General features: G+C 52.4%; 10 protein-coding genes and 6 long non-coding RNA genes across 92 annotated transcripts; 10 read left to right on the top strand and 6 right to left on the bottom strand.

Annotated features, from left to right (window-relative positions):
- Nucleotides 1-13,894: 13,894 nt before the first annotated feature.
- On the bottom strand, nt 13,895-22,701 carry ZNF467 (zinc finger protein 467). 9 transcript variants are annotated; one of them, XM_074036318.1, is made up of 6 exons: nt 22,469-22,701; nt 20,464-20,538; nt 19,900-20,016; nt 19,634-19,705; nt 18,613-18,723; nt 13,895-15,774 (listed from the first exon to the last, which is right to left on the bottom strand). In XM_074036318.1, the coding sequence occupies exons 4-6, from the start codon at nt 19,659-19,661 to the stop codon at nt 14,249-14,251; spliced, it is 1,665 nt and encodes a 554-aa protein (XP_073892419.1). In that variant the 5' UTR covers nt 19,662-19,705; nt 19,900-20,016; nt 20,464-20,538; nt 22,469-22,701; the 3' UTR covers nt 13,895-14,248. The 9 variants fall into 9 exon arrangements, with proteins under 9 accessions (XP_073892419.1, XP_045244100.2, XP_045244099.2 ...); XM_045388165.2 differs by lacking the exon at nt 19,634-19,705 and adding an exon at nt 20,776-20,974 and having other exon boundaries at nt 22,469-22,568; XM_045388164.2 differs by lacking the exon at nt 19,634-19,705 and having other exon boundaries at nt 22,569-22,701.
- Nucleotides 22,702-23,160: 459 nt separating this feature from the next.
- SSPOP (SCO-spondin) lies at nt 23,161-83,227 on the top strand. Of its 3 annotated transcripts, XM_065542729.1 has the most exons (103): nt 23,161-24,147; nt 25,743-25,925; nt 26,328-26,410; nt 26,577-26,756; nt 26,999-27,243; nt 27,337-27,436; nt 28,173-28,331; nt 28,420-28,499; nt 28,927-29,079; nt 29,352-29,523; nt 29,630-29,870; nt 30,179-30,323; nt 31,541-31,658; nt 32,200-32,375; nt 32,460-32,687; nt 32,864-33,029; nt 33,254-33,488; nt 34,229-34,418; nt 34,533-34,627; nt 34,884-35,140; nt 35,491-35,625; nt 36,772-36,968; nt 37,070-37,197; nt 37,286-37,395; nt 37,746-37,895; nt 37,991-38,084; nt 38,176-38,345; nt 38,589-38,822; nt 39,018-39,239; nt 39,675-39,911; nt 40,465-40,593; nt 40,693-40,784; nt 40,865-41,096; nt 41,207-41,359; nt 41,456-41,596; nt 41,689-41,871; nt 41,991-42,141; nt 42,720-42,873; nt 42,975-43,029; nt 44,143-44,247; nt 44,558-44,776; nt 44,884-45,011; nt 45,715-45,859; nt 45,939-46,089; nt 46,617-46,689; nt 47,436-47,493; nt 48,974-49,144; nt 50,990-51,160; nt 51,245-51,409; nt 52,142-52,321; nt 52,422-52,544; nt 52,670-52,799; nt 52,883-53,008; nt 53,192-53,283; nt 54,539-54,712; nt 55,024-55,188; nt 55,871-56,123; nt 57,365-57,411; nt 57,591-57,761; nt 58,150-58,281; nt 58,498-58,643; nt 60,575-60,669; nt 61,311-61,363; nt 61,557-61,763; nt 61,912-62,082; nt 62,207-62,286; nt 63,278-63,447; nt 64,003-64,049; nt 64,141-64,332; nt 64,452-64,622; nt 64,853-65,053; nt 65,384-65,480; nt 65,584-65,783; nt 66,067-66,233; nt 67,316-67,446; nt 67,571-67,794; nt 68,126-68,167; nt 68,317-68,472; nt 68,993-69,202; nt 69,402-69,569; nt 70,340-70,471; nt 70,566-70,812; nt 71,082-71,234; nt 71,310-71,356; nt 71,547-71,891; nt 72,204-72,371; nt 73,052-73,182; nt 73,424-73,548; nt 74,261-74,307; nt 74,558-74,836; nt 75,127-75,285; nt 75,437-75,553; nt 75,961-76,099; nt 76,236-76,438; nt 76,610-76,737; nt 76,839-76,981; nt 77,073-77,119; nt 78,068-78,285; nt 78,944-79,039; nt 79,214-79,274; nt 80,393-80,523; nt 82,034-82,184; nt 83,053-83,227. In XM_065542729.1, the coding sequence occupies exons 1-103, from the start codon at nt 24,050-24,052 to the stop codon at nt 83,073-83,075; spliced, it is 15,468 nt and encodes a 5,155-aa protein (XP_065398801.1). In that variant the 5' UTR covers nt 23,161-24,049; the 3' UTR covers nt 83,076-83,227. The 3 variants fall into 3 exon arrangements, with proteins under 3 accessions (XP_065398801.1, XP_073892391.1, XP_073892392.1); XM_074036290.1 differs by lacking the exons at nt 23,161-24,147; nt 25,743-25,925; nt 26,328-26,410; ... (28 more) ...; nt 40,693-40,784; nt 40,865-41,096 and having other exon boundaries at nt 41,220-41,359; nt 41,966-42,141; XM_074036291.1 differs by lacking the exons at nt 23,161-24,147; nt 25,743-25,925; nt 26,328-26,410; ... (42 more) ...; nt 47,436-47,493; nt 48,974-49,144 and adding an exon at nt 49,157-49,571.
- Nucleotides 83,228-87,902: 4,675 nt separating this feature from the next.
- ZNF862 (zinc finger protein 862) lies at nt 87,903-117,332 on the top strand. 19 transcript variants are annotated; one of them, XR_012433017.1, is made up of 11 exons: nt 87,962-88,187; nt 94,120-94,231; nt 95,635-95,739; nt 97,187-97,884; nt 99,623-99,800; nt 106,315-106,407; nt 109,350-109,454; nt 110,309-112,423; nt 114,029-114,455; nt 115,023-115,180; nt 116,330-117,332. XR_012433017.1 is itself a non-coding variant. In XM_065542757.1 (9 exons), exons 1-9 carry the CDS (start codon nt 87,906-87,908, stop codon nt 114,199-114,201), a joined length of 3,687 nt encoding a protein of 1,228 aa, XP_065398829.1. In that variant the 5' UTR covers nt 87,903-87,905; the 3' UTR covers nt 114,202-117,332. The 19 variants fall into 19 exon arrangements, 9 of the variants coding, with proteins under 9 accessions (XP_065398829.1, XP_073892423.1, XP_065398826.1 ...); XR_012433019.1 differs by having other exon boundaries at nt 114,029-114,428; XR_012433018.1 differs by having other exon boundaries at nt 114,029-114,360.
- A 5,971-nt stretch (nt 117,333-123,303) lies between these two features.
- Nucleotides 123,304-130,261, top strand: ATP6V0E2 (ATPase H+ transporting V0 subunit e2). 5 transcript variants are annotated; one of them, XM_045388154.3, is made up of 4 exons: nt 123,304-123,504; nt 124,874-124,975; nt 128,311-128,422; nt 128,877-130,261. In XM_045388154.3, the coding sequence occupies exons 1-3, from the start codon at nt 123,311-123,313 to the stop codon at nt 128,402-128,404; spliced, it is 390 nt and encodes a 129-aa protein (XP_045244089.1). In that variant the 5' UTR covers nt 123,304-123,310; the 3' UTR covers nt 128,405-128,422; nt 128,877-130,261. The 5 variants fall into 5 exon arrangements, with proteins under 5 accessions (XP_045244089.1, XP_045244090.1, XP_045244091.2 ...); XM_045388155.2 differs by having other exon boundaries at nt 124,928-124,975; XM_045388156.3 differs by having other exon boundaries at nt 124,928-124,975; nt 128,311-128,379.
- LOC141409956 (uncharacterized) lies at nt 128,568-135,330 on the bottom strand. Its single transcript, XR_012433033.1, has 2 exons — nt 135,199-135,330; nt 128,568-132,201 (listed from the first exon to the last, which is right to left on the bottom strand). It is a non-coding gene; the product is annotated as an uncharacterized lncRNA (long non-coding RNA).
- LOC135970273 (uncharacterized) lies at nt 132,001-137,672 on the top strand. Its single transcript, XR_010585921.2, has 2 exons — nt 132,001-132,208; nt 135,417-137,672. It is a non-coding gene; the product is annotated as an uncharacterized lncRNA (long non-coding RNA).
- On the bottom strand, nt 136,735-156,490 carry LOC123572283 (uncharacterized). 2 transcript variants are annotated; one of them, XR_006696693.2, is made up of 4 exons: nt 156,292-156,490; nt 151,332-151,420; nt 148,920-149,038; nt 136,735-137,174 (listed from the first exon to the last, which is right to left on the bottom strand). It is a non-coding gene; the product is annotated as an uncharacterized lncRNA (long non-coding RNA). The 2 variants fall into 2 exon arrangements; XR_012433031.1 differs by lacking the exon at nt 151,332-151,420 and having other exon boundaries at nt 156,292-156,384.
- LRRC61 (leucine rich repeat containing 61) lies at nt 156,010-170,300 on the top strand. 4 transcript variants are annotated; one of them, XM_074036335.1, is made up of 4 exons: nt 156,010-156,383; nt 157,435-157,495; nt 158,922-159,074; nt 168,857-170,300. In XM_074036335.1, exon 4 carries the CDS (start codon nt 169,016-169,018, stop codon nt 169,793-169,795), a length of 780 nt encoding a protein of 259 aa, XP_073892436.1. In that variant the 5' UTR covers nt 156,010-156,383; nt 157,435-157,495; nt 158,922-159,074; nt 168,857-169,015; the 3' UTR covers nt 169,796-170,300. The 4 variants fall into 4 exon arrangements, with proteins under 4 accessions (XP_073892436.1, XP_045244084.1, XP_045244087.1 ...); XM_045388149.2 differs by lacking the exon at nt 157,435-157,495; XM_045388152.2 differs by lacking the exons at nt 157,435-157,495; nt 158,922-159,074.
- Nucleotides 158,921-226,781, top strand: ZNF775 (zinc finger protein 775). Of its 5 annotated transcripts, none has more exons than XM_065542769.2 (3): nt 158,921-159,074; nt 215,939-216,018; nt 224,657-226,781. In XM_065542769.2, the coding sequence occupies exons 2-3, from the start codon at nt 215,988-215,990 to the stop codon at nt 226,237-226,239; spliced, it is 1,614 nt and encodes a 537-aa protein (XP_065398841.1). In that variant the 5' UTR covers nt 158,921-159,074; nt 215,939-215,987; the 3' UTR covers nt 226,240-226,781. The 5 variants fall into 5 exon arrangements, with proteins under 5 accessions (XP_065398841.1, XP_015303752.3, XP_015303754.3 ...); XM_015448266.4 differs by lacking the exon at nt 158,921-159,074 and adding an exon at nt 207,505-207,586; XM_015448268.4 differs by lacking the exon at nt 158,921-159,074 and adding an exon at nt 207,890-208,054.
- On the top strand, nt 162,259-163,402 carry LOC141409955 (putative protein ZBED10P). The gene is given in 3 exon segments (XM_074036345.1): nt 162,259-162,989; nt 162,992-163,148; nt 163,150-163,402. Coding segments are annotated over 3 exon segments (702 nt in total). The 5' UTR covers nt 162,259-162,556; the 3' UTR covers nt 163,262-163,402.
- LOC141409958 (uncharacterized) lies at nt 164,820-167,787 on the bottom strand. The gene is made up of 2 exons (XR_012433035.1): nt 166,341-167,787; nt 164,820-165,964 (listed from the first exon to the last, which is right to left on the bottom strand). It is a non-coding gene; the product is annotated as an uncharacterized lncRNA (long non-coding RNA).
- RARRES2 (retinoic acid receptor responder 2) lies at nt 170,447-174,263 on the bottom strand. Of its 5 annotated transcripts, none has more exons than XM_045388153.2 (6): nt 174,021-174,263; nt 172,570-172,763; nt 172,237-172,341; nt 171,117-171,212; nt 170,744-170,870; nt 170,447-170,568 (listed from the first exon to the last, which is right to left on the bottom strand). In XM_045388153.2, exons 2-5 carry the CDS (start codon nt 172,741-172,743, stop codon nt 170,754-170,756), a joined length of 492 nt encoding a protein of 163 aa, XP_045244088.1. In that variant the 5' UTR covers nt 172,744-172,763; nt 174,021-174,263; the 3' UTR covers nt 170,447-170,568; nt 170,744-170,753. The 5 variants fall into 5 exon arrangements, with proteins under 5 accessions (XP_045244088.1, XP_005595735.1, XP_005595737.1 ...); XM_005595678.4 differs by lacking the exon at nt 174,021-174,263 and adding an exon at nt 173,750-173,801; XM_005595680.4 differs by lacking the exon at nt 174,021-174,263 and adding an exon at nt 173,718-173,801.
- On the top strand, nt 196,964-202,178 carry REPIN1 (replication initiator 1). Of its 26 annotated transcripts, none has more exons than XM_065542762.1 (4): nt 196,964-197,176; nt 197,812-198,009; nt 198,899-199,043; nt 199,387-202,178. In XM_065542762.1, the coding sequence occupies exon 4, from the start codon at nt 199,401-199,403 to the stop codon at nt 201,102-201,104; it is 1,704 nt and encodes a 567-aa protein (XP_065398834.1). In that variant the 5' UTR covers nt 196,964-197,176; nt 197,812-198,009; nt 198,899-199,043; nt 199,387-199,400; the 3' UTR covers nt 201,105-202,178. The 26 variants fall into 26 exon arrangements, with proteins under 26 accessions (XP_065398834.1, XP_065398837.1, XP_073892430.1 ...); XM_065542765.1 differs by having other exon boundaries at nt 199,390-202,178; XM_074036329.1 differs by having other exon boundaries at nt 196,964-197,156; nt 198,853-199,043; nt 199,390-202,178.
- Nucleotides 226,782-230,223: 3,442 nt separating the features above from the next.
- On the bottom strand, nt 230,224-233,441 carry LOC141409957 (uncharacterized). The gene is made up of 2 exons (XR_012433034.1): nt 231,523-233,441; nt 230,224-231,215 (listed from the first exon to the last, which is right to left on the bottom strand). It is a non-coding gene; the product is annotated as an uncharacterized lncRNA (long non-coding RNA).
- LOC102130591 (uncharacterized) lies at nt 233,378-240,828 on the top strand. Of its 8 annotated transcripts, none has more exons than XM_074036339.1 (5): nt 233,378-233,407; nt 235,655-236,559; nt 236,713-236,856; nt 238,215-240,594; nt 240,698-240,828. In XM_074036339.1, exon 2 carries the CDS (start codon nt 235,683-235,685, stop codon nt 236,292-236,294), a length of 612 nt encoding a protein of 203 aa, XP_073892440.1. In that variant the 5' UTR covers nt 233,378-233,407; nt 235,655-235,682; the 3' UTR covers nt 236,295-236,559; nt 236,713-236,856; nt 238,215-240,594; nt 240,698-240,828. The 8 variants fall into 8 exon arrangements, with proteins under 8 accessions (XP_073892440.1, XP_065398850.1, XP_073892441.1 ...); XM_074036338.1 differs by having other exon boundaries at nt 233,384-233,568; XM_065542778.1 differs by having other exon boundaries at nt 238,215-240,828.
- A 12,893-nt stretch (nt 240,829-253,721) lies between these two features.
- Nucleotides 253,722-258,371, top strand: LOC123572280 (uncharacterized). The gene is made up of 3 exons (XR_006696688.2): nt 253,722-254,338; nt 255,235-255,327; nt 257,789-258,371. It is a non-coding gene; the product is annotated as an uncharacterized lncRNA (long non-coding RNA).
- The last annotated feature ends 17,693 nt before the right edge of the window (nt 258,372-276,064 follow it).

The following is a 276,064-nucleotide window of genomic DNA, read 5'->3' on the forward strand; positions in this document are numbered from 1 at the left end:
GCAATATTTGCAAAAGGCAGATGCCTGCAGCAATATGAGATTTTTCCCCTGGGTATTCTCAAGTGCCTAAATACCTACTTGTTTTAAAATAGATAATTTTCAGCTGGGCACAGTGGCTCAGGCCTGTAATCTCAGCACTTTGGGAGGCCAAGGCAGACAGATCACTTGAGGTCAAGAGGTCAAGACCAGCCTGGCCAACATGGTAAAACCCTGTCTCTACTAAAAATACGAAAAAAAAAAAAAAAAAAAGCTAGGCATGGCAGCAGGTGCCTGTAATCCCAGCTACCCAGGAGGCTGAGGCAGGAGAATCACTTGAACCCAGGAGGCAGAGGTTGCAGTGAGCCAAGATTGTGCCATTGCACTCCAGTTTGGGCGACAGAGTGTGACTCTATCTCAAAAAATAATAATAATAATAGATAATTGTCATCTCTGGACTCTCCCCTTGTTCGACTCTGCAATGTTTCCCTTCGGACATCTCCTCACAGAGCTGCGGAAAGCTCAGAAGGCCCCTCTCTGAAGCCTTACTGCTGATCACCAGCATTGGCCATCAGAAGGCTGCTGCCAATCAGGGCTGAGGAGAAGCTGTGACCTTGACTGAGAATAGAAGTGGGGGTGAGGGGTGAGCTAGCTCTGCTTTGTTTCTTTCCTGAAACAGCAAAATGAGACAAGTGTGTGCACGCTGTGCTGCTGCAGCTGCAAAATGAAAAGCTTCTTATTAGCATCGTTTGCACAGGGGGTGGGGGCGGGGGATAACTCAGGAACAGCTCTCAGAGTGCAGAGCTGGGGCTTCTGCTCCCAACCCAGGCCCCAGTCAGGCCCCTAGGTGTGTCATCTGCCTCCAGCCCAGCTAGGTGAGTGTGCTTCCATCTGGGTTGGGGAGGGGGACTGGTGGAAGGCTCCTGTGGGGTAATTGTGAGTCCTGATCTGGTCCCAGAATGTGAGCCCACCTTAGCTGTGGGACCCTGGGACCCCCACCGTCCCCAGCCCGCTGAGCAGGGAGGGGCATGCAGAGCTGGGTGGAGGGGAAGCAGGTTCCTCTGGCCACATAGGCTTTTCCTGTGCCAGGGGTAGCCCAGCACAGGATGACAAGGAGAACCGGAAACCAGCCAGCAGGGCCTGCCCTGTGAAATCATGGATTTCCTCTTTCCCTCCCTCCCACCCTTCAGGCCCCAGCAGAATCTCTCTCCTCCAGGCCTCTGTCCTCTCATGCAGGATGAGAGCAGAGGTTCTTAAACCAGCTCTGGGGACTACGGGGACCCATGGAGGGACTTAAAGAGGGTGTCCACCACATACCCTCTAAAATTATGTGAAAATTATTATTTTTGTGCACATTACTCTGAAGGGAGTTTTAAACAACTAAGTACTTGGTGGTTTGCTAAAGGTTAGGAACCATCGATCTAGAAAATTCTCAGGCCTCTCCAACACTAACATTCCCGCTTTCCCCTTTCTGTCTGCTTTCCTGAGTGTGGTTCTCAGCTCTCTTAGTTCGTGTAGCTCTGTTCTCATCTAATACATCTACTTTGCAGTAACGGCCAACAAAGGTGGTATATTACAGTGAGGCTTTAAATGGGAGATGCAGAGTACGTGAAACATACCAGATATCTAACTCACATGATTGCATTTGAGCAGTAAGTTTAGCTTTAACCATCTCAGCAGCCACATGAAAAAATAGATAGCTGAATTTATTAACTTTGGGATTTGTATTTGCTGTCACCCTGTCTTAGTCCACAGCTATAACTCGGCAGGGGTGGATTTTAGGCACTCAGATTACCTGGTAGGGGAGAGATTTTGAGATGGGTAGGCCTTGTAAATGCTCCTCTTCCAACTGTACAATTCAACATACGTGTTGTGATTGCTCAAATGTGCCAGGCCCTGGAAATACCAAGACAAAAAAACACAACTTTTGCCCTCAAGATGTTCCCAGTGGGTCTGGAGATATGAGGCTCCTACAAGGGCGTAACCTTTCTAAACCCATTTGTGAGGACAGCAACCCCGTACCAAAGGGAGCTTAGGAGAATTAAGTAGTAGCCTCAGTCACAGGAGGCACTCACACATTTTAGGCACACACAGACACCTCACACATTTTAGGCACACACAGACACACCCAACAACTGCAGGTGACATCTGGTAAGGTGGGAAGCAGAGGAGCCATGGCAGCTTAAAGGAGGAGATTGTTGTGTGCTGGGATTACTGGGGAAGGACACCCCCAGGAGGTGGTTCCCATCTGTGCTCGAAAAATAGGTAGGATTTAAAAGGGAAGTCAGGGCAGTGGGCACTTCATGATGGTGAAGCCCAGGGAGGCCAGGGCAGGAGGCAGGAAGGACCACAGCGCCTGGAGACAGGAACAAGACTGCTTGGTGTAAGGGAGGATGTGTACCCAGGAGGTTTGGAAAATAAGTTTCAAAAGTTTGTTAGGGCCAACTGTACAGAGCCTTGAGTTAGAACAGACATATATTGCACACTGGCTAGGTGGGCACCGTGCTCTGTGCCAGGGAAGCTTGCCACCCCCAGAGGTACACACAGCACAATGTGGCACAATGTGTCAACCACTAAGGCCTCTGGATATTCAGATGAGCAGAAGTTTCCAAGCTGGGGCGTAATAAGATACAAGGAAGATCAGCCTGACAGTTGGAGGATAGACGGGGAAGCGGGAGTTGGGGAGAAGTCAGAGCGGGACCCGATAGGAGAAGGTTGCCCACTGGCCTGGGCTTGGGTGGACGATACCGGAAGGGTCAGGGGCAGCGGGGGCAGCAGGGCAGGCATCTGCAAAGGATGAGCATGCTAAGAGGCAAGCTCCATCATTCTGGAGAAAGGATCCTGAGGACACAGCCTACTCTGAAGAGAGCCTCATCCACCCAAAATACAGCCCTTCCGGGGAGAAGCTGAGGCGGACAAGGGTGAGGCCTTTGTAGGTCTCCTGGAAGTCCCACAGTGAAACCTCAAGAGAGAAAATCCCAGCGAGGAAAGGGGCACTGGGCCTGCGAGAATCCTGTCTTGCTGGGCCAGAGGGGAGCCCTGGGTCTGGCTCCTGTAGAGCCTGAAATAGAATCCAATTTGCGATGCCCCTAATGATGTTATGTAATGACATTGCATAAGCCCGTTACATAAATCAAAGTCCTGCTATTGACCAAGAACGTCCCCTGCCCCGAGGCTGACCTAATCCCACGCCTGAAGGCTCAGTCCTTTGTTGCAGTTGGATAAATCTGTTTCCTAAAGCCTCTGTCAAACCCTCCCGATCTCAATGTCTCTGTCTTTAGGGTTCCTGGGACCTCCTTCTCCGTTGCTGCTTCTCCACTGTGTGAGGCCTCAGTGCGACACTCACTCATCCTTTTCCCTAGGTGAGGGCTCCCAGGAGAGGACAGGATTCTGGTCCTTCCACCAGCGTGGAACTGTGGCTGTGCGCCCTCTTCTGGGGGTCTTACATACTCCTTCTGACGTGAAATTCAAGACTTGTCTCTGGTTAAAAGACATTTCAAGGATCAATAAGTGAGTGAAGAGGTTTTCTTCCCTGTGGGGCATGGGTAGCCTCCCCAGGACCCTGGAGTTAACAACTACAAGAAGGTTCTTGAGTCCCAGAGACAGAAAAATTCTTTCACTACTGGAAACCAGCATGTTCCCTGAATGCACTCACCAACCTGTCTCGCTTCAGTCAGCCCATCTGTCTCCCTGAACATACCAGCAGAAGCCCTCCCACCCTCAACCCACCTCTCCAATCCCCACCCCAGCTTCCCTTGAAGCCCTCTCCCCAACACAGGCAACATCTTCCCCGGGAGGCTGTCTCCTTCCTTCATCTATGTCTCTCCACAAGTAAATCCTGGTGTGCACACCACCCACTCCCGACACATAAACACAATTTACAGAAACACTAAACAAAACAGTCATGTTTGATGGAAAAAGGCTGAGTTCCCAGTTGCTCCTATAGTCTCCTAAACATCAACTGTTTACTGTCATATCAAAGCTATTTTACTGTTATAGGAGTAGGAAAGATTTACATTTAAAAATCACCTAACATGAAGCAAAATTTTTTATGTTTTATCTTTTTTTTTTTTTTTTGAGACAAACAAGGTCTTGCTCTGTCACCTGGGCTGGAGTGCAGTGACACAATCTTGGTTCACTGTAACCTTGAACTCCTGAGCTCAAGGGATCCTTCTACCTCAGTGTCCTAAGTAGCTAGGACCACAGGCCTGCTACCATGCCTGGGTAATTAAAAAATTTTTTTTGTAGAAATGAAGTCTCCCTGTGTTGCCCAGCCTGGCCTTGAACTCTTGGCCTCAAGTGAGTCTCCCACTTTGGCCTCCCAAAGTGCTGGGATTCCAGGTGTGAGCCACAGTGCCCGGCCTCTTTTGGCTTTTTTGTATGATATGACACATCTCCAAAACATAGCACAGGGTGGATCCAAGAGCTCCTGGGGTGAGAGCTGCCCAGACCCACAGGTCCACTCTCATGGGCTCTGATTACAGCTGCACTGCCCCATTCCCTCCCAATACCAGGAGCCCTTATTTCAGCCTCTGCTCCCCCAACTGTGACACAGTATTTTACTCAAGATCTCTGTTATGAATTGAATTGTGTCCCCCAAGAAGTCCAAAAAGTTGTGTTGAAGTCCCAGCCCTGGCCGCAACCTATGAATATAGCCTCTTGAAAATAGGGTCTTTGCAGATATAATCAGGATGAGGTCGTTAAGGTGGGCCATACTCCAATATGACTGTTGTCCTCATAGGAAGAGAATGGACACAGACATGCCCAGAGTGGAGGAGACCCAGGAAGAAGATCATGGGAGGATGGAGGTAGAGATTGAAGTGATGTGTCTGTAAGTCAAGAAATGGCCAGGAGAAAGGCCTGGAACAGAGCCTCTCCTTGAGCCTTCAGAGGGAGTGTAACACCTGATTTCACACTCACAGCCTCCAGACTGTGAAGAAATAGGTTTCTGCTGTTTTGAACTATGCAGTGTGTGGCACTTCGTAAAGGAGGCCTCAGGAAGCGAACACAGGGGCTTCGGTGAACACAGTGACACATGGCACAGCTCTCCACTTGTCTGCGTGCAGGGGACGGCAATGTCAGCAGGACAACTTTCAGGCAATTCTCAGAGACTGAGGCTTAGAGTTGGGCCCAGGCTGGCCAGTGTCATGGGAGTCTGTGAGGCCTTGACCCTCTTCCCAGGTTGCTATCTGCTTACCCCATAAACACATCCTGAGACTTTGCTACCTTCCTTTCCCCTTTCCTTCCTTGTGTTTTCTCAGAGCTGTACCTGTCTGTACCACCTGGTCTCCTTGGTACATCACCTGCTTGGACATCAGCCACCCTTTCTCAGTGCCTCGATTCAGGATACCATAATATATTTTTTCTATGAAAACGAAGCTTCATTCTGCCTGCCAATTCCTACCTATTTTAAATCACGGCTGACATTCATGCCTCAACAAAGATTCCCTTAGCTGTGGCTCCATGATTCACTATCAAGTCTGGAAAGGGAACATTTTCCAACAGATGGCCAAGCCCAACTTCCATGGCTTCATGCTTCTTCCCAGGTCTCTGCCACTCAGCACTGTCCTCTCCCAGGAGACAGATGTGTGTTAATGCCACCTGTGCGTGTAACAGGTTTCCTGGCTGGCTGGAAGCCTGGTCCCCAGTTGCTTACAGTCTTTGCAAGTTAATTTGCCTCCTCAGAGACGCCCACCTGACCTCCAGGTGTGGGTCCCTGCTCCTTGCTCTTTGTTCCACAATCCTTTGCACATACTTCTCTTACTCACCAACCCACTAGGTCCAACCATGAGTCTGTGAGTGCCCGGAAGACCTTGAATATGTGCCCTGAAGACCCCTCTCTGCAGGGGACCGTGGAGCTTGGTATTTAAAAGCCCAGGGCCTAGGGAAATGCAAATCAAAATCACTCTGAGATGCCACCTCAAAGCCATGAGGATGGCCACTATCAAAAACCAGAAAATAACAATTGTTGGCAAGGATGTAGCATCACTGGAAGCCTCATGCACAGCCGGTGAGAATGTGAAATGGTGCAGATGCTGTGGAAGACAGTATGACAGCTCCTCAAGAAATTAAAAATAGGATGACCATATGATCCAGCAATTCCATATGTGGGTATATACCCAAAAGAGCTGAAAGCAGGCACTCAAACAGATATATGTACACTCCTGCTCACAGCAGCATGATTCACAGTACCATAAGGTGGAGGCAACCAATTGTTCATTGACAGATGATTGGATAAACAATGTAGTGTAGACATGCAATGGAATATTCAGCCTTAAGAAGGAAGGAAATTCTAAGACCTGCTACAGCATGGATGAACCTTGAGAACATTATGCTAAGTGAAATAAGCCAGTCACAAAAGACAAATGCTATGTTATTCCACTTACAGGAGGTCCCTAGAGTAGTCAGATTCATAGAGATAAAAAGTAGAATGGTGGTTGCCAGGGATTGGGAGAGGGAAGAATAGGGTTTAATAGGCACAGAGTTTCAGCTTTGCAAGGTGTATTAGTCAAGATTCTCTAGAGAAAGACAACCATGGGGTGTGTGTATATGTACATAGAAAGAGATTTGTTTTAAGGAATGGGTTCATGTGATTACAGGGGCTGGCAAGTCCAAAATCTGTAGGGTGGCTTGGCTGGCTGGAGACCCAGGGAAGAGTCAATGCTTCTGCTGGCTGAATTCCCTCTTCCTTGGGGGAGGTCAGTCTTCTGTTCAATTGATTGGGTGAGGCCTACCCACATTATGGAGGGTAATCTGTTTACTCCAAGTCCACCAATTTAAATGCTAATATCATCCACAAACACCCTCAAATAAACATATAAAGATAATGTTTGATCACATATCTGGGCACCATGGTCTAGCCAAGTTGACACAGAAAATTAACCATCACACAAGATGAAAAGAGTTCTGGAGATGGATGGTGGTGATGGTCACATAACGTGAATGTACTATATGCCACTAAACTGCAAACTTAAAGATGGTAAAGATGTTACATTTTATGTTATGTGTATTTTGCCACAATTTAAAATAATGTAATTTTTTAAAAAGAAGAAGCTCTAGAGTCAGACCACCAGGTTGCTTTCTTTCGTTACGTACGGTCTCGTGTCTGTGCACAGGTCATGGAGACCCTCTGAGCTTCGTTCACCTCCTCAGAATAACTGGACCGGGGATGGGCATGGTGGCTCATGCCTGTAATCCAAGCACTGTGGGAGGCAGGCAGATCCACTTGAGGCCAGGAGTTCAAGACCAGCTTGGCCAACATGGCGAAACCCCGTCTCTACTAAAATACAGAAAAATTAGCTGGACATGGTGGCATGTGCCTGTAGTCCCAGCTTCTCCAGAGGCTGAGGCACGACAGTTCCTTGAATGCAGGAGGCAGAGGTTGCAGTGAGCCGAGATCATGCCACTGCACTGGGCAACAGAGCAAGACATCTAAAAAAAAAATAATAATAATTGGATCCGTGACAATGATGTCCTATAATAGGGAGGTGGTCAAAATAAACAAAGCAACACTTGTAAATCCTTAATTTGTATAGTATCTAGCACAAAGTAGGTGTTTGATATATTTTAGATGATGATGATGATGATGATTATTATTATTATTTGAGGCAGAGTCTCCCTCTGTTGCCCAGGTTGGAGAGCAGTGGCTCAATCTTGACTCACTGCAACCTTTGCCTCCCAGGTTCAAGCGATTTTCATACCTCAGCCACCTGAGTAGCCGGGATTACAGGCATGTGCCACCATGCTCAGCTAATTTTTTTGTATTTTTAGTAGAGACAGAGGTTCGCCATGTTGGCCAGGCTGGTCTCAAACTCCTGACCTCAAGTGATCCGCCCGTCTCATCCTCCCAAAGTGCTGGGATTACAGCCGTGAGCCACCGCGCCTGGCCTAGTTTATTAGTATTATTATTCCCAGCATCTAACAATGCCAGACACAGAGCAGGTACTCAGTGCATGTTTTTTGTTTTGTTTTGCTTTGTTTTTGAGACCAAGTCTCACTCTTGTCGCCCAGGCTGGAGTGCAATGGCGCGATCTTGGCTCACTGCAACCTCTACCTCCCAGGTTCAAGCGATTCTCCTGCCTCAGCCTCCTGAGTAGCTGGGATTACAGGCGCCTGCCACCATGCCTGGCTAATTTGTGTATTTTTAGTAGAGACGGGGTTTTACCATGTTGGCCAGGCTGGTCTCAAACTCCTGACCTCAGGCGATCTGCCCGCTTCGGCCTTCCAAAGTGCTGGGATTACAGGTGTGAATCACCGCGCCTGGCCCCAGTGCATGTTTGTTGAATAAGTGACTGAATAAATGACCTTGTTCAAATGACTTAATTGCTCTGTGCATTAGTTTCCTCATCTAAAAAAACTTGGGGATAATAATGATAACCATGAAGATTGGGGAAATATGCATGACATGTATATATATATATGTGTGTGTGTGTGTGTGTGTGCATGTGTGTGTGTGTGTGTGTGTGAAGAATTCAGGTTGGAAAGCCTGATACAGCAAGTATTAGACAAATATTGGCTACCATTATTATCAGTGGTAATAATGGCAAACACTTTTCCTATTGCCTGGCCCTTTCTTTGGAGCACTGACTGGCAGAGATGTCATGCAGCTGTGGCTCTGTGAAGGGCTATGGAAGAAGAAAGAGTTCTATTCATCCAGTGCCTCAATGGCACAGGAATTAGAGTAGGGGACAGGGCAGAGGTGGATTTTCCCTGCACTGACGTTAAGGAAGATGACCCCTTCTCACCACTAACTTAGTATTTCAAATAGCTGACCTCCTGCGACCAGCATAGTTGAGCACTTAGTTGCACTTTTGTCTTGCATTGTCTTGCATGGATCTCTTGTTCCTCCACCTCCTCTTTGTCTGTTCCAGTCCCAGCTCCAGTCAAAACTCAACCAGGACCCTCCTCCCTCAGAAACCCCCTGACTGCTCCAGCCCACGCCCTCTCATGAAGAATAGGATACTATACCTGGGTTGAGTTTTAGGCGTGTCATGAAACTCCAGCATTCTCTTCCAGCTACGGGTTAGGTTTGCGGGTCAGGAACCATGCGTGATATTTACTTCTCGTGAGTCTCCCAAAGCTCCCAGCTCCCAGGACCTTGAGTGATCCTTAAACTTGCCTTACATCTGACCTATCAACTCCACGAGGGCAAGAGCTGTCATTCTATTCCGACCATGTTTGCACAAGCCTGGGTAGATTTTAAAGCTCAGCCAATGTTTATGGGGGATTAAAATGCCGGACTCACCCTGGATGCCTGAGGCAGTCAAGCCTGGGGAACATCTCCAGATCTCTCTACTAGCAGCTCTTGTTGTCCAACCCTGCAGATGGAGAGGGAGAAGATACAGGAGGCCGGGCTGCACAAAAGATTCTCGTGTCTTACTCTAGTCCTGTGGTAGGCAGGCTTCGCTAAAGCCTGAATGAAGTATAAATGGCTTTAGTATCCTCACTTCACTTTGCTCTGACTCCACCCTGCCAAACCCAGTCTTGATGATTAATTTCATTTCCCCAGCATGGACAAGAGGAACAGTCCAGGCACCTGAGAATCTTCCAATATAAAGCAATACACTGGCTGTGTGGCACATTGGCTGTTTACTGACCATTTCCCCTGCTCCTCAAATTGAAAAGGCAGCAGCAACTTGGGAACTAAGCGCTTGGATGCACTGGGTACTTGTTAGTTGGTGCTCATGCTGTAAGGAGCTGAGTCTTGGGGTTAGGCTTGAAATCCTAAGCAGATGAGAAACCCTGCCCTCTAACCACTGTTCTGCTCTTCTCTTGGGCACCTAACCTCTCCTGCGGGAGGGCGGTCCTGTTCTTTGTCTTTCTCCACCTCCTCCCAGCAAAATTGTCATCAGAATGACTGTGGACTGGGTTCCATTTAAGATTCCCCAGGTCAGCTGGGCGTGGTGGCTCACGCCTATAATCCCAACATTTTGGGAGGCCGAGGCGGGTGGATCATGAGGTCAGGAGTTTGAGGCCAGCCTGACCAACATGGTGAAATCCTGTCTCTACTAAAAATACAAAATGTAGCCAGGTGTGGTGGTGTGCGCCTGTAATCCCAGCTATTTGGGAGGCTGAGGCAGGAGAATCACTTGAACCCGGGAGGCAGAAGTGGCAGTGAGCAGAGATCGTGCCACTCCAGCTTGGGTGACAGAGTGAGACTCCGTCTCAAAAAAAAAAAAAAGAAAAAAACCCAAACCAAACCAAACAAAACCAAACAAAAAACATTCTCCCGGTCTCAGGTATCTATCAGTTGGAGGTTCTAAGACTGGGATAGATTAGCAGTGGAGGGAGGAGATAGGAACCCACTGAAAGGACTGAGAGGAAGATGAAGCGTTAACTGGACACAAGCGTGTAAAGATCATCTGAGTCAACAGCTGCCGAAAATTCTGGAATGAGATAGTTTGAGCTCAAAAGCTCAAACTTTTGAGATGGGGTGGAGGTAGAGTGAGAACTGAGGGCTCTGATAAAGGGTAAGCCATGAAAAAGACAGAGGCATCGCTAGGTTGATGCCTGGTGGGGTTAAGGGCTCCACGGTGTTTCTTCTCTCTATTAACCATCACAATCCAGGGAACTTGGATATTATCATTCTTGTGACAAGTGAATATGTCCCATCTCCCTCACAAACAAGAATTCGGGTCTGTGACATGGAACAGAAATCTCCAATGTGTTGGGAATTCCAAGGATATGGAGGTCACTCTCTCAGCTATCAGGACCACCAGGTGTGGGGCTGGGGCAGCCCCAGCCACCGCCACAGGCCTTGAATGGGCTCCCCAGTGACCCTAACATTATCCTTACCTAAATGCCATCCCATTAAACAGACTGGGAACAGTTTCTGTTTGGGATGATGAAAAAGTCCTGGATATAGACAGTGGTGATGGTGACGCAATATTGTGAGGGTGCTTAAGCCACTGAACTGTACACTTAAACATGGTTAAAAGAGTAAATTTCATGTTGTTTATGTTTTTTATTTATGTTTTACCACAATAAAAAAAAATTTAAAGATTGGGAAGCACAGGCTCCATGGAGATTAGAGAAGGAGGAGGGGCCGCTGACTAGGGGTAGATAAGAGTTGGGAGGACAGAAAATCTAGGAAGAAATATGTTGTAAGAAGGGGAGGTTGAAGCCTTCTCTCTCCTCCTCCCCCGGCCATCCAAGAATCCTGTCCATGCAGCTCCATGTTCAGCCCCACCTCCTCTCCAGAGCTTTCTCTGTCCCCTCAGGTCTTAAGAGCCCGCAGAATGCCACCTAGCACTTAGCTTCTCTGCTTCATGAACATTGATGTCTCATCTCCAGTCAGACTGCAGGTTCCTCACGGACAGGTGGCATGTGCTTTACATCTCTGTGCTATTCACAGGGACTGGCACATTCTGGGCACATACTAGGTACTCAATACCCATTATACAGTAAGTCTCTTTTTTTGAACAGGATTGGGGAGAAGTAAGTAAATTTTAGCTAACTAATAAAACCTTTCTCTTCTAGATATAGAACTAGTAAATGAGTGCTTTACTTCTCTGAGCATTTTCACATACCAGGATGTGGTCCTAAAGTCAAAAGTCTGGTGCCTTATCAAGGTAGTTATACCTGGGGTAGCTCAGACCTGGGGTGACATAGGGGTTGTGATGGTAGACATTGATTTTAATGAGGCCATCACTTTCTGAGTCTAGAACTCTTCCTTGGGAAGAGCCTTTAGAAACCTCAGTCTTCCATCACAGTCACGGTGCATTTGTTGAGCAGACGTCTTCTGAGTTGGCTACTGCCAGACTGGATGCTAAACAAATTTTGACTATTTGCAAACAAGCTAAAAAATAAGGACAAAGATATTCATGCCTTGTAGAGAATCTTTAAAATAATGTGAAATCCTGAAAACGTCTGGCACATGGTAGGCCTCACCAAATATGCTGTAAGATCTAAAAGCTGTTCTTACACGAGAATTCCAGAATGTTTCAAGAAAGGAAAACATTGGTCTAACCAACACAAACATTGTTTTTATGTGTTTGATTTTAGAAGTCTGTGAAATGACTTTTTTTTAGCTGGAATCACAAGCTCTGTGCCTAAGAGGCCGGGTAAGGAACCTCAGAGAAGCCCAGTTGGGCTTTAGGATGAGGGGGAGTGCTGAGGACTCTGATCCCTTAGGCCAAAGAGGCCAACTTCCACTCAGCTTCAGCCACCAGTTGCTAAACCTTTTGCTTTTTTCACAACAGAAGCTGGAAGTCCAGATTTTTACGTGACCTTTCAAGATATTTAAAATAACTTGGAGTCACCGATTCATTGTGGCCATGAAACTCATAGACACATTTGCATTCATGCCTCCTCTGACAGGCTTCCCAGCCAACGCCCCTCCCTCACTTGCATCCAGGTCTCATTGTCTCCTACCTTCTCTGGGATTTTGCTTTTGTAGTTCACCATTGTGATCTGATTTCTGACCCAGCTGCTCCTGATGCTGCTCTCACCAAGATCTGGATTTGCCTTGCGGCGAAATCCAAAGGGTTTGGAAGTCCTTTGCCTAGGTGACCTCTCTCTAGCCTCCAGCGGCCTCCTCCTCTCTGAAGCACGTCTTTCCTCAACTCCTCTGTCACCTCCACCTGGGGCTTTCCTGTCCAGTTCTTGCACCTCCACTTTCCAATCTTGTTTACAGGCCTCTCTCAGTGCCATCCCCTAATGTTGGTGTCCCAGAGGCTTCTGTCCCAGACCCCCAATTTCTCACTCCACACTCAGTTCTTTGGGAAGATCATCCACTCCCCCATAGCTCCAGAAGCACATGTGGAAAATTCTCAGCTCTATGTCTGCATCCCGGCCCTCTTCTTAGCTCTCCACCCACACAGCCTCCTTCCTGCTGGGCAGGCACTGCTCGCAACTCAGCAGATGCAGGACTTCCCCAGCACGAACTGTCCCCAACACCGCGTCTCCCTTCTGGGAGTATGCCACTGTCATCCAGTCAGTGGCAAGCAGAAATCGGGCCAAGCTCATTGATTCCCCCACCCACACCAGTCAACAGGTCCTGTGTCCTCTGCCTATTAAGTGTCTCTTGAATCCATCACTTCTCTGTTTCCTCTGACACAACTATGGTCCCAGGTCACCACCACCTGTCACCAGGACAACTGATGCCCAGGCCTCCAGTCTCGCTCCTGAGTTGTCTTGCCAAACATCCTTCCAAAATGCAGGACTGTAAGCGTGGCCCTGTTCCTGCCCTGTCTAACCTTGCCATGGTTCCCCCTCTCTTGGACACAGTCTAAACTCCTTCGCAGGTGTGAAAGGCCCTTCCATCTCTCAGGCCTCTGCTCTGCCTCTCATCCCGCTCACTGGGAAATGAATAATGCTGCGCTCCAAGTCCGACGAGAGGCAGAGGACGGTCAAACCCAAGACTACTCACTGCAAGCCCCATAGGCTCCCCATTATCCTGCCCTCCCGCCTCATGGCCAGGCAGCCCTAGCTCTCATACCTGCCTAGGCTGAAGAAGGGCAATACAGAGACTTCTGGACCCAGCAGCCTCAAGAAAGGACTTGTTGCAAGTGCGATGTGAAAGCAACCTTCATCTGCAGTGGATGTGCCACCTCCTTCCTCAGGCCACCCAGCTCCGAATCCCCCCGGAGAGCTGCAGAGACCGCACAGAGCTCCCAAGCCCACGCCAAAGGACGGCCTGCCTCCTTCAGCTCCGGTCTGTGACACGTGGCGTGAGTGAAATGCACCCTAATGTTCCTTCCTTATACTTCCGAGCTAGAAGCAGGAGCCAGGGTGGTGGTTTGGTGAATAAATACGTTACATTTTGATTTGGGAGAACCAATTAACAGCAGCTAGCTAAATGTAACTCACCCAGGACAGAAGGGCAAGTGGAGAGGGGTGGTCTGCGCGTGGATGGAGTTGGGACAGTGGCTAAGGAGAGTCAGGGTTCCCTCCCCAACTCATTTAACAGCTTCAGAACTTTCTGATTTTAATTTTAATGAAACTTTAAGTACTTAAATAATCACTCTTTTCCCGCCCTGGTTGAGGCCGCGCTGGGTCCAGGAAATATCTGCTTTCCAGCGGGGCACCTGGGTGGGAGCCTTCCAAGAACTTCAGCCTCAACTGTTCCCAGCAAGGGTTCGCTCGCATTTCTGTCCTAGGAGGTCCAAGCTGGGTATCCTGTGCGGACGCAGACACTGCGGGAAGGAAACAGGGGTCCCGCGGAGGCCAAATCTTCGGACAGCTGCCCAGGCCACCGTGCTCACCCCAGGCGGTCTCATGGCACAGGCCTCTCGAAACTGTAGGCAAGAAAGGGTCCTGGTGAGAACTAGGCTCAGAAAAAGAGCGGGGGCGGCGCCACCTCTGGGGGAGGGGACCAGGCTGGGGCCGCGAGGGCGGCGTCCGGGGCCGCATGGGCGGCTTCGCCGTGAATGAGCTGGTGCCGCACCAGGTGGGTCTTGCGACTGAAGCTCTTTCCGCACTGTGGGCAGGAGAAGGGGCGGGAGCCTGTGTGGATCGCCTGGTGGCGGACTAGGTTGGTTTTGGAGCTGAAGCTGCGGGCGCAGACGGCGCAGGCGTGGGGGCGGCTGCCCGTGTGCACCGCCTGGTGGCGGCCCAGGTGCGACTTGCGGCTGAAGCGGCGGCCGCACTGAGCGCAGGCGAAAGGCCTGGCGCCGCTGTGGGCCCTGGAGTGGGCGACCAGATTGGGCCGCGAGCCGAAGCGGCGGTCACACTGCGTGCAGGCGAAGGGCCGTTCGCCCGTGTGCACGCGCCGGTGCCGCGCCAGGTGCTGCCCATGGGCGAAGCCGCGCCCGCAGTCCGGGCAGAAAAAGGACCGCTCGCCCGAGGGGGCGCGCTGGGGCGCCACAGGATCGGATCCTGGGCCGCAGTCCGGTCCGCCAGGCGCGCTGGCCAGGGGCTCGGCGGTGGGGGGATCCACGGTGGCGCCCAGTGCGCACTCGTTGCACCCATAGGGGCGACCCTCGCTGCGGTGCAGACACTGGTGCGTGGCGAGGTTCTTTTTCCAGCCGAAGCTCAAGCCGCAGTCGGAGCAGGCGAAAGGCTTTGGCCCGGGAGGGGATGGGGTGGGGGACGGGGCAGTGGAATGAGGAGAAGCGGACGCGTCGGGAGAGGGCCTGGCCGGGCCGGCCGCCTCGTGCACCCTTTGGTGCCGCACCAAGTGCTGCTTATGCGTGAAGCTGCGTGCGCACTGCGCGCACTGGTAGGGTCTCTCGCCAGTGTGGATGCGCTGGTGCCGAATCAAGTGCGTCTTCTTGCGAAAGCGCTTCTCGCATTCTGTGCAGGGGAAGGGCCGCTCGCCAGTGTGGGTCTTCTGGTGGGAGCCCAGGTGGATCTTCTGGCTGAAGCGCTTGCCGCACTCCGCGCACGGGTAGGGCCGCTCGCCCGTGTGCGTGCGCAGGTGGCGGGTCAGGTGGGCCTTCTTGCTGAAGCGCTTGTCGCACTCGGAGCACGGGAAAGGCCGCTCCCCGCGGTGGCTGCGCTGATGCAGCAGCATGTGGGCGCGCTGCGTGAAGCTGCGGCCGCAGTCCGGGCAGGCGCAGGGACCCTCGCCCCGGTGCAGCCGCTGGTGCAGTCGCAACGTCAGCTGATCCCGGAAGCGCCGCTCACACTCCCCACAGCCGTAGGGCTTCTCGGGCATCGGAGCCCACCCGGACAGCGCGAGCCCACTCAGTGCCCCCGGGGCCCCTGGCTCCAGTTTGTAAGCGGCAGCCAGATGCCCCAGGTCAGGCGCAGGAAAGGGGCTGGGAAGTAACGATAGATGCTGGGGCCATTCGACCACCTCTTCTGCCTCCTGATCCTCATCCTCTACCTTCACCTTCCGAATCATCCACTCGTCTCCTGAAAGATCAAAACAAGAATTGTCTATTGAGCTCCACGTGCGGCAACCTTTATTTAACCACAGGATCTCCACTTGCTGGAGCCCTGCGGTCTGGCTCTGCTCTCCACTCTACCTAACGGTTCCTGAGGGTGACCAAATCCGCAGCTTTTCTCAGGCCTCCTGCACTCTCGGAAGCCTGTGATGCGTGTGAACACCACACCCCTCCCGGGGGCTTCTTCCCCGGCCTGGATGTGCCCAGGAGCCCTCCGGCACCCCTGAAGAGGAAGGTTGCCCAAGCTTCAGTCCTCCTGCTTCGCTCCAGGTTCACATCCCTTTGGTGGCTGGCCCAGATCTTCCTGCTCCAGCAGTGCCTTTCTGGGACCTCAGTCTCCATCTCCGGTCCAGCAGCTCTCCTTGGTACTGCAAACTGGCCGCGGCTCAGCAGCTTTCTCACCACACACCTGACCTTCCCAAACTGAGCCCTGGCTGACTTTAACCTTAGGACTACAGCCTCCTTCCCTGGTGGCCTTGAAAACTTGATCTTTGACATCTCACCTGGGGTGATTCTCTTGCTCTTTAACCCCCACCCCCAGCCCACCTTACCTCTAGTGGCCAAGGAACCAGGGTGCCCTCGTACTCCTGCTACTCCCTTCTTTCCTGCTGGACAGCTGGAGGGGAAATCACCATTTAGGAAGACCAGGATGGAGTTTACAGGGTCTGGGGAACTAGTGAACACTGGCTCTGGAGAAGCAAGGAAGGCCCTCTGGGGGAGCCTCAGCCTAAGGGCAGGTTGCAGGGGATTCCACTGGAGTGTTGCCCCTCTCAGGTGCTGCAGTGGTCCAGCCAAGAGGAAGGAGCCCGGGGTCCAGACGAGAGGGTCCAATTTAGGTTCTCCTCTGTCACTAACTAGGAGTGTGACTTTGGTTCAGTCACTTAACCTCTTTGAGTTATGTTTCTTAGTCCGCTAAGAAAGTTTTCCCTTTGTCTAAGAGTTGGAGTAGTTTAAAGCTCTTACGCCTGTTTTGCATCATCAGCTCCTGGGGAACTTTGAGAAAATGCACAAATGGGGGCAAGGCCCACGAATGTGTTCCATCTTTAAAGCTCCCAAAGTGACTCTCATTTGTGAATCACTGAATCAGATAATTTGAGTTCCTGTCTGGCCTGAGCCTTGATTCTATCACACATGGACTTCCACAATCAGAGGTACTCCCAGTTTCTTCTATCAGTTCATTGACTCCACACTCCTGTCTACTTATCATACTGTGATACTGCTTTCACCTTCATTGTGGCACTCTTCACTTTTCTACTCAAGAACCATCAATAGCTCCTATTTATTTTTAATTGAGTCAGGGTCTTGCTCTGTCTCTCAGGCTGGAGTGCAATGGGATGATAATGTCTCACTGCAGCCTCAAACTCCTGGGCTCAAGCGATCCTCTTACCTCAGCCCCTCAAGCAGCTGCGACTACAGGTGTGCATCACCATGCCCAGCTGATATTTCTTATTTTTTCAGAGATGGAGTCTCACTGTGTTGCCCAGGCTGGTCTTGAAATCCTAGCCTCAAGCAATTCTCCCACCCCAGCTTCCTGAGTCGCTGGGATTACAGGCATGAGCCACAGTGCCCAGCCCAGCACCCTATTATTTGAAGATAAAACAGGTTCCAGCTGTATCTGAGGCTCACCCCACCCAAGTCCAACTTTCTTTCTCCCAGGCATGGACCTTCCACTTCAGCCAAGCTGCTCTCTTCCCCTTTCCTGCTTCAAGATCTTCTCACCCTAGAACGCCTTCCCATCCTCCACCCCAGCCCTTTCAGAACTGAAGTTTACACCTTTCTCAAAATGCAGCACAAATTAATGTTTTTTTTGACAAATTCCCAATGCATGTGGATCTTTTAGCATAAACTCCTATAGCACTTACTGTTAACACTTTTGTACTTATTTGTGACTTGCCTTTATGCTATTCTTTTAATTCTTTGTTCTGGCTCATATTAAGGTCATTTCAACCAGATTTTATCTTCTGGGGTGCAGACATTTTGTGTTCCATTTCTTTTGTGTCTAATAAGAAAGGTGTTTTTATGTGTCTGATAAAAATGGGGACTGCTGCCGCTTATTGAGGACCAACTGTAAATGAGGTGGTGTAAACACACTGTCACAAACCTTCACAAACCAAAGCTCCTGGAGTCAAGGTGGCCTATCCAAGGACACTCAGCTAGTAAATGCAGAGCAAAGATTCAAACCAGGCCCAGGTAACTCTACGGTTCATCTCTTTCCCCTATATTTAACACAGCCTGTATGTAGTAGGTGCTCAATAAATCCTTGCAGAATAAATGATATTCCCCAGGCAAAAGGTAATAAGGATGGTGGTAGTGGAAGGAAGTAATGGTGGGATTGTTGAGAGAGAATGAGCAGTTTGATCACCCTGGGTGTGAGGAGATGAGTTGAATACAGCAGATGTGGAGCATCTGGGTACCCTCACAATCAGAGGAAGCTGGGGAAGGCGGCATGTCAGGGGAGAGGCAGTGAAAAGGTTGACCAAAGCCATGTATCTTCATGGCAACTGTAATTAGACATAGACTGGGGGAAATAAAGAGGGGGAGGCAGGATTTCTAGAAGGCATTTGAGGGGAGGCTGTGTTTCTCTTTGGTGACCAGCCTGTCTGACTCCTGCCATCTACAGATGTGAAATTCCCTTTCAGCACCGAAGCTCCACAGCAGAAAGGTGCTGGACTCAACTTGGGTTGGAAGGGCCTGGACTGCCTGTCTCCGGGGATTACCTGCCTCATGAGATAGCAGCTCCAGAGCTTGCTGGGCCCCGTTCCCTTGGCCTGAGCCCATGGTGGGATGAAGTGACAGGAAGACTCACCTGGGCAGGCGCCCACAGGCTGAGCCTTCTGTGCTGTGCACGCCTGGCCTCTGCAGGGAGCCTCGGCTTGTTCTGTGCGGGCACCTTCCTCCGGTGTGGGGGCCTTGTGCCCTGGCAGAGAAAGGATACCTCAAGGACTCTGGAGACATCACAGATGGCCAAAGGGCCCCACTGGTGCTGGGAAGAAGGAACATTTGAAACCCTGGCTCTAGCAGGGCCCACAGGGTTCCTCCCACATCCTACCTGAATTCAGGGGCTGAGTTCCTGGCTTCCCAGGGGCTGCCTCAGACTCCTTCGAGCAGGGCAGCTGCTAAGGGTATGTATGAGATGGACCACAAGGTCACAAGAGCCACCACTGTGAGGAGCTTCCGGAATACGTGTATGTAAGACAGTGGAAGCAAGGAAGGCCCCTAGGAGAAGGGCTGGGGCTTTCCCAGCCCCCACATGGACCCTGGTTCCAAGCAAATCGCTGGGGAGAACCAGGATGTCAAAGGTCAGGCACATTCCTGCCTTAATGCTCTGTTCTGGCTGTACTCCTGCCTGAAGCACTTTTCCCCAATCTGCTGAGCTGTCTCAGCAGATTGTGGCATGATCATACCTCACTGCAGCCTGGGCTTCAAGGGATCCTACTGCCCCAGCCTCCCAAGTAGCTGGGAACACAGGCATGAGCCACCACATCTGGCTAATTTTTAATTTTTTTGTGGAGACAGGGTCGCGCCATGTTGCCCAGGCTAGTCTCGAACTAGGCTCAAGCAATCCTTCCACCTTGGCCTCCCAAAGGGCTGAGAATACAGGCATGAGCCACCATGCCCGGCTTCCCCCAGCTCCTTCAAATCCTACACAAATCTTACCTTCCCAAAGAAAGCCAGTCTCGCCACCCTATTTAATCCTATAACATGCCCCACCCACCCTCACCGGCAGCAGTCTTGGCCCCCACCCCCCCGTCAACCCACTTCACCAGACATTATCCTCTCTCCCAGAGCTCTTATCATCTTTGAACGTAGTCTATAAATTTCCTTACTTATTGTTTGCTGACTCGCTGCACTCATTAGGATTAAGCTCTTGCAGGTAGGGATCTTTGGCTATTTGGTCACTGAGGTATTCCAAATGTTTAGAATAGCATCCCGCACATAGTAGGTGCTCAATAAATATTTGATGAAGGGAAGGAAGGAAGGGAGGGTGGGAGGGAGGGAGGAAGGAGGGAGGGAAGAAGGGACGAAGGTAGGGAGGGCAGAAGGAAAGCAGGCAGGCTCCTCCCTGAGCCTCTCCATGGTTCCTGTTACCTACCTGAGCACACCCCTAGTGCTCTCTCTTCCCTAGAAGAGGACATCTGCTCCTGGACATTATGGGATCCTTCCCTGGGCTCACTTTGGGGGACCATCTCTGGCTGTCCCACAGAGAATCCTGTTACAGGCAGAAGGGTGGGTCCAAGTAAAGCATCCAGTACAGAACAAGTAATCAGAGGCGGGGGCTCTTCCCCTTCCCAGCCTGTCCAAGAGACTTTTCCCAACCTGCTCAGGAAGGACAGGGTCTCTCACCAGCATGGACATGGACAGGTATCAACCTCAGTCCCTTTGAGTTGAGTCAAAAAGGACAGAAGGAAGAGATAGCATAGATGTAAATATGACTGTGCTCTGTGAGTGCTCAAGTGTGCATATGGTCTGGAGCGCAGCCTCTACTATGTATGGTCCAGGCATTCAGACACCCCACGCTACAGGAAAGCAGGTTGCCCTACAGGCCCCTGGGGCCTCAGGGTTGCAGCCTCCTGAGGGTGGCTCTGCTGTCTGAGTTGTAGATGCTCCTGAATCCTCCTAAACTTTTCCCCAAGTCCCTTCATTTCTGCCAGCTCACCCAGGGAGCTGAGGGCCTCCAAGGTCTCTCTCATGGTAACCCAGAGTAGCTCCTCCTGGGGATCGGCCACAGACCCTATGGAGAAAAGACAACCTTGTTCAGATTTTTCCCACGCCAGCTTCCACCTGGGCCCTGGCTCTGCCCAACCTCTCCCTATGGGCTCTTCCAGGAGCTCCAAAGGTAACATCTCCAGGTACTGGGGGATGTTAGGGAAACTGGATTTCAGAAAGCCAAGAGATCTTTGAAGGTGGCCCAAGAAGGCCTTGAAACCATTTCTGTCAGCTCTGGAAACCAGCCACACCACCCCCTCACCTGGCAGGTCTCTCACCGCCAGCCCTGGCCCATCAGCACCGCAACTCCACGCCCCAGTGTCCTTGCCTGGGGAAGTGCAGTAAAGATTCGATTCTCTGGAGAGAGGCTTGAGGGTGGGAGCCCAGGGTAGGGGGTGGGAAACTGCATCTCCTAGGCCCTCCAGCTGTCACTGCCCGAGCTGGTGAAATAGGAGCCAGCCCTGGGACGGGAGCGAGTGTCACTTTAGGGGTGCTGCTTGGGAAGGTCCTCGAGAGGGTCCTCTTATAGGTAGAAAATGACTGCCTCTCCCTAAACCCCTACCACAAAACCACCTCTCACCCGCGCGGGGCTGCTGCCCAAGGCCCGGACACCGCCCCTGCTGCCCCTTCCCTGCTCCGCCTCCCGCGGCTCCCCCGCCCTTCCCCCAGCAGACTCCCCTCCCCCATCTCCCCGGCAGCCTTCCCTCTGCCCCGCCCCTCCCGCTCCCCCTGCCTTCCGCCCTCTCTCCCGGCGAATCGGGCCGGCGCCCCGGCTCCGCCTACGGCCCCGCCCCTCAGGCTCCGCCCGCCCGCGCCCGGCAGGGCCAACCCCTCGAGGCCCTCTCGGGGTCGGCCCTTCACTGCCACCGCCTCCCCTGACCCTCCGCTCTAGGCTGCCTCGGCGGCAGCGCTCCCCTCCCCCTCCCAGACTCCGGGCTGCCTTTCCCTGCCCTCCCGGTTCTCCCCCGCTCCATCTCCCTCCCTGGCTGCACACCCTCTCCCTTCCTTTCCCCCTCCTCTTTTCCTTCCTCCCCAACACCCGCCCTCCTCCTCTCAGCTCTTTTCCCCAACCCCGTTCTCTCCTCCCCTCCCTCCTCTCCTCCCCCACCGCGGTTTCCCTTCCTTCTCCTTTCCTCGCCTCACCTCGGTTCCCTTCCCCTCCCCCTTTCCAGCCCTCCCCCACGTCTCCCCACCGCCCTCCCCCTCTCTCCCTCCCTTCTGCAGCTCTCCTTCCCCTCCGAGGCCCCCGCCTCCCTTCCCCCTCTGTCTCCCCAGCAGGCTCCAGCTTCGCTTCCCTCCCCGTCCCCAGTCCCCAGAACCGCTCTTCCCCTCCCCCCTCCCAGGCCGCTCCCCAGCTCCCGGGTCCTCTGGCCCGCAAGCCTGGGGGTCTAGGGCTGACCCGCTCGATCGGGACCTTCCCGCGGGCCCTGCCCTCCCCACCCCGCCTCTCCTCGGAACACCCCTCCGCGCCTCTCCCTTCCTCCGCGGCACCCCCTCCCCATTTCTGCTCCCCTCGGACTTCTCCTCACCCCTCCCAAGTTTTCCTCCCGACGGGACCCTCAGCTCCACCTCCCTGCCCCAACGCCGTCCTAAGCAGCTCCGATCGCCGACTTCACTCCAGGTCCCGGCCCCCTCCCCAGCTCCGGGGCTCACCTGTCAGCGCCCTCCTCTCCCGCCCCTCCCGAGCGGCCCGGTCCCCTGCGCCCGCTTCTTCCTCCCCTTCCCCCTCGGCCCCCTCCCACACTCCCTCTCCCCTCCCCTCTGGGCCCGCCGGCCCCTTCCCACCTGCTTCCCGCCCGACCTACTCCCAGCCCCCGCCCTTCCCTCCAGCCCCCCGGTCCCCTCTACCCCCACAGCCCTCACCCGGCCCTCGCCGGCCTTGCCCTCCCTTTCCCCCAGCCCCCGACCTCCCCCGACCCCTGCCCCTCCCCCACGCCCTCCGTCCGCGCCCCTACCTCCGGGGCTGTCACCTGCGCGGAGCCGGCGGTGACCCGAGCGCGGCGCTGAGGGAGACGCGGGCGGGGCCGCCTGCAGCGGAGTCTCCCCGGCCTTTACCTGGCTGGCCAGCCACTCTGCCCGCGCCGCGGGGACCCAGGCGCCCGGGCCTCCTGCCCCGCCGGCTCTGCTCACAATGGCGCTCGCCGCCTGCAGCTCGGGTGCTGACGGCCCGAAAGACTGACAGACTGACAGCCCCGAAACTTCGCGGGGAGGAGAGGGATAGACGCGCGGGGAGCTGGAGCCGGGAAACGGTGCCCGCGAAGGAGGAGGGACCGACGGAGCGGGCGAAGAGACTCGGCGCACCGGGCTGGGGGAGGCAGGGGCAGGGGTTTTTAGGAGTGGGGTCCCAGGAGGGATCACTGCGGGCTTAGGTGGGCAGGTGATGGTCTTAAGGCTCCGAGCCCTGAGTAGGTGCTGGAAGTGGGAGCTCAGGACGGGGGAGGGGAGGGTTGGGGAGGGTGATGGGAGAGCGGGTGGAGGAGGGCGAGGAGGCTGGGGAGGAAGGGCACTCGGGCTGCGGGGAAGGGTGCCGAGGGAGGGTGCTCGCGGCCGCGGAGGGAGGAGACGGGGAAAGGTGGAGCGCCAACGGGTGGGGTGGGCGAGGAGGAGTTGGGGGAACGAGGAGGGGGCGTGTCGGGGGGGAGCCAGCGAGTCGTGCACTGCCGTCTCTAAGTCGCCGGTGCCAGCCGGGTGTGCAGCGCCGCGTTCCCGCGGGAGGACGGCACGGGGGGGTCGGCCTGCGAAACTCTGGCCCCGCCCCCGTTCTCCACCCGGATTCCGCCCGGATCCACCCAGACCCACAGCCCCTCGCCCGGAGCCCCGAGGACCGGATTCGAAACCAGCCGTGGGGGCAGACGGGAGAGAGGGCTGGGCCCCTGTGCCTGCGAGAACGGGTCCTTCGAAGTAGAAACTGGGAAGAGGACTTTGAGCCAGGTCCCCTGGGAGAAGGCCGGGCCGGGTCTGGAGCTCCAGGGGGCGAGGCTGGGACGAGGCTGGGCGGAGACTCTGAGGGCGGGGTCCGTGGGAGGGTCTGGGAGGGGGCTGCAGAGAGGGGAGGGCTCTCTGGGCGGGAGACGATTGCTGGGGTGCCTGCTGGCCCGGACACCACCTGGAGTTAGATGTGGAGGGCAGCCCTCAGCCCCAGCTCCTCAGGGGACTCCACTCGCCCTCCCTGCCCAGGTTACGAGGTTTCTCCTCGGCCTCGTTCCCACTGCGCCCACTCCTGAAAGCTCCGGAGGTGCTGAAGTCTGGACTGTTAGATCCCGGTCTCCTCTCCATGAACTTTCTCCAAACTCCCTTGGGTTCCAGCTTCCTCCCTCCTGCCCCTTTACTGGAAAGGGTGGCTCCAGCTCGGGTCTCTTCCCAATCTCAGTGCTGCCTGATCAGCCCCGGTTTGAATCCAGAGCTGAGAAAGAGGGTGGGAAGGGGAGGGTGTGAATGGTCCTTGAGCTCCTGCTACCACAGCCCACCACAAGGATGAGTGCCTGGAAGAGCGCCCATCCCTCGAGCTCAGCTGTGAAGGCTCCTCTGCCTCCAGGATGAAGGGAGCCCCTGGAGCAGCATGTGTCACTGTGCGTGCCGGGGTGTGGCCGAGCACCTGTGCCAGCGTTGTGAGACTTACAGTGAGAGTGTGCATGTGTGTAAAACAGGAAAGGAGGGTGACTGGGTTGCATGTGGCCCTTTCTAAGGACTCCAGAGCGGGAGTTGATCCCAGCCATCCGTGACCCCCTAAGAGACTCACTCTGGGCCCTTTTTTGGCCCCGGGACCAATGGTGAACCCAGGAGGAGAGTCCCGCCCAGCTCTGGTTCTCAGCAGCCGCCTTCCTCCCCCAGGTGGAATGACTACAGGATGCTGGGAGGGATATCAGGTTTAGGAGACCGAGGGGCGTGGAATTGGAGCCAGGCTGCATTCCAGCCCCGGTGTCCGGGTGTGCTTGGAGCTCTGCTGGGACCAGGATGGACCCCGGATTCCCCTGTGGAGCCTGTCACTGCCCCTCCCAGCCGGACTTTCGGATTATTTCATCCGGCTTAGCTCTCTACCCCAGGGCTGGGGGAGCTGGCTCCCCTGCCCACTCCTTCCAGAGGGTCCTCTCATTCCTCAGCATAGGCTTCCCAGTTCTAGACCCCAGAGATTCTAGGAGACCCTCCAAGAAGGAGACAGGGTGGGCCCAACCAGCCATACATAATCATTCTTATGGTCACAATAAGAAACTGAACTCTTACATTTTCCCCACCCATCTCCACACACTCAGGATCCCCAGCTACCCTGGAAGCGCTCCCGCTCACTGCCCCCTACTCCTGAGTTTGGGCAAGAGAGGGGCGGGAGGCAGGGGAGCACCATCCAGGCAGAAGTTCAAGGCTGGAAGACCCCATCGGTCATTTAGCCCAGGAGCTCTTAACCTTTTCATGGGGTCATGGCCCTCTTGAGAATCTAATAAAAGTTATAGAACTGTCTTCAGAAAAATGTGCACATACAATTTCAAAGATTACTGGAGTCTGAGTCCTATCTGTGCATCCCTGGGAAGTCCCTGAAATTTTTACTGGGAAGGAAATTGAGGCCCAGAAAGGGAGGGTGGCTTGCCCAGAGCCCCATGTTAATTTGTGGTAGTGCCTGAGAGTGTGAACACACACACACACACGGAAACAGATGCACTGGGAGGGGACAGGAAGGATACTGTTTCCAGGGAGAGCTGGCCTCTGAGGGGCTGGTGTGGCAGGTCCAATCCGGTTGTGGGCAGCTGGTGCCCTGGGGCATGAGACTGGAATAAAGCCTCCCCAGCCCCCAGGACTGGCCACTGGGCTGCGGGGAGGCGCGTGGGGCAGGAGAGAGCGCCGCTGGCCTCTCTGTGCCCCCTCTGCAGTATCGCCTCTTTTGAGCCCAAGCCTCACGTTCCCCAAAGGTGCCCTGGGGGTGAGGGTGCCATGCTGCTCCCTGCCCTCCTCTTTGGAATGGTGTGGGCCCTGGCTGATGGGTAAGCAGCCCACCCTGGACCCCTCTGACAAGGGTCCTCCTTCCGCCACATGCCCAGGGACCCTCTGGAGCATCAGACTCCATGCACCCCACCCCCGGGGTCCTCCCTCCACCCCTGCCACTTCCCATGAGTGTCTCTCCCTGCCTTAGCATCCTCTCCTCCTTACTTCGTTAACACCCCTCGGGAGTGGGGTCACAGGACAGGGCTTTTGGTGACAGAGGGAATGGTGGCGGCAGCTGTGGTTCCCCATCATGGGCAGGCGGTGGTGTGAGTGGACAGAGACCATCCGTGTGGAGGAGGAAGTAGTACCCCGTCAGGAGGACCTGGTACCCTGTGCCAGCCTCGACCATTACAGCCGCCTGGGCTGGCGGCTGGACCTGCCCTGGAGTGTCCGCGCAGGGCTCACCCGGTCCCCAGTGCCTGGGCTCTGTCCTATCTACAAGTGAGTAAGGGTGAGAGCCTGGGCTGTCTGCTGGGCCGGAAAGGAGTGACAGGCCGGACATCCTAAGAGTAGGGAGGCCCTGGAGAAAGCAGGGATTTGGGACGTAGGTTTGGAGTGGGCCTGGAGAAGGGTGGAGTGTGTGAGATTAGGTTGGGGGGTGAGTGAGCACTACGGTGGGCAGGACAGGGAGAGGCCCGAAGCCCACTCCCTCTATCTCCCGCCCCAATCCCCGTGGTCTGCCCTCCCAACATTATTCTCACTTTGCATGTGGAGAAATTAAGGCCAGGGGAAATGATGTGATTAGAGTAGCTGACAAAACTGAATGTCCCCAGCCCTCCCCAGGGTGGGACTGGGCTGAACGCTAACATCTCTTCCCCGTTTCCACCGGCTCGGTGGGCGCAGACCTCCAGAAACCCGGCCTGCCAAGCGGAACCGGACAGTGAGGGCTTGTTGCCCAGGCTGGGGGGGTGCCCACTGCGCTGAGGGTAAGCACCTGAGTGCGTTTGGGGAAGTGGTACCTTCTGGGAGTCCTGGGCAGGGGATGTTAGCTCAACTTTGTGGTTTCGGGCAGAGAACCAGGGCCGGGCTGAGAACTCCAGGCTACCCCATCTTCATTGCCTGGGTCTGCCCCATTCTCCCCACCTACTGCAGCCCTTGCCAAAGCCAGTCCTGGAGGCCACTGCTTTGCCATGTGGCAATGCCAGCTACAGGCAGGCTCAGCTAATGCCTCAGCAGGAAGCCTGGAGGAGTGCTGCGCCTGGCCCTGGGGACGAAGCTGGCGGGATGGCAGCTCCCAAGCCTGTCTCAGCTGCTCCAGCCGACACCTGCCAGGTGTGTCTGCAGACTCCAGCCTGCCAGACAGGCACAGTCCTGGCCATCACCCCTTCCGCCTCCCCAGGCACTCCCACGTGGAGTTCTTGTGCTGGGCCCTCTACAGGGCCCATACTGGCTCCCTGGCCCACTAGAGGGACCATGCCCTGTCTGCCTGCCTCCCGCTGTGCCGGGAGCCCTGTGTCCTCGCCCTCCACCTCTGCCTCACACTCAGAGGTTCACAGTTGGTGTGTCTCTCCCAGGTGGTGCCTCTTCTCCAGCCCTCCTGCAGCCCCTGGCAGGGGCCGTGGGCCAGCTCTGGAGCCAGCACCAGCGTCCCTCAGCCACCTGTGCCTCCTGGTCGGGTTTCCACTACCGCACCTTTGATGGACGCCACTATCACTTCCTGGGCCGCTGCACCTACCTGCTGGCAGGTGCTGCGGACTCCACCTGGGCTGTCCACCTAACACCCGGGGACCACTGTCCCCAGCCTGGACACTGTCAGCTGGTGAGGAAGAGAGATGGGGCAGCCACATGGGAGGAGGTTGGACAGGGGAGGAAGAGAGCCCCGGCCCCCTTTTCCACCATGCATCTCCCCAAGGTCCAGGTGACGATGGGACCTGAGGAGGTGCTGATCCAGGCTGGAAATGTGTCTGTGAAGGGGCAGCTGGTACCTGAAGGGCAGTCTTGGCTGCTCCACGGTGAGAGCACTGGGGGAGCAAGAGGCTGCCCGGGCCCCCACGTGCTCCTCTGGGACAGTCTCTCCACCCTCCAGGCAGGGTCAGAAAAGGAGCAGGGGGCAGTTTGGGAATGAGCCCACGGTGGGCCCCCAGCCATTGCTGTTGGGAGGCACTGAAGTGGGGAGCTAGTGAGGGGCCGGGAGGAACCAGGCCTGGTCCCGACCCTCTGCAACTACCGCCACCAAACTCTCGTGGCACCAGCTCAGACAAGTCCCTCTACCTAACTGTCCGAGTCCCAGTTTCCCCACCAGCCTCAGAGGAGTGCTGTGAGGTAGCACTTTGGTGCTAAGCAATGGGAAGCTCTCCTCACAGAACCTTTGTCTGGCTGGGCTGCAGGGTGAGGTGGGGGTGAGCTTCTTGCATGTATGCCTGTGTGTGCACGGGTGCAGTGTGTGCATGTATGTGTGCATGCGTGTGTGTGCACATGCACGTGTGTTTCATAGTTCACTCGAAGTTTACTCTCTCCAGAGAGCGTCTGCAGCTTTCATGAGCTCCTCAAAGAGAGTTGTGATGGAAATCAATCACTCTGCTGTAAAGCATGTACTTTTGGTATAAAGTGCAGAGCCCTCTAGAATGTGAGACTTGTGTGAGTTATTTCCCTTCTCCTTTCCATCCCTGCGCAGCTGAGCCCTGCTGTGGTAGTGGAAAGGGTGAGAATTGTGGCTGCAGGGGGCAAGTGACCTCTTTCTGTGCCCAGGGCTGAGCCTGCAGTGGCTAGGGGACTGGCTGGTGCTGTCAGGGGGCCTGGGAGTCGTGGTACGGCTGGACAGGGCTGGCTCCATCTCCATCTCTGTGGACCACGAGCTCTGGGGACAGACACAAGGCCTCTGTGGGCTCTACAATGGCCAACCAGAGGGTAAGTGGGGTGTGGTTGGTTGCTGGGGTAGCAGGGAAGGGAAGACCAGAGGCCCTAGACCCAGCACCCCTGCCTCACCCCTTCTCAGATGACTTCATGGAGCCAGGCGGAGGACTGGCCATGTTAGCAGCCACCTTTGGAAATTCCTGGAAGCTCCCTGACTCGGAGGTGAGGCTGCCCCTGGGGCCCCTCCCTCCCAGTTGTCTGCCCATTCCCAGCTTTTCAGCTTGGCTCCTGACTCCTGAACCTCCAAGCCCTTGTCCTGGTTTCATCGCTGGCCTGTTCCCTAGGACAGGGCCTGGCCCTCTTCCAGATCCTCAGGGGCGGAGGGCAGGCCTTGGGGTCCCACAGAAAGCCTGGCTGCCTGCCGTGAACTAGCCATCTGAGGCCAGTGTCGGTGAACCAGTCAGTCATTTATTCCCACCACTACAGCCCAGTGTGGGGCTGCCACCTCGCCTCTCTCCCCAGCCCCAGGATGTGGGCGGTGGGCCTGAAGGTGGGGCCCTGGTGCTGTGTGAGAGCAGGAGGCATTTTTCTGGGGTCCTGGTTAATGTCCCTCATCACTGCCGCCTGGTCTGATGTCCTTTTTCTGCAGCCTGGGTGTCTGGATGCGGTGGAGGTGGCCCAGGGCTGTGACGGCCCCCTGGGGCTCACACAGGCAGACGTAGAACCTGGCCACCTGCGGGCTGAAGCCCAGGACGTGTGCCATCAGCTGCTGGAAGGTCCATTCGGGCAGTGCCATGCCCAGGTATGAGTGGGGTGGGGGTGGTGTCTGGCACCCAAGGGAGGGTGCTAAAGAAGTGTCAGTAAGCTGGTCTGGCCCTGCCTGTGGGTTATTTTGGACCATCTGTCAAACCCCCACCTCTCCATCCTCGGCTTTATTTCTGGGAAATGATGGCTCATATGTGTGATCTCTGAGGTCCCTTCTGGGGCCTATCCGCTTGGTTATAAGTCATGGAGTGATGGAAGCAGGAGGCAGGAGGCGCTGGCTGTTTGCTGAGGGGCCGTCCTTTCCTGCAGGTCTCCCCTGCTGAGTACCACGAGGCCTGTCTCTTTGCCTACTGCGCAGCGGCCATGGTGGGCAGCAGGCAAGAGGGGCAGCGGCAGGCTGTGTGTGCCACCTTTGCCAGCTATGCCCAGGCCTGTGCCAGGCGGCACATCCACATTCGCTGGAGGAAACCTGGCTTCTGTGGTATTACTTGGGCCTCCCTGCGCTGTGGGATTGACTGAGGGCCTCCCCACCCAGCAGGATTGACTGGGGTCTGGCGGGGGACTACAGCTCACTCATGTGCCCACAGAGCGCCTGTGCCCCGGGGGCCAGCTCTACTCCGACTGCACCTCCCTCTGCCCACCCAGCTGCGAGGCGGTGGGTCAGGGAGAGGAGGAGTCCTGCAGGGAAGAGTGTGTGAGCGGCTGCGAGTGCCCGCGAGGCCTCTTCTGGAACGGCACCCTCTGTGTGCCTGCCGCCCACTGCCCCTGCTACTACCGCCGCCAGCGCTATGCACCCCGTGACACCGTGCGCCAGCTGTGTAACCCCTGGTGGGTTCTTGAGCCATGCTGGGGGTTGGTGGCCATGTGGTACCCTCGGATCCCTCCCTTTACACCCTCTCTTCAACCTGCTTCCCCTAAGCCTCCAGCCCATTCTGGGTCTTCCTCTCGGATACTGGGACTGCTGCTGGCGTGGCTGATGGCCTTGCCGGCTGGCCTCTACCCCTTCAGCAGGAGGGGCTTCCATGGGAGGGGAGGAGCAAGGGTTTTTGGGGGGTCACCTCCAGCTCAGGGGTCATCTCCACCCCCTCAGTGTGGACCTGATGCCAGAGCTCATTGTCTCATCTACGTGTCCACAGCGTGTGCAGGGATGGCCGCTGGCACTGTGCCCAGGCCCTATGCCCCGCCGAGTGTGCCGTGGGCGGGGATGGGCACTACCTCACCTTTGATGGGCGGAGCTACTCCTTCCGGGGCGGTCAAGGTTGCCGCTACAGCCTGGTGCAGGTGGGCAGAGGACGGTCTGCAGGGGTGGCACTCTGCCAGAGTAGGGGCCCTCCTAAAGGGCACAGTGGGGCTGACTGTAAGGAAACCCCTAAATAAATAAGGGAAACCCAGAGTCTTCCCAGGAAAGGCCAAGGGAGAACCAACACTGGGGGCATGGCTGTCACAGGCCTTCAGGCCTCCCGCTGGGTTCTCGCCTCCTCCCCGGCTTCCCTGTGAAAGTCCCTCTGTCATCACCACCCAGCCCAGGGCCACTAACCAAAACCCATCTTCAGTCGTGTCTCTCACAGATGGGACGGCTGGGCTTGTTACAGGCTACTTCATGCAGGGGAAATAAGAGGCCCTGCTCCCACCCTAAACCTCCCCCAATGAAGTGAGCTCACTTCTCAAGTTCAGGTGCAGGCCACGATTTTCCCAATCATCTGGGGCCCCCTGAGTGATCTCTCCATGGAACTATTGGACCATTCCCACTCCTCTCATAAGTAGTGATGGGGGTGACAAGGTCCTGGGAGCACAGTCCTCAGAGAGGCTGTGCCTGTCCATGGTGGGGGAAGAGGACAGCCATCTCCCCCAGCAAACACAGTCAAAGATGCATGTGTGTACATACACACACAGGCTGCACAGCAACACACAGAAATCTGCATGTGCAGAGACACACACACACACACACACAGAGGCTACAAACCAACACAGAGATCTGCATGTTTACACACACACATACAGGCTATACACCAACACACAGAGACTTGTATGCACACACACACACATACATGGATCCAGGTACACACAGAGAGACACAGACATACACACGACACACACTCATATATGTGCATGTAGATGTAGCACGTGTGTACATGTGCACACACATACGGGAGAACATACATGCCCATGAGGAGGAAAGAGAGGAGTCATCTCACCCTAACATGCGGACACGCACTTAACCTACGCACAGTCGTGCACACACAAACATGCACACACATACTTCCACATGACACCTGTGTGCACATCCATGGCCCTGCACATGCATACACACAAACATCCATGCATGCCGGCCCATGGTGAGGACGAAGCCCCTTACCTGGCAGACAGTCTGGCTGGCCGGAAGGTGAGCAGCTGCCTCCAGGTGCGCGCTGAAGGTGGTCTGTAGGGAAGGTCTCCAAAAGCCTCCCCAGAGAGAGTCGGCCCGCCTGGCCCCACTGAATTCCCCCTGCCTGCCCCAGGACTATGTGAAGGGACAGCTACTGATCCTACTGGAGCATGGGGCCTGTGACTCTGGGAGCTGCCTCCACGCCATCTCTGTCTCCCTGGAGGACACCCACATCCAGCTCAGGGACTCAGGTAGCCTCTGCTCTGCACTCTTGGCGCAGTCCCAGGCCTCCGGTCACTGCTCCCCCTCCACACTACCCTATGGCTTTGGAGTCCAGACACTCTTCCCCAGAGTCCTGCTCCTGAGCACACTGCCTCAACTTCCCTGGCCCTCTCATCTCTGAAGCAGACACACAGAGTCCTGAGGAGAGATTCCAAGGCATCTTCTGCCCCGTCCTGGGGTCAAATACAAGTCATGCAGCTATGAGAGCTTGAAAGGCCTCGAGGCATGACCAGACCGGGCAGGCCACTCTCAGCAGGGTCCCTCCAACCCTCCCCAACCAGCTCCTGGCTCGCTATCTAGCTCCTCCCACACACTGATCATGAGGGTGAGGGACTGGAAAATCTGTGTGCCAAGGGTAGTCCTTGGGCCACAGGGGTAGGGTGGACACTTTAGTTGTCCCCAGCAGCCCACCCTGACACGGGACCTCCTACTTCCCACCCAAGCTCCTTCCCTTCTCGCAGCCCTATCCTTCCACGTGCCCCACCCCCATCACCAGGTCCCCTGTTCCAGGAGCTGTGCTGGTCAATGGGCAGGACGTGGGCTTGCCCTGGATTGGCGCTGACGGCCTCAGTGTGCGCCGAACTTCCTCTGCCTTCCTGCTGCTGCGCTGGCCTGGGGCCCAGGTGCTCTGGGGACTGTCTGACCCTGCAGCCTACATCACTCTGGACCCCCGCCATGCCCACCAGGTGTGCCAGTGAGGCAGGTGGGTGGCTGAGCAAGGGTGGGGTGGGACTGCATTCGGCTGTCTTACACGCGTGCCTGTGGCCCAGGTGCAGGGTCTGTGTGGCACCTTCACCCAGAACCAGCAGGACGACTTCCTGACACCAGCCGGAGATGTGGAAACTAGCATTGCTGCCTTTGCTAGCAAGTTCCAGGTGGCCGGCAAGGGAAGATGCCCCTCTGGGGACAGTGCCCCGCTCTCCCCCTGCACCACCCACTCCCAGCGCCACACCTTTGCAGAGACAGCTTGTGCCATCCTGCACAGCTCTGTCTTCCAGGTAGCTGGGTTGGGCTCCTCCCACATCCGTAAGATGGGCCAACACCTTCCCTGCCCTCCGCCTGGGCTCTTGGGAGGGTCAAGGAAGACCACACAAGCCTAGGGGTGCTATTGGGGACCAAGGGGATGTAGACTCCATGGAGGAGAAGTTGACCCATTTCCCCATCTCCTCCCAAGGAATGCCACAGGCTGGTGGACAGGGAGCCATTCTATCTGCGCTGCCTGGCAGCCATGTGTGGCTGTGACCCTGGCAGGGACTGCCTGTGCCCGGTGCTGTCTGCCTATGCACGTCGCTGTGCCCAGGAAGGTGCCTCACATCCCTGGAGGAACCAGACCCTCTGTCGTGAGTTCGCTCAGCCCAGCCAGACCTACCCAGGCTCCTCCCCTCCTCCCTAGCCCTTCCCCCTTCCAGGAATGGCTGGGGGCCCGGGGTGCATCACTAGCCTTGGCAGACTGCTGGGCTTTTCTTCCTGCAGAGGCACAGGGGATGTGGGGTGTGGGGTTCAGAGGGGGTGGAGAGAGCCAGCGGTGGCTATGCCCCTGACCTGTGTGTGTCCCTGTGCCCAGCTGTTCTGTGTCCTGGTGGCCAGGAGTACCGAGAGTGTGCCCCAGCATGCGGTCAACACTGCGGGGAGCCAGAGGACTGTGGGGAGCTGGGCAGCTGTGTGGCCAGTTGTAACTGTCCTCTGGGGCTGCTGTGGGACCCTGAGGGCCAGTGTGTGCCCCCCAGCTTGTGCCCCTGCCAGCTCGGAGCCCGTCGCTATGCCCCTGGTAGTGCCACTATGAAGGAGTGCAACCGCTGGTGAGGGCAGCGACCTTTGGGGCAAGAGGAAGAATGTGGGGATGAAGAGCTAGCTTGGGAGATAACGGGTGGAGTGTGCAGCCTTGTTGGTGGCAGCATGCACGCTGGAGGTGACAGAGTACTGATCACTTCCCCTTGGTCGTGGGGCACTTTAGGGTCCATAAAGCACTTTCCTGTGCATCATTTTATCTAGTTTTACTTCCTACCATAACCTAATAAAGTAAGAAGTGGAAAAATTGTTCCCATTTTGCAGATGAGGAAACTGAGGCTCAGACAGACTAAACAGCTTGCAGAGTCACACAGCTTGTTCAAGAGAAGTGAAGGCAGATTATGGATCTGTGCAGGCAGGACCAGGATCCAGGGTTGATGAAGGTGGGGGCTGAGGATGCAGGCTTCAATGCAACCCCTCTCCTACCTGGGCTAGGAGTAGGGTGGTTCAATACCTCTGTCCTGCTCCAGAGCCTGGAGGATGGCCCTATTGGAGCTGGGACAGAAAGGGTGACAATGTCTATCCCAGGCATGTCAGGGTGCTGGAAACAGTCCAGCTCCCTGTGTTGGTGACTGGGTATTGGGAGCTGAGATGGACAGGTCTCCAGCATCAGGGCTGGTTTTCACTCAACATGATGGGATCTGGACACCTGGGAACCCAGCAAGCGTCTGGGTTCCTGAGATTCTCACCAGGTCAGATCAGGTCCCTGGAGGCTTAGACTTGCCTCTTACTCCTTCTCAACCTCCTGCAGTGTCTGCCAGGAAAGGGGCCTCTGGAATTGCACAGCTCACCGCTGCCCTCCACAGCAGGCATTCTGCCCCAGGGAGCTTGTCTATGCCCCTGGTGCCTGTCTCCTCACCTGTGACAGCCCTACCGCCAATCACTCCTGCCCTGCAGGCAGTGCTGATGGCTGTGTCTGTCCACCCGGCATGGTGCTGCTGGTGAGTCCAAGAAAGAGCTGCGTGGGAGAACAGGATGGCCTTCCTTAAGCCAGGGCACTGCCCTGCTCCCCTCATGCCCCTACATGGTGCCTTTTGTTCCTGCCCTCTGCCCAGGACGAGCGCTGTGTGCCTCCTGACCTCTGTCCCTGCCGTCACAGTGGGCAGTGGTACCCGCCCAACGCCACCATCCAGGAAGACTGCAACGTTTGGTATGCCCAGCTGCCGTGACCTCTAACCCTTTGGCCTTGTGGCCCATGGCTCCCCATACATCATCCTTCCCTCCACCGGAAGGGGTTGGGGTGGTGGGGGCTGGGGTATTCAGACTGGCCTGGGCCAGAGGGCCCTGCAGGACCCCTCCACCCCGAGGGCTGCTGAAACTGCCTGGAACCTGGACCAGCTGCCTCCCCTGGATCCAGCCCCAGGGCCCTGTCCTCAGTGACTCTGTCTCCCCCACCTTGCCCATAGCGTGTGCCGGGGCCGGCAGTGGCACTGCACAGGCCAGCGGTGCAGTGGGCGGTGCCAGGCATCAGGCGCCCCCCACTATATGACATTTGATGGACTGGCCTTCACCTTTCCTGGGGCCTGCGAGTATCTGCTGGTGCGAGAGGCCAGTGGCCTGTTTACAGTCTCTGCCCAGAACCTGCCCTGTGGGGCCAGCGGTCTCACCTGCACCAAAGCACTGGCCGTGCGTCTGGAGGGCATTGTTGTGCGCATGCTCAGAGGTGGCTGCAACATTGAAGGGTGACATTGCCAGGGAGGGGCACACCTGTATAGCTTCCCAGCTGTGCAAGGTGGGCGGGGATGGGGTTCCCTGTGTCTGCCCACTGCTGGCAGTCTCCTTACCAGGCATGGCTGCCCTCCATGCCATGGGGTTGGTGCCTCTCCTCTTGGGTGGGACTCATAATACCAGAAGGCTCCCAGAAATTAAGTCCCAGAGAAGTCTAATGACGTGCCCAAGGTCACATAGGTAGAGAAGCAAAAGAAGGGCTCAGTGGGGGAGCTAGAGAGCCTCATGAGGATCTGGAGGACCCTCTCCTCCAAGTAGGGCCTGAATGCCTCTCTTCCTCTACAGGCCGGGCAGTGACAGTGAATGGGCTGAGCGTGACGCCCCCCAAGGTCTACACAGGCCCCGGGCTGAGCCTGCGTCATGCTGGCCTCTTCCTGCTGCTCTCAACCCGCCTGGGCCTCACCCTGCTCTGGGACGGAGGTCAGGCCCCTGCCCTCCCTCAACCATCAGACCCGTGCCCCACCTTAGCACTATAGGGTTGGACTCACCCCAAGTTCTTTCTCCCAACGTCTGACCCTCCCTCCTCCTGGTCTCCCTCCACTGAGCCCCTGACACCTCCACAGGGCAGATTTCTAGGCTGAGAGCTAAGCCGACAGCCAGGCTAGGACTCTGAGCTCTCACTTTACCTCCCTGCCTGGCTGGCACTCGCCCTGCCCCATGCCCAGCCCAGTGCCACCCCTACCTTCCAGTCCATGCAAGAGGTCCGAGTTCCCAAATTAGGTTTTTTGCCAGGTGCAGTGGCTCATAACTGTAATCCCAGCACTTTGGGAGGCTGAGGCGAGCAGATCTCTTGAGTCCGGGGCTTCGGGACCAGACTGGGTTGAACATGGCAAGACTCCCTGTCTATAAAAAACACAAAAATTAGCCGGGCACAGTGGTGCGCGTCTGAAGTCTCAGCTACTTGGGAGGCTAAGGTGGGAGGATTGCTTGAGCCTGGGAGGTCGAGGCTGCAGTGAGCTGTGATCACCCCTCTGCACTCTGCCTGGGCAATAGAGCGAGAAAAAAACTTTTTTTAAAAATTAGGTTTTCATAATTATCTTTTTCATCATTATGAAAGCAATCCTTCCACACCAAGGGAAACATTGAGAAAATACCAAGTTTTAGAAAGGCGAAATGAAAATAAATATCCTAACTTCCCATCACCCATATAAGCAGTTGGTTTATATGTCATATCTAACTGCTTCTGCAGAACTGACGGAAACCCAGATAACCCCCATATAGACTTGGCTCTGAGCCGCTGGGCCGCCCTCCCAGCCTGCCGCCACCGAGGCTGGTGCTCCTGAGTCTCACAGTCCATCCTGGAGTGTGGTTTCCCGGAATCTGACCTGATGGAGAATTTCCCTCCCCCCAGCCCTTGGCTTGGTGTTAGGAAAATAGGCTCCTACTTCCCACCTTGAGCCCCCCAAATGTAGGTCTCTTCATTTATCATCGCCAATCATCCCCCCACAAAAGAGGTAACCACACCTCCTGGTGGGTTGGTACCTGGTGGTGGTAAAACAGACCCTGGGTCTTCTGGCCCAGATAAGGGCTTGTGGCATCACTTTTAACCATGCTGTCTGCCACCAGGGACTCGGGTCCTGGTGCAACTGTCCCCTCAGTTCCGTGGTCGCGTGGCTGGGCTGTGTGGTGACTTTGATGGAGATGCCAGTAATGATCTGCGGAGCCGCCAGGGCGTCCTGGAGCCCACAGCTGAACTGGCCGCCCACTCCTGGCGCCTCAGCACCCTCTGCCCTGAGCCAGGAGACCTGCCACATCCCTGCGTGGTGAGTGAGGGTGGGAAAGCAGGAAGGGAGGTTCCTGGAGGCAGGGCTGGGGAGGGTGTCCGCTAGTCCACTGTGCTGGAGACGCCACCCTGTGCCTGCAGGTGAACACACACCGGGCTGGCTGGGCTCGGGCCCGCTGCGGGGCGCTGCTGCAGCCCCTCTTCGCATCATGCCACGCAGAGGTCCCCCCGCAGCAGCACTATGAGTGGTGCCTGCATGACGCCTGCGGGTAAGGAGGGGACAACCTGGAGTGGGGTCGAGGTGGGGGTGCCAGGGCGTGCAGAGGGGGTGCCGGGACTGAATACTTCCTCCCACAGCTGCGACTCAGGGGGTGACTGTGAGTGCCTCTGCTCGGCCATTGCCACCTACGCAGATGAGTGTGCCCGGCATGGGTACCATGTGCGCTGGCGTAGCCAGGAGCTCTGCCGTGAGTGTGCCCTGCCCTCAGTCCCCAGTGCTCAATCCTGCCACTGCCACAGGCTCAGCGTCTTGAAAGAGCTTCTCCTGTCCCACAAGACGGCCGTTCATTCATTCAAGGGCAAGCTGTGCATTGAGTGCCTACTCTGTGCCAGACGCTTTTCTAGATGAGCCATGTATGCAAGAACGGCTGCTGAGTAGAGCTGACATGGCACACATAGGCCCAGGGGGGTCTTGCCCAAGGTCTACACCAGATGCCCCGTGCCCTCCATGGTGGTCACCTTGGGCAGCCAGCCTGGTGTGGTTGCATCCTGCTGCCCTTGTGCCTCGGTGATCCAAGGCTCTCTCTTCTCCTCCCAGCCCTGCAGTGTGAAGGGGGACAGGTGTATGAGGCCTGTGGCCCCACGTGTCCCCCTACCTGCCATGAGCAGCATCCTGAGCCCGGGTGGCACTGCCAGGTGGTGGCCTGTGTGGAGGGCTGCTTCTGCCCCGAGGGGACTCTGCTGCACGGTGTGTAGAGTGACAAAGGGCAGAGGGGAGGGGCACTGAGACTGGGAAGGGCCACTGTGCCCTTTTGCTCTGAGCCCTGTACTCTGTGGCCTCAGGAGGAGCCTGCCTGGAGCCAGCTTCCTGCCCCTGTGAGTGGGGCAGCAACTCCTTCCCGCCGGGGTCTGTGCTGCAGAAGGACTGCGGGAACTGGTGAGTGGGGAGGTCACCTTGGGGGGCACCTATTGAAGGAGCACTGGGCCAAGCCCAGCCTGTGGCTGATCCCAGGACGCTGTGTGCTCAGCACATGCCAGGAAGGTCAATGGCGTTGTGGGGGTGACGGTGGCCGCTGTGAGGAGCCGGCGCCTGGCTGTGCAGAGGGAGAGGTCCTGTGCCAAGAGAATGGGCACTGTGTGCCCCATGGGTGGCTTTGTGACAACCAGGACGACTGTGGCGATGGCTCTGATGAGGAGGGTGAGTGTCTTTGCTCATGTGTGGAAGCGACAGGGTTGGTCAGTCCTCGCACATGTAACTGAGTTTCCTGGGGCCAAGGCAGCTGTCCTGGAGTGGCTTCTTTAGCTGCTGCTCCCATTGCCAGGGACTATCTGTGGCTTGGAGGGATGAAGGGAAGAGAGGGTGTTCTGGTCCCTCTGGGGTTCAGGGCTTCTCTGGGCCCCTACAGCAGCATCCTGAGCCTGCCTGCTTGCCCCGTGCTAGGTTGTGCCGCCCCAGGCTGTGGGGAGGGGCAGATGACTTGCAGCTCCGGCCACTGCCTGCCCCTGGCCCTGCTCTGTGATGGCCAGGATGACTGTGGAGATGGCACAGATGAGCGGGGCTGCCCGTGCCCCCAGGGCTTGCTGGCCTGTGCCGATGGACGCTGCCTGCCCCCGGCCCTGCTCTGCGATGGGCATCCTGACTGTCCAGACGCCGCAGATGAGGAGTCCTGCCTGGGTGAGTTGTCCCCACCCTGGAAACCAGCCTACCCGGCACTCCCTCCCGCAAGGCCCATCTCAAGAGCCCCGACTTCGCCTCCCCCCTCCTTTGCCAGGTTCCTGCTATGAAGTTGGTCCTCAGGGTGTGGGAGTTGGGGCACCCCAAACAGTACAGGGCAGTGCCCCAGGGCCAGCTCTTCTTTTCTGGCTGCAGGGCAGGTGACCTGCGTCCCTGGGGAGGTGTCCTGTGTCGATGGCACCTGCCTGGGGGCCATCCAGCTGTGTGACGGAGTCTGGGACTGCCCAGATGGAGCCGATGAGGGGCCGGGACACTGCCCCCTACCTTCTCTGCCCACGCCTCCTGCTGGTACTTTGCCTGGCCCCTCCCCTGGCTCCCTGGACACTGCGCCAAGTTCCCTGGCCAGCGCTAGCCCTGGTGAGTCTCCTGGAGGGAAGAGGTGGGAAAGCTAGTGGCTTGGAAACCTCGGAGAGAGGCATTTGTGGCGCTGCTCTGGCATGGGAAGGAGCAAGGCACAGTGGGAGACTCCCGAAGGCACTGGAGTGAATGAAGTGGATGGCGTTTCAAAGAGTCTACACTCTTTCCTGGCGTTCAAGGCCTCCCTCCCAGCTGCAGGGAGTCTCATGGAAATTCTTGACCCAGGGGAGAGCTTTGGGAAAACCAACAGGGCAGCAAAATGCAGGAGGGATTGTTCTCGGGAATGGGTTGCAGGTGGGTTAGGGCCAGGCCCAGGAAATGGCCAAGGGACTTGGAGCAGGGAGGGGAGCGGCGGCGTGGAAGGACTGACCTATGTGCGGTTGGGATGGGAAGGGCGCTCGCCGGCGGAGGATGCAGCGCGGACGCTCCCCGCAGCGCCGCCCTGCGGCCCCTTCGAGTTTCGGTGCGGCAGCGGCGAGTGCATCCCGCGGGGCTGGCGCTGCGACCAGGAGGAGGACTGCCCCGACGGCAGCGACGAGCGCGGCTGTGAAGAGCCCTGCGCGCCGCACGACGCGCCCTGCGCCCGCGGCCCTCACTGCGTGTCCCCCGAGCAGCTGTGCGACGGCGTGCGGCAGTGTCCCGACGGCTCGGACGAGGGCCCCGACGCCTGCGGTGAGGCTCCCGCGCCCCCGGGCCGTGCGCGGCCCCCCGCTGGCCAAGCCGGCTGGCCCACCTCTTCCCGAGCACCACCCCCACCTTCGCCTCCTGAGGTACAGGTGGGCGCGGCAGCCAGAGCGATTTAGGTTTGGGGACATGCGCGGCTGGGCCGTGTTTGCGTTCCCATGATCTTTTTCGTGAAACTTTATTTGAAATGTTTTTGCCCTCCCACCTAGGCTCAGGGGAGAGAAGAAAGGGGCTTTTTCTTTGCCCACACTTGGCCAAGAAGGGATAAGAGGGTGGGCAAAGGCTCTGCAGGGCTGGGGAGTGTGTCTGTTTGGAGGGGTCCCGCCATCAGCGATTCCCCACCAGACCTGAGCACACGCTTTGTGTCACTGCAAGCCAACCTTTCAGGTCCTGCCTACCTCCCCCTAGAGGGAGCTGTCCACAGGCCCCAGCTCCTCCCAGGCTGGCCTGCCCTGCTGCCTCCCATCCACCTTCCTGCCCCTCTGCAGAGAGAGGGCAGGAAGGGATAGGAGCGGAGCAGGACATCTCATGGTGCCCGCAGGCTCCACCCAGCTGCCTCCGTGCCCTGGCCTCTTTCCCTGTGGTGTGGCTCCGGGGCTGTGCCTAACCCCTGAGCAGCTCTGTGATGGGATCCCAGACTGTCCCCAGGGCGAGGACGAGCTGGACTGTGGTGAGGACGCTTTGTTCCCTAAGGGAGGCCCTGCTGGCTGGGCCCGGGAAGCAGCTCACACCCCCTGCTCACTGTGTTTTCTCTCCTCTTCTTTCCCAGGGGGGCTGCCAGCCCCAGGAGGCCCCAACAGGACAGGGCTTCCCTGCCCAGAATACACCTGCCCCAATGGCACCTGCATAGGCTTCCAGCTGGTGAGGGTGGGAGTGGGTGGTGGAGGCGGCAGTGCCATGTTGCCCCCAGCACAGGAGCCCTGACCCCACTCCCTCCCCAGGTGTGCGATGGGCAACCTGACTGTGGAGGGTCAGGGCAGGCAGGCCCCTCTCCAGAAGAGCAGGGTTGTGGGGCCTGGGGCCCCTGGAGCCCGTGGGGACCTTGCAGCCGGACATGTGGGCCCGGGCGGCAGGGCCGGAGCCGCCGCTGCTCCCCACTCGGCCTCCTGGTGCTACAGCACTGCCCGGGGCCTGAGCACCAGTCTCAGACCTGCTTCACAGCAGCCTGCCCAGGTGAGGGGCTGGGGTGGTGGGGCCTGGATAGAGGAAGGGAGAAGAAGGCCACTAGGCCTTCAGCCCTCACCCATGGTCCCCACTGCTTGCCCTGTCCCCCTGCCTCGCAGTGGACGGTGAATGGAGCGCCTGGTCCCCCTGGTCTGTGTGCTCTGAGCCATGCAGGGGCACCATGACACGGCAACGGCAGTGCCACCCACCCCAGAACGGGGGCCGCACCTGCGCTGCACTGCCCGGAGGCCCGCACAGCACCCGCCAGACCAGTGAGTGGAAGAGAGGGTGGCACTGCTGGTGGGAGGCCGTCACCTCCGCAGAGCTCCCTTCCCTGACCTCTGACCTCTGCTTCCGGCTTCTCTCAGAGCCTTGCCCTCAGGACAGCTGCCCCAATGCCACCTGCTCTGGGGAGCTGATGTTCCAGCCCTGTGCCCCCTGCCCACTGACCTGTGATGACATCTCTGGCCAGGTCATGTGCCCACCTGATCGGCCCTGTGGCAGCCCAGGTAAGGGGGCTCTGGGCCCAGGCGCTGGCTCCAGGGTGTGCGTCTGTGGCGACAGCCCTCTGCATGGAAGCCTCATCCTGGGCCCCCTCTAGGCTGCTGGTGCCCAGAAGGGCAGGTGCTGGGCAGCGAGGGGTGGTGTGTGTGGCCCCGGCAGTGCCCCTGCCTGGTGGACGGCGCCCGCTACTGGCCCGGGCAACGCATCAAGGCCGACTGCCGGCTCTGCATCTGCCAAGACGGGAGGCCCCGACGCTGCCGACTCAACCCGGACTGTGCTGGTGAGGCCCTTCCCTCGGGGTCCCTAGTCCTCTCCCTGTGCACCCACCCTCCTTCAGGCCCACCTCCCAGCTGTGCATCCACCACCTCCTTTAGGCCCTGACTTTTGGCCCTCCCTCAGTGGACTGTGGCTGGTCCTCCTGGTCGCCCTGGGCTGAGTGTCTGGGCCCCTGTGGAAGTCAGAGCATCCAGTGGTCCTTCCGGAGCCCCAACAACCCCCGCCCCTCCGGCCGAGGTCGCCAGTGCCGTGGCATCCACCGCAAGGCACGCAGGTGCTCTATTCCCCACCCACTGGGGGACCTGCAGGGACCTTGACCCGCACCCCACCTCCCACTTTGGAAGCCTCCTGTGTGCCCCTTCCACATCCACCACACAGCCCCAGTTTGGAACCCCTGCCCTGTGTCCCTACCTGTCTAAACCCCAGGAATCCCAGAACCTCTTTGGGGACTGCTGGCCTCCCCCTTCTCTAGTTTTATGCTTTCTAGGTCTTGAAGGTGGGTAGACGGAGCCCGCAGATGCAGCTTCACAAACTCAGCTTGAATTCCTGGGCTGAGGCTTGCAGGGGGCTATTGCCATAGCTGCCTCCCAAGCCCCCTCTGGGACCTGCTGCGCTGGCTGCAGTGTTGGCACAAATTGCTTCCCTGACCTTCTTCTGGGCCAGTTGCAATGTCTCAGGTGCAGAGGCAGAGTGGGCTTATAGGGTGACCAAATGTCTGTTTTCCCAGGACTTTCTCAGGTTTATCACAGAAAGTCCCAAGTCCCAGGAATGTCCTCAATCCAGGCAAACCAGGAGAGTTGTTTACCCCGAGCAAGCCCCGCCACCAGGTCAGGGATATCCGTCCCTTCTCAGGTGCCAGACGGAGCCCTGTGAGGGGTGTGAGCACCAGGGCCAGGTCCACCGTGTCGGGGAACGCTGGCGTGGGGGCCCCTGCAGTGTGTGCCAGTGTCTGCACAACCTCACCGCACAATGCTCACCCTACTGCCCGCTCGGCAGCTGCCCCCAGGTGAGGGCATTGGAGTGTGTGGTGGGCAGAGCTGGAGGGGTGTGGAGGCTGGTGGAGTGGGTTGGAGATAGGCAGGCGGCCTGACCTCTGTGTCTCTTCAGGGCTGGGTCTTGGTGGAGGGAACGGGAGAATCATGCTGCCACTGTGCCCTACCTGGTGAGTGTGCCTGGGAAATGACAAGGAAGCCCCGGGGGAGGACAATTGGTGGGATCGCTGAGAGGGAACCGGGGCACTGAGCGGAGGTGGCTGGATACCCCAGCCTCAGGGTGGCGGGAAGCCTGAGTTCTGCATGCCAAGGGAAGGAGGGGCCTCACGGTGGGAAGGGTTCTCTCTGCCCTCCCTCTCCGTCCACCTTGCCTTCCTGTGCTTTGGGGGCTCCCCCATGGTGCCACCTTTGAGGTGTTCTGTTTCCTCTGGTTCTGTTCAGATCTGGTTGCTCTGGTTGCTTTTCTTTTCATCTTAGAACAGCCAAGACAAAGTTAAGTCGGACTTTTCAAAAGTATCTTTGCCTAGAAATGAGTTATAAATGAAATAAGAAAATACAAAGGCTTGAAATGGATGCATTTATGGGTCCAGGTCTCTCTCTCTCTCTCTCTCTCTCTCTCTCTCTCTCTCTCTCTCTCTCTCTCTCTCGGTCTCACTCTGGAGTGTAGTGGTGCGATCTCGGCTCACTGCAACCTCTGCCTCCTGGCTTCAAGTGATTCTCATGCCTCAGCCTCCTGAGTAGCTGGGTTTAGACATGCACCACCATGCCCAGCTAATTGTTGTATTTTTAGTAGAGACAGAGTTTTGCCATATTGGTCAGGCTGCAGCTTTCTTATCCTAAAAGTGCATCCACAAGTTGCTGAGGTTAAAACAGAGCCAGCATACTCAGTTGCACAGGTTGTTCACTGTGCAAGTTAGCTGGTGATTGGGGCCTAGACTCCAGCCCACAGAGCTGCTTTCATCCAGAGGCAACCCCTTTCTAATGCCCATGAAGGTGCCTTTTTGGTGTCAGCACCCCTGGGTTAGGAACTGCAGTTGCTGGGTCCTGGGCTGAAAATAGTTTCAGGCTGGCAGTTTTACTCTATGTTCTCTAAATACTCAGTGGACGTGAAAGCCCCTGATTCACACCAAGGGAAGGAGGAGGGACCTTTCCCAGCTAGGAAGTTGTTCCTGGGAAGTCAGCAGGGAGAAAGTGCTCAAGAAGTGGGGAGAGGCCTGAGTGCTGGGCCAGGAACTGTGAGCCTCTTGGTCTCTGTCTCCTGATCCTGAAGTCTCCTCCCACAGGAGAGAACCAGACAGTCCAGCCCATGGCCACTCCTGCTGCAGCTCCGGCTCCCAGTCCCCAGATCGGATTCCCTTTGGCCACTTACATTCTGCCTCCACCAGGAGGTAAGGGATGTGTGCAGTGCTGTGTAGTGCTGAGAGGGGCCATGCTGCCCAGGGATTGTCCAATCTGGGAGGGGAAACAGGCCCTCGGGGACATCCTCCTTGCCCTGCACGTAGTGGATGGTCATCCTAAGGATCTGGGAGTCATCCTATCTTAAGTTGCCTCTTTTGACTCTTCCCTCCCTGGGCCAAAGTCACCCGTGTGAGCCTTTCACATCCCCTAGCTCCCTGTGCAACTTCCTCACCGTGTCCCTGAAGACTCCTGCCACCCTCTGTCCTACCCTACTCCAGCCTGTCTCTCTTCTGCACCCAGACCCCTGCTATTCTCCCCTGGGGCTGGCAGGACTGGCTGAGGGGAGCCTGCATGCATCGTCCCAGCAGCTGGAACACCCCACCCAGGCTGCCCTCATGGGGGCTCCCACCCAGGAGCCCAGGCCTCACGGATGGCACGCTGGAGGGCATGCTTATGCCAAGTGGCACACTCGGCCCCATTACCTGCAGCTGGACCTGCTTCAGCCCCGGAACCTCACTGGTCAGTGAGGAGGGCAGTGCTTGAGGGGAGGCAGTGGTGATGGTCGGGGGCAGGTGTAGCTCCTTCAGCTCTGACCTCTGCTCTTACCCTGGCCCCTCCCTCCCCAGGCATCATAGTGCCAGAGACTGGCTCTTCCAACGCGTCTGCCACCAGCTTCTCACTCCAGTTCAGCAGCAATGGTCTACGCTGGCATGACTATCATGACATCCTGCCTGGCATCTTGCCCCTGCCCAAGGTACCACCCGCCCAAGGCCGATGGGGCCAGCGGCCCACCATGCCCTTTTGTGGGTTCCATAGTCTTTGTCCCCAAGGGCCTTCCAGTCTCCCTGAGGGGCACGGCCTGCATTCGATGCTTGTTGAATACCTGGTGAGTAGCAGGGACTGTGCTCTGTGGAGCTGAGGCTTGGGTGCCACTGTCACATGGATGCTGGAAACCATCCAAGTGGCTCAGACTCAGGGCAGGTATGTGAAACCTACGAGGGAGAGAGGGTGTGGAGACACCAAGTTCACTGAGGGCCTCTGGGAGCCCAGACCCCCGCAGGTCTTTGTGGAGAGCAGCCTGGGCACAGCCCTCCCCTCAGGGGGTTTGCATCCTTCCTGGAGACAAACCGCACGAAGCGGTAGGAATCAGTCCATGCTATGTGTTAAGTCTTAGCTGTTTCAGGAGCACCTGCTCTGTGCCAGGTGCCGAGCCAGGCCCTGGGGACACAGCAGTGAATGGGACCTGGCCTTTGCCCTCGGGGCACCTCCAGCTCAGCAGGAGGAGCTCAGTCCAGGACCAGCTCCCTCCAGCCTTGAGAGCCCAATTCCTACTGCCAGGGTTGGGGGCATGGCTCTGGGATGGCCGTGAAAACTGGGGAAAAAGTGGGGTCACTCAAAGTCATGAGGTCAGCCTGAGAAAGAGGTGAAGCTCAGTCAGCAGCATCCTCTGCCGGCAGCTTTTCCCCAGACACTGGGACGACCTGGACCCTGCCGTATGGACTTTTGGCCAGATGGTGCAGGCGAGGTTTGTCAGGGCGTGGCCCCGCGATGCCCACCACAGCGATGTCCCCCTGCGGGTGGAGCTGCTGGGCTGTGAGCCAGGTACAGGTTGCACCCGGGTGGCAGGGCAGGAGAGAGAGGGGCCATGGGAGGAGCCCTCAGCCATACGTCCTCCACACAGGGTCCCCACCGGCACCTCTGTGCCCAGGGGTTGGACTCCGCTGTGCCAGTGGTGAGTGTGCCCTGAGAGGGCGCCTGTGCGACGGTGTTCTGGACTGTAAGGATGGCTCGGACGAGGAGGGCTGTGTGCTGCTACCTGAGGGCACTGGCAGGTATACTGTGGCCGGCTGTGTGCAGCTCACGCCCTTGGCCTGGCCTTCGAGGGGACAGCCATGTGGGAGGGGCCCGACGCTGCCTTCACCCCCCAGGTGCCCAGACCCTGCATGCTGAGGAGCTGCAGCTGGGTGCCTTCAAGGCCCTTTCCCACCTGGATTCTAGGATTCCCTGCCTTTCTCATAGTTGATGCAGGGGTTCTCCAGGTGTGGGCCCTGGACCAGCAGCATTGGCAGCACCTGGAACTTGTTAGAAGGGCAGGTTCTCGGGCCCGCCCAGACCTGCAGGGGTGGGGCACAGTAATATGTGTCTTACAAGCCCCTCAGGTGATTCTAACCCACGGTCAAGTTGGAAGCTACTGTTGGGAACATCACCTTTGTCCACCCTCAGTGGGCAGAGTCCTTCCTGGATGCCCACCCCAGCAAAGACCCCAGGCCCAGCAAAAGCACACTGATGCCCCTGCCTGGAAGCGGGGCACTGGTGCTGGCAGGGCCCCTGGAGCCCTTTTGGCTATTTTTCTCCCCAGATTCCATTCCACAGCCAAGACCCTGGCCCTCTCCTCCGCCCAGCCGGGACAGCTGCTGCACTGGCCCGGGGAGGTGAGTGTGGAGCCTTGGGCCCAGAGGGTGGAGTGAGGGTACAGGGACCTTGCCTCAAGGTCTCACCAGCTCTGCTCCTGCACCAGCCGGCGGCATCTCCCCTCTCCGCAGCATTTCCTCCTGTGTGTTCCCTGGTACTGCTCTCAGGAGGCTTCCCGGTGCCTGGCAGAGGGCTGAGGGCTGGGGCAACACAGAGATGCAGAGATGTGCAGGGAGAGCGAGGGCCCAGAAGGGTTTGGGGACAAGAGAAGCCTGAACCTCTGATAGGGAGCTTATGCCCACGGGGCAGGCACCAGGGCATCTGGTGCTCAGAGCCGAAAAGAGCCCTGTGCCCGAGTCCCCAGGGGCTTCCGGGACAAGACTTGAGGGCTGGAGAGGGGTGTCTGTAGTGTGGAGAAGAAGGCGCGGAGCATCTTCCTACCTGGAATAGCCTGGTCAGGAACCCAGAGTGTGTGGGTGGAGTGGGGGGGACATGTGCATTGGATGGGGGAAGGGGAGTTTGAGGGGCAAGAGCTGAAATGGATCACCATGGTGGGTTCTGAGAATAAAGTCCCTGAGCTCCTTGAGGGCAGTGGGCTGGTACCTGGAAGCGCAGTTGCATCCTCAGCTCTGCCCTGGGCTGTGGGGGAGGAAGATGGACAGGAAGCAGTGCTGGGACTGTGAGCGCCCAGGCTGTATCCTCAGGGGATGGGAGCTGCCCTCAGGGCCTGGGACTGTGCAGGGTGCTCAGCCCTCTCCCTCTGCAGGGCCTGGCAGAGACTGAGCACTGGCCTCCCGGACAGGAGTCCCCCACGTCCCCAACAGGTGTGTGCACAGACTCCAGACCCCCCCAAACCCTTGTCCCACCTGTTCTTCCAGAGCCAGGGGCAGTTACATCTCAGGGGTTCAAATCCCCTTACCCCTGACTTCCCCACAACCGAGAGAGTCACAGGGTTGGCTCAGGGAGGAGACACTAGTCACTTTGGACATGACCAGGTCCTGCCCCTGCCCACCCCCTTGGATTCCAAGGTATGTGGGCTGCAGGTAGGCAGGGCGGGTGGCTCCAGGCCAGCTCCCAGGACGGAGCCTGTGCCCAGTAATGTGGCTGCCTCCCCAGATGCCTGGTCAGGACATGTCTCCCCCATGGGGGTGGGAGGCCACTTGACTGCACCCTGCACTCCCTCTGCTCACCATCCAGAGAGCCAGGCCCCCCTTTCTGAAGCATTTGCTGGCAGCAAATGTTTCTTAAGTGGGCACGGGGGTTGGATGTGGTCATGAAGTTGGCGTGCTCCTGTATAAGAAAGGAAAGGGCTCTGCCTGGTTGTGAACCGGCTTCCCTGGAGCTACCTGATTATTCACCTCCCTGCTAGCCAGCAGACAGCTGTCTCCTGGAGGGCCTGCTGTCCTGCGGGGATGGGGTGCGGTAAGAGGGCTTTTGGTGTGGGGGAGTTCCTGCCCTCATTTCTAGCCCCTATGGGAAGGACCTGGGTGGGGCTTGGGGCAGCAGGGGCTGGAGAGGAAGGAGGGTGAGGGCGCCGGGGCTGCTCTTTCATTCTGGCTCATCCTCCCCTGTGCCTCACCGTGCCACCTGCCTGGGCCTCAGCTTTTCCCCATCTGTGACACTAGAAGGCCTTATAGACAACTGTGGCCCCTCCCTGTGAGTTCTGATGGAAGTTATTCAGAACCTGGCCGGACTGTTTCTGTGTCTTTTGTGAAAAGCAGACAAAGCAATTGATTCTACCCCTCAGATCCATAACATGCAGACCCACGGGATACATTCTAATTTCATTCTCAGTCTGGTTCTAAAAAAAAAAAAAAAAAAGGCTGTCTTTGAATGCATCTCTTGCCAGAAAATGAGACTCTTAACTCTTTTCACTGTAGCTGCCAGGAAGCCCAAAATCAGTTTGTTGTTGTTTGTTTGTTTACAACAGAAACAATGAACTCACCCTGAGTCTATGGTAGTGTTTACTCCCTCTGCTGCTGTGTTAAAATGACCTCAGTTCTTTCTCTCCCTAAATATCTTATTTTATGGTGAGTTTGAACTTGGAAGTTGCCATGTGTTTCTTTTTGGGGAATAGAATAAAAATCTCAGATCAAAACAAGTCTTCTACTTTCAGCCAAAGCCCTTCTTGTGCTCCTTGGATTTTTTTGATCCAAGGCCTCTCAGAAGGTGGGGTGTGGTCTGCAGTACCTGTGATTACTTTGCACCACCCAGAAGCCTGGGATACCCTCTCAAGGGCCCCCATCTTCCTTTCCTGGGAAGGGGAGCTGGGTAAGCCTCACCTCCCTCCACTTCCACCCACAGAGACAAGGCCCGTGAGTCCTGGCCCAGCCTCTGGGGTACCTCACCATGGGGAATCCATGCAGATGGTGACCACCACCCCCATATCCCAGATGGAGGCTAGGACCCTGCCACCAGGTATGGCAGCTGTGACGGTGCTGCCCCCACACCCAGTGACTCCAGCAACCCCTGCTGGTAAGACACCAAGCCCTTCTACCTGTGTGCAAAGCCTCTGTGAGCCCACCTTCCTTGTGAGGGGGACAGAGGCCCTTTGTTCAAGATCACACAGCTCAAGGTCATTTTGGGGAGGACCCAAGCGTCCTAGCCCAGTTTACCCTTTTTCTATTATCCCAAGATAGGCAGAGTGAGGAATAGCAGATGCTAAGAGGAGGGAGGTTGGGGGCTTCAGGGAGGTGATGAAGGAGAAAGGATAGGGCAGGCCAAGTGACTGGTCAGCCAGCTGTGGTGGTGCCCACAGGCCAGAGTGTCGCCCCAGGGCCCTTCCCACCTGTGCGGTGTGGCCCCGGCCAGATGCCCTGTGAGGTGCTGGGCTGCGTGGAACAGGCGCAGGTGTGTGATGGCAGGGAGGATTGCCTCGACGGCTCCGACGAGAGGCACTGCGGTGAGCTGCTGGAGGGCCTGCCATCCTGTGGGTAGGGGGTGGCACTTATCCTTCAGTGTAGGAAAGTGTCTGCCCTCATTTGTAGCTCATATTGGAAAGGATTTTGGAGAGGCTTGGGCAGCAGGGAATGGAGAGAATGGGTAAAAACAGAAGTGTGCGTGTCTTTGGGTATGGTCAAGATGGGGAATAGAACAGGCCTTGGGTCTCAGCCTGTTTTATAAAACCTCATCTATTTACTCACCCATCCAACAGTCTACCTATCCCTCTATCCATCCATCCATCAGCCACCCATCTTTCCGTCTACCCACCCTCCCATCCACTAACCCACCCACTCACCCACCCATCCATCTATCCATGCATCCATCCACCCACCCACCCACCCACCTACCCCTCTATCCATGTATTCATCAGCCACCTATCATCCATCTGTCTACTCACAAATCCATCCCTCAATCCATCCACCCATCCAGCCAGCCACCATGCATCTATCTACCCATCCGTCCATCTATTCACCCATCCATCCATCCATCCATCCATCCATCTAAATCCACCTACCTACCCCTCTATTCATGTATTCATCAGCCATCCATCCAGTCAGCCACCCATTCATCCATCTACCCATCCAACCATCAGTCCACCCATCCATCCTTCAATTTATCCATCCATACATCAGCCACCCATCCATCCGTCCACCTACCCATCTATCCACCCATCCATCCATTCATCCATCCACTTACCCCTCTATCCATTCATCTGTCAGCTACCCATCCATCCACCCATCCATTCATCCATCCATCCATCTGACACCCACCCATGCATCTATCAGCCACCCATCCATCCACCCATGGATTCATCTACCCACCCCTGTATTCATCCATTCATTGGCTACCCATGCATTCACCTACTCACTCATCTACCCATCCATCCATCCACTCACTCATCCATCCATTCACTCACCTACCCATACACCCATCCATTCATCCATTCACCCACCCATCTATCCATCCATCTTTCCATCTACCCACCCATATATCCATCTATTCATTTATTCATCCATCCATCCATGCAAAGTAGATCACTGTGATCAAAGCTTAGTCTTCCAATCATCACCAAAGAAATCAAATGTTAATCACAAGAATGGCCACCCCAGGGAGTATACATTCAGAAAGAAGGTACCTAAGCATCTAGAATCTCTGTGTGAGAGCTTGTGTAGACCAAAGACTCCATGATCTTACCAACACATCATGAAAGGAAGCCTGCTCTGGGCATGGGATGCAGGAGGCATTAGTAGGAAGGGGAGGCCAGGGGCTCCAGTCAGCAAGCTCACTTCGGCTCTTGGCCTGAGTTAATGGGCTGAGTGTATCATCCTGCCAGGAATCTACTTATGTGGCTCCCTTCTCTCCCTGCCTTGTGAGCAGCAAGCACTGTGCCCTTCACGGTGCCTACCATGGCCCTGCCTGGGCTTCCAGCCTCAAGGGCCCTCTGTTCCCCAAGCCAGCTGAGCTGTGGCAGCGGGGAGTGTCTGTCTGCTGAGCGGCGCTGTGACCTGCGGCCTGACTGCCAGGACGGCTCGGACGAGGATGGCTGTGGTATGTGCCAGCAAGGGCAGGGGCAGCCCTGAGGGCCCCCTCCTGCATGAGCCCCTCTGAGCCCCAGCCCCTATTCCCCTGCAGTGGACTGCGTGCTGGCCCCCTGGTCTGTCTGGAGCAGCTGCAGCCGCAGCTGTGGCCTGGGCCTCACCTTCCAGCGCCAGGAGCTGCTGCGGCCTCCTCTGCCAGGGGGCAGCTGCCCACCTGACCGGTTCCGAAGCCAGTCCTGCTTTGTGCAGGCCTGCCCAGGTAACCCTGCACCCCAGCCTTCCCTCAGGAAAGCCCCTGCTCCCAGAGGGAAGTGGGGAAGCCCCCCATCCAGTCTCCTCAGGAACCTTCAGGTGGGAAACCTGGGGTGGGTTTCCATCTGGGACCCTCCCAGCCAGCCCTGCCCCGCTTTCCTGCCTGAGCCGAGACTCAGGTTCTTGTGTATAGCCGGAAATAATGGTCATTCCTGCCTCAGAAGGCACTGCAAGGATTAAGGGAGATGACGTGTGGGGGTGTTTAGAGCCGGGCCTCAGGTGTCAGCCAGCTGTGCCACTTGTCCCTGGGTGCCATGCTGAAGGCCTTGTCACTCTTTTATTCCGTCAATCCAAGGGAGTGGCCCTCACCCACTTCTATGCATGGCAGAGAGGGGCTCCCCATACAGGGGCCTCTTCAGCCCCACCCTGGCTCCTCCCTGGTTGTGATGGCCCTACAGCTGCCATCAGGGCAGCTCTCCCCAGGATTCCCGCAGTCCCAGCCCCTTCCCGGGAGCAGAGCTTTTGTCCTGGGAGGCACCTAGAGCCCTTTCTCCAGGCACCTGCCACCTAGGGGAGGTTTTCTGGGACAGAAGAGGAGCTGTGGAGTGCCCGGGGCAGGGCCCTTGGCTGCCTTGCTGGCCACTGCCCAGGCTGGGGAAGGAGGGGAGCCCTGGCTCCAGCTACTCTTTCATAGCCTGTGTCTCCTGGGCCCTTCCTGATGGTCTTCCTTCCCCAACAGTGGCTGGGGCATGGGCCATGTGGGAGGCCTGGGGGCCCTGCAGTGTCTCCTGTGGGGGTGGCCATCAGAGTCGCCGGAGAAGCTGTATGGACCCCCCACCAAAGAATAATGGTGCCCCCTGCCCCGGGCCCTCCCAAGAGAGGGTACCCTGCGGCTTGCAGCCCTGCTCAGGTGGCACAGGTAAGGGTGAGCTGGGCTGGGAGCAGGGAGAGAGCACTGTGGGCATGAGGTAGTTGGACCTCCGAGCACTCAGGCTCACCTAGTGCCCATCTCCCACCAGACTGCGAGCTGGGCCGTGTGTATGTGAGTGCTGATCTGTGCCAGAAGGGGCTAGTGCCCCCGTGCCCACCCTCCTGCCTGGATCCCAAGGCTAACAGAAGCTGCAGTGGGCATTGCGTGGAAGGTGAGGCAGACCTGGCCTGCAGGGAGACTGTGGGGTGCCCACCCAGGCCCACCAGCCCCCAGTCTCCAGCTTACCCTCACTGCTGTGCCCCTTGGGGCTGAGTGCCCTCTTCCACACACACCCAGGATGCCGCTGTCCCCCGGGACTCCTTCTGCATGACACTCGCTGCCTGCCCCTCTCTGAGTGCCCCTGCCTGGTGGGCGAAGAGCTGAAGTGGCCGGGGGTGTCCTTCGTCCTGGCCAACTGCAGCCAATGGTGAGGGCGGCCGCGCCAGGGAGGGCACTGTGCCGGGGTCTCCCCAGCCCTGACCAGTTCCTCAGCCTCTCCCTCCCCTGCAGTGTGTGTGAGAAGGGGGAGTTGGTGTGCCAACCAGGGGGCTGCCCCCTGCCCTGCGGCTGGTCAGCCTGGTCCTCCTGGGCTCCCTGCGACCGCTCCTGTGGCTCTGGAGTGAGGGCCAGGTTCAGGTGTGTGACAGCGGGTGGGCGGCAGTGTGAGAAGGAATGGTGGGGGCCAGGGAGGCAAGGAGCCAGGCTAGCCCTGAGGGGGCGGTAGGGGGAAGATGGTGGACAGGTGATGAAGGATGAAGAAGGCAGGAGTGAGGGCAGGGAGAGAGCAGAGCAGGTGCTGAGGGCTGCCTCTCTCCCCAGGTCTCCCTCCAACCCTCCGGCAGCCTGGGGAGGCGCCCCCTGTGAAGGTGACAGGCAGGAACTGCAGGGCTGCCACACAGAGTGTGGGACAGGTATGGCAGGGAGCCTGGATGCAGGAGCCCCCTCTTCCTCATCCCAATTCTGCACCCTGGGAACACACAGGATGAGACCCACTGGCCACTCTATGTGGGGGATCGGTAATGCCTCTGCAGTCTGAGAGGCAGCCCTTGAACTGGCCTTGGTGGAGGGGCTTTGATAGGGAGAGGCAGAGACTCCCGCCCAGACTGCCCGGGCGCCAGGAGCAGTCTGGCCTGGGTGGAGCAGGCGACCGCAGAGCTGGGTGAGAGAGGTGAGGCTGAGGGTTTGAGGGAGGCCAGCAGCAGCATTTAGAGGCCAGATGAAGGTGCCAGATGGTTTCTCTCTTTCCACCCACCGGGTGCCCCTCAGACAGTGCCTGTGTCAATGGAGGTCTCTGCAGAGCAAACCCAGCCTCACTGGTGTGCAGGGCAATGGGATGAGGTGGGCAAGGGGAAAGAAAGAGGAGTGGGGGAGGGGAGGGGGAAGAGAGGCAGGGCGCATCTGGGGTCTGGGCCAGGATCTTTGCAGTAGGAGGGAAAGAGGGGCCAGTGGGGAGTGGCTGGTGGGACATTGACAGTGTCCACAGGGACTCTTAATTAGTTTCTGGCATAGAAGGATCAGGAAGCGTTGATCTGGGGGAAACATGAGGATTTTTGGTGGTCCTTCCTGCTGAGGTGCTGTCCGAGTCCAGGAGAGAGATGTGGGAATGTAGTCGAGCCCAGGTTCACAGGAGGCTCCGTGCCTGGCTCTGAGGGTGAGAAGTGGGGCTGGAGGCCGGGTGCAGTGGCCCACGCCTGTAATTCCAGCACCTTGGGAGGCCAAGGTGGGAGGATTGCTTGAGGCCAGGAGTTCAAGACCAGCCTGGGTAACAGAGAGAGACCCCATCTCTAAAAAAAATAAAAAAATAAAAAATGTAACTGGCCGTGGTGGCGCACGTCTGTGGTCCCAGCTCCTCGGGAGGCTGAGATGGGAGATCACGTGAGCTTAGGAGGTAGAGGCTGCAGCAAGCGATAAGCATGCCCACTGCACTCCAGCTGACAGGTCCTGTCCTCAACCCCCCAAAACAGAAAAAAGGACTGGAGGGGGGGGGTCCCAGCAAGTGAGCTGAGAAGGGGCAGAGGCTGCACCCTGAGCCCAGAGCAGCCTCCCTCCTTGTGAGCCCTCTTCTGCCCACCTAGTTTCTCAGACCTAACCCAGGCTCCCCGACCCTCCCCAGCCCTGCCAGAAAAGGCCTTTGCACAAATGGCCTGTCCTGTTCACCCTCCGCAGAGGTGCTGGGCTGGACGCCCTGGACTTCCTGGTCCTCCTGCTCCCAGAGCTGCCTTGTCCCCGGAGGGGGCCCTGGCTGGCGCAGTCGTTCCCGACTCTGCCCCAGCCCTGGGGATTCATCCTGCCCAGGAGAGGCCACCCAGGAGGAGCCCTGCAGCCCCCCTGTATGCCCAGGTACTCCCCCTCAGGCTCAGGTGTGGCTCGGACACTGGGGTGGGATGAGAAGCAAAGAAGAATGCCCCCTTGAGCCGGTTCTAGACACCTGGAGGGGGGGCCAAGGGTTGGAGCAAACCTGGCTGTTGTCCTTAAGCCTCTCCCACCCCAGCCATCACCCAGGAAGCCAGCCTGAGTGGTAGATGTTGGTGGGAGCTAGAGGCTGCAGTTAAGACTCTGCAAGCTACACAGCTCCAGCCCCACAATGCCCTGCCCTGGACTGTCTTTGCCGTGCCGGTGTCTGTGACTCTGGATTGGGCTCTTCCTGGCAGTGCCAAGCATCTGGGGTCTGTGGGCTCCCTGGTCCACTTGCTCAGCCCCCTGTGACGGAGGCATCCAGACACGTGGGCGCAGCTGCTCCAGCTTGGCTCCTGGGGACACCTCGTGCCCAGGACCCCACAGTCAGACCAGGGACTGCAACACGCAGCCCTGCACAGGTACCAGACTCTCTGCCTGTTTTGCAGTGGGCCTCCCTGGCCCAGCTCTGGGGATTTTGACCTTTTCCCCACCCTCACCTTTGCCCATCACTGTCCTCTGACTCCAGGCCAGGTAATGCCTGGAGCTAACGGAGCCTGGGATTTCCTGTGTCTCTTCTAGCTCCCTGCCTCTCCCACCTGCCTGGGACCAGGTCCCAGCAGCTGTAGCCCCTCAGCCCTTTGCTCTTCTTTGGTGGAGGCAAGCCTCCTTCCCCAGAGAACAGGCTCCCCGAGGGAGTCAGACTGGCCTTCCTCTGGGCAGAACACACTCACGGCCAGAATCGTGGGGGAGCAGAGCTCGTACTTTGAAGCCCCTGGCCCCTTCCTTACTCTCTCTCGTCCTCTGAGCGCTCCTTCTATCCCAGATGACTAGAGTCCTCGTGGTCTGTTTTCAAGAATATTTGTATTAAAATGGAGCAAAGCCGTGACTGTGTACTGGTGCCATCCCAGACACTGGAGCAAAGCTGTGAGGGTAGGGGCAGGAGGTGTGGCTTCTTTAGCACACTATGGCCCGGCAGGCTGCTGCCCCATGCCCTGCTTGCAGGTTCCCTTCCGCCCCTCTGCCTCCTTTCCCTTCCCATCCCTTCCCATCCCTTCCCATCCCTCCTGCCCCTGCTGAGACCTGCTTTGTCTTCCTATCCAGCCCAGTGCCCAGAGAACATGGTGTTCCGCTCAGCAGAGCAGTGTCGCCAGGAGGGGGGTCCTTGCCCTCGGCTGTGCCTGACGCACGGCCCTGGGATAGAGTGTTCGGGCTTCTGCGCCCCTGGCTGCACCTGCCCCCCTGGTCTCTTCCTGCACAATGCTAGCTGCCTGCCCCGCAGTCAGTGCCCCTGCCAGCTGCACGGGCAGCTCTATGCACCAGGAGCAATGGCTCGCCTGGATTCCTGCAACAACTGGTGGGTCATAGCGTCGGGGCAGGGTGGGAGAGGGGCCGGGGATCTAGGGGTGGGCAGGCGTGGGCTCCCTCCCATGAACACACCCCGTGGTGGGGTGCTCTGTTCCCCAAACACAACACAGCAGCCACGGGTGCCAGGCAGGGTCCTGGGAATACTAGAGCGAGTGGTCATCCCCATTTGACTTATGGGAAGATTGGGTCTCAGATCAATGGAGCGATTTGTGATAGAACTAGAGATGGGAAGGGGTCTAACCTCTCATCACAGCTTTCTCTGGTTCTCTTTCCTGAATATAATTTCATACCTGGGATCCACTTGATTTCTGTTCAGAAACATTCAAGTGCCCACCAAGCTGACATCAGGACCTGCCAGCAGAGGGTGCTCAAGCCATTTCTCTCTTTTTTCTTTTTCTTTCACTTCGTTTCCTTTTTTTTTTTTTTTTGAGATGGAGTCTTGCTCTGTCGCCCAGGCTGGAGTGCAGTGGTGTGATCTCAGCTCATTGCAACCTCTGCCTCTCAGCTCACTGCAACCTCCACCTCCCGGGTTCAAGCAATTCTCCTGCCTCAGCCTCCCTAGTAGCTGGGATTACAGGCACCTACCGCCATGCCAGGCTAATTTTTGTATTTTCAGTAGAGACAGGGTTTCACCATTTGGCCAGGCTGGTCTCCAACTCCTGACCTCAAGTGATCCACCTGCCTCAGCCTCCCAAAGTGCTCGGATTACAGGCATGAGCCACTGCACCCGGGCCATTCTTCATTTCCCTCTTACTTTTTACTTTATATACCCTGCCCCTCCTTCGATTTCCTCCTCCTTCATTCTTCTTCCCTCCTGTCCTTTCTTTCTCACTTTTTGTCTCTCTGATCTTTTTCTGGGACCTCCAGTATTTGATAAATAGGCTTTAAAACATGTATTGGGGAGAACAGCAAGTGTGGAGAAGTACCCAGTTCTCCCTCCTAGAAGAACTCCAGCTCTCTCTAAATCCCTCCTCCCTGCCCCGGCCCTCGAGGTCATTTCCCAATAAATACAAATGGATGAGACCTTGGGACAAAGGACAGCACAGAGCTTGGGTGTTGTGGGGCTCACTGAGGGTGCATCGTGAACTTCACAGAGGGCGTGGGCAGCAGGCTTCGCACCCCAGACCCTCGGGTTTCTCTTCTGCAGTGGCCTCAGCTGCTTCCCCGGGGGTAAGGGCTGACTGTGGCCGTGATGGCCAGGTAGAGCCTTACTGCCGCCTGTCTCTGCAGCACCTGTGTCTCCGGGGAGATGGCATGCACCTCGGAGCACTGCCCAGGTACCCCCATGCTTGGGGCACAGGAATTGGGCAGTGGTGGGTCCTCAGGGACCATAGGGGAGTTAAGCCCCTTGTGAGATAAACGCCTGGGAGCTCGGTGGTCCCCAGGGAAGTTAGGGTATGAAAAGACTGACCTGGTTTCACACACACTGCCCTCTGCCCCCAACACGCCCTGGCAGTGGCCTGTGGCTGGAGTCCCTGGACCCCGTGGAGTCTCTGTAGCCGCAGCTGCAACGTGGGCATTCGGCGCCGTTTCCGGGCAGGCACTGCACCCCCAGCTGCCTTTGGGGGTGCTGAGTGCCAAGGCCCCACCATGGAGGCTGAATTCTGCAGCCTGCGGCCATGCCGAGGTGAGAGCTAGGACTGAGGTCCTGAGACCTCCTTAAAAAACCTTCCAGAGAGAAGCCAAGAAGACTCCCATCACCCCCCACCCTGAACCTCCACAGACGTGCAAGAGACTGCGTTAAGAGATGCCACTAAGAGGTTGTCCCCAGAGACTCCTTGAGGGTCTGTTCCCTAACAGGGCCCCTCCTCAGCGTAGCCCCAGCTTCTCTCTAGAGACCCGCCCAGTTCTAGGCTGAATACTGGAGCCCCTCAAGCAGGTGTGAGGCACCTTAGGTAGGATATGACACTACAGGTGAAGCGGAGGAGGGATCCCACGGGTGTCTGGGTGGGAGGAGGAGAAGGTGAGGTGGGCACGAGAGGCAGGGCCTGTGGTGACCTGGGTACCACCCCCAGGTCCTGGTGGGGAATGGGGCCCTTGGTCTCCGTGCTCCGTGCCCTGCGGTGGTGGCTACAGGAACCGCACCCGGGGCAGTGGCCTGCACAGCCCCATGGAGTTCTCCACCTGTGGCCTGCAGCCCTGCACAGGTGAGAGCTGCCCTGGGGACCCTCCAGTTCTCATTCTTACCAACCCAGGGCACTGTCAACCCCCTGTCCGCCACCCCAGCACAGCCCTGTCCCTCAGCCGTTGTGCAGCCCCCATGACTACCCCACCCATACCCAGAGCTGGTGCCTCTCCCAGGTTGGGAGCTCAGGGGAGAGCTGAGTGCTCTGGGGCTGGGCTGTCAACTTCTATGTCCCCAGGGCCAGTGCCTGGCGTGTGTCCCAGGGGCAAGCAGTGGCTGGACTGTGCCCAGGGCCCTGCCTCCTGTGCAGAGCTCAGCACTTCAAGAGGGACTAACAAGACCTGCCACCCTGGCTGCCACTGCCCCTCTGGGATGCTCCTGCTGGTGAGTGTCCCCGTGCCTGGCCCCAGCGAGGCCTCCGCACAGCTTGGGGACCGTGGGGTGGCAGGGAAGGGACAGGCAGGATCTGGACAGCGAAGAACAAAGGGTATGGGGCTGAAGACAGGGAGACCCTGCAAGGTTGAGGAAAGGGTACTGAACTCATGGGCCATAACTCAGCTCCGGCAGGAACCAGCAGGGGATCCTGGGCAGGTCTCATCCCTCTCCCATCTCCCTCCCCCTGTACGCCATCTGTCTTGACTCTCCCCACCTGTGTGAGCCTCCTGGGGCTGCTGTCACTGAGTGCCTGAGATCCTGGGCAGGTCTCATCCCTCTCCCCTCCCTCCCCCTGTCCCCCATCTGTCTTCCCTCTCCCCACCTGTGTGAGCCTCCTGGGGCTGCTGCCATCGAGTGCCATGCACTGGGGGGCTTGAGCAGCAGCCCCTGATGGTCTCACAGATCCTGGAAGCCCAGGACCATGGTGTTGGTGGGTAGGCTCCTTCTGAGGGCTGCAAGGGAGACTGTTCAAGGCCTCTCTCCTCTTCTGGGAGTTTGCCAGAAATCCTTGGCACTCCTTGACCTATAGGTGGCCTTCTCCCTGTCTCTTCACGTCATCTTCCCACATTTTCTCTTCTTATAAAGGACACAAGATGCATTAAAACTAGGGCTACCTCAGTGACCTCCTTTTAACCCAATCACCTCTGAACAGACCTCATCTCCAAATAAGCTCCCATTCCCAGCGACTGGGGCTAGGACTTGAACTTGAGGGTTTGGGGGGCCACAATGCAGCCCATGGACCACCCACCTCTGTTTCTTCACTGGTGAAAAATGGTAATAGGTCTAGAAGGTCTTTGTGAATTGTCCCTGCTCAAGTGCTCTGTGCACTATGTTATCACCAGTTATTTATCGAGCACCTACTGTATGTTTAGTCTCTGGCTGAGTGGTTCTGTGGGGAAGGAGTAGTCTCTGCCCTCAAGAAGCATCTAGTCTGGGGAAACCAGACCCAGAGCCCCTAAAATGAAGATGAAGCCATCAGATGGGCAGGAAGTGAGCTTTGCACATTGTGGAGTAGGCTAGGTCAGCCATGGAGGGCTCCCTGTAGGAGGTGGTCCTGACTTGAACATCAGAGATTGGAGGGTGTGGAGAGTAGGGAGGCATGGCAGCCTTCCTGGAGGAGGTGGTCCTGCACTTGAAGATCTGAGATTGGAGAGCAGAGAGGTGGCCACTCTAGTCAGAGGGTGGTGGCAATTGGGGCTAGGAAATGCTGGCTGCATGGTGGGATTGAACAAAGCCGTGGGGTGAGTCATAGGGTGTGGTTAAGGGACATGTTGTAATCATATCTGAGTTCAAATCAGGCTCTTTTACTAGTAGCCCAGCAAGCTTGGGGGTAGTATTCCCGTGCCTCAGTTCCTTCCTTTGTAAATTAGGGTAAAATTACAGCCAGTCATAGGAGTCAGTGAGATGGCGCAGGGAAAGTGCTTCCCAGGCCCTGGCCCGTAAACTTCAGTGAATCGTGTGCCACAAGGCGGCTGTTTATTTTAAATCTGAAGGACTTCTGTCCAGTCTGCCTGTGCACCACGTTTTTCTGTTTTTATTTTGTTGATGAAAGTGTGTCTTTTCCTACCATTGCTGTACAAATTGCACAGTTCATGTTTTCATGGCTGACTTCACAGGGATTCGACAGTTCAGTCTCATGTCCTGCAATTTGAGATGGTCTTTTTCTCCTAGAAATTGGAGGGTCCATCCTCCCATGGCCCCCAAGCCGATGGTCCGCATTTGCCTGGCAGGAGGGCAGTGGGGAGAGCTGCATGTCTGTGGAAGGAGGGTGGGTGGCTTTTAAGGGGGAGCTTGAGGATTGCATGCGGGCTCTGACCAGGGGTGGGGAGCCCAGGCCCAGCCCATTGGAGCCAGAAGATGATAGAGGGTTTCGATTCCAGAACAATGTGTGTGTGCCCACCCAGGACTGCCCTTGTGCCCACGAGGGGCACCTCTACCCTCCAGGCAGCACTGTGGTTCGTCCATGTGAAAACTGGTGAGACACCGCCCCCACCTCATTATGGCCCTGTGACTGTCCGTCCTCAGAGGCAGGGACTTTGGCTCCAGTTGGGGACAGAGACACACGTGCCCCCCACCCCCAGCCCCTCGGCACAGTTGTCCAGCCCTCTAAGGCTGCACCTGCCTGTACCCCTCCCTTCCCCTGTCCCCCATCTGTCTTCCCTCTCCCACCCTGTGTGAGCCTCCTGGGGCTGCTGCCACCGAGTGCCATGCACTGGGGGGCTTGAGCAGCAGCCCCTGATGGTCTCACAGATCCTGGAAGCCCAGGACCATGGTGTTGGCGGGTAGGCTCCTTCTGAGGGCTGCAAGGGAGACTGTTCAAGGCCTCTCTCCTCTTCTGGGAGTTTGCCGGAAATCCTTGGCACTCCTTGACCTATAGGTGGCCTTCTCCCTGTCTCTTCACGTCATCTTCCCACATTTTCTCTTCTTATAAAGGACACAAGATGCATTAAAACTAGGGCCACCTCAGTGACCTCCTTTTAACCCAATCACCTCTGAACAGACCTCATCTCCAAATAAGCTCCCATTCCCAGCGACTGGGGCTAGGACTTGAACTTGAGGGTTTGGGGGGCCACAATGCAGCCCATGGACCACCTGACCCTCTGCTGCTCCCCACAGCTCCTGTGTCTCCGGGCTTATCGCCAACTGCAGCTCCTGGCCTTGTGTGGAGGGTAAGGAAGCATCCCCACTTCTGACTTGCACCCCAGCTCCCCCATCCCTCGGCTGCAGGAGCAGGCCAGGGCTGAGACTGGGGGAGGAAAGCCATCAGGAGAGGTGGGGAGCAGGGGCACCATGCTCCATCTTCAGCCTGTCCAGCTTGTGCCTATCCCCCTCCTGCCTGCCTGCCTCCTGGGCATCCCCTAGGTGAACCCACGTGGTCACCCTGGACCCCTTGGAGCCAGTGTTCAGCCTCCTGTGGCCCTGCCCGACGCCATCGGCACCGGTTCTGTGCCAGGTCCCCCAGTGCAGCGCCATCCACCGTGGCTCCGCTGTCCCTGCCAGCCACCCACACACCTCTCTGCCCAGGCCCCGAGGCTGAGGAGGAGCCATGTCTCCTGCCAGGGTGTGATCGTGAGTGCCTGCCTGCCCTGCCTGCCTGGACCCTCCTGCGGAGCCCAGGGTGGTGCCCACTGTGCGCTGTGGATGCTGCTGCCTTGTACCAACTGCCCAATGGCCCCAGCTAAGCCCCTCCTCACTCCTTCCTGTGCTGTCCCCCCAGGAGCTGGGGGATGGGGTCCATGGGGAACATGGTCCCACTGTAGCCGGAGCTGTGGGGGAGGCCTGCGGAGCCGGACCCGGGCCTGTGACCAGCCCCCACCCCAGGGCCTGGGGGATTACTGCGAGGGGCCGCGGGCCCAGGGGGAGGCCTGCCAGGCTCTGCCCTGCCCAGGTACCTGCCAGGGATGGGGGTGGGGATCAGGGACGGAGGAAGGGGAGTTAGAGGAAGCATTCCAGGGAGACAGGCCAGGGTGGATGACCCCACACAGCTCTTAGCCCATCCTGTCTGCCCTCAGTGACCAACTGCACCGCCATTGAAGGGGCAGAGTATAGTCCCTGTGGCCCTCCATGCCCTCGCTCCTGTGATGACCTAGTGGTGAGTCCCAGCTCCCTTGGTACTGCCACCTGACCCAAGGCCCACTTTGCGGGAGGGCAGGGCATGGCTTTGGGCTCATGGCCTCTTTTGCTGGGGCCTGGACAGCCCAGCACAGGTGGGCATGGGTGGGGGCTCTGGCTTCAGTTCATGCCAGAGCATGCCAGCCCATCCCAGAGAGACACCAGCCTCGCCCCACAGAGAGCCAGCCTCACCCGACAGCCCTTGTCTATAGATCAGACAATTATGACAGAAATGGCATAAACACGAAGGAAGGGGGAAATCATCTCGAACCTCATGAGCACGTTGGTGTCTAGATCTGCATGTGTGCGTGGGTGGGGGAGTGGGTGTCCACTGTGTGCCCACCCAGGCACCCTGGACACAAAGGGAAGCAAACATAGGGTCACCACGGAGCCCACATTTTGGGCTGAGCAAGACGGACATGCAGGAAAGAATAGACACAGTAGGGGCCATGAAGAATGAGGTAGGGCTTCGAGGCCTTGGGTGTGGAGGGGCTAAGGGAGATGGGGACAGAGAGGAGAAGAGAAGGTCGTTGCAGGCAGTGCCTGCTCCCAGCCGCCCCAGGACCTCCCAGCTCCTTCCCAAACTGCCCCCTTGCCCAGCCAGCTCCCCAAGTTCTAGAGAGGTCTGGGACATGCCCCAGGTCCCAGGCCATCAGTCCAGGTCACCTGCTGGAATTGGGGTTTTACATTTGGGAACACCTAGCTCCAAATCCCTGCCCCAGGGAGCCAAAGGGAACCTGCTCAGCTGCTCCTCCCTCCCCTCCACCCCCAGGGAGGGGCCAACCCAGAGACTCCAGTGGAAACTGCAAGGCTGGGTCCCCTTCCTGCCTTTCTCATTGGCACCACAAGGTGTACTCTGTGTTTAAAATGTGAGGCCTCTGTCATACTTTCCTCCCCAGCCCCTTGTTCCGTTGTCTTCCCTGCATAGCTTTCCTTTTTCTGCTGATGGCCCCCCACTTACTGTCCCCCAGCACTGCGTGTGGCGCTGCCAGCCTGGCTGCTACTGCCCACCAGGCCAGGTACTGAGTTCCAACGGGGCCATCTGCGTGCAGCCGGGTCACTGTGACTGCCTGGACCTGCTGACCGGGCAGCGGCACCATCCGGGTGCTCAGCTGGCAAGGCCTGACGGCTGCAACCACTGGTAAGGGGCCCCCGCCGTGGCGGGAGGCAGGGATGCCAGCAGGAGTCGCCCCACTTCATCCCATGCTCTTGAGCTCTCCGGAGTCTCCGCGGATGGTCACATTTGCCCCCCACAATCCCTGAGCAGATGTGGGCAGGCACCATGACCCGTGTCTGATAGGCGAGGAAGCTGAAGCTAAGCCTGTGTGTCTGCAGGGGCTGGGCGTGTGCTCAGGGGCAAGAGGGGTCTGGGCAGGAGGAGCCTGGGCAGGAGGAGTGACAGATATGGCATTCACAACCCATCTGACCACACAGTTGGCTCCCGGGTACCTGTAGTCCTTCGTCAAGAGAAGGCATCGGCTGGTGACCCCGAGAGGGCCAACTAAGTGGGACAGGGAACAGGATGGGGAGGCACTGGAGAGCTGGGAGAACAATGGATGGGGCACTGTCTGGAAGAACACTGAGGATCAATCATAAGGATGAGGGAAGGGGAGAGGCAGTGGGGGGGTGCAGGGTTAGGGTTTGGGGTGGGACTGAGCTGCTGCCTCTTCCTTCTGTGTCTGCACCCCCTGCCTAGCACCTGCCTGGAGGGGAGGCTGAACTGCACAGACCTGCCCTGCCCAGGTATGTGCCCAGCTTGGAGGGAGGCAAAGAGGGGGGCCTGGGACCGGGGAAGGGACAGGTTGCACCCCAGTGCCTTCCGTTCTCCTCACAGTGCCCGGAGGCTGGTGCCCATGGTCGGAGTGGACACTGTGCTCCCAGCCCTGCAGGGGCCAGACCAGGAGCCGCTCCAGGGCCTGCACCTGCCCCACTCCTCAGCATGGGGGTGCCCCATGCACCGGGGAGACTGGGGAGGCAGGGGCCCAGCATCAGAGGGAGGCCTGCCCCAGCTCTGCCATGTGCCCAGGTGTGATGCCCCACGAGGCCTACGTCCCTCCCGCAAAAGGCCCTAAACCTCTGCTCCAACCCTGCTGACCTGGGGCCTCCTGGGCCTCCTAATGCCGGTGATCTGTCTTCCTGGCACAGTGGACGGAGCCTGGGGCCCGTGGGGGCCATGGTCTTCCTGCGACACGTGCTTGGGGCAGTCCCACCGGAGCCGGGCATGCAGCCAGCCCCCCACCCCTGAGGGAGGGAGGCCCTGCCCTGGGAGCCACACGCAGAGTCGCCCTTGCCAGGACAATTCCACCCGGTGCACAGGTCAGGCTTCAGTCAGGTCTGGGAGGGCGCCTCTAAGTCTAGGGAGATGCTGACTCTGGCCTCTGATCTCCACACATATCATGTTACTCTCTCAAGGGACAGTTCCCAGGCCATCAGTCATGGACCTGGTCTAGGCGGCGGGCCCGAGTGGGGGATAGGCATGGCAGGAGGTCTGCAGATCCCTCAGGATGCCCTTCCGTGACCACCCTCTCTGCTTTCTTCCTGCATAGACTGTGGGGGTGGCCAGAGCCTGCACCCCTGTGGGCAGCCCTGCCCCCGCTCCTGCCAGGACCTGTCCCCTGGGAGTGTGTGCCAGCCAGGCTCTGCGGGCTGCCAGCCCAGCTGTGGGTGCCCCTTGGGCCAGCTCTCCCAGGATGGGCTGTGCGTGCCCCTGGCCCGCTGCCGCTGCCAGTACCAGCCTGGAGCCATGGGTGAGTGCCTCCCCTCTCCCCCAGGCCCCAGCACTGCAGTGCCACCTGTCCAGCCCCTGTGCCACTTCCCCGGGGGCCCAGCCTGGGGCTGCAGGACAAAAATGAGCAATTACCAGCTCTCTAGGCTTTTGTGTCCCTCAACCCACCCCACCCCCCACCCCCAAACCCAGGGCTGTCTGGTTGGAGCGTCTACCTCCCTTGTTCAGGACATAGGGTGCCATGCGGTAGAGGCAAGAGGGTGGGGAGTAGAAGGCCATGGGGTGGGAGAAAGGATGGATGGGGGGAGCTGAGCTGTCTGGAGCCCCCACCCCCCACTCCTGTGCCCCTCAGGGATCCCTGAGAACCAGAGTCGGTCAGCAGGGTCTAGGTTTAGCTCCTGGGAGAGCCTGGAACCAGGAGAGGTGATCACTGGGCCGTGCGACAACTGGTAAGCCAAGAAAAGTGGGGACAGGGAGGTGCGTAGAGCCCAGGAGGGGAGCCCTCAGGGCACGGGGCTGGTCCTGTCTCTGAAGTCCCTCCCTTGTCCCCAGCACCTGTGTGGCAGGCATCCTGCAATGCCAGGAGGTGCCCGGCTGCCCGGACCCTGGGGAGTGGAGCTCTTGGGGCCCTTGGGAAGACTGCAGTGTTTCGTGTGGGGGTGGGGAGCAGCTGCGCTCCCGGCGCTGTGCCCGTCCTCCCTGCCCAGGGCCTGCCCGCCAGAGCCGCACATGCAGCACGCAGGTCTGCAGAGGTGAGCGCCAGCCCGGGACCTAACCCCCCTCTGACCTTGGAGTCCCATCCTGGCCTTTGACCCTGACTCATGGTTGCCTTTTGGCCTTTCCCTCCTCACTCCCACCTGTCCCCCAGTGCCCTCCCACCATCGATGGACAAGTGAAGGAGGACTCAGCCAGACTGTGGGAGCCTGTGGGAGGGGGCAGTGCCTATGGCAGGGGGATGGGCAGGTGAAAGGCGCTCCCTGAGGTGGGCAGTGAGGGCCGGGGCTGGAGCAGGTGCTGATGTGTCTGCTGCCTCAGAGGCAGGTTGCCCGGCTGGCCGCCTGTACCGCGAGTGCCAGCCCGGCGGGGGATGCCCCTTCTCCTGCACCCACATCACGCAGCAGGTGGGCTGCTTCTCCGAGGGCTGCGAGGAGGGCTGCCACTGCCCCGAGGGCACCTTCCAGCACCGCCTGGCCTGTGTGCAGGTCAGAACCTGTCCACCGCCCTCCCTGCCCTCCCTGCCCTTCCTTTACCTGTCCCCTCTGTCATGTCTGTCACTTTTGCAGACCCTGTCGCCCCTGGGCAGGCCCCTATGCAGAATACAGACTGGTGAGGCCACCTGAGGCCTCTGCTGACAGCGTCGGGGGCAGGCAGACTTAGACGCAGACTCCCGGGGTCCCTGGTTCCCCGGGAATGGGGGACACCTGCCGCCTCTGGACTTGCCTGGCCTCTGCTCCTGACCGGCACATCTCCCAACCCTGCCGGGGCTCTCACCCGCCCCTGTGTTTCCCACTGACCCCTCATCCTGGCAGGGAGGGGCAGTTTCCTGCCAGGTTCTCATGTCCTCCAACCTCACTGGCCCAGCCTCACCTTCCTGTCCTCCACTGTGGGGCATGGGTCTTCACCGCTCCTCTCTTGCCTATCACACACTTGTGGGAACAGTGCCCCTCACCTTCACTCCCCTTGGCCTCAGCTGGTCCCCCGCTGTGCATCCCAGCGGCAGCCGGGGCCAGCTCTGCTCTGCTGAGCCCAGCGGGCACACAGGGATCCCTTTCCTAATCCTAAGGCCGGCTGCCCAGTGGCCACCCCTGAGCCAGAGTTCCAGGATGCCATAGCCAGGAGGGACCAGAGCTGCTACTTACCTGGTCTCACCTCCTAGACCTAGAGATGGTGACAGTGAGACCCAGAGAGGGGAGGGGACACACCAAGGTCACACACAGCAGCAGAGCCAGACCCAAACCTAACATCTCGATTCCTGGCTGAGGCTCTTTCTGCCCCCCCACCACATCTGAGTCTGTGAGGGCCTGTGTTGGCGCCTCCTTGTGTCCTGCTGGGCACTCTGTGTGGGGAAGCCAGCTCAGGCCAAGCCCAGGCCATGCCCCTCTCATGGTGTGCTCATTTCCCTGACGTGGGTGAACAGCCCCTGCTCCTGGAAATGCTTTCCTGCAGCCTGAAGCCCTCTTCTGGGTCCTCACACTGACCCTCCCCAAGTCTCTCCAGGGGATGTGCCCGGCCCTGGGTGGGTGGCCTGTGCTGTAATGCTGTCTGCTCTGCCCCACTTCCCCAGGAGTGCCCTTGTGTGCTGACAGTCTGGCTACTGCAGGAGCTGGGAGCCGCCAGAGCTGACCCTGGTCAGTCCCTTGGGCCTGGAGATGAGCTCGGCTCGGGTCAGACACTTCATACAAGCTGCGGCAACTGGTGAGGGGGATGGTGAGGGTCAAGGAGATTTTCAGTGGAGGGAGGGGTTAGAGGGTAAGAGACCAGGAACCCCAGTCTGCCCTCTGACCCCACCTGGGCTGGGTTAACCTGGCTCTTCCCCCAGCTCCTGTGCACATGGGACGCTGTCTTGCTCCCTGGAGGACTGCTTCGAGGCCGGTGGTGGTTTCGGTCCCTGGAGCCCGTGGGGCCCATGCTCCCGCTCCTGTGGTGGGCTGGGCACCCGCACCCGCAGCCGCCAGTGTGTGCTCCCCATGCCCGTCCCCAGTGGTCAGGGCTGCCGTGGGCCCCGCCAGGGCCTTGAGTACTGCCCCAGCCCAGACTGCCCTGGTAAGGATAACAGGAAGGTGGTGGGCAGGGCTGGGGTCAGGATGGCACTGGACAAACATCTAGGAGGTCTTCTTGGAGGAGGCAGTATCTGAGGGGTTTTGAGGGAGGGAGGGAACTTTGACCAGTATTGGAAGGAAAGGAACGGCTTGAGCAAAGGCCTTGATCCTGCAGTGAAGTGCTGTGCTTGGGGCCTGGGTGTCCACAGGAGCTCAAGCTGAGGAGGGCTGGACTAGATAGCTGTGAGCCCACAGTGCCAGCTGCCAGCCTTAGGCGGGGTCCTGGTGCACTGTGGGTACAAAAACATTTCTGAGCGGGGTTTCCTTTGGCACAGGGGCTGAAGGGTCCACGGTGGAGCCAGTGACAGGCCTTCCAGGTAGCTCCAGACTCCCTGCACCTCTGCCTCATGGCCTCCCTGTGGGAAGAGCAAGCCCAGGGACCCTTTCCCCCTCCCCTGCTTCCTGGAGAGGCTGAAGCTCAGGGCCGACTCATCCCAGGAGGCGCCCTCCCCACTCCCTCCCCCAGGTGGCTGGGGCCCGTGGTCCTCCTGGTCCCCCTGCTCCGGAAGCTGCACGGACCCTGCTCGCCCTGCATGGCGCAGCCGCACCCGCCTCTGCCTGGCTAACTGCACCATGGGTGACCCATTACAGGAGCGCCCCTGCAACCTGCCCTCGTGCACAGGTGCACCTTCCAGCCTCAACCTCTGACCCCAGCCACCACCCTCAGACAACTCATTGTAACCCCCAAGTTCCAACATCTAATACCTCTCAAGTAATCATTGGTTTCTAGTGTTGACATCTCATTTCAAATCAGTGGCTGACTCCGGGCTCTGGGTCCTCTTTGCCAACCTCAGCAGCTGCTGGGGAGCCCAACTTCCAGCACATCCCTTGTTCTCTTGTGTGTGTGCTGAACTCTCCAGCCACCCCAAGGTCCCACCCAAATCTCTCTGCAGCCCTGTGAGTCTGGGATTACTGTCCCCGATGAGAAAAGGGGATACTGAGGCCCAGTTGTCAAAGCCGCACAGTAGTCAATGTCAGATCCAGACGGAGAGCCCAGAGCTCTGGACGAGGCTGGCCTGGGTGGTAGAGTTCTACCCTTAAGCCTGGGTGGTGGAGTTCTATCCTTAAGCTGGGAGCAGAGGGGAAAGGCTGGGCAGGTGTCGTGCAGCCGGGACTGGCTCCAGCTCCGCTTTGTGTCACAGAGCTGCCCCTGTGCCCTGGCCCTGGCTGTGAGGCTGGGAACTGTTCCTGGACCTCCTGGGCCCCGTGGGAACCTTGCTCCCGCAGCTGCGGGGTGGGTCAGCAGCGCCGCCTGCGGGCATATCGTCCCCCTGGGCCCAGCGGGCACTGGTGCCCCGACATCCTTACCGCCTACCAAGAGCGCCGCTTCTGTAACCTGCGAGCCTGCCCAGGTGAGGCAGCTGGGGGAGACCAGGGCGTACCCTAGGCTCTGCCCCTGGAAGGCCCCTGGCATCAGTGCCCCCTCCCAGGCACCCAGCCTACCTGCGTGCACTTCCGTCTCTCGCACCAGATCCTGACCTGGGCTCGTGGGAGAGGTGGGGGCCCCTGCCTGAGCCGACCCCTCAGGTGGCCATTCTCTTTCCCACACAGTGCCCGGGGGCTGGTCACGCTGGAGTCCCTGGTCCTGGTGTGACCGCAGCTGTGGGGGAGGCCAATCCCTGAGAAGCCGCAGCTGCTCGAGCCCCCCACCCAAGAACGGGGGTGCCCCCTGTGCTGGGGAGTGGCACCAGGCCCGGCTCTGCAATCCCACGCCTTGTGGTATGTCAGTGGTGACAGTCCTGTCCCACCCCTATTGGGCTCCACTCTGCATGGGGCCCGGCTGCTACCTCATGGGCCAGTTTGGAAACTGAGCCCTCTGGGTGGATGGCTGGGCCTGGCATTGGGCAAGGATACCCTGAGTGCGTCTGTTGTCTGTGCCAAGGCCCAAAGATCCACCCCGGCCACCCCAACCAACAGGAGCTCCTCCTCTCGGCTTTCCCACCCCCAAGGTGGGAAAGAGCCATCCAGTCCTGTCACGAGTTTTGGAGGCTTTGACAGTGGCCCTGTCAGGAGCGGGCGTGGCACTTGTGGGTGGTGGATGGAGCCAGTGACTGTAGCTGAACCTGCGCCACCTCCTGTCACCCCCAAGCTTCAGCTGCTTTAATTGGCCCTCCCCAGCTCACCAGGCCTGTGGCATGGGTTCCCCCAGGGCTCCCCTCCTCTGTCCCCACCCACCCTCTGGGGGGACACAAAAGAGGCTTCAGGTGACACTGTTGGCTTTTGAGACCCACAAATGTAGTCCACCTCCGCAAACGTTTACTGGGTACCAGGGTAGGTGCTGAGAACTCACAGGAGGTGAGAGGCACTCACTGTCTACCTAGAATGTCCCAATCCCAGAGTCTTCCTGAGTCTTCTGTGTTTCAGTGGGCACCAACGTGGGGGATGGGATGGGTCCTGTAGCTTCATGGATGTAGGGAGTCCCCAGCAGGGAAGAGGGAGGGTTTCTGAGCCCTGGGCCCTCCTGACTCTGGGCCCCCCCATCTGCTTAGAGGCCGGCTGCCCAGCAGGCATGGAGGTGGTCACCTGTGCCAACCGCTGCCCCCGCCGCTGCTCAGACCTCCAGGAGGGAATTGTGTGTCAGGACGACCAGGTCTGCCAGAAGGGCTGCCGCTGCCCAAAGGGTAGGTGCTGCCCTGTCCTTCAGGAGTATCAGGGTGGCTGAGTGGGAAGGTGTGGGTGGGGCCAGGGGTGCCAGCTCCAGCCCTTGCCCCACAGGGTCTCTGGAGCAGGATGGCGGCTGCGTGCCAATTGGGCACTGTGACTGCACCGATGCCCAGGGCCACATTTGGGCCCCGGGGAGCCAGCACCAGGATGCCTGCAACAACTGCTCATGCCAAGCTGGGCGGCTCTTCTGCACGGCTCAGCCCTGCCCGCCTCCCACCCATTGTGCCTGGAGCCGCTGGTCAGCCTGGAGTCCCTGCAGCCACTCATGTGGGCCCGGAGGGCAGCAGAGCCGCTTCCGGTATGGGGCTGGCAGGGCTAGAGGTCCCCTCTGCCACCCAGGGCCTCACTCTGCAAGGCGCAGTCTCCCTTCTGACAGAGAGTTCCTGGGTCCCGCTCTCACCAGCGACAGCACCACCCCAGACCCTGGGCCAGCTCTGTCCCTGGTTGCCCTGGCTTTTCCTTAGCTGTCTCCATGCACACCCTGAGGTGTCCCGTCAGGGTGTCTCACCAGAAGACAGACAAGTGATGAGGGGCCTGGGCCATCTCTCACCTCCTGGCCCCACCCAGGTCCTCCACGTCGGGCTCGTGGGCCCCAGAGTGTCGGGAGGAACAGTCCCAGAGCCAGCGCTGTCCTCAGCCCTCGTGCCCACCCCTGTGCCTGCAGGGCACTCGCCCCCGCGCCCTGGGGGACAGCTGGCTGCACGGGGAGTGCCAGCAGTGGTGAGTGCAGGGCAGGGAGCGGGGCTGGGACCACCCTGCTGGAGAGCAGCGTCCTGAGTCCTGGCTCTTTCCCAGCTCCTGCACCCCGGAGGGTGTGATCTGCGAAGACACGGAGTGTGCAGGTCTGGGCTGCCTCCGGATCCCCGCCTCAGCCATGCTTCTAGCCTCACGCCTTGTCTGCCATGTGCTCTGGGTCTCATTTTCTCCCACCTTACTTAACTGCCATTCCCTGGGCCACCATGCAGGTCCCCACCCAGTCCTCTGGCCTTGGCTCCCTCCACCTCCTCTGACCTCACCTGTGCCCTCCCACAGTGCCTGAGGCCTGGACGCTGTGGTCCTCCTGGTCTGACTGCCCTGTCTCCTGTGGAGGTGGAAACCAGGTCCGAACCCGGGCCTGCAGGGCCGCAGCCCCTCACCATGGGAGCCCACCCTGCCTGGGCCCTGACACCCAGACCCAGCCTTGTGGGCAGCAGCCTTGCCCAGGGCTGCTGGAGGCCTGCTCCTGGGGCCCGTGGGGGCCCTGTTCCCGCAGCTGTGGCCTGGGCCTGGCCTCTCGCTCTGGGTCCTGCCCCTGCCTGATAGCCAAGGCGGACCCCACCTGCAATGGCACCTTTCTCCACCTGGACACCCAGGGCTGCTACCCAGGGCCCTGCCCGGGTGAGTGTGCAGGGGAAGTGAAATCACCTCTCCACTTTTCCTACCTTGGGAGATTCAGAAAATAAATATTTTTCTAGTTCCCGGATGATCCCTTCAAATAAGCCTGCCCTGTCTGTGCCCCCATATTTTGCTCAGTTCCTTTCGTCTTCCCACCATCTCTTCCCTTGGGACCCTCCTTGTGGGGTGAGAGGGCGTCCAGCCAGCCCAGCCTTTCAGGCCCCTCTTGCCTGTTTCCTGTGGAGGGTGTCAGCAGGGCTGGGGTGAGAGGGCAGGCAGGGGAGAAGGGGGCTGACACACCCCTCTGGTCCCTAGAGGAGTGTGTGTGGAGCAGCTGGAGCAGCTGGACGCGCTGCTCTTGCCAGGTGCTGGTGCAGCAGCGCTACCGACACCAGGGCCCGGCGTCCCAAGGGGCCAGGGCAGGCGCCCCCTGCACGCGGCTGGATGGCCACTTCCGGCCTTGCCTTATCGGCAACTGTTCTGGTGAGGCTCCAGGAGCAAGAAAACAGGGAGCTGAGCAGGGCAGCAGCCACCAAGGGTCCCTGTTGGAACTCCCTGCTCCCCTCACAGCCAATGTAATGACCCCAAGACCTCAAAGTGGCTGCCTGCACCTGTGCCTGCACCCATGCCTGCCCTCGAACCCAGCCACTCCCCTGTTCTCCCCAGATACTCCGTCACAGCTGCACCCCCAATCCCTCACCACAATTTGTCCACCCTGCAGTTGCCAGCCCGCCTGTGACTTTGGCCCGTGTAGCTGCCCTCTAGGAGGGTGTCTTGCCCGCCTCCTGCTGCAGCTGCCCTCCTGCCCTCCATCTCTGCCCCTCTGTCTCCCATTTGCCAATCTCTGGAGCACCTGCCAGGCCCCTCACTCCTGCCAGGCCCCTCACTCCTGCAGCCCCCTCCTCAGCTGCCTCCTCCAGGCATCTTCCTGGCTCTCCAAGGCCCAACCCATCCTGATCTTCCCTGGAGATGCCCACAGGAGCTGAGTGGGTGCCAGATGGGGAACACTGGTTTGTTCTGACATGTGGAGGGTGGGCATCTTGTACTCTTGCCAGGTGACCCCAAGGGGCCTCAGTGGAACCATGCAGCATGTTCTCTGGGCTTTGGGAGTGGTGTCTCTGGGCTGTTCCCCCACCAGCCTGCCTCTCCCGCATCTCCCCCAGAGGACAGCTGCACGCCTCCCTTTGAGTTCCATGCCTGCGGCTCCCCCTGTGCTGGGCTCTGTGCCACACACCTGAGCCATCAGCTCTGCCAGGACCTGCCGCCCTGCCAGCCGGGCTGCTACTGCCCCAAGGTGAGAGCTGGGAGCTGGGGCAACTCCCAAGAAAAAGGGGGTTCTCTGCCCACACTCCCACTCCTCCTCCTCTCTGTGATGTCTATGGTGACCCCACCTCCTTCAAACTCCTTGGAACTTGGTGCCTCCTCCCAGCTTGCCGTTCGCTCGGCATCATACATCTGCACCTGCTGCAGGCAGGGCACAGTGCTGGGTGCTGGGATGACACGATGATCACTGTCCCGTCTCTCCTTCCACCCAGGGGCTGCTGGAGCAGGCTGGGGGCTGCATTCCCCTGGAGCAGTGTAACTGCTGGCATACCTCAGCAGCGGGAGCCAGGATAACCCTGGCCCCTGGGGACCGCCTGCAGCTGGGCTGTAAGGAGTGGTGAGTGATGGGGGAAGGAGTGGGGTGTAAGGAGTGGTGAGTGATGGGGGAAGGAGTGGGCTGTAAGGAGTGGTGAGTGATGGGGGAAGGAGTGGGCTGTAAGGAGTGGTGAGTGATGGGGGAAGGAGTGGGGTGTAAGGAGTGGTGAGTGATGGGGGAAGGAGTGGGGTGTAAGGAGTGGTGAGTGATGGGGGAAGGAGTGGGGTGTAAGGAGTGGTGAGTGATGGGGGAAGGAGTGGGCTGTAAGGAGTGGTGAGTGATGGGGGAAGGAGTGGGGTGTAAGGAGTGGTGAGTGATGGGGGAAGGAGTGGGGTGTAAGGAGTGGTGAGTGATGGGGGAAGGAGTGGGGTGTAAGGAGTGGTGAGTGATGGGGGAAGGAGTGGGGTGTAAGGAGTGGTGAGTGATGGGGGAAGGAGTGGGGTGTAAGGAGTGGTGAGTGATGGGGGAAGGAGTGGGGTGTAAGGAGTGGTGAGTGATGGGGGAAGGGAGACAGAGTGTTGGGGCCAGGGAATAGGGCAGGGAGGCCTGGGGGGCCCAGTCCAGCCTCAGGACACAGGACCATGAGATGCCAGAGTTTGCAGCTCCCTTATCTTGCCCCAAATGTGCCTAGGGCTCAGGTTACCCTTGCATGACCGCCCCCCCCTCCCCCACCCGGGAGGTCCTGGGCTGGCTCCTGCCTCCCTTAGTCTACCCTGACCACCCCCTCCCGCAGTGAATGCCGGCGTGGGGAGCTGCACTGCACCAGCCAGGGCTGTCAAGGTAACCCTGACCTATGGAGACAACTGTCCCCATTGCTTGGGACTAGGGGGCTTCTGGGATGCAGAACTTTCAGTGCTAAGACGGGGACAGTCCCAGGCAAACAGGGATGGTGGGTCACCCTACCCTGCACCCTCAGCCTTCCTGTTTCCAGCACTTCCTGGTCATGACCCTGAGCCCCGCCTGCCTGTCCCCAGGGTCTCTGGGCTGGGGGGCAGTCACTGGGAAGGGCACCCACACCCTGCCCTTCCAGGTCTTCTGCCTCTGAGTGAGTGGTCCGAGTGGTCGCCCTGTGGGCCCTGCCTGCCGCCCAGCACCCTGGCCTCTGCCTCCAGAACTGCCCTAGAGGAGCGCTGGCTCCAGGACACAACCAGCCTCTCTCCCACCTCGGCCCCGCTGCTGGCTTCAGAGCAGCACCGCCACCGGCTCTGTCTGGATCCTGTGACAGGGAGGCCCTGGACTGGAGCCCCTCACCTCTGCACTGCACCCCTCCGCCAGCAGCGCCTCTGCCCTGACCCTGGAGCCTGCCCTGGTAATGGGGAGAGGCAGAGGCCACAGGATAGGAGGGGCCTGGAGTGCGGGTTGGGGGAACCTTGTGGAAGGGGCTAGGCTATAGAGCGCATTGATCTGCTGCCCCTCCTGCTTGCCTCTAGGGCCTGCAGGATTTGAAGCTGGGGTGGGGTCCGGGCAGCAGCTAGAGAGAGGAGCGGGAGGGCCTAGAGGGCTTTAAGGCCAGCCGGAGCATTTGCAGCAACAAAGCTCAAGGCTTGAGGGGAAGGCTGGAGATGGGCCTGGGTACTGACTCCATTGTGCCTTCCCCAGACTCATGCCAGTGGAGTCTGTGGGGGCCATGGAGCCCCTGCCAGGTGCCCTGCAGTGGGGGGTTCAGGCTACGCTGGAGAGGGACAGAGGCCCCCACTGGAGGAGGCTGCCAGGGGCCATGGGCTCAGACAGAAAGCTGCAACAGAGGGCCCTGCCCAGGTAACTCCCATCCCCGCATTCAGAGGAGGGTCTGGGACGGGAACATCTGAGATCAAACCTGAGGGGAGAGTTGGCTCTACCCCAGAGCCGTGCAGTAGAAGCGGGGAGCCATAAGTGTCCCCAACACGTACTCCTATCATCTGGTCCTCAGGTGAGAGCTGCGAGGCCCGAAACACTGTATTCACCCTCGACTGTGCCAGCCAGTGCCCACGCAGCTGTGCCGACCTCTGGGACCGCGTTCAGTGTCTACAGGGACCCTGCCGCCCAGGTAGCCAGCAGGTCCCACCACCTGGCTGGGAGTTCCCGGAAAGCCTGGGCCTCCCTCAACTGCCTCCTGCTCCCAGAGAGTGTGTGATCTCGGGCAGGGGTGGGGGAAGTTCAGACTGCTGGGTCATGAGTGGCGGGGCAGGAAAGTGGTCACTTTCAGCAGCCAGCTCTGAGTCCTGCAAGGAGTGAGCGTCACTCAGGGCCACTGTTCCATGTGGATGCTCAGGTGGCTGTCAGGGTTACTGAGTGGTGCCCACACAGGCTAGAGCAGCCCTTTACTGTGCATGGGCAGTGGGAGGTACTGTGGAAACCAGGCTTTGGACTCGATCTGGTTGCCGGGGGAGGATCCATTGGGTAAGCCCTTCCTGAGCACCCAATTTTGTTCGGCCTCTTTACCCACATCCCTAGGCTGCCGCTGTCCCCCTGGCCAGCTGGTTCAGGATGGGCACTGTGTGCCGATCTCCTCTTGCCGCTGTGGCCTCCCTAGTGCCAATGCCTCTTGGGAGCTGGCCCCGGCCCAGGTGGTGCAGCTGGACTGCCAAAACTGGTATGGCTGCAGCCCCGCCAGGGCTAAGGGAGCTTTGGGTGGAGGCACGGGGCAGGTCAGCCTTCGTTGGCATTGCTGGGGAGCAAGGGTTCTGTTCACCCTGACTGGAGCCCTTTGTGCTTACCCCTGTCCACAGCACCTGTGTCAACGGGTCCCTGGTGTGCCCACACCAGGGGTGTCCAGTCCTTGGGCCTTGGTCAGCCTGGAGCAGTTGCTCGGCCCCCTGTGGTGGGGGCACTATGGAGCGACATCGGAGCTGCGAGGGAGGTCCTGGGATGGCACCATGCCAGGCCCAGGACACGGAGCAACGGCAGGAGTGTAACCTGCAGCCCTGCCCTGGTGAGTGCCCTGGGCGGCAGGTGACTGACCCCTCCATTGCTGCCGAGCCCAGGCCCTGCCCCAGCCGTGGGGGGTAGGTGTGGGGAGAGGAGGTCGGACTCAGGGCAGCCCCCTCCCTGGGACTGGAGTTGCTGGGTCCCTCCCATCTCCCTATCTGTGTGCACCCCACAGAGTGCCCCCCTGGCCAGGTGCTTAGCGCCTGTGCCACCTCATGCCCGCGCCTCTGCTGGCATCTGCAGCCTGATGCCATCTGTGTGCAGGAGCCCTGCCAGCCTGGCTGTGGCTGCCCTGGAGGGCAGGTGGGTATTGGGTGCTGTGTCCTGACTCCCTGTGGGGGAAGCCGGCAGGTGGGGAGGGAAGAGGCGGTGGTCTGAGTGTCACTGAACCTGCCTCGCTGCAGCTGCTGCACAATGGCACGTGCATGCCTCCCACTGCCTGCCCCTGCACCCAGCATTCTCTGCCCTGGGGCCTCACCCTGACCCTGGAAGAGCAGGCCCAGGAGCTGCCCCCAGGGACTGTGCTCACCCGGAACTGCACCCGCTGGTGAGGGCCTGGCCCTGGGGTGGGGAGCAGGGATGAGGAAGGGTGGGGAGGAGGGCATGGGAGGCATCTGAGTGTGCTTCTGTCTTCCCAGTGTCTGCCATGGTGGAGCCTTCAGCTGTTCCCTTATTGACTGTCAGGGTGAGATGTGGCCGTCCATGCCCTCTGCACCTTCAAAGTCAAGGCCCGGGACTGGCACTGAGGAGGAGAGGAGGGCCCTGCTCACAGCCTAGACAGAGCTTCAAGAAGCCCTCCCCTGTCTGTCCACACTGACCTCTCTCTAACCGGAGACCCAGCACCCCCTGCCCAGGGCTCCCTGGGTACTCAGTGTGGTCTGCCCCACTTGTGGAGCATTCCCCGGCACACGGTGTACACAGAGCCAGGGCTCCCTGGGCACTCAGTGTGGTCTGCCCCACTTGTGGAGCATTCCCCGGCACACGGTGTACACAGAGCCAGGGCTCCCTGGGCACTCAGTGTGGTCTGCCCCACTTGTGGAGCATTCCCCGGCACACGGTGTACACAGAGCCAGGGCTGCGAGTGACGCCAGGAAGTGGAAGGTTCTTTCCCTGCCAGTGAGGAAACTGAGGTCTGGAGGGGTGAGCAGAAATGAGGGGCCTGGCCTGGCAGCCCCTGGGCAGTAGCATTTGCCCTGTGCAGTGCAGTGTTGCCCCAGTCTGATCAAGACCAAGGGCCCACCCACCGTGTGCCCAGCTCTGCCGCGCTGGGCTCTGTGAATGCGGCGCAGCATGGCCGGCCTCCAGGCAGACCACCCCCTAGAACAGGCAGAGACGGGACAGTCTCCAGGCCTCTGACAAGCAGGCAGCGCCCCAGAGGGTGAGACGTCAGTGCCGAGAATAGAGGCTGGGTGGACAGGATTGGTCAGGGAGGCTTTTCTGAAGGAGGTGAGACCTGGCCTGGGTCCAGCTAGTGTTTGAGTGGGCGGATAAGAAAGATCAGGAGGTGTGGTTGGAGGCTACTGCGGCTCAGAAGGCAGGACGGGGACATGAGGGTGCTCAGCTTGGGAGGGGCGGAATCGAGGCTGGATCCAGGGCTGACTGGAAAGGTGGGTTGGATGGTCTTCCCTGGCAGAGTGCCCCCCTGGAGAAATGTGGCAGCAGGTGGCCCCGGGGGAGCTGGGGCTCTGCGAGCAGACATGCCAGGATATGAATGCCACAGAGACCCGGAGTAACTGCAGTTCGGCTCGAGCCTCGGGCTGTGTGTGCCAGCCTGGGCACTTCCGCAGCCAGGCAGGCCCCTGCGTCCCCGAAGACCTCTGCGAGTGCTGGCACCTCGGGCATCCCCACCTGGTGAGACACAGAACCCCCTCTGCTACCACCCACCCATTCCTGACCTCAAGCCTCCCCATCTGTCTGTAACTCCACTGGCTCCTCCCCCTGCTCCAGGCCCTGCAGCGGCCAGCAGGGCTCCCCTCTCCCTTTGGACTGTCTCTGGCCCCAACAATTCATCTCCCTCCGGGGTCTCTTGTTGCCTGACTCCATCCAAGCCCAGTGCCCCAGCTAGGCACTCACAGTCTGGGTTTGGGGATCAGGAATACTATTATAGAAAAGTCTACAAGTTGGAGCTGGGCGCGGTGGCTCACGCCTGTAATCCCAGCACTTTGGGAGGCCAAGGTAGGCGGATCATGAGGTCAAGAGATCAAGACCATTCTGGCCAACATGGTAAAACCCCATCTCTACTAAAAATACAAAAATTAGCTGGGAGTGGTGGTGCGTGCCTGTAGTCCCAGCTACTCAGGAGGCTGAGGCAGGAGAATCACTTGAACTGGGGTGGTGGAGCTTGCAGTGAGCTGAGATTACGCCACTGCACTCCAGCCTGGCGACAGAGCGAGACTCTGTCTCAAAAATAAATAAATAAATAAATAAAAATTAAAAATTAAAAAAAAAAAGAGAGAAAAAGCTACAAGTTGGCAGAGACCAAGAGGAGGCTCTCCCCTACTCTCCCCAGCCTGGATCTGAATGGCAGGAGGCCTGTGAGAGCTGCCTCTGCCTCAGTGGGAGGCCTGTCTGCACCCAGCGCTGCTCCCCGCTCACCTGTGCTCAGGTACTCCCTGCATCCCTGCTACTCTCCGGGGTGGTTCCCCCCTCACCTGTGCTCAGGTAGCCCCTGCAGCCCTACTACCCTCCTGGTTCCTCAAGCTCCTTGCTGGGACCCTCCTCTGGGGAGGGCAGGCCGGACTCCAGGTGTCAGGACCACCTTGGGGCTCTCTCTCTGCAGGGCGAGGAGATGGTGCTGGAGCCAGGGAGCTGCTGTCCCTCTTGCCGCAGGGAGGCTCTGGGTATGGAGGGAACCTGGGCACATTGTGGGGTGCCTCTCCCTAGTCTAGACCCTTCTCCTCTGCCGCCCCACACCTGGCCTTTTCAGCCTGGCAGGTGCCTGCCTGCTGCCTGCCTCCCCCAGGCCGACCCGCCATGGGGATTTGAGGAGTGAACACCCCAGCACATATCACAGCACCTGCTGCCCCACCCCGCGTGTTCCCCTCAGACCCAGGCCCTGCCCCTCTTCCCACAGTCCCCTCAGTCACCTCCTCCTCCTCCTGTGCCCTGTCCCCCCCACAGTCCCCTCGTCACCTCCTCCTCCTGTGCTCTGTCCCCACCAAGTCCCCTCAGTCACCTCCTCCTCCTCTCCCCTCTCCCCAAGTCCCCTCCTCCTTCTGTGCCCTCCCCCACAATCCCCTCTGCCACCTCCTCCTCCTGTGCCTTCCCCCACAGTCCCCTCATCCTCCTGTGCCTCCCCCTACAGTCCCCCAGTCACCTCCTCCCCCACAGTCCCCTCAGTCCCCTCCACCTCCTGTGCCTTCCCAACACGGTCCCCTCAGTCCCCTCTTCCTCCTGTGCCCTCCCCACAGTCCCCAGTCCCCTCCCCTCCTCCTCCTGTGTCCTCCCACAGTCCCCTCCTCCTCCTGTGCCCTCCCCACAGTCCCCTCATTCCCCTCCTCCTCCTGTGTCCTACCACAGTCTCCTCCTCCTCCTGTGCCCTCCCCACAGTCCCCTCATTCCCCTCCTCCTCCTGTGCCCTCCCCACAGTCCCCAGTCCCCTCCCCTCCTCCTCCTGTGTCCTCCCACAGTCTCCTCCTCCTCCTGTGCCCTCCCCACAGTCCCCAGTCCCCTCCCCTCCTCCTCCTGTGTCCTACCACAGTCTCCTCCTCCTCCTGTGCCCTCCCCACAGTCCCCTCATTCCCCTCCTCCTCCTGTGCCCTCCCCACAGTCCCCAGTCCCCTCCCCTCCTCCTCCTGTGTCCTACCACAGTCCCCTCTGTCACCTTCTCCTCCTGTGCCCTCCACACAGTCCCCTCAGTCACCTCCACCTTCTGTGCCTACCCCCCCCAGTCCCCTCAGTCCCCTCCGCCTCCTGTGCCCTGCCCCCACCTCCTGCCACTCAATGCCCCTCCCCACAGAGGAGCAGTTGCCCTCCTGCCAGCTCCTCACGGAGCTTCGAAACTTCACCAAAGGGACCTGCTACCTGGACAAGGTAGAAGTGAGCTACTGCAGTGGGTACTGCCCGTCCAGCACCCATGTCATGCCAGAGGTGAGCCAGGGACCTGCCGTCCAGGCCAGGGGAGTCGCATTGGCCAGTGGCTGTCGAGGGCTGCGCTGAGCCTGGGACCTGGGCACAGCCAGAGGCCATGAGGCACAAGGTGCTTCTCATGGAGATAACAGTGGAGTCGGGGAGGTGGATGGTCGGAGCTTTCCCCGAGGCAGTGGTGTGCACCTGCGGGTTGGCCCAGAGGTTTTACTAGGTGACTGACCCCCTCCCACAAAGGTCTTCTGTGGCCCCACACCATTCCCAGAGTGTGCCCACTGTGCCCCTCAAGGCAATGAGCCAGAAGCCCAGCAAAGAAAGGCATGGAGGAGCTAAGCTAACCTCTGAAATTAGAACTCATCACACGGTGCATGAGAGCATGAGGGCTCTGCCGGAACGCCCTTTCTACAGAGAGGATCACCGCACACATTTCCCACAAGCTGTCCGAGCCAGGCTGGCTCTGAGTCTTGGGCAGGCTCCACTCTGCTTTTGCCCTCTGTGGACCCAGAAGCCCTGATCCTTCTTAGGATCATCCGAGGGGCTCTGTGCCCACCCTGAGTCCCCTCAGCCCGAGCCTGATGAGCTGTGACCTGAGCTGCCTCCTGCCAGGGTCCTCTCTCCAGCTCCACTCCCATTATTGCCTGCCCCTGGGCCCACCTCGCAGTGCTCTGCGGCCGTCTCTCCCACCTCAGTCCACCTGGTTTACCTCATCCTGGAAGACAAGGATGCTTTCCTACCTGGTCCCCAAAGACACAGCCCCTTAACCCTCAGCCACTCTATGGCTCCCCCAGGTGCGTCCTGGACCTCCTGGAAATACCTTCCCAAATCACTTTTGAAATTTTTTTCACACTTTTAGAATTTTTAAAACATAGAGTAAGAAAAGAGAGAAAGTAATTAAGAGAGGCTTTTTTTTAAAATTTTTTATTTTTATTTTTTATTTTTCCTGAGGAAAGAAATTGATAGTGGGATAGAAATTGGAGGGATAATTTTTTGCTGAATAACCTCTGGCAGTTTTTGAACCTGGCATTGTATGAATGTACTACCCATTTCAAAGTAAAATTATAAATAGAATTATACATAAAATTAAATGATATGTTCATAGGACTCTGATAGAGGTGCTTTAACCACAGTGCACAGGGATCTGCTTTGGAGAACTCACTTTGCATTTGGGACCAGAACTATGCAGTTAGAACTGACTTATTTGTAGTTTCATATATAAGTCTCTGTCCAACTAGACTCAGCCCCTTGCGGTAGAAGTATGTCTTTCCCCCTGCAGCCAGGAGGCACTGATGGCCACGTTAAAAGTATTCGTTTAACCTGTAGGTTGTTGGATATTCAGACAGTGGGGGTGAAGGAGGTGGGCTTCTTGCAAAAGGGGCTTGCGTGGCCCAGCCACCCTGCTCAGGGAAGAGGGTGTGCTCTGGCCCTCCCGCCATCCCACCCCGCCTAAAATGGGAAAGGCCAAGAGGGGAGGAAACTCCATTTGGCCCTAGTTCACCCACTCCCTCTCGCCCAGGAGCCATACCTGCAGAGCCAGTGTGACTGCTGCAGCTACCGTCTAGACCCGGAGAGCCCCGTGCGGATCCTGAACCTGCGCTGTCTGGGTGGCCACACAGAGCCCGTGGTGCTGCCAGTCATCCACAGCTGCCAGTGCAGCTCCTGCCAGGGTGGGTCTAGGCAGGGCTCCAGGCAGGGAGGGGACGGGGAAGGAGCCTAGGCAAGGACCCAGTGTTGTGAACTAGACCCAGGAACACACACATAGCTCCTCATTCCATCATTCTTTGTTGAGTTCTTCTAGTCCATGTTTTTCCTTCTTCCCAGTGTTCTTGTTCATTTCATCTCCTATCATGTGTAAGTGTGGGTGTCTGGAGTAACTGTACCTTGTTCAAACCCCGGCTCATCTGTTTCCTTGCTCAGCCTCCCTGACCTCATCTTTTTTTTTTTTTTTTTTTTTTTTGAGAAGGGGGTCTCACTCTGTCACCCAGGCTGGAGTGCAGTTGCGTGGTCTTGGCTCACTGCAGCCTGGAACTCCTGGGCTCAAGTGATCCTTTCGCCTCAGCCTTCTGAGTAGCTGGGACCACAGGTCACAGGTGTGAGCCACCATGCCTGGCTAATTTTTCTTTGTAGAGACAGGGTTTCACCAAGTTGCCCAGGCTGATCTTGAATTCCTGGGCTCAAGTGATCCACCTGCCTTGGCCTCCAAAAGTGCTGGGGTTACAGGCAGGAGCCACTGCGGCCAGCCCCCTGACCTCATCTTTTAAGCAGGGCTAACACTGCTATGCAGGCTTGTTGGGTGGACCTGGCGAAGGCATGCATGTGAAGTGGCTGGCAGGTGCCTAGTTCTGTTAAGTACCTGCCATATGATAACCTGAGGTCCCACTGTGTGGCAGGTGAAGGGGAAACAGGTGGGAGGCACCAATGCCGCCTGGGTGGAGCACAGTAGGCGGCCTGGTGTTGGCTCTGGGCTTTCTCCTGGCACTAGCCTGACAAGTCTGCTTCTCTTACTAACCCATCTCCCCCTCATGTGTCCCCTAGGAGGTGACTTCTCAAAGCACTAACAGGCTCCGCTGGTTGAGTCTACAGCTGTCCCTCTTGTGATCATAGGACTCAGCAGCACTGACTGTGTCCTCCCACACTCTCCCACCTGCCCCCAACTGGGGGTCCATGACTTGGCATTAGCATGTTCCAAATAAAGTGACACTGGCAACAAGTCACTGTGCATCGTCTCTATCCTGGGGCTCAGAGGGAAGAGGGAGGGTGGGCCTGAGTCCTGGCCTGGACCCATGGAGGGTCTCCTGGAGACCTCTGCACATCTGCTATGGACTCAAGATGGCATTCCCCATGACTTGTGAACCTGGACAAATCATTCCCATATCTGAGCCTCAGTTCCATCTGTAGCAGGACAGGGTTGAATGGAGCCTGAAGACCTCCCGTATTAGATGTCACCAGTGTCCCAGGTCATATTCCTCCACCCAATGTGATTTCAGCTGTGGAGGACAGTCTGCTACATGCGGGCTGATGTCTGCTTCTCCCTCTCCTTTTTACAACCTCCTTTTTTACAACACCACTCTGCCCACCTCCCAGTTGCTTTCCTTGTTTTATTCACCCCAAAGTCCTATCCTACCCTGTGAAGCCAGAGATAGCAGCTAGCTAGAAGCCATACTATTGAGCTAAGTATTGGGGACAAAAATCGAAAGAGGCCCACTGTGCTGCAAGAGACTAGCTCATCCTGTTGCATGTCCCCATGGTCTCCATTCCTCTTCAGGAGACCAAGCCTCCCCATTTGTCCCTCGACACCACCACCTCTCATGACATCCCTCTTGTAAATCCCACAGTCTCACCTGATCCACCCCCACACTGCCTCTCCCTCCCAGATACCCACTGGGGTCTCTGAGACTCCGCATCTGTCTTCCATAGACTCTGCTCCATCATCGCCATCACCAAAGGCTTCTTCCACCATCATGTCATGACTGACACTAGCTTGCCCATCCCTTGAAGCCTTCACCTGGAAGCTGAGACTTCATCCCCCCTCCAGGCCAGGAAAAGAGATACTTGTCTTCTGTGATGTTCATGTTTATTGTTTCTGTTGGGCCAGTTCTCCCTGTTCCTCCTGCAAAGAGCCCTCTTCCTGGGTTGTCTGAGTCACTCTGTAGTGACACCACCCTCTCTAACTCCCAGCTGCCACCCTGGTCACACCCTATCATCCATAGAAGAATTTAACTCATGGCCCAGCATTCCTTTCCACCAATTTTCAGTGTCCATGTGGATACTCTACTTAAAATTCTGGTCTCACATTCTTTGCCTGCTCACCTACAATGAGCTTCTTCACTCTGTCTTGGGAATCCACTCCCACGACTAGACCATTTTCAAAACCTCGCAGATATTTACTTACCAATCATGACTTCCCATCCCTCCAGCTGACTTGCTCTAGTACTCCACTGCTATAATTTATGACTACTTTTGTGATTTCAATTTCATTGACCCTACCACTTTCTCACTTTTTCATTAGCCTCCTATCTTCCCTCGTGACGCAGCTTAGATTCATGGTCTATATAGTGATTCTCAACATCAACTGCATGTTAGAAGCACATGACATGAGGAGCTCTTAAAAAATATCAATGCCAGCTGGGCATGGTGGCTCATGCCTGTAATCCCAGCACTTTGGGAGGCAGGTGGATCACTTGAGCCCAGAAGTTTGAGGCCAGCCTGGGCAACATAGTGAGATCCCAGCCCTACAAAAAGTGAAAAAACAACTAGCCAGGTGTGGTGGCACACTCCTGTAGTCCTAGCTACTCGGAAGGGTGAGGCGGGAGGATCCCTTAAGCCCGGGAGGTCAAGACTGCAGTGAGCCAAGATCATGCAGCTGCACTCCAGTTTGGGTGACAGAGTGAGACCCTATCTCTTAAAAAAAAAAAAATTAAATTAAAAAAATAAGTGCCCATGCCCCATCGTAGGCCTATTAAATCAGGATGTTTGAAAGGTCCATGGGTGACTCTAATGTGCAGCTGGAATTGGGAATCACTTTCCTACCATTATAATTACTCCAGTGCAAGTACTGTTCACTCCCTTGCTTTTCTGTGCCTCCTTCATACCCACCTGGCATGGCCGGGCGCGGTGGCTCACGCCTGTTATCCCAACACTTTGGGAGGCTGAGGTGGGTGGATCATGAGGTCAGGAGATTGAGACCAACTTGGCTAACACGGTGAAACCCCGTCTCTACTAAAAATACAAAAAATTAGCCGGGCGTGGTGGCGGGCACGTGTAGTCCCAGCTAGTCAGGAGGCTGAGGCAGGAGAATGGCATGAACCCGGGAGGCGGAGCTTGCAGTGAGCCCAGATCGTGCCACTGCACTCCAGCCTGGGCAACAGAGCGAGACTCCGTCTCAAAACAAACAAACAAACAAACAAAATACCTGGCAATACTCCAAGCCAGGATGAAGCCAAATATCTGCCCAGCTTTCTGCTTCTAAACAGAATTTCACAGCTAGGCTTTTTTTAACCTTAAATTTGTGATCATAACCTTCAAATTGGCCTCTAATTCAAGGTTTGAGGTAAGCTCTATTTCCCATTCTCCAAGATGACTTGGTATACCTTCTATTCCCCCACTTCATTTTCATGAGGTGATCTTGTCTCAAAAAGACATCATCGGATGGAAATTCCGTCAGTAAATCTACAAACAAATGTACATCTACTCCATCTTCTTCTTCCCTCCTGGCATAATCAAGTGTTCCTACACGGGCCAGACACAGTGGTTCATGCCTGTAATTCCAGCACTTTGGGAGGCCAGTGCAGGTGAATCACTTGAGGTCAGGAGTTCAAGACCAGCCTGGCCAACATGGTGAAATCCTATCTCTACTGAAAATACAGAAATTAGCAGGGTGTGGTGGTGCACGCCTGTAGTTCCAGCTACTCAGGAGGCTGACGCAGGGGAATTGTTTGAACCTGGGAGGTGGAGGTTGCAGTGAGCCAAGATTGTGCCACTGCACTCCAACCTGGGCAACAGAGCGAGACTCCGTCTCAAAAAAAAAAAAAAAAAAAAGGAAAAAAAAGAAGTGTTCCTATCCCTAGGAAGGGTCCTTGATACTCTGTTTCTAGACCCTCCTGCTTTCTCAAGGACTTGGTCCTTGCACTATCCCCCTTTGAATCATCAGTTTCCTTCCTATCAACACAGAAATAAGATTTTGTGTCTCATATCTTAGTCTCACTGCTTTGATTCCCCATTTCCCCCTAGATACTGCTCCATTTTTCTTGGGAAGATGGAAAACCTTTTATGGAAAAACGTGTCAAAAGAATGATTTACCCTAGCTGTCCTCCAGTTTTTTAACCCCCAAAAGAGAATCTGTTATAAAGACATGGATAACTCAAGCTCTTCAAGGTAGTGATATAGCCGAGGTGGGGAGTGGCAGGCCACTTGGAATCCGTAGAGTCCTCACTGTCTGCCTTCTCCTCCACATTTCTTGTGTCTCATTCTTCTTTTTCAGTAATGCAGACTCCTCTACACTCCTCGAACAGAGTTTAGGTCTATTGTACCTTGGCCAGAAGAGCAGAGTTGGATAATGGAAAATGCTTACTTGAAGCCTGTGTAACATGGCGAAACTCTGTCTCTACTAAAAATACAAAAAACTTAGTTGGCCATTGTCTTAATCTGTGTGTGCTGCTATAACAAAATCCCTGGAACTAGGTAATTTATAAATTATGGATACTTATTTCTCATGGTTCTGGAGGCTGGGAAATCCAAGATCAAAGCACCAGTAGTGTCTGTGTCTGGTGAGAGCCTGGTCTGTGCTTCCAGGAGGGCACCTTGTTGCTGTGTCCTCACATGGCAAAAGGCAGAGGGGCACAAGGGCAAAGGGCCTAGCTAGTTCCCCCAGCATGCATGTGGTCACTAACACCTTCATGAAGGCACATCCCTGCCCTGGCCCCCTAAAAGTCTTTTTTTTTTTTTTTTTTTTTCGAGACATGGCCTTGCTCTGTCACCCAGGCTGGAGTGCAGAAGCATCATCCTGGCTCACTGCAGCCTCGGCCACCCAGGCTCAAGTGATACTTCCACCTCACAAGATTATTTTATTTTATTTTTATAGAGATGGGATCTCTCACTATGTTGCACAGGCTGGTCTCAAACTACTGGGCTCAAGTGATCCTCCTGTCTCAGCCTCCCAAAGAGTTGAGATTAGAGGTGTAAGCCACCACACTCAGACAAAACTTCTTACAAGGACACTAATCCCACCATAAGGGCCTTACCCTCACGACTTCATATAAACTTCCCAAACGCCCTATCTCCTGGGAGAGGAACACCAGTCAGTCCATTGCACCTCCCTTATCTGGCAGACCCCCACCTCTTGCTTTAATTCTGCTCAGGCATCACTTCCTCAGGAAATCCTTGACTAAGCACCTCATATCCCCCACCGCTTCACTCTAAGGTGACAAGGCGGGCTTTAATTCATGTTTTGTGCTTACCTCTTTCATGGCACTTGTCTCTGTTTTGTAATTATCTGTTTCCGGTCTGATTCCCTAACAGGTCGTGAGTCCCTTGAAGGCAAGGCCTTTGTCTCATTCAACTGTGTTCTCCCAAACCCTAGGACACGGCCTGACCCGTGGTAGGCAACCAATGATACTTTTTGAGTGAATAAAACAAAAAGTATTGCCCTCCTTAATAAAAGAAAACCTAGAACCTTCAAGGTTGACATTGGCCTTCGCGTAGCCCAATCACAGCGCTTTGCCCTTGCTGCAAGGACTAAAGGACGCCACGCGGCCGTTGCCTAGTAACTATCGCCGGAGGGAGGCGGGGAGGGCCGCAAGCGCGCCGCCGGCGTCCAATCAGGGCGTGCATTCCGGGAGCCAATAGCAGCTTCGAGAGCTGCTCACCTAGAGCCGACTACACTTCCCGTCATGCCCCGCCGCCCGGGCTGGGCAGTGGCCGTAAAGCTGTTCGCTCGGTACGACGCGAGTCCCAGCTCAGCGCCTATCCTGGGTCCACGGGCGCTACCGCCCCCCGACGTGAGAGAGCGAAGTTCTCGGGCCGCGCTCCCTCCCTGCCTGGGTGCCCTCCCTCTCCGGGAGCCTGGGTCCCCGGGGCGGTCGCGGCGGCTGCATCCTCAGGCCAGGCCGCGGGGGGAGGGGGCGGCACGGGCCTCCGAAAGCGGGGCCATGGAGCCCAGAGAGTCGGGGAAGGTAGGACTGGAAGGCCCGGGGGCCGCCCGCTCCCTCCCGAGGATCCCTGAGCCGGGCTCGAGCGAGGCGGGGCGGCTCGGGCGGAGGCCCCGCAGATGAGCCAGGCTTGCAGGGAAGGACTCGCCGACCCGCCCTCTGTTCCCGCACTTCGGCGGCCGACCCCGGGAGGGTGGCGGAGAGGAGCGGACGCGCCCGTTCGGTGTTCGCGCATCCTCCCGGAGCTGGCGAGTGGCCGCTGGGTCTATGCTGGGTTGTGTGACCCCCGAGTGTAGCGATGCGAAGGTGCTTCCTGTTTCGCCCACCACCTTCGGCATTTTGAAGAGGCCGGGCTAAGGCTTGGAGTCTGGATCTGACGCCAGTGGGAGCCGCAGGGTGGGACGCTTGAGGGCTTGGCCCTGCCTAGATCCTGCTTCCCAAGAAAGGGCTGAAAGGAGAGGGCATCTGGCATGCTTTTTGCCACTTCTGTTTCTAGGTTATGTACTTCATGGAATATCTGGGCATTGCTTAGAAACCTGTGTCATAAATGGGCTTTGGGCAAGAGGCTTTGAGTTGGAAGAAAAGGTGGAAAGAAAGTGCTTGGGGGTGGAGTTCAGGGATTTGACGGGATTGCCAGCGCTTCCAGGCCGTGTCAGCAAAGACCAGTGTGGTTGTGGGCACATTAGCTTGGAGACAGTGGCAGCCTCTTGGGACTAACATCTTTCTGGATGTTGTTTGCTGCCAGTTCTCGAGGATTGTTTCTTATTTGGCACAGAGGAGAATTCTCTCAACAAACGTTTTCCACTGTTTATTGAGTCCCTTAAAAAATTGTCCATTTAATAAACATTTGTAATCTGTGATTTGAATTGAACGAGATGCTGGAAGTATGAGAATAAATAGGAAATGATCACCTTTCTCAAGGAGCTCCCCTGCAGTTTTCACTTCAATAACTTGGACACGCCTGGAAGGGTTGTCCCACACCAAAAGAGAGAAAAGGATAATGTTCTTTTGATGCTGTAGTTTTTCCTGGGAAGACTAGGAAGGACTCTGAATTTCAAAAGAGGTGATTTCTCGCATGAGCATCTCTTCCATCCTCCCTTCCCTCCACAAGCTACAGTGATGCATTTTCCAGACACGGCACCTACAGAGTACAGGGTCCAAGACAAATACAGCTCAACAAGGCCCAAGAAAAGCTGGAGCTTATGGGCCTTACCCTTTAGAAATATCCCCGGATTGATTTAGATTGAACCTGAATTTGAATAAAGAGGAGCAAAATGTAGGGGGAAGAAGGATTATAAAATATTGGGATTGATATTGGAATCAGTGATTTGAGGTTGATTTCCAAGCTATTCTGTTTAGTCGTAGACTTTCTTAGCCTTTAATGGGAGAAGAGAGAAATACGGTCATGCGCTGTAGAACAAGGTTTCCATCAACACGGCTGTCATGTACATTCCCTGTGACTACAGTGGGGCTGAGAAATTCCTATCACCTGGTGACATCATGATCCCGACCCTGTGTAGGCTTAGGCTAATGTGTGTGTTTGTGTCTTAGTTTTTAACAAAACTTAAAAAGTAAAAAAAAAAAAAAAAATTTTTAAATAGAAAACCTCATAGAATATAAAGAAAAATACCTTTTGTTGACGGAATGGTTTGCTAGAAAATAAAAATACAAAAATATTTAAAGAAAAATATTGTACAGATGTACAATGTGTGTTTAGCTAAGCGTTATTACAAGAGTCGAAAGTTTAAAAAATTAAGTTTATAAAACAATTACAATAAGCTAGGGTTCATTTATTGAAGAAAAAAATTTTTAATAAATTTGGTGTAGCCTTAGTGTGCAGTGTTTATAAAGTCTACAGAAGTGTTCAGTCATATCCTAGGCCTTCACATTCACTCACTCACCCACCCACCCACCCACCCAGAGCAACTTCCAGTTCTGCAAGCTCCATTCATGGTAAGTACCCAATACAGATGTACCCTTTTTTTTTTTTGTCTTTTCTACCGTATTTTTACTGTACCTTTTCTATGTTTAGATACGCAAATACGTACCAGGTGTTACAGTTGCCTACAGTTTTCAGTACAGTAACATACTGTGCAGGATTGTAGCCTAAGGGCAAAAGGGTATACCATATAGCCTAGTTGTGTAGTAGGCTGTACCATGTAGGTTTGTGTAAGTACACTCTGTGATGTTCCACAATGACAGAATTGCCTAAGGACACATTTCCCAGAACTTATCCCCGTTGTTAAGCAATGCATGACTGTACAAACATTTTGGGAGGTAGAGGAGAAACCTGATTCCTTTTCTGGTCCAACCACTAAGTGAAACCTCAGAAACTGGAAATTTCACCCTTGATTCTAATCTTTATTTTAAGGTGTCTCAGAAAGATGCTCGCCCTTCCCAAATACAGTTGTTTTCTAATATGGGAAATGAGAACTTCATACAAGAATGAAATAAAGTAATTACAAAACCAACTGGCAGTGTAAGATGTATTGCAAATGAATGACAAGGAATAGCGGTGCTGTTCTACAGCTCCACTCTGAACAGCATTTTTATGGCTCGGAACTGGGAGACTACCTTGTGAGATAGTGATTTGGTCTGTTACTAGACTCTTGGGTGCTGTTTTGTGGTCTTTATTAACTAAAAGCCATCTGAGGCCATTGGATTGATATCCCACATTGAGTGTAGGACATCTTGCCTGTCATTTCCAGAATAATGGATATGGGTCAGACTTTTCCCCACCATGCTCTATCCCATGATCCTGTTTTATTTTCTTCCCAACCCTTATCACTCAACAAAATTCTCATGTTTATTTATTTATTTACATATTTGTTGACTGTTACATCCCCGGCTAGAACAGTGGAGCAGCTCCTGGCATTTAATAGGGTCTCATTCAATAGGAATGCTTATAAAATAGCATCACTACAGGAGCCCTTTTGCTGCAAGGTGTGGGTGCTCTGAAGAACACTGCAGCCCGCCCCCTCATGTGCCTCCTGGGAGACTGTGCTGTTGATGCCCCCAAAGAGAAGTCTATATGTGTACTTGTTTCTGTATGTATTTGTTGCCTCAATGTTTCTGTTTCCTGGCCCTCTCTTATCTTTCCTGTACAAGTGACTGATACTCCTTTCTCATTTTTTTCTGAACATGGTTCTATTATTGCACCTGCATCTTAGTTGTCTGTCACCTCCTGATAGATTTTAATCTCATATCTTTGAATTACCATGCACCAAGCACATAGAAACACTTAAGTAATAAATGTGTGTTGAATGAAAAAAATGAATTAAGTGCCTATAAAATACTTTCCATATAACATGGTTGTGGGGAGAAGGGTGGTGTTGATGAAGGAAGTTTTAAAATCAACCAAGCAGCATAGATTTCTTTAACACTGGACTCTAGGGGAGATACAAAGCCTTCCTTGCTCAGGAGAAGGATGAATGCTTGGGCCAGGTGGTTAGGAAATCCTTCCTGAAAGATAACGTGAATCGCAACTTTATGGGTGGGTGGATTCTAAGTCAGTGGGAGGAAGTGGGCAGTCAGGATCTAAAGATTGGGAGTGTAGAGAGAGGAAAGGTGCGAGATAAGCTGGGTGATTGCAGTGATATGAGTGGCTGGAGGAGACGTTCTGAGTGAGGCAATGCACAGAGCTGAAGTTAGAAAGTGGGTTAGATTCAGACTGAGGGGGCTTTGGTGCTAGACTGAGAATTCAGACAGCTTTACCCTGTAGAGAGTGGGAACCGCTAAAATAAAACATCGGGAGATATTCTTTGCATTACACATAGATGAGGAACTCCTCTTGTTCGTGCCGATTTGTGTTGTCTTTACATTGCTGTCACCTAGATCAGAAGGCTCTTGCCATAATATTGTTTAAGAGAGGCACCAGGCGTTAGTGTTATCACTCTTGCTGGGAAGACGCTATTGTCCAAATGGACAGTCCTAGCCATGCTCTTTCTCAGGTGGAGCTAACGTGATGGTTCCTTGGTCCTTATTATGCTCACCTGTGCATGCCCGGGAAGGATGGGCATGAAGAGGGACCGCGGCTGTCCTGAGTCACAAGTATTTTAACCTGCCCCAATCTGGACAGGCTGCCCTTCAGTCCTGGGATACAGCAGTCGTCCTGAATCTGCCTTCAGCCTAATTTTGGGGTTATCTTCAATGCTTCCCCACATTGTCTGTCCCTAGGCTGTATCTCATGGAGACTCCTTTCCTGTTTGACCACTTTCTTTTAGTGGAGCCTGTCTTCCAGTCGGTTTTTGGAAATATTTCATTTTGCTTTGGAAGACACTCTATAGCAAATAGTTATTTAAATGTATGCATTTGGCTGTACAATTCCATTTTTGTTTTTAAAACTGTTCATACATATTCATAGACTAAAGACTGGGAGGTTATATATAAAATGTTAACGGGTTCTCAGGAAAGAAGGGTAATGAAAAGTAATTCTTTTTCAATAAAGGGAATGTGCGTGATCTTAATACAGTTTTTTCTGCTTATTTCTATTGTCCAAATTTTTTGCAGTCACCATAAGAAAAATCTATTATGATAGTGACCGGTAAGAATGATCTATGTCATTTTCCTCAAGAAATGTCTACTGTCGAGGTTAAAATCGATATTTCACCTATTTTTAAATGGCATGCTGCTATTCCCAATGTTATTTTTCTTTGGACTGAGAAATTTGTTTTTTGTTGATAATTTGATTGATTTACTTCTTTTAAAAATTTCTTTAGGTAATGTTTTCATGGCACAAAACTTAAAATGATAAACATTTCTACTTCTTTTTCTGTTGATTTCTTTTATAACACTTTGTTGTATGGCAGCAGTACCTTACCTCTTTGATGACTGGATGATAGGTTTTTTGGTTTTTTTTTTTTAAGTTTTTTTCTCCATGCCTCCCTTACATTTTCTTAGCAACCCCCCCGCCACCCCAACACCTCCCATCTGTTTTGGTCTCTATAGTCCCTGTTAGATCCTTTCCCCAAGTGTCTGATAGTCCAGTCTGCTGACATTTAGCAGTGGAAGACCAAAACTCTAATAACTGTGCTTGTGAGAGGGAGGACGGGCTTATCAGCTGGAGCCTCGTGTAAAGAACCTGGGGAGGCATTTGTTGGGGCACAGCCCTCCCCTAGTTCTCATTCCATTGGGCTGCCTGCCTGCCCTCCTGTGCTAGAGGTTTCCCGTGCTGGAAGATACCAAGCTTTTGAGGATGCAGAGTGTACCTTGGGTGGTTCTCCGCTTTGCCTGCTGCCGGGCGAGGATTTGATTTTCTTCGATCTGCTGAGTGACTGCTTTTTCATCTGCTTCTCGGTTTCCAAGAGCATATTGCTGTCGTCTCCTTGTTGTGCCCCCTATTATAGTGGGGATTTTGTTTGGGGGATGGGCTTTTAAATTAACAGGGAATAAACCAAATTAAATGGGCTTGTTTAATCTGCCGTCTTAATCTGGAACTCCTCCAAGCACTTTCTGAACTCCCTGCCCCACAGAGCCCCTTTACAAGCCACACGGGATGTAGATCTCAGCCCCAAAGCATTGCCTGTTTTCATCATTCACAGACATAGTTCTAAATGACTTTCAGCTATTTCTAGAAATCGGACACATCTTCCTAAGTGAAGGTTTACCATGTTTAAGGTTCCATGAAAGAATGTGCCCTAAGTTGTTGCCCAGCCCCTGGCTGAGAAGGAACGGGCGTGTGGGAGGCGGGTGAAGAGCACGCAGGGAGGGGACGGAGAAGCTCCTAAGCCAGCTCCTTCATGGGTCAGTTTCGTTTCAGCGCATGGCACTTCCCGGAAGAAACGAGTCTCGTTCTCACTGTGATCTCTACCCAGGTGGGGAGATATGGGGTGTGGGCCTTGCATGTAAATTGACAGCACCGCTTCCCATGCAGGGTACCCTCAGGTGGCCAGGAACACTTTTGGAAGATAAATCTAAGGAAGAGGGTGGTACTTAGCAGCTGTCATTTTCCTTTCAGGCTCCTGTGACGTTTGATGACATCACTGTGTACTTACTCCAGGAGGAATGGGTGCTGCTGAGCCAGCAACAGAAGGAGCTCTGTGGTTCCGACAAGCTGGTGGCACCACTGGGTATGGGTGCCCATCCACATCCCTGCCACCATCAATCTAGATCAGCATTCCCAACCTCATCTGTGTCAGGAACACTGGAGAGAGTTTTCTGGAATCCAAGCATTTGTCTAGGCATCTTTATACCACCTATCTGCTCGATCCCGTATCTACCTTAATTGCATGCAAATTCACACATCACCGTTTCTCTTCTCCCCATAAAATGGTCAAGAGAAGTGGGGCAATCTGGCAGGCCTGGGCTAGACTCCTGGGTCTGTCTCCTGGTGCCTCAGAATGCCCCAAGGGGCCAGGAGGGAAACTCGGAAGCTAGGCCTGTGGATCTGTGGAGCCCGTAGGACGCTGGAGGTAGGAAGCAGTGGTGGCAAGAGCATCACATTTGCAATGTGGAAATCTGATCTCAATCCCAGCTCTCCACTGGATACTTGAGTGCCTTTGGCCTTTTTAAGCCTGAATTTCTATCTTAGGGTTATTGTAGAGATTTAGTGAGATAAAACAGTTTAAGAGTTTGCACAAGTGTATTTTTCATCTCGTCTATTTTTTGAATGCTCTTTCCTTTGATTCTTTGGGTAGACTTTCTGTGCCAAGGACAGAGGTAGTAGGTTGTATTTCAACATGTGTGTACAGATATGCACTGTTGACTGATTGCAAGTTGATGACTGTCTACCATGCTTTTCTTATTTCGTCTTGGCTGCTGTGTAAGGCATAGTAGAAGCCACAATCTCAGCATTTTGTGGGTGGAAGGACTGCAGCTGGGTTGAGTCTTCCTGTGCCAGCTAAAAGAGTTTGAAAACCACTGATTCTTCCAAACCAGAAGTTGCAAAGTAGCAGCTCATGGGCCAGATACGGCTCACTGCTTGGAGTTTTGATTTGCTTTGTTTTTTGACTTTTGTTTCTTTTGTTTGGCTTCTTTAAATTGCCAATATTTAGTTATTAGGAGTTTTCACATAAGAATATGGATTTTTGGCATCTCTTGACAAACAGGACGGTGTGGCAGGGCTGAGCCTGCATCCCGAGTGGCAGCCCTTCTGCAGCTGAGTAGCTACTGTTCCCTTACGTCTTGCAGGTTGCCACAGCCCCTGAACTTGGCCTGGTTTCCTCTGTTATATTACCAGGCTGGCCCCTCTCAGCATTTGGGTTTCTGACCCATAGTTTTTATACCTGTTTAGCCTCCTTTTGCCCTCATTCCTTTCTCCTAGTCTCCTATTCTATTAAGGGCCTCACAGATACGAGTTTCTAAACCACTGAACCACTGTGCGGAACCACCAAGACTCCTACTTTCCTCCTTGGCCGCTTATTTCACCATGCCGAGAGATGTCGCAGACAGATACCTCCTTCGTGCTGTGACCCAGAGCCAGGTCTTCATAGTGCTTCTCTCTCTCTCTCTCTCTTTTTTTTTTTTCACTCAGGACCAACTGTTGCCAACCCTGAGCTGTTTTGTAAGTTCGGACCAGGGCCAGAGCCATGGCTTGGCAGTGTCCAGGGCCAGAGGAGCCACCTGGAGCATCACCCAGGTGAGTGTGGACCTGCACTCAGGGGCAGGTGCTTGGCTGGAGAGGGAGCAGGGGCAGCTCCAGGACTCCAGGCTCATCCTCTGCCCTCCCTGTTCGCCACCAACTGACACTGCTGTTCTCCTCCCAGGTGTCATCTGATTAATATCTAAATATACACACTGCCCCTAATGTCCTTCTCCAACCTCTCATCTCCCATTGTCTTATTTCTACCCAGGAGAATATGTTTATTTATAATTATTATAAGTTCTATGAAGGCATGACTTTGTCTTATTTACTACCATATTCCTAGTGCTTAGAACAATACCTGGCACCCAGCTGTTGCACAATAGATAATCGCTGAATGAATGAATGAACAGCTGTCTGTTAAGTTCTAGGGATTTATCTTTTCTTCCCTCTTTCGATAAGACCCTCCTGTTCAAGGGTTGGCTTAGCCAGGCCAGATGACATCTTGTCATTACATAAAATAGCCGAGTTAACCCAACTCCTACTGTGGGAGAAGAGGGAGGTGGGGAGCAAGATCCTATGTGAATCAAATCACAGAAGTTTGTTTTCCCTTGTGATTTCTCTCAGACCACAAGGAGCTCTAGACACCTTTGTGACTCTGGAAAGTATCATAGAGACAGATTTGTTTTGTTTCATTTCTCCTTGCTTGGCTCTTATTTTGAGCCTTCTGACTCTTTATTAACAGCTTCATGCCCTTACAGTTTTGTAGACCAGTCTGTTGGCCTGGCACAAAAAATGTTGAGTCCTCAGCCACTGGGCATTGGAACTGATGTTGGTACATAAGAAATGGTTCCACAGGAGTTAGAGTCGTTTGAGTTGCATTTCATCTATGTGAATAAAGAAACTTCTAGTTCAGCTTGAAGAAAAAAGATGTGAGGTCATGAGAGTCCTCATCTGTTTGAAGGTTTGTGTTATAAGAGAGGAATTAGACTTGAGTTTCTCTTGAGGTCAGCATCCAGTATTTTGAGGTAAAAGTATCCGAAGATAGATTATAGCTCAAGGAAAACTACCTGGGGACGAAAACTGCCTGCCCAGGAGATAGGTAGCTGTCTTCCCCTGGAGTTGCGGTATGTGGCTTTAGTGATCTTTTTTAAATCCTATGTTCTATTATGTTAGTGTTCTTATCCATAAATAAATTTTGACTCCTGAAGATTGTACGTTTCATAGATCAGATTGCAAAGATCTCCTTTTGGCTGGTTGTATCTGTCCTTTAAATTAAAAAAACAAAAAGGACGGGGAGGGTTCCGTAAAGCCCATCCCTTTGGCTTTCTTCTGGATTAGGTGAGGGAAGGGCCTGCAGACTTGGCCAGGACTAGAAGAAAATTCAGGTGTGTGTGTTTGCTTTCCGCTTTTCATATTTGAGGTTCTTCAGAGCTGCTGTGAGTTGCAGTGGCTCTAACTACAGGATTTTAAAGCAAATCCCTTCCGTCCCTGTTCTCTAAAGGAAAAAAACAGATGGGCTACATGGAAGACATGGGCGTGCAAGGTCCCACCAGGGAGAGTGGACAGTCCCTGCCGCCTAAGAAGAAGGCCCGCCTTTCCCACCTCAGTACGTGCAGTGGACACATCGAGGGAGACTGGGCAGGAAGAAACAGGAAACTCCTGAAGCCCCGGTCCATCCAGAAGTCATGGTTTGTGCAGTTTCCGTGGCTGACCATGAATGAGGAGCAGACGGCTCTGTTCTGCTCTGCTTGCCGAGAATACCCCTCCATCAGGGACAAACGGTCAAGACTAATAGAAGGTTATACAGGACCATTCAAGGTGGAGACTCTCAAATACCACGCCAAGAGCAAGGCCCACATGTTCTGTGTCGATGCCTTGGCAGCAAGGGACCCCATCTGGGCAGCCCGGTTCCGGAGCATCAGAGACCCATCTGGAGATGTCCTGGCCAGCCCGGAGCCACTCTTCACGGCAGATTACCCCATATTCTACCCCCCAGGGCCTCTGGGAGGCTTTGATAGCATGGCTGAGCTCCTGCCAAGCTCAAGAGCTGAACTAGAGGACCCTGGGGGGAATGGAGCAATTCCTGCTATGTATCTGGACTGCATTTCAGATTTGAGGCAAAAAGAAGTCACTGATGGCATCCACAGCTCCTCAGACATTGATATTTTATGTAATGATGCAGTAGAATCCTGCATTCAGGTAATATGTTTATAATGATGGCTGTATCTTACAGAGAAGGATTCTATACTGAGAACAACGTATATCCAGGCTGATGATGGAAAAAAGAATACTAGCAATAACCCACTGCTGACATCATAATGTTAGCATATACTAACATGCTTATCATGGACTAGGCATTGTTTTAGATGCGTCACATGTATTATCTCATTTAATTTGGACAACAGCCCTATTATCTCCTTTTTGCAAATAACAAAACGTAATTAGTGAGACAGAACATTTCTACTTCCGGTATAAAGGAAACAATAATCTTTATTCAGAATCCAAAATAAACACAGATCTCAAGAAATAATCTACAACCACAGAACAATCACAGAGCCCTTAAATAGTTGATATTTAAATTTGTTTTGTTTAAGAGACAGGGTGTTGCTCTGTCACCCAGGCTGGACTGTGGTGTGATTATAGCTCACTGCAGCCTTTACTTCCAAGGCTCAAGCAGTGCTTCCCACTCAGCCTCCCAAGTAGCTGGGACCACAGGTGTGTGTCTCCACACCTGGATAATTTTTTATTTTTTGTAGAGATGGGAATCTCACTATACTGCCCAGGCTGGTCTTGAACTCCTGGGCTCAACCAGTCCTCCCCTCTCCGCCTCCCCAAATGCTAGGATTACAGATATGATCTACCACACCTGTCTAGTATTTTTTACAGTTTAACTTTGAAGTCATGTTGCACTTTTAAACATTGCAGTTTTTCACACGTGTTGTTTGACGTAATGTTTCTGATGTTGCTGTGAGGCCAGTAGAGCAAGTGCTATTAAACTCATCTTGTTGGAAGAAAACAGACTTTGGAGCAAGTGACATGTCCGGGGTTCTAGAGCTCTTATAGTCAGTGCCAGAGTCTGCCCAGAGTCCTGAGCTGCCAGTCCATGCTTTCCTTCCACTCCCCACAGCACTGCTGGGCACTAAGTACTCTAGCGCCCACCTTAGGTTTCCTTTGTAGTTAGCGAATGCTTTGGAAAGTTGTCCTGTAAGGAAACTGTGTTCATTGGAAGCTTCCCCATTTCTCACCTATTGCATAGAAGTAGAATTTTACAACAAATCATTTTTAACTCCCCTCCAGGAGTCTGGCGAGAATAACTCGGAGATTCCTCCTAGAGCTGGCATCATAAGGAATCCAGTTCAACTGCGTAAACTCTCATTTTTCCAAAATCCAGAAAAACAGCATAGCTCATTTCTTTTCCTATTCCTGACCTTTTTTAGTGTTAGAAGCTAATAAACAGATCTAACCTTTTATCATCTGAATTCCTTCAGCAGTGAGGCATGTGTAAACCAGTTACTGGTCGTAAGCATCTTTAACTATTTTGACCACCTCTTCGTTCCCATCCCATTGGGAAATCTTAGCAGGTGCTCTTAGAGGCACATGGTCACCTTTTAGTTGTAGGTGACCAGGAGGCGGCTCTCAGGACTCTGAGGACAGCATGCAGTGAGAGGCTCTGCCCAGCTGCCTCTTCTTTCCATATGCTTTCATTTCCGCCCAGGAGATCCTAGGATCTAGCCGAGTCTCACTTGGTTTTAACTTACTAATTATGGCCTCCTGAATTTGATTCTTTGACTTTCAATGGATAAATTCATTCCTCTGAGTGCATCTGGGCCTCTTGGTGAGCTTCCCAGGAGAAATAGGGCTTCCAAAGGCCCCAGAAGTGTTGCGCGGGCATCTGGCTTGGCAGGCGGTGCTGAGTGGCCGCTGCTGTTTGTTCCAGGACCCTTCTGCAGAGGGGTTGTCGGAGGAGGTTCCTGTGGTGTTTGAGGAGCTGCCGGTGGTGTTCGAGGATGTGGCAGTGTATTTCACCCGGAAGGAGTGGGGCATGCTAGACAGGCGGCAGAAGGAGTTGTACAGAGACGTGATGCGGATGAACTACGAGCTGCTGGCATCCTTAGGTAAAGACGCACCGAGCCTCTTATTCGCCACCCTCATTTGACTTGGGAAGCCCACAAGGGGAGCTGAGGCTTGTGGTTATCTTCCCATTCCTGCCCCCTCCCCGTGCGTAGGCAGAGACCAATCCTGGCTTTTGCACCTCAGAACTCCCCTGCTTGGCGTAACCGTGCTTTATCACCTTCTCATCCACCCATCTGTCCGTCCATTCATCCCCCACCAGACATTTTGGAGTACCTACTATGTGCCAGAGGAGCACAGCTGATCCGTGGTCTCTGCTTTCAAGGGCCTAGCACATTTGTGGGAGAGAGAGACATTTTAATAAGAAACTATAAAATAATACAGTCTCCCATAAAAGAGCTTCCAGAAGAGTACCCGGGGCTACTGAAGAAGAGGGATCTGATTTCCTGGGCATTGGTGGGAGGGATCAGGAAGCCTTTATAGAGTAGGAAATGTTTTAATTGAGTTCAAAACCAGGTGGACCAGGAGGCAGGGCATTGAACCATGATGGAGGGGACGGCCTGGCAGAGCCACCCCTATCTGTGCAGCCCAGGGCTGAGGCTCCTGCATCCTGGCCAGGTGCCGGCAAGGGCTGGCAGCCTTCAGCATGGGAGTCATGGGGTTTGGACCTTGGCAGATTAGGAAGACGGCAGTGCTTATTACTCCTCGGGATGGTGCTCTCCTCTCCTGCATCTGCTGTTTTATCCTCTCTTTGCCTCTTTCTGGCAGTTAGCAAGGTTAACTTCCATCAAGATGGAAAGACAACTTTTTTTGTTGGAGACAGTCTCCCTGTGTCGCCCAAGCTGGAGTGCAGTGGCGCGATCTTGGTTCACTGCAACCTCTGCCTCCCAGATTTAAGAAATTCTCTTGCCTCAGCCTCCTGAGTAGCTGGGATTACAAGTGTGTGCCACCATGCCTGCCTGGCTAATTTTTGTATTTTTAGTAGAGACGGGGTTTCACCACGTTGGCCAGGCTGGTCTCAAACTCCTGACCTCAGGTGATCCACCTGCCTTGGCCTCCCAAAGTGCTAGGATTACAGGTGTGAGCCAGCACACCTGGCCAACTCTTCATCTTCTACATCTTTTATGTATTTCTGTACTAACATACATGGTAACAGAAACCTTGTGGAACAGGCTATTGTATATAACTAAGGAGTTCCAGCAGCAACCTGTGTTGTGACTTCTGCAGAACAGGAAGTAAGAAGTCTGTGACTTGATTGATGTCATAGTCCCTTGTGTATACTGCACTTTTGGGCGCAGCTAAGATCTGGATTATTTTCTAAACATCCTTGACTTATATACATCTTTTTGTCATTGTTCATAATTTTTAAATGGCTCCCCAAACATTCAGAAGTGACTTAAATTAATTATTTTGTGGTGACAGAGGTTTTGTCATCATGCCCTAGGTTAGGAGTATCTCTTCAAAGAGCATCACTGCCTTTGCTGTGCTGAAGAGCAGTGAGAGTGAGGGCGAAATTCACACCTGTTTTAAAAATGCACACCCTCTCCAAAAAGTTGGGTTTTCCTTCAGAGTAATTGGCACTAGCGACTCAGTTTCACTGTGAAGCCCCCGGGCGATTGTGAAAGTACCGGGCAATGGTGTTGCCGGCCCAGGGCAGCTTCTCCGGCAGTGCAGGGAGGGCTGGCCAGGATTGTTTAGCCTGTGCCTGTTCCCTCACATTTTGTGTCTTGATAGAGCATGATCTAAACATTTTATCATTTTCTTTTTCATTTAGGGGAAATCTTAGCTAACTAAGGTCTTTAAGTTTTATTTGGATGAACAAAAAATGTAATCAGAGGGAAGGGAACTCATTTTCCTTGAGGGTCAGAGGCAGGAATCAGAAAGGCTTTCTAGGGGCTGGGCCTGGCCTCTCCAGTTGTCCATGAAATTGAGACAGGTGTGGGAGTCTAGAAACGGAGTTGCATGTGTGTGATTCCTTTCAGTTACTTTAACTGGATCTCTGGTTATCCTTTATCCCCCAATTTAAACAGTTCTTCATGTTTGAGATATAAAAGTATCTTAAGGAACCTGGAGACTATGGGCAGGGCCTGGCATAAGCTATTTGTATATTTAAAAGTGATATATAGTAGTATTAAATTGGGATATAAGGTAGTGTTAAAACATAGTGGAGATTCTGTAATTGTTGTTATTATTTTTACTTTGGCTCTTTTTTTAATTTCCCACACTTTAGCCTCCATAACAAATGCTTTAAGAGTTGAAAACCAAATATTCTTTTGCATTATCTTTTAAATATTTTTTGCAAATAGAACACAAAACTTCTTCTTGGGGTAAACTCAACTTTGTTTTGTGTGTGTGTGTGAGAGAGAGAGAGAGAGAGAGAGAGAGACAGGCTCTCACTGTGTCGCCCAGACTGGAGTACAGTGGTGCCATCATAGTTCACTGTAACCTTGAACTCCTGGGCTCAACCAATCCTCCTGCCTTAGCCTCCCAAGTAGCTGGGACTACAGGCGCATGCCACAACACCTAGCTAATTTTTAATTTTTTTTGTAGAGTTGGGGTCTCACTTTGCTGCCCAGTCTGGTCTCAAACTCCTGGACTCAAGTAATCCTGCTGACTAAGCCTCCCAATGTGTTGGATTACAGTGTGAGCCACTGCACCTGGCTTGCCATATCCGATGAAGTCTGTTGCTTCTTCCCAAAAAGAAGCCAGAAATCTCAATTACATCCCACTGTTAAGAAACTAATATTTGTCATTAACAGAAATAGGCCAACATAGGGACTATGTGGGTAGCCCTTGCTTTTATTTGTAAAGGTGTCATCGTATGCTGAGTGGCCAGTCACTCACTGCAGGCAGGCAATTTCTTGTCCACAGGAGAAGTCGGTAACTACAGCCAGGCCTTGCTGAACTGGGGGAAGGCATTGTGTCACTCATGGAAACCAACATTGAGTGGGAGGACCCTAAAGAAGATGAGCAAGGGAGTTCGAGTCCCCCAGCAGGTGGTGTCTGGGAAGCCAGCTTCTCCAAGGCAGGGCATGTGATGATGGCCTCCAAGTGGGGGCAGCCAGGAGCTAGACAGAGAAGAACCAAGGTGAGGGGCTAGAGTGGCAGCATCTATTTACTTATTTGTTTGTTTGAAATAGGGTCTCTCTATATTGCCCAGTCAGGACTGAAACTCCTGGGCCCGGGTGATCCTCCTGCCTCAGCCTCCTGAGTATCTGCAGAATGGATTCATGGGATAGGGCCTGCTGGCCTTTGGTGAAGTTGGCCTGGAAGGATGAGGAGTCCTTTGTAGGCCAAACCATTGTTATGGACTGTTAGGGAATGTGGGTGTTTGTGGGTGTGTGCATGTACTCGCGACAGTTATGTGCCCTCGTTCTTTTTCTATTACTAAGTCATAGAAAAGGCTGAAAATTCCCCTCTGTTTCATTTGTTTGGAAGGGAACAAAAAGAGAGGTTTTGATAAGATGTAGACTGCAGCTTCAGAGAGGTACCATCAGGGTACGGTATTCCTGGGGCCAGGGTGGTGGTGCCAGCGGCAGTCAAAGGTGCACAGTCCTCAAAGGGAATATAAATGGAGGCAAACAGATTTGGGAACATTTGGTCCCTGTTTGTTTTGAATTTTTCTTGTTAAATATTTCTGCCGGGTGTGGTGGCTCACACTTGTAATCTCAGCACTTTGGGAGGCTGAGGCAGGTGGATCACCTGAGGTCAGGAGTTCAAGACCAGCCTGTCCAACATGGCAAGACCCTGTCTCTACTAAAAATACAAAAATTAGCCGGGTGTAGTGGTGCACGCCCGTAGTTCCAGCTACTCGGGAGGCTGAGGCAGGAGAATCGCTTGAACCCGGGAGGTGGAGGTTGCAATGAGCCAAGATCGTGCCACTGCACTCCAGCCTGGGCAACAGAGCCAGACTCCATCTCAAAAAAAAAATGGCTCACGCCTGTAATCCCAGCACTTTGGGAGGCCGAGGCGGGCGGATCACAAGGTCAGGAGCTCGAGACCATGGTAAAACCCCGTCTCTACTAAAAATACAAAAAATTAGCCAGGCGCAGTGGCAGGCGCCTGTAGTCCCAGCTACTCAGGAGGCTGAGGCAGGAGAATGGCGTGAACCCGGGAGGCGGAGCTTGCAGTGAGCGGAGATCGCGCCACTGCACTCCAGCCTGGGCGACAGAGCGAGACTCCGTCTCAAACAAAACAAAACAAAACAAAAAAACAAAACAAAACAAAACAAAAAAACAAAATGACAGTCCCCTGTCCCACCTTTCTCTTTTACGAAGTCCTCTTCCCCAGAATCTTGTAGCTGTTTCTTCCAGTAATTTGCCGCATTCTTTCTAAATAACGTATGTGGACATCATCTTAGAGGGGATGGACTCCAGCAGGACGTGCTCATAAAACAGTTGCATCCTCCCGCTCACCACTGAGCATGTCAGCTCTGGGGGCCTTTTCTTTCTCACCCTCTGGGTTCAATCTAGGCAGGGCCCAGAACTTTTTCTTGTCACACTCAAATAACATAAAATCTTCCTGGTCTAATTTCAATGAGTGCAATGCCTGGTACAAAACTCTTCAAAAGTGTCCTGATCAAAAAAAGACTGAGTAAGGCCAGCAAACTACCTCAATTAAAAGAGACTGAAGAGGGGTGACAACTTGAGTGCATGATGCTAGGACAGATGCTGGGCTACAGAGACATTTTGGGGACAAGTGAAGAAATTTAGTGTGAACTGTAGATTAATAATAGTATGATATCAGTGTTGAGTTTCCTGGTTTTGATCATTATAACTCTGGTTGTATAAGACACCTTTGCTTTCTGCTGCCCCATTTCAAATGACTGCAGACTCATGTATTATCTCACAGCTCTGCAGGTCGGGAGTCCAGGTGGGCCTGACCAGGTTCTCTGCTTAGGGTCTTAGCCCAAACCAAGGGGCGGACAGGCAGGCTCCTGTCTGGAGGCTCTGAGCTCACTTACGCTGTTGCCGGAATCTAGCTCCTTGTGATTCTCCTGCTGCCTGTCAGCGGGGAGCACTCTTAGCCCAGAGGCTGCTCTCGGGTGCTTCCCTGTGGCCCCCTCCGTGCTCAGGCCGGCAGCAGTGTGTGGAATCGTCATGTGCTTTGAAGCTCTGACTTCCCGGTCTGCTGCCAGCTGAGAACAGCACCAGCTTTTAAAGAGCTGTGTAACTAGGTCGGCACCACCAGCTAATCTCCCTTTGCTGTGCAAGGTAACGTGATGACAGTGTGACCTCTCATCCTGTTCAGAGTGCCCTCACCTCAAGGGGAAGGGGTTAAGCCAGGGTGAGGGCCCTGGAGCCCATGTTCGAATCCCACCTACCACCTGTTAAAGGGTCCTTTTTTGTTGGGCAATACACATGAAGTACTTAGGAATAAGGGGGGCATGCAAACAATTTACTCTCAAATAGTTCACAAAAATATTGTAGCTATATGTATAGACCGAGCAGGGGAGCGTGCCTGTGAGCTCACAAGCATGCCAGAATACATGGGGCAAAATGTCAATGATTGGAGTTCCTTGTGTTGTTCAATCTTTTCTGTAAATTTGAAATTATATCAGAAATTTACCAAAAGGAAAATTTAGGAAACAAAAGCCCCGTCTCTGTGTTGTGGCGGAAAATCTGGACTTCACTTAACACTCGATTCTTGCCTTCCCCGCCTCAACCTGCTGCAGGTGTGGAATCTGGACCCATGCCATAGGAACACCGGGGCTCCTCTTCTCCCACCCCCTGCTGGTTTCCGAATTTCTGACTCATCCTCAGTGGGAATGGCATTGGTGGGTGGGTGGGAGAGGTGTGAGAAAGGTTTCACTTGACATGTAATCTGACACCAGCTACTTAGAGCCTAGTCCTTTAAAGCTGGTTTTCTTGTTTGGGCGTTTGTGGGTTCTGCAATACCCCTGGCCAGGCACTGAGACCCTCTCGCTTGCAGTTACCTGGACATGGGTGAACGTCTGCCCTGGCAGCCTGTCCATATAGGCACCTTCACAGGGGAGCATCACACCAGTAGCCAGCCGTCACGGGCAGGCCCCACAGACAACGCCAGGCCTCTTCTCATTCCCCATGTGGCCCACATCTGAACCATGGGAGCACTTCCAGACCTTGCGCTGTCACAGATCTGGGCGTGTAGGCCATTCTCCACATGGCCACCTCCAAGGCACCCCGTGGCTACTTTAGTCTTACCCAGGCCTGGACTGGTGGCCCCTCACAGCTCCCAGAGATACAGGTCAGGTTAAGGGAAAGGGCACACCCACCGCTCCCCATAGTCAGAGAGAGAGGCTCACAATACCTTTGACAATGCTTTCCAGAGACATCCCTGGTGCCCAGCTTCCTGGCTCCTTCAGGCTCAGCTCTGTGACTCCTCTCGATGGGTGCAGGGTGGAGCCACAGCCCCCGGCCCTCAGCCATTCTCTTTCCAGGTCATGTGTCTGTGTCTGACTTTGGAATGCAGAAGAGCTGGCTCCTACTTTTGGAGGCTTTCAGCCAGAGCAGGCATCCAGAATCACACTTTAATACCCTGTGGCCTATGTTTATTCTATTCCTGATTTATTGATTTTAGATATTCTGTTGATTCCTACTGTGGAAGATGGAGATACGGCCCTGTTACATCACCTGGGCCCCCACTTCTCTTCCCTCCATCCTCTCAGAACAGGTACATCATACTTTTTTGGTTAAATTAGTATCAATTATTTGCCCAGTTATGATTATGTATGATTTACTGCTGAACAAGGTGGTGCATTGTGATGGTGTTTCCTTCATTGTCGGACTCTTCCCCCTCGAATTGGAAAATTTTTTCTTTTTTATTTTTCTCTTTCTTTACCCTCATGAGTTCTTCCCAGACTCTCCAGTGGAATTATAAAACTCCTCCGAAGAGTCTTTTCCACGTGATGGGACATCCTGTGATCTCTCCATTTCATTCTTTCTCTGGAGACTTCGCTCCCAGGGTCTTCTCCTCCCCTGCTCTGTCTAACCTAGGCAGCCTTTAGGCCTGCGGCACACCTGTGCTCTGAGATGTGCCTTTTCTCTCCCCCATTTCCCGAGTCTGTCTCTTCTTTTGTGGTTGACATCTTCATCTTGTTCGTGTACGTCTTCCAGTGGCTTCCTAAGGAAGGGTGCAGGGGAGGCCTTCTTTCTGTGATGCATCCTGTCTAAAAACATCCTATTCTTCCCTCACGATTCAGTGATAACTTGTTTGGGCCTAGGATTCTAGGCTGGAAATATTCTTCCTCAGCATTCTGAAAGCATTGCCCTTTTAGGTTTTATGGGTGCTGTTGAGAGGTCTAGTGCCTTCTTATTTCAGAATCTTTGAACACGACTTAATTGTTCTACTCCAAAAGCTTTTGAAATTGATTTCAGTTTTCTCAGATTTTTAATGATATGTCTTGATGTTTTATATAAAGTGTGTTTTTAATCTTTTGTTTTGGGTATCTGGTGTTTCTCTTCCTTGTGGAAACTGGTCTTTTCCTGTTTGGGAAAATTTTCTTGTAGGATTTCCTCCTATCTATTTTCTCTTTTCTTTCTTCCAGAAACTCCCTTCTATTAGTTCGATATCGGACTTCCTGGATTGAGTCTTTGGTTTTCTGTGTGTTTCTTTTTCTCCTATTTTCTGCTTTTATCTTTTCTATACTACTTTCTTGGACATTTCCTCCAGTTTATTTTCTGACGATACTATTTGTTTTTTATTCTATTGGGTTTTTTTTTTTAGTTTCTAAGCACTCTTATTGCCTCTTTCATGAATGGCTATCATGACTTTTCTTTCTTGGGAATATTAATTCTCATTATTTTGAAGTTTTGTTTTGCTTCCTGCTGTATTTCAAGTTCTTTTAAATCTTTTCCTACTTGTTTTGGTTTCTCTCTTTCATGTTAGAGGCTTTTCTTAAATAATTTTTTCCAGGTTCATTCCTATGTAGAAGTAAGCCTTTACAAATGGGCTGGAAGCCCTGTGCATGGTTGTAGGCCTGTGCGTGGCTGGGAAGCATCAAGAGTAGGTTTCACTTTCCACTGTAGGGTGACCAGCTGTAAACCCAGATGTCTTACTGAAGAACCCACAAAAGTCAGTGTCCATAGATCTTTTGAGGGGAGAGGGAAGGGCAATTCCATTTTTCCGAAGAAAACGCTTCCTGTCTCTTGTTTGGAGGGTATGATAAGCCCAGCCAGCATTCTTGGAGTCGAGCACCGCACCCCTCAGTCCATAGACATGACTCAGTCTCCCTGCTTTCAGTATGCACCACCCCTTCACCTTTCTGTGTACGTGGTATCTGGGATCTGGAGCCTTTCTGGGTAAGTTTTTCTGTAGACCGAACCTCTATTCTCCTCTGGGGTGTGGTGGTGGTGGTTCCTGGTTTCCTGGCATAGGTAAGAGGATCTGGGATTGATCAGATCTCTGTCAGACTTGAGCCAGTCCACTGCTCCCGCCCATTCCCCACCCACCACCTTCTCCCATATCTGGTGCCTGCAGTTTCTGAATCTTTCTGGGATTCTCTGGTACCAGCCAACTTGCTTCTCCTTGTTAACCCATCTGTAGGCATTTGGTGTTCAGCTCTGTTCGTTTCTCTCTCTTTTGTCTCCTTTCCTTCCAAAAAATGGATTTGCATTCCTAATCCAATTTCTCTTGGTCTTATACCTCATTTTGTTATTATTATTCCTTTGACCTCATTTTAGAGATATTTTAAGAAGAATATATGTTCAATCTAACACACTTTAGTAATTTACTTATTTATATTTTTATTAGTAAATACGTAGATATTCACACACACATATATGTATCATTATATATATAAATATATTCAAATGATCCAAAGATGAATGGTGGGAACCAGCCTCCCTTTTCCCTTGTCCTTCAGTTCCTCTCCAGGAGCACCCACAGGCCCAGTTGCTCGTGTGGCCCTCCACAGAAAGTTTATGCACACATTCACACAGACATGCACAAAAGCATGATGTAGATAGTGATGGATTTTATTTTCAATAGAGGAAATGGTTTATTTGCATACCCCTGAACAATATTCCTATTTTAAGTAAAGGGCAGTGCTTAATCCAAAGACCCAAATCTCCTTTAGTCAGATTTCAGGCTCCATTGCAGATGGTAGGTATTTCGGGGGGCCTCCAAGTGCCCCTTTCAAAAACCCATGTAGTTGGTCACCTTCACAGAGGCCGGGCAGAGGGGCACATAGGTGGGCCAGCTGTGGGGACAGAGGGGCATATGCGTGGGCCAGCTGTGGGGGCAGAGGGGCACATGTGTGGGCCAGCTGTGGGTGGGACCTTCCACTTCTCACATGGCTGCTGCTTCCCCTCCTGCTTAGTCCCTATGGTTCTTCCTGTTTCTACCCTTCCCCCTCTGGTGTGTATGGCTGGCCCGTGGCTCCCAGGGCTGGCCCATGGATCTGTGGAAGTCCCATCCTAGCTGAGGGGTGCCCCTCCCCTTACTGCCTGTTTGGCACTCTGGGTTTGCGCTCCGCCTGCCCTTGGCCGACTAGACTTTGTAAGGACAGAACCCAGAGACACCTCTGTGTATTTCAGGGGCTGGGTCTAGCTTGAGAGGGCTACTCGACTTGGCCACAGCAGTGACATCAGCATGATTCTTCATCCTTGCCACAGGACCTGCTGCTGCCAAGCCAGACTTGATCTCCAAACTGGAGCGGAGGGCTGCACCCTGGATCAAGGACCCAAATGGGCCAAAGTGGGGGAAAGGTCGTCCTCCAGGTGAGTCTAAACCTACAGCCTTCTGAAGGACGTGCCAGGGCCCAGGCGGCTATGATGAGTCAAACAGCATGAGCTCAGCCGTGTCCATCCAATGGGGGCCGATTGGGCACCAAGCCTGGCAGGAGGCCCTGGGTAGACAAGATGAAAAAGCAACTAACCCTGCCCACAGAGTGTAGAGTAGTCTGGGAAAGTGGGAAAAAACAGGTCCTTTTGTAAGCAGAAGTGCTGATGGAGGCTGTGGCAGAGCTGGTGGGAGCAGGTATGTGGGAACACTGATCTCGAGGAGCCAGGGGACCCATCTGTGAGCCTCTCATCCCTTCTCCCTCCTTCTCCAGTGCTCAGTGACAGCACCATTGGTTTGTGAGAATTTGTTGTCTTGCGTATCTCAATCAGTAACTTCTTGGCTTGTAGCTGCTACACTTACTTCTGTACCTAATTCTTTCTGAGGCTCGTAAAAGACTTGGCAGGTGTTTAACCTATTCCATTGTGGAGCCTCACACGAGAGTGAAAGCCACTTGCTTATCCAACAGTCTCTGTGGCCAAGGGGGTTAATTGAACTTACTGGTATCTGGTGTCACATGATCCCAGGGTAGCTGTGTGGATAGGGTGGTTGGGGTGCTGGTGAAAGAACCCACAAGGATTAGCAACAACTCTGAGAGAGCCAGATTAACTTTCATAGGTAAGAATGGGGGAGGGTTTAAGTGGACGCCACTAATGATCTCTAGAAAGAAGGATTGCACTCATCTTTTCTGCCTTACTTAAGGGATACTTATTAAATTTGGGGGTGTCTTAGCTGATAGAAGACTGCAGAGTCCTGGGTAGCAGAACCAAGCATGATTTAATTTTCTCCAAAGGGAACAAGAAGATGGTGGCAGTGAGAGAGACAGACACACAGGCCTTGGCTGCAGACTCTGCGTTGCTTCCAGCCTCTCCCGTGGAGGCCCGTGCCTCCTGCTGCAGTCCCAGCATTTGTGAAGGAGAAGGAGATGGACCTAGGAGAATCAAGAGGACATATAGGCCCCGTTCCATTCAGAGGTCATGGTTTGGGCAGTTCCCATGGTTAGTCATTGACCCCAAAGAGACCAAACTCTTCTGCTCAGCCTGCAAAGAAAGACCTAATCTCCACGACAAATCATCTCGGTTAGTCAGAGGTTATACGGGGCCTTTTAAAGTGGAGACTTTAAAATACCATGAAGTCAGCAAAGCCCACAGGCTGTGTGTGAACACGGTTGAAATCAAGGAAGACACTCCTCACACTGCCCTCATTCCAGAGATCTCCAGCGACCTCATGGCCAACATGGAGCACTTTTTCAATGCCGCCTACTCCATCGCATACCACTCAAGGCCCCTGAATGACTTTGAGAAGATCCTGCAGCTCCTCCAAAGCACCGGGACCATGATATTAGGCAAGTACCGCAATCGCACAGCATGCACTCAGTTCATCAAGTACATCTCGGAGACCCTGAAGAGGGAGATCCTGGAGGACGTGCGGAACTCGCCCTGCGTGAGCGTGCTGCTGGACAGCTCCACCGACGCCTCCGAGCAGGCCTGCGTGGGGATTTACATCCGCTACTTTAAACAGATGGAGGTGAAAGAGTCCTACATCACTCTGGCCCCTCTCTGCAGTGAGACAGCAGACGGCTACTTCGAGACCATCGTTTCTGCCCTGGATGAGCTGGACATCCCCTTCCGGAAGCCTGGCTGGGTGGTGGGGCTGGGAACGGATGGCTCAGCCATGTTGAGCTGCAGAGGAGGCCTTGTGGAAAAGTTCCAGGAGGTCATCCCGCAGCTGCTGCCTGTCCACTGTGTGGCCCACCGGCTGCACCTGGCTGTGGTGGATGCCTGCGGGAGCATCGATCTGGTGAAGAAGTGTGACCGGCACATCCGCACCGTCTTCAAGTTTTATCAGTCGTCAAACAAGAGGCTGAACGAGCTGCAGGAAGGTGCAGCGTCTTTGGAGCAGGAGATCATCCGCCTGAAGGATCTGAACGCAGTCCGCTGGGTGGCCAGCAGGAGGCGCACGCTGCATGCGCTGCTCGGAAGCTGGCCCGCCCTGGCCAGGCATCTCCAGAGTGTGGCGGAGGCTGGGGGCCAGATTGGGCACCGGGCCAAGGGGATGCTGAAGCTCATGCGCGGCTTCCACTTTGTCAAGTTCTGCCACTTCCTGTTGGACTTCCTGAGCGTTTACAGGCCTCTGTCCGAGGTGTGCCAGAAGGAGATCGTGCTGATTACAGAGGTGAACGCCACGCTGGGCCGGGCCTATGTGGCACTGGAGAGCCTCCGTCACCAGGCGGGGCCCAAAGAGGAAGAATTCAACGCCAGCTTCAAGGATGGGCGGCTCCACGGCATCTGCTTGGACGGACTGGAGGTAGCGGAACAGCGGTTCCAGGCAGACAGGGAGAAGACGGTCCTGACCGGGATCGAGTACCTCCAGCAGAGGTTCGACGCAGACCGACCCCCACAGCTCAAGAACATGGAGGTGTTTGACACCATGGCCTGGCCAAGCGGGATCGAACTTGCCAGTTTTGGGAATGATGACATTCTCACCCTGGCCAGGTATTTCGAGTGCTCCCTCCCAACAGGATACAGTGAGGAAGCTCTGCTGGAGGAGTGGCTGGGCCTGAAAGCCATCGCCCAGCACCTTCCGTTCTCCATGCTCTGCAAAAACGCCCTGGCCCAGCACTGCCGCTTCCCCCTGCTGAGCAAGCTCATGGCCGTGGTGGTCTGTGTGCCCATCTCCACATCCTGCTGTGAGCGGGGGTTCAAGGCCATGAACCGGATCAGGACTGATGAGAGGACCAAGCTCTCCAATGAGGTGCTCAACATGCTCATGATGACGGCTGTGAACGGCGTGGCCGTCACAGAGTACGACCCTCAGCCCGCCATCCAGCACTGGTTCCTGACCTCCTCAGGCCGGCGTTTCAGCCATGTCTACGCCTGTGCCCAGGTGCCAGCCCGCTCCCCTGCAAGTAAGTACACGTGGCAGAGCTCCCCCAAGGCAGGGGAATCTTGCCCTCCAGCCCTGTGCTGAGCCAGAGGCCAAGAAGACAGGACTGCAGGTGCCTGTGGAGCTTCTGTCATGCGCCCACCCATTTGCTAGGCCAGTGGGTACTCGATGCGTGACGTCCACCCTCCAGGACCTTGTGCCCCTGGCAGGGAGATGACACACTTGTGCTCTAGGCAGCAGAGCTTAGTGCAGAGAGCATGCATTTATAGAGCCTGTCTGCCCTGGTGACAGTGCTGTGCTGGCTCTGCCCCCAACTGGCTGTGTGGCCTTGGGCAAGTTTATCCCCTTATGCCTTGGTTTCTCATTTGCCAAATGAGTGGTGCATGTAAAGCACTCAGGACAATGCCTGGCAGGTGGTGTAAACGGCGCTAGTTAAAGGTCAGGACCACTGCTGGGAGTAAGGAGAGGGCTGACCAGCCCCAAGCAGCGCCATCACATTCTAAGTGGGGCTGATTGACTCTGGACTGGGCAGGAATTTTCAAGAGGGAAGAGGTCCACGTGGCTGTGGAGGAGGTGAGATGCGGAGGAGATGGTGGGGCTTTCAGGCAGGAATCTCACAGGGCAGGGGAGAACAGAAACAGCCTCTCTGGACCGGAGGGCTAGGGTCAGGGACTTGCTTGAGGGGGAAGCTGTATTCGAAGGGAGGGAAAGTTACTGAAAGCCGCAGACAAGAAATGTTCTGTCTTCAGGTAGTCACTGAAAACCAAAGAAAATATGCCGGTTGTTGGGGTTCTGCAGACCACTCATAGTCACTTGACAAGGATGGAGCAGTGTTCTCTCTCCTGGCGTCTCTAGCTGGTCTCCTTCCAGCTGTTGCTGCTCCCAGTTTTCACCTCTGAGTCTGTGGTCATCAGAAATGGGACTAGGTCTCATGGTTGACAGAGGGTCTGTAGGAAGCAGGGTGGCCCTGAAGCCACAGTAGGGCCGGTGAGGAGAAAAAAAGAGACCCTTCACTGATAAGGAAAAGGGAGAACCGAGAGAGGGCTGGGTGAGCCCCTCACCCAGGCATTTGTTGAGTGAGTTGCTCTGTGTCCAGCCCTGTGGGTGCTAAGGAGAAAAAAATGATTGTCAGGTGTGCCCTGGAGCAAGTTACTCTTTCTACAGGGAAAATGAGACCAGCACAGATTGGTCCAAACACTACCAAACTACGCACTGATGCCTCCTTCCAGGCAGGGCTCTCAGCCTCAGCATTGTTGACACTGGTGCTGGGTAATCTTGGTTGGGGGGTCCTCCTGTTCACTGTGGGAACTTGAGCAGCATCCCTGGCCTCTACCTATTAGATACCGACTGGATACCAGTAGCACACCCCCCATTTGTGACAACAAAAATCATCTCCAGACATTAGCAAATGGTCCCTGGGGAACAAAATCACCCCCAATTGAGATCCCCTGTCTTAGGATAAAAGAATGAACGGAGCAGGAACAGATGCGGGCTGCAAAGAGCAGTCCCGGTCCTGTCTCCCGTCTGTCCCGCCAAGCTTTTCTCACCAAACAGCCCCTGGGCGAAGTCGGATGTGGAAGGCAGTCACTGTCGGTCAGTCTAATTGCCTTCTCCTTCCTCCCCACAGGCGCCAGGCCCAGGAAGGAGGAGATGGGAGCCCTCTATGTGGAGTCTGGGAGCCAGAAGCCACCCATCGTGCCCTCCAGGGCAGCAGTGGAGGTTCTGAAGGACTGTATCATGGAGCCTCCCGAGAGACTCCTGTACCCCCACACCAGCCAGGAGGCCCCCGGGATGTCCTGAGGGACAGGGAGTCCTTGGGACTGCCTTGGAGACACCTCTGGGATCACTGGGACAGGCTCTGCAGATTCTAGGCTGCCCTAGGATCTTCTGCTGGTGGCGATGGTCTCTAAGCACCAGGAAGTGGGCCGTGGCGTCCCGGAGCAGCAGGGGTATTAGGAGGTGCATGACCTGTTTCCTGAGGCCCATTCAGCACAGCCATGCCTCACAGCACACAAATGTGCCAGAAGGTTCTAGATCTCAAGTTCATTTTTAAGGTGCTCCAGAAAATAACCCCATCATGAAAGGTTTCAGCCCCTGAGTTCTGGTGGCAAGAGGACTGTCCTGGTGGGGGAGACTGTTGGACATCCCTGGGGAATGTTCCAGGGAGGCTGCCCACAGCCTAGTGAGAATGGGAAAGGCCACTTTGTTAGAGGGGAGGCTGACTCTGCTCTAGGGACAGCTGGCCTGGCTGCAGGAGCCCCCAGAGGCATTGTTCTGGGACTTCCTACCCTGGCTCCCGCAGCAGAAACAGTGAGGCCTCGATCTCGTGCGGATCTGTACCTCTTCCCAGGGCTTCCTTCAGGGCGAAACAATCACAAGCCCTTTGCACAGAGCACCCAAGAAAGTTCTCTTCCTGCAGCTCCAGATGGTAGAGCTGGGGCTCTTCTGGCAGGGGGTCTGGTGCTTCCCGCAGAGCCCAGCCACGTTTGACCTGTGGCACGCCCGGCCCGGTTTCCTCAGGAGAGGATGGGACCAAGTTGGAGTTGGGAGGCTTGGGATGCAGCCCCAGCTCTGCTGCAGGCAGTGGTCTGATTAATCCCTTCCTCTTTTCTGTGCCTCAGTTTCCCTCTCCATGAAGTGGCAGCAGAGAATCCAAGTGCCTGCTGACTCCCCACCTGCCCTAGGATTAGTGAATGAGAGCCTCGGGCTCCTTGAAAGACCTCTGACTGCAGTGTGGACTTATCTGCCTTCCACCCCATCCTCCTCCTTAGTGGGACAGGTAGGAATTTGTCTCCAAAGTCCTTGTTGTAGGAGTTGCTCTCTGAATGCACCATCTGCCTGACAGGCTAGTCCACTCTTCTCCGAGTTGCCCTGGGGACTCTGCACCAGGATCGCCAGGGCCCACTGAGACATCCCGGAATGGGGACTCAGTGACAAGGGCTTTGAACAAGCTCCTCCAGGGTCTGTGGGCCTGCTCCCGCTTCAGAACCACAGAAGCACCGCCCTAGAGGCACAGAGGGGCTTCCGGCACTGCTAGGTTCACACCCTCCTTGCCCATCTTCCACCTAAAGCGAAGCACTTTTCCTTCCGGGGCAGCTCCATCTTGGCAGGCTCAGGAGGCCGCTTATCAGGAGGGGGATGATTTTGTCTAGGTTCTGCCTTCCTTAACCATGGGCAGGAAATAAGGAAAGTCAGCACGCAGGGCTTCTCTGCCCTGCCTGACACTTGTTTTAAACAGGCAGGAAGTGGGTGCCATCCATCCCAGCTTGCTTGCTGCCTGGCTCAGGCAGGTCCTGTGCTGTGCTGCAGGCCCCTGTGGGTGGGCCCTTTCTCCATAATCTGCTGCTTCCCATTTCCAGGGTAGATGCTGGCATCTGAGCACCTGAGTCCCTTCCTATTCCCAGGGTAGAAGCTGCCGTCTGAGTACCCTTCCCATTTCCAGGGTAGATGCTGGCATCTGAGCACCTGAGTCCCTTCCTATTCCCAGGGTAGAAGCTGCCGTCTGAGTACCCTTCCCATTCCCAGGGTAGATGCTGGCGTCCAAGCCCCTCCCCAGTACTGCAGGTGCCCTAGTACCCCATATGCCCCTTCATCCCCCACCCCAGCACTTAGCCTCAGCACTGTTGTTTTCCTGCCGTTTTCAGTTCTAGTCAGGAATTCCTTTCTTGCTTTCTGCCTTTGACCTGTGGAAACGTCTCCCAGCCCTGTGGGTCTGGCGGTCAGAGGCACCCCTCAGGCCTGTGGTGCGGGAGCTCTGGGAGGTGTTACTATCCACGTGGCTAAGACATGCACAGGCCTCCCTCTCTCCATCACCGTCTCCATGGGTGTTCAGGAACTTGCCCAGGTCAGGCACTGTGGATGTGAACTGGTGGAAGGGGAGGGAGAAAGGCTTTTTTAGGTGGGGCTGTAGCCTCTTCCCTACCCACAGGGATTCCACATCAAGGTGCTGTTCCAGCACACACGCTTCCCGTGGCCTCTTCATCCTTGAAGAATCTCTCAGAGCAGGGGGCCATCCTGTGAGCAGCCGTGAGTGGGTCTCTGTGGGAGCAGTTCTGGAGCTGAGGTGGAAGCCAGGGGAAGCCCCTCGCCCTCTCCACGTCAGCATCAGCGTGCTCCGAGGACACCATCCAGTGCCTTCCTTAGGTGGTGGGAAAAGCGGTCCCCTTGCAGCGGGGCCACTGAGAACACTACCCGATTTCTCGAGGGGCGCAGGCCTGCTCCGTTCCCCTTTGTCAGCCAATGACCAAGAAGGAAGAAGATGACTGCCGTCTCATTCCTGAACTTCCTCATTCAGGACTCCCGTGGAAACACAGTGAGCGCCCTTATCCGAGGCCCCGGCCCAGGCCGGCCCCTTTGCTTTGTTTGGAGAGGCTGGCTGAGTTTTGGCCCCTAGTGCCCAGAGACCCCCTTGTTGGAGAGGCTTCCTGTTCATGCCTCACAAGAAGAAGAACCACAGGGCTCTGGGAGTGGAAGGAGCACGCACTCCCGCTTTGGCTGGAGTCCCAGCGCTTGTCGCCACCTTCCTCCTTGCCTGTAGTCTTGACAGCATCCGTATGTACGTGTTCTGGCATTTCCCCCCCCCTCCCTGATGACTGATGCCCACCGGGTCTGACATTCCAAGTAACCAGTATGTAACTGGTAGTTTGATCCCAGTAGCCATAGCGACTCCAGGTGGGAGAGAGGGAGCCAGCCCCCTGTCCTGGAAGATACCTTAGAGTGTGTGACCACGCTCCAGAACCTTGCTTCTCTCTCCTGCAGAGGGTGGGTTTCTGGGGTGCTAAGTACCTACCAGAACAGCGTGGAGGGGCAGGTACACTAACTGGCCCAGGGATGTTCTCTCCTCCATTTTCAAAGATGAAAGGAGGTTTTAAAGACCATGTTTGATTCCTAACCTTTTGCTACCTGAATAAAGCAGAGTCTATTTCAACACATCTCTGTCTTGTGTGTCCCTAAGCAAGGACCAGGAGCTCGGAGAAGTGGACGGAACGAGCTCTGCCCTCGCTCAAGAGGGGACAGGGCCAGGAACAGAGGTGGGCAGGGGAAGTGCCTGTGTGTTCACCTGGTTTTTGTCTTTCAGTTTCTTTCCTCTCTAGTCCTTCATAGTGAGCTCAATCATTTTTGCCAGATACAAGGCAGAGATGAGAGTTGGCTGTTTGGTGAGTTATAATTAAGGGCTTGGCTGCCTTTTCTGGAGTACTGTATAGTTTACATAGTGCTTTCACATACATGATCTAATTTGGTTTACTGAAATTAAAAAGTTAGACTTTGAAGGAAAAAACATCGATTTCCACCAGTAGTAAAAGCTGCTGCATCAGACCTGTCACTCAACAACGCTCCTTGAGGCCTAACTCCTGAGATCCCTCTGGCGAGCCCTTGCGGCCCCACATCCTCTGCGCGGCATGCTCCCACGGGACTGCAGCAAAGGTTTCAGAGACTCGGGATACAGCCAGATCTCTTTGGTGAGGAGACTCAATCTTACTCGAGTGTATGTGATTTTTTTAAAAAAGACATTGAAACAACTATCGAAGCAGAGGCACAGGCAGCAAGGCTTTGGGTTTGTGACTGGGAATCCGTGCGGCCTCCATGCGGTGAACACCTGACCCCATGGTGGGGGTGAACAGGGTCTCCTTGACCCCTTCAAGGAAGATGGATTTCACTAGGGGAAGCACAGTGCCGGTAGCCTCCACGCTCAGGCTGGGGAGGGTAGGCTCCCAGGGAGGTAGCTCCCAGCGCAGCCTCTTCCATCACTCCAGCCGGAGCTAGAAGGAGAGAAGCAAGCTGAGGCTCTGGAAGGTGCTGCACTCCTGCCTTTCTTTTTCCCAAGGGTCCTCTTGACATCCGGAGTGCAGTCAGCAGGCCTTTCCGAGTGGGCTGGCTGCCTCAGATGCCTCAGCCCCTGTTGCTGGGGACGCTTCGGTGGGGCCTCCTCACTGTGGGCCTTCTCTTGGGTCAGTGTGATCCTCATGTCCCTTTCCCATGCCAGCGACACTCGTGGGCTTCATGTGGCTGGCCTCTGCTCCCAGGGCTCTGGAGATGCTGCCTCTGACTGCACCTCCTGCCACGCTGGCACCTGTGTGGCCACTGCTCCCCTCTGCGCCTGGGAATAGCTGCCCAGAGACTTCCTGTTTTGAACCTTTTGCGTTGCGCAGGCAGCCAGCAAGTGCCCTGGCACTCACAGCAACAGAAGGGCCCTGCAGTGCTGCGGCGGTGCTGGTGAGCCCAGATAACCTGAGGGGCGCAGACACACTGGGCACACTCCAGACAGGTGCAGGCCTCTGGGTAGTGACAGTTCGCAAGTGTTCCGTGGTCCTGGGCCCTGCACAGGCTTCTTGGCAGCCAAGAGAGGCTGTGTCTGCGTTTAATGTGCACACCTGAAAAAGCGGCCCCTCACCGCCTAGGCAGTGTCCTCCCACATCCCCAGGAGGGTCTTCCTGTGCCATCTGAGGTCCACTTAGTGGGAAGCCTTTGCCACACTAGGACACTTTCAGGGCCACTCTCCCACATGGATGTGCTCATGGATGGCCAGGGCTGTATGGCTCTTGAAGCTCTCCACACACTTGGCACCGATGGATGGCTTTTCCAGTGGAATCTAAAGGACTTGGGCATTCTCAGAGGCCAGTCTGGCCTTGGGGTTTTCCAGCTTCCCAGAAGCCTGCAGAATCATTCTGGGAGGTTCCCAGTTGCCTCCAGAATCATCTTCAGTCTCGTTTCTGACTTTGTTACCAAATTCTGTGGAAGAGAACTCAGATGTGAGCTTAGTGATGGGGACACACTCGTTTTGTTCGGTGTGACCTGCTCAGCCCCCAGCCCCAACGAGATGACGGCTAAGGGCAGCGTCCTGGGGATGCCGCAGCCAGGGCCAAGTGTGGGTCAGCATCCCAACTCAGAGGAGTGGCCCAGTTGGTCTGAGAATACTGAAGTCCCAGAGCCCTGGGTAGGGACTTCCGACCAGCGTTCTTCCTGCTCTCATTCCAACACACGTGAAGGGAATGTCCTGGTCCAGGGAGCCAGGGTTCTCTTGCTGCCATCTGAATAATTCCCTGCAGCAGCCACTGCTGGACAGCAAGCTTGGCAAGCCTTCTTATGCAGAAATCAAAGTCATTTTTATAAAAAGTATCACAGAGTCCCTTATGAAGAGAGCTGGACAGAGCAGGAGCCGACCCTTCCCTGACTGCCCAGTTCAGTGAGCCAGGTTAAATATCTGCCGTCAGCAGCCTGCCATGAGGTACAGTGAGGACCTTCTACTTCATCCCTGCAAGCTGGGTTGTGTCATAAAATGCATACTTTATTTTCCTTCTTCCTGTAGAGAATCAGAAAGCACATGATGGAGGTTTCAGAAAAGGGCTTGTGAGATTGAGCATGTCAGAGCTGAAGATCTGTGGCTGTGAGACATGTCCTCCTGAAAGAGCACACGTGAGCTCGCACAGCCACGGCACCGGGTTACCCTCACCCAGATTGTCCCCTCAGTGTAGCTTGTCTCCAGAGGTTTACACTGTGACCGTGTTTCTCACAGGTTACCCAAGCTCCTGCCGTAACGGCGGGAAACAGAAGTACAAAACCTGAATCCAAACCACAGAAGTGCTAGGACCCAGGAGGCACTAAAGGCTCAATGAATATGGTTACCTTTGTGCCAGAAATGTTCCATCAAGACTCACCTGGCTGAGTGGTAGCTTTCTGGCCTCTGTTGGGGGCTGGGAATTCTTCACCCAAAGCTCACATTCCCTTTCAAGTCTACAAGTGATCTCTGGTTTGGCAGCAGCATGCACCGTAGGGAGAAAGACAGCCGAGCGCCCCTAACCCACACCGAGCACACATAGACCCATGTCAGTCCTGAAGCTGCCTTGTACCACCCGTTTAATGCCCTGGGCTCACCCCATCAATTTGGGACAGGTTGGGTAGATTGTAAACCTAAGAAAGCTCCAGAAACAGGCAGGGCCTGGCATACAGGTAGGAATGTTTATTTCAGGGCAATAACAGGAGTGCCAAGGGCTGATAAAACAGTGCAATTGTCATAATATGTTTTCCCACTGCCAGGGGCCCTTGAAGGAAAAACAGGCTCAACCAGTCACAGAGACAACCATGCTCTAGGTCTAGTTCTCCCTGACCCCACAGGCCAGGAGCGCCCCTATTAGATGGCAAGCAAGTAAGGGGCCAAGGTCCTCACCCAGCAAGACTCCCAGCTCCTAATTCCTTCTTGTCACATCCTGGTACAATTCCTTCTACTCATGGCCACCAGAACAATGGGTGGGAGATAGGTGGTCACATCCTTAAATGTCACAGGCCTTACTTGCAAAGACCTGAGCACAAGCCCTAGGGGTGAGCTGAGAGTGTGGAGGAGACACTGGAGTAGGAAGGAGAAGCCTTGGCCATGTGTTTTGGCTCTTTTACTGATGAGCTGTGTGGGCCTAGGCAAGTTACTTCACTTCTCTGGGCCTCAGTTTTATCACCTGTAAAGCGATAGGATTGCCTCAGAGAGCCTCTAAGATCCCTTTCAGCTAAAAACAAAGTTCTAGAAAATAAATATGTGGTACTGTGGAACTCCGGGGAGCTGTCTGATCGGGTGAATAGTTTACCCATGGAAATGGGGCTCCGGCACAAAGCTGCTCACATCTTCTAGTCAGGCTCCAGGGAACAGCAAGAGCTTGTGGGCCCAGATGAGGCTTTAGTGGTTGGAAAAGGAGCCAGTTCCTGGTTTTAATCCCTTCATGGACCTCAGACTATCACAAAGCTGCCAAACAAATGACACATGCAATCACATGCAAATTAGGACAGAAATGAAACATCAAAAACATGAAAGGAAAGAGAGCTACAGGCTGCTAACATGAGTGGCTGCTCAGACTCAGCACTGCTTTTGCTTCCGGCCAAAGCCAAGACAAAGGAGCAGAGGCAAGAAAGGAAATACATTGCACTCTACAGCTGTCATTTTATACAGAGATTTTTTTTTTTTTTTTCCAGAACAAAATTCAAAAAAGTCCATCTTTTTTGAGCTACGGAACTTTCCTGGTGCTTTTTTTTTTTTTTTTTTTTTTTTTTTTTTTTGAGATGGAGTCTCGCTCTGTCTCCCAGGCTGGAGTATAGTGCTGCGATCTCAGCTCACTGCAAGCTCAGCCTCCCGGGTTTACACCATTCTCCTGCCTCAGCTTCCAGAGTAGCTGGGACTACAGGCGCCTGCCACCACGCCCGGCTAAATTTTTTGTATTTTTAGTGCAGACAGGGTTTCACTATGTCAGCCAGGATGGTCTTGATCTCCTGACCTCGTGATCCGCCCGCCTGGGCCTCCCAAAGTTCTGGGATTACAGGCGTGAGCCACTGCACCCAGCCCTCATGGTGATTTTTTGAAGGCCTCAATCGACAGCCTCTTAACTCTATCTCCTGGATGCCAAGTGCACCCTTATCCTAGGCCAGTGTTCTCAACAATGCACACACTCTGGATGAGAAAGATAACCATTGTTTACAAGCTAGCTAAACTCTCACTTCCTCTAGGGAGTCTTCCTGGATTTCTCCACCCTCTGAATTCTCATAATGGGCATTTGGCTACCTTGATCACAGGGCTCTTAGAACTGTGCTGGCCAGCATTATGATTTTACCAGAATATATCACTCCTCAACTACTTTAGAAACCCCTCGAAGGCTAAGATGGTATTTTATACCTAACAGTTTGGTGTCACCCCACGCCCACCCCCAACATGCATGAATTTAAAGGATGGATAGTGAGGTTTCAACTATGGAACAGAGAAGGGCGGATGTGACTGGTTCTTGCTTTCAGAAAACCGCCAGGAGCACACATCGCTGACGGGGTCAGTGCAAGGGCAGGCACATTTCCCTTCCGCATCACGTGGGGACTGCGCCTCCCCATGTCATGAAGCCAGGGAATATGTGTGGCCGGCTGCTTAGGGTAGCACTTGTTGCCAGAGACAGCGCCTGGAGGCCACTGGTCTGTAAAAGGGATCTCTACAGAAGATGCGGATTTTTGATTGCCACAGAAGGGATATGTGAGATCCAAACGCCCAAGGAGGAAAGCAGGCTCTGAAGTCTCTTCCAGCCCTGATGGAACAAACTACCGAGCCTTATTATGCTAGGTGTTTTCCACATGCCTATTCATTTAATCCTCCAGGAACCTTGTAAGAACGGCCATCCCATTTTATATTTAAACAAACTGTAGCTACTGACGCAAGGAGTCAGGGATCTAATCCCAAAGCCTCTGCCGGGTTCGCTACAGATGGATGTCCGCGAGGATGCCAGGCCTCCGCCTCCCGCCGGGTGTCTGAACGCCGGCTCGGCCGGTCCAACCTCATTCCGCTTCCCGCCACCGAGACGCGAAGCCCCCGCCTGCCCCCAAACGTCTCTGCGCCGCTGGCGCCTTTCTGGCTCCACCGCCTCCGACCCCAGGCCCCGGTCCCCGCCCGCCGCTCCGCTTGTCCTGGGAGTGAGGAGAACGCGTGCCGAGGACCCGGCCAGTAGGTCGGCGGGCACCGCCCTCCCGCTGCGTCTCTGAGGGCGAGGCCATTGCTCCCGCGTCAGACCCCCGCTTGGCCGTCAGGTCCGGGGCGGCCCAGGCTGCGGGTCCGCAGGGCGCTTCGGGCCGAGCCGGCGGGGCGCGTACAGGCAGAGAACGCCCCGAAGACCGCTGGGGTGGGATCCCAAGCTCCAGGGGCCTTTGGAAATAAGAATGCGGCATGACGTTGGCTGTGTGGGCTCGGGGCGGACGCGGACCCTACAAGCTCATGGCCGAACCCAGACGGCCTCACCCCGTCAACCTCGGCGTTTCTCTCGGTCCGCGGCCCCGCTCAGCCAATCAGCGAGTGGGCTCCTAGGCAGGTCTTGAGTGACAGCGCAGCGGGCTGGGTCCGGAGGTGCGCGTGCGCGGACCGGCCCGGCTGATCGCTTCGGGCGCTCGACTCCTGTTGCGCATGCTCAGCGCGCTGCCCGGCCGGGGACCCGCGCATCTGCAGCGCCCGCTGCTCGGCCCTGCATCCCACCTGGGCATCCTGCGCCCGGCCATGACGGCGCACTCATTCGCCCTCCCGGTCATCATCTTCACCACGTTCTGGGGCCTCATCGGCATCGCCGGGCCCTGGTTCGTGCCGAAGGGACCCAACCGCGGGTAAGGAAGGCGCACAGGCACTGCAGACCTCTCCACTCTGGCCCCTTGGCCGGGCTCTCCCCTCCGCCCCGGGGCGGCGGCTTCCTGCCCAGCAGCGAGCGTCCGCAGGAGGGACGCCAGGAACCCGGACGCCACCTGTGAGGTCTCTCTGCACCTGGGTCTCTGACAGCCGGGAACAGGCGGGAGGTGGGGCGAGAGGGCATATACAGAAGGTAAAGAGAAGAGTGACATTGGAGATGGCTGTCATCCCTCCTGCAGCCAGTAAAGGGCACAGGTGGCACTGACGCAGTTTCTCCACTCCTTGCTAGCTGTGTGACCTGGAGCCAATATCAAGTCTCAGTTTCTTTATGGGTAAAATGGAGATAATGTCGACTCCTGCCTTAAAAGGCTGCTGTGAGGATGACCTGCGGTAACGCATTTAAAACCCCTCGAGTGCATGGCACTTTGTAGGTATGGGATAAGTTTCGCTGGCGTTATTTTTCGAAGGTCCTCTAGCAGATTGCTGCGCCATTCACCAGTTTCTGCGTCATATTATCCTCAGTTGCAAAGCACCCTTCCCTTGACTGCATGTTCCCAGAGGCTGGAGTTTGTCCAATTCACCATTGTCTACCCAGCGCCCAGCCAGGACTGGCACAACCTGCTTAGTAATGTTGAAAAAGGGATCCAGTGCTCCTGCCTCCAGCACCAGCTTGCAGTGCTTTACATCAAAGATCAAGGGCCTGGTTTGGATTAGAGTTAGCTTTGCCCAAAGGCCCTTTGGACTTGTGAGTGCTGCCTTTGTTCTTAAAGACGAGCAAGGCTTGGGATCCCACAGCTTCACTTTGTAAACCATTTTCATGTCTTGCATCTCCTGCTAATCTTGGTGAGTTCTCGCTTCAGTTTGACTGAAATTTCTCCTGCTGCACTTGAAGCTTCTGTCTCTGGTCTTTGAGTACACACAAAGTGGCTAGTCCCTGTTCTCTTTGTAACAAGTCACCGGGCCTCAGAAGTGGCTCACAGGCTGCCTGCTTCTTGTCCTGTCTTCTAGCCTATTGTTTTCCTTCCCCTTGCTCCATGAATTTTGAATTCCACAGACCACTCCCTGGTGGGTTTCCACAAATGCAGCTCTGAGCACTGCCTTTCCGCAACACATCTGCATTAAGATGGAGAAATACTGGGTGGTAGAGAAGGGAGATGAAGGGAAGGATTCTTAAGGCAACTTGGATGTGGTCAAGGTTGGCCTCTCTGTGAGGTGACACTTTCAGTTTTTATTTTCTGGCTTGCTATTCTTACCCTGAGTAGAACTCAGCCTCCTGTGTTCAGGAGGCATCAGGAAGGCCAATGGAAAAGAGCTGACACCAGGAGCTCTTCTTGCTCTGCTCCTGGCCAGGCATTGTGAGGTGCTGGCTGCATCTGTCCTGACCCGTGTCCTCTTCTGCTGCAGAGTGATCATCACCATGCTGGTCGCCACCGCCGTCTGCTGTTACCTCTTGTAAGTACTACTCTCCCCAGCTCAAAATCAGCCAGTTCCTTTGTCCTCCCTCCTTTCTTCTTCACCCTAGCCTGCTCTTCCTTCTGTCCTGGTAGTAAATGCCTTTTGAAAGGCTGAACCTATAAAACAACAGGAGTGGAGGTGGTGTGGAATGGGAAAGAGAGCAGTGGGCCAGAAGTCATGAACCCTGGGCTCTGGATCTGGCTCTGCCCCAGTGTTCTGGCCCTGTGGGCTGTAGTTTTCTCACCTGGGCAAGGAAGGAGTTGGCCACATCAGTGCTGTCTGTGCCTGACTGGGTCACCTGGAGTGATTGTTCAAACAGTTTTCAGGCTGCACCCTAGAGCCATGAAATTACAACTCTCGAGATCTGCACTTGGGAATTCCTGTTGTTCATGAATGCCCCCAGGTGACTGGAATGCAGCCATCTTAGAACCACTAGGTGAGAAGCCAGGCACGGTGGCTCACGCCTGTAATCCCAGCACTTTGGGAGGCTGAGGAGGGTGGATCACAAGGTCAGGAGTTCGAGACCAGCCTGGCCAACATAGTGCAACCCCATCTCTACTAAAAATACAAAAATTAACCAGGCCTGGTGGCGCGTGCTTGTAGTCCCAGCTATTCAGGAGGCTGAGGCAGGAGAATCGCTTGAACCGGGGAGATGGAGGTTGTGGTGAGCCAAGATCATACCACTGCACTCCAGCCTGGGCAAGAGAGTGAGAATCCGACTCTAAAAAAAGAACCAGTAGGTGAGAGTAAGTCTTCAAACTTGGGATAGGTACCCTGGGGATATAGAAGAACATTCCCAGGGACTCGAGTACCTGGACAGTGTGAGGGAATCAGTTTCCAGATCCTCAGTGTCCATTGTTTGGTCTCTTGCCAAAACTGCGATTCACAATAGCCAATCCCTCTTTATTAAATTTTTTTAAAAAGGAAAAAGAAAAAGGCCCTGCCCCCGCATCCATCCCAATCCTGCTGTTACATTGCTCCGCGTTTAGATGGTCCTGGCTGCCAACCAAGAGATAAGTTCAAGTTCTAGTTTGCGGGGAGGCCTGTCTTGTGGTTAATCGAGCTGCATTAAGGCTGTTGGGCTTCCCATCTTCCTATGTCTTGTACATTATTTTTATGGGTTAAGCTTGGCATAGTTGGGTGTTCTTAGAACAGTCGAAACAGGACAGGTAAAGTGATGAGATGCTGATTCTTTAAGAGGTAATAGATTCTTTTGAAAGCAACTGGAATATTTTCCAGGGTTGCCAAATTTTTCAAATACATAAGACAAAACCCACTTTCAAAAAATTTACTTGATTGATTTCTGATTTGATGTATGTTATCATAGTTAAAACTATTTTATCTGATTAGATCATGGATTCTTTATTCCTATTAATCAATTCTCTTATTTTACCTTATGTTTTATTGATTGATTGATTGAAATGGGGTCTTGTCAAGACCCCTGGTCTTGAGACCAGGCCAGTATGGTCTCAAACTCCTGGGCTCAAATGATCCTTCTGCCTCAGCCTCCCCAAGGAGCTGGGATGACAGGTGCACACCACTGCACCTGGCTGTTAACTAATTAGTTAATTGACATGGTCTTACTCTGTTGCCCAGGCTAGAGTGCAGTGGTGGGATCATAGCTCACTGCAGCCTCAACCTTCTGGGCTCCAGCCATCCTCCCACCTCAGCCTAGCTTTGACCACAGGCGTGTGCCACCACGCCTCGCTGATTTTTAAATTTTCTGTAGGGACAGGGTCTTGCCATGTGGCTAAGGCTATGCTTGAACTCCTTGGCTTAAGCGATCCTTCCACCTCAGCCTCCTGAGTAGCTAGGATTACAGGCGCACGCCACTGCACCCAGAAATGTATAAGCCTCCTACTGACAAAAACTAAACTTGTTAGAAATAATGATGACTCTTTTTTTTTTTTTTTTTTTTTTTTTGAGACGGAGTCTTGCTCTGCCGCCCAGGTTGGAGTACAGTGGCCGGATCTCAGCTCACTGCAAGCTCCGCCTCCCAGGTTTATGCCATTCTCCTGCCTCAGTCTCCCGAGTAGCTGGGACTACAGGCGCCCGCCACCTCGCCCGGCTAGTTTTTTGTATTTTTAGTAGAGACGGGGTTTCACTGTGTTAGCCAGGATGGTCTCGATCTCCTGACCTCGTGATCCGCCCGTCTCGGCCTCCCAAAGTGCTGGGATTACAGGCTTGAGCCACCGCGCCCGGCCTATAATGATGACTCTTAACACATGGTTTAACTTAAACACACTTTTTTTTTTTTTTTTCAAAATTCTTCCTAGACAGAGCATCTCTAAGGCCCTTTCTCTTAATGCTATTTCTAGGTCCTTCAGGGCTTGACAAAAGATTCTCACTTGCCCATGGCAGGGCCTCAGAGGAGCTTGGGTTTGGTAGCTGGGCGAGTGGGGGAGACGGAGTCTACACAAGATGTGGGGTAATCCCAAATACTGACCGAATCAACATACGGGAAACAGAAAGCACACTGCAAATTGGATGCATAGAGGTAGAAAGGTGGGGCCATTCTAAGAAAATGTTACACCTAGAAATGATATTTACAAAACATAAACTCAGAGAGAATGCTGATGTAAAGGAGGCAACAATTTCTCATGGCTTCCTGGGTGTTAGGTCCTCCTACCTACTGTGAGGGATTCATAGAGGAACAATATTGATCCTTCCTGCAGAAACAGACAAAGCAGTGTGGATGGTCATGGGGGGCAGAGCATGGGGACCTACTAACTACGGTGGCAATGAAGGTGGGAGCTTTGTCACGAATGACGGGCCAGACAGCCACCCACACGTCCAACAGTGATGACAGGTGGGACCAGGTCCCTGAGGGTTTTCTGGCCTGAACAGCGGTGGCCTGGCAGCAGCCTAGGCAGGAGGCCCCGGACCCGTCAGCTCCTCACGTCTTGGGGTAGTTCCTTCTCTCTCCTAAGAGGAGATGATTCTGATGTGCTGCCTGCCAGGCCCACCCTGTTTGCTCTGGTGTGTGGAGCCTGGGGAGCCTGGACAGAAATGTCTGAGGGCACAGCTGGGAGTCGCTCCCAAAGCGCCCCTGAGGCTGCCTCCCCTCTTCCCTAACCCCAGGTTCAGCCCCAACTCGGGGATCCTTCAGATCTACCGAACATCAAATGAAACCGAAACCAAACCCACAAATGCCATACCAACCCCATGAACCTGCAGGAGTGTGGATGGCGCCCTGGGCCCTTCACCCTGGGAACACAGGCCCTGCCATCTGCTGGGTTGGCTGCATCCAAAAGAATGTGACCGAGGCCTCCCCTGTGGGTGTGGGAGGACCCTCCTGTGCCAGGCTCACCACGCTTTGCTGTCCCTGGCAGCTGGCTCATCGCCATCCTGGCACAGCTAAACCCCCTGTTCGGGCCCCAGCTGAAGAATGAGACCATCTGGTACGTGCGCTTCCTGTGGGAGTGACCTGCCTGCCTGACCCAGGTACTGTGTGGACGAGGGCTGGGGCAGGTACCATGTGGGTGAGGGGTGTGGGTGAGAGTGACCTGCCGCCCCGACCCAGGTACTGTGCGGGCAAGCAGTGTGGGTGGGGAAGAGGGGAAAGAAAAGGCTGTGGTTAGACTTCTTGTTGGGATTCAGGCATCTATTTATTTCATGAAAAAAAAAAAGGCGGGGAAAGGACTGAGCATGGACTCCCTGCCTGCCTGGCACTGTGTTGGCCGCCAGGGATGAAATGGGAGCCATGCTCCCAGCACCACTCCCCACCCCCCATCCTCACAGCACTTCACCCCAACGCAAGACCCTAACCTGGACGGAGGGAGGGAGAGGGTAAGCTGAGGACCATCTGGGCAAGGGTGAGGGGGCTTTCCAGGGAGGGTCGGGGGGAGCGGAGTCTCCACCGCAAGGCCGGGACCCTTCCGTGTGATGTGCTTTTCAGGTGCCCAGCTCTCAGAATGCCTGTGGCTCCACTGTCCCTGACAACCCCTTCGTCCGGACCCTCCCCCACACAGCTGTGTCTGGTCTCCAGCTCCCTCCCGCTGGCACCCAGAGACCCGGACCTGCAGGGCCTGCCTGGTCCCTGGAAGTCTTCCCAGTCTTCCCAGCCAGCCTGGGCCCTGGGGAGCCCGGGGCACAGCAGTGGCCGAGGGGATGTCCTGCTCCAGTACCCGCACTGCTCTGGAGTTCGCCATCTTTCCCAAGGAGATGCTGCTGGGGAGCTGGTATGGGTGGGGTCCTTCCCTTTACAGATGGGGCAGATGCCAGGACTCAGCCCATCCTGAGGAGGACCCGTGTCCGCGTGGAGGGTGCTCCGGCCCAGGCCTGGGAGTCAGTGCCCCGTCAGCAGCTCTGCCACCATCCTGCTGGGAACTGGTGGGCCTCTATTGGGTTATAGGCAAGGCCTTTTCTCTGGCATGGAATTGTTACTTTTCTGACACATCTAGATGTGAAATTTCTGAAAATGTTAAAGTAGAGAAACATTCACACACAAAAAGCAACATAGTCATGTGGGTCCAGATGGCCTCAGTCCTAGATATTGGCACCCTTTGCTGTGTCTCCTCAGAATATCCTGTTCCCCCTCCTCCCACCCAGACCTCCCCTCAGCAGATGTCTTCCCTCCCCGACCCCAGCCTGTCAGTGCAGGTTTGACACGCCGCACTGCACTGAGCACAGGGCAGGTTTGGGCCCTGACTTGGGCCTCAGGCTGCAGTGGGGGTGGATTTCAGAGCCTCTCATGGCAGCATCTAAGTGACCAGAGCTGGGATGAGAGCGGGGAAGGGGCAGTGGGAGTGGCGCTATGGGGCGGGCCAGCCCTGCTCCTGCGCCAGCCCTGCCCTCTGCCCCCGGGCCCTGGGCTCTGTGCTAGGGATGGTGAAGAATGGGGATGTGCCGGCCTGGCAGGAGTGGGAAGCAACACGCAGGGGTCCCGGGCCTCTCCAGCCTTGCCCTCATGCTTACCCAAGCTCCCGGTGTGGTTAGTGGTTAGCACAGAGCTCACCCGCCTTGCCTGGCTCCCAGCTGAGGGTCTGTCCCCACCGGTGCTCCGGGGGAAGAAACGCCAGCCTTGCTTCTGTATGGACTGCTGATCTGGCCTGCTGTCCTGTTCAGTGGGCATTGTCTTTCGAGCAGCAGGAGAATAGGATGCCTCTCACATGCCAGTTCCTGGCTGGCCAGCTGCTCAGGGCTCAGGCTGGGGCCTCCCATTGACATCCTCCCCCAACACTCCCTCTCCGGGCCTCTGTTGCCCCTCCTGTTGGGTGAGGGTGTTGAGTGTGACTTGTGTTGAAAACCTGGTTCATATCTAATAAATAATGGTGATGAAAAGATTACTGTTTGGTGACAAAGCCCTGGCCTCCGCCTGTGTGCAGGTCCCCTGCCCCGCCGACCTGATTCTTGTTTCTCCGATGGGTGGGTCTGGGGAGGGGAGCAGGGAAGGATTCCGGGAGCTGCAGTTATGAACACAGACACCCAGGACTGCTTTCCTGAGATCTGGAGGAAAATCCGGCCCGCTGCTGACTGCCCAGATTCCGCGGAGAACCAGGCCTGGCAGGAAGACCAAGGACTTGTTCAAGTGCAGCTTTGAGCACCACTCGTCTGGGCCCCAGAGGACAGAGTGCAGGACTCCTGGCGCTGTGCAGTGAAGCAGGTCCCCAGCGGCTCCAAGGCCTGCCTCATGAAATAGCCTAGGGCTGGGATCTGCCAGCGCGGCTTCCTGCAGGGCCAGTGGGGAAGCGGGCAGCAGGAGCCCAGCCCTCCAGCCCAGCCTGTAGCTCAGGGCAGAGCTGAAAGAACTTCCCTGGAGGGACAGGAGGGTGGGGCGGGACTGGAAGGCGCACAATGGAGGCACCAGAGCACTGAGGGCGGAAAGCCAGCTGAGGAGCTTGGATGGATCCCAAGGGCCATGGGAGCCGTGAAAGGGATTTAAAGCAGGGCCGTGACACGGCCATCTGGATTTCTAGCGTTATCTCTACAAGCTACACAGTGGCTGGCAGGCTGGTCTGACATCTTTATTAGGGCCCCTGGTGGAAGTGGTGAGGACAGAGAAGCGAGGGGGGAGCTGCATGGCTGTGACCCATAGAGACTGAGGCTGCCGGTGGTGGGGAGTGCAGCAGGGGCAGGTCTGAGAGTGGCTGTGGGAGCTGGGGTGTTTTGTTTTTTGTTTTCTGCTGAGTCGTGTGTGTCCAGGGCACCCCGTGGAAGTGTTGGTAGTGGTTGGATGGGTGGGGTGGATGGTCCGGAGGAAGATGAGGCTGCAGGATGCAGAGTTGGAGCCATCGGCATAAATAACCGGTGATCCCTGAGGGGTGCAGGTTGCTCAGGGGGTTCCGTGTGAGAAAAACCCAGAAGAGAACCCCAGGGAGTGTGAGGTCACGGGGTGGGTGGGTGAAGGTGGGCCCGTGGAGGATGCTGGGAGGTTGCAGGCAGCCAGAAGACAACCAGGTGAGTGTCACTCAGGAGGATGAGAGGTTCAACAGGAGAGAGTGGTTGAGGCAACACAGACCCCCATTGTCCTCTACCTCCAAGAAGTCAAGGTCATCTTTGGTGATGGGCAGTAAAGTCAGACTGCAGTGGGCTGGGAGTGAGTGGGCGGGTGGGGGCTGAAAAACAGTGACTTCAGGATGGGGACCCTGTGGACCCAGTGAAGCTGGACCTGGAAAGATGACACTAAACAAGGAGGGACCTTCTGGGCCCATTTTCCCAGGTCGCTGTGGGTCAGCCCTGGGCCTGGGGGAACCACTCAGCCAGTTCCTGCAACTGCATCTCTAAAGCCACACCCAGCCCGCCACAGGCCCACCATGGGGACTTCAGGTTCAGGATGCTGAAGATCTGCGTTGGCCCAGGATTGGGATGGGGGGCAGGTATCCCAAATGACTGCTTCCCCATCTCGGTTTCTGCTGAGTTCTTGCCTTCCATAATGTTGGATTGGTGGCATCTTTAGACACTCTCCCGGGATGTGTGTGGCTGTAGGTGAATTCTCACTGAGCACCCTGGGTGGCATCATCTGGACCTGGGAGGTGGAGTCCTGGAGAGCTGCTTCCTGCTCTCTGGGCAGCCTCTGGACTGCTGAGGGCTGGCAGCTCCTTCCCAGGCAGGGTGGCGTTTCTCACGTCTTCGATCCTTCCTTCCTGTGCAGCCATTCCAGGAGAGAGGAGAGGGGCCCAGAGCTCATGTCCACTGCACTCCCTGGCGTGATCTAGTCTCCCACGCTTTGGTGAGGACCATGTTCCTCCCAGAGGCTTTCTCTCCACGCCCGAGGCGGGAACCTGCAGGGTAAGTGGGTCTGTCAAAGATAAACTAAGCTGGACCTTAGTAAAAGCTACGAAAACAGATCTTATTCATTAACCACTGATGGGAGAAGCTGAGCTCCATTCAGATCTGTGCAGGGGGACTGGACAGTTTAATGGGAGAACGTAGGAGTCACGAAAGGGCACTCCGGGGCTCAGGAACCATGGGAGTGAAGACTTACAAAGGGCTGTTTGTGTTACTGTGGCTGGGCCAGCTGTGTGTGCCAGGTGGCAGTGATGGAAATTAGCTTCTGTCCTCCCCCAGAGCCTGGGAGACAGGCCCCATCCTTCCTGATGATGCCATTTCAAAGGACTGGCTCTCAGGCTCTTGAGAAAGACACTCCTGGACAGACATGCGTGTACATCTCAAAGGGACAAGGGAAGGAGGTACAACTCTAAGCGTTTTTAACGTAAATGCTCTAAGAAAGTTGGGTGGAGGGGTGGTCAGAGGCCTGTTGTCAGGTGTTGGTAGGAACAAACACTGAACGATTTTGACGGCCTTGAGCTTTTCAGACAGGAACTCAAAGGGTGGCCAGGTGGTCCCAGGGATGCCACTTTGGGCTGCCAGAAGCCATGCTAGGGTTGGTCCAGTCTCTTGGTGCAGGGGTTTGGACGCAGTCACTATGTACCCAACTTTTGTTAGAGTTCTCAGTTTCAAACCCCACCCACCTCCCCCAATGTGGGAGGCACATCAGTAAATATCAGCCTCTGATGCTCATGAACCTACACGACGCAAAAGAGCTCTAAAAATGGGCCGTGGCTGACAGCAGGGCAGCCCTGAACCATACCAAGTGGCAGAGCAGGAAGTGGCCTTGGAGGCCACGCTGAGAGGGAGAACAAAGCCACTGAGAAAAAAAAGTAAAGGTAACCAAGAAAAGTTAAGCTGCACACAAAGAGTATGGCCAACAGAGGGCAGCACCTACGGGCAGGATGAAGTCTCCAGGGAGACCTTGTCCAGTCGGTGCATCGCTGGGGGTGGATGGTGTGGAGGTCAGAGATGGTGGCCCTAGAGCCATAGGCTTGAGCAGGGAGCCACAATAATTCTCCAGACAATACCACAGCCTGGAGGAAACGCCCTTCAGGAATATTTCATAGTGGCAATGGCTGACGAGCATTGAGCCATTACAAGGTGCCAGGCACTGCTTCGGAAACCAAAGGACCATGCTGAAGAGCCCTGCCGTTCTCCAGTCTGATCCCAGGCTTCCCGAATCGTCTTCTGGTTCCATCTTCCGGAACTGTTTCCTACCTCAACATCCCTGAGAGATCTAGCACATTCCATTCTGTAACAGGGATGCCACAGATTCTTGGTCGACGGAGGGAGGTGCTGCTCCTGCTGGCCATAGGGTGCACGCTCCCTGCAGAAGCCCCCGAAGAGCAGCCCTCGGTTAATTTTGGCTACTTTGAACAGAAATAGGATAGTTGATAATTCTGGAAAAGTGAGGAGCTGGAGGTGAAGTGAGAGGCGTGGCTAATCTTATCTGCGTGCTGGACGTAACCTTCCGCTGATAAAGCTTTGGGCTTCCGGGAATGAAATCAGCTGGCAGCCACCGCAGTTTTGCTTGACTTGTCACACCGGAAGATGAGGGCAGATGATCAGAGTCCTGTGTGCATTTAGGGCACAGACTGGGTTAGCAAATCTAAATACGAATCTCTCATTGGGGAAATATTGGTCAAAAGGTAGAGAATTTCAGTTAGACAAGAGGAGTAAGTCCAAGAGACCTAGTGTGCAGCCCACAGTGACAAAGTGCTCAACAGTGTGTTGTATGCTTGGAAATCGATAAGAGTAGATTTCACAAAATGAAAAGTGAGGTATGCATTTGTTATTAGCTCAATTTAGCCATTTCACAATGTATACACATTTCCAAACATGGTATATACCTACATGTACGCAATTTTTGTCAACTTAAAAATAATTGAAAAAAAAAAAAAAAAGAATCACTCAAGCCAAACAAAACAACCCATGGAATTCTGGGATGGAAGCCATGCCTATTACAACAGAACCTCCAGGGATGAAGGAGGCTGGGGCTTTAGCCAGCTCTCCAGGTGCCTCTGCCACAGGCAGACCCACACGGGGCCAGAGTTCGGGAATCATGCGCCAGGTGCGGCCTGCAGTGCTACTTGTCAATGTAGAGTGTGGTCTACCTGTAATAGAATAACCTGGAATGCTTGAAAGTACAGGTTCCTGGGTCCCACACTGCACCCTGCAGGTTTAGAGTCTCACACGGGATTCTAGACTTCACATTTTAAACCAGCTCCCAAGGGTTACGGTGCTAACCGAAGCCCTGGAAGACAGGATGTCCAAGCCCTGGCACTGTTGACAATTTGGGCTAGATAATTCTTTGGGTTTTTTGTGGGGGACGGGGAGCAAGAGAGGGCACTGTTCTGTGCATCCTACGATGCTTAGCAGCACCCCTTCCCTTTACCCACCAGATGCTAGCAGAGCCCTTCTCCCTGCTCCTGGCCATGACAACTATAAATGTCTCCAGCCATTTTGAAATGTTCCCTAGGGAAGCACCCCTACCATTGAAACCACTGCTCTAGAACCTCAACCCCTCAAGGGATTTCCAAACTTAGTTATCACCCCAGACCCTCAGGAAAGGAGGCTGGGGGGCCCTGAGGGGAGCCGGATGCCTTCAGCTGGCTTCCCCAGCAGGACTGGAGCTTCTGACCAGAAGACCACACCCCAGCAACAAGGAAGCCCCCAAGCTGCCAGGGACTACCAGGTATCAGAGCAGGCACTGACCCCAGCACGAGCTGGTCCCTCTGCGAGCTGGTGCTTCCCAGGAGGCCGGGGGCAGGGAGCTCCGGCACTGCCCCGAGCCCAGTGGAACTTGGTGTTCTCCCTGCAGGCGGCTCCCTGAGCAGGGTGGGTGGACATGGTTGGGATGGATATTTTCAGACCCCTACAGGACCCCCGCCTTGGCTCTCTAACCTCAGGATTAAGGGTCATGATAGCAGCAAGGGTCTTCCGCCCACCTGAAATGTCAGCATTTCGTCCTCTGACAAAGACCTGGGACACACTGGGGTGATGACTTCATCTTCCCATTCCGTGTCCCATACAGCAGGAGCCCCAGGCTCTGAATTCCTGCAGATTCTGCAGCGTCAATCAGCTGCAATGCCAGGTGCAAAGGCCTTGCCCTTGGCCGGCAGCAATTGATTCAGCAAACATATTTCTCTTTTTTTTCTCTACCCAGCCTCCCAGAAGCAGTTGAACTTCACTTAGCAGCTCAGCTCAGCTTGGAGGTTAAGAGTGCGGAGCCTACACCTGGATCAAATTCCAGCTCTACTGATGATTAGTTGAGTGAAAGTGACTTAATCTTTCTGAGCCTCGTTTTTATTGATGAATCAGGATAATATTAGTAGCACCTGCCTCATAGGAGTTGTGACTATGAACTGAGATAATCGACTAAAGTGCTTATGTGGTCGATAAATGCTATTAATTTCATTATATTTACATATTAACTATTTAATTCCATGCCACATTTTATTCTGCCAGGATCTCAGCTTCCTTCCCCTTTTCTGTTCCCGTCATGGTCACCACACTGATGCACTTTGGGGAAGAGAAGGTGGCAAGTGCCCTGCGTGCTTTTGTATGTGAGGCAGGACCTGACAAATAAGTGCCATGAAAAATACCTAGGGCCTGCTGAGGTATCTGTATTTTTGTGTTTCCTGTCAAATGTCTTTAATGTATAAATGTAGCATCTTCTCAGTAAAAACACAAATGCTTTTGGAGGACGGGGGGAGGAAGCAGATACTGGAATTGGCATGCTGTTTCTAAAGCCCTCTGGGAAAAACAAACATGTAAGAAATAACCAAGATATTCCTGGAAAAGCAGAGCATTGAGAGGGACACTGGCACTCCCAGCTACTAAAAAGTCTAAGATAAAGATACCATCTGCAAGGCTACAGAAATGCAAGCAGTGGGGCTGGCACGTGAACATATAGATGACTCAAGGGGTGAAAATAAGAGTCCAGAAATAATTTTACAATCAGGAATTAAGAATATGATAAACAGCCAGACACAGTATCTGACACCTGTTAATCCCAGCACTTTGGGAGGCCAAGGCAGGTGGATCCCTTGAGCCCAGGAGTTCGAGACCAGGCTGGGCGTCATAGTGAAACCCTGTCTCCACTCAAAATACAAAAATGAGCTGGGTGTGTGTAGAGGTGTGAGCCTGTAGTCCCAGCTACTCAGGAAGGCGAAGTAGGGGAAATACTTGAGCCCAGGAGGTTGAGGCTACAGTGGGCAGAGATTGTGCTCCTGCATTCTGGCCTGGGCGACAGAGCAAGACTGACTGGAAGAAAAAAAAATGAATATGATAAACATAGCAAACCAAATACATAAGGAAGAGATGAGTAGGGCAATTAACAGTGTCCAGAGTCCCAGCAGCAAAACAAATACAAAATGGAAGGAAACTATAAATGTACTAGAAAAAAACATTGGAGAATTTTTAAAATTATCATGTAATAGGGAAGGTCTATCTCAGGGGAAGAAAGAAAGAAATCCAGAGGCTATGAAGATAAAACTTTATACATTTAACTAAATTAAAATTTAAATTTTCTTCAAGGCAAAAACCACACAAGTAGATAAATGAGCAAATGACACAAAAGAATTCACAGAAGACATACAAAAAACTTTTGAGCATGAAGAGATGTTAAACATAATTTAGTCAAGGAAAGAAAATTAAAACAGCAACGTAACCTCCTTGTTACCTTATTAACCTTTTTATTACAGAGAGTGAGACTGTGATAACAGACTGGAGGTCTGTGCTGGCCACTGCAGTGCATCTCCCCATGCTCTTGATGCTCCCATACACGCCAGGCGCCTTCCAGCTGCCAGCACTGGCTTCCTTCCTGGGCAGCAGGCTGGACGTACCATCAGGAGTTGGTATATAAACTGGCTCCCAGAGCTGCCTGTAGTGTCACTGGCTTACACATGTTCTGGATGGCCTACTGGGCCCAGAGAAGATGAAATGTGAGGAGCACACTAATCACAAAATGACCTGAGCCAAGTCGAGCCAATCCTAGGCTAGACTGGCCAAACCCCATGATATGGTTTGGCTGTGGCCCCACCCAAATCTCAACTTCAATTGTATCTCCCAGAATTCCCCTGTGTTGTGGGAGGGACCAAGGGGAGGTAATTGAATCATGGGGACCAGTCTTTCCCATGCTATTCACGTGATAGTGAATGAGTCTCAAGAGATCTGATGGGTTTATCAGGGGTTTCTGCTTTTGCTTCTTCATTTTTCTCTTGCTGCTGCCATGTAAGAAGTACCTTTTGCCTCCTGCCGTGATTCTGAGGCCTCCTCAACCTTGTGGAACTGTAAGTCCAGTTAAATCTCTTTTTTCCCTCAGTTTTAGGTGTGTCTTTATCATCACTGTGAAAACAGACTACTACAGCCCAGCTGAAGCAGAGACACACTAGCCAAAATTAAATACCTGTTGTTATAAGTCAGTTTTGGGGTGTTTTGTTATGCAGCATTATTGCAATACATCTGACTGATACAGTGCTGTTACATATAGATCTAGTTCATTAGTGATATACACTTTCTTTTTCTAACCCCCTATTAATGACCCCTGTGTTACTTCCAGATTAACAAATAGTAAGCATCTTTTATATGTCTTTGTGCACATTTGCTGGAATTTCTCTAGGACATATATTTAGGAGTCAAAGAGCTTTTAACATTACAAGAGATTGCCAAATTTCTCTCCAAAATGATTGTTTCAGTTTACACTCAACCAACCTTGTGTGAGTTTCTGGACTTCATTTGCTATTCATCTTCTTAAATGTTTTCAGTCAGATGATGTGTGTGAAATGGTAGTTTGTTTTATTTTATTTTATTTTTATTTTATTTTATTTTATTTATTTATTTTGAGCCAGAGTCTTGCTCTGTCGCCAGGCTGGAGTGCAGTGGCACAATCTCAGCTCACTGCAACCTCCGCCTCCTGGGTTCAAGCAATTCTTCTGCCTCAGCCTCCTGAGTAGCTGGGACTACAGGTGTGCACCACCATGCCCAGCTAATTTTTTTGTGTGTATTTTTAGTAGAGATGGGGTTTCACCATGTTGGTCAGGATGGTCTCTATCTCCTAACCTTGTGATCCGCCCACCTCAGCCTCCTAAAGTGTTGGGATTACAGGCATGAGCGACAGCGCCTGGCTGGTAGTTTAACTTGCATTTCCCTAATGGCTGCTAAGCTTGACTCCACCTGTTTATTGGACATTTCGGTTTCCACTTCTCTAATTTGTCTACTCAAATCATGAGCTTGCTTTTCTATTACTTTTTTTTGGTCTTTTCCCTATTGATTTATAGAAGTTCTTTATATATTTTTGGCCACAAGTTCCCCTACTCCTAGTGAATCTAGTGCCAGGAAAAGGGAAGGAAGGAGAAGGTGGGGAGAGAGGGCAAGATCAGACAGCCTCATTTCTTTTTCTGCTCTTCAAAACCATTGTTAAAAAAAATGAAAAGCAAACCACAAACTGGAAGAAACTATTTGTAATGCATATATCTTTCAAAAGACTTGTATCTTGAATATATGAAGAACTCATACTTCAACAATATGACAAACCCAAGTTTTAAAAGTGGGCAAATCTGAACCCTTACTTCGAAAGAAGAACTGCAGCCCTACCTTAGATCATGCACAGAAATAAAGTTCAAGAAGGTCAGAGACCTAACCCCAAAGAGCAATATGTCAAAGTGTTTAAAGTAAATCATAAGATAATGACTTCCTGACATCAGAAAAGGGAATAATTTTCTAAATAAGGCAGGGAAAAGATTGTTGTGGTACATATTTATGAAAGATTGCCATCCAGATTATATAAACAACACTGACAAATTAATCTGAAAAATACAATTGAAAAATTGGCATGTATATTCCCAGCAACTCACAAGGAGCGAAACTTGAGTGGCCAATCAGTAGGTGAAAAATATACTTAGCCCCATTAGTAATTAGGGAAATGCACATTAAAGTCACAATGAGACATCATTTCACACTCATTAGATGGGCAAGTTATGTCTGCTAGCACAAAAGGCTGGGGAGGATGGGGGAAATGTAAGTAGGGGTGCAAATGGAGTCAACCAGTTTGGAAAAATAATTTAGCAATACCTCGCCAAGATGAACACCTCAGACCCAAAGACAAGCAGCTTCACTTCTAGGGGTCTATCCTAGAAAATTTCTTGTATATATGTGTGATGAGACATAGACAATGATATTTGTGTAGCAAAAAAAAAAAAAGAAAACAATTGAATGGCTCCTTCATAGGGAGATGGATAACAAACAGTGGTTTATTCATACAAGGGAGTATTATACTATAAGATGATTAAAATGATGAACTGGAACTGTATATGTCAACATAGGGAAAACTAAAAGTATAATGCTTAGCTTTTTTAAAAAGCAGTTATAAAATGATATATAGATTGTTTCATATATGTGTATTTCTAACCCTTATTACTGTCACTGGAGAGTCAAACTCTGTAAAACATTTGAAAAGATTTAGTTTGAGTCAAGTATGAGTGACCATGGCCCATGACACAGCCATCAGGAGACCCTAAGATCATGTGGGTGGGGCACAGCCTAGTTTTATACATTTTAGGGAGACATGAAATATCAATCAAATACATGTAAGATGTACATTGATTTGGTTCATGTCAGGCCTCTGAGCCGAAGCTCACCCATTGCAACTTCTGTGACCTGCACATATACATCCAGATGGCCTGCAGAAGCCAAGAAGTCCAGGGCAGCCAAAAAACCACAAAAGAAGTAAAACAGCCAGTTCCTGCCTTAACTGATTAACCAACATTACAACATTCCACCACCGTGACTTGTCCCTGCCCTACCTTAACTGATCAACCGATCTTGTGAAATTCTTCTGGACAATAAGTCTTTTTTTTTTTTTTTGAGACAGAGTCTCGCTCTGTTGCCCAGGCTGGAGTGCAGTGGCCAGATCTCAGCTCACTGCAAGCTCTGCCTCCTGGGTTTACGCCATTCTCCTGCCTCAGCCTCCCGAGTAGCTGGGACTACAGGTGCCCGCCACCTCGCCTGGCTAGTTTTTTGTATTTTTTAGTAGAGACGGGGTTTCACCGTGTCAGCCAGGATGGTCTCGATCTCTTGACCTCGTGATCTGCCCGTCTCGGCCTCCCAAAGTGCTGGGATTACAGACAATAAGTCTTATAATCTCCCCACCATGTACCTTGCACCCCCCTCCTCTGCTAACAATAAATAACCACCTTTTACTGTAATTTTCCATTACCTACCCAACTCCTATAAAGCAACCCCTTCCCCATCTTGCTTCGCTGACTCCTTTTTCAGACTCAGTCTGCCTGCACCCAGGTGATCAAAAAGCTTTATTGCTCACACAAAGCCTGTTAGGTGGTCTCTTCACACAGAGGCACTTGACATTTGGTGCCGTGACTCAGATCGGGGGACCTCCCTCCAGAGATCAATCCCCCGTCCTCCCGCTTTTTGCTCCATGAGAAAATCCACTTACAACCTTGGGTCCTCAGACCGGCCCAGACAAAACACCTCACCAATTTTAAATCGGGTAAGTGGCCTCTTTTTATTCTCTTTTCCAACCTCTCTCACTATCCCTCAACCTCTTTCTCCTTTCAATTTCCACGTCACCCTTCGATGTCTCCCTTTGATGTCTCCCTTCCCTTCATTTTCTTTCCCTTTCTGGTAGAGACAGAGAAGACACGTTTTATCTGTGGACCCCAAACTCCAGTGCCAGTCACGGACTCAGGAAGACAGTCTTCCCTTGGTGTCTGTCATTGCGGATTATTCACCCGCATTCCAGAGGCGTTTAATCACTATGGGGACACATGCCTTGATCCTCCATCTTGGTGGCAAGTACCACCTCCCCTGGGTGACAAGTACCACCCCCCACCCCGTGTCTCTACCCCCTCTTTTCTCTAAACTTACCTTTTAACTATGGACAACCTTCCAGCCTCCATTCCTCCTTCTTTCCCCTTAGCCTCTGTTCTTAAAAACTTAAAACCTCTTAACCTCTCACCTGACCTAAAACCTAAGAGTCTTATTTTCTTCTGCAACTCTGCTTGGCCCCAATACAAACTCGACAATGGTTCCAATGGCCAGAAAATGGCACTTTCGATTTCTCCATCCTATAAGACCTGGATAAATTTTGTCAAAAAATGGGGAAATGGTCTGAGGTGCCTTACATCCAGGCATTTTTTACACTTCGTTCCCTCCCTAGCCTCTGCTCCCAATGCGATTCATCCCAAATCTTTCTTCTTTCTCTCCTGTCCGTTTCTTCAGTCTCTATCGCAACCTCAGAGTCCTCTGAATCCCCCTTTTCTGCAGACCCCTCTGACCTCTCTCTCCCTCCCCAGGCCACTCCTCGACAGGCTGGATCAAGTCCCAATTCTTCCTCAGCCTCTGCTCCCGCACCTTATAATTCTTCTATCACCTCCCCTTCTCACACTCAGTCTGGCTTACAGTTTCATTCCATGACTAGCTCTCTCCCACCTGCCCAACAGTTTCCTCTTAAGAGAGGTGGCTGGAGCTGAGGGCATAGTAAGGATTCGTGTACCTTTTTCTCTATCAGACTCTTCCCACATCAGTCAGTATCTGGGCTCTTTCTCATCAGACCCCACTAAATATATACAGGAATTCCCATATTTGACTCAGTCCTGCAATTTAACCTGGAATGACTTAAATGTCATCCTGATCTCTCCCCTCTCCCCAGATGAGGGGGAAAGAGTTTATGCCCTAGCCCAATCTCATGCTGACACCTGCCGGCATTATGTGCCAGATATCCAAGAAGGCATCAGGGCAGTTCCCTGAGATGATCCCCGATGGGAATACCAGACAGGCTCCCCAGGTATAGCTAGGTGAGATTACATAGTCTCTTGCCTAGTTGAAGGGCTAAAAAAGGCAGCATACAAAGCTGTTAGTGATGGCAAGCTTAAAGAAGCCACCCAAGGTAAAGACAAAAACCCAGCCCAGTTCTTGGCCTGCTTGGCGGCTACCCTTAGATGCTTTACAGCCCTAGACCCTGAAGGGCCAGAAGGCCGTCTTATTCTCAACATGCATTTTATCACCCAGTCAGCTCCTGACATTAGAAAAAGGCTTCAAAAATTGGAATCTGGCCCTCAAACCCCACAACAGGAATTAATCAACTTTGTCTTCAAGGTGTTCAACAATAAAGAGGCAGCCAAGCGGCAATGTATTTTAGAGCTGCAACTGCTTGCCTCTGCTGTAAGAGAAACCCCAGCCATGCCTTCAGCACATACAAACTTCAGAACAACTAAACGACAGCCTCCAGCTACTCCTTTAAGCCTTCCTCATGGACCTTGCTTCAAGTGTCGCAAAACTGGCCACTGGGCCAAGAAATGCCTGCAGCCCAGAATTCCTCCGAAGCTGTGTCCCACCTGTGCGGGATCCCACTGGAAATCAGACTGTCCAACTAATATCATAGTCACTTCTAGGGCTATGGATCAAAGCTCTCTGGATCAAAGCTCTCTGGCTCAAAGCTCTCTGGCTGACTCCTTCCCAGATCTCGGCTTAGCGGCTGAAGACTGATGCTGCCCGATTGCCTCAGAAAGCCCCTTGGACCATCACAGATGCCGAGCTTCAGGTAACTTTGACAATGGAGGGTAAGTCCGTCCCCTTTTTAATAGATACGGGGGTTACCCACTCCACATTACCTTCTTTTCAAGGGCCTGTTTCCCTTGCCCCCATAACTGTTATGGGTATTGACGGCCAACCTTCTAAACTCTTAAAACTCCCCCACTGTGGTGCCAACTTAGACAACATTCTTTTATGCAATCTTTTTTAGTTAGCCCCGCCTGCCCAGTTCCCTTATTAGGCCAAGACATTTTAACTAAATTATCTGCTTCCCTGACTATTCCTGGGCTACAGCCACACCTCATTGCTGTCCTTTTGCCCAATTCAAGGCGTCTTTCACATCCTCCCTTTGTGTCTCCCCACCTTAATCCACAAGTATGGGACACCTCTACTCCTTCTCTGGCAACCAACCATGCACCCCTTACCATTCCATTAAAACCTAATCACCCTAACCCTTCTCAACACCAGTATCCCATCCCACAGCAAGATTTAAAGAGATGAAGCCTATTATTACTTGCCTGTTACAGCATGGCCTTTTAAAGCCTACAGACTCTCCTTACAACTCCCCTATCCTACCCGTTCAGAAGCTGGCTAATTCAAGACCTTTGCCTTTAAAGCCTACAAATTCTCCTTACAACTCCTGTATCCTACCCATCCAGAAACCGAACAAGTCCTACCAGCTAGTCCAAGACCTTTGCCTCATAAATCAAATTGTCCTTCCCATCCATCCTGTTGTGCCAAACCCCTATACTCTCCTCTCTTCAATACCCACTTCCACAACTTACTATTCTGTTATCGACCTCAAAGATGCCTTCTTTACCATCCCCTTGCATCCCTCCTCCCAACTTCTTTTCACCTTTACTTGAACTGACCCTGACACCCACCAGTCCCAGCAACTCACCTGGACTGTCCTATCCCAAGGTTTCAAGGACAGCCCACACTACTTTTGTCAGGCCCTCTCTCATGACTTCCTTTCTTTCCGCCTGTCTGCCTCCCACCTTATTCAATATGTTGATGACTTTCTTCTTTGCAGCCCCTCTTACCAATCTTCCCAGCAGAACACTATCCTACTTCTTCAACATCTCTACTCAAAAGGGTACCGAGTATCCCCTTCTAAGGCTCAAATTTCTTCCCCTAGTGTTACATATCTCAGCATAATCCTCCATCAACATACACATGCTCTTCCTGCAGACCGTATTCAGTTAATCTCCCAGACCCCTATCCTGACCACCAAACAACAACTCCTTTCCTTCTTAGGCATTGTTGGATACTTCCAACTCTGGGTACCAGGCTTTGCCATTCTAACCAAACCGCTTAACTGATCCCATAGACCCTAAGTCCTTTCCCCATTCTTCTTTTCATTCTCTCAAAAAGGCCCTAGAAACAGCTCCCACACTGGCACTCCCTGACTCATCTCAACCTTTTTCCTTACACACAGCTGAAATACAAGGCTGTGCTGCTGGAGTTCTCACACAGGAGCCAGGCCCACGACCTATAGCCTTTCTATCCAAACAACTTGACCTCACAGTTCTCGGCTGGCCCTCATGTCCACATGTGGTGGCAGCCACTGCTTTAATACTTCTAGAGGCCCTCAAAATCACAAGCTATGCTCCACTTACCCTCTACAGTTCTCACAACCTTCAAGCATTAATATCCTCCTCACACCTTTCACACTTACTGTCTGCCCCTCGACTCCTCCAGCTCTATTCACTCTTTATTGAAACCCCAACAGTAACTATTGCCCATGGGCCTGATTTCAACCCAGCTTCTCACTTAGCACCCAGCACAAGTCCTGAGCCACATGACTGTATCTCCCTAATATACATAGCATCTTCCCCCTTTCCTCATATTTCTATTTTTCCAATCCCAAACCCAGACCACACTTGGTTTATTGATGGCAGTTCCTCTAAACCCAGCCAAATCTCACCAGTTAAAGCTGGTTATGCTGTCATGTCCCATACCTCTATTATCAAGGCCGCTGCACTTCCTCCCTCCACTATTTCCCAACAAGCTGAACTGATTGCTTTAACCTATGCACTCTCTTTCACCAAAGGAATGAACATTAACATTCACACTGACTCCAAATATGCTTTCCACATCCTCCATAACCATGCTGCCTGTTGGACCAAAAGAGGTTTTCTCACCACACAAGGCTCTTCCATTATCAATGCCTCTCTAATAAAGGCCCTCCTTAAGGCTGCTCTCTTGCCAGCCAAGGCTGGGGTCATTCACTGTAAAGGACACCAGAAACCAACTGATCTTATTGCTAAAGAAAATGCTTATGCCAACAAAACAGCCAAGGAAATAACCAATGCCTCCATACCTGCTAATATTCCAGCCCCCACTCCAGAACGCCAGTATTTTTCTTTCTCCTTTATCACTCTCACCTACTCTTCTTCTAAAAACCTGCTCTACCAGTCTTTTCCAACTCAGGGCAAGTGGTTCTTAGATCATGGAAAATTCATTCTTCCATAGCTTAATCCAGGAGACACAGATTATTTTACTTATCATCTCTCCTGCATAGGCTCTGCAATAAAAACTATTGAACTTCTCCATTCAGACCGCTGCTCATACCTATGGGAAAAAGGTAATATAATAGATCATTGGCTTAACAACAGGGAATCCCACTCATATGACAGAAAATGGGGACAAAAAGCTTTGGTACATAAAACATTATTCCTTCCCTGGCCTAAAAACTCATCACCACCTACATTAAAGCTAATATGCCTGATAACTGTTTTTAGAGAACTTATTTTATTAGGGCAATTCCAAGCTCAAAAATGTGCTAACTGGCACCTTGTTAGCTACATAGAAATGCACCCTAGACCCGAAACTTACTGGACTAACTCATTATAAAATTTTCTTTAAGGTGTCCACGCAGTCCCTGGTCATGCTTGAAGCAGTCCTGAGAAACATCACCCCTACCCCAATAATCCCCAGAAAAAAATGGCATTTTCTTTATCTTTTCTTATAGCTTTATATTTTATACATAAAAAGACAGGAATGTCAGGCCTCTGAGCCAAAGCTCAGCCATTGTAACCCCTGTGACCTGCACATATATGTCCAGATGGCCTGCAGGAGCTAAGTCTGGAGTAGCTGAAAAACCACAAAAGAAGTGAAACAGCCAGCTCCTGCCTTAACAGATTGACCAAACTTAAGACATTCCACCATTATGACTTGTTCTGGCCCTGCCCCAATTGATCAATTGACCTTGTGACATTCTTCTGGATGATGAATCTTATGATCCCCCGACCAGGTACCTTGTAACCCCCTCCTCTGCTAACAATAGAAAACTACCTTTAACTGTAACTTTCCACTGCCTACCCAAGTCCTATAAATCTGCCTCTCTCCTACTTCCCTTCACTGACTCTCTTTTCAGACTCAGCCCACTTGCACCCAAGTGAATAAACAGCCTTGCTGCTCATACAAAGCCTGTTTAGGTGGTCTTCTCTACGGACACATGTGACAGTTCAGAAAGGTGGGACAACTTGAAATGGGGTGGGCTGGGTGGGGTGGGTAAGGGTGTTCCAGGTGATAGGTAGATTTTAAAGTTTCTCGTTGGCAGTCGGTTGAAAGGGTCAAGTTATTATCCAAAGACCTGGAATCAATAGAGAGAAATGTCTGGGTTATGATAAGGGATTGTGGAGACCAAGGTTTTATCATGCAGATGAAGCCTCCAGGTAGCAGGCTTCACAGAATAGATTGTAAATGTTTCTTATCAGACTTAAGGTCTATGTTGATGTTAATTCCTATTAGCTCTTCCTGAAATCCAAAAGGGAGGTGGATACAGTGAGGCATATCCAACCCTCCCTTCCCATCATGGCCTGAACCAGTGTTTCAGGTTAACTTTGGAATGCCCTGGCCAAGAGGAGGTGTGCATTCAGATGGTTTGAAGGCCTTAGAATTTTATTTTTGGTTTACATTACCTAGAAAGAGAGAGAGAGAGAGAGAGTGAGTGTGTGTGTGTGTTGTTATGGATACACACATACTGGATTATTTGACAGACACTGGAAGGGCTCACTGAGCCTTCTTGGCAGCTCCCTGGGGACCTACCTGGAGCCTGGAAAGCTAAAAACAACATTTCCCAGAAATCTTTGGAGCCAGCTTTTGCAAGACACTTGGGGATTGTGAAGAAGATGCACCTGGGTAAGTGTTAGTGGCAGAAATGAGCAACTTGAGGCAGAGGCCATGGACAGGATGGAGCTCTTCTGGCAAGCACAGTACTGGAGCCATATGGCCCCTCCAGGGCGAGTGAGGTTCTGCATGTAGTCTAGTCTCCAGGTCACTCATGCTAAGCTGTGGTGGTAGGGGTGGTGGCAGCTTGCTCATGTGGCACTGTGGCTGTATGCATGTCTCCTAGGGTAAGTGGCAGCGGTGTTAGCTCCGTCACTGTGGCAGGAGCTGAAGGTATCTGGGGTCAGTGACTTTATGTGACCAGTTTTGCGGAATAGTTGTCAGCCTTGTTCCTGGATTTAACCTAGAAGCTCTTCCTCTAGCCCTGCCAAGGATTCTTGAACTATTTAATACACCTTAGAAAATGCATTTTTCCTTAAACTATTGATAGGTAGAGTTATGTCTATTGTTTGCACCAAAGAACCCTGGCTTATAGAAGAGAGTGATCAGCCTCTACCTCAGAGTACTGATTGGCTCAGAAGAAGGAAATAGGGAAAGAAAATAGGGTGGGGGCGATGGAGCTTTGGGTATGTCACAATTTTTTCTTTGAAAAAGACAGGGAGATGTCTGAAGCAAATGTGGCAAACATATAGTTACTCTTTGAGGTGTTTTTTGTGGGTATCTGAAACAATATTTTTTGTGCTTTTCTAGATGTTTAAAATGTTTTATTATTTAAAAACAATGTTTAAGGCTGGGCTTGGTGGCTCATGCCTGTAATCCCAGCATGTGGGAAGGCTAAGGTGGGTGGATCCCTTGAGCCCAAGACCAGCCTGAGCAACATGGCAAAATCCCATCTCTACAAAAAAAACCACAAAAGTTAGTTGGGCACAGTGGCACACACCTATAGTCCCAACTACTCGCAAGGCTGAGGCGAGCAGCTCGCTCGAACCCAGGAGGTCGAGGCTGCAGTGAACTGTGATCACACCACTGCACTCCAGCCAGGGTGACAAAGCAAGACCTTGTTTCAACAGATAATATTATTATTATTAAAAATAATATTTATTAGTTATTATTATATATATTTATTATTATTTTTAAAATACATACAAGTGATGAAGTAGGCAAAGATGTCTCTAAAAGGACACAAAAAGCAATGACTATAAAAGACTGACAAACTGAACTTCATTAAAACCAAAATTCATTAAAATCGAACGTCATCATGATAAACTTCTGTCCTGCTAACACACGATGAAGGCGGAAACGGCAAGCTACAGCTGGGGAGGATCTTTACAATCCATACACCTGGCAGAGGATATGCAGCCGAAGATGCTAGCAACGCCTACAAATCAGTCAGGAAAAGACAACCCAATACTGAACAGCACTTCCAAAGTGGATATGCACATAGCCAAAAAATACAGAAAAGATGCTCAGGATGGAAGGAGTAAAAAATTATAAGGAAAATATGTTGTACGTTTTATATACTAATTCGTTATTAGCATTCAACATATTTTACTGCAGTTTTTGATTAGGAAGGACATTCCTATGAAATAAAATTCAAAAGATACAAATTAGCTCACAGTGAAAATGCCCTCTTTGCCCCTCAACAACAGTTCCCCTCCCTGGGTCATTGTTGCAAGTTCTTGTATGTCTTTTCCAGAGAGACTCTAGCATGTAGAAGTAAACATATACACGCTTATGTATATTCATACATGCATGTATTCTCCCCTTTTTAAAACACAGACACAAACACTCCCAAGACTATACTCTTTTTTTTTTCACTTAACGACGTATCCTGAAAAGTCAGTCCACATCAGTACACAGTTTCCTTATTTTTAAAAATGAATGCATAGGCCGGGCGTGGTGGCTCATGCCTGTAATCCCAGCACTTTGGGAGGCTGAGGTGGGTGGATCACCTGAGGTCAGGAGTTCGAGACCAACCTGACCAACATGGAGAAACCCCGTCTCTACTAAAAATACAAAATTAGCTGGGCATGGTGGCACATACCTGTAATCTCAGCTACTCAGGAGGCTGAGGCAGGAGAATCCCTTGAACCCAGGAGGTGGAGGTTGCAGTGAGCTGAGATCACACCATTGCACTTCAGCCTGGGCAACAAGAGTGAAACTCTGTCTCAAAAAACAAACAACAAAAATGAATGCCTACTATTCCATCATGTGGATGTACCATGCTTTCTTTATGCAATACACTGGGCCTGTTTTTAGACTTTTTATTCCATTCCATTAATCTGGCTGTCAATACATTGCACAAATACATAGTGTTTCGACTGTAGTAGCTTTAAATATATGTTGATATGTGTCAGGGCTTGTTCCTACCAACCCCCGGCCATCGCTATTCTTTATCTGAATTTTTCTAGCCATTCATGTTTATTTTTCCATCTGAGCTCTAGAATATGGTTCTTTTTTTTTTTTTTTTTTTTTCTTGAGGCGGAGTCTCACTCTGTTGCCAGGCTGGAGTGCAGTGGCTCGATCTCAGCTCACTGCAACCTCCATCTCCTGGGTTCAAGTGATTCTCCTGCCTCAGCCTCGCCAGTAGCTGGGACTACAGGTGTGTGCCATCATGCCCAGCTAATTTTTGTATTTTTAGCAGAGAAAGGGTTTCACCATGTTGGCCAGGATGGTCTCTATCTCTTGACCTCGTGATCCACCTGCTTCTACCTCCCAAAGTGCTGGGATTACAGGCATAAGACACCATGCCTGGCTGAGAATCTGGTTCTTAAAAGTTCCTGTTGGAATTTTTCCTGGGATTACGTAGCCTATTTTAGGGAGAACAGATATCTTTTAGATATTTAGTCCTCCTGCCCCTGAACGTGATACACTTTTCCATTTATTCAGGTCTTCTTTTTGTTGTCTTTAGTGATGCTTAAAAGTTTGGGTTTTTTCACATAGATTTTGTGCATTTTCTGCTAAGCTTTTTCCTTGATTCTTAATCTTTTTTTATTGTTAGTAAACAGCTGGAGTCTTTCCTTCCTTCCTTCATTTATTTAATGAATTTCCTTCTGTTGTGCAATGGCACGATCTCAGCTCACTGCAACCTCTGCCTTCTGGCAGTGATTCTCGTGTCTCAGCCTCCCAAGTAGCTAGGATTACAGGCGTGCACCATCATGCCTGGCTAAGTTTTTGTATTTTTAGTAGAGACAGGGTTTCTCCATGTTGGCCAGGCTGGTCTCGAACTTATGGGCTCAAGTGATCTGCCTGCCTTGGCAGCCTCCCAAAGTGCTGGGATTACAGGTGTAGGCCACTGCGTCTGGCCTTCCTTTACATTTTCTAACTGGTTGTTGTTTGCATAGATGATGGCTTTTGATTTCCATTTATCGATATTAAAGCCAGACACCTTACTGAATTATTTTATTAGCTCTAGTAATTTTTGTCAGTTAATTATCTTGTGTTTCTCATTTATGCAATCAAGTCACTTGAAATGATGATAATTTTACCTCTTATCTTCCAGTTAATAAGCCTCTAATTTCTCTCTCTTAACTACTGGTGTAGACTAAAACCACCAGAACAATGTTAAATGATAACAGTAATAGTATATGTGATTCTCTTATTCTTGAATTCAACAGGAATACATTTCATGTTTTCCATGTAAGCATTATACTACCTTTCAGGTTGAGGTGGATATATTTGATCATGCTAAGAAACATCTATTTCTATTTCACTACAATCTAGTTATTATCCAGATGGATATTGAGTGTTGTTGAATCCATTTCAGTAGCTGAGGAAATGGATTATGACTTTTCTCTTTAAATCTATGACCACCAAGAATACATCTGCAGTTGAATGGGGTTGGGTTTATTGGCTCCTCGCAAGGAGGAAGAAAGTAAACCAAGAGGAACTATGGGGTGTCTCACAAGAGGGTGTTAAAAAGGACTTTCTATAGGACAGAGCTTGTTTTAGTAGATTTGGGGGAGGGTGCGAGAAAATGGGGATTTCCTCTCAATGGGATGATGTCGGGAAGTAGGGGCAATTCTATAATTGTGTATTTTTTAGTTAATTCTTATGGAGAAGACGAGAAGAATAGAGTGAGGCTAAAGCTATGATGGTGAAAAGCAGTAGTCATTTGTATCAGCCAGGATAGGGAGGTTTCCTGTGGTTTGGATAATGTTCTTGTTTTGTCTGTGCTCAGAGATCATTATGGAGTGGTCTTATCTCTGCCAAAAGACACGAGGGATTTCTGGGAGTACCACAAGCTAAGACAACCACATGGAACAGATTCTTTCCTGGAGCTTTCAGAGAGAGTACAACACCTTGATTTCACACTTCTACCCTCCAGAACCAAGAGACAATACCTTTCTGTTTTTTAGGCTATCCCGTTTGTGGTATTTTCTTACTGTAGTCCTGGAAAACTAATAAAGATGCCAACTTTAAAATGTACAGAGTTGCCAGGTGTGGTGGCTCATACCTGTAATCCCAGCACTTTGGGAGGCCGAGGCAGGCGGATCACGAGGTCAGGAGTCCAAGACCAGCCTGGCCAATATGGTGAAACCCCGTCTGTACGAAAAATACGAAAATTAGCCAGGTGTGGTGGCACGGAGCTGTAGTCCCAGCTACTCAGGAGGCTAAGGCAGAAGAATCGCTTGAACCCGGGGAGCCAAGATCGCACCACTGCACTCCAGCCTGGGTGACAGAATGAGACTCCATCTCAACAACAACAACAACAAAACAAACAAACAAAAAAATGTACAGAGTTTTTCAAGATTCTTCTAGGGGGCCTGTGAGCCCAAAAGTTTGCTTTAGATCAGTGTTTTTCAAAAGCTTACATATACCATGTGATTCTGATGCATTTCACTCCCTTAGGGGTTTATTTTAAAAGTCATTTTCTGGGCTCGTTCCAGACCCACAGAATGGGTGTGGGCCCTGTATTCTGCATTTTCAAACAAGTTTCCGAGGTCCTTCTACATCCCAAACCAGTGCTGAAGTAGGTAGATACCTGGGCTGTAGACAAAAATTTGGATTTAATCTTTACCTGGTCTATTACTGAGCAAGTAAGAGTTAAAGTATACACTCTACTGGGAAAATCCCCAGTTCCAAGTCGAGTGACTCTGACACGTATTCACTGCACAGCATTTGTAAAATTGGGGGTGTGGAACAGATTTTTTTTTTTTTTTTTTTTTTTTTTGAGACAGAGTCTTGCTCTGTTGCCCAGGCAGGATGGAGTCCAATGACGTGATCTCGGCTCACCACAAGCCCCGCCTCCTGGGTTCAAGTGATTCTCCTGCCTTGGCCTCCCGAATAGCTGGGATTACAGGCATGCGCCACCATGCCTAGCTAATTTTGTATTTTTAGTAGAAACGGGGTTTCTCCCTGTTTCTCAGTCTGGTCTCGAACTCCCGACCTCATGTGATTCACCTTCCTCGGCCTCCCAAAGTGCTGGGATTACAGGCATGAGCCACCACGCCTGGCCCAGAACAGACTTCTTAAGAGTCTGTCTAGCTCTGACATTCCACAAGGCTATGAAATGGTCCAGGAAGAGTTAGGGGAGGCTAGCAAATTCAGGTGCCTTTGCCTTTGGGAAGATGGAGGCAAAGCACTTTGTCCATCCAATTACTTTGTATTTATTTATTGTTTGTTCGCCCTGACTCCAGTCTTGACAATTACTCTACATTTTAAAACACTGTTGGGACTAACCCCACCAGCCTCTCCCCTGACCCGAGACAGAGTTAGCAGCTAATGTAGCTACTTCCCACTTTCTGTCACCCCTGCAAACGGGGCAAACAGGGATGCTGTATCTGGAAGCTCTAGAGGCAGGAGCCAGTCCTATTTATCCTTTTGTAAAACACCTACCAAAACGAGATGATTTTAGGTCCTCCCTCCTGAAACTCGGCTTGGCTGCAGTGAAAAGTTTTGCACCTACAGGAAGATCAGCATCTCCTTCCATTCGTCCTCTCCCAATCCATCCCTGACTGGTCTTTTGCCCTCTTTTGAGTAAGAAACTCCTTGTTTTAGAGTGTTTCTGGATTAACGCTAGAAAGGGACCAGCTCTGAGCCAATAGTATGGATCCCATGTAACAGTACTCTTACCAGAAAAGGGGTTTCATCCCAGACCCCAAGGGCAGGTTCTTAGATCTTGCACAGGAAAGAATTTAGGGTGAGTCGCAGAGTACAGTAAAGTTAAAATGGTTTATTAGAAACTAATCTCTTAGAGTAGGGTGTCCTCAGGAAGCAAGAGGAGGATTGCCCTACCTCAAATGTAATGCTTCCTTGTGTAGGATATTAGAGCTAAGAATAGTGTATTTTATTATAAAGGCTTGTGATCGGCTTGTGACAGACTATTTGTATTGTTACTCTCTTGTGCAATTAATTTCAGCAAACATTTATGAGTGGACTATTATCTTTAGAGCAAAACATAGTTTAAATTAAGAATGCCTTTTTCCAGGCTGGGTGCCATGGCTCACGCCTGTAATCCCAGCACTTTGGGAGGCTGAGGCGGGTGGATCACTTGAGGTCAGCAGTTCGAGACCAGCCTGGCCAATATGGCAAAACCCCGTCTCTACTAAAAATATAAAAATTAGCCAGGTAAAGTGGTGCATACCTGTAATTCCAGCTACTTCGGAGGCTGAAGCAGGAGAATCACTTGAACCCGGGAGGCAGAGATTGCAGTGAGCCGAGATGGTGGCACTGCACTCCAGCCTGGGCAACAGAGTGAGACTCCAAAACAAAACAAGAATGCCTTTTTCCATTAACTTGTTTCCTCAACAATAAACATCTTGTGATCAAGAGTGCTAACTTCCTGGGAATGCAACCCAGCAGGTCTTGCCTTCCCCAGCAGGTCTTGCCTTCCCCAACCTTTATTTAGGATAGAGTCACTCTGGTTAGGACGCCACTGACAGTACAACCCAAATCATTGGTGGCTCATGAAAAGAACTCACTCCTTGGCTAAACTTGAGTCAGTCTCCTCTCAGTCCTCTTTTTGAATAGGCCCTGACCCTGGGCTGGCCCTTAGCTCACTTAGTTCAGTTTTAGCAAGAATCCTGCTGAGTCAGTTCAGCAAAAATCCCCTACCCTTGGTATCTGATCACCTTGGCTTGCATTCAGCAAAAAATCTCCCTAGCCTTTGTGTGTCCTCTCAGTAATTTTCCATCTGCTGACCTCCACCCTGTTGCTTAACTATAAATCTCCACCTGTCCTTGTATTTGATGTTAAGCCTGATCTTTTTGCCTCTACTGCATAGCCCCTATTGTAGCTGTTCTTGAATAAAGTCTCTCACCTTAACAATTGTTTGAATAATTTTTCTTTTAGTCCCATTTCCTACTGTAACACACTGTGTGAGTCTCAGTTTTCTCATCTGTATAACGGAGGAAACTAATACTTCCATCTCTAAGGCATACAGAAGATCAAGTGAGATTAAAAATAACTTGGGTATGGCTGGGCAGGGTGGCGTACACCTGTAATCCCAGCACTTTGGGAGGCCAAGGCGGGCAGATCACTTGAGGTCAGGAGTTCAAGACCACCCTGGCCAATATGGTGAAACCCTGTCTCTACTAAAAATACAAAAATTAGCCAGGTGTGGTGGTTCATGCCTGTAGTCTTAGCTACTTGGGAGGCTGAGGCAGGAGAATCGCTTGGACCCAGGAAATGGAGGTTGCAGTGAGCTGAGATCACACCACTGCACTCCAGCCTGGGCAAGAGAGTGAGAATCCATCTAAAAAAAAATAAAAATAAAAACAAATTACTTGGATAAAATGTAAAGATAAAAATCACTATTCTTGGGCAGGGGTCCCAGCTGTAGCCCAAGCTGGAGAACTAGACTGGCTTGGCGTTAATTTGCTTGGGACAGGAGGAGGGTCATCTGAAAGAGATGGGAAAAGCTAAGGTTGCGCCTGGGAAGACTAGGGAAGCCTGCCCCCAGGACAGCCCCTTGAATATGTGCAACTCAGGAGGTGGAAAGAAATTCAAGGTAGCCAGGGAGACAAAAGTTGTTCATTTGGTGCACATGTGGAACCAACATGGGACAAAGAGGCATTTTGCGATCGCCCAGAGAACGTGACTTCTTTGGCTCCCGCACAATTTGTAGCCTGCAGGAGTAGCAGAGTACCCCAGTGGATGCAGGCCCACGTGTTCTCTGGGTTGGGTGTTTAGAACTTCTGGGAGTCATCAGGCAGCAGGTATTTGCCCCAGTGTCAGAGGTGTTTAAACCAAAATTACTCCATCTTGAATAAGGGCTGAGTAAAATGAGGCTGAGCCCAACTGGGCTGCATTCATAGGAGGTTAGGCATTCTAAGTCACAGGATGAGATAGAAGGTTGGCACAAGATACAGGTCATAAAGACCTTGCTGATAACACAGGTTGCAGTAAAGAAGCCCGCTAAGCCCCACCAAAACCAAGGTGGCAATGGGAGGGACCTCTGGTGGTCCTCACTGCTCATTATGCGCTAATTATAACGCATTAGCTGCTAAAAGACACTCCTACCAGCACCATGACAGTTTACAGATGCCATGACACCATCGCGAAATACCCATATGGTTTAAAAAGAGGAGGAACCCTCAGTTCCGGGAACTGCCCACCCCTTTCTCTGAAACTAATGAATAATCCAACCCTTGTTTAGCATATAATCAAGAAATAATCACAAAAATCGGTAACAAGTAGCCCTGGGGCTGCTCCGCCTATGAAGTAGCCATTCTTTTATTTCTTTGCTTTCTTAATAAATTTGCTTTCACTTTATGGGCTTGCCCTGAATTCTTTCTTGCATGAGATCCAAGAACCCTCTCTTAGGGCCTGGATCGGGACACCAGGAGACACCCTGGATGGGTTTCCTGAACCGACAGATGAGCCTTCCACGCGGGGAGACCTGGATTCTTATCGTCTTTGTGGCTCCTTCCGTCTGCACGTGCGGACGAGGCCCGGGTCGCACTCGGGTGGTCAGCCTGGCACGCACAGCGCCAGCGTGTAGGGGTCCTTGGGTGCCACCGAGTCCAGGAGGAAATTTAGGCCGCCATCTGTCCGGAGACTGGCACATGTGACCACCCACCAACATGTATTGAATAAGGGCCTGGAGGTCCTTTCTCTAAGGCCGCACCGATAAACGATTACCAACTGTCAACCTCACGGCCCCTTCGCTTCCGGCCGCACTGCCGCGCTTCCTACGCCTGCGCACTCAGGGGCCGCAGGCAGGAGGAACGTACCAACTGCGGGGCGGGGGGTGCGCGCGGAGACCCCCGCGAGCTGCGTTCCCGGAAGTAACCCCTGGTGCATCCCGGAATCCAGGGCGCCCACTAGGGCCTTTGGCCAGGACCTTGGGTGCGTTCCAGGAGCTCAGGCCTGCGGCGCTTGGAGAAGCACGTTGGCCAACCCGTCGGGTGGTGGGCAAGGGGCCCAGGGGTCAGGGGCCGGTAAGCGGCTGGCGGCGGGGCTGCGGCTGTTACCTGCCGAGGAGGCGCCGGCTCTGCGGTGCGGAGTTGCGCCGGACTTCCCAGCTTGGCCAGTGGCTCCGCGGGCTGCCGACTCCACCCCTCAGGTAAGCGGAGACTGGGCCGCAGAGGTTCAGGGGAGGGGGCGGCTGTCGGGACCGTGCCGGCGCCGGGGGCCACCTCCTTGGCCAGCCTTGCCCCAGCTCCCAAACACTGGGCGAGGCCAGAATCTTCCGGAACAGCCAGCGCTTACCCATCGCTCCCTCTGTGCAGAGAACTGCCCTGAAATACTATGATATTAACTCGTTTAACCCTAACAATCTCATGAGGCGGGTGCTGTTACTATTGCCATAGTGTAGACGAGGCTCTGATATGCTCTGACTCCATTGTTAAGCCCTAAGCTTCCAGAAAAAAGCAGAGTGCTGCCATGTCGTTTGAATCACATCTCACTTTGTGTCATTTTTTTTGCACAGTATGAAACCCAATGATGCATGATTATTATTCAAAACATCTTGCTTAGGATTTTTTTTTTTTTGGAGACGGAGTCTCGCTCTGTCGCCCAGGCTGGAGTGCAGTGGCGCGATCTCGGCTCACTGCAAGCTCCGCCTTCCGGGTTCACACCGTTCTCCTGCCTCAGCCTCCCAAGTAGCTGGGACTACAGGCGTCCGCCACCACGCCCGGCTAATTTTTTTTTTTTTTTTTTTTTTTTGTATTTTCAGTAGAGACGGGGTTTCACTGTGTTAGCCAGGATGGTCTGGATCTCCTGACCTCGTGATCCGCCCGCCTCGGCCTCCCAAAGTGCTGGGATTACAGGCGTGAGCCACCGCCGCCCGTCCGCTTAGGCTTTGTAGGTAGTCATATTTGCATGTGGGACAAAACCCCAAAACATAGTGGCTTGCTCTCCTCTTTTCCTTTCACACGTTCATCTCTTCCAATCCCTTTCTCTCACCACCTTTCAATCTTCTCACAGATGTTGTGGAGGAAGATGAGACTTGTGGGCCCAGCAGGGCCCACTGCTGGGAGTGGAGTAGACACTCCCTCCCCCACGCAGTGCTGGAGTTGAGAGCAGAGGGGCGGGAGGGCCTGGGCGGAGTGAGGAGTGAGAAAGGCCTGGCATAATCATGGAATGCCCAGGGTGGGGTTCTACTTCTCTTGCAGGCACAAGAGAAGTAGAAGAGTGGCCCCTTTCCTTCTGGGCACGCACTTGGGAAAAGGCTTGGTAAGACCAATGAGAAGAACGTGTCTAATTTCTTGAACCAGTGTGTGGAGGTGCTTCCCAGCCCCGGCTAAGCCAGATGGCTGCCTTTACAGATGTACGGCTCCCCCTGAACAATCAACACGCCTGGCTCTCAGGCATAAGCTGCCTCACTTCCCTCCTGCACTGCACTCCAGGACTTGCCTGTCACCAGACCCGTCCTACTTCCTCTGTCAGGAAAAATAAGATTTCTTCCTGGTCTCTGAGGCCGATCCCTTCCACCGCCTGTGCCCTGGATCCCTTTCTCTAGGAAGCTTCTCTTCCCTGTATAGTTAGCCTCCCCGCTCTTCCCAGGGCATCTTCTCTCTGTTTAGGGACCCAGCCAAGCCTTTTCCCTCCCACCCCCACCTCCAGCATTCCTGGTTCCTGCTTCTCCCCTACTTCCTGCTGGACCACCCACTGAAGGGACCTTTGACCCCGTTGACCACTGCTTTTGGAAAGTCTTTTCTTGGTTTTCCTAACTTCACTTTACTTTGGTTTTTCTTTGTCCCTCTCCTCTGCCTCTCAGTCACCTTTGAGATCTGCTCATCCTCTCACCTCCCTATATTGTCAGCATTACCTGGGCAGCACCCTCTGGTGTTTTCCCTCAGTTTCTCTAGAAACTTGCCTGAAGATTTGCCCCAAAATAGCCCACATGGACCTGTATGAGTAAAGAGGATCACTATGGAGTCTCTCTCCATCGTTTCCTCCTCTTCCACTCAAGGCTTAGGCATGGGCCACCTCCTGAACAGCTCTCCCCACAGTCTCCTCCACCCGCTCTGCCATCACCCCGCCCTGCCTTCACCCCGGCCTGGCCCTCTTTCCCTTTTGCCTCCCAGGGATGTGCCTGCTTCCTGTGAGGTCTGGCTAGGGGCTTTCCTGACTGCCGCCCACGTGATCGACTGTGGGCAGGCATGCAGCCCAAAAGGCCATGCCTCAGCTTAGAAGCCCTTGGAATCTTGTCTTGTTGTGGTTGTAGGCCTCCAGTGTGTTGTCAGCTGTGGTGATGTGTGTCACAAGTAACTTCTTTTTTTTGAGACAGGGTCTGGCTCTGTTGCTTAGGCTGGAGTGCAGTGGTGCAATCACGTCTCACTGCAACCTCCACTTCCCTGCTCAAGCCGTCTTCCAGCCTCAGCCTGCCAAGAAACTGGGACCATAGGCACGGGCCATCACAGCTGGCTGAATTTTTTTTTTTTTTTTTTTTTGTAGAGATAAGGTTTCGTCATGTTGCCCAGGCTGGTCTCAACCTCCTGAGTTCAAAGCAGTCCACCCACCTTGGCTTCCCAAAGTGTTAGGATTACAGGCGTGAGCCACCACACCCAGCCACAAATAACTTCTTAGTAATAAAGTACTGGAATTTGTCAATGACTTTCTTTTTAAAATTTACATTTTATATTCATTTGGATTGAAGGTTGACTCTCAACAGTGCCAGGTGCACTGTCGTCCTGAAGTACTCCCGTAGAAGAGAACATGGTGGTGTTACTGTTGTACCAGTGATGACACAAGATCCCAGATCTTCCTGATGGGTCTGTGGGGATTGAAGATTGTGAAGCAATAGCCTAAGGTAAACAACCCCTTGTAAGACAGTATTTCTCAGTAGGTCAGCCTGGGGGCCCCCAGGGATCCCTCCCCGCCTCGTAGCACTGTACCCTGCTTTCCCCCTGGTCTAGTAATGAGCCCATTTCTAGGTTGTCATCTCATCCTGAGCCCCAAGTGCCAGCCAGGCAACTACTCTCTTCTATTCATATCTTGAATGCACAGTGCTGGCTCATAGTAGACATTTGATGACTTTCTATTAAATGATCGAGTGAATCAAGAGTATCTACAGAGTATAGCATTTATGATGAGACAAAGCTAATTGAGAAACAGAGCACGATTGGTGTCCTGGGGTAACTGGGTAGGTTTTAAGATGAAGATTTTGGGTGTGCTAGGTGCAGTGGCTCACACCTGTAATCCCAGTACTTGGGGAGGCTGAGGCAGGGGAATCGCTTGAGCCCAGGAGTTCAAGACCAGCTTGGGCAACATGGTGAAATCCTGTCTCTACAAAAAACACAAAAATTAGCTGGGTGTGGTGGTGCACATCTGTAGTCCCAGCTACTTGGGAGGCTGAGGTTGCGAGGATTACTTGAACCCAGGAGGCAGAGGTTGCAACAAGCTAGATCATACTGCTGCACTCCAGCCGGGGTGACAGAGCAAGACCCAGTCTAAAAAAAAAAAAAGATTTTGGAGTGTGACCCTGTTCTGCAGACGGCCTGTGGAGGCCTGGATGTTCATACTCTGAGGTTGCAGTTTCCTCAGTCATGAAGTGTGAGTTAAGTCCCCTCCAGTGTGACATCCGAGAGCAGTTGTGGGCCCAGGATAGCAGCCTGTGTTTCCTTTGCAGTTTTATCTAGCCCCCCCACAATCGTCACCCTGCAGTAGGCCTTCAGTTCTTGGATTTATTGGTGGCTGAAAGTTCTTGCGAGATGGGTTTGAAGCTGTTGCCACTTAACCCTTCTGAGGCTCTTCTGGCTGGAAGGAGCTCCTCTTTCTGTCCAGAGTCTTGCTTGAGCCTTCTTAGCCGTCTTGTCACCTGTTATATAGGCAGCCCTGCTATCTCTGGTGGCTCTTTTTAAACATTACCCTGGTGAGTAATGTTTAACATCACTCATTGTCAGATCTTTTTTATCTTTTTTTTTTTTTTGACTTTCAGTACCAAAAAGTCTTTATTCATTATATCTTTCCAGGGAAAGGAGAAGGGAAGTGAAAAGGGTCAGCATGTGTGTTACCAAGTGATTAGGAAATGGAAATGGAAGTACCTGGTACAGAAAAATCAGTCATCCAATAGATGCATCCCAGAGATGGAGTAGCCAAAACCCAAGGGGCTTGGTCTCCTGCAGTTCAGGAATGAGGGGCCAGGGATTAGGGAAGGTACAGCCTTTCTACCCTCCCTCCCTGCCCCTAAATTCAAGATTTCACATAAAGCTTTGGTTTCTAGCTTTAAACATGGGGTTACATTCATCTGTCTCCTTTTAAACAATCTTATAGCCACTTTGACATAAGTTCTTGCACTGGGCCGGGTGTGGTGGCTCACCCCTATAGTTCCAGCACTTTAGGAGGCCAAGGAAGGAAGATTGCATGAGCCCAGGAGTTGGAATCCAGCCTGGGCAACATAGTGAGACCTTGTCTCTACAAAAAAATAGAAAGAATTAGTCAGGTGTGTTGGTGTACACCTGTAGTTCCAGCTACTTGGGAGGCTGAGGTGGGAGGATTGCTTAAGCCTGGGAGGTTGAGGCTGCAGTGAGCCAAGATTGTGCCACTCCACTCCAGTCTGGGTGACAGAGCAAGACCTGGTCTCAAAAAAAAAAAAAAAAAAAAAAAAGGTTTCTTGCACCTGCACAAAATTCCCAAGTGACTTGGATATATACTCATATTCCTTTGCCTGGTCTCCTGACCTCACTTCTACGTGGAAGCCCCTGGTCGCTTCTCCCTCCTTTGAGATTACAGATTAAGTAGGTTTGATCCATCCAAATAAAGCAGTATCTTAAGTGTTTGGGGTGAACCACATTGACTCAGGTTGGGAACAAGAGATGGAGGGTGCCTAATTTCTTCAGGTTGTTCACATACATCATTTAAGAGTTGCAGAGACAGCCCAAGAATTCAATATATGCGTGTGTGGGTATGTAGGTTTCCTTTTGGGGGAGGTGGATGGAGAACTAGGTAGGATAGAAGTCAAGTTTTTAGGGCAGAAGATCTGGTCCAAAATAGGAAATAGAGGAAGGGGAACACAAAGAAAGGATAGTTCAAGATCCCTACTTCAATACGAGGGTCCCCCAAACTCATGTTTTACATCCTTTTTGCCTGGTTCAGAACTTTCTGTAAAGATGCCTTGGCCATTTTTCTCTCAATACAAAAAAGTTTGGAAATAATAAAACCCCAAAAGAACATGGAGAAAGACCAACACAGTATATTTACACAAACTAGGCCACCTAGCAGTCACCAACTGCTACGAAGTCCAGACAAATACAGGAACTAGAGAGGGCAGCATCAGGGGAAAACAAACCCAGGATCAGATGTGCACCCCTGAACACGTTCTATCACACTTGTCCCATTTCAGCCCAGCAAGGGAGGTTCGTGGTGATCCTACAGGATGTAAATGAGGCCCCTTTTTCTCCTTAGTTACCGTGATACTGAATCATTGCTGCAGCAGGGCAGGACGCCGGCTGTGCACACCACATGAAGAGGCCCTCCCTTACGGGGCTCCCTTGAACCCAAGAATTTGGAAAAGTTAGGAATTTTAGTCGTTGCTTCATATATCCTTCCCTGGACAGCACAGGAGGGGTACAGGGGCACTGGTCTTAACATTTAGCCTTCCCAAGTCACGTTTTCTATGAATACACACACATACCCCCTGTTGTGGATGGTAGGCCTAGCCCAATCCAGTGGAGGACGGATCTGGGGTATGAAGCAAGTCCCATGCCCTAGGATTAGGAAACCCTCACCTAACCTTGGTGTCCCTGGGTGTCTCAGCACCTTAGTCTAATTTTCAGTCTTCCAGTAGCCAGAGATCAAGTCTTGGGCAATCCAGTTGAACCCTAGTCTCCTGTGAAACATTTTCAGGGTGGGGGGGGTTCAGGAGCGGGCTTACTGGTATCGAGCGGCTGTCCCAACCTGGAGCAGGTGGCCAAGGGCGAGGGCTATACCCATATCCATTGTTTCACCCACTGCCTTGACTCCCTGGTGAGAAACTTTCTGTGTCACCATCACAGTGTCCAGATCATCCTGGGCACTGCCAAGGCCATCTGCAGCCATTTCCAAAGCTCTGTGGAGGCCCGGGGGCTCCTCACCCAGCTCCAGCGCCAGCACGCCCTCCCGGCCCACCAGCTTCTTGAGGAACTGTTGGTCCACTGGGTCTTGGCCTACCACCTGCCGGAGTGGCTGGCGGAGCAGCAGCAGCCCCTTGAAGAGTACAAGGGCAGGCACCAGCTGGGGAAGGCTGGTGTCGCCTTGTCGGCCACATTCTGGAGCCTGGCAGACAGCCTCAGCAAGCTCCTCCAGCCCTTCCAGATGGCGGTCCACGAGGCGAGTGTGGTGCAGGCCTCTCTGAGCCAGGTGCTGCCCCAGCTGCGCTCCCTGCACATCTTCCTGGAGCAGGTTCACGGACACTTTCAGGAGCAGAGTGTCGGGGAGGCGGGCGCAGCCATCCAGCTGGCTAAGGGGTTGGCCCTGCAGCTCTGCACCGACTGTCAGCTCAATGAGCTCTTCTACCGCAAGGAGTTTGTGCTGGCCACTTTGCTGGACTCTTGCTTCAAGGGCAAGATTGAGGCCATCCTTCCTGTGGGGGCTGACATTGACTACTGGAAGCAAGTCCTTGTGTACAAGGTGAAGGAGATTAGGGTGTCTGAATACTCTTTGACCGCCCCCAGCCCCCTGCAAAGCCCCAGGGGTCTGTGCATGGACCTCACCTGGGTAGCCAGGAGCTGCGGGGTGGAGAGGAAGAGCCAGGGGAGCCTCTGCAGAGCAGTGGCTGCTCTGGGGCCTTCCTGCTGGCCCAGAGGGAGAAGGGCTTGCTGGAGAGCGTGGGGCTGCTGGCCTCCGAGAGGAGTGGGGACTTGCTGTCCACCAAGAGCCACTGGGCCAGCATCATTGTCAAGACGTATCTGGGAGAATGAGACCGTCGGAGCCCAGGACGACCCCCTGGCTTCCTGGGAGAAGAAGCAAGAAGCCTGGCCACCATCTGTCTGTCTTACCCCCGACAAGAGGCTTCTCTGAAAGCATGTTTGCCTCCCTGAACAGCCCCACCCTTGTAGAGCGAAACTCTTTTCTCAATATGGAGGCCATTGAGCATACTTGAAGACCAACCTGGAGCAGTTCCTCAACTACACCCCGCCTCCCCTCATCTGCTCTAGTGGTGACCTGGCCAAAGGGATACAGGCCCTGCAGTCCCCTCAGGGTGGGATGGCAGACATGGCAGGTGCCAGTGCTCACCCTGCCGGTGAACTCCTAGAGAGCCCCTGTCTGTAGTAGGTCAAAGCAGAGAGCCGGGTGTTGCATCCTGGGTGCCACATGCTCATGGCCAGAATCTTAAACCTATTTGGTAAGAAAGGGTCAGTTTCTCACTTGACAGATTGCCATATTTTTTTTTCTGGGAGATGTCATTTTCCATCTCCCCATTACTTTCTTTATGTCTAGCAGTATGCGCTTACTCTCTTCGTAGGTGACTATGAATTTTGTACTACTCGGCTTTGTTCATGTGATGCTCTGTTAAAACATAAGGTGTATGCTTGAATACACCTTGTCTGTGTGGAGAAGTGGATACAAGCCCTTAAGAGGCTTGCTTTCTCAAAAAGTGGCCAAGGATGTGGAGTGGGTGTGTGCTGGTAGGTAGGATATGTCCTCAGCTTCTTGGGGGCTGGGTAAGCTATTGCAGCACTTTCTGAGGCTTGCAGTGTAGGGAGAAGGAAATCCCAAGGTAGAATAGCCATTTCCAGAGTGCTCACATACCCCACACACCAGTCTTTTTGGGGGTATCGGAGTAGCCAGAGAACCCGACTGATGGGACTGACCGGCTAGCTAGGAGAGCTGAGATGCCAGTCCTCAAATGGTGTTCTTACCAATAGTCTGTTTCCAGACTGCTGGAAACCTTGGGGTTTCTTCCTCCAGTGACAGCAGCCTCAGTAGCTTTTCTGGGCTCCCAGCGGCCGGCTGTATACCCCGCCCGCCATCACCCTTGCCCCTGCTTGTCGTGGACCACTTTTAAAGGGGAAGTTCCTTATTTGGAAGAGAGAAAGGATGTGTGTAGCACATACTCATCATGGATTGCTCAGAGTTCCTTTAGGGCAGAGCTGAGGGCCTGGGATCCAGGAACCAGTGGGATTGGACAGGAGAAGAAAGAAGGGGGTGGCCCGTCAACCCCACAAGACTTACATCCAGGTAGCCTAAGGGTTCCTGGTCACTGGGTAGGGTGGCTGCTGAGATGCAGGTCGGAAGAGGCAGGGGAACGCTCCAGGCCTAACTTGCAGCATGTCACTGGCCATGGAGGTGAAGGGACAGACTCTCCCCTTACTGGCTGGCAGCCCCAGGAACCTGTTCCCTTGCCTCTCCTAGATGGGTTGCCAGCCCTGTGTTTCACTGTGACCAATTCATTCTGACATTTGGGTATTACTGAAAATGTAAGGAAGCAGGAGAAATTAACTATACTCCTTTCATTCAGAGATAGCCTCTATCAATAGTTTGACATTTTTCCCTCTTTTACATTGAGATCATACCCTAGGTACTGTTTAGTATGTGATATTTTCATTTTCACAGTATAATAACTGCACCTGTTAAATGAAGTTTTGTAAACATTTTTAATGACTGGAATAATATGATTTGAATTAAAGTCTGGCCTCCAGATTGCTTAGATCACTTCACTGCCTGTAGCACTAGGTGTGGAAGTGGAGTGATGGGGACACATTCACAGGTGATAGGAGGCCGGGTTTGTCTTGGGGAGCGGCCTTACTACTGCCCCTGGCTCTGACGCCATTGCATCTGGATAGGAGGGGCAGGGCTTGCTGGACCTCTCCCTGCAGTGTCCTGCACCTCACTCGCAGGATCCTGACTCACATGTCGGAGCGCAGAGGATCCGGGAACGTGATGCATCCTCAGGTTGCCTTAGGCAGCGTGCGTGTCTGTGCTTCCGTCCTTGAGCAGTCGGAACTGTTCTTGGAAGTGGCATCGTGGCTCTGCTGTGTGGCATCACCGAGCGGACTCACGTACCGGGAGAGGACTGGTGAGGCAGCGAGGCTCGGGAGAAGAATGTGAGAAGATTGGGTGGGGGTGAAAGGAAGAGGGTGAGAGAGCTTGATGGCACCAAACCAGGGGCCTTGGGCTCTATAAGCTTCACTTTCATCGAGGGGCAGTTTTGTCCCCCAGTGGACATTGACAATGTCTGGAGGCGTTTTTAGTTGTTCCAAGTGGGGTAAGGGGAGTGGTTCTGTTGGTGTCTAGTGGACAAAGGCCAGGGATGCTGCTCAGCACCCTTCAGTGCACAGCCTCCACAACCAAGGCTTAGCCTGCCCAGATGGCAGTAATGCCAGGGTTGGGAACCCCTCTTCTAGAGTGTTAGAGCCTCCAGTCCACCCAAGGCTGCTCTGAGTTGAAGCATTCCTCCCCCTAGACTTAGCTTTGCCCTTTGCGCATCATTTCCCAGGTAGAAGACACTCACCAAGGCCTGGGACCGTCTTCCCTTGTTCTCAGTCAACCTCCCTCAAAGGGCCCAAGTGCCATCCTTGTCACCAGTCCTCTTTCCAGACTCTCTTGCTGGGCCAGGAGGTCTCTGTTCCCTTCATTTCCATAGTTAGGAAAAGGACGGCTGGAGGAGTGCTGAACCTGGTGGACGTGCGGGAAGCCATCCTCCTTATGTCTGCGGGCAGCCTGATGTTAGTTGGGGCTGCACAGGTGGGCACCAGCTGGTTCTCGGTCTTACTGGGCTACCTGTTTGCAGTGTGCAGGTGATGGACCAGAAACACAGCAGAGGTCACTGATCCCCAAGAGAATGAGGGTTTTGCACAACCCATCACCAAGACCCAGGCGGCCTGCATCGTGGTGAGGGCAGGACGGGGCCACACTGGTGCAGGGCTGTGTGTTGGAGGGCAGCAGGGAAGGGCTGATTTCTGTCCCAGTGGGGTCTTTCTGCTCCGTTTCCTCTTCTGTAAACCATGTTCCTGGTGTGAGCATGCACAGTTGCCTGCCTCTGTCTGCCTGCGTCTTTGGTCTCTCCCTTTGCTGAGCCATCATCTCCATCTAAAAAGCCACTGACCCAGTTCCTCAGGGCATTCCCTTAACCTCTGCAGTCCCACTCTGGCCTCACCTGTGCCCAGGACTGCTCATCCAGTGGCTGCTCTTGTCTCCCCAGCCTCATCTCATCTGAGTCCAGTGGGGCATCCTAGCAGTGTTGGTCTCACTCCTTAAAAGCCTTCCGTGTTCTCCTCCCTCTGGCTGCTTGGCAGAATCCTTCACAGACTCATTCATTCAGCCTCATAGGTTAGCCTCCACCTCTGCTGCTTGTTGTGTACAGGACATCTTCCACATTCACTCCTGAAATGGTGGGTGGGTGGGAGGGGTGCCTGCTCCTGGAGAGAGGCCTGCGGGTTCTTAGAGAGCTCTGTGTCCCCAGCATGGTTGGCCCTGTGCACTGTATGCCTTCCTTGATGCCAGCTGCCATCTCCCTGCTGATGGTGCCTGGATCCCTCCAGCCTGGAGCTCCAGCTGCCTCCTGAGCCCCATGCCACACTCACTCAAGCTGAGTGCTGTGTAGCTGGATGTCGTCTTGTCTCCAGCCTGTCCCACCTGTATTTCACATGCTTGAGAAGGGAGCCCCAGTCCAGGTGGGGTGGCTCATGCCTGTAATCCCAACACTTTGGGAGGCTGAGGCAGGTGGGATCACCTGAGGTCGGGAGTTCGAGACCAGCCTGGCCAACATGGTGTCCCAGCTTGGTCTTCAGGTCTTGCCCCATCTTTACTAAAAATACAAAATTTAGCCAGGCATGGTGGTACATGCCTGTAATCCCATCTACTTGGGAGACTGAGGCAGGAGAATCACTTGAACCCGGGAGGCAGAGGTTGCAGTGAGCTGAGATCACGCCATTGCACCACTGCACTCCAGCCACGGCAACAAGAGTGAAACTCTGTCTCAAAAAAAAAAAAAAAAGAAAAAAAAAAAGAAAGGAGCCCTTTGCATACAGTCACCCAGGCAGATTCCCCAGTTGTCCTAGACTCTTTCTCCTCCTCCCCATTGCTTCCTGCCCTCCTTAGGGCCTGTATCTTTTGTTTTCATAGCAGACAGGTTTCTAGTACCTGGTTCTCCTCCTGCACCCCCCATCTTAGGGACTAGAGCAGCTTTAATCAAATGCAAAGTTGATTGCATCACTCCCTGTTTACAAACCCCAGAAGATTCCATTCCCATGGAGGGAATCCACACTTCTTGGCAGATGCTTCCAGTTCCTTTTGGAAAGAAATGAGGTATAGATAAAAGAGAATGAACTGGAGTGTTGCAGACTAGAAGGGAGCTAGATAAGGAAATGGGGGCCATAAGCACAAGGACTCCCCTTCCCAGACGGGGTGGAGAGGACAAAAGGATGGCAAGACTGTTTACATCCTCGCTAGCTCCCTGGTTGGGAACATAGTAAATATCTTTGTTGATGGTGTGGGAGGAGCTAAGTGGACCAGGCTCTGGGCCTGGTTTCCTTGGAGAAGGGAAAATGAAAAGTGTTGATGTGTAAACTCAGACTCGGGAGTCGCCGACACCCTGCATCAGATCTGCAGGGCAGGCATCACCCCGCCGGCCTGGGTGAGACTCCTGGGACTGGACCTGGCCAAAGTCTGCCAGGTTGGGAAAGCTGCGCTTGGAAGAGGTCTGTTATTTTCCTTCCTGCTTAAATCTTGCGGTCCCTCCACCAGGCCACCCCTGCTTTGTGCCACAGTCATGCACTGGCACCTGGACTCACCTGGTCCTGCAGCCCCTGGCAATTTGATGTGCCCATCCTGGCTTTCTGGAGCCACCCTCCCCTCCCACCAAGACAGCCTGCCCTTTGGGAAATTTATGTTGTATTTGCAGCTGGCACCATGCTGTCTGGCACATATACCAGTGCTGTTCCATTGATCTGTCCAGCGGAGGCCAGAGTAAAAGAGCTAGCTTTGGCGGGCAGTGAAGTGGTAGGAGCAAGGGTGTGGGACCTAGCCGGGCCACTTACCCCAGCCTTCCCTGACCCTTCACTACCTTGACCTCAGTTTCCTCCTTTAGGACTAAAGGCCAACTTCTTATGCTCTACAGCTCCAACCAGAGGCACCAGTTGACCCATATAATCTGGAAACAAGTTTGAATTTATTGCTATTAGAAAGAATTGCAGTAATACTGACTGAATCAAACAAGGCACATGTGCTCTCATTTGCGTTGCATATATATTGATTATCCCAGAAAGAAAACAAACTGGTGATGGTGGTTACCTATTGCCTGTTCAAACATAACGGCTTAAAGTACACCCCCAAATTAATAGGGATGGATCGTGAGTGGTTACTGAAAAAGTAAAATAATGATGTTTTGCCCCTAGTTTGGATTTAACAGAAAGAACTGGTAATATTGGGCCTGAATCCATCCAGCATGGCCCTAAGCAGCCGGGGCCAGTCTGGGCTGCTCCCATTGGGTTGGGCCTGCACCCCATCCCTGTCACTCAGATGGTTTTTGTGGGCTGTGTCCCAGCTTGGTCTTCAGGTCTTGCCTGGCCGAGATTGTTGGTTTTCATGGTAAAAGCAGGGTCAGACTCCCTGCCCTCACCTGCTGCATAAGACACAGAAAGTGCTGCCTGCTGACTGACTGTCTCTCCTCAGGGACTGGCTGGCTTCGTGCAGGGAATTGGAACCAGGCCTCCTGGCACTGGCCTGGGGAGAGCGGAAGGTGCCTGCTTCGGGGCAAGCACCAGCTGACCCCCAGTGGAACCCCGTGACAGTCCTGCCAGGGCCCAGGCCATCCCAGCCGACTTCCACCTCATGGAGCCTCCAGGGGAGAAGCCGGGAGAGGCTGGCGGGCTGCAAATCACGCCCCAGCTGCTGAAGTTGCGCACAGGCGAGTTCTCCCTGGAGTCCATCCTGCTGCTGAAGCTGCGTTGCTTGGGACTGGCCGACCTGGGCTGCCTGGGAGAGTGCCTGGGCCTGGAGTGGCTGGACCTATCAGGCAACGCGCTCACCCACCTGGGCCCGCTGGCCTCCTTGCGCCAGCTGGCCGTGCTCAATGTCTCCAACAATCAGCTGACGGGCCTGGAGCCGCTGGCCACCTGTGAGAACTTGCAGAGTCTCAATGCCGCAGGCAACCTACTGGCCACCCCGGGCCAGCTGCAGTGTCTGGCTGGGCTACCGTGCCTGGAGTACCTGCGGCTCCGAGACCCTTTGGCCCGGCTCAGCAACCCGCTCTGTGCCAGCCCCTCCTACCGGGCTGCAGTCCGGGAGCTGCTGCCTGGCCTGAAAGTCATCGATGGTGAGCGTGTGATTGGGCGCGGTAGTGAGTTCTACCAGCTGTGCCGAGACCTGGACAGCTCCTTGCGTCCCAGCTCCAGTCCCGGCCCCAGAGCCACCGAGGCCCAGCCCTGGGTGGAGCCAGGCTACTGGGAGTCCTGGCCCAGCCGGAGCAGCTCCATCCTGGAGGAGGCCTGCCGGCAGTTCCAGGACACACTGCAGGAGTGCTGGGACCTGGAACGCCAGGCCAGCGACAGCCTGGCCCAGGCGGAGCAGGCACTCAGCTCTGCGGGCCCCACCTCTTCCTTCGTCTTCTGAACGTGGCCCATGGCCCAGGACAGCCTGGCGGGTGGCCTCTCTGCCCCCACACTCGTCTTGGTTGCTTCACCCTGGTTACTGGCCCTGCGTGCTGGGCCATTGCTTTATCCCTATCCTGAGAGCAGCCCCTCCCCATGATCCCTCCACATGCTGCAAGGAGGCACTGAAGGGCCTTGAGCAGGTGTAAAGGCTCTCACCACCCGTGAGCCTGTGTCCGCAGCTGCTACCACTCCGGGTTGCTCCAGCCTGCGACTTGGTGGAAGGAATTACTTCCTCCGGAGGCTACAGGCGAGAAAGGTAGGGCTGGGCCAGCCTCTCCTCCCAGCTGTTGGGAGAGAGTTGGCAGGCTGAGTGGCCCAGAGCACTCCTGGAAGCAGAAGCGGGACTCCCCTGCCTTGCAAATGTGCCTCTCCAGACTGCCACTGTACTCCTTCCCGCCCCGCCCTGGCACCTTCTCTGCCCTTTCTCGTCCACACATCTATTAAATGCTTCTGTTTCATTTGCATCCCTGCCTGGCATTTCATGGGGGCACTTCTGGCTCTGGAGCACAGGAGGCTCTGCTCACCCTGCCCACAGGAAGGGTGCTGTCCCCCTGCCTTCTTTGGCCGCCTCTGAGCTATGTTGAGGAGGAAGGCAAGCAACACAAGGAGCTGAGAGGCAGCTGGGAGAGCAGCTTTATTATCATGGCCGGGGATAGAACGGGGTCCTCTCCTGGGGGTCTGGGGTCTTCCACTGGTTACCACCGACAGCGGTCCCAGAGGCACCATGCAGCTCTAGACAAAAGGGGAAACAGGTTTGGGAGTGAGGGAGGTTGCTTCGGCCCCAGTTCCAGCTTTCCTCCTAGGCTCCTGACCTGTCCCCTCCCAGGCTCCCAAAGCCCAGCCCAGCCCCTCAGCATTCCCAGGGTTGGCCCCATCCAGATGGTGCTCTCTGTCCCCTGGTGCCTACCAGTGCTGGCTCAGCTGTGGGGCAGGGCCTTGGAGAAGGCAAACTGTCCAGGGAAGTAGAAGCTGTGGGGGTCCTCACCAGCCCGCTGCACCCTGATGCACTGGGTCTCCTGGTGCTCCTCAGGCTCCTGCCAGGACCCACAACTGTTCAGGCAGTGTAGGAGGGGCAGGCAGTGCCAGTGGAGGGCTGCCAGCATCCTGGGCAGGGCCCACCTGCACGTCCCCTGGAGAACGTCCAAACCAGGCATAGCGCTTTCTAGCCCCCACTCTCCCTCCCCCTTGGCCAAGCTTCTGCCTGGGGACTGGCCCATAGGCTCAGCTTCCATCCATCTTCCCAGCCCTGTCCCCACCTCTGCACCTTTGCCCCTTCTTACCCGCAGAACCTGTGTCTCTATGGGACAGTGGACCATCCGGCCCAGAACTTTGCCCTCAGAGCCCAGTTTGATGCAGGCCAGGCATTTCCGTTTCCTCTGTGGGGGAGGGGGGGAGCATGGGGTGAGCAGAGGAAAGGGGTGAGGGAGGCCTGGGCATCATGAGGGTGGGAGCCAGTGCTGCCCATTATGGGACCAGATTCCCAGCTAGGCCCTCGAGCCCAGGAGCAAGAGGTCATGCAGGCCAGCAGGTTTTAGGCACAGCCCACCCTAGAATGTCAGAAGTCAGACCCATGCAGTTTTCAAACTATGGAACTTTCGTGTGTGTGCAGGCAGGAGTCCTTCCCAGATGGGTTGTGTGGCACATGCATGAACACGCATGTATGTGGTTTGTATGCAGGAGTGTGGGTGGATGGGTGTGTGATGTATGCATGGACGTATCCACTTGTGCTCGTGTGAAGGCAAGAATCCTCCTCCGATGGGTTCTTCCCACCCAGCGCCTCCAGAGTGGCTCAGCTGTCACCTATTCTGTTTATTACATTTTCTTGTAAGATTTGATTTGAGGTTGGTGAATCATTGCTATAATCCAGTGCCCTCCTTGAGCCAACAGAGGGAACTGGAGCCTTTACAGAACCTGTAATACAGAGCCCAGGCAGTACTCACAGAGTGGGAACTAGAACAGTCACTGCACTCCCATCCCGGGCATCACCCCCATGCTGGAGGGTTTGCCCCCACTGTGGCTGATGACTGGAGCCCTGCTAGGCTAGGAGGGCACCAGACACATCCACACAGCGAGCTCCTTCCACCCAGGCCCTGAAGCTTGAGAGAGGAACTCAGACAGAAGTGAGCCCTGCTCTGATGAAGATAAGTCCAGGGGTAACCAAACCCTCTTCTTGTCTGCCAGGCCCCAGCTCCCCACCAACCACCCTCACAACCTTGGGCTCAGGCTGAGCCGCTCCACCTCTAAGGAGGCTCCTCACAGTGGGGTCTCTAACCTCAGGGCTTCTTAATAGACCTCCCAATTCTATGCAGGCACACCCAGGCATGTGCCCCATACGCCAAACCCCAAGTCCATGAACTCACACCCAGCATGCGCCCATTGCTCTCACACCCCTTCACTCACCCCATTGGGCCTGACTTTGCACTCGGGTTTCTTCCAGTCCCTCTTCCGGCAGCTTGTCTGCTGGAGCTTAAATTCCAGCCTCACAAATATTCCAGCTGGGAAGTGCTGCAGACAGGCAGGCAGAGGATGGTCGGTAACCAGCTGAGCGTGCAGAGCAAGCCCTGGTGTGACCCGCGCCTCCCTCACGCAGTCACATCCCAGCAGGTTGGACTGGGGCCTTTTCTCCAAAGGGCTGGGGCTCAGAGCCCAAGCACTTCTGTCTCGCTTCCTGGGAATGCGCTGGTCTCCCGGGATGCGAGCTTCCCTGCTCCCGCCAGGGCCATGCTTACTCACCGTGTCCACGGCGCTGTCCACACCGGTCTCCTGGAAGGCCCACTGCACGGGCGGGTGCTTGTGAAATTCCTCCAGGGCCACCTGCAGGCCCCGGCGCTGGGCTTCTGTGAGCTCGGCGACGCCGACGCCCACCGCGCCCAGCCACAGGGCCAGCGGGATCAGCAGCCGTCGCATGCTTCCGTGTCACTCCGGCCCTGCGAAGCGGGTGTGCGCCCCTCAGCTCTCCGAGCCAGCCCGAGCCGCCTACTCCCGCGCCCTGCTCTCGGGGGAAGGCGGGGGGGAAGGCGGGGGGGTCGGCGGGGGGGACAGGCATGTAGAACGCTGGGCAGAGGTGAAGGAGCCTGGAAATGGCCCTTTCTCCAAATTGATCTTGGGGTCTTCCTGGTCCTCTCCGCTCCCTTCCACCCTGCCCGCGCTGTTCCCTGGGGCCTGCAGTTTTAGCAAAGTTCCCTGCCCACGCCAGGAATCAGTCAGTTCCCACTCCCACCCTCCACCCCTCATCTTGCCCTTTCTCCCTCTCCCTGGGTCTCTGACACGACCCCCTCTCCTCCCTGCCGTCTCCGGAGCCCCTCTCTCCTTTCCCCGCTCAACCTTCTCCCAGACCGCGACTCCCTCCCTGTTCAGAATCATCGTGCTCCCACGGGGTCCCCAGTCTCCGAGGTCCAGGCCAGCCGGGGGGAGGGGCAGGGGTCGGAGGTCGAATACTTTTGGGAGGATCTAAACACGTGGGAGGGCCCGACGGGTGGGAGCCGTGGGAGGCCTCACCCTCCCGCGCGGGGGCTGCCTCGGGCCACCAGCCCGCCCCAGTCGCTAGGAATGGGCGTCTCGCGCCACCCAGCCCTTGGCTTTCCCGCTTCAAGCAAAATCTTCCCTCCTTCCTCTTTTTTCTAGGGCCTTCCCCATGACCCCTCTCCCAGCCCTTCTGAGTAGTCCCCTGATGCATGACTGGGGCCACCGGAGGGGCTGACCCTCCCGGCGAGCCCCGTCGGTCCTGGTGGTCTTGGGACCGGAAAGAGACAGATGTGGAAACCGAGGCCCCTCGGTGAAGAGCTGCCAGGGTGGTCGCCTTAGACCAAAGGCGTTCGTCATTCCGCCTGCGCAGCTGCCCCTCCGCCCGGCTGCCGCCCCAGCCCGTTTCCCCTCCTCACGTCCTTCCCTGCGCCTGGAGGTCTCCCCTTACCGTCCCGCAGCTGAAATCTTGGCCTCGCTGTCTGCCTCTTCCCGCTTTTCTCGAGGGGTGGCCCCCACCTCCTCCCACCCCCACCTCCTGGACCCTCTCCAGCAACTCCGGCTCCTCCCCTGCCCCGTGGGACCGGCCTCTGGGGCGGGATGCCGTCCCGCGCCCTTCCTCCCCATCCCACCCCTCTCCCTCCCCTCAGTCCAGCCCTCATGACCCTGACCCCGGCCGCGGCTGCAGGCGGCTAGCCCGGGCGCGCAGCCCTTGGTCCCACCTCCCTCTGGCTCCGGCCTGAGCATTCCGCGGTCTCGGCCGGCCTGGGCCTCTTCTCCGCTGCTCTGCTCCCCCAGGGGCTTTTTGTGCCCCACTCCTGCCCAGGCAGGGCTGCCCTGTCTTGGGTCCTTTACGGGGGACCATTCCCCAGCGTCCCTGAGACACTCATCCTGGGATTTCTTCCCCGAAATACAGACATCCTCAAACCAAATGAGACCTCGATGAGGTCCCTACCCCTGTCCCCGCCTCCCACTCCCTGAGCCACACTGAGAAGGAAGGTCTCTCCTTTAGGGAGGACTCTGGCGCCTGCAACCTTGATCGACAGCAAAGATGTCCAGTGTGGATCCTGCATCTGCCTTTCCTGACAATTCCTCGTGTCTCATTATCCGTGGGGTAGATTCTCATGGGGAGTGGAGGAGCCTTCCGGTGTGGCGGAACAGCATGATGGAATTCATAAAGTGAGAGGAAACCCAAGGAAAACTGTCCAAATAGCGGCTGGACTCCGGGGTATGCTGGAGCAAGGACGAAGAAGCTCTGGGACTTTGCATGTCAGTAACCACCACCACCATGCCTCTGGTTCCCACAGCACAGGGATCACCTGAAGTAGAGGATCTCATGTAACTTCATGGCTCTCTCTGAACTTCTGTTTATCTGTAAGATGGGGATCAGAAACTGTCTTAAGGAGTTGTTTTGAGGATTAAATGAGGAAACATGAAAAGCAACTGATGTCTAGTACCGGGCACAAGGCTTTTGTCCCCTACTTATGCACCCCTGGCCAGGGTTCTCCACTTAGAGCTGAAAGCTTCCTTAACAGTGTGCTCTGGGGGCACCAGAAAGAAACTCGACTTCCATTAACCACTTCCGGGTGCGTGAAATCCCACCACTACTTAGGGCAGTTCACTCCCCAGCTTGAGCTACTCAGACTTCCTTAAGCAGAAAGAGATGGGATCTGCCTTCCCTGAAAGCTTTAGATGGGGTTAGAGAGAAAAGATACACCCAAAGATGTTTCCCAGCCCAAGAACTTGAAGGAAACCAAAATATTTCACCCCAAAAAACACTTATTTGACCCAAGGTGGCTGTTCAGAATGGCCGGAAATAGAAGAATAATGAAAAAGCTGTCTTTTGTGGAGAGATTTGCATCTCTAGAGGAAATCTACATTGATGTAGCCAGGCTTTCTGCGAGGCCCTCCCTTGTCTGGATGTAGGAAAGAGTAACTGAGAGGCTGACAACCTTTACAGGTCTGAAACAAACATTTACCCTGTATTCCTTCTGAGGGCTGCTACCTGTGAGGTGTCATCTGCCTAACAAGACTCCCTTTGCCAACCAGGCCTCCTCTTCCCTCCCTTCCATAACCTGTCTTGCCACTATCTGAGCCCCCATATATGTGTAAACTCAAATGGTGGATAAGCTTCTGTATCCCATTGAGGGGTTGGGGTAATCACTCTGTGGTTCTCTCTCATGCATGTTAATAAACATTTCCTGTTAAAGCTGAGGCAGGAGGATTGCTTGAGCCCAGGAGTTTGAAGGTGCAGTGAGCTATGATTGCGAAACTGTACTTCAGCCTATCTGGATAGAGCAAGACCTTGTCTCTAAAATCTATTTTTAAAAATTATTATTATACTTTAAGTTCTAAGGTACTTGTGCACAACATGCAGGTTTGTTACATATGTATACATGTGCCATGTTGGTGTGCTACACCCATTAACTTGTCATTTACATTAGGTATATCTCCTAATGCTATCCCTCCCCACTCCCCCCACCCCACAACAGGCCTCGGTGTGTGATATTCCCCTTCCTGTGTCCAAGTGTTCTCATTGTTCAATTCCCACCTATGAGTGAGAACATGTGGTGTCTGGTTTTCTGTCCTTGCAATGGTTTGCTGAGAATGATAGTTTCCAGCTTCATCCATGTCTCCACAAAAGACATGAATTCATCCTTTTTATGACTGCATAGTATTCCGTGGTGGATATGTGCCACATTTTCTTAATCCAGTCTATCATTGATGGACATTTGGGTTGGTTCCAAGTCTTTGCTATTGTGAATAGTGCCACAATAAATATACGTGTGCATGTGTCTTTATAGCAGCATGACTTATAATCCTTTGGGTATAAATGGGATGGCTGGGTCAAATGGTATTTCTAGTTCTAGATCCTTGAGGAATCACCACACTGTCTTCCACAATGGTTGAACTAGTTTACAATCCCACCAACAGTGTAAAAGTGTTCCTATTTCTCCACATCCTCTCCGGCACCTGTTGTTTCCTGACTTTTTAATGATTGCCATTCTAACTGGTGTGAGATGGTATCTCATTGTGATTTTGATTTGCATTTCTCTGATGGCAAGTGATGATGAGCACTTTTTCATGTGTCGGTTGGCTGCATAAATGTCTTTTGAGAAGTGTCTGTTCATATCCTTTGCCCACTTTTGGATGGGGTTGTTTGATTTTTCCTTGTCAATTTGTTTAAGTTCTTTGTAGATTCTGGATATTAGCCCTTTGTCAGATGAGTAGATTGCAAAAATTTTCTCCCATTCTGTAGGTTGCCTGTTCACTCTGATGATAGTTTCTTTTGCTGTGCAGAAGCTCTTTAATTAGATCCCATTTGTCAATTTTGGCTTTTGTTGCCATTGCTTTTGGTGTTTTAGATATGAAGTCTTTGCCTATGCCTATGTCCTGAATGGTATTGCCTAGGTTTTCTTCTAGGGTTTCTATGGTTTTAGGTCTCACATTTAAGTCTTTAATCCATCTTGAATTAATTTTAGTATAAGGTGTAAGGAAGGGATCCAGTTTCAGCTTTCTACATATGGCTAGCCAGTTTTCCCAGCACCATTTATTAAATAGGGAATCCTTTCCCCACTTCTTGTTTTTGTCAGGTTTGTCAAATATCAAATGGTTCCTTGTCTCTAAAATATAAATAAATTAATGTATTCTATTAATCTGCCTTTCATCAACTGATTTTTCAGTGTGAACCTTCAGAAGGCAAAGGGGAAGTTTTCCCTTGCCCCCACAGACCCATGCTGGGGGATGTTCTGAGGATGGGTGAGGAGAGAAATCTTCCAGGACAAGGTGGGACTTGAGCTGAGCAAAGCAGGAAACTCATCCTGACTTTGGTGGGGGCTGGGGGGAAAGTTGCATCAGGCCTGTTGCAGGGGAGGTGAGGCAGTTGAGATGGGGAGGTAGGTTGGGAGCAGGGTGGTAGGAGTTGGTGAGGGAGGAGCCAGTCTGGCTGTACTTAAATGGCCACACAAAATTCACTTTGGGTGTAGGTATGTGAGGTGCACCCTAAAGAGGTGGATGGTGTTACTGCAGAGCACTCATAGGTGTAGATGTGTGAAAGGACTACTTAGGGCATATTCATGAGCTCATCTCCAGGTAACATGTCCCAATCCAGGGGAGCAACAACAGGACTTAACTATTTAATGATGGTTAATGATCCTCCTGGTCATCACAGCTAAAAAAGTAGACTCACATATCTAACTTGTTCCAAGCTTAGTTTTCCAATAACTGAACTGAGTACCAAAAAATATTGTCCTTTAATGTTTGCAACCACATTGACAAAAATAGTTTATTTCTTTTAGAAAAAGTGATTTGACTTTGAAGCAAGAGCATATCAGTTGCAAAACTATACCTATTCAAGTTAAGTACATTTGCCAACTTGTGTCAGTTTGGTACCATTAACATAAATTCAAAAATGATATTGCATAAATTCAAAAGCCACTCTAAATTTCTCAATATCAACTAAGTATTATTTAAATTTTTCTTGAAATATTGCCAATTTACATAATGCTGTATATTATAATTAAAACCTCTGTATGTTGATTCTTGTGACAAAAGTATGTAAATTGTAATTATTTGTCACCATTATGAAAATATTTAATTTGAAATGCTTATATTTGTCTGGCTAGGTCACAAATGAGGTTTCTTTTCCCTGGATATTCAAATTTAGCCCATTTATATGTAGTGTGATATTGGTGAGAAAATACTGACTTTTTAATTTTTAATTATTGAATACTTGGGTTGAGAGTAGTGACTCATACCTGTAATCCCAGCACTTTGGGAGTTCAAGGTAGGTGGATCACTGAGCCTAGGAGTTCAAGAACAGCCTGGGCAACATAGAGAGAGGCTATCTTTACAAAAAAAATTTTTTTTTTAATTAGCTGAGTGTGGTGGCACTAGTCTGTGGTCCTAGCTACTCAGGAGGCTGGAGTGGGAGGATCATTTGAGCCCAGGAAGTCAAGGTTGCAGTGAGCTATGATCATGCCACTACATGACCCTCCCACCTCAGCCTCCCAAAGCGTTGGGATTATAGGCTTGAGTCACCACTCTCAGCCTTGGCCACAGAGGAAGACCTTGTCCCCAAAACAAATAATAATAATACTTACTATTGTATATTTGGTAGTCATGGTTTCTGTCTCAAGAAAATCTTGGAGTTAGTTAAAAGTACAGTAAATCTTAGAAGAATTCTTCCACCACCCTGAAAATGATCTTTGGTAAAGAAAAGATCATTAAATGCATATATTTCATTGCTTTCAACAGTTCCATAAAACCAGCAATGATTCACAGCATTTCCACTTAAATACTGAATTAGTTTTAATGGATGTAGCCATGAGACGTGCATAGAATAAATGTCAGAAAACTGAGCACAAGTATCTTCAATATGTACCCTGAAGTGAAATGAAGCAACACTGGAAGCATCAATCTCTTGTTTTAGCATCCAATAAATACCTCAGTCACACCAGCCACATGGCAAGTGTTCCTAAACCTGTGGCAGGTGGCTACCATATTGGATAGTGCAGGTAGGGCATGTGTTATCAATTATGTGAGTAAAAACTAAAACTAAAAATGAACAAATTTGTGTGTTTGTAAATGCATGGAATGTTTCTAGAAGGGAAAAACAAGAAACTTGTAACAGTGTTTGCCTATGAGAAGAGGATCTGTCCAGCTGGGGAAAACACAGGCAGGAAAACTGTACTCCCTTTGTACTTTTAAATTTGTATAACTCGTGGATAATTTGTCTATTAAAATATAAAAATAACTTTTAAAACTATTTTTTGAGACAGGGTCTTGCTCTGTTGCTCAAGCTGGAGAGCAGTGGCGCAATCATGGCTCACTGCAGCCTCAACCTCCTGTGCTCAAGTGATCCTCCCACCTCAGCCTCCCAAGTAGCTGGGACCACAGGTGCATGCCATCATCCTAGGCTAATTTTTTTTTTTTTTGGTAGAGATAGGATTTTGTCACATTTGACCAGGCTAGTTTCAAACTCCTGGGTTCGGCAATCCACCCACCTTGGACTCTCAAAGTACTGAAATTACAGGCTTGAGCCACCATAGCTGGCCTTAATACTTTTAAAATCAAAAAACAAAGCAATAGCATTTTCTTTTCTCTTCTTTTCTTTTCTCTTTTTTTGAGACAAAGTCTTATTCTGTTGCCCAGGCTGGAGTGCAATGGCATAATCAGATCTCACTGCAGCCTCCATCTTGTAGGCTCAAGTGATCTTCCTGCCTCAGCCTCCCAGTAGCTAGGACTACAGGACCACCTCACCCAGCTAGTTTTGTTTTTTTGTTTTTTGTTTGTTTGTTTGTTTTCAGGAGAGAGGAGGTCTTGTTATGTTGCCCACACTGGTCTTGAACTTCTGAGCTCCTACCTCGCCCTTCCAAACTGCTAAGATTACAGGTGTGAGCCACGGCACCTGGTCCCAACAGCATTTCTGAAAGCTCACTCTGACTGCTGTGCGGAGCGGATAAGAGGGAATAAATCTTAGCAGGAGACAATTGTGATTGTCCAGGTGAGAGATGAATGTGGTTGGGACAAAACTGGGGGCAGTGAAGATGGGAAAAACAAAGTCCAGAAATACCTCGGGACTAAAGCACCAGGGTTTGGTGATTGATCAGATGTTGGGGTCGAGGTCAACAGAGGGGGTGAATCCCAGGTTTCTGGCTTGAACAGCTGTAGGCATGGTGATGATCCTCAGGGAGAGAGGGACTCAGGAGGGCAGTGAGGAGAGAAGTGTGAGGTGTCTGTGGGATATGCCAGTGGAAATGTTGAGTGAGCAGGGCTGGTGGAGCTCTGGCTGCAGATGGGAAATTGTGTTATCTGCATGCAGATCGAGATCAGAGCAGAGATGAGATTGGGGATTGGAGCAGGAAGTAGCTAGCCCTGGCGGAAGAGTGTGAGGAGGGAAGAGGTTAGGGCCTCACTGGGAGGGGATCCAACATGGAGTAAGAGGGGTGGGCGGATGAAGATGAGCCGGTAGGAGCTCAGTGGCAGGTCAGGAACATGTGGTATCACAGAAGTGGGGAAGGGGATGTTGGGAGGGGGAGGCAGGGCTGGCAGTGTGTGCCCAGAGGTTTAGGAAGATGATGCCAGAAAGCACTGGACCTAGTGAGGCCAGGAGTGACTTCAGCAAGAATTGTCTCAGTGCAGAATGAGTGTAGAAGCACATGGAGGGCAGAGGGAAAGAAGCAAAAAGATGCATTAACCAATAAATGGTGTTGGAATATATGGCTAGCCTTGTGGAGGAAAATGATTAATGTTGGTTCCTGCCTCGCTTTTTACACTATAATAAATTCCAGACGAATGAAATTAAATGTACCAGATGACAACTTGAGGATTTTATTCATTTGTTTGCTTAATAACTTTTTACTGGGGAAGTATAATACAAAACCCAATGCCATAAGATAAAAGATTGATGAATTTGACTTCATGACTATCAAACATTTCTCCATGATATAAAAAAAAAAAAAAAATCAGCATAGGCGGGGCATGGTGGCTCACACCTGTAATTCCAGCACTTTTGGAGACAGGCGAGGCGGACGGCTTGAGCCCAGGAGTTAAGGCTGTTGTGTGCTATGACCACACCTGTGAGTAGCAGTTGCACTCTAGCGTGGGCAACATAGCGAGACTCCATCTCTAAAAAATAAAAAGATAAAGAAAGATATAAAGCCATGTATCCAATGTGATATGTTTCAATTTGTGTAAAAACTAGGAATGTGCACACATGCTTGCACATCGCATTGGGTAATTTTGGAAAGATTTACAAGGAACTTGCAAGAACAGCAGACTCTAGTGAGGCTAACTGCAGGACTACAGGGAGGAGGAAACTTTCAGGTCCTTTTTTTCCTCTTTCTTGATTTTTTACTGCAGTTTTAAGTTTACAAATAAACTGCACAAAGTACAGAGGGTTCCCCGTACCCCCAGTGCCCTCCCGGTTTCTCTTATTATTAACATTTTGCATTAGTGTGGTAGATTTGTTAAAACTGATGAACCCATATTGATACATTATTATTACCTGAAGTACAGTTTACATTAGAGATTGGTCCCTGTAGCACATTCTACAGTGAGGTGTATCCACCATTACCGTATCATAGGAATTGATTTCACCCTCCTAAAAATCCTCTGTGCTCCACCTGTTCATCCCTCTCTGTCCCCAAAACCCTGGCAAATACTGGCCTTTTTACTGTTTCCATAGTTTTTCCTTTCCTAGAATGTCTTATAGTTGAAATTAGTTTTTACTTCCTTTTGAAATGCTTGAATTTTTTTTTTTGAGACTGAGTCTCGCTCTGTCACCCATGCTGGAGTGCAGTGGTGCGATCTCGGCTCACTGCAAGCTCCGCCTCCTGGGTTCAGGCTATTCTCCTTCCTCAGCCTCCCAAGTAGCTGGGACTACAGGCACCAGCCACCACGCCTAGCTAATTTTTTGTATTTTTTAGTAGAGACGGGGTTTCACCATGTTAGCCAGGATGGCTGACCTTGTGATCCGCCCGTCTCGGCCTCCCAAAGGGCTGGGATTACAGGCATGAGCCACCATGCCTGGCCTAGCTCTTTCCTTTTTAAAAGCTTATTCCTACTTTTAAAATACCATCCTATAAATATAGGATTTCTTTTTTAAAGTTCCATTCATCTCCTTATTTCAGCTGTGGTTTTGGTCTTTCATGTTGGAGTCATTCCTAAAAAGCCTAATTGAAAGCTTCATGGGAAGGTGGGGCCCTGTTAATTGGTGGGTTGTGTTGTAGGGTGATCAAGTAGTGAGGCTGATTTTTTGTTTATTTAAATGATCCCAAATGTCAGTATTACCTACATGTCTTTGGGCCTATGCAGTTTTTCCAACAAAGAATCCTCAGAGCTTTTGTCACCACCAGGCTGTTTGTGTTCTGGAGGCCAAGTGGGGTCAGGAGGCTGACAGCCACCATTTAGCACAGGGACTTTGACTTTACCTCCCTGTATGAGCCTTTTGCTCTTACCTGTTCCATTCCCGCAGAGTATACTCTGGCCTCCTGCAGCAGTGGAGCATTGCAGGGGGGCGTTCTCCAGTGTCCCCAGCTTCACTCTGTCTCCTGCACCTTGTGTCTCTTGGTTCAGACCCGTTTCAGGGGTCAATGAATTCAATGATCTTACCCCGCGCCACACCCCACCGCAGGGACTCTGCTCTGCTCAGTCCGTTACCACCATTGCTTCCCCACCATCTTTCTCCTTGTGAATTTTGCAATCCCAACACTTCGGGACTCCAAGGCGGGAGACCAGTCTGGGCAACACAGTGAGACCCCATCTCTACAAAAAAATTTTCAGGCCGGGTGCAGTGGCTCACGCCTGTAATCCCAGCACTTTGGGAGGCCAAGGTGGGTGGATCACGAGGTCAGGAGCTCAAGACCAGCCTGGCCAACATGATGAAACCCTGCCTCTACTAAAAATACAAAAAATTAGCTGGGTGTGGTGGCACATGCCTGTAATCCCAGCTACTCGGGAGGCTGAGGCAGGAGAATCTCTTGAACCCAAGGCGGAGGTTGCAGTGAGCCGAGACTGCACCACTGCACTCCAGCCTGGGTGACAGAGCAAGACTCCATCTCAAATTTTTTTTTTTTCCAAAATTAGCTGAGCTGAGTGTGGTGGCGCATGCTTATAGTCCCAGCTACTCAGGAGGCTGAGGTGGGAGGATCACTTAAGCCTGGGAGGTTGAGGCTGCAGTGAGCTGTGATCACACCACTGCACTTCAGCCTGGGCAGCAAAGCAAAACCCCATCTCAAAATAAGAAAAAAAAAAAAAAAAAAAAGGAAAGAAGGGAAGCCTTAGATAAATTAAATTTAACAGAGCTAACTGAGCAAAGAAAGAACAATTTGTGAATCTGGTGTCCCCTGACCCAGAAGAATAGGTTCAGAGAGACTGGAGCTGCCACGTGGCCAAGGATGATTTATGGACAGAAAAAGGAAAGTGACAGAAAGAAAACAGAAGTGAGGTACAGAAGCAGCCAGATTGGTTACAGCTTCGAGTTTGCCTCATTTGAACCTGGTTTGAACAGTTGGTTGCCTCTGATTGGCTGAAACTTAGTGTTTGGCACAAGAGTAAGTTATAGTTTGTTTATACATCCAGTTAGCTCACTGTTCACTAGGTAGGAGAAACCTTGAGGCCAAACTTAAAACACATTAGGAGGCAGCTTTGGGCTAAACTTAATGATTTTCCCTTTTCAGTCAACGTCTCAAAGCTTTAGGCATCAATGACACCCTGTCACCATCATATATGTACTTATTTGGTACCATATCCCACTGGGAAATAGTAGAACAGTGGGTTTTCTAAGGTGGATAAAGGTGAGAGTATAGGGGACCTCCTTGTGCTGGAATCTCCTGTTTACAATAGAAAAACAAAACCTGGTCTGTCTTAGGACCTATCTGCTTCCTTAAAGTTTCAGTTTGATTATGTCACATTTAGCATGAATGACTCCATTTTGGCGGTCTGTTGAGGCCTAGTGCACAAGCTGAGTCCACCATGGCAAATGTGACAGGAGTGGGTGGGGATAAACATATGTATGTAATCCGCCATGTTTAATCAAAGTCTATGAGTTACTTAGAAAGACAAATTACTGCATTTAAATATATATATATATACACACACACACACACACAATTTTTGGGGGGAGGACATAATTTAGCCCATAACTATATTCTTCCCAAATTCATATCTTTAAACCCAACTATGGTCTGTGTCCTCTAAAGTTCATGTATTGGAAATTTAACTTCCAATGCAACTGTGTTGGGAGTTGGGGCCTAATGGGAGGTGTTTAGGTCATAAGGACTCTGCCCTTATGAATAGATGAACACTGCTATAAACAGGGCTTGTGGCTCACACCTATAACCCCAGCACTTTGGGGGGCCGAGGCAGGAGGATTACTTGAAACCAGGAGTTCAAGACCAGCCTCGGCAACATAGTAAGACCCCCATCTCCGAAAAAAAAAAAAGGCTTAGTTGGGCATAGTGGTGCCTGCTACTTGGGAGGCTGAGGCAGGAGGATCCCAGCCCATGAGTTGGAGGCTACAGTGAGCTATGATTGCACCACTGCACCCCAGCCTATGTTTGCACCACTGTACCCCAGGGCACGGCAAGTGAGACCCTGTCTCAAAAACAAAAACAAAAACAAAACAACCAACAAAAAACCTACCACTAGATGGAGATGCTGAGCACAACCCGTGTTCATTACTCTTTAAACTTAGGGGGTTCTATAGTTTTTCAAATAACAACGCTGTGTAATTATTTTTCTTACCTACTTCTGTCATCCCTTGTTGATTTGTGGTTTCATCCTCAGAACTTCTTGGCTGGTACTAAGTTATCAGGATTGATTCACATTAGTGTCATTAAAGTTGGTATACAGTCCTCCACTGCTAAATTTGACTGCCTTTAAAAAATATTAAAAAGTAAAAAGAGCTTCTCCTAATTTCATTCTAACCAAAAATCATGCCAATTTGTTGCACTGGTTTTATATGCCATGTGCATATTTGTTAGAACCATAAACCAGCTCATGAGTGGCATCTCAGCCAGTGGAACCACGGTAGTTTAGATGCTGTGAAATTAAATGCTTTTCAAGTGTTCTTTTAAAAATAATTTGTAATATATTATTGAATATATCAATAATATAATATATTGTGTATTATATTACACATAATATATTTAATAATATACTAAGATTTAGTATATTAAAATTTAATTTTAGTGTATTTATAGACTGTAGTAATTTAATAGAACATTATTATGTAGTAAACATGTTACATTGTTTTAATTTCTAATAATTTCCAAAAATAAACCTTCTTAAATCCCGTTAAGAGGATATTCTCTTCTCACGTTTTAAGAAAGTGAACGCAACCCAGTTAGGAGGCATCTGGGACTTTCCTGGCCAACTCTGAAGGCATCAAGTTGAACGATGACCAGGATTCGGTCTTGGAAGCAGATGAGAGGGTAAAGAGTTGAAGCCAGGTCTACACTCTGATTCCTCCAAGTCACCGAGTGGTTTCATGTGAAAGGGGTCTGCGCAGGAGTGAGCTGAGGTTAGCGGTGGTATTTCAGTGACTTGGTAAATGTGCACAGATGGCTCATAAACCGTCCCATATGCCACCCATAGGAAACTACCGCTTGACAATATGCCTGCTTCTGCCGCATCACAGACTTAGCAGAGTCTGTTCAGAATCTCCTTGCATTTCCAAATCAAGCTTGGATGTTAGCAGATATTAAACTTAAGAACAGGTACACCTGGGCTCTAAATTCATCTTCTGACTTGAGTTGAAGATAAAACCTCATACCAGTTTGGAGTAGAAAGAGGCACAGTATTGTAATCATAAATGAGATTTGACCTTAAAAGAGTAACAGAGCAAATTTCTAATTAAAGTGGAGCATGTTCTCTCTTGACTGAGGCACCAAGACGATTTGTTGCAGATTGTTGCTGGCAATGTACAGTCCCCAAGACCAAATCACCAAGAGGCACAGTGGTAAGCGTGCTCAGCAAGGAGCGGAGCGCCTTCCTCCCAGCAGCAGGTGACTCTGGCCACGTCATGTCCCCCTTGGTGTGAGAGGTGCCCTAAAAGGTTCTTGCATTCCAGTTATCCTAACTGGAATACTGTTCCTGAAAAAAAGAGTATATTGAAGGCCTTGCTACCTATAATCAATCCTTCAAGGAAGAGAATTATAAACAACCTTTCCTCCAAGTTCTTGTTCTTTGCCTCACTTACATGCTGATTTAAATCGTTCTCTAAGAAAAGATGGTATTTCCTCTCACTGCAGGTTCTGCCAGACTCTCATCACTTGCTTGCCAAGCAGCAGCCAAAGGGAAACAGTTAGAAATTTACTGCTAACAATTGGTTCACATACCGGGTATCGGGCACTCTTGCCTGTAGTCCCAGCTACTCAGGAGGCTGAGATTGGAGGAATGCTTGAGCCCAAGAGTTCAAGTCTAGCCCAGGCAACACTGTGAGACCCTGTCTCTTAAAAAATAATAATAAAAAAAGGTTCACACTGCTGTATAATGCATTGGCAATTCAATGTGGTCTAATCAAATTAGCTTAACCATGGGATTGCGCTTACATTTGCTCATTCATTTTAACCACAAACACTTACTGAATACGTACCACGGGCCAGACACCTTTCTAGAGACTGGCTAGATTGTGGTGAAAATACAGGCCAAATCCCTGCCTTCGTGTGGTTTCTATTGCGGTGGGAACTAGACAAACTGTCCAAGTGAATAAATGTGTCACTAGTTTCAGGTAGGTGAGAATGCTATGAACAATATAGCTGAGTGGGGGCTGTAAGGTGATGGGGTAGGTGAAGGGGCTTCGTAGCCTCAAAAAAGAAGCCTCAAAGAGCCCCAAAGATATCTGGGTCCTAATCTCTGGAACCCCTGAATATGACCCTGCATGGCGAAAGGTACTTTGCAGATGTAATTAAGCTAAGAATTTTGAAGTGTGGATTTATGGTGGGGAAATATAATTAAAAACAAAATCTCCTGTTAACCCAGAAAACCTCTCCACAAAAGTAGAAGAGATACAAAAGTTTTATTCTTGAATAACCGTTAAACCAGAATGAGATGCACATCACAGGAAACCCACTAAGAGACGGCAAAGACAAAAATAAACTTCACTCTTTTATACAGCCACTCAACACACACACACACACACACACAACCCACCACACACACAACCCACCACACACACAACCCACCACACACACACAACCCACCACACACATACACACACACAACCCACCACACACATACACACACACAACCCACCACACACACACACACAACCCACCACACACACACTTCACCACACACACACACAACCCACCACACACACATAACTCACCACACACACACAACTCACCACACACACACAACCCACCACACACACACTTCACCACACACACAACCCACCACACACACAACCCACCACACACACATAACCCACCACACACACACAAAACCCACCACACACACACAACCCACCACACACATACAACCCACCACACACACAACTCACCACACACACACACAAAACCCACCATACACACACAACCCACCAAACACACACAACCCACCACACACAACTCACCACACAAACACACAACCCACCACACACACACAACCCACCACACACACACAACCCACCACACACAACCCACCACACAAACACACAACCCACCACACACACACAACCCACCACACACACACAACCCGCCCCACACACACAACCCGCCACACACACAGAACCCACCACACACACACCACACACACACAATCCACCACACACACACCACACACACAACCCACCACACACACACAACCCGCCACACACACAATCCACCACACACACAGCCCACCACACACACCACACACAACCCACCACACACACACAATCCACCACACACAACACACACACAACACACCGCACACACAGAACCCAGCACACACACACAACCCACCATACACACAACCCACCACACACACATAATTCACCATACACACACACAACCCACCACACACACACAACCCACCACACACACACCCCACACACAGACCACACACACACAATCCACCACACACACACAAACACCACACACAACCCACCACACACACCACACACAACCCACCACACAAACACCACACCCAACCCACCACACACACACCACACACAACCCACCACACACACACAATCCACCACACACACACGAACACCATACACAACCCACCACACACAAACACCACACAAAACCCACTACACACACATACACAAACACCGCACACACACAACCCACCACACACACAAAACCCACCACACACATACACACATACAACCCACCACACACACAACTCACCCCACACACACAACCCACCACACACACACACAAAACCCACCACACACACACAATCCACCACACACAACCCACCACACACACACACAACCCACCACACACATGCAACTCACCACACACACTCATAACCCACCACACACACAACCCACCACACACACACCACACACACAACACACCACACACACATAACCCACCACACACACCAACACCAAATACACACCACACACACACAAACACCACACAAAACCCACCACACACATACATAAACACACACACAACCCACCACACACACATGACACACACACAGCCCACCACACACAAACACCACACACACAAAAATAAGTGACTCATCCGCAGTGAGCAGACTGGACAATGCCATTTGTCACACTTAGTTCATTCTAAATTCACTTGGTAATTGGGATAACCATTTGTGTTTGCTAATTGCCTTTATCCAAAGGAAAAATAAACTCATATCTATGACAGAGGATAAGTTTGCAATTTAGAGCCAAAGTTAGGAGACTAACCCTCTCCCTCCCATGGAGACTGGGAGATAGGGACACTGTCTTCCTTGATGTTTACATTTCACACACACACACACACACGTGTATGTATATATTTTAGAGACAGGGTCATATTCTGTTGCTTAGGCTAGAGTGTAGTGACACAATTATGGCTCTCTGTAACCTCAAACTCCTGGGCTTAAGTGCTCCTCCCACCTGAGTCTCCTGAGTAGCTGGGATTATACGTGTGCACCACCATGCCCAGTTACTTTTTTTTTCCATTATTTTTTGTAGAGACGAAGTCTCACTGTGTTGCCCAGACTGGTCTTGAACTCCTGGCTTTAAACAATCCTCCCATCTCAGCCTCTCAAAGTTCTGGGATTACTGATGTTTGCATTTCAAGGAGCTAGCTCTCAGGTCCTTGAGAAAAACAGTTCTGAGTTGTAAAGCTGCCAAAAGTTTTTTCTTAGCTTTCAAAAATATTTATGTAATTCTCTGCCCAGTGTGATGGCTCACGCCTATAATCCCAGCACTTTGGGAGGTCAAGGCAGGAGGATCACCTGAAGGCAGGAGTTTGAGACCATCCTAGGCAACATCACGAGACCATGTCTCTATAAATTTTTTTTTTTAATTAGCCAGGTGTGGAGGTGCATGCTTGTAGTCCCAGCCACTGGGGAGGCTGAAGCAGGAGAACCACTTGAACCCAGGAGTCTGAGGCTGCAGTGAGCATCACTGTACTCCAGCATGGGTGACAGAGTAAGACTCTGCCTCTAAAAAACAATAAAAATATAAAATAAAATGAAGGATTTACATATAGCTCACATGGGCAGAAGAAAATTCACAACCACAAGCTTTCTAACGTCAATGTGCTAAGAAAAGAGGGTGTTGGTGAGGAGCATCTCTGCCTTTTTTCACCAGGGAGAAAGAAAACTTATTTTTCTTTTTGACTTGTATTTGCTTTTACAATTCTCCTGGCTATCTGGGTAATTACATGTGTCTTTGTGTTGGCGGGGGTGCAGGGGGAGATTCGGCTGCAGCACAGGCCAGCAAAGTGACAAGTGTAGGAAGATGCTGCACTGTGGGCTTGGGAGACAGAATGAGGGGCCTCGAGCCCAGGAATGCCAGGGAAGCAGCTCTTCCAGCCGGAAAAGGCAAGGAAGGATCCTCCCTGAGAGACTTTGGAGGGAGTAGGGCCCTGCCAGCACCTTGACTTTGGCCCAGTGAAACATTCTGGGCTTCTGACTTCCAGTCCTGTAAGAGAATAAATGCCAGTTCTTTCAGGCCGAGCTGGTGGTCGTTTGTTAGAGCAGTCCTAGGAATCTCATCTAGGTGTGAAGCTATTTTAGAGGGGTTTGTTGGGAAGCGTGTTTTGAGGCGAGGAGGTTTGAGCCAAAATCTGAATACAGTGAAGAACGGAAGGCCATGTGGACCTAGAGGAGGATTGTCTAGGCAGATGCAGCAGCAATTCCAAAGGCCCTAAGGTGGAAATGAGTGGTGGCCGCTGGGGCAGTGTCTGGCAGGTGCATCGAGGTCTGCAGGAACCCTGCAGGCCATGGCAGCGGCTTGGATGTTAGTCCAAATGTTAGCAGGAGGCTTCGGAGTTCCCCAGCAAGGGAGTTGCCTGATCTGATTCATGTTTAAATGGCCAAGCTGGTTAAGTGGAGACGGACTTTACGGGGCCAGAGCGGAGGCAGGAGGAGTGGCTGGCCACTACTGCAGAGTCCCGGTGAGGGAGACTATGGTGCAGGGGTGGGGGATAAGGGTGGGAAGCAGGCCTCACCATTAGGGGGCATGCACATGTACCAGTTTCCTCTGCAGGAAATCTGAGCCATCTACCTGATACTCGTTTTACCAGCTGGATTCTTTTTCTTTTAGCAAGAGACGCTGGGAACTAGATATGCGGCAGGAAAGCATCTTGTGTGGTGGAATTTGGGGATTGACATTTGATCTCAGCCCAGGGCTTCTCTTACAGCACGTGTCCCTGTCATGCATTATACATGTTTTCATGCACTTAAAGATATGTTTAGAACTGCAGAAGTAGAAGCACTTTGAACTTTTCCTGAATAATTGCCACATGACTTAGCAGGCCTCCTTCCACCTGAGATGGGGAACCTTGGAAAGTGCGGGGGCCTTCTTCAGTGTGTGCCACTGTAGGGGTTTTACCTCAACCCCTGTAGATTTGTGGTTGGAATGGACTCCTGTTACAAAAGACAGATTAACAAGAGAAAAACCAGTGGAAGTTTATTAACATGTATATTTCACATCTGCCTGGGAGACACGCAGGAATTGAGTAGTTCTCAAAGAGGTAGCTTTGAATTCCAGCTACTTGTATAGCATCTTCAACAAAGAAAAGCCAAGTTTTAAGGAAGTGATAGGACAAAGGAAAAGAACTTTGAGTGTCTAAGGGGGGAACTTGTAGAAAGGTAAGTAACCGGCAGATAAATAGAGTTAGTAAAGCACCTTCATGTCGATTCCTCTGGCTCCAGCTCCAGGCCCATGAGAGTCTAAAGTTGTCTTCAGTGGTTAACTTGTTTTCCCTGGTAGAGAGAGGGAGCGGACACCTTTTATGCTTCTAAATCTATATCCTGCATTTAGGCAAGTGGAGGGCAGAGAGCTTTCTTCCATTTACTTTTTCACTGCCTTCAGCTCAACAACCCTTCATATTTCGGGGCCTCCCCAGCTGTTCTCTTGGTGCCCTCCAGCTGGGAAGGCTCAAAGGATGGGGAATGTGTACCTGTGACTGCTACCAGCGAATTGTCCCCCATCAGGGTCAGTGAGGGATGTGCTTTCTGCTGCCTCCCCAAACTGTAAACCCCTGGAAATTAGCTGTGTGACAGTCTTGCATATTTGCTATAGGGATGTGGCAGGGGGTAACGGTGATGATAGTTAAGGGCAGGTTCATTAAAGCGAAGTCTCCATCTCTCCTCACTTGATCCTCAGTCTCCTCCAGCTTTTCCACAGTCATCCATCCAGAAATTACTAACAAGTGCTTGGTTTTACTTTGTAGTAAGTACCAAACCAAGAGATATTTCTGTAGTTAAATGAGCGTTAACAGTCTCCTCAACACCCTCTCACATTGTGGGAAAACTGCATGGACCACCTCTGCCTGACTCATAATGAGGCCGGGCACCTGGCACAGTGGTAGATGGTGGGCACTGATTAAATATTTGTTGCATGTATGAGCAAGTCCTGTAGGGGGAACTGGAACTGTATGTCTGCAAGAAGTGGGTGCAGTTTTCCATCTTCCAGATACAGAGCTGCTTCTAAACAATCTTGGGTGTCTTCATAGAGGATTTCTGGAGACACTGTTCCTGTCACCCCCTGGCATGCCAGCCCACTTTGCATCTAATCCGATAATGGGAGCCAGGCGCTGTTGGAGGGGAAAATGGATCCTCCCAGGGGCCCTATCAATATTCGCTGTCCAGTGGGCCCTTCCTGTCCAGCCCTTTCTCTAGCTAGATTGTCAAAAGCTGAGACCGTCTCCACTGGGCTAGGCCACTGGGCCATTTGGCTGGTTGCTGGGCCATCCTCTAAGACATTTTGAAGGGTGAAGTCTCAGATACCAAGGCCTTAAGCTTCCAGCTGGCATAAAGGCTCAGGAATCCCTCCACAACTCCTTCGCTACTCATTTTCTTTCTGCAGAGCGAAAGCACAGTCATACTTAGTTTCCTCTGGCTATGCCTAAAGAGGAAGTTACAGCAGGTGGTTAACTCCTGACTGGGAGGAGAGACATTTCCTCTAGTGGAGGCTGGGCAGAGAGAAGAAGGTTAGGGCCTTGTTTAAATGAAGAACTTTTCTGTTATGAAAGACCGATTACAGACAAGAAGTGAGTCTATGAAGGAATTCTCCTTCGCAGGCTCTTGCAGGAAGGTAGCAATCAAGTTGAATTTTAGGAATGGAGAAGCATTAGATGTCCAAACTCACTCATTAACCCCGGGGGATCCGACACTTACTCTGTGCCCAGGCCAGCACACATGCAACTTTAGTGGTTAACACTGAGGACAGAGGGGCACTGCTTGAGTTCAAATCAGCCACTATCCAGCTGAGTGGCCTTCGGTAAGTTCCTGAACATTTCAGAGTCTCGGTTGTTACATTTGTAAAATAAGGACCAGAAGAGTATTGCATAGGGTTGTTGAGTGGATTAAATAAGATATGTATGTGAGGAGTTTATCACCATGCCTGACACAAAGTAAAGCCTCCCAAAATGTTAACTATTAAATTACTAAGTATTTAGGTAAAAACTGGAGCATCTTCTTATTGCACTGTTGGTAGAAAAATTCATTCTTCCATAACTACTAAACTTTGCCTATATTCTACAATATGCTATGATGATATTTTCAGAACCCCCAAACTATGTGATATGACAAAGATTTTTTTTCATATTTGTGAATTTTATTTTGTAAAGTATAAAAGTCGGGCTGGGTGCAGTGGCTCACACCTGTAATTCCAGCACTTTGGGAGGCCGAGGTGGGCCGATCATCTGAGGTCAGGAGTTCAGGACTAGCCTGGCCAACATGGCGAAACCCCATCTCTACTAAAAATACAAAAATTAGCCAGGTGTGGTGGTGCGTGCCTGTAATCCCAGCTACTAGGGAGGCTGAGGCAGGAGAATCGCTTGAACCTGGGAGGCGGAGGTTGCAGTGAGCTGATACTGCGCATTGCACTCTAGCCTGGGTGACAGAGCTAGACACTGTCTAAAAAAAAAAAAAAGTTTAAAAGTTAAGTAGTTAATGTACAAATTAGTCAACTTAACTGGGATAGGTAAAATAAGACCTGAATGAATGGAGAGCCATGAATCTTAAAGACAATCAGGTTTTTAAAATATTGACAAGAAATTCTAAAGTTCACTTTGTTACAAAACTGAACTGAGGTCTACTTGCCCGGCGCATTAAGAGGAAACACCAACACTGAGGTTTTGCATCCGGAGAAAAGAGCACATTTATCCGCAGGGCACCAAGTGAGGAGAAGCGGGTCATAGGTAAGATCCGACCTCTTCAATGACTTACAAGCAAGGTGTTTTCTTTTTCCCCAGTCGGAGTCTAGCTCTGCTGCCCAGACTTGAGTGCAGTGGCACTATCTTGGCTCACTGCAACCTCCGCCTCTTGGGTTCAAGTGATTCTCCTGCCTCAGCCTCCCGAGGAGCTGGGATTACAGGTTCCTGCCACCATGTCCAGCTAATTTTTGTATTTTTAGTAGAGGCGGGGTTTCAATGTGTTGGCCAGGCTGGTCTCAAACTCCTGACCTTGTGATCTGCCCACTTCAGCCTCCCAAAGTGCTGTGATTAAAAGCATGAGCCACTGGGCACGGCCACAAGCAAGGGTTTTTAAAAGCAGGGGTAAATTTCAGGAAAGGAGAAGTTATGGGCAAAATTGTGAATCGATACATGGAGGTTATACACTGGTTTGGCCTCAAAGGGCAGGATATCTTGAAGGAGGAGCCTTAAAGGTCATATGTGAATTCAAAGACTCTGATTTGGGATAAGTTAAGGAAGCCAAGCTTTGTCTAAAACCTTGGGGTCAGCAGAAAGGAATGTTTAGGTTTGGCCCAACTTCCATCAGGATCCTCAGGAAGAAATTTAGAACAAAGAACAGCAGAGTTCAGTCCTCAGCTCCCTCTTCTCTGAGGTCTACAGGCCAGAGCATCCATTTGGGAGAGGGGTCCAGGTTTCTGAAGAGCAACTCATGGACATATATTAAGATGTTTAGTTTCTATAGGGAACCAAGTATTTTGTGACTCTAACTTCCTTGTTTTAAGCTACGGTTACCTTCTTGTTTACTAGGTTGCTAGCTGGGTGCCTGGAATTTCCCTTGAGGGAATTCAAGATTTTCCTTTATTTCCATGCTTGCCCCCTCCCCACTTCCTGCAGGCCTCTAAGAAGAGCGCAGGCTCCACCTCAGTTTGGAAGAATAAATGAAGTGATTCTAGCCAAGAAGTTATGAAGAATAAAAAAATCCAGAATCTGTGTGTAGGGGAAGTACTTGAACTACTAGCTACCAAAACTTATTTTCTGTGATAAAGCTACAAACATTAAATGTAGTTTTAGGTTGGGGGTAGCCTCTCTAAACACAACTCTAAGTTTTGGCACATTAAAACAAAACTTGCTCGCTGGTCACGGTGGCTCACGCCTGTAATCCTAGCACTTTGGGAGGCCCAGGCGGGCAGATCCCGAGGTCAAGAGATCGAGACCATCCTGGCTAACACGGTGAAACCCCGTCTCTAATAAAAATAGAAAAAACTATTGGGGTATGGTGGCGCGTGCCTGTAGTCCCAGCTACTCAAGGGGCTGAGGCAGGAGAAGGGTGTGAACCTGGGAGGCAGAGTTTGCAGTGAGCCGAGATCGTGCCATTGAATTCCAGCCTAGGAGACAGAGCGAGACTCTGTCTCAAAAAATAAATAAATGAATAAATAAAAATAAAATAAAAATAAAACAAAACTTTCTCATGCTTGCTTCGGCAGCACATAGACTAAAACAAAACTTTCTCACATCAACAACTGAAAAGGTAGGCCGGATGCAGTGGTTCACATCTGTAATCACAACACTTTGGGAGGCTGGGGCTGGAGGATCACTTGAGTCCAGGAGTTTGAGACCAGCCTGGGCAACACAGTGAGACCCCATCTCTACAAAAGAAAAACTTAAAATAAAATAATTAGCTGGATGTGGTGATGTGACCGTGTAGTGCCAGTTACTCAGAGGCTGAGGTGGGAGGATTGCTTGAGCTCAGGAAGTCCAGGCTTCAGTGAGCCATGATCGTGCCACTGCACTGCAGCTTGGGTGACAGAGTGAGACCCTGTCTCAAAAAAGAAAAAAAAGTTAACAAGTTAAAGTACAAATGGAGGAAATACGTCTGTAACAAACATGACAAGTCTTTAATACCTGTACTTTATGAGTGCCCCCCAAACAATAAACCAACTTCCCAACTTTTAAAATGGGCAAATAGAGAAGTGGGCAAATGGACATAAACAAATTCACAAAAAAGAAAATAAAACTGACAAAAAATAACCATGTGAAAAAACAATCCAGCTAACTAGTACTCTAAGAAATGCAAGTACAAAAGATGAGAAATAACCAAACTAATTTTTTTTTTAAAAGTCTGTGATGTCAGGTATATGGAAAATGGGCATTTCTCAGGGAAAACTAATAAGCTTTCCTGTAAGATAATTTAGAAAACATTTAAAAATATACTCCTTTTATAAAGCCATAATCATGTTTAAAAGAATAATAAAATGGAAGAAAATTCACAAGATCGTGTTAAGTGAAGAAGGCAGAATACATCTTTGCAAGGCATTATCCCAATTATGCCAGACATGCCATGGATAGACATAGAGAAAACACCGGAGACAACTTACCAAAATATTAAATATACTTGACTCTAGGAGGTAAAACTGAGTGTTTTATGTTCCCCTATTTCCTATTTATGCAATAGATTTAAAAAGTGTTTTTACGACTAATTATACAATTCAAAAATTGCCTGTGTTGAAAGCATGAAAGTACATGAAATTGTACTACCCTGGAAACCCCAGAAAGTGTTTAGTTTGGAAAGCCAGGGCCACCTGCTAGTGGGTGAGTCATGGGCACAGGCTCGCACCTGCCACCGCAGACGCCACACAGGCTGCTGCGCCTCTCCAAGCGAAATGCCCCACGTGTGCCAACGGCCACCTCGGCTGTCGTCCTGCGCCTGGCCCGCAGCCAGAGGAAGCCCAGCAACTTCTGCTCTTTCTTAATTTCTGGAAAACAGGGAAGAGAGGCCTTTTCAAAGTTCGCAGGATCGGGCCATTTTGTGCTCCACTTTGGAACAAATCGGAAGCTAGGGACTTCCAGATGCGCTACCGCCGTCCCGGGACGGGACCGCCGCTCCCGCAAGCGTCCGCACTGCGGCCGGGGTGCGCGGCCTGAGAAAGGCCCGGGGCACGACGCTCCGGGGGCGGCCAGAGCCCTCTTTGAAGTCTCCCGACGGGTTCCGAGCCTCTCATAAGCCAGCCAAGACCGACCAGCCCCGGTGACCACAGGCCAGCCACGCGGTCGCCCGGGGACGCGCGTGCTCCGCAGGGACAAAGGGTCGGGAAACTTGAGCTCCGGCCAGTCCCGGAGAGACCCGGGCTGGTGGTCGCCATGGCAACGGAATCGGGCCCTCCGAGATCCGCCGCCCTGGTGCAGCAGCGGCGGGGGTGACCCGGCCCGCTCTAGGTGGGGGCCCGCGCCCGGGCCCCGGCCGTCCCTCCCCGCCCCCAGGCCGCGGCCGCGGGAGCCGGCGACTGACCCTCGGCAGCTCCTGTAGTCACGTGGCGCTGGGAACCCGGCGGGGGGAGGTTGGGGACGGGCCTGGCAGTTGTGAACTCGAACCTGCCGCTGTCGCCGCGGCGGGGCGGGGAGCGGGAGTGGGCCGCGGAGGCCGGCCTTCGGGCTACATGGACGGGCGCCGCGCCCCTGCACAGCCCGCCGCAGAGGTACGACCCCGGCAGGGGCGCGGGGGGCACCGCGGGCCCGCGGGGGGCCGCTCCACCTGCGGGGCGCGTGACCGTGAGTGTGCGCGACCGTGTGTGAGTGCGCGGGGGGACGCTGCTGGATCTGCGGGGGTGGGGGAGCGCACCTGCGCACAGGCTCCGCGAGCTGCGCCGTGCGTGGGACCCGAAATGGCTCACTCGCAAGAACGGGACCTGTGTGCCCGGGAGCGTGGACGGAGGACACGCATCAGTACAAAAGGGCGGTGTGGGAGTTCTGCCACCCGCGGGCAGCCACGATGCGGAAGGGGATTCTGACTGAGTCCTGGTCACAGCAGCTGGCCCTGCGCAGCCCCATGGGAAATAGGCCTGGAATTCCTGTCGGGAGGAGGTTGAGGGAAGGGGAGCCAGCAGGGATTCCAGAGTTCCTGCCATAGGCCGGCCTTTGGCCATCAGGGAAAGCCCAGACTCTGGCCACAGAATGGAGAATTCGTTCTGTGACCTTAGCAGGGAAGGAAGTGATCCCCAAAGACAGCAGTGTGCTTCCTTGTTGAAGGGGCACATTCATTTATTAATCCAATGTCCATTAAGGTCACTCTGCCAGGCAGGGTGTGGGGCTTATGGCTGGTGCTTGTGGCTCTGTGGGGGGAGGGGTTGTGGCTGGTGAGGACACAAAGCTGACTGCCCTAGAGGAGCTCAGAGCCTCACTCCTGTTTTCTCTCCCCTCCCCACAGGTAAGGCTGGCCTCTCTGCAGTCAGAGGTCTGAGCTCTGCCATGGGGGTAGGGGTGTCTTTATTGCTGCAGTTTTCTCTGACACCTGGGGGCTACCGGAGTGTGGGCCGAAGCAGGCGCTGCAGCCGCGGAAGTATTCCCAGGAACATCCCCAAGAGGAGCTGGAAAAAGCCTCATCCCCAGCTCTGCAGTCTCCAGGGTAGAGTCTGTCCTTTGCTGTGCTCCCAAACCACTCCACAACTGGGGTGCACAGGCGTCCCCGTCCCTGCGGAAGGAAACGGCCCTTTCTTATATCCTGGGGTCTTCGCTGTGCACAGTCTGACACTGGGAATGAGTGACCTTTGTGTTCCCTGAGAAGAGAGTGGGCTCTAGGGAATTTAGAAGGATGTGTCTGGAGCTTGTGAGCAGGCACAGAAGGGCCCTTAGGAACCTAACTGCTTCCTTCCTCCTTCCGCGGAGGAGGCTCCTGTGCAGGAGTCTGGGCTCCCCTGAGCTGTGGAAGAGCTGAACACGGGGCAGCCCCTGGCGAGGCTGGGGCAGGACCGGGCAGGGGACCGAGATCGCAATCTCATCTTCCCTCCCCTTCTCTTGCCCCAGTAATCTCCAGCACCCCGAGGGAGGCAGAGCCAGTGATCAGACCCTGAAGGCAGCAGGCTGTGGGCGTTCCTTGGATTCAGGGAGAGCATTCCTTCCTGCAATGTCCTAATTTGTGTGGGTGGAAGAGGGCAGGCGGGCAGAATGTGGGCACAGTCTGGGCAGGCAGTGGTCTGGCGTTAGACTGGTGGGAGTAGCACCCAGGGCTCCACTTCTGTTCCCTGAGAAGGGCTGTTCTCACTTGTCCTCCAGCCTCCTGCAGAGACTGCAGTTAGTAATGCTGAAAGTGCCTCCCCTGTGGGGCTAGGAATGAAAGGCTATAGAAACTCTCTTCTCTGAGATCTTTGCAAACCCAGGCATTTTAGAGGAAAGAGCACTGGCCTGGAAGTTTAAAGACCTGTTCCCTAGTCTTGGTTCTGCTGTTGGCTTACTGTGTCACCTTGGGCAGGTCTCCTCATCTTTGATGCCTCACAGTTGCTTCATCTGTCAAACAGGAAGCTCAGTGTCTGCTTGTCCAGCTTCACAGAGTTGCTGTGCAGCTCAGATGTGGCACAGAAAATAGCAGACACAGGGAGAGGGCAGCAGGAAAGCGCTTGGAAAAGCATAAGGCACTGTAGGGAGCAGTGGCCACGTTTTCTGGTGAGTCCTGTGGCAGGAATGTTTGTGCATTCAGCACTGGAGCATTTACTCCCTGTCTGACACTGGGGTAGCTGCCATGAGGGGGATTCTAGTATCAGAGTCCCTCCCTTCTGGAAGTTTCCAAGGCAATAAAGACATAAGACAAACATCCTTGAAATGTTATCTAAAAACCCAAGATTGAAATAATACGTATCACACAAGGAAACAGGAGAGTAGTCTAGCTCCGTGTCCAGGGCTCTAGGGGTTCATAGATGGCAGCTCCTGTCCGGGGCTGAGGTTGGGAGGGGAAAAACAGGGGCAGGGTAAGTTGGTCTCTGGAGTGACTGTGCTTTTCCACCCTCAGCAGAGGAAGAACTGATGCTGGAACGTCGTTGCAGGGGCCCCCTGGCCATGGGCCCGGCCCAGGCCCGACTCCTTTCTGGGCCCTCCCAGGAGTCACCTCAGACTCTGGAGAAGGAGCCCCGCAGGCTGAGGCAACAAGGCACGTCAGTGGCCCAGTCCGGTGCCCAAGCCCCAGGCAGGGCCCATCGCTGTGCCCACTGTCGAAGGCACTTCTCTGGCTGGGTGGCTCTGTGGCTTCACGCCCGCCGCTGCCAGGCCCGGCTGCCCTTGCCCTGCCCTGAGTGTGGCAGTCGCTTTCGCCATGCCCCCTTCTTAGCACTGCACCGCCAGGTCCATGCTGCTGCCACCCCAGACCTGGGATTCGCCTGCCACCTCTGTGGGCAGAGCTTCCGAGGCTGGGTGGCCCTCGTTCTGCATCTGCGGGCCCATTCTGCTGCAAAGCGGCCCGTCGCTTGTCCTAAATGCGAGAGACGCTTCTGGCGACGAAAGCAGCTTCGAGCTCATCTGCGGAGGTGCCACCCTCCCGCCCCGGAGGCCCGGCCCTTCATATGCGGCAACTGTGGCCGGAGCTTTGCCCAGTGGGACCAGCTAGTTGCCCACAAGCGGGTGCACGTAGCCGAGGCCCTGGAGGAGGCCGCAGCCAAGGCTCTGGGGCCCCGGCCCAGGGGCCGCCCCGCGGTGACCGCCCCCCGGCCCGGTGGGGATGCCGTCGACCGCCCCTTCCAGTGTGCTTGCTGTGGCAAGCGCTTCCGGCACAAGCCCAACTTGATCGCCCACCGCCGCGTGCACACGGGCGAGCGACCTCACCAGTGCCCCGAGTGCGGGAAGCGCTTCACCAATAAGCCCTACCTGACTTCCCACCGGCGCATCCACACTGGCGAGAAGCCCTACCCGTGCAAAGAGTGCGGCCGCCGCTTCCGGCACAAACCCAACCTGCTGTCTCACAGCAAGATTCACAAGCGATCCGAGGGGTCGGCCCAAGCCATCCCCGGCCCGGGGAGCCCCCAGCCGCCAGCCGGCCCCCAGGAGTCCGCGGCCGAGCCCACCCCGGCGGCACCGCTGAAACCGGCCCAGCAGCCGCCGCCGGGGGCCCCGCCAGAGCCCCCGCAGGACCGGGCCGAAGCGCCCCCCTCCCTCTACTGCTGCGACGACTGCGGCAGGAGCTTCCGGCTGGAGCGCTTCCTGCGGGCCCACCAGCGGCAGCACACCGGGGAGCGGCCCTTCACCTGCGCCGAGTGCGGGAAGAACTTCGGCAAGAAGACGCACCTGGTGGCGCACTCGCGCGTGCACTCCGGTGAGCGGCCCTTCGCCTGCGAGGAGTGCGGCCGCCGCTTCTCCCAGGGTAGCCATCTGGCTGCGCACCGGCGCGACCACGCCCCCGACCGGCCCTTCGTATGTCCCGACTGCGGCAAGGCCTTCCGCCACAAGCCCTACCTGGCGGCGCACCGGCGCATCCACACCGGCGAGAAGCCCTACGTCTGCCCCGACTGCGGCAAAGCCTTCAGCCAGAAGTCCAACCTGGTGTCGCACCGGCGCATCCACACGGGCGAGCGGCCCTACGCCTGCCCCGACTGCGACCGCAGCTTCAGCCAGAAGTCCAACCTCATCACTCACCGCAAGAGCCACATCCGGGACGGCGCCTTCTGCTGTGCCATCTGTGGCCAGACCTTCGATGACGAGGAGAGACTCCTGGCCCACCAGAAGAAGCACGATGTCTGAGACGGTGGGCGGGGCGGTGTTGGCTGAGAGAGGGCTGGGGTCCTTCGTGGTGGGAGTCGCAGTGGCCTGGGGGTGCCTGTCTGGTGCTGGAGTAGGGGACAATGGGAATCCCAGAGGGGACAGAAGACGCGGGGAGTGATCTGGGTGGGCCCTGTTAGCGAGAGAGGTCAACCCCGGTGGCTAGGGAACCCACTTCCAAGTGCAGGGACGCCAGCCTCCAGCTGGTGTGTGCTGAGGTTCCATCCTGACTGCCCTGTGCCCTGGAAAAGTAGCAATAGCATCTGCCCCTTAGAGCCCTCTGGCTAGAGGAGCCACCAGTGGAAAGGAAAACCTTCCATCCTCTGGTGTTAACGCCTTAATGTCCCTGTCTTTTACTGTAAGTTACTTCAGATCATTTTTGGAAGTAGGCGAGGTACAGTCCTGTAAATGAATGCTCTGGGCTAGATACAGCTTGGAGAACCTGCTGGCCTTGTTAGACAGCACTTGGGCCTTTGCCAGCAGCAAGAGGTGAAGCCGAGCCATTCTAACCTCTCCTTTCCCCTCCCACCTGCCCCCTGCATAGGCTCCCAGACTTGGAGAGACCCATCTGCTGTTAGCACTTCCATCCTCTTCCTTCCCAAAGAGCAGACCTCCAGGGCGTTTACTCCTTGGTCTGTCTCGCTTGATCTGTCGCCCCTCCCAGCACTGAGAGCCTCCGCTGGCTGTCAGCAGCACTGTGTCCAGGCCCTGAACACCGCAGCCCCTCCTTTGCTCCTTCCAGAGCTCAGCATGTCATGGCAAGGACGGCCCCATTGGTGATGGAGGGCCAGCTGAGGGGAAGTTACCGGCGAGTTTCCTTTTCACCATTTCTAGCATATGGACACCTGGCCTCTGCTTGAGCACTTAGGTGACAGGAACTTCCCCACCTCCTGAGGCCCTGGATGATTCTAATTGTTAGAAATCCTTCCTTATAATGAATGAATTCTGCTTTCCTATAATTTCTACCTATTGGGCCTTGTTCTGTTCTCTGGAACTAAACAGAACAACCATTTATCCCCCCTTTTCAAACTAGAGAATAAAGATTTGGTTTTAGAACTAGTGTCTGGGGAGTCTTCCTTTTTCCTGGGGAGCTGCGACATGTCAGGAGGAGCAGCATGCTTTCCTCCCTAGAAGGCCAGGGTGGGTGGAGGAGTACTGTGGGTGGGGCTCTGGCCACAGGCCACATGCCCAGCTTGTTGAGCTCTGGCACCCGGCCTCAGTTCTTCCCTGAGCATACCCAGGCAGTTGGGCTAATTCTCTGGGTGGTGGGCCGAGGCTCCGGAGAACTGTGGTGGGTGGAATGCTCTCAGCTTGGTCCCAAGATTTATGTTCTTGGTCACTTGCCCTCCTAGGTGGGCCCAGTGACGCCGAATCTTTCTCACCACCTGGGCCTTTATGAAACTCCAGCAAGCGCTATGAGCTCTTTTGAGGGGTGCTGGGTGTTAACAGACTTTGGTTATACCTGGACTCTGCCTCCAGTAGCCCTTCAGAGGCTGGACAGACGAAGGAGCCTCTGGGAGGGGAGGTGGTTCCCAGCAGCTAAGACAGCACTCAGCTTCCACACTCCACACACCCGGGGTTCAGCCTTCTTTGAGGTTGTTGTCAAACCCAGCCTGGGTCCACTTGCCCAGTGTTTGCAAAGCCTAACACTGACAGTGAGATTTGCAGCCAGAGAAAGTAAGGCGTTTATTGTAGAGCACCAGGCGAGGAGAATGGACAGCTAAGGCTCAAACTCTCTGATGGCTTATAAGCAAGAGTTTTTAAGGCAGGATTGGGGAGGTTTCAAAGTGAGTTAGAGGCTGAGGAATTTCTGGAACTTCCTTATCCATTTTCTGGTTCCAGTCTGTCTGAAGTCTACGTGCTGGGATTGTCACGTGGTGACATTGGTGGGGGTCCTGGCTCCTGAAAAACAACTCAAGATATATGTCAAGATATTATCTTTAGGCTGGGCATGGTGGCTCATGCCTGTAATCCCAGCACTTTGGGAGGCTGAGGCGGGTGGATCACCTGAGGTCAGGAGTTCAAGACCAGCGTGGCCAACATGGTGAAACCCCGTCTCTACTAAAAGTACAAAATTAGCCGGGTGTGGTGACAGGCCCCTGTAGTCCCAGCTACTAGGGAGGCTGAGGCAGGAGAATTGCTTGAACCCGGGAGGCGGAGGTTGCCGTGAGCCGAGATGGTGCCACTGCACTCCAGGCTGGGCAAGAGAGTAAGACCTTGTCTCAAAAAAAAAAAAAACCAAAAAAAACCACACACACCAAAAAACAAACAAAACAAAACAAAAAGGTGTTATCTTTAGTTTCTTTGAGGAAGCTAACATTCTGTGACTATTACTCGAGTGACTGTTGTTTAAGCTATTATTACTTTCTTGCTTAGTGGGTTATTTATTTACTTCCCGAATTCCTGGCTGCAGGGCTAGCTAGGTGCCTGGAATTTCCCTTGAATGGGCTCACATTTTTCTTTATTCTCATGCTTTTCAAGTGATGGGCAGAACCCAGCAGGCTCCTAGGAGGGGTCTCTGAGGCTGGGCACGGTGGCTCACGCCTGTAATCCCAGCACTTTGGGAGGCCAAGGCAAGTGGATCACCCGAGGTCAGGAGTTTGAGACCAGCCTGACCAACATGGAGAAACCCTGTCTCTACTAAAAATACAAAATTAGCGGGGCGCGGTGGTGCATGCCTGTAGTCCCAGCTACTCAGGAGACTGAGGCAAGAGAATCACTTGAACCCCAGAGGCAGAGGTTGCAGTGAGCTGAGATTGCGCCATCGCACTCCAGCCTGGGCAACAACTCTGCCTCAAAAAAAAAAAAAAAAGAAAGAAAGAAAAAAAGAGGGTCTCTGCTCCATCTCAAGGTCAGGTCAGACTTTTCAGGTGTCAGTTGCTAGGTAGGAAAGGGGGGCTGATTTGGTTCTGTCCTACAGTGCCTCCCTGGCCAGCCTGTTGTAGGACTCCCGGTTTCTGTGAGCAGTCACCCTGTATGCATCCCTGAATTGGTGGTTTCATACAAATTTGAGTACCTGTTTTTACCAGGCATTAATAGGTTCTTTTCTTGCCTGTGTTAGTAATTTCTGCATATATCTCCAGCATTTAGCACAGAGCACATAAGAATAACCACAACTTGTTGACGTGAGTGGCACCTGGTGAAGTTTACCTAAATTATCTCATGAGTCCTTGTGTGGGAGGTAGTCTTCTTTTATATAGGAAAACATTTGTCCGCAGTCATATAACTGGTAATCACCAGAGGCAGATTCAAATTCAAGTCTGTCTGACTCCTGAAACCTGTGCTCTTGACAACTGCTGTGTACTTAGTGGATGAATGCTGTGTGCTGCTGTTTTTGGTTAAGATAAGTATTAAATGCCAACTGTGTGGGTGGGGCTTAAAGTGTGTAGGATGGAAAGAACAGCTTCAAAGCTCCATATTGGTTTATGGGGTCACTTAAAAACCTGTGTAATTGATGGCAAATTATCTGTCAAAGCCTGGAAACAGAGGGTGTGGTCTCAAGAAAGCCCCAGTCACATTTTTTCTCTTTGAGGGAACACAGGGTTTCCAGGGAAGGGGAGATGGCCAGGAAAGAGTAGGCCGATGTCTGGAAATGATGGGCAGGGAGCAGGGGCAGGTCCTTGGGTTGGCATCTAGGTTAGTATTGGAGGCATTAGGGACAAGGATGAGGGTGAGAAGGGATCTAACCAGGGGTCCTAACCTTTTGAAAAATCCCGTTTAAAGGAAATAGTCTAGGATATGGGGAAAGTGGGGTGTGGGTGTCCTCAGTGCTTCGCTGCCCACTGCTGCTTGTGGGGTTGGGAAAGAGGTCCACAGGACAGAAAGGTCACACAAGTGGCCTTGAGGGGACTGGTAAAGCAGGAATAGAGTCAAATTGTGCATGGTTCCTTCCTGAGTTCCTTGATGGGTGGCCCAGTGGTTCTCAAGCCCTTGCTCTGCCTGGTTCATCACCATAGCAGTCACTGGGGAGGACTGCCTGGGTTGTAGGGGTCTGCTGGCAGGAGCTGCCCTCCTCTTCTGAAGAATCCACAGTTTTTGTTTTCTTCTACAATTACAAAAGCATTAAATTATCTTTAAAAATAAATAATTCAGATCTATTTAATGTGAATGCTCTCCTTCATTCCCCTATTCCACTCCCCAAATCCTTTTTGTTTACACTGTGAAAAGTTTGAGGAATATTCTCCTAACATTTTTTCCCGTGAATTTGCAAACACACAAGCAGCCTCTCCCCTCAGCTTTTTTTTTTTTCTTCTTAATGGAAATAGGATCCCAGAGGTTCTCCATTCTTTCCACCTCTGAAATACCCTTGGTCATGGGATGCCAATCTGGAGGAAGTCTGCTCTGTAAGGAGGAAACAGGCCCAGAGGGTGGAAGTGACCCCCATCAGTGGGGGTCCTGATTTCTGAAAAACAACTCAAGGACATATGTCAAGATGTCATCTTCAGTTTCTATGAGGAAGCTAACATTTTGTGACTCTTATTTGGGTACTATTGTTTAAACTATTACTACTTTCTTGCTTAGCAGGTCATTCATTCACTTCCCTAACTGCTGGTTGCAGGGCTAGCTAGGTGCCTGGAATCTCCCTTGAAGGGACTCAAATGTTTCTTTATTTTCGTACATTGAATGGGGGGCTGGTGGCAGACCCCTAGGAGAGGTTCCTGCTCTGTCTCAACACTTGTAGCCAGTGGCAAATCTGGAACTAGAATACTGGTCTCAGAAACAGGAATGTATTCCACAAGCCTTTGTAGAACCTCTTCTAGGTACTCTTCCAGAAAATAAGCTAGGTGTGGTGGTGCATGCCAGTAGTCTCAGGTATAGTGGAGGTGGGAGGATCCCTTGAGGCCCGGAGTTTGAGGCTGAAGAGCATTATGATTGTGCCTGTGAATAGCCACTGTACTTTAGCCTGGGAAACATAGCAAGACCCCGTCTCTAAAAAAATAAACAGGAGAATGAGACTCTAAAGTGTTGATAGCTAGTGATGTGTGGCCTCTTTATAGGGTGTGTATGATTTTGTATTTTACAAATCCTTCTATAGATAATATAACCAAATTAACGGTAAAAACTCAGTAACGTGTGCAGGCAACTAGAAAATTATTAACCCTATTTTATAGATGAATAAGTCAAAGTCCAGAAACAGAAAAGTATCTTTTATAAAAAGTACACATGAAGTTAGTGACAAAATCGAATCTCAGTCCCCAGTTCCTGCTGTGCTACTGAGGCTAAACCGCAGCCGGGCCTGTGGCAAATGTTTAATCAGCTGTTGACTGAAGAAAATAAGGTCCGCCTGCCCAACAGCAACCGTTTGTAGAAAGTCTCAGAGGCCCAGCTTCTGTCTGTATCTACCTCATGCCCCAGAGGCAGCTTCTAGCAGCTCTGGAGAGAATCCAGCCAGTAGGAGTTGATCCAGCTGCGCCCCCTTTGAGGGAGAAGTGTGAGGAATTTCCTTACAATGGGGTGGGGAGTTGAGAAGATACTCTTCGTTGAAGGTCTGGCAGTCTGGACCGGGTTGGCAGCTGGGCTGAAAGGATTCTGCTCATGGGAGCCCTACCTAGTAACCCGACCTAGTAACGTAACCTCAGAGCGGTTCCTCAGCTAGAAAACAAAGGGATTGGGCCGAGCGAGGGCCTGCAATCCCAGCACTTTGGGAGGCCGAGGCCGCAGGGTCACTTAAACCCAAGAGTTCGAGACTAGCCTGGGCAACATGGCGAGACCACCGTCTCTACAAAAAATTAAAAAAATTAGCAGGGCGGGAGGATCGGCTGAGCCACGGGTTCGAGGCTGCACTGAGCCATGATCGCGCCCCTGGGGACAGAGCGAGACCACATCCCCAAAACAGAAAACGAAAATATCGAGTATAATGATTTCTAAGGTCCCTCGTAGTGAACCCTAAAAGTTATCACACTCTACGGTGGGGCTGTCGCGGCTTGAGGGCAGCCACAGCCTCAGCCGGGGTTTCTGTCCGGGTCCTGATGGGTCCCCAGCAGGGAGAAACAGCGTCCGGTGCGCTGAGGCGCTCGGCGAACGTGCGCTGAGTTCAGGCGTTACAACGGGGTCGCAGTCTGAGTCCGGGCCTGGCAGGGGTGCCAGGACGCCGCCAGCCATCTGGAGCCCGAACTCCCGAGATCTCCTCCCCGGGGCCCAGCGACCCCGCGGCCGGCTGCTAGCGCGTTCACGGCGCCCGGGCCTTGCGCGCCCACTGGGGCCGAGGTCAGCCCTCCCCCCTCGGTTATTGGCTCCAGAGAACAAAGGGGCCGCCCCGCGGGCTGCTCCGATAGGGCCTGCCGGGTCATCTGAGCGGCGCAGCCAATGGGGTGGCAGGGCGGCCCCGGGGATGGCCAGGCCCGCCAGCCAATTAGACACCCGTACCCGCCCCGCCTGCCCCGGGAATGGCCAGGGCCGGGAGCCCGGTGCCCAAGTCGCCCTCGGGGTGGCAGTTCCCGTTAACCTTAGCCACAAAGTCAAAGGTATTTATTTCCCCGTCGCCTCCCTCCGAGTCCCTCTGCATTTCGGGCGGGGAGGGGCGGTGCGAGGGATGGACCAGCGCCCTGCCCCGCTCCTCCTGTGCTGCCTCCGCCCGGCTCGGGCTGGGGCGGAGTGATGGGGCGGGGACCTGGGGTGCCCCGAGCCCCGCGCGTCCTCCGAGCCCGCGCGTCCCCCGAGCCCCGGGTCTCAAGCGTTTCCCCTGCCCCCACACAGCCGAGGGGAAAGGGGCGCGGCCGAGGGTGGGGAGGGCCCCAGGCCAGGGCAGCGAGGTCGGGAGGGAGGCTAGTGAGGACGGAGGGAGGACGCGGTGGCGAGTAGAGGGGTCGCCCGCGGGCGGCCCCTCCTGGGCTGTCCCGTTGTTCCGAGTTCCCGGTTCCTGTCCGTCTCCCTGATAGATCAGCTTCTGGGGGCGAGAACCCCAGTGCTCGCTGCAGAGTGACAGACACATAGTAGGTGCTCAATAAATGTGTGATTAAACGAGCGGGGATAAGGATTGGGGGTGGAGATAAGTGAGAGGGAAGCACCGCAGAAGTTGGAAGGGTGTGGTGTCGGGTGTGGCGGAGAACTCCTCTCCAGGAAGATGGGCACAGCAGCCGCGAATTCGGTGGGGTGGGTGCGGGCATCCCCTCTGTGAAGAACGTTGAGGATATCTATCTACATGTGGAAGGTGTGGAGATGGGGCCTCCTTCAGCCTTTTGAGCAAGATGATCTGAACTGGGGCTGGGTGTGGTCAGAGCCCCAGGGGCTGGAGGCCGACGACAGTCCAAGGCTTCACAGCCAACTGTTCCCATGTTCATCTGTAAAATGAAGAGATTAGATGGCAGTTGTCTCCTTTCAGGCTGAAGGTTTCATGCTTCCTTGCTTCAAATCTGTTTTGTACTGAAATTTCTTTAAGTGTTCCCTTGTGACAGTTTTTATTAATGGATTACTGTGTGTGGGGCCTGTACTGGGTGCAGGGGAGCGAGAAGGACCCCGTGTTAAGATGCATGTAGTCTTGTGTAGACTAACAAAATATTGATGACGATGATGATTCCATGTAGATGGTCCTGGGTGCACAGGTTAAACAGAGAAGGGGCTCCTGGCTGAGCCTGGTGTGTCCAAAAAGGCTTCCTGGTCAAAGCGATCCCTAATCTGGACTGGGAAGGGGAGAATTGAGCAAGGGCCTTCCAACGTCGGTCACAGGGTGCGAGGACATGGTGAGTTCAAGAGCCACGAGAGCATGGGGCATGTCGGGGTGCAATGGGGAAAGATGAGCAGAGTTGAATTCTCAGTTCCCCCTTGTCTGAGGTGTGTGTGCCAGCAATTCCATTTGGTGGGGGTCTGGGTTTCTGAAAAACAACCCAAGGACATACTCTAAGATGTTACCTTTAGTTTGTATAGGCAACCACACATCTCGTGTGGTCGGACTTCCTTGCTGTTGTTTTAGCTACAATTACTTTATCAGGTTGCACATTTACTTCTCAGGACCAGCTAGGTGCCTGGAATTTCCCTGGAAAGAACTCAAGATTTTCCTTTATTTTCATGATTGGAGGGCGCAGCAGGTGCCTGAAGGGGTCCCTGCTCCATCTCACTTTCGTTTTCCAAGGTCCTTTGGATGCAGCAAGGGATGGAAACGTGTTTATTAATTAAAATGTGACACCTGTTCAGAGACTGTTAGCAGCTGGGTTTGTCCTCGACCTTCAGCTCAGATCCAGGCCCTGACAGGTTCCTCAGTATTAGACTTGGGGCGGAGGAATGTTAAGTGCAGCTCTCGCCTCTGAAGGGAGGTGGCTGAGGAGGAGGGGGCAGGGCTGTGGGGCAGGGGAGGTGTGGGTGGGACAGTTCCAGCAAGGGTGTTTACCTCTGGCCGGTGAAGGAAGTCTTGGAAGGAGGTACCTCAGGATCATGGCTGGGGTTGAATTGGGGACCTCTGGGAGGTGGGCAGGCAGAGTGGATAAGGCAAGTGACCTGGCTGCATGCAGATCAGGTCTCCTGGGAATGTTGACAGGAGCAAACTAAAGCCATGAAACCTGGCTGGCTGTTCATACCCTGAGGTGCAGTTCTTATAACCCTGAATGGGGAGCGGGTGATGGCAACAGCAATGACCTAAATCGAATTTGTCTTGCACCTTGGGAATGTCTCTGAGAGTCCTCTCACACTGTTCGCATCCCGCCATCCCTCCCCCCACCGCCCCTGCCCCACTCAATATAACCATTCTATACCACGAGCAAGTGTTATTTCCATTTTTAGGTGGGGAAACTGAGGCCCAGAGAAGGAAAGTGGTTTGCCTGGGATCACGTGGCTAACCAGAAGCAAACCCAATCTCAGTCCCTCTCTGGAGCTTTTCAACGGCCTTTTCCACTATGGCCTGCTCTTTGGGTGGGATGGCGGCCTGCCCTTTCCCCTGGCTCCCCTCCTCTGTTCCCTCCCCAGATTGAGGACTGGGGTGTTTGAGAGACTGAGGTCTGGAGATGGTGGAGTAGAAAGAGGGGAAGGGTCAGGGTTGGGAGAGTGGTCACAGTGGGGGTGGCCTTGTGCTGAGTGGGATCCGGGAAGTTGGAGAGGAGCAGGGTGGGTCATGGTGGGTGGGACAGGGGAGTTGTGGTGGGAGGCTGATGCTGGATGTGGGGATGGAGGCCTCCAGGTGGGGGAGGGGATGCCCACCTGGTTTGGGCTGGGACCTCTGGGAGGGGCATGCGGAACTGCCCTGGTAAGTGGAGGGCTTTACAGACAGTGCCACAACCAGAGCCGTGGCAAACCCTCTTCCTCCTGCGGGGTGGAGTGTGGAGGCTCCTGTGTGGCGCTGGGGGCCTCTGAGATTCCCAAGTGGCTGGAAGGAGTAATGGCTTAGGAAGAGTGAGCAGCAGCGGGGACAGTGGCAGAGAGGCTTGTACAGACACTGCCCGGTGCATCCAGCTCAGGCTTGCTGCCTTGTGGTACTCCTCCCAAACTCAGAGAGCAGGTATTTCCATTCACCCGTGCCATCAGGAACCTGAGCTTAAAGCCCTACAATGACTGGCCAGGGACTAGCAGCGGCTCAGTGATGGGTGGGCTGGGACTTGGGACTCCTGACTAAGACATGGGGTCCTGAGGGGAGAAACCAGGAAGGGTGGCCTTGAGAAGGCCATCCCTGCCAGCCTCAGGCAGTGGGCTTCGAGGAGGAGACTAGGGCTGAGGAGCCAGCCAGGTGGCGGCTCAGGTCACCCAAAGCTGACTGAAGGGGAGAGGACCTGTTGCATCCCCTTGGGCCAGAGCCCACAGGCTAGGCCCTGGAGGATCTCAGGCTGCACCAGGCTTGCTGGACACAGGCTCATTGTCTCTAGGGCTTTCTGTCTTGCTGTAACGCCTCTCCAGCCAGCTGCAGCTCCTGCTGACCTATCCCACCCGGCACAGGTCATCCAATGGTGACTCGCGGCCCAGCCTCCTGGCTCGATGAGGGTATGTTGCTTCTGTTTCTACCTCTCTGAGTTCTTTCCCTTGGAGCAAGTGGGCGTGATAGGATGGCCATGGGTGTACAAGGATACTTGTGTCATGGGTGACTTTGCATTTCTGTGTTTGTAGGTGTGCTGTGCAATGATTTGTGCTGACCTGGTTCACAGTGGCATATTTGTGTGTCTGTGGATCTGTAGGTGTGTCTGTGAGTTTAAAAAAATATCTCACATTCTCTATTTGCATAGACAGTTTTGCAGGTGTTCTCATGTAGTTTTGTGTCTTTGAACTTTTGTTTACTTAGCTGTATTTAGATATGATTGTATCTGGGTATGTTTGTGTGTGGTTTACATCAGTTTCTCATGTCCCTTTGGTCATATATTTAAATTAAAACCATCTGCTATTAACTGAAATCAGGCAGAGAATACCATTGCCTGGTCCTGAGGGATTTCTTGATAGTGACAGAAGACTGGAGCCTGAGGAGCCACCTCTTGAGTCCTCCATTGTTTCATTCACTCATTCTTACATTCATTGAATACACATTACACACCTTCTACATGTGAGGGATGTGCAGGCATGGGAGCAAGCCCCCGTTCCCTGGGGCTGACTTGAGTGAGGGGGTCTCACAGGGAGAGAGAACTAGGTGAGGACATAGCAGGAATGGGCTGGGGGAGAGGGCAGGGAGGCTCTGGGGACCAGGTGGAGTTGGGAAGGACGAGGCCATAGAAGGGGGCAGCATGGGCAGGGAGGCATTGGCTGGGCATGGGCTGAGACTGGGGAGGCCAGTTTCTGTGGGGGTCTCCTACAGAAGACCAGCTGAGCAGTGCCCAGCAAGTGAGGACCTGCTGGGACCTCAGGGCTGAGAAGGGCCTGATACTGGGCCTTTGGCTGGGGTTTGGGGAGCTGCCCCCACCCACCAAAGCCTTAGCGCCTGGTGGTGGATCCTGCTCGCGCTCCACTGGCAGCAGATGATACCTGCGGCATGGTCTGCTTCTCACTGCCCGACCTGGGGCGCTGAGGCTGTGAGAGCTGTGCTGGGCTGGTGGGAGGTTCCAGGGGCGGCGATGGGGACGACCTTGCCTCTTTCTGGCCTGTGGCCTTTCTCCTCCCCCAGCTGCTGTCTGGCCTCCCCGCCCCCAAGTCTCTGCCACAACCAAAGCTGCTTTGTTGCCTCCCCCTGCTCCGGGCCTCTCCACCTGCTGCTAGCTCAATCCCCTCTTTGTGTGGTTGGTCCCCAGTTGTCATGGCAGCTGGGCCCAGGCTGAGGCCTGCCCACTGTCGGGCTCTTACTGAACTGCAGCCTGACCCGGTGCGGGGAGGGCCGGGCCAGAGCCAGGTGTGGGAAGGGCCCCTGTGTGTCCTGCTCCCCTCAGAGCCCGAAGGGCAGCAGAGAAGAAAGGTGGTCCGGTAGGGGTCCAGGGTCCCTTGTGCGATAGACGAAGCGGCCTTCCAAGACTTGGTGTGGGCACTGGTGGCAGATGGCGCGTCTGGCCCTTGATGCCTGTCTTCCAGCCGGGGGGCTTTGCTGGGCAGCCTGCTCACCTGGCTCCTGGGTGTCTCCAGGTGGCTGAGGACGTGTCAGGATGGTGGGTTAGGAGGGGCCCGCCATGCGCAGAGCAGAGCGAAAGGCAGAATAGGAGAGAAGCTTAGGGTGGAGACATGTGGTGTCTGGCCAGCCTAGAATGTGTCACATGGAGGGCTTTCCTGGATTTTGTCTGTAGGACACCTGCTGTGCCGTTTCCCAGACATAGCCCACCTGAGCACACAGGTAGAGGCGGGTCCCCAAAGACTTGGCCTCCCCTTATTCCTGTCTTCTGTTTCCCCCTTGAATTTCTCACTTCTTCCTCTTGGGTCCTCTTCCTTCTGTCTCCACTTCTGTTCTTATGTAAGACACAAGCTGCTTCCCCTCGAGCCCTGGTATGGCCCGAGGCAGAGGCACTGAGGCTTGAGGCAGGAGCTGCTCTGGGAGGTCCTGGACAGTGGAAGGCCTGCTACTACCCGGAGTGGCTGTTAGGTCCTAATACCTCTTGGGAGGCAGGGTGGGTGAAGGAGGACTGTCTTTGACTTGCCTTGGAGGTCTCACTTTGTGTAGACCCAGGCCCATCCTTCTGTCCTCCTGAATTTCTGGCCTGGGCTCTGCCCTCCTCAGTCTGAGTTCCCCTTACCAAGGTGGCTTCTCTGTCCACTAGCCCCTTTGCGCCTCTTTAGGTGGATGCTAAGTCCAGTTGGTGAGAGGTTTCCCAAGATGTGGCATGCAGAAGCTCACAGAGTGGCCCTGAGGGAGGAGGGTGGCATGGGAGGGAGGAGCCTCCAGCACCCATCAGAGCCCCACCAGGGGCCCCTCCAGCCCCCTTCCCCACTGCTCACCTTTTCCCTGCACCACAAGCAGGTTCGAGTGTCGGTAAGAAACCAGAGTAGGCATGCTTACAGACCCCTGTAGGGGAAATAGAAGTGAAAACAAAATCGCTTGCAAACCCAGAAAAGCTCTTTGCAAAAGTAGAAGAGAAAAACAGTTTTTAAAAGATTGAATGTGCATGAAACCAGAATGTGGTGCGCACCACAGACAATCCCCTGAGTGACTGCAAAGACGGGAGCTCTCAGCCTGCATATAGCCAGCGCGTGCAGCCCGTTACAGACATGTTCCGAGGGTAAACAGCCACCAGCCCTCCAGCAAGAGGACTGGACATTACCATTTGTCACACGCAGGTCATCCCAAATTCACGTGGTAATTGGAGTGACCATCTGTGTTAGCTAATTGCCTTTACCCACAGCAAAAATAAAGTTCTCATATTTTTATGACAGGAGATAGGCTTGTGATTTGGAGCCAGGCGCCTGCTGAAGTTAGGCTCCCACCCTCCCATGGAGACTGGGAGGCAGGGGTAGTGTCTTCCTTGATCTTTAAATTTCAAAGAAGTGGCCCCCAGGACCTTGGGAAAGACAGTCCTGGGTTGTAATGTTGGCAGAAGGCTTATTTAGCTTTTTTTTTGAGACAGAGTCTCACTCTGTCACAATCTCGGCTCACTGTAACCTCTGCCTCCTGAGTTCAAACAATTTTCCTGACTCAGCTTCCCGAGTAGCTGGGATTACAGGCGTGTGCCACTATGCCCAGCTAAGTTTTATATTTTTAATAGAGACAGGGTTTCCCCACGTTGGCCAGGCTTGTCTCAAACTCCTGACCTCAGGTGATCTACCCACCTCAGCCTCCCAAAGTGCTGGGTTTACAGGCATGAACCACCGCGCCCAGCCTTATTTAACTTTTAAAAAGATTTATTTCTACTTGAGGAGCATTTACTGCAAAAATAAAAAATAAAAAAAAAATCACATACATCTCAAAAAGACAGAGATAGAGCTTATTAATTAGAAGTTTCTAAACTGCTCTTGAAAAAGGGGGTGTCTCGTCCTCTCTTTGTACAAGGGAAAATGACTTTCTGCATTTTCTAGATTCATATTCACCCCTCCCCCCATGTCTCTTGTCAGGGTCCAGATCCCCAGTCTGGGTGTGTGCTCCCCAGTGTCTGGGCTCTGAAGGGGACCTGGGAGAGGTAGGCTGGGTCTCTGCGAGGCTCTTGGGGCCTGGGTGGGTGTTTCTGTGAGGGTGGCCGAACCAGGGTGCCTGGGAGGAAGGGCTGACTGAAATCTGGAAGAGCCCCTCCCTTGAGGCAGCAGGAAGGACGAGCTGCGCATCTCCGTGGGGCAGCCACGTCTTTGCTCTGCTAGGGGGTACAGGCGCACGGGACCACATCCCTGTCCTTAGGAGAGGCACGCCCCCAGCGAGGAGGAGGAGTCTTCAGGCTGCACAGCTCCTGGCCAGGTGGAGCAGCACATTCCTGCCACCTGCGTTTGTTACAGGCCCTCTGTATGCCCTCTGCTCTGGGCCCTGAGAATCCGGTGGCAAGCATGAAGAGCTCCTGGCCTTGGTGTGGTGGGGAACAGACAAGTTAAGATCACTTCCGGTGGCAAAAATGTTAGAGAGCAAACGGGAAGTGGAGTTAGGCTGGTGACTGTATATAGAAGCGCCAGGGGCCGGCACGGTGGCTCACGCCTGTAATCCCAGCACTTTGGTAGGCCGAGGTGGGTGGATCACAAGGTCAGGAGTTCGAGACCGGCCTGGCCAATATGGTGAAACCCCATCTCTACTAAAAATACAAAAAATTAGCTGGGCGTGGTGGCGGGCGCCTGTCATCCCAGCTACTTGGGAGGCTGAGGCAGGAAAATGGTGTGAACCTGGGAGGCGGAGCTTGCAGTGAGCCGAGATCTTGCCACTGCACTGCAGCCTGGGAGACAGAGCAAGACTCCATCTCAAAAAAAACAAAACAAAAAAAAGATGAATCCTAGATCAGCGAACGGGGCACGGGCTTTGCAATGCCCAGTTGACCGTGTGTGTTCTTGTATGGAGACGGCTGGCTCCGAAGCTCCCCAGAGGGGTTTGTGCTAGAACATGGATGAGGACTTTGAAAGAGGGGGCTGGTGACTGAGGAAACATGTAGGGCCGTTCTGCCTTCCAGGTGCGTTCCTCGTGGTCAGTTGCAGACATATCTCTAACCTTACTCCAGGCTCCTGCTTCTCAGGTGTGGCGTCCATCACACGCTGCCCTGCGGATGTCGAGGGTGTGGGCTCTGGTGTGGGTGTTAGAAGACCTGGGATTTTGTCCAGCTCTGCCGTTCATCACCTCCATGACTCTGGGCACATCAGGGGTCCTTCATGGTCTCAGTTTCCTCTTTCGTAAAATGGGAATTAGGGCTCTTTTACTTTCTCAGCAGGTATGCGTACAATGAAAGAGCCCCTGCCCACGTCGAATGTGGCTATGGATAGAAAAGCTCTTTGGAAAAGAGAGTGCTTTATGGGATGGGAGGGGGGCTGGGGACCCTGAGTTCTGTCCTTGTCCCACAGGCCCATTCTCTTTCTTCTGCTTCTCTTTCTGACAGATGACAGGAAAGGGACACAGCCGGTGTTGATGCTGGGAGGCCTCCAGGGATGGAGGGTGGCCTGGCTGGTGACCGCACAGGTAAGAGAGAAGAGAGAGGAGGCAGGGGAGCCAGGGTCTCCTCCACTGAGGTCGCGTGCCCTCATCTTTTCTGAAGCCAGGCGCAAGCCAACGCCCTCAGCCAGTAGCTAGTACATCCTATTGATGCAGAATTTGAGGGTGGGGACCAGGGCTTGGACAGCCATGTCAAAGAATGGAACAATGACAGAGGCTATGGGAGCTCAAAAAATGACAAAGCCTGGTCCATTAACTTGCCTGGCAAGGGGACACATGTGCACCCATGCCTTGTAGAAATTGAGGTGTTATTTACACGCTAGAACAGGGAGTTTGTGGGGTTATACTAATTAGGCATGGAAAGCTGGCACTCTAGGTAGGACAGTTGGAACAAAGCTGTGGCTCATGAGTCAGGACAGTGTCTTCAGTTCAGTCCATTTATGCTTCCTGGAGGTCACTCAGAGTTCAGGGTCCTTATTGGCTAAGCCGCTTAGAGCTGGTTGTGATGAAATACACGCTGCCAGTGGAAAATTTCCCCGCACAGTCATGTGCTTTTGACTGGAGCCCCTGCCCAGCATCCCTGTGCCTGAGGTGGAGCAGCCCCTGGCGTCTGTGAGTAGCACTTGCAGCCCTTTCTGGCATGCCCTGTCGCATGTGGTGTGTGGCCTGGCTGCAGTGGCGTGTGGCCCGGCTGCAGAAGGGCTCTAGGCCCCTCAGCAGGGTTGAGTCCAGAGCACGCCGGGCACCCTTGGGAGCCCTGCCCTTCGGCACAGTGTGACTCGGGTTTCTTTACCTCCCTCTCCACTCCCGGGGAATTGCCCCATAGACCTCAGGGCCCCTGCCTCATTGCCCCTGTGGGAAGAACCGCCTCCCCTCCCAGGAATGTCATGTCAGGAGACCCAAGACTGAGACAAAAATCAGGCAGTGGGGTGAAGGAGAAACGTGGCCACAAGTGCAAAGCGTGGCAGTGTGGTATGTGGACACAGACCCTCAGGGAGCCTAGCCATGCACCTGCGTGCCTGTCTGAGGAGCCAGGTGCGTGACGGGAGCACCCTAGCTGCACGTGTGTTTTGGAAATTCCAGTGGAACTTAGAGCGCAGCGTGTTATAGAAGGCTCTTTCCCTACACAGACTCATACATGGGATCCTGAGTCACTGTGAGGTTGCTCTGGTTGATGTGAGCTGTGGAGTCAGCTGGGGCCCTCTCTCCTCTCTATGGCAGCTTCTGGGGAACCCTGTGGTTTTAGGGAAGAGTTTGGAAAACACTAGCCTAGACTCCTGGAGACACGGAGGCGTGTGGGGACTGGCCTCTGGCCAGACTGAGGGAACCACTCATTTGGAGGACCCTGTTTTTCAGACAATTGACAGCTTACCCCTTTTAAGCAACTTCTAATTTTTATTTGTGTGTGTGTGTGTTTTATTGTGGCAAAATATGCATGATATTCACCATTGTAACCATTTTTAAGTGTACGGTTCAGTGGCATTAGTGCATTCAGTGTTTAGCCTTCACCGCCATCTATTTCCAGAACATTTTCATCACCTGGGAAACTGTACTCATTAAGCAATAATCTGTGCTTTGCACCTTTTAATTTTATCGGAACCATTAAAACCTAAAACATGATTCTTTTCATGATGACTGAGGAGTGGTGCCATTATTTCAGGACTCTCCACGGGCAGGCCAGTGGCCTGCGCTCTTCATATGGATACCTGAACCCTCGGGAGTGTGCCTGGGGATGCTGGAGCCCCAGCACACTCCACCTCAGCTCCAGGGCCTCCAGGGATGCTGCTGGGCTTAGCACCTCACCCAACCCAATCATTTATGTCTGCCAGGGGTCCTTTGGCAGGTGGATGTGACGGCACTGTCCTGGCATCCTGGGGCTTTCTGGCCCGCAGTCATCTTTCTGGCTGGAGAGGGCTGAGGGGGAACCAGCCATCAGCCACCTGATGGACACAGCACAACCACCAGTCTCAGATTGGTGTAACTCATCCTGGATCATCCCTGTGTGCATTTGTAGAGACATATGGTTTAATTTTTTTTTTTTTTTTTGAGACGGAGTCTTGCTCTGTCGCCCAGGCTGGAGTGCAGTGGCCGGATCTCAGCTCACTGCAAGCTCCGCCTCCCGGGTTCACGCCATTCTCCTGCCTCAGCCTCCCGAGTAGCTGGGACTACAGGCGTCCGCCACATCGCCCGGCTAGTTTTTTGTTATTTTTTAGTAGAGACGGGGTTTCACCATGTTAGCCAGGATGGTCTCGATCTCCTGACCTCGTGATCCACCCGTCTCGACCTCCCAAAGTGCTAGGATTACAGGCTTGAGCCACCGCGCCCGGCTGAATGGTTTAATTTTTTATGAATTCAATCAGATGATTCATATGGTTTTTCAACTTGTTTTTTGCTTTCTCTTAAAATGTTTTGAGAATCTTTTCATATTGGCATATATAGTTCTTTTCCATTCTTTTTAGTCGATGCATAGTATTCCATATTATGAAGGGAACTATTTTTTAGGATAATTAAGTTATTTTTCATTGTTTGCTAATTACAAAGAACAGTTCAGTGAATATTCCTGGACATTCCTCTTTACACTCGTATGTCAGTATTTCTTAGGTGAACACGTGGGATGGAATTGCTGGCTGGAAAGGGCCAGAAGGCTCTCCACACTTCTAATATTAATAAACACTGTCAGATTGTCCTCCACAAATTCTGCCCCAGTTTATGCTCTCAGATTACCCATGTGTATACTAGTTCTTCTGTGTAGTGTCCACGCATATTGTAAAGTAGAGGTATTATTGATTTTTTAAATTTTTGTTGGTATGAGGGGTTGAAAGATGCTACACTTTTAGTTTGCATTTTGTTGATGACTAGTGGGGTTGAACTTCTTTTTTTTTTTCTTTTTTTTGAGACGGAGTCTCGCTCTGTCACCCAGGCTGGATTGCAGTGGCCGGATCTCAGCTCACTGCAAGCTCCGCCTCCCCGGGTTCACGCCATTCTCCTGCCTCAGCCTCCTGAGTAGCTGGGACTACAGGCGCCGGCCACTTTGCCCGGCTAGTTTTTTTTGTATTTTTTTTAGTAGAGACGGGGTTTCACTGGGTTAGCCAGGATGGTCTCGATCTCCTGACCTCGTGATCCACCCGTCTCGGCCTCCCAAAGTGCTGGGATTACAGGCTTGAGCCACCGCGCCCGGCCCAGAACTTCTTTTTATCATGTATAGGAGTCTGTTTTATAGTCTGGATACTAAGCATTTGTTCTATATCTGCACATATTTTTTCCTGGACTTGCACTGTCTAGCACATGGCCTAGCCATATAGAACTCTTCTAGTTTAAGTTTAGGTTTAAATCAACTTAAGTATGGCCAGGCGCGGTGGCTCACGCCTGAAATCCCAGCACTTTGGGAGGCCGAGTTGGGTGGATCACCTGAGGTCAGGAGTTTGAGACCACCCTGGCCAACATGGTGAAACCCCATCTCTACTAAAAATACAAAAATTAGCTGGGCATGGTGGCGGGCGCATGTAATCCCAGCTACTTGGGAGGCTGAGGCAGGAGAATCGCTTGAACCTCAGAAGTAGAGGCTGCAGTGAGCCAAGATCGCGCCATTGCACTCTAGCCTGGGTGACTAAGGGTAACTCTGTCTCAAAAATAAATAAATAAATATTAATTAATTAACTTAAATACAATTAAAAATGTCATTTCTTAATTGCACTAGTCACATTTCAAGTGCTCAGTAAACATATGTGGCTTAAGAGCTCAGATGTAAACTGTTTCCACTATTGCAGAAGGTTCTATGGGAAAATGCTGCTCTAAATTCCCATTTCTTTTTTCTTCTTCTTTTTTTTGAGATAGAGTTTTTGCTTTTGTTGCCCAGGCTGGAGTGCGGTGGTGCAATATCATCTCACTGCAACCTCTGCCTCCCTGGTTCAAGTGATTTTCCTGCCTAAGCCTCCTGAATAGCTGGGATTGCAGGCACGCACCACCACACCCAGCTAATTTTTTTGGATTTTTAGTAGAGACGGGGTTTCACCATGTTGGCCAGGCTGGTCTTGAACTCCTGACCTCAGGTGATTCTCCCGCCTCAGCCTCCCAAATTGTTGGGATTAATGGCGTGAACCACTGCATCTGGCCAAAATTTCCATTTCTGTCGGACTTATGTTTATGGTATCTTTTGTCATACAGATGTTTTAAATTTAGTTTTTATCTTTTGTATCCTGTTTAAGAAGGCTTTTAATTATCTCTGGATTCTAAGCAAATTCTCCCAATTCTTCTAATACTTCCATTTTCTTTTTTAAGCTGGCACTTAAGTCCATCTGGAACTGATTTTTATAAGCAATCTGCACTGAGAATCTAACTTAAATATTTTCCCCAAAGAGAGGGTTGTTTCTAAGTCAATGAATAGCCTTTTTCCATTGACTTGGAATGTCTCTTGTATCATGTATCAAATGGTTCTGTTCCATTGGCCTATTTATCTATGATGTGTACTGTACATTATTGTAATGATTGTATTTAGCATTTTTACTTCTATTTTTTGTGGATGAGAATCTGACTTGCAGCCTTAAGTCACCAAGCCCACCATGGAACAGCCATGCCAGTAACAATAACAACGGTGTCAGTCAAGAGTTGGGTTTTATTTTCTTTTTTTCCCAAATGGATCTCTCTCTCTCTTTCTCTCTGTCGCTCCCTCGCTCACTCACTCTCTCTCTCTCGCAGTACAGTGGCACGATCAGGGCTCACTGCAGCCTCAGCCTCCTGGACTCAAGCAGTCCTCCCACCTCAGCCTCCAGAGTAGCTGGGACTACAGGTGTGCACCACCACACCCAGCTAATTTAATAAATTTTTTATATAGACAGGTGTTACTATGTTGCCTAGGCTGGTCTTCAACTCCTGCACTTAGGCAATCCTCTTGCCTTAGCGTCCCAAAGTGCTGGGGTTACAGGCAAGAGCCACTGTGTCTAACCTAGACTTTATATTTTAGAGCAGTTTTAGCTTTACAGAAAAATTGTGAAGAAAGTAGAGTTCTCCTATACCTTAGCTCCAGTTTCTCCTATTATTAACATTTTGCATTCGTGTGGTACATTTATTATAACTGATGAACCAATATAGATACATTTTTATTACCTGAAGTCTATAATTGACAGTAGGGTTCTCTCGATCTTGTACCTTACATGGGTTTTGACAAAGGCATAATGTCCTGTATCACTATTAGAGCATCATACAGAATATTTCACTGCCCCCCAAGTCCCCTGTGCTCTACCTGTTCATCTCTCCCTGCCCTCCAACCCCGGGCTACCACTGGTTTTTCAATTCTCTCTGTAGTTTTGCCCTTTTCAGAATGTCATATATTTGGAGTCATACAGTGTGTAGCCTTTTACATTGGTGTCTTTCACCTAGAAGTTTGCATGTAGGGTACCTCCATGGCTTTTTTGACTTCATAGCTTATTTCTTTTTATTGTTGACGAATATTCCATCATGCGAGTTATCCATTCACCCATTGAAGGACATTGTGGTTACTGCCAAGTTCTGGCAGTTAGGAATAAAGCTATAAAAATCCATGTGTAGTTTTTTGTATGGACAGAGGTTTTCAGCTCTTTTGGGTAAATACCTAGGAAAGCGACTGCTGGATTGGATGGTAAGCCTGTATTTAGCTTTGTAAGAAACTGCTGAACTGCCTTCCAGAGTGGTGGCAGCACTTCGCATTTCCACCAGGAAGGAACGAGCCCCTGTTGCTGCCCAGCCTCACTGTATGCACATGCCAGTGATCTGGATTCTAGCCACTCTCATTTATTTGATTTGATTTTTTTTTTTTTTGAGACAGAGTTTTGCTCTTGTTGCCCAGGCTGTAGAGCAATGGTGTGATCTCAGCTTGCTGCCGGGTTCAAGTGATTCTCCTCCCTCAGCCTTCTGAGTAGCTGGGATTACAGGTGCCTGCCACCACCCCTGGCTAATTTTTTGTATTTGTAGTAGAGATGGGGTTTCACCATGTTGGCCAGGCTGGTCTTGAATTCCTGACCTCAGGTGATCCACCCGCCTCGGCCTCCCAAAGTGCTGGGATTACACACATGAGCCACCGTGCCCAGCCATTCATTCTGTTCTATTCAATTCTAGCCATTCATATGTGTAGGGTAGTAGCATTTTTGCTTTTAATGTCATATAAGCCAAAGTCGTCTTTGTTCATTTTTAGGATTTTCTGGGCAATTTGTATAGATGATATATGTTACAATTTACTTAAATCGGATTACACTGAATTTAAACATTATTTCAGAGTGAAGAACATCTTAGCTCCTCATCTAAGAATATGATATATTGCTCCTTTCATTTAGTTTTATCTCTTTAGTAAAGTTTAAAAGTTTTCTTTATATAAGTTTTGCATGTTTATTAGGCATATTCCTAGTTACTTGTGTTGACATTTTTTAAAAAGTGATTTTTGTATGGTTTTGTACCAGGCAATCTTGCTGAACTCTTATTTCTATTTCTCAGTGGATTCCCTTGCACATTCCAGGTTGTTAATAATCATAAGCAAATGGCAGTTTCCTCTCCTTTCCCGTGTTGATGCATTTCTCTTTGTTTTCCCCTCTGCCTTGGCTAGTTCCTCAAGGACAGCCAACTGATTTCAGGGATGGTGAGCATTGCATGTTGTTGCTGACTGTAATGGGCTTCTAATCTTTTGCCTTTGGTTATAATGTTTGCTGTAATTTCTAGAATACATTCTTTGATTCTTTGTCAACTTAGTTTCCTCTATTCTTAGTTTGCTAGGAGCTTTCTTCTCTCTCTCTCTCTCTCTCTGTCTCTCTCTCCCTCCCTCTCTCTCCTACCCTCCTCCCTCCCTCTCATCTTCCTCCTCCTCTACCTTCTCCCTCCTTCGAACCTTTCCTCTAGAAATAATGTTCAATTTTATCGTATGACTTTTTCACATCTATTGGGAGTTTTTTCACTTTTAATAAGGTAACGTTATAAATTATATTGGGCCATGTTTGCTTTCCTGGGGAAAATCTCAGCAAGGTTAGGGTATGTTATTATTTTAATACCACTGAACTTGCTTTGCTAATGTTTGTGTCTCTGTTCAAAGAATGATAAACCTTTTGCCCACCTCCATTCTTGTCTTGGGGTGATACTGGAGTTATGCTAACCTTGTAGATTTCTCTTTCCCTTTGCTCCTATTCATTGTAGTAGTTTATATAAGGTGTACATGGTCCTTCCCTTGAGGCTTTAGCAGCACCTGTTTATACAGGTACAGAGCCTGTTACCCATTTTTGAGGTAGACTGAGATGTTCTCAGGCTCTTTTAGTCGTTTATGTCGTCAGATTTTCCACCTACTCTTGGGTCAGTTTTAATTTACGTTTTCTTGCAAAATCTTCTATTTTATACAGATTTTCAAATTTATTTATATAAAGTCCATATATAGTATTTGGGGATTTTCAGAATCCTTTTTGCAGCTACATGTCCCTTATCTATAATCTGTTTTTATCTTTATTAATGCTGTTCTTCTACCTCCTTTGGGGTTATTTTGTTGTCTTTGTAACATTGACATCTGTTTAAAGATTTTTCTCTTTTCTTTGTTCACAGCTGTTTTATTCCACCTACTTTTTATTACATGTAAACCTTTTTGGAAATGTGCATACATCACAAGCTCTATAAATTCTTGTACAGCACACATTCCCCTGTAACTAGCACCCACATCAATGGAGAACATTGCCAGAACCTCAGAGCCCATGCTGCCTTCCACCTACAGTGCCCTCTGTAATAGGGCATTATCCTGACTTCTAACTCTTGGTTTCATTTTGCCGGCTTCTCCTCTTCACATAAATGGAATCACACAGTAAGCATTCTTTAGTGTCTGTGGCAAACGGTTTCCTTATGGCTTCTTATTCTGAGCTAGGAAAACAAACTGCCTCTGTAGACTTGTGTATGGCCCAAGATGTGGGCTGGGAGCAGTGGGTGTGGGACCCTCGAGAGCAAAGTGGATTAGGTTTAACACAAAGGCAAGGCGACACCTCTTTTGGATGCTGAGGTCTTTCTTTCTGGCCTACTTTCTTGTTCTTGGTTTTGTTGAAGGAAGATGAATTGCCAGACAGCCAAGGTCCCAGCAGGTGAAGTGTTCCCCCACCATGGCTTCTGCCTTGGAGCAGGGGCCCCGCCGGTATAGACGGTGATGCAGTGACCCAGGGTTTGGTCTCCCTGACCACTGAGGACTGGGCATGCCTTTGCTTAGAAAGCTTCCGGCACATGAATCCTCTTAGAAAAATAATGGTATGTTTTGCAGCTTGGCCACTTTCTCCTTGCCCCTTGGGTCAGCAGATTTCACTGGATTGGTTTCTTTAACCTTCTCTGCATCTCCTGGGCCTCAGGGTGGAGAAGGTAGAGCAGCCAGCGTCTCAGGGATCCTGTGACCTGGGCACCCGAGTAATTCATTTATGATTCCTTTCTTATATTTTTCTCCTTCACTCCTTTCTATATCTTAACCTGCCCTTGTTGTCCTTTCTGCCTTCCTTACTCTTTTTTCTTCTCTTGCCCCTGTTTTCTTCTGTTCGTTTTAAAATCTTTCCCTTCTGCCTTTTCTCGTGCTCTCTTTTCAGCCCTTCTCTGCCTTCCCACACCCCTTCCCTCTCGCTCCTTCTCTCCATCCCACCTAGCGGAGCAGCAGTGACCTTTCTCCCTCCTCTCTCCTGCTTGCCTCTGGCAGGAGCTGGGCTGGTGATGAAGGTCAAGCAGGAGAAGCCGGAGCGGCTGCTGCAGATACTGGCACCGCAGGTTATGCTTGCGGAGAAGGACAAGGAGAACATCTTCCAGCAGCACCCGGGCCTCCCGCCATGCCAGACCATGGGGCGGCCTCGAGCCCTGGGGGGACAGGAGGAGTCTGGGAGTCCAAGGTGGGCCCCTCCCACTGAGCATGATGCGGGGCTGGCAGGCCGGGCTCCCGGGTCAGCCTCCGGTCCCCTGAGCCCCTCGCTTTCCGCCGGCGAGGGTCACTTTGTGTGCCTGGACTGCGGGAAGAGGTTCAGCTGGTGGTCGTCCCTGAAAATCCACCAGCGCACCCACACCGGGGAGAAGCCGTACCTCTGCGGCAAGTGTGGCAAGAGCTTCAGCCAGAAGCCGAACCTGGCGCGCCACCAGCGGCACCACACTGGTGAGCGACCCTTCTGCTGCCCCGAGTGCGCGCGGCGGTTCAGCCAGAAGCAGCACCTGCTGAAGCACCAGAAGACCCACTCCCGGCCCGCCACCCACTCGTGCCCCGAGTGCGAGCGTTGCTTCCGTCACCAGGTGGGCCTCCGCATCCACCAGCGCGCGCACGCCCGGGACCGCCAGGGCTCCCGCGCCGGCCTGCACGAGCTGCTTCGGGACGCGGCGGCGCGCAGGGCCTGTCGCCTGCGGCCGGGGCCGCCGCGGGGGCGCCCCGAGTGGGCCTGGCTGGGGCTCTGCCAGGGCTGGTGGGGCCAGCCTGGGGCCCGGACCGCGGTCTCCGGCCCCTCGGGGCCGGGCGAGCCGCGCCAGTTCATCTGCAACGAGTGTGGCAAGAGCTTCACCTGGTGGTCGTCGCTGAACATCCACCAGCGCATCCACACTGGCGAGCGGCCCTATGCGTGCCCCGAGTGCGGCCGCCGCTTCAGCCAGAAGCCCAACCTGACAAGGCACCTGCGCAACCACACGGGCGAGCGCCCGCACCCCTGCCCGCACTGCGGCCGCGGCTTCCGCCAGAAGCAGCACCTGCTCAAGCACCTGCGCACGCACCTGCCTGGCGCCCAGGCCGCGCCCTGCCCCAGCTGCGGTAAAAGCTGCCGCAGCCGAGCCGCACTGCGCGCCCACCAGCGCGCCCACGCTGCCGCTGAGCCCGCCGTTCCGGCCGGGGAACCGGGCGACCAGCTGCAGGCCGAGGCCATCCCAGGCTTGACCGCGCGGCCGCGGAGCTCCCAACGGTCCCCAGGGGCCCGGGACGCGCTGTGGGGCCGGGGACGCGCGGGCCTCACCGGGCCTGGCGAGCCGCGCCAGTTCATCTGCAACGAGTGCGGCAAGAGCTTCTCGTGGTGGTCGGCGCTCACCATCCACCAGCGCATCCACACTGGCGAGCGGCCCTACCCGTGCCCCGAGTGCGGCCGCCGCTTCAGCCAGAAGCCCAATCTGACGCGGCACCGGCGCAACCACACAGGCGAGCGGCCCTACCTGTGTCCCGCCTGCGGCCGCGGCTTCAGCCAGAAGCAGCATCTGCTCAAGCACCAGCGTGTACATCGCGCGGCCCCTGCATGCAGCCCCAAGGAGGAGGCGCGCTAGTGGACGGGACCTCAGCGGACCGGTGGTGGTGCGGGGGATGTTTGTGGGGTGTGTGTGGGGAGTGGGTGTGGCCAGGATTGCTGGCTCTTAGAACTCCCCATAGCAGGACCGGTAGATTCCTCAAGGCGCTGAAGGGCTGAGAATAGTTCTAGAAGGGCCCAAGAGGGTGCTGGGAAAGGTCCCAGCGTGGGTTGAGGGAGGAGGAGGAGGGAAGATCCGAGTTCCTCACTGCGGGCCCGGATGTGACCACCCTCTTCAGAGGTTGGACCCCAGGCTTCAAGCAGCGAGTGAGGGGCCTGTTGGGGACGCTGGGAAAGTCTCCTGGTGTGAAGTGGCTGAGGTCTGGACTAGTCAGCTGCAGCACCAGCCGGTCCTGCCCACGCTTCAGGATGGCCAGGGGCTGCCCCTGTAGGAGAGTTGCCAAGACTCGGTGATACCAAGGATGGAAGCCAGAAGCTGTGGCGAGGGAGAGCCAAGCATATTCCCAGCACTAGGGCCAGAGCTGGCACGTCGTAGGAATCCAATAAATATTTTTGGAAGGAGTGAGTGGTTTTTATGTCCTTCTCCATCCCTGCCTGCCCCCTGCCCAAGGTGTGTGTGTGGTTGGGCCCGACTGTAGAACTGGTGTGCGTGTGATGGTCAGGCAGGCACGAGCCGGGTGGGCTCTGCTGAGGCTTGGCTACCTGAGGAGGTAGCTGTGCAGGAGAGAGCCAGACACGCTGCTCCCACTCCTGTCTGGGGCATGTCTGAAGTGGGCTGGCTGACTTGACTGGCTTGGATCCTTATCAGTCTGGTGTTGCAGAAGAGAAAATGGATGGAATATTCCACATGGTCTCACTTGCCTTTCTGAACCACCCTGGCTGAAGCTGAAGCCCGGGTCTGTGTGTGCTCAGAGATCCATTTGCCCAAGGCTAGGAGCACAGCACTCCCCATGCCCAGATCTCGCCAGGGGTGTTTTCCTTCTTCCCCTCTCCAAGTCAGTTTAGTGTCTCTTCCCACAAACCCTCCTCGGCCTCCTGCCCCAAGAGGTCACCCCTTACACACTTCCAAAGCAGGGTTGTCTGAGCCCCTGGTGCTGACAGAAGAGCCCAGGGCTCCAGCTCAGGCTGTGGCCGCAGATGGTATCTTCCCAGAGGAGAGGAGGGAATTGGAGAGGGTGGTGATGGGTGTTGGGGTGCCAGGGTTGGGTAGCTGGGAGGTAGGAGGAAGAAACCACCCCACCATGGCTCTGGAGAAGGAAGAAGTACACCTGCCCACTTCTCACAGCCCAGATCCTTCTCTGTATGCAGGGAAGTGTCATCTTCTGGGAGCTGCCACCGTTCAGCCTGGCTTCTGGTCACTGTTCTTTAATCCTCTATATCTGGAAGAAACTCCAGTTGTAGATCTACGGAAGGACATATGAAGGTGATGGGTGGACCAGGAGGGCCGCCCTGACTGTTACGGCTTACCAGGGTAACAGTGCCGATGATGGTTAGCACTCGGCCAGGGCTGCTGCATCCCCGAGCAGTTCTTTGATCACAAACCATGCAGTGTGAAATCACACGGGGTGTTGTACGCCAGGGTTGCTACCACCTGCTTGAGCATTCAGCACTTAGGACCACGGGAAACCAAACCAGAAGGGTTTTCCTGGGCACCCTCCACCTGACACCAGCCCTAGGGGCTCCCCTGACTCTCATGTCCTGCCTCTCTCCTGGAACTCCCCTTCCACCCTGCACTGCACCAGGGAGTGCTTGACTGCCTTGCAGCTCCTCAAACCCTGCTTTAACCAGGGGGGCGGTTCAGGAGTCATTTGCTTTTTTCTCTCTGCCACTTGCCAAATTCTGAAATCACGTTGAGCAAGCCCACCCACTTCAGGCCTCACTGAGTCCTGTCTTTCATTCCTGGGTTAGAGAAACACTGGGTCCCTGTGAATCAGGTGCCCGAGGGCACATGTGAGCAGATGCTGACGAGATCAGTCCTGCAGGAGCATCTTTACAACAGAACGTGTTATTTTCCATAAGTGGCTTGTTTAATGATCAAAAAAGTCAAATAGCTTTGCTGGTAGGACTTGGGGTTAAAAAAAATGAGGCCTAATTGCAGCTTTTTTCTCCAGCACCAATTCATGAGAATGCCTGCTCGCTGATCCCAGGTGACTGAACCTCCCACAAATGGGTGCTTTGGGTCACAAAGGGGACAGGGTCAAATCCCTCAGGCAAAGAATGACTGAGGTATATGACTCACTGACCAGGCCGGGACTTCACAGCATTCATTCATTAAACAAGCCTGCTGTGTGCCAGGTATCATTCTGGGATGCTGCCCATGACACAGCCCCTACCCTTGAAGAGCTCAAGGACCTTCATGGAAAATCATTTTGATACGCACAGGACTTGGGACCTTTATGTTCAACTCTTTTTTTTTTTTTTTTTTTTATGTTCAACTCTTTAAAAAATGGTTCCCAGCCCCAGCTCTCTTAGCAAGGCTTTCTAATCCATTATCTCATTTAATCGTACCATGAGTCAGGCAGGGCAGTAATACATGGGAAAGGAGGGTGGGGGTGGGGATAGTGTGACCTGTCCACCAGGTCCTGTTGCAAATTGACAGAGATCCCAGGCCTCCTGTTAGCACAAGCTGCTTCTGCTGTCACACTGCAGCCTTCTGCAAGGATGGGGTGCTACTGTCCTCCTCAGTTTTCGTTCTCTTTCATTTTAAAATGATAAACCTGGGTCACAGGATATTTAGGAGGAGGCATTGTTATTAAGTCCAAGACAAGACGGTCAGGTTTGTTATCCTAGTGGGTTACAATCCAAAATACTCTGGAGCATGCTGAGATTAAGGTGGTTGCCAAGGGAACAGAAAACAGCCATGAGTAAACAAATCAAGACTTAAAAGGATTTAGATCAGGTCTATGGCCAGGTAAGTGCAGAGCTTTGTATCCTGTCCAAGGCCAGGTAAGTGCAGGTCTGCAGTGGGGATCTGTGGCCACGTGGTCACAGATGTGGAAACATCCTGCAAACGCAGCCACGCTGCTTCGTACAGGCAGTGCAGTGGCTGGCATGGGGAGCCAGGTGAGCTTCGTGATGTTGGGGCTTCTGGAACTGCCTACGTCATCCTTGTATTTCTTTGTTAGGAGCAAGTCTGGAGCTAAGAAAAATGGTGTAAGTTCTCAGAAAATGGTTGTTTTTTGGCAAGGGACACGTGCTTCAAGTCGTCCGGTAAGGCGGTCAGCCTCATTGAGAGGGTTTGGTGTCCCACTGCCCAGCCCCAGGGGAGGTGCCTGACAGAGGGTAGACTGCAGTGACCAGAGGCAGCCGCTCAGCCATGCAATAGCACAGGCCCCTCAGGGACTTGGCAGAGGGAAACTGGTGGGAGTGGGGGATGCTCCTGAAACCTTTTGTTATTATTTTTAAGTGGTTTGAATTTGGTAAAGAAATATCTTTGGCCTTTAGGCAGGAGGAGGAGTATTGGGGCCAAAAATAGCGTGTTCTCACTATCACTGTTCTTCCTGGATTGTGGCAGGGGCAGTGAGAGAGGGACTCCCTTAAGTTATCCCTTAGGTTAAAAAGAGAACAGCCTCTTGGGTTGACTGGGTTTGGAGGAGGTGTCCTAAACAGGCTGTTCAACAGAGAACTTTTCGAGATGATGACAGCGCTCTATTTCTGTGCTGTCCAGACCATAGCCACTAGCCACATATGGCTATTGAGAATTTAAATGTGGCTGGTGCGGCTGAGAAACTGAACTTTATTCAATTTTAATTAATTTAAATAGCCCCAGGTAGCTACCAGGCAGCACAGCCCCAGGGATGATAGGATGACACTCCTATTGATAAGAAACTAGAAACATTGTTTCTTTTCCCTTCACCTTCTCCCCTCAGCTCACCACCTAGGTGAGAGCCAGATAGTTCTGGGGTTCAATTCTGGCTTTGTCATTTAAACCATAGGTCCTTGGGCAAGTAACTTATGTAAAGCATGGGGGTATAGTGCCTGGCACACAGCAATCACTCAATAAACGGTAGCTATTGTTGTTTTAATAAACGAGAGTGGTTACTTGCAGAGCAATTGTGCCCATGGAAAGGGAAAAAAGGGTTTTCCCTTGTTTAGCTTAACCCACACAAAGAATTAACCATCCCCAGTGTGAAGCAGGCCTGCTGCAAGTTTAAGGGTTTGAATGATGTCATAGGTCACATACTGGGTTTTAATTCCAAGGAAAGAGAACTTTGGAGCAGATGAGGCCTCACGCTGAGCCTCACATCTTCATCCAGGTCTCTGCAGAGCCACTCAGCCCTCACAGTTGTGGCTGGGGCGGCAGCTTTGCCTGTACCTCCTCATTCCTCACATTGCATCAGCACTCCTTCTCCTCCAAACCCTTAGGGCCATCTTTTCTCTCTGCGCAGCCTTAGCTATCAGTAGCTTGCAGAGGAGCATACGTTCATTAAACAGACATTGACTGAGGACCTATTATACGCTGGATGTGTGGGACACAGAGACGCTAAAATAGTCCCTGCCCTTTGAAGTTCATAACCTGGTGGGGAAAACAAAAGTGTGCTAAATTCCAAATCTGGGATCAGCATAAGGTGCTTTAGAGAGAGAGATCAGACTGATGTCCAGTCCTGGGGAGATGGGAGAGGCTTTTCAAGGGGGAGATGGTTGCCCTACTGAGTGAGGAAGCCCTGGGGACGCAGCCCCACAGGAGGAGCTGGAGGATGAGGGGAGCAGGGTCTGGAGCTGCCCTGAGGAGGCCCATGGGGTGATCTGTTTGTCCACCTGTTGTGCCCCAGAGTGACTACAGTGCAGAGTCTGGGACAGGGTTCACCTGAACTACACGTCTACCCATGCTCTACAGGAGCCATGAGCTACGCGTCTACCCACACGGGAGCCGGGTCTGCTGTTCTCCAGGACGCCTTGGTTGTGGGTGTTCCAGGTCTTTGTTAAGGTCCAGAGTCCAGCTGCCACGTGGACCTGTCAGGATAGTGGTGATCCCTGTGCCAGCCACTGCGCTGCCTGTATGAGGAAGCATGAAGCAAGGCTGTGTTTGCAGGGTATTTCCATATTGGCACTCCATCGTGCTCACCGCAGCCCCTAAGAATGGGGTGATGGGGAACCTTGGGGTGTGTGTGCACGAAACTACAGAAGTGAAGTGCCTAAGCTCAAACTACAGTGGCAGAGCAGAGAATGGAGGCCTCTGGGAGCCCTTTGGGCCTTAGCTTCCCTGTTGAGACACGGCAGGTTTGAGGTGGTATTGCCTGTGTCTGTGTCCACCTCCATCCCCTAGCTGTGTTCTTTTCCTTTCTATTTTGGTTCAGCTTACCTAGAAAATGCTGCTAAAAATATGGGAGACATCCTCAGGCATATTATTGATTTTGCTTTTGAAAAACATGGTCTTCACCAAGTGTCCCCATTTCTCTTTGGTCTGCAGAGGAGATGAACACTGGGAGCTCTGGCAGGTGACAGCAGGGGCTGGAGAGCAGGGCAGTGTTGATGTGCTTTGAGTGGAGGCACAGGTGGGGTTGGTCATGAGCACCTGGGGTGCTGGTGTCAATGTGTGGGAACTCAACATCTGCCTTATGGACTCGTTTGTCTTTCCAGTATTCCCTTCCTGTTGTCTCTGTTTAAAATACCAATTTCCTTGGGACGAGGAACTCCAAAAGTCCCACATCCAGCAGTGAGGTGTCTCCAGGAGCAGTGAAGGGATGGGGTGGGGGTTGGGGTAGGAGCGGGTTCTCCAGAGGCCACAAGCAGACGAGTGGGGCCGGGTGGGGCAGACTGGTTCTCCGAGTGAGCTGTGAAAGCAGGCAGGCCTGGCCTCCCCGCCTGGTGTTGGGGGAAGGGGCTGATTTTACAGCCTAGGGGCTCCCACCTGGATTCTCCAGTTCCTAGGCTCCAGAAGGCACAGTGGGCACCTACAGAGCTGCAGAGGGGGCCCTCATGATATCGGGAGGCCCGCGTCTCTCAACACCCTCCATCAGGGACAGCGCCACTCCAACTGCCACATCCACTGTCTGCTGCAAGGATCCCTGCCTGGGACTTGGAGAGTCACTTTTCTCCACCTGGCAGCTACAAAAAGGCCACAGAGAAAAAAGCCAATGTAATGTTCTTCTACCACTTGTGACTTTTAAAATCGCTTTTCCTCTCAGGCCTCTGTTTCTTTGTCTGTCAAATGTACACCGTCAGGCGCGTTCTCACTGGGGCCCAGGTGTTTACTTCCCTGTTGTCACACCCTATTTGTGTCTGAGTGTCTCAGTCCCAGGGCGGTGCAGTGGAACTCAAGCTGGGTCACGGTGCCGTGTCCCCATCTGGGCTCTGCTACTTAGAGCTGTGGGTGTTGGAGGAAGCCACTCTGTGTTTCAATTTTATTTTCCTATCTATAAAATGGGATAATATTAATACCCACACAAGCTATACCCACACAAGCTAGGGTGCACATGGTTATTGGAAGGTTTCCACGAGATCATACATGGAAAAGGGCTTTGTAAAAGGCAAGTTATGTCCAACTAAGGGACATTATCATTAAATGGCAGCTGGAAGCTGTAATTTGGTTCTGCCCTCTCACACCCGCTGCTACTTCAGACATTCTAAGTTGCTCTTCTATGGGATAGCTCTGGCTTGACTGCGGGTTCCGTTCTGAGGAGGTGTGGTCAGTAGGGACCAGATGTCTTCCTTTCCCTCTGGTCACTCTTAGTGATATAACCCAGGCCATACAGTCAGACAGACTTCAGCAAAACTGTCAGCGAGGGCAGCTCCCCGATTCGGCCCCTTTGACTGTTGTCTCCAGTCCTGAAACCCTCGCCCCGGGCCGCTCCGCCGCCGGGCTCCGGCGCTCAGTCCATATTACTCGCGGAAAGGCCGGCGTCTCCGTCCGACCCTCTTTCCTGGTCGCTGGGGGCGGTTTGTGGGCCTGGCCTTGGGATTAGGAAAATAGGGATGGTGCCTATTTAGGGATGAGGCCGAATGCGGGCCTCAGAGAATCCCGAAAGGGGGAATGTCTGGATCGGCGGATCGGACGTTCAGGCCCAGGAACCGGCCCCCGCATGGTCGCCGCTCGGGCGCGGGCGCAGCGCTAGCAGCCTCGTTTTCCGCCAGCCGGGCTGCCGGAGAGTTAGACCTCCCAGCCTCACGGGGCTGCTGTGCGGCTGCAGCGACGCCGGCGACTGCGGCGCTGCAGCGGAGACGGAGGGCTCGGGAGGCGGCGCCATGTGAGTCCGCGCGGGGCCGCGCTGGGGCCGCGGCGAGAGGTTACCGTATTTACCGAGGCCAGAGCCGGACCCTCGAGGGCGGGTCACTGCGGGCGCGCTACCGTATTTGCTGGGTCCCGCGCAGGTCCTTTCCGGGAGTGGGAGCGCCGCGACTTAATTACGTATTTATCCAGGGTTGCGTGGTTCCGCGGGGGGCGCTGCGGCCACTGGGGGTGGGCTGCATTCATTCCCTCCGGGAGCTGGGGCTTGCAGTCGGGCGGGGTGGGTTGCGGCAGCAGGGTGGAGGCCTACGTATTTTCGTGGGGGTGGGGTTGCGACGCAGAGTTTACCATATTTCTCCAGGGTTGCTCAGGCCGCAGAAGTTGGCAAGGTTGTGTGTGAGGTCGGGTGGGGTGGGGTCAGCTCTCCCGATTAATGCAGTTATTTGATAAAAGCAACGTCGCGGGAGGCTTGCTGTCTTTATGGGGGCGGGGAGAAGGGGCACGGGAGTCGCTGCGGGAGAGTTACCGTATTTGCGTTGAGCAGCACAGACTGTAGAGAAAAGAGCTGCGGCCGGAGACCGGAGGAGCAGGGGCTCAACTGGGCTGTGAGTGTGGCATGGGATGAAAGAACTTGGGGGAGAGACGGGGGGCCTCTCGACGTGCAGGCGGGGCCTCAGTCAGGGGTATAACTGGGGAGAGTGAGGAGGCTGCCCAGTCACAGGGCCAGGCTGAGATTGGCCAAGGGGACTTTGATGATTTGTCTTTGCAAATGTCAGTGCAGTTGCCTGTGGAAAAGACTTGTGGGTGGGGTCTCTTGCAAGTAGGACTTGTCTCCTTCCCCAGGGTGTCAGTTCCACCCTGGCCTCGAGGGTAGGGAAGACAGAGGAGGTGGCTCTGAGACCTCACTCTGCAGATAGGTTGGCTGAGGCTGGAAGTGAAGAGAGGCCTTCGGGGAGGTCCAGTGGAACACTCAGTCCGCTTCCCTGATGGGGTTGGGGAGAATGGATGAGGCAGGCCTTAGGGCTCTGCAGGAGCCCAAGTTTTGCGGGGGGGGGGGGTTCGTGGGAGTAGTGGCGGTAGACAGTACCTCTACAGGAGAAGTGGCCCTTTGGAATGCATGGCTCTGTGACAGCTGGGATGGTGGCAGTGGGGGTGGGTGTGTGTGTGTTTTGAGGAGTGTTTAGTTGTTGAGCAGCTAGTACATTGAAAAGAGCTTTCAACAGTGAGGCAGGAGACTTAAGGCCTAGTCCAGGCTCCCCTTGCTCTGTGACCTTGGCAAGTATGTTGACCTCACTGAGCCTCAGTTTCCCCAACTTTAAAGTGGGGCTCAATAACCCTGCTCCGCCCCTTTCTCAGGGCTGTTGTGAGGACAATGGGAAACAATTTAAGAGGAATACAGTACCCTGGGAAGAGGATCCTTTGGAGAACCAGCATGAAGGGAGCTGGGTTTGGGGGTGTTGGCTGGGCACTGAGTGTGCTGCTCAGCCCTGGGTCAGGCTTTGCTGTGAGGATACCAAGAGGAATCACACTGAGACCAGTCTCCCTGGGAGCCCACACCCTGGTTCAGTGACTTGGAAACCTTTTGAACACATGCCTCATTTTGATAAACAAAGAGCTGCTGCCTTTAATGTTAACTGAGGTCACTTTCAAGTTTACAGGGTTGTGTTTTTGTTTCCTGTTTTAAGCTTCGCAAAAATATCTCTAAATCACTGATAATCCCACCCTTTTCTCCAAGTTTGGGGTGCACTTCCCTACCTCCCTCTGTCCTTGAGATCTGGTTGGAGGGATAAGACATATCTAGACGAAGGTAACTGAAAATCCTAGCTGAAACTGAAACTGAAACTCCTAACTGAAACTCATCACCATCTGTCCAGTGTCTTGTGTGGCTGGCTGACATGGTGCTAGGTGCTGGGGTTGAAAGAAGGCAGCTCTGTCCTTAAGGTGCTGGGAGTCGGGGGACAGAGGTGGCATGACTGACCCTTGTGCAGTGTGATGAGTGAGGGCCACATGGTTGTGTCACACGGTGTAAGCCTGGGGTGGAAAGGTCGGGGAAGGCTTCTAGGAGAAGGTGCCCTTGGGAAGGGCCTGAAAGGAGTGTAGGCCGTACTTAAAAGGCAGTGGAGGAAGAACACCAATTCCCAGCAGGGGAACTTGAGCTTAAACAAAACGGGGCGAAAGGTGGAGGTTGTGGGAGGTGAGGTTGGGGGTTGCCTAACTCTCGGGTCCCCCGACCCCTCTCTCCCCCCCCCCACTTCTGTCTCCCTAGGGACTGGTGATTGCAGCTGGAAGTGCCCATGACCGAGCTGGCGTCCTCCGGGGGCGGGTCCCCTGCGGGGGACGGGGAGGAGGGTCTGGGGGACGAGCGAGGCCTGGTCATCCACCACCCTGCGGAGGAGCAGCCGTACCGCTGCCTGCTGTGCGGCCAGACCTTCTCGCAGCAGCCCAGCCTGGTGCGGCACCAGAAGGCACACGCCGGGTCGGGCCGCGCGGCTGCCTTCGTGTGCCCCGAGTGCGGCAAGGCCTTCAGCGTCAAGCACAACCTCGAGGTGCACCAGCGCACGCACACCGGGGAGCGGCCCTTTCCCTGCCCCGAGTGCGGCCGCTGCTTCAGTCTCAAGCAGAACCTGCTCACGCACCAGCGTATCCACAGCGGCGAGAAGCCGCACCAGTGTGCGCAGTGCGGCCGCTGCTTCCGCGAGTCGCGCTTCCTGCTCAACCACCAGCGCACCCACGCGCGCATGCCCGCGCCCCACCCGCGCCGCCCCGGCGTTTTCGGGGAGCGGCGGCCCTACTTCTGCCCCCGCTGCGGCAAGAGCTTCGCGCGCGAGGGCTCGCTCAAGACCCATCAGCGCAGCCACGGCCACGGGCCCGAGGGCCAGGCGGCCCACTTAGGACGCGTGCTATGATGCGCCCGGGGCCTGCTGCCGACTGCTGCTTCCTGCCCCGCACGTGCGTCCCCGACCCCTGGAGATGGCCCTGGGCCGCAGCTCCTTCTCTGGATGGGATCCCGGGAGAGGGGCAGCGTTGGCTTGGGCTCTTGAAGGTGTGGGCCGCCGCCAGGCTCCGGCCGCCCCCTTGCGTTCCTCCCTCGGGACCGTCTGGCTGGCTGCGCACAGCTGCTTCGGTCTCCTGCCATGGTTCTCCTTCTCTGGCCCATCCGGCCTAGAGCAGGTGAGACCTGCGGGGCTGGCCAGAGCCCCTCTCAGGGCTGGGGGTGGTGGGGGTGGGGTGGGTGGTGTTAATTCTTGATGGCAGGTGGGGCGGTCTGGGTCCTGGGCTGTAGGTTTCTCTGTGACAAGCTGCTTACCGGATCTTCATCCCCAGAATGTCAGAGTTGAAAGAGACTTGGAGAGGGCCACTTTCCACAATCCCCACGCCCAACCTCAGCCCCCAGGCCTCCTGGCTCCTGTACACACTCTCTGCTGTCCTTGAGATGTCATTTCACTTCATGTTTCAGTTTGCTCATCTGTAAGTTGGGGATATAGATGAGGGGCTCTTCCTCGCTGGGATATATTGCAGCTACTGGATGAGAGAGGGTGAGGTCACTGGTGCACAGAGCCTTAGTTGATTCTGCCACACCATGTGCCACTGACTGTGCCACGCGGGGCTCTCCCAGAGACACACATGAGGACCGCAGGCCCTGTCACGGGGTGCTTACACTCGGTGTGTGATGTGGGGCCAACCTACAAAGTGCTCTGGGGTGAGACCGAGAAGGGTGACTGGCTTCTCTTTGTCACCCAGGGGAGTTTGATGGCTTTGAACCAGGTCATGGGGACAAAAAAAATTGTTCTAGGAAGAGCAAGTGTGTAGAAGGGTGTTTTCAAGGCGGTGTCAGTCAAGGTGACTGACTCCAGGTGTCCCAAGGGGAGGTTTGCCCTACAGAGGACTTCGTGGTCAGGGGGCGGGGACCCTGAGATTTTTAAAGAGATGAGTGCTATGATCTCAGACTTAGGCTTTAGGAGGAGAATCAGCGGCACTGTGAGGGCAGACTGATGTGGGAAGATCTGGAGCCTCGAGGGGCTTGGGTCATCTGGGCAAGAGAACATGAGGCCCCCAGCTAAGAGGCCTGGCCAAGTTCTGGCAATGAGAAAGAGGGCAGCCAGGACCTGTGATTCCAAGCTGGCGCTCTGAGGCACGGGCCTCTTCAGCCTTTTGGCAGATGAGGAAACAGGTTTGCCAAGCTTGCCTACACCACAGTTGGTACTTAGTGGTACAGTGGGTGGAAACCAGGGCTTTGTTTTGGTTTCTGAATCCCAGAACCTTTTAGCTCCACTGCTAAAAAGTGGAAGATGGAGCAGGGAGGATTTGGGGCCACGTGATAGGAGCTGGGGCAGGGGTGTCAGGGGTGGTATGGGTTTTTGAAGGGGACATGGCATCCTTGGGAGTGGTTTGGGAGGAAGGGAGCTGGGTCTTCGAGCGGACCTGCATGTTCAGTCCTGTGCTGGGTGCTGGAGACTTGTCCCTCCCCACTGACCCCCTCTGCCTGTCCTCGGTGCTGTGTGGCTATGGCTCCTCAGAGACTGTTTGTCCTCTCCCTTCTACTCCCAGGTGCTGTAGACTAGCATTGGTGGCAAAGATGAAATTAAACAGGGACTTGGGACACCTGGAGTCAGTCACCAAAATGCCCTGAACCCAAGGTGTCTCATCTGTAAATGGGATTAGTAATCCTTGCAGTGCTGGGTAGGGGACAAAGAGCATTCATTCAAGCCCTAGGACAGATTCAGGGTAGGCCAGCTGATCGCTCCCTCCTAGCCCCAGAGGGGTGGCTGGGCAGGGCCATGTCATGGCACCACACCTGATCCTGATCTCTTTGTTTTTGTGGACAGATGCGGAGTGGGCAGGATCCTATGACCCGGTAGGTGCAGGACCCATCTGGACATGGAGACCAGGAATGGGGTGCCGTGGGGGCCTGGCTGGCACTGCAACTGGGCATGAGGGCACATCCAGTAAGAAGACCTGCCTCAAGAGGTGCACTGCGGTGACCAGTGGAGGTGACTGGTTGGAGACTGGAATTGGTGGCAGATTCCAAGCTCTGGTGGACAGATTCCCCAGGCCTGGTGGGAATCGCAGCTGGGGCAGACCTCATCCTGGCTGCCTGGTCACAGGCCCCCACTGTCTGCCACTGGTGGTAGGATGTTGCTTGTGTGGAGAGCTGGCTTCTCTGCTCCCACCTGGTCTACCACTTGGCTAGAGTTCAGAGACAGGAAGTGACTGGTCTAAGCTAACACAGCAAGTTGGTGGCCGACCTGGTTCTAGAGGCAAAACCTTCTGCCAGATGTGAATGAAACCTGCAGGCTTCATTTTCCTTTCTTTTTTTTTTTTTTTTTTTTTTTTTTTTTTTTGAGGCAGAGTCTCGCTCTGTGGCCCAGGCTGGAGTGCAGTGGCCGGATCTCAGCTCACTGCAAGCTCCGCCTCCCGGGTTCACGCCATTCTCCTGCCTCAGCCTCCCGAGTAGCTGGGACTACAGGCGCCCGCCACCTCGCCCGGCTAGATTTTTGTATTTTTTAGTAGAGACGGGGTTTCACCGTGTTAGCCAGGATGGTCTTGATCTCCTGACCTCGTGATCCGCCCGTCTCGGCCTCCCAAAGTGCTGGGATTACAGGCTTGAGCCACCGCGCCCGGCCCATTTTCCTTTCTGAGCAGTGCTTCTTAGCACTTCGGAGACGCGAAGCCCTTGGAAAATCTGATGAAGGTTACGGACCTTCCCTAGGAAGACAGGTAACTGACATAGACTCAAAAACCCCAGGCAATTTCAGGAGCCACTGGACTCCCTGAATGAAACCCATCCCTGGACTCCTCAGCCCTGAGGACTTCACCTGCTGCCCTTTCCTTACCTGTCACACATTGAGCCCCGAGTCAAGGCCACTGTACAAGTAGTGCCCCTCCCTCCCCCTGGCCAAGCCTCCTTCCCTTGTTCAGGAATAAAGAATTCCGAGGAGGAGACCTTTTTAGTCAGTCCCTTCTCCCAGACCTAAAGAATGATGCATCAGGTTTCTGGAACCTCATTTCCCTTCCCCAGACATTGGCAGAGGTCCCTTGGGCTAGATTTTCTCTTCTGGTTTTGTGTTTCTTGTTTTGCCTGACTGGCCGCTGGCTTCCATAAAGGAGCCCTTTGCTCCTGGCCTGGGCTCTGATTTCACTGTGTGGTCTCAGGGGAAGCTGGACTGCTGTGGACGCTGGTGGGAGTTTGAGTTTGGTCTGAGTCTGCCCCAGGGAGAAAGAATCCTGCTTCCACCAACCAAGCCCAGTCAGCGGTGCCTCCCAGCTGGCCAAGTGTTCAACCCAGTGGGCTGGGGAGGAAGAGGATGAGGGCCTCGCTCCTGGTGCCTGTGGCTCTGGGCAGGGGGAGAGGTCGGTGGAGGAGCTTTCTGTGTGTTCTCTGAGTGTGCAGCAGTGCAGTTGAAGGGAACAGGGCCCAGGCTGGCAGCAGGGAGAGGACTCCTCCCATCTTCACACCTGAACCAGTCAGCCTGGAAGCCACAAGTTCTCACTTGCTTCCCCAGAATGAACATCAGAAAAGGCAAAACTGACCAGGGCTGGGATGGGTTTGGGTCAGGGTGGTTGGAGGGCAGCCTGTGGATTCCTGCACTGGAGTCTTACTGTCTTCGATACCGTTTGGATCATACGTTCTTACATCCTACTGTATGCCTCACCCTGGAATAGCGGAATGCTCAGGGGGAGATCCGAGAATGAGAAGGTGCTCCCAGCCCCAGGAGCTTCCAATCCGGCTCTGATCCTTGGCTGACCTAGAGGAAACCTCCACACACACTCCTTCTCTGCTAATGGTGCAGTTTGTGTCCCCCTCTGCCCATCACTGTGCTGTGCTCATTCCTGCCTCTGTGCCTTTCCCTGTATTGCTCGGACATGTCCCCTTTCCTCTTCTCTACCCAGCTAAGCCCTTCTGATCCACGGGGCCCGGCTTCCCAAACAACCCAGCCCACATTCATCCTTCCCTCTCCGAACAGGCCCTGTGTGAGCCCCCGCCCCCAAACTGCGTGCTGTCCCACAGATGCTCCAGTCTCCTGTGTGTTTTGAGTCCGCAACTAGACAGTGAGCTCCCTGAGGGCAAGGGACTGTCATTTCCTCTTGAGCCCTACCAGGGTCTAGCACCGAACTGGGCTTCTAACTCTCAGGAAACACTTGTCGACTGCCTCAAGCGCCGGAGCTTGTCGGTGGCCGGTAATGGGCAGTGCACGTGGGGAGAGGGTATGTGAGTTAACTCGAGGGTGCCTTTTATTGGGCTGTGGGCTGGCTCCCCTGGGCCAAAAGTGGATGTCGGAGGCCTCAGGCTCTTATCTCCTTGGGGCAGTGGGAGCATCAGGGACCCCTCCCCTCGGCTCTGCAGGAGTGCACAGAAGTGGTCGTCCAGCCTGGATATTTCTACAGGTCGCTGACGCCTGCGGGAGCTGCCTGAGTGAAATAAATGTTCTCTCGACATCAGCTAGTGTAAGGAGTGGTCATTTGGGGCTTAGTGGGGAGCAGGGTGGTGGCCTCTGTCTCTGCCTCCATCATCTCTTGAGGAATTGTGTTTCAAGGTTGCCTGGTAACCAAAGACCCTAGAAGACACACATGAAAGCCTCAGTGATGAGCTGCTGTAGGCTTCCGGCACCTGCACAGTGACTTCTCTTTGCATCTGACTAACAGATACAGGGGCTGCAGCCCTTGCTGCCTGCTCAGCCCACGGTGAGGCCAGACTTGCCGAGAAGCATCTGACAGTTCCCTCAGTGCCTGAGCAGTGGACCGCTAAGAGTACTTGAGTCAGGAGACCAGGCCTCTGTGCTGGTCCATCTCCAACGGGAGGTCTCAGCCAAACACACACCCCTCCTGATGTTAGTCCCCCTCCTGCTTCTCTTCCTTATGGAGTTGTGAGGAGTGAACAAGTAGATGTGTAAAGGATGCAAGTGCACAGCGCAGCACAGACTCTACTGTCCCTCTTTGGCCCCCCCACCCCCAAGCAGGACCTGGCTGCAGTCCGCCTCTCGCAGAGCGCTCTGGACAGCTGACCCTCTGTCCTGCCTGCTGCCAGGTGGCCATGAGACCTGGGTAAGTAACTTCCCTCCTGTCAATGGAATGCCTGGCTGGAGTGCGGTGGGCTCCCTTCGGCACCGTGACCCTGTGCTGCACCCTCTGACTCTGACTTCTTCCATAGCCTCTGTCAGCCAGGAGGGTCCTTCGAGTAAGGAACTTAGGGACTGTGCCTTTGAAACATGGGTGGGTGATGTTGGGAGTGAATCAGGCAGGGCTCTGTGTTCAACTCAGATTTCAAAAAAGGAAATGATGAGCTCGTCTAAATGAAAAGTACAGTGACTCGATGGTCACACGGACCCAGCCAGGAAGAAGCAGCCGGCAGCTCAGCCTTCTGCCTGGCAGCTTCAGTCCTTCTCTAATGGATCTGAGACAGCGGAGGGCCTACTCTTGCTGGCCTGAATTGGGTTAGTGCCCACTACTAGACCCGTCTCAGTGACCAGGGGAGTGCAGGGTTCTGAAAGGCCTTGTCACACGCACACCCATGGCCGAGGGGGCTCGGCTGCACATAGAGTCCACGTGCTGAGAGCGGGAAGGTTTTGTTCAGCAGAGGAAAATCAGAGACGAGAAGACAGGTCGATGGACTCCAGGCAGCAGACCCACACTCTTGCTACGGGGACGGGGTGGAGGTGGTGCAGGGAGAGGCCAGGCCAGCAGTGTTGGTGTCACCTGGGAGTTATTAACGACAATTGCAATTCCCACCCCAGACTCTAATCAGAAACTGCATGTGCGCAAGATCCCAGGCGGTCAGCATCTGCTGTCACACCCAGTGCCACTTTGCCATTGCCCTTCAAGGAGGGCCTTTGATTCAGACATTCCATTGGCCCTGCTGCTTGCCGGGAGGACAATGACGGGGGTTTCCTTTTAGGCAAGCTCCTGGGGTGTAGAGACAAGGTCTCGGGGCCCAGATACCAGCCACCGCCACCCCCACCCTCCAGGACTGGCGCACCCATCAGCAGGGCCCATCCTGACCTGGCCTGCCCAGCCTGGCTGTATAGAAATTTCCTGGAGTACAGACGCAGTCCAGGAGGGAAACACCAGGGGAAAGGCCAGTCCTGGGCACAGAAGCAGGCGGCTTGCACAGCATGGCTCTTCCACCCGCTGTCTGGGAACCCTCTCCCGGTTTCCATCTCCACCCTCCTTAAGGCCTCCTTAACTTTTTTTTTTTTTTTTTTTTTTTGAGGTGGAGTCTCACTTTGTCACCCAGGCTGGAGTGCAGTGGCACTATCTCGGTTCGCTGCAACCTCTGCCTCCTGGGTTCAAGTGATTCTCCTACCTCAGACTCCCGAGTAGCTGGGATTATAGGTACATGCTACCACACCTGGCTAATTTTTGTACTTTCAGTAGAGATGGAATTTTGCCATGTTGGTCAGGCTGGTCTTGAACTCCTGACCTCAGGCGATTCACCTACCTCGGCCTCCCAAAGTGCTGGGATTACAGGCGTGAGCCACTGTGCCCAACCCTCTTTAACATCTGAGCCTCACCTTTCTCATCATGCCCATGGTGGAGACACCTGCTGTGATGCTCGCAGAGCCCCAGCCCAGCCACCTTCCAGTAGTTGTGAGTGTGGGCTGCTGATGGCCTACAGCTGCCCAGCCTGGGGGCTGCCCCTGGCAAATGACTGCCCACACAAAGGGATCAGACTGAATCTCCTCTCCTGGGGGAACATTGTTGGCTTCTGTCTCTGCCCTGTGCTGCTTCCTGCCACTCTCCCTCTCTAGAGCCCTTCCCTGACCATTCTTACCCTCCCTGCCTGAACAAGAATCCTGTCTCAGGCTCTACGTCTAGGATCCCCACCCTAAGGCAAGGTCTTTGAAGAACACAAGCTGAAAGCATCTTGCACACAGTAGATCATGACCCGCCCCTTTCTTTGGCAGTTCTTTATGACACTGGTTACCTCTGGGCCTTCAGTGAGCTGCCGCTGGATGAACGGACTGGAGGTGACCATCTCCTTGGTGAGAGGCCAGGTCAGAGGACCTAAATGCTGGTGGCCCTCACCAGCTGCACTGAAGCCCCTCTCCACTGGAAACATGGGACAAGAGTCAAATTCACAGGTCAAGGGTTGGGGTCTAGTCTGATCACGTGTCTTTGGCCAAGGTCCTTACCATCTCGAGGCTCAGTTTCTGATACATGAAATGAATGGGGTGCACTGGCCAACATCAGGTTCTCCTCTGATGCTTCCCTGACTGCTTGTGTGGGCCTCTTTTGGGTGGTGACCCCCTAGCTCGGCTGAGTGGCCAGGCCTCACAGGGTAGGCTGGAGAGGTCCCTGGGACACTGCTCCTGCTCCTCTGGGCTTGCCACCATTCCTGTGACTCAGGCTTTGCTCTCTGCTAGGCTACCACCATCTCTGCTCTGTACAGATGCTTGGTGAACTGCAACTGGATTTTTTTTTTTCTTCAAGCAGGAGAACTGCAGTTGCTAGCGGTTTCTAGCAGCAGACACAGAAAGTCCCCTTGGAGCGGAACTTCTTTGTTTCTGGAAGGTCATCAGGCCTTTGCAGTTAAACCAATGCTAAACAAATACACACTGCTACTCTTGCACTGGCCTTGGACTTGGAAATCATCTCAAACACAGACACTTCAGGCTGGTGTGTTCGCTCTCCTGTTTCATAACAATCACTGTCAAAAGGCTGTTGTAAGGCAGAGCATCAGGGACAGGGGCCTCTGGGGTGTGGGAAGGACCTGAAAATCTCTCTGTGGGGAGGGGCTGAGCTGATCCTTCCCCTGGCACATGGAAACCTGCTGGGGGATGGCAGGGTCCCCTCCCCTGAGATTGGGTTTAAAGCATGTGGGTTCAAGAGAACCTGAGTTTATAGGAGTAGTGAAAACTCTGTCGATGTGTGGGATGAGAGCGTCTTCTGGAGAGGGTGACATGATGGTGCACAGGCATCCTGAGAGGTGGGAGAGGCGCTGGCTGATGGATGGAGGTGACAGCTTCCGCTGCATGTGAGCACTCCCGGAAATTACGGAGCAGGAGGAAGTGTGTGGGGATCCTGGAGGGAGAATGGACTATATATAGTCCCAGGGGCTGGGGAGGGTTCTGTCTTTATGAGATCGTGAAAACCGTATTTCAGGCTGGCAACGCCGGATACACTGGCTGCTGCTTTTCCCACCTCTGGCCTGGTGCTCGCCGATGGGGGTCTGCTGCGTGTGGCCAATGCCTGTTCTTCTCCTTTCTGCCATTGCTCTTGGCTTTAACAGGGTTCAGGACTTGCCACCCCAAAATATAGCACCTTGGCATCAAGAAAACAGCAGAAGCAGGAAGGCGACATTCCCCTTCCCCTCGCCTGTCTCCCCCGAAGCAGACCATAGAAGAATTCTCGGATCTTTCTCTAAAGCAGGTCATAAGACCCTCATTCCAGAAGCATCCTCCCTATCCCTGGAGAAAAGGAGTGTCCTACAGAGACCCCAGGAAGAATCTGAATAAACAGGCCTTGCTAAGTCCCCCAGTTTATTAGCATAAGTCACACCCTCTTATCCTCCAATCCCATGTCTGCATGACTATGCATGAAGACAGTTTCCCCTGTTTCTTTGGGTCTTTATTTCTGAAGGTTCCTGTGTCACATGAAATTTATAGTAAATACATTTGTATGCTGTTCTCTTGTTGACCTGGCTTTTGTTATGGGGGTCTCAGCCACTAACTTTTTTTTTTTTTAAAGACAGAGTCTTGCTCTGTCACCCAGGCTGGAGTGCAGTGGTGTGATTTCGGCTCACTGCAACCTCTACCTCCTGTGTTCAAGTGATTCTCCTGCTCAGCCTCCTGAGTAGGTGGGATTACACAGGCACCTGCCACCACACCCGGCTAATTTTTGTATTCTTAGTAGAGGTGGGGTTTCACCATGTTGGCCAGGCTGGTCTTGAACTCCTGACCTCAAGTGATCCACTGCCTCAGCCTCCCACAGTGCTGGGATTACAGGTGTAGAACGCCACACCCAGCAGCCATGAACCTTTCCATAGGAATTACCTTCTTCTTCCTCTAGCTTCCTCAGCACTCTGCTCTCTGCAGGCGCCTCTCCTTATGCCGCATGCATAAGGACCCCTAGGGAGGTTGTACTGTGGCTGCTCACAGTCTTGTTTAAGGAATCTCTTAGGCAGAATCCTTTCTCCTGGCTCTGCTTGTGTCATCTGTGAACCTCGAGGTGGCTTCCCTAGGCTGGGGCACATGCCCTGGTCCCACAGCTATGGCCCGAGTGACAGAGGTCCCAAGCATCAATCCCAGGGACTTATTCACAAGGGCATGGTGAGCGTTATTCTCAGAGGGGATGTCTACGGACAGGCCCGGGGCACTCTCTGGCTTGCCTCGCTACTACACTATGGTTTCTCTCTGCTCAGAGCCCACACTTTGCTGTGCAAACTTGTCATTTGGTAAATTATCCTGCATGCCCTGTGTTCCCTTTTTTCCCATTTTCTTGAGATTAGTTTCTCATGTGTTTTTGGCTTGATCTCCAATCAATGACAAATCATATTTGTGCATCATTTTCTGGTTCACTTTCACATGTGTAACTTGAGGGTGTGGACGTGATCTTGCAGGCCTGAGGCCCCCAGTGTCTGACACGGTGAGGTCCCAATGAAGAGATGGCTGGCCTGGTTGCATGAAGGTTGTCTTGATGGGATTCTTGTTCCGGGCATAGAGTTGGACTCTTGGACAACCAAAATACCACTTCTGGAGCTCCTGAGGCTCCATATTGCCTCCCCCTGGTGGGAAGGTATTTATAAATACCTTCGTGCCTGGAGAGTATTATAAAATGGGACTGTTTTCTTGGTCGTTGTTGGAGCATATTCAGGACATTTTACAATAAGAGAAAATCAAGAAACAGGGCCAGTTAATATGGCGGTCCTATTTTAGGCAATAAGGCAAGTCCCAACAGATACTACACATCACTGGTAGGTCACATTCTGTGAATGCAATGCAAGAGAAGTCATTAACAAAAGACAGCAAATAAAAGTGTCTATACATTCAGGGTTTTTTTCTTTCTTTTTCTTTTTTTTGAGATAGCTTCACACTCTGCCACCCAGGCTGGAGCGGTGTAGTGGTGTCATCATGGCTCACTGCAGCCTCAAACTCCTGGGCTCAAGGGATCCTCCTACCTCAGTCTCCCAAGTAGCTAAGACTACAGGCATGTGCCACCGGGCCCAGCTAATTAAAACTTTTTTTTCCTTTAGAGATAGGTTCTCACTTTGTTGCCCATGCTGGTATATTCAGGGATTTTGAAAACATATTTATTAATAATTCAAATCAAAGAAAAAATTGCGATGGAAATAATGAAATATTTATGAATTAATGACTACTGTGAAATACTACATTTCAAAACTTGTGGATACAACTGAAATCAATTAGAGGAAACGTTTAGCTTTAAATGTATTCATCAGAAAAGAAGATGTTTTGAAAATCAAAAAGTCAAGAGTTCAATTTAAGGCCAGGCATGGTGGAATGGTTCACATCTGTAATCCCAGCACTTTGGGAGGCCAAGGCAGGAGGATTGCTTGAATCCAGGAGTTTGAGACCAGCCTGAGCAACGTAGCAAGATCCCATCTCTAAATTTTTTTTTTTTTTTGAGACGGAGTCTTGCTCTGTTGCCCAGGCTGGAGTGCAGGGGCACAATCTTGGCTCACTGCAAGCTCTGCCTCCTGGGTTCACGCCATTCTCCTGCCTCAGCCTCCTAAGTAGCTGGGACTACAGGCATCCGCCACCGCGCCTAGCTAATTTTTTGTATTTTTAGTAGAGACGGGGTTTTACCGTGGTCTCAATCTCCTGACCTTGTGATCCGCCGCCTCGGCCTCCCAAAGTGCTGGGATTACAGGCGTGAGACACCGCGCCCAGCCAAAAATTTTTTTTAAAAAATTAGCTGGTTAGCCGGGCGCGGTGGCTCACGCCTGTAATCCGAGCACTTTGGGAGGCCGAGGCGGGCGGATCACAAGGTCAGGAGATCGAGACCATGGTGAAACCCCGTCTCTACTAAAAATAGAAAAAATTAGCCGGGCACAGTGGCGGGCGCCTGTAGTCCCAGCTAATCGGGAGGCTGAGGCCGGAGAATGGCGTGAACCCGGGAGTCGGAGCTTGCAGTGAGCCGAGATTGTGCCACTGCACTCTAGCCTGGGCGACAGAGAGAGACTCCGTCTCAAAAAAAAAAAAAAAAAAAATTAGCTGGGCATGGTGGCATGCACCTGTAGTCCTAGCTACTCGGAAGATCCCTTGAGCCCAGGAGTTCGAGGCTATGTTTGCACCATTGCACTCTGGCCTGGATGACAGAGTGAGATGCTGTCTCTTTAAAAAAAAAAAATTCAACTTAAGAAGTTAGAAAAATAACAGAATATATAGCCAAAGAAGGAAAAAAGATAAGGATAAAAATTAATGGACTACAAAACAAAAATAATATTAAAGAGACTCAGTAAAACCAAAACTGGTTCTTCAAAAAGACAAATAAAACAGACCTCTGCAAAAAGAAAAAAGAGAAGTCACACATAAACAATGCTAGGAATGAAAAGAAGATGATAACCATGGATACAATAGAGACTTTGAAAAATCATGATAAAATACTATAAACAATTTATGACTATTTTACATTTATATGAAATGGATTATTTTCTAGAAAAATATAAATTACTAAAGAAACTTAAACCAATCTGAATATACCTGTAAGCATTAGAGTACTTGAATCAGTGGTCAAAAATATAACCTTCATTCCCTCAAGTTAATTAAGATAGGAGACCCAGAGAGTTTTACTGAGAAGGTTTGCCCACCTTTAATGAAAAGATAAGCTTTCATGTACAAACGGTTCCAGTGAGCAGGGGGAAAAACACATCCAAACTCATTTAATGAGGTAGATTAGTAAAATGTTGAAGATGAAACCAGAACAGAACAGCACCACGTGGGGAAATTTTCAGCCAGTCTCACTTAGGAACAGAATTGCACAAATTCAAAATAAAATATTAGCAGATTAAACCTAGAAATGTATTTAAAAGTATAGCATGGCTGGGCATGGTGGCTCATGCCTGTAATCCCACACTTTGGGAGGTTGAAGAGGGTGGATCCCTTGAGGTCAGGAGTTGGAGACCAGCCTGGCCAACATGGCAAAACCCTGTCTCTACTAAAAATACAAAAATTAGCTGGGCATAGTGGTGCATGCTTGTAGTCCTAGCTACTCGGGAGGCTGAGGCAGGAGAATCGCTTGAACCTGGGAGGCAGAGGTTGCAGTGAGCCAAGATCGCGCCACTGCACTCCAGCCTGGGCAACAGAGCAACAACCTGTCAAAAAAAAAAAAAAAAAAAGAAAAAAAAAAGAAAAGTATAACATGACCAGGAAGGAAGGTGTTACCGCACAAACAAAAGGTTGATTCAACATCAGACAATCTATTAAAGAAATGTACCACTTCAGCAGATTAGTGGAGGAGACAACATGATTATCTCAAGAGATTAAAAAAAAGCATTTGCTATAAGGAAGGAGACCACTACTACTCCTGCTGCCCTCCTCCCCCCACCTTGCCTAGTTCACAAGACAGGAGTAAAGAGAGAAAGAAACACAAGTAAGATAAATAGCCAGACAACCTTGGCACCATCACCCGGCCCTAGAAGTTAAACAAAGTAATAATAATAACATCAACCCCTGGCCTAAACTACCTGTGTTATCTGTAAATTCCAGACACTGTATGAAAAAAAGCATTGTAAAACTTTCTGTTCTGTTAGGTGATGCATGTAGCCCCCAGTCACGTTTCCCACGCTTGCTCGATTTATCACAACCCTTTCACGTGGGCCCCTTAAAGTAGTAAGTCTTTAAAAAGGCCAAGTATTTCTTTCTTGGGGAGCTGGGCTCTTAAGACACGAGTCTGCCAACGCTCCCGGCCGAATAAAAACCTCTTCCTTCTTTAATCCGGTGTCTGAGGAGTTTTGTCCGTGGCTCGTTCTGCTACAGCTATAATTCGATTAAATTTAGTTAAAAAACAGAACCCAAAACAAAGAAAACAAAACAAAAAGCAAACCACCCTGGTTTCCATGATTACCTCTGTTCTCTGCTCCTGTCCATTTCTTTCTTTCCTTGTCATACTGTATCTTTCCTGCTCTTCTTTTTCCTTTAGAAACTCACACGCTGTCATGGGTAGTGCCTTTGCCTTGTTCCCTCTGCATGGAATATTCTGGAATATTCTGTTCTCAGAGCTTCCCAGGGCTCCCTCTTGTCACTTAGGTATCAACACAGCTGTCATCTTCTGGGGCCTTGGTCAGACCCATCTCTAAATAACCAACCCTCTATTGCACGTTGCCCAGTTTTATTTCTCCCTGAACATTGATGACGAACGTTGCCTTGTTCATTTACATGTTTGCTTATTCAGGATCTCCCACTTCAAACGCGAGTGTCCAGGACAGTGGGACCTTCCTTGTCTCTCCACTGCCCAGAACAAAACCGGGCACATTTCAGGTGCCAAAAGAAAAGTTTGCTCCATTAACTGGTTCTGTTTCCTTGGCCATTATGGGGCCTTCTCAGGAACTTTTATAATGTGAGCAAATGAAACCGATGAATTTTTCAAATGTACTGAAATATTTGGGACTACATTTAACAGCAAAGTTGATAAGCTGCACTTTGTAGACACGAGTTTCAGATTCATTGATTTTGATTTTGCAGTTTCCTTTTGGTATTTTGGGATGAAAACAACCTTTAACCTTTTCATAATTTTACCAAACTCGTAAACTAGGCCCTTTGCTTGTCATCTCTAATGGAAAATGGACCTGTTTGGGGCAATTATGCCATGTTTGTCTCTCCCTCTTTGTTTGTGCTTCCAATGATGGAATTTATTTCATTTTAAAAGTGCGGATTGTGTGAGATTCTTCATTTGTTAGACCGCGCGGGTAGATGGAGAGGACCTAACGGCTTCCTGTTACCAGAGGTTCGCGGCTGTACCACTTTCACAGGTGCCGGGAGGAGAGCGGCGCCCTCTAGTGCACATTTTGAGATCTGACGTTGAGATACCCGCAGCCAGGGCAGTTTCTCCAGTGCCCTCAGGGGCTGCATTGATGTTAGAATGCAAGTCAGGGACCACGTAGGCGTCCAGTTAATATTTGTCGAATGAATTAATGTCTAGAACCATGAGCTTTTCGGACTGCCCTAAAGAAGTGAGTCCGAAAAGCAGAGTCATAAAAATAAATGGTCCTGTTAGAGATGAAAGGAAGGTTGACAGCTGAGGTAGAGGAGACAAGAAAGTGGAAGGAATGCAGTTAGAAATGGCGTTTCTCGGGCCGGGAGCGGTGGCTCAAGCCTGTAATCCCAGCACTTTGGGAGGCCGAGACGGGCGGATCACGAGGTCAGGAGATCGAGACCATCCTGGCTAACACGGCGAAACCTCGTCTCTACTAAAAAATACAAAAATCTAGCCGGGGGGAGATGGCGGGCGCCTGTAGTCCCAGCTACTCGGGAGGCTGAGGCAGGAGAATGGCGTAAACCCGGGAGGCGGAGCTTGCAGTGAGCTGACATCCGGCCACTGCACTCCAGCCTGGGCGACAGAGCGAGACTCCGTCTCAAAAAAAAAAAAAAAATAAAAACATAAAAAGAAATGTGTTTCTTTCCTGGTTTAAAGACGAAATAAGAAGAAAACGTAGGGTAACTTTCTAACGAGAATTAGCCCAAACGCCAGCAGTGGAAACTTGCTCACTAAGACCTACGATACCGAACAGGGCATGCATCACTCAGGTGAGGCACCAACTCCCAGTGGACTGCAGGAGGAGAGAGGCCCCGTGGAGAGGCAGCGGGAAGCCGAAGACGCCAGCTGAAAAGCCCTGGTTGCTTTCATCTGTAAGTACATGTTTCAAATGTATATGTTTACTGGGGAAATTTGAAAGCCAATGGGATGCTTGATATTACAGAATTGTTAATTTTTTTTTTTTTTTTTTTTTTTTGAGACAGGGACTCACTCTGTCACCCAGGCTGGAGTGCAATGGCGTGATCTCTGCTCACTGCAACCTCCACCTCCCGGGTTCAAGCGATTCTCCTGCCTCAGCCTCCCGAGTAGTTGCTGTTACAGGTGCCCACCACCATGCTCGGCTAATTTTTGTATTTTTAGTGGAGACGGGGTTTCACCATGTTGGCCAGGCTGTTCTTGAACTCCTGAGGTCAGGTGATCCGCCCACCTCGGCCTCCCAAAGTGCTGGGATTACAGGTGTGAGCCACTGCGCCTGGCCAGGATTATTAATTTTTCTTAGTTATAATTATGCTGTACTTATGTAAATACGAGGACCCTTATCCTTCAGAGATATGTACTAAATGAAATGCTCTCTGGGATTTGCTTCAGAATCATCTGGGGTGTGGGTGAGGGTGGGGTAGAGTTGAAACAGCACTGACTCTGTGTTGATAATTTCAAAGGGGGGTGATAGGGAACGTTCATTACACTTTGCTCTACGATCATCATATGCTAGAACTTTCCCAAGACAAGTTAATATATGTTTGTATATGATCTTTTTGTTCCTTTTGAAAATTTCTCTCCTAATACTCCTAAGAAAGCAAATGTGTTGCGGGGAGGAGAGGAAATGTTTTTGGTTGAAATGAAGTTTTGGTTTTGGGCTATTTCCTTTGGCCCAAGAGATCATGATGGCTGAGAAGGGGGAGAGGCTAAGAGCACAGCTTGCTTAATTTATATATGGGGTGATTTCAAAATAGTCCCCTCAATATTGAGAAAGGCATTAGCTGGGTGTGGTGGTGCGTGCTTGTAGTCTCAGCTACTTGGGATGCTGAGATGAGAGGATTGCTTGAGTTCAGAAGTTCGAGGCTGCGGTGAGCTATGATCACTTCACTGCACTCCAGCTTGGGCAACAGAGTGAGACCCTGTCTCTTTTCAAAAAAGAAAGATTGGGAAAGGCAAACTAATGAGATAATTGATCCAAATAACTTTTTGTGGTTGAATTGATGGGAGGATGAATCCACTTTTCTTTTATTCTTCTTTTTTCTTTTCTTCTTCACTGCCCCAGTCAGGGGACAACCTACTTTTCTATAGAAAACATGAAAGGTTTTCCAAATAATACTGAATAAATAGAATTGCATCAAACACCTCTTTGCTGTCCATTGGATAGTTGAGTATGAACCAACTGTTGTTAAAAAATAGACTTTATTTTTTAGAGCAGTTTTAGGTTCACAGCAAACTTGAGCAGAAAGTACAGCAATTTCTCATATACTCTGTGTCCCCACAAGCATCGCTTCCCCCACTATCAGAGTGGTACACTTCATACAATCGATGAATCTGCATTGACACATCATTATCACCCTAAGTTCATAGTTTCCATTAGGGCTCACTCTCGGTGTTGTATATTCTATGGGCTTGGACAAATGTATAATGACACGTATCCACTGTACAGTCTTTCCACTGCCCTAAAACTCCTCCTTGCTCCACCTATTTATCCCTCCCTCTACCAAAACCCCTGGGAACCACTGATGTTTTTACTGTCTCCATGGTTTTGCCTTTTCCAGAATGTTCTAGAGTTGGAGTCATATGGTATGTAGCCTATTTGGACTGGCTCCTTTCACTTCATAATATGCATTTAAAATTCCCCCATGTCTTTTCACACTTTGACATGTGCCAGCGTTTGACTCTCCAGAATGACAGTTCTAAATGGGGATGCTTTGATGGTCTTTGCTGTTGTTTTGAACTAAATGCTTTTAAAAGGAAAAATAATATAAATATTTTTTGAGCATTCCAGCTCTTTAAAATGACTGTTATCTTCACCTGATCTCTCAGTTGCTTGGATACTAAATTGGGGGTGCAGGTAGGGAATGCCCAGCTCATGCCAGCATTTCAGATGCTGATGCCCATCTGTAACAGAATCCTCTGAATTAAGGCTAAGTGACTGCTCTGCTGAATTTTTGAAAGTAATTTCTGTGTTTGCCTGAATTTGGAAAAATTCTGAGGGACACTAGAAATGGCTAGAGGTTGTATGAAGACATGCAGCATTAACTTCAACTTCCAGTGGAGACTGGTCATGGTTTCCAGGCAGGCGTGGAATCCTCTGGGTCTTCTTTCTGGAAAAGTGTGGGTGAGGGGCAGATAAGACAAGATTGACCATGCCTTGACAATTTAGAAGCTGGATGAGAGGTAACTGGGGGTTCCTTATGCCTCTCTTTCTTTCTTTCCCCTCCCTCCCTCTCTCTCTCTCTCTCTCTCTCTCTCTCTCTCTCTCTTTCTTTCTTTCTTTCTTTCTTTCTTTCTTTCTTTCTTTCTTTCTTTCTTTCTTTCTTTCCTTCTTTCTTTCTTTCCCTCTCTTTCTCCTTCCTTCCTTCCTTCCTTTTCCAGACAGAGTCTCACTGGATCACCCAGGCTGGATCTCACCTCACGGCAAGCTCCACCTCCCAGGTTCACACCATTCTCCTACCTCAGCCTCCCGAGTAGCTGAAACTACAGGCTCCTGCCACTATGCCCCGCTAATTTTTTTTTCTTCTATTTTTAGTAGAGACGGAGTTTCACCATGTTAGCCAGGATGGTCTCGATCTTCTGACCTCGTGATCCGCCCACCTCAGCCTCCCAAAGTGCTGGGATTACAGGTGTGAACCACCACGCCCGGGCTCTTTCTTTCTTTTTAGAGACTGTGGTAAAATACACGTAACATAACATTTACCATCTGCTATGATTTGAATGCTTGTGTGCCTTCCAAAATTCATGTTGAAACTTAATCCTCAATGCAACAGTATTAAGAGGTGGGAACTTTAGGAGGTGATTAAGTCCTGAGGGCAAAGCCCTCATGAATGGGATTAGCAACCTTACGAAAGGGCTGGAGGGAACTAGCTAGGCTTCTTTTTGCCCTTCCATGTGAGGACGCAACAAGAAGGCGCCATCTTGGAAGCAGAGGGCAGCCCTCACCAGAGACTGAATCTGTTGGCGCCTTGATCTTGGACTTCCCAGCCTTCAGAATTAGGAGAAAATACATTTCTGTTCTTTATAAATTACCCAGTCTCAGGTATATGTACACACACACACACACACACACACACACATATATATATATATATAGAGAGAGAGAGAGAGAGAGAGAGAGATATGGAGTCTGGCTCTGTCACCCAGGCTGGAATGTGGAATGCAGTGGCATGATCTCTACTCACTGCAGCCTTCACCTCCCGGGTTCAAGCGATTCTCCTGCCTCAGTCTCCTGAGTAGCTGGGACTACAGGTGCTCACCATCACGCCCAGCAATTTTTTTTTTTTTTTTTTTTTTTTTAGTAGAGATGGCATTTCACCATGTTGGCCAGGCTGGTCTTGAACTCCTGACCTAGGCCGCCCACTTTGGCCTCCCAAAGTACTGGGATTACAGGCATAAGCCACTTGCCTGGCCTCGTAGCAATATGAATTGAAGTTAAGTGATTAATTTTGGCCACACCTATTCAATGGGAAGGCAGGGAACCTCTTTTTTCGGAAAAATAAACCTGCTTAATGTTTTCCAGAAATACAGCTTATAGTATCTTGCCAAGAACACAGTTCTTGCCAATCTTACCCAGAGGCACAGATGTTGTGAAAGAAGTCAATGTTATCTGTTTTGGATAACCTTGAATACCTTATGTGTAAAACGATTTTGCATGTTTAAATGTGTAGGACTTTTTGATATGGAGTTATTCTTCATGTATTCTGCATATTATGATATATATGGTGAATCCCAATCTTATAAAAGAGAAAGGGAAATCAGCACTGCTGGTAGCACTTGAAATTCAATAGGTGTGGAGATTATTATTAGTAACAAAGTGATTAAAATAAGAGGACTCAATTTGGAAAATTTGAGATGTGAAGCCTTACTGGTTAAAAAGAAATCAATAGATACAAGGTCACTAATTTAGTACTTCCATTTTCGTATCTTTTGAAAAAGAGGCCCCCCTCAAGTTCTATAAGCTTCAAGCTCCAGAAATCCTGGATCTGCCCCCGGTGATGGCTCGGCCCCTTCACTTGCTGGGAGGAGAAGGTAGTTTTATCAATAGAACATTCCCTTTGCCATGTTGAATGCCACTTGATTGTCTCCCCAAGGACAGACCCTTCTCCTCAATTTCAAGGGGTGTGTGTGTGTGTGTGTGTGTGTGTGGGTGGGTGGGTGGGTGGGGGAGGGGGAATTATGCAGTCATTGTCCGCTGTGTCTCATTCTAAAGCAGCTGGGGCTTAAGCACAGGCACAGGTGTCTCTGAAATAGTTGTGCGCTGGGGCCTCCTCCTGCCCCGTCAGGGAGAACGTGGTGGTGGTGGGGGGAGGAACCGTTATGATGGCAATGTGTGTGTGTGTATGGCTCACACCGATCCCTGACTTTGCAGTGTCTGCCTAAAGTACTCGGCATCTTTGGTGACTCCTCATGTTGCTGATTTGTTCCCTGGGGGCTATACCCTCTGCCTTTCCCAACCATGGTGTCTCTCTGCCCTTCCCACCAGGTGTGTGGGCCCACTCTGCCCTTCGCTGGGCAAATCCTCCTAGTGGGGGGCCACACCTGAGGCAGGAAGGGCTCTCAGCCCTGCAGCATGGGCTGCATCAGTGCCCAGCAGGGCTCCCAACTCTCACCACCTGGCTGCCTGTCAGGTGACCTGACGCTGCAGCTGCACGCTCTTGATGCTAATGGGGCCAATCTTCCATCCTCCATCCACAACAACTTATGTATCCCGCTGTCCCATGTCCCTGTAGGGCTGATGAGAACTTCTCCAGGCCAAGCAGTGGTAAGTGGTGTCAACAGCTCCATGCATATTGGGGCGCCCAGGTCACATGAGGGTGCTGACAGGGCCTTGAATGCCTTTCACCAGAGGCCTGACCAGTGTGGCAGGTCAGGAAACAAGAAGAGACTTTAGAAGTGGGAGGCTTTGCCTTGTGTTCCTCAGAACCAGGACACTTGGTCCTCACCAGGGTGAGGCTGGGCAGAGTACACCCTCCAGCCACCTGTACCTCCACAGCCCTGCAGGCTGAGAGATGAAAGATAAACTACGGATGGCACCCACTTTGGAGTCAGGAGGCCTGAGACTCTCCCCCAGCTGGTTCCTTCATGAACTTGGGGAAGTCACTTCCTTCCTGGGGGCTACAGTTTCTTCACTGAAGAATGAGGAGGTTGGATGGGAAGTCACTACTTCCAAAGTTTTTTTTTTAATGAAAGTAAAATCTTATTTTTTCAAAATGTCACCGGGAAGACCCATGGATCACCCCAGGAGTGTTTCAGCTGCAGCATGGGATGGGTCTCCCTCTCCCCAGCAACCTTCTTTCCTGGGCCCGCCCCTTGGGTGTCCGGGGGCGCCCACCAGAACCTGCAGAAAACATTTGGAACCCAATGGACTTGCTTGCAGGTCCCGTAGAATCCCACCCTCCAGGATTCTCTAAGGAATTCACAGGTACCCCTCCGACCCCCAACCACACTCTCCACAGACACATGCACAGAAACATAAGCACTGTGTGTGCACACACAGGGACTTTCAGAGGCATGATTCAGAAGCCACACTGGGCAAAGTGCCCTCCTGCTGTTTGTGTTCACTCACGCACCCCTTGGCTGCCTTCCTCCTGTCTTCTTTATTTGCTGCTGTCACTCCCACCTCCTGTGGAGTAAACCAGATGGCCGCACCTGCCCAAGGAAGTGTCTACAGAGGGGACGGCAAAGTACATTCCAGCCAAGGTAGAAATCACTGGCAGGCAAGCTCTCAGGGCCAGGGCACTGCGGCTTTGGAGGCCTGGCCTGGGTGCCTACCCAAACCCTTGTCCTCTCAGATACATCCCTAGACCCCTTCCTGAGCAACCTGGAAAGGACCCCCAGGCCCATTTTCTGCACATTCCTCAGCTCCAGAGAGAGAGGAAAGTGCTCTACCTCCTCCACTTGCTGCCCAGGCTGCCGGCTGGGAGGGGCTGTGGCTTCTGCCTTCCCTTCCCCAGTGCAGCCAGGCTTGACCTTTCAGAAAATCCTTAAAGATGGGAAGGACTCCCAAGGGTGGTGTAGAAAAGCCAGGCCCAGCCCCTGGGCCTACATAAAGCAGTTGTTGGGAGGCAGAAGGTGGGATGCCTGGTGAATGGGGGGCTGGTGCTCAGTGCAGTCAGAGAAGGCAGCGTTCTTACCCAGCTGCTCTCAGAGTAAAGGCACTTGCCCTCTGCAGGCTGCCCTAGAAGCTGAAGGAAAGCAGCTGAGTCTAAAGTGAAGGTTTGGGGACCTTAATATCTGATGTAGTTTGAATATTTGTCCCTGCCCAAATCTTGTGTTGAATGAAATGTAATCCGCAGTGTTGGAGGTGCCTGATGGGAGGTGTTTGGGCTATGGGGGCAGATCCCTCATGAATGGCTTGGGCCATCCTCTTGGTGATGAGTGAGCTCTCACTCTGAGTTCACACGAGATCTGGTCATTTAAAAGTGTGTGGCACCTTGTACCTCACCAACCCCCCTCCTCTCCCTCTTTCTCTCTCTATCTCACGCTGAAGGAGACAAGGAACAGTGAGATTCTCCCTTGCAGCCTCCAGAAGGAACCTGCCCTGTGGACACCTTGATTTTAGCCCTGTAGGTTCATTTCAGACTCCGGACATCCAGAACGCTAAGAGAGTAAGTCTGTGTTGTTGAAGCCACTGTCTGTGGCGGTTTATTATGCAGCAACGGGGAACAAATACACCCGGCATGTCTTGGGGCAAAGCCTGGGGACAGAGGAGGGGACTGAGCTGGATGCCCATACCCCGAAGCACGAACGGAAGTGACCAGCAGCTAACACTCGAAGAGGCTTACTAGTTCCCAAAAGAGGTATGACCTGAAAGCCATAGTGAGGAGCAAGGGGAGATACTAACTCCAACCGAATTTTCTTTTGGAGACAGGGTCTTCCTTGGTCACCCAGGCTGGAGTGCGGTGGTGCAATCACGGCTCACTGCAGCCTCGATCTCCTGGGCTCAAGTGATCCTCCTGCCTCAGTCTCCAGAGCAGCTGGGACCACAGGTGTGCACCACCATGTCCTGCCCCCTAACCCCATTTTCTGTCCCTGAGGTACATGGGGTATGATATAATAAACAGTCCCCACTGGAGAGAGATTATTTAATCCTCACCCTACTCCACAAGACCATTATCGTTACGGTCTTCCTTCTACAGATCAGGAACCTGAAGCACTTGGGGGAGGAGGTCACTTGCTTAAGTTCAGGCAGTTAGGAAGGGCAAAGCGGGGGTTTGAACCGTGCCTGCACCTGTGAAGTTTAGGAACCATCATCGCATTCCCCCAGGGGAAAAGTCTAGGATCCGAGTTCCAGCTTCTCCATCTGAGGCAGCAGTCCCCAGGTGCTGGCAGCAACGTGCGGCTGCTGGGGTAGGAGGCAGGTGCCTGCAGAGACCATGCCTTCCCCTTGGCGCAGGTGCAGTGGGCAGCCTGCACTTTGCTGCTCTTGTGTACGACTCCTTGGGGTTCTGTTCCGGAGACAGAGCTCAGTGAACTCACAAGACGGTCACTTTCTTCTGCTGAGCCCCTGAGTTTATTTGATGAAATCCAGAACTGAAGTTCCTGGAATAAATCATCTTACCACCAGTGTTTTGAATTAATGAACTCAAATGTCATTTCCTCCCACCCAAACGTTTCTCTTTAGACATATACAAGGATGAAGATGAAGAGAAAAAGCCAGGTCATGTGCTGAGCTGTGGTGCCGATCACATTCTGCGTCTGGGGTGCCTGTTCGAATGTCCTACTTGGACGAGTTATTTGTGGGGCATAAGCAGAGAACCCAGACACAGATGACTTGGGAGGGAGCTCAGGACGGTGCAGTTTCCCCAGACACTCCTGGCTGTGCCATTGCTCTGCCCATTGGGAACAGTTTATATGATTCTCAGATAAGAACCATATCTGCAGAGAAGCCAAAAAGGAGATATGACCCTTTGTCCCTTGGTTCCAATTTCCTCAGGGGATTGGGCTACTCAAATTTTCTTGAAGTGAACAAGTCTTGAGATACATTTTTTTTTGAGATGGGGATCTTACTCTGTTGCCCAGACTGGAGTGCAGTGGCACAAACACAGCTCACTGCAACCTCAACCTCCTCAGCTCAAGTGATCCTCCCACCTCAGCCTCCTGAGTAGCTGGGACTACAGGTGTGCACCACTATACCCAGCTAGTTTTTTATTTTTTGTAGAGATGGGGTCTTGGTATTATGCCCAGGCTGGTCTGGAACTCTGGAGTTCAAACAATTTTCCCACCTTGGCCTCCCAAAGAGTTGGAATTACAGGCGTGAGCCACTGTGCCGGGTCATGAATATTTTTTTAAATGACATGCATTCTAAAACAGTTTCACAGGGCTATCAGGAAAAGAAGAAAAGTAGGCAACTATTTTGTATACTGCTTATAAAAAAATACTGTTGATTTTCTTTCTTAGGTGTAATTAACTTTTGAGTGGGAAAGCTTCTATTCCCACTTTGAATATTCTATTCAAAGTCGAGGACAGTCAAATACCTCACGTTCTAGAGAGAACAGTCCTCTTGGCAGTTATTAAAAAGAGACAGACCAACTCTTTCACCCCACTCTCCCTTCATCGGCCCACACTCAATACCAATACCAGTCTGGAGTGCATACTTGGAAGACTTGGAGGGGGAGAGGCAGTGAGAGGGAGGGGCTGTTGGAACCCTGTGCTGTGGGGAAGAGGGGCTTTGCCTGGGTGCTGGGGAGACTCCAGCTCCCGCTTCAGCCCTGTATCTGGGCTTGCTCCATGGTGGTGCTGAGGCCCTTCTGTGCCTGTGAAGCTGGACTATGAGAATTTTGTCTTTCTTGTGACTCCCTTTTCCAAAGATCTTGAAGTTCAACAGGACACACAAGTCCTAGAACATTTAAAAAGCATAAGTACATCCCCCTCCTGCTCCCACCTGGAGAATTTAGAATCTTCATGTCAACTCCTGGAGGCAATGGTCTTCAGATCTGCTTGGCTGTGGCCAAACTACAGGGTGTCACAGGGAAACATAGTCTGGTGGGAGGGGCAGGTGACGGCAGCAGAAGGCAGGAAAGAGAAAGACTTCTTGGTGATATCTTCCATGGTGAGTGTACAGTTTCCATATTCTCCAGCTATGAACTTGAACTCAATGGGAGAAATCTCCCAATAAGATGTGATGTGGGTGGTGGCCTAGTACGAGTGGGTTGGTTGCTGTGAACTGAGACTCTCCTGTCTTAACATTGGAGAAATGGAGACTTGAAGAGGTGAAGCAAATTTCCCTAGGTGACTTGGGAGTGTTGGGTTGTGGGGAGTTGGGTTTGAACTTGGACATTCATATTTGAATACACGCGCTCATAGAGGGGTAGAGAAGGCTCTAGGACATGAGAGTCAATTACTCAGCAGAGAAGGGAAAGGGAGAAGATTTCATACTTTCCTGCTCTTCTGAGTTGATTTCAATCCTATCTGGGTAGTAGACATCATTATGGTTAATATTTGCCTCTGATTGGTTGTCCTTGTTTTGATTCCCCCTGAATTAAGGATTCAAGGGCAAGTAGTTTATTTGAGAGTGGATCCTGAGAAATCCTGGCCGGGGAGTGGGAAAGTGAGAAAGAGAGGAGGCCACTAGAGGATGACTGGAAACTCATTTCCACTTTGGGCCACTGGAGCTTGATCCTGCTGGGGAACCCTGGCATGTGCATCTCAGATGCCAACCATGGAGCAAGAACACAGGGGTGTTCTTTCCATCTGGCCTTGGTTGCAGCATCTCCCAGGGGCGTTGTGTCCCTGGTGCTCTGGTTGGTGGAGAGTCATAGGTGCTCTTGTTAAGCGTGTGTGTGCATGTATAGGAGAGTGCTTGGGAGGGATGGGGGGTGGCATCAAGGGCATCTGCAAACCTCGGGTGGCTGGAAGATGGCCAGGTGGCTGCCTGTGTGTAGCTCGTGTTGTGAAACATCTTTCTGTGCCCACTTATTTGCGCTCGACCCTGGGCCACAAGTTTCTGGATAGTTACAGGGAGAGGTTCCAGCCACCCTGTTGGGTGCCTCAGCCCCATCCAACCCCTGATGTTTATTGTGGACCAGGCTGTAGACAGATCTTCATCAGTTGCCCCTGTGAGTCTTCTGTGCAGACACCTGCCTGTGGAGGAGTTGGTCTCTGGTTACCGTTTCAAGTCTCCGCTGTGGCCACAGCTTTCTTATCTCTCACTTTGGGGATCTCAGGAAACGAGAGACCAGGAAGAGTCTGCTATACAAAATCGTATTTGCTCAAGGCACCTGCATATCTCAGCTCATGTTTCTTAATCATTTTTCTGATTCTAAAAAGTCCATTACAAAACTTCAATAGGAACACAGCTCTAGCATTTGGGATTGGAGGAAGAAGTGTATTCAGCATTCTACCTTCTTCCTGACTCTGTGAGCTTAGATCTGCTTCCACTTTAAATCTCTCTCATTGCAGGCCAAAGAGGAGTGGCCTTTCAGTGGCCCTCGTGGAGCGGTAGGATGCTGAGCTCAGCTCTCTGCCACATTGTTCAGTTCCCACACCAGCCTGGTAGGTCGGGGTAGTCACTTCCGTGTGAGAGATGAGGAAGTCGAAGGAGAAAGCTAGAATGAGCCAGAACTTAGGGCTGATCACAGATTGGATGAGTAACTGAGATAACTAGGATGGCCCCTAGCTAAGGCTGCAGGCAGTACCCCAAGGAGACAGCCACCTTTTTGTTACAATTTTCCAGGGTGGGATAGAGCTTAGGAGGATGATGTGTCTGTCCCTAGGACTATAGGTTGTTCTGGAGAAAAATAAGATGTTAAGGACTTTTTCTTTGTGCATATGCCTCAGGTAGATATCATGTGGGCCTAGGCAATAGGACCTAGGAGGGAGACTCCCCTGCCCCCAGGCCTGCTGCTCCTACTCACGAGGCTGAAGGGTCCCACCCCAACTAACCACAGTCAGACACACTCTTCCTAACACACCTTCCTCCTGACCCCCTAGCTTCCCTCTTTGTCACTGAAGTCATAGACTTTTTGTTTGTTTGGAGAATTGTCAACCTAAATAATGAACGGAAGCGATTCTCCAAAGATGATGAGTTTATTTGGAAATGAGCAGCGTGATTGTGATGCGGAGTGCCCGTGCCATGGCAGCCATGGGCGCATCCAGGAGGCTGAGGCAAGGGGAAGCTTTTTTTTTTTTTTTTTTTTTTTTTTTTTTTTTGAGACGGAGTCTCGCTCTGTCGCCCAGGCTGGAGTGCAGTGGCGCGATCTCAGCTCACTGCAAGCTCCGCCTCCCGGGTTCACGCCATTCTCCTGCCTCAGCCTCCCGAGTAGCTGGGACTACAGGCGCCCACAACCGCGCCCGGCTAATTTTTTGTATTTTTAGTAGAGACGGGGTTTCACCGTGGTCTCGATCTCCTGACCTTGTGATCCGCCTGCCTCGGCCTCCCAAAGTGCTGGGATTACAAGCTTTTAAGGGCACAAGGAAGACTGGGCGTGGTGACTCAGGCCTGTAATCCCAGCACTTTGTGAGGCCGAGCTGGGTGGATCACTTGAGGTTGGGAGTTCGAGACCAGCCTGACAAACATGGTGAGACCCCAGGTCTACTGAAAATACAAAAAATTAGCCGGGCATGATGGCGCATGCCTGTAATCCCAGTTACTTGGGAGGCTGAGGCAGGAGAGTCGCTTGAACTTGGGAGGCGGAGGTTGCAGTGAGCCCAGATCACACCATTGCATTCTAGCCTGGTCAACAAGAGTGAAACTCGGTCTCAAAAAAGTAAAGGCAAAAGGAGGAGTGCACAGGAGTTGTTGAGTTGTTTTTGAACAAAGAGAACATTGGTTACTGAGGCACAGAAGTTGAGGTCACTTTCTTAGTGGAGACGGCATGTGAGGCGAGAGTGCTCCAACACCAGGCTGGCCGTCCAATGACTCCTGTGGCAGGTTGCAGTTTGGAAAACCCTTGGAAAAAGTCCTTATTACAGGCATATGTACATCACAGCCCTCAGAGAGTCTTTGTAATAGTTCTTTTTTTTTTCTTTTTTTTTTAGAAATAGGGTCTTGCCTTGTCGCCCAAGCTGGAGTGCAGCGACGTGATCATAGTTTACTGCAGCCTGGGCTCAACTCCTGGGCTCAAGTGATCCTCCTGCCCCAGCCTCGCAAGTAGCTGGGACCATAGGTGTGAGCCACTGTGTTTGGCTGTAATCGTTCTTATTGTAGGTGCAGGTGCGTGAGAACCCTCCCTTCTTAGGCTCCTGACTCTACTTTGCTTGGGTTTGACACAAGTGACTCCATCTTGAAATGGACAACTGGCACAGAATAGAGCATTTCAAGGGTAGTTTAGATGGCAACTTAAAAAAAAGGTAAAGAAAAATTAAAGAAAAAATTAAAGGTAAGGAAACATTTACTTTCTAGTAACTTCAGGAAGGAAGGGGAACATGAAACCAAGAAAGAGAAGTGGTTATCAGAAACTAAACTGCACGAGGCTTGTGAGGTTTCCCATGTTCCTCCTGGAACTTCCTCCCAGTCTCTATTCTGCCGTCTGCTCTGGGAAAGGGCCCCTCTCCTTTCATGGCCTAGAAAGCGTGGCACTGAGCTGTTCTTTGGGCTGAGGTGGGTATCTGGGGTACTGGTGGGGACAACCAGGCCCTGCCTTCCTGGGTACCCCTTGCTGCTTGTCACCAGGCCCTGCCCTCCATACTGTGAGGGATTGAAGGATTGACTCCTATTCTTTCCTGTCCTCCATTCACACCCATGCCATTGTTCATCTTGGGTGGACTGTATTTCCCCGCCCATTGAATTTGGGTTTGGTCTTGTGACTTGCTTTGGCCACTGGAATGGGGCAAAGTGAGAGGGTTCCCAGTTTCAGCCCACCTCTTGTAAGACTCTGCAGGCTTCTGCTGGCCTCCTGGGCTTCTGCCCTCGCCTGGGAGCTTTCCCTGGGTGGCTTCGGTTCCTTCTACTTGGTACCTGAAATGAAGACACATGGGACAAAGCCACTCCAGCTGACCTAAAGATGAACAAGATGAAGCCAGTGGACCCACAGATGACTGAGAAATGTGTTTATTGCTGTATCTGTGCCATGTCGATTTTTGTGGTTGTTTGCTGTATGTCACTATTTTGGCACTAGCTATATATTCCCTTTTCCTTCTTCTCTGTACTCTAGTCTGAATTAATGCCTCTTTGTTTTGTCTCATTTGCCATTGCTTTTCACTTTATTACAAAAGCATTGCAATTTATACATTGAAGCAAAAAAGAAGGGTGGAATCCCCAAAATTCCATACCCTTCTGTGAATACACTGGTGTCTAGACTGTTGGAATATAATCATTTAGTCTCTCCTCCTATGTACATTTAAAAAATGAATCAATTCTTTTTTTTTTTTTTTTTAAAAGCAAATTGTTTCATTTAACAATACATGGTAAATGCACTTGGTGTTAGTGCTGTCCTCAGAGTTCCGTGGCGCATTTTACAGTCTTCCTTTTAGCACCCTCCTAAAGATGTTGAAGGAGGCGGGTGGTGGGGTCACCTGACTCCTTCACCGGGAGCATCCTCACATCCATCTCTTTCACACATTGGGGTTTCACATGCGTGCTTATTTGCAAAACAGGGCTCTGCTACAAAAATCACCAGTTGAAAATCATCATCTAAAAACTTTTTATGTGTTTTAATTATATACCATGTAACATTATAACCAATCCCTTAATTGAAAATTTAGGTTGTTTGGGGTTTTATAATTAAAATCACATGCTTATGGCATATATTTGTATATACTGTTAATTATTTCCTTACCATAAATTATTAGAAGTGGACATATAATTTCTACAAGTGTGGGTATAAAATCCTGGCAGTAGAATTCCTAAAAATGGAAAGCATATGTACATTTAAAGGCTGCTAAATTGCCAAAATACCCTCCCCAAACCTTATCAGTTACTCTTCCACTGGCAGTGATGCCGGGTAGAACCTCTGACTGGCAAATGAACGTTTGTATCTTGTGGTTTGAAATTACTGTTCTTTACTAATTAAATAAGACTATTTATTCATATAGTTATTACCATTTGCATATCTTGTTTTGTGAATTTTTTTTTTATGTGCTTTGAGCATTTTTTTTGACTAGGATGTCATCTTTTTCTCATTGATTTATAATACCACTTATATTGCTTTATTAGAAAGAATGCTGGATTATAATTTGATGTATAAAGATGGTCTGTCTGGCATTACAGATTAGTAGAGAGTAAAGGATGAAATATTCAATAAACAATGATAGAACGATTAATTATTTATATGAAAAAATAAAATTACATATATAGTTTTTTAAATTATAAGTTTTATGATTATAAATTACAAAAAATAAGAACACTCTGTCGCTCAGGCTGGAGTGCAGTGGTGTGGTCTCGGCTCACTGCAACCTCCACCTCCCAGGTTCAAGTGATTCTCCTGGCTCAGCCTCTCGAGTAACTGGTAGGTGCGCCCCACCATGCCCCACTAATTTTTTGTATAGAGATGGGGTTTCACCCTGTTGGCCAGGCTGATCCCGAATTTCTACCTCAAGTGATTCACTTACCTTGGCCTTCCAAAGTGCTTGGATTACATGTGTGAGCCACTGGGTCCAGCCAGAAAATTACATTTTTATCTCTATTCACAAAAATATTCCACTGTGAAAAAAAATGAAGCTTACAGAAGAAATATGAAGAAGATTTTCAGTTTTTAAGGTACACACAAAAAGCACAAATCATAAGAGAAAATATTGATAATTTTGACCAGATCAAAGTTCTGTATAACAGAAGACATTATAAACTACATAAAATACAAGCCAGAGACTTTGGAAAGAGTGGCTTTGGAAAGACCTGCAATACATAAAAGAGTAAATTATTAGTACAGATGCTCCTTGATTTACGAAGGGATTATGTCCTGATAAACTCATTGTAAGTTGAAAATATAAATTGAAAAGGCATTTAGTATATCTAACCTATGGAACATCATAGCTTAGCCTAGCCTACCTTAAACATGCTCAGAACAGCCACCCACCTGAGACTATAGTTGAGCAATAGTCATCTAACACAAAGCCCATTTTATAATAAAGTATTGAAAAATCTCATGGAATTTATTGAATACTGTGGGGCATTATGAGAAAGTATTGTGCCACGTATTGCTAGCCTGGAGAAAGATAAAAATTCAAAATGCAAAGTACAGTTTCTACTAAATACATATCACTTTCTACTATTGTAAAGCTGAAAAATTGTAAGTCAAACAATCCTAAGTGTAAGTCAGGGGTTATCTGTATATAGAACATAGAAAAATGGGAGTGGTGGCTCACACCTATAATCCCAGCACTCTGGGAGACCGAGGTGGGAGGATTGCTTGAGCTCAGGAGTTTGAGATCATCCTGGGCAACATGGGAAAAGCCCATCTTACAAAAAAATACAAAAATTAGCTGGGCATGATGGTGCAAGCCTGTAATCACAGCTACCTGGGAGATTGAGTTGAGAGGATCACCTGAGCCCGAGAGACTGAGGCTGCAATGATCCGAGATTGCACTACTGCACCCCAGCCTGGGCAACAGAATGAGATGTTGTCTCAAAAATAAAAAATAAGAACATGTAAAAATGTGGAATATAAAATATAGGATATAAAAAACGTACAGCATATCAAATGCCTATAACTTAATAGGGAATGTGCAGACAACCCAATAAAAAATTGGGCAAAGGATATAAATAGGCAAGACACAGAAGAAGAACATGACTGGCCAATAAACATTTAAAGGATGCTCAGCCTCACAGCTAATCAAACAACCTGATACCATCTCACACCCACCAGTCTGGCAATAAAAGTCTGATAATACCAACTATTGGTGAGGACGTAGAGAAATGATAATTATCAACCACTGTCAAACAGAAATGTAAGTTTTTATAAACAGGAGAACAATGTGATGATATCCAGTGAATTTTAAAATGTGCATTCCCTAAGACAAAGAAATTTAACTTTACAGCATAGACTCCAGGAGAACTCTCACATGTAGTTGTGTTAATTGCAACCTTATTTGTAGTAGCAAAAATTGGAAGCAGCCTGTAGGTTCGTCACTGGAAGGGTATATAAGGGGCTACAGTTGTATCTGAAATATTTTCACTTAAAAAATCTGAGGCAAAAATGACAAACTGTTTAGACTTAATGAACTGGGTGTTGAGTACATGGGTTATTTTCTATGCTTGTTCACACCCTGTAATATCTTGTTTTAAAAAGATGATATTGTATTAGGAACCCAGGAATACCCCAATCCAGCTCGAGACCACAGTCAATCCTCCTTATTTTGTCTAGGCTGACCCTGGGGCTGGAATCTGTGGCACCTTCAAAAAGAGTGATGTGGAGGGTAGAAAGAAGGGTCACCTGTGGCAGGAATCACAGAGCAGTAAGGAAAATGGCCATAGGAAAGTCTCATTTGTTTTATGACAATTTTGAGATATGATTCACATGCCACAAAATTCAACCATTTAAAGTGTACAAGTCAATGGTTTTTAGTATATTTACAGATATGTGCAACCCAGCGCCACAGTCTGCCTAATGACATTTCTATCGCCTTATATAGAAACCCCATACTTTAAGGATCACTCTTCATCCCATCTCCTCCCAGCTCTAAGTAACCACTCATCTACTTTCTGTCTCTATTTGATGTAACTGGAATCATATAATAGGTGGCCTAATGTTTTCAAGGTTCATCCATGTTGGATCATGTATCAGTACTTCATCCCTTTTTAGGGCTGAATAATATCCTCTTGTATGGAAATACTGCATTTTGTTTATCCATTTATCAGTTGATGTTGAGTTGTTTCCACTTTTTGCTTACTATAAATAATGCTGCTACAAACATGCAAGTACTAGTTTTTGAGTAGACATGTTTTCCTTTCTTTTGGGTAAATATCTAGGAATGTCATTGCTGGATCATTTGATTATGTTTCACCACGTGAGGAACTGCTAGACTGTTTTCCAAAGTGACTACACAATTTTACATTCCCACCAGCGATGTATGAAGGTTCCAATTTCTCCACATTCTCACCTCTTCCACATTCTCCCCATCCTCACTCTCTTGTTATCTGACTTTTTGATTATAGCCATGCTTGTGGGTATGAAGTCGTGTTCTCTTTTGGTTTTGATTTGCATTTCCTTTATGACTAATGATGTTACACATCTTTTCATGTGCTTTTTGGCTATTTGTGTGACTTCTTTGGAGAAATGACTATCCATATCATTTTCCCAAGCTAATTTATAGATTCAGTGCCATCCCCATCAAGCTACCAATGACTTTCTTCACAGAATTGGAAAAAAACTACTTTAAAATTCATATGGAACGAAAAAAGAGCCCACATTGCCAAGACAATACTAAGCCAAAAGAACAAAGCTGGAAGCATCATACTACGTGACTTCAAACTATACTACAAAGCTACAGTAACCAAAACAGCATGGTACTGGTACTAAAACAGAGATATAGACCAACGGAACAGAACAGAGCCCTCAGAAATAATACCACACATCTACAACCATCTGATCTTTGACAAACCTGACATAAACAAGAAATGGGGAAAGGATTCCCTACTTAATAAATAGTACTGGGAAAACTGGCTAGCCATATGTAGAAAGCTGAAACTGGATCCCTTCCTTACACCTTATACTAAAATTAATTCAAGATGGATTAAAGACTTAAACGTGAGACCTAAAACCATAAAAAGCCTAGAAGAAAACCTAGGCAATACCACTCAGGACATAGGCATGGGCAAGGACTTCATGTCTAAAACACCAAAAGCAATGGCAACAAAAGCCAAAATTGACAAATGGGATCTAATTAAACTAACGAGCTTCTGCACAGCAAAAGAAACTATCATCAGAGTGAACAGGCAACCTACAGAATGGGAGAAAATTTTTGCAATCTACTCATCTAACAAAAGGCTAATATCCAGAATCTACAAAGAACTCAAACAAACTTACAAGAAAAAAAATAACCCCATCCAAAAGTGGGCAAAGGATATGAACAGACACTTCTCAAAAGAAGACATTTATGCAGCCAACAGACACATGAAAAAATGCTCATCATCACTGGCCATCAGAGAAATGCAAATCAAAACCACAATGAGATACCATCTCACACCAGTTAGAATGGTGATCATTAAAAAGTCAGGAAACAACAGGTGCTGGAGAGGATGTGGAGAAATAGGAACACTTTTACATTGTTGGTGAGACTGTAAACTAGTTCAACCACTGTGGAAGACAGTATGGCGATTCCTCAAGGATCTAGAATTAGAAATACCATTTGACCCAACAATTCCATTACTGGGTATATACCCAAAGGATTATAAATCATGCTGCTATAAAGACACATGCACACATATGTTTACTGCGGCACTATTCACAATAGCAAAGACTTGGAACCAATCCAAATGTCCATCAATGATAGACTGGATTAAGAAAAAGTGGCACATATACACCATAGAATACTATGCAGCCATAAAAAAGGATGAGTTCATGTCCTTTGTAGGGACATGGATGAAACTGTAAATCATCATTCTCAGCAAACTATCGCAAGGATAGAAAACCAAACACCACATGTTCTCATTCATCAGTGGGAATTGAACAGTGAGAACACTTGGACACCGGAAGGGTAACATCACACACCAGGGTCTGTCGTGGGGTGGGGGGAGGGGGGAGGGATAGCATTAGGAGATATACCTAATGTAAATGACGAGTTAATGGGTGCAGCACACCAACATGGCACTTGTATACATATGTAACAAACCTACATGTTGTGCACATGTACCCTAGAACTTAAAGTATAATAATAAAAAAATTGGGTAATTTGCCTTTTTATTATTGAGTCATAACATTTCTTTATATAGCCTAGTTAGACACAAGTCCCTTATGAGATATGTGATTTTCAAATGTTTCTCCCATTCCATGGGTTGTATTTTCAGTTTTTAAATAATGTCATTTGAAGTACAAAAGTTTTGATTTTGATAAAGCCCAATTTATCTATTTTTTCTTTTGTTGCTCATGCTTTTGATGTCATATCTAAGAATCTATTGTCAAATCCAACCATGAAGATTTGCCCTATGTTTTCTAAAAGTTGTGTAGTTTTAACTCTTATGTTTAGGTCTTTGATCCATCATAATTTTTGTATATGGTGTGAAGTTAGAGTTCAATGTCATTATTTTTATATGTGGCTATCCTGTTATCTCAGTATGATTTGTTGAAAAGACTATGTTTTCCCCCATTGAATGGTTTTGGCACTGTTGTTGAAAATTAATTGACCATATATGTGAGGCTTTATTTCTGGACTCTGAGCTCTATTTTATTGATTTATGTGTTTATCCTTATCACAGTATCACACTATGTAGATTACTGCTGCTTTGTAGTAAGTTTGGCAATCAGGAAGTATGAATCCTCCAGTTTGTTCTTTTATGAGAGTATTTTGGCTAGTCTAGGTCCCTTGAATTTTTTTTTTTTTGAGACAGAGTTTCACTCTGTCACCCAGGCTGGAGTGCAGTGGCCGGATCTCAGCTCACTGCAAGCTCCGCCTCCCAGGTTCATGCCATTCTCCTGCCTCAGCCTCCTGAGTAGCTGGGACTACAGGCGCCCGCCACCTTGCCCGGCTAGTTTTTTGTATTTTTAGTAGAGACAGGGTTTCACTGTGTTAGCCAGGATGGTCTTGATCTCCTGACCTTGTGATCTGCCTGTCTCGGCCTCCCAAAGTGCTGGGATTACAGGCTTGAGCCACCGCGCCCAGCCGGTCCTTTGAATTTTTATATGCATTTTAGAATTAGCTTGTCAACTTCTACAAATAAGCCACCTGGGATTCTAATAGGGCTTTCTTGAATGTATAGATCAATTTTGGGAGTATTGCCATATTAACAATATTACGTTTTTAGATCCATGAATATGGTGTATTTTTCATTTATTTAGACTTTTAATTCTTTCAACTATGTTTTTTAGTCTTTAAAGTATAAATTTTAAACTTTTATTAAATTTATTTCTCTTATTCTTTCTGGTGCCATTATAAATGGAATTGTTTCAACTTTATTTTCAGATTGTGCATTGTTTTGAAATATAATTGGTTTTGTATATTGACCTTGTACCCTGTAAGCTTGATGAAATTATTTATTCATTCTAATAGTTTTATTTAGTAGATTCCTTAGGATTTTCTGTGTAGAAAATTTCTATGTAATCTGTGAATAGAGATAGTTTTATTTCTTCCTTTCAAATATGGATGCCTTTTAATTCTTTTTTTTTTTTTTTTGTGCTTAATTGCCCTGGCTAGAATGTCAACTTAATGCTGAATAGATGTGGCAAGAACAGCCATCCTTGGCTTGTGTCTAATCTTGAGGGAAAGCATCCAATCTTTGACTATTAAGTATAATTTTATCTGTGTGTTTTTTTGGTAGTAGATTCCTTGTATCGAATTGAGGAAGTCTCCTTCCATTCCTGGTTTATGAAATGTTTAATTACAAAAATACATTAGATTTTGTCAAATATTTGTTCTGTATCTGTTGAGATTATTATGTGTGTGTATGTGTGTGTGCGTGTATTCTTAAAAGTCTTTTGATACGGTGTATTACATTAATTCATTTTCAGATGTTAAACCAACCTTGCATTCCTGTGATAATTCCCACTTTTTCATGGTGTATAATTCTTTTTCTATATTTATGGATTTGGTATGCTAGCATTTTGTTGAGGACTTTTGCATCCACACATCTATATTCATAAGAGATATTTGTTGTTCCCTTCCCTTCCCCTTCTCCTTCTCCTTCCTCTTCCCCTTCCTCTTCCCCTTCCCTTTACCCCTTGCAGGTCTTCAGGAGGCCTCTCAACCAGTCCTTGGTCCCAGCCCATTGGCCTATTGGATCTGCCTTTCTTTTCAGCTTCCATAGGGAGCTCAGGGTATGGGTATCTGCTCTGAGGCCCCTGTGCTGCCTGCTCAGGAGCCCTGGGTAGCCATTTCTCCCAGGGGTCTCCCCAGCACCCTTGCTGTGCTGCTGGGAAGTGGGATGCGGCCCCTTCTCTCAGGGCTTTCTGGCCTGCCTCTCACTTGCCTTTCTCCTTCCATCAGGTATGTGGGTAGCAGCAAAGGGAAAACCTGGGGCCTGAGCGTACCCCCTACCTTCATCTTCCTGGCCATGTGTCTTCTCAAATCCCCTGCTCCCGTCATCTCTCTGAGGCTGATGCTGTTGGAAACAAGGTCAAGTTGCCTCTCAGGCCTTTTCTTCTTCTGATTCTACCTCTCCCTTCCGTCAAAGAGCAGGAGCCTGCTAGTGCCTACATGGGAGGGCAGGGCCACCAGGGTGACAGTGCTGTGTGTGCGGGTGGAAACCTCAACACGGCGCTCCGCGGCACAGGGAGCTATCTATTGTGATGAACCCCAGGAAGGAGGGAGGAACGTGGCCACGAGCGATGCCTGGATTGCGGCTTGATTTTTCTAACTCTTTCCTACTTCTCACCTGCAGGTGAAGAAGCAGCAGAAAAAAATGGAAGCCATTTTGGTTAACGGGTCACATCTTAGCAGTTGGCAGTGTAAGAAGGGCAAGGTTCCACCGGTCAGAAATGGAGATTGGGGAGAAGCTGAGAGCAGGGAGGGCTTCAGGGGAGACCCTGTCCTTTGGAAAAGCAGGCAGTTTGCACTCCTGGTAGATGAGTGGGGAGGCTGCTCAGTCTCTCTGCCCCTTTGCACGTGCTGTGACCCATTTCCAGTTCGACGTTGTGGAGAGCACCCCCAGGCACAGGCTATGTGAAAGGGTTTAAAAGTTTGGGGGCATGGCTGGGGGTCCCCACATGAGGGGTGCTGTGTAGCCTCCCATCTTTCCTGCTGGGAGCCAATAACACTGGCTCCTGACGTGGGGACTCGCCCTGTGCCATGACATGGGGACTCGCCTTATGCCCTGCGCCCAGGTTCCTGTTTGGTTCTGTGTCTCCTGGACTCATTTCCTTTCCAGGGTCCGCAACCGCCTCTGACACGATCACTGTTTTGGCTGCGGCCACAGCTTCATCCGCTTCAGCTCCGATATTTTCTCAGAGCAGAGAGCACAGGGAAGCTGGGAGGAGTTCTCCTAGATGGGTAAGGACGGTATTTTTGGCAGCAGTTCCAGGGACCCTCCCTGATCAGCCTGTACCTCTGCCCTGGGTTGCGGGGTGCATTTCCAGGGAGGGGGCGAAGAGGTGAGAGCAGTTGGGGAGAGCCAGGGGCTGAGGGCCCTTTGCTTTCTGAAGTGTGGCATCATCACGGGTGCTGAAGGAGACACAGGGCGGCTGGGTGATCAGTCTCTGCCCTGGAATCTGTGTTTAGCCCATGTCCTTTTCTCAGGAGTGATGGAAGCTCCTGCTGGAGAACACTTTCTGGTCTTGAGCCTCCTGATCTCTTGATCCCTATGGCAGTGAGCCCCGACTCTTGCTCTTGTTGCCACCAGTTCATCTGTGGGTGTTGGCAGGAACCTGAAGGTGTTGACAGGGGTTGAGTGTAACATGTAGCCTGTGCTAGAATATGTGGGGGAATGTCCACAGGAGACGGGATGGAAGAGAGAGAAGAGGATGCCCCTGCTTCCAGGGGCAAGTGGGCACAACCAGAGGATGGGACAATATTCCCCTGGAGAATGGCCCAGGTTCCATCTAGACCTGGCTGGTCCCAGCCCCGGGCTTTTCCTAGGTCCTTGGCATCTGTGCTAGTAGCAACCTCAGGGCCACCCTCAGCGTCTCATGACTTCTGCCCTTCTCTGGTCCCTGTAGAAATTATGTTCAAGAGAAAACACCAGGGGGCCACAATGATAACAACAATAACATCACCACCTGTGCCCAGTGAATGTGAGGGCTGTCATGGAGAAAGCAGAGCTCCTGAAGGGGCCTCAGCTGAGAAAGGGCTAGAATTTCCTTTGTGGTTTGTGTGGAGTGACTATGGAATTCAGAGGCAGAGCAGAATCTATCTGGGCTGTTGCGGCAGGAACCTGAGACTCCAGAGGGACCCTGGTTAGGCTCTCAGAGGAGAAGGAGCCTGGGAGAGTGAGCCAAGGAATAGGCCTTTGTCCCCAAGCCTGGAGCCAAGGGCTCTGTTTCCCTGGCCAGAGGCAAGGGGCGCCCTTTGGGGTCTCATGGTCTCATGGTTCAGGTGGCCTCTTCTCTCTTAGGCCTCTTCCTCCAGATCCCCACTCACCGCACGGGGCACAGCCCCATGTGTGGAGTCAGCCTTGACTCTGCCCTTCAGTGTCCCTGCTCATAGCCGGCTGTGCCGGCTATCATTCCCCAGTCCTGCTTCTGGCAGTCCCCTACCCGGAGACAGACGCTGTGGCACCCACCATGACATGGGGGACCCTGGGCAGTGCTTTAGTGCTTGACAGACATTGGGTCCTCCGGTCCCCCTCCAATGCAATGAGCTAACAATTGTATCCCCATCACACAGATGACAAAACTGGGAGGCAGCACAGCTCAGGAGCTTGTGCAAGTTCACACAGGGCGTGATTGACAGGGCTGGGATTCAGATGCAGGTAGGACGCTGCCTTATCTCAGGCTCTGCTGCTCCCCAGACTTCCTGGCCCTGATGCTCCTTTCGAGGTTATGGAACTCTCTTGAATGTCTCTGTCGGCTGCTGCCAGCCGATTAATTACCCTGCATGAATGGGGACTATGGGTGACAGTTTCCTCTGTCCCAAGTTCTGGCTGAAACCTCCATTCTATTGGTTTAGGGGCCAGATGCCTGAGGATCTGCAGGAGGCCAGGGCTACACGCTGAATGAGAACTTTACCTGGTCACCAAGTCCTTCTGAACACAGGTGCCACTCCCTGCAGTTAGGACATGCTGGCCGGGGTCTCTGACCTCCACCTGGAATGTTCCTGGAAGCCCCTGTGTGACAATCTCCGCCACAGTCAGCTGCAGCCTCACAGGCCTTGTGTCATTTGCTGCTATAGGACCAGGGAACCAGGCTGACCAGAAGGCCTATGAGGAGAAACAGTAAGCTCCAGAGGCTGAAGTGGAAAGCCAGGTGTCCATTTCTCTGCCTGCAGAATGAGTCCCCAGAGAGCCCAGCGGCCATGGCAAGGTGTCAGGGGCCCTGGCACAGGGCAGGGCTGCGGGAAGGCCATATGGTTGGAACTGTGGGCATGTGACCAGGAAGCTGTGGCTCTGGGGGAGGGTTTGTGTCCCCAGGGTGTCTGAATGCAGCTCCGGGGTGGGGCCAGCCTGGGTCTGGAGCTCCTGCAGGCTGGTCTAGTGCCAGGCCCAGGGGATGGCAAAGTTAGAGACTGGGGGACTTTGCCTCTGCTCGCTGTGTCCCCAGTGTTAGGAGCTGGCTCAGGACTGGGTGGGTGTCCACATCGGAAGAGGGGCTTAAGCCATGAGGATTGAGGCTTCCCTCCGGACCTGAGTGGGTGGGGAGGGGTGGGGGTGAGGGCTGTGGTCACACCTGTTCCATCCATTCCCTGGAATAGAGGAGTGGTGGTTTTTCTCGTTCCTCACTCGCTCATTCTTCCACCTCTGGTGTGTCAGGCCCCGTTTTGGTGCTGGAATAGAGTCATAAGCAAGACAGACATAGCCCCCACCTTCAGAAAGCTTTTGTTTGGTACAACGCTGTGGAAACGCATCTCGATCAAATATTACAGAGGAACAATTTGGAGTGGAGCTCAAATCATTCCAGAAACTCGCTTTTTAAAAATTTTATTTTATTTTGTATTTTTGTATATATTTTTTGAGACAAAGTCTTGCTCTTTTACCCAGGCTGGAGTACAGTGGTGCAATCATAGCTCACTACAGCCTGTACCTCCTGGGTTCAAGTGATCCTCCCACCTCAGCCTCCCAGGTAGCTGGGACCACAGGTGCACACCA

This window comes from Macaca fascicularis, chromosome 3, assembly GCF_037993035.2.
Source record: "Macaca fascicularis isolate 582-1 chromosome 3, T2T-MFA8v1.1".
Lineage (NCBI taxonomy): Eukaryota > Metazoa > Chordata > Mammalia > Primates > Cercopithecidae > Macaca > Macaca fascicularis.

Bases quoted from the DNA above. Each gene is read 5' to 3' on its own strand.
- ATP6V0E2 (XM_045388156.3), top strand. From the start codon at position 123,311: ATGCTCAGCGCGCTGCCCGGCCGGGGACCCGCGCATCTGCAGCGCCCG. The intron at 123,505-124,927 runs GTAAGGAAGGCG...CTTCTGCTGCAG, and splicing joins CCGAAGGGACCCAACCGCGG to AGTGATCATCACCATGCTGG. The intron at 128,380-128,876 runs GTACGTGCGCTT...TGTGCTTTTCAG, and splicing joins CTGAAGAATGAGACCATCTG to GTGCCCAGCTCTCAGAATGC.
- ZNF775 (XM_065542769.2), top strand. From the start codon at position 215,988: ATGGAGGGTGGCCTGGCTGGTGACCGCACAG. The intron at 216,019-224,656 runs GTAAGAGAGAAG...TGCCTCTGGCAG, and splicing joins CCTGGCTGGTGACCGCACAG to GAGCTGGGCTGGTGATGAAG.
- SSPOP (XM_065542729.1), top strand. From the start codon at position 24,050: ATGAAGGGAGCCCCTGGAGCAGCATGTGTCACTGTGCGTGCCGGGGTG. The intron at 69,570-70,339 runs GTATGTCAGTGG...CCATCTGCTTAG, and splicing joins CTGCAATCCCACGCCTTGTG to AGGCCGGCTGCCCAGCAGGC. The intron at 75,554-75,960 runs GTAGCCAGCAGG...CCACATCCCTAG, and splicing joins ACAGGGACCCTGCCGCCCAG to GCTGCCGCTGTCCCCCTGGC.
- RARRES2 (XM_045388153.2), bottom strand. From the start codon at position 172,743: ATGCGACGGCTGCTGATCCCGCTGGCCCTGTGGCTGGGCGCGGTGGGC. The intron at 172,342-172,569 runs GTGAGTAAGCAT...GCCTGTCTGCAG, and splicing joins TGGACAGCGCCGTGGACACG to CACTTCCCAGCTGGAATATT. The intron at 170,871-171,116 runs GTAAGAAGGGGC...GGGTCCTGGCAG, and splicing joins TAGAGACACAGGTTCTGCGG to GAGCCTGAGGAGCACCAGGA.
- ZNF467 (XM_045388164.2), bottom strand. From the start codon at position 20,497: ATGAGAGAGACCTTGGAGGCCCTCAGCTCCCTGG. The intron at 20,017-20,463 runs GTGAGCTGGCAG...TGCCTGTAACAG, and splicing joins GGAGGCCCTCAGCTCCCTGG to GATTCTCTGTGGGACAGCCA. The intron at 18,724-19,899 runs GTAGGTAACAGG...TTTCTCTGCCAG, and splicing joins AGCACTAGGGGTGTGCTCAG to GGCACAAGGCCCCCACACCG.
- LOC102130591 (XM_065542778.1), top strand. From the start codon at position 235,683: ATGACCGAGCTGGCGTCCTCCGGGGGCGGGTCCCCTGCGGGGGACGGG.
- ZNF862 (XM_065542757.1), top strand. From the start codon at position 87,906: ATGCCCCGCCGCCCGGGCTGGGCAGTGGCCGTAAAGCTGTTCGCTCGG. The intron at 94,232-95,634 runs GTATGGGTGCCC...TTTTTCACTCAG, and splicing joins CAAGCTGGTGGCACCACTGG to GACCAACTGTTGCCAACCCT. The intron at 106,408-109,349 runs GTACATCATACT...TCCTTGCCACAG, and splicing joins CCTCCATCCTCTCAGAACAG to GACCTGCTGCTGCCAAGCCA.
- LRRC61 (XM_074036335.1), top strand. From the start codon at position 169,016: ATGGAGCCTCCAGGGGAGAAGCCGGGAGAGGCTGGCGGGCTGCAAATC.
- REPIN1 (XM_045388134.2), top strand. From the start codon at position 197,045: ATGGACGGGCGCCGCGCCCCTGCACAGCCCGCCGCAGAGGTACGACCC. The intron at 197,157-197,811 runs GTGAGTGTGCGC...CCCTCCCCACAG, and splicing joins CACCTGCGGGGCGCGTGACC to GTAAGGCTGGCCTCTCTGCA. The intron at 198,010-199,386 runs GTAGAGTCTGTC...TTCCACCCTCAG, and splicing joins CCAGCTCTGCAGTCTCCAGG to CAGAGGAAGAACTGATGCTG.